Below are 237,499 nucleotides of genomic sequence, written 5' to 3' on the forward strand. Positions count from 1 at the left end.
GAGAGAGAAACATCGACATGAAAGGGACACATCGCGTGGCTGCCACCTGCACGACCCAACCAGGGCTGGGGACAAACTGCAACCAAGGTACATTCCCTTAGTGGGAACTGAACCTGGGTCTCTCTGGACCACAGGCCGACACTCTAACTGCTGAGCCAAACCGGCCAGGGCTCCATTAATTTTTAGATAGAGTAAAAGGAAGGGAAGGAGGGAGAGAGAGAGAAACATTGATGTGAAAGAAACACATCGATTGGTTGCCTGCCACACAAACCAGACCAGGGCGAGGATCGAACCTGCAACCCAGGTACGTGCCCTTGACTGGAATCAAACCCGAGACCCTTTGGTCCTCGGGCTGATGCTCTAACCCCTGAACCAAACCTGCCAGGGCCCATTCTTATTTTTAATTGATTTTTTTAGAATGACGGGGGCGGGGGACACAAATGAGAGAGAAATGTTGATCAGCTAACTCCAGCATGCACCCTGATAGGGGATCGAACTGCAACCTGCATATGTACCCTGACCCGAAATCAAACCAGCGACCTTTCTGTACATGGGACGATGCTCAACCAACTGAGCCACACTGGCCAGGGCCATGCTGTTTCTTACAAGGCCATAGGAATACAGAAAGCTTATCTTATCTACTTTCATCTACTTATATGAGATATACATACTTACTTCCTCTTCCTCCAAAATTCCATGATCTTAATTGCTTAATAACTTTCATAAGATCTTTGTGGAATACAAATAGTTCTTTTTTTTGTCTCAGTATTCCAGATGGAAAAAATGAGCTGGGCACCAAATGTTAGCTGCTCTGATACATAACTCTTCTACCACCATCACCCTAGCATGACTTGTATCTAAATTACAAAAATTCAGTTATGAGCCCTTGCCAGTTTTGCTCAGTGGTTAGAGCATTGGCCCATGGACCAGAGAATCCCGGATTTGGTTCCCGCTAAGGGCATGTACCTTGGTTGCAGTTTGTCCCCGGCCCTGGTTGGGGTCGTGTGGGTGGCAACCACTTGATGTGTCTCTCTCACATTGATGTTTCTCTCTCTCACTTCACCCCTCTCTCCCTCACGCTCTATTTGAAGATAAATGTAAAAATATCCTCAGGTGAGGATAAAAAAAAAAATCAGTTATGACAAAAATCCTTTTTCCCCCCATAATTTCTAGTATGGCACTTCTAAACTTCCTTGATTGCTTTGAACAAATCTAGTAAATATAAAAGCTAAAGGCATCTACTTAACATAAAAACAAAAGGCATCCACTTCACAACAGAACAAGCATCGTTGTTTTTTCTCTTTTATATTGGAAAAGGAAGGGAATTATAACTTTGGGAATTGTTTTAAGTCAGCCACATTCTTTCTCCTATGAAATGTACATCGGTACTAAAAGTTGACTATGCTACTTCAGATCCCTATCCCAGACAATCAGATGTCGAGTTACATACAAGCTTTTGTTGAAGCTTGGGGTGGATGTGGGAGGGACTTAATCACTCAAGTAGATATTATAGGTACTCTAAATGGATGCAGAAGGCCATCCCTATTTCAAATGAGCTCACAATCTAATAGAAGAAATAGCCTAATTTAAACTGTTCATAAATACAAGTAGAATGAAGCATATAACCAATCAAATAATACAGGAAAATATCACAAATTACATGAAAAATGTATTGAGGGCTTATTATAAGGTAGGTACTCTTAGGTATATTAATCTTTAAAACAATCCTGTGAGATAGGTACTGTTGTCCTTACACAGATAGGAAGATGTAACTGAAAGGTTAACATTATTATTACCACCCAGTTAGCAAGTAGCAGAGCTGGGCTCCAAGTCAAGATTTTTTCTGTGTTCAGCTCTCACTCTTTCCACTACCTCACAACTGCTTAGTGATTTGAAAGAGAATTAGCCAAAAAATAAGTGCAGACTGGTGGCCGGCCAGTGGCCAGATTTGGCTTAGATGCATTTCTGTTTGGCCAGCAACTTTTTTTTTTTAATGTGAACCTCTTTGAAAAATGGCTAGCACTTCACACTTTAAGATTGTACACCAGGCCCCCTTGACACAAATTACCTGCCTAGCTTTAAAAAGCATTTGCACTTTTATAGCAGGCAGTAACTGGGGACAGAAAGGAGCTATTCTCAAAAGTATCGTGAAGAAGTTATATCCAAGGGTAGAAGGAGGACTTTATGAACAAGAATTGCAGAGTATTTGAAGAAGAATGATTGGCAGTATTTATCATTATATAAAGGTGAGAGCAGTCAAATACAAAGCTAGAAGTTATGCCTTAGCATGGTAGTTTTCAAACTTTAGTAAACATCAGAATCAAATGTAAGGCTAAAACATTGCTGGGTTCCACCCCTGCATTTCTAGCAAGTTCTCTGGTACTGCTGGTGTTGGTCCAAGTATAACACTTTGAAAATCACTGTTTATCAGAGTGTAGGGCACTTTGGGGGAAGGTCTTAAGCCAAGGTTTTGCTTTTATGTTTCTGTTGTTTTAAGTACAAACGAAATTGCTTGATGTAGAATGTTTTAAAAAGAAGTAAAGACTAAAATTAGTCTGTTACCAATTAGAGGTTACGGTTTTTAACATTTTTGATGGATCTTTCTATTTTTTTTTTCCAAGGAAAAAAACCAAAGTTGTGTCGTCATCATCATAGCTATTAACACTTAATTGGGTATCTATGAATCGGGGTCTTTATAACATATATTTACTTAATCCTTGTGATAGTCTTTTGAGCCATGTACTGTTATCATCCTTATTTTACAGATGAGGAAACAGGCACACGGGTTAAGTAACTTGCTCAGTGTTTCACTGCTAGTAAGTGGCATAATTACTATTAAAATCCAGGCAATCTGTCTCCAGAGCGTGTATGCTTAACCATTATGCTGTACTAACTTATGCTATACTGACCGTCATGCGCTACTATAGTGAATATTGCTTTTAACCTGTGTGGTTTAATCACATCCTTGATAACATTAAATATTCTTGTCCAACATTTAAAATAAAAGCCTACATTTTTCTTTTCTTTACAGGCATTCCTCATTTTATTGCATTTTGCTTTATTGCGCTTCGCAGATACTGCATTTTTTACAAATTAGAGTGTTGTGGCAACCCTGCATTGAGCAAGTCTGACACCATTTTGTTTTTATTTTTTCTTTATTGATTTTTTTAGAGAGACAGGAAGGGAGAGGGAGATAAATAGAAACATCCATGAGAGAGAACATCGATTGGCCACCCTCTGCACAGCCCCCACTGGGGATTTGGCCCACAACCTGGCCTTGTGCCCTGACCAGGAATTGAACTGGTGACCTCTTGGTGCAGGTGCTCAACCACTGAGCCACACCAGCCAGGTGTACTGACACCATTTTCAAACAACGTTTGCTCACCTGGTATCTCTATATCTACTCCTGGTGAAGATGCTGTAAAATTGTTGAAATGACAACAAAGGATTTAGAATATTACATAAACTGTTGATGAAGCAGCAGAATTGTTTAGAGGATTGACTTCAAATGTGAAAGATGTTCATCTGTGGGTAAAATGCTGTCAAACAGCATCACATGCTACAGAGAAATCATCTGTGAAAGGAAGAGTCAATCAGTTCAGCAAATTTCATTGTTGTCTTATTTTAAGAAATTGCCACAGCCACCCCAACCTTCAACCACCACCCTGATCAGTCAGCAGCCATCAACATCAAGATAAGAGCCTCCACCAGCAAAAAGATTGTAACTCATTGAAGGCTCAGATGATGGTTAGCATTTTTGACCAAAAAGAATTTTTAAATTAAGGCATGTATTTTTTTTAGACCTAATACCATTGCATACTTAATAGACTACAGGATAGTATAAACATAACTTTTATATGCACTGGAAAACCAAACAACGTGTAACTTGCTTTATTGCGATATTTGCTTTATTGTGATGATTTGTAAACAAACCCGTAATATCCCTAAAGTATTCCTGTAATATATTTCAAACATTCAGAAGTGTACATAAGCCCAGCTGGTGTAGCATAGTGGTTGAGCATTGACCCATGCACCAAGAGGTCACCGGTTTGATTCACAGTCAGGGCACATGCCCAGGTTGTAGGCCCAATCCCCAGTCGGTGGCATGCAGGAAATGGCCAATTGGTGTTCTCTTTCATCAATGTTTTTATCTCTCCCTCTCCCTCTCCCTTCCCCTCTCTAAAATCAATAAAGAATAAAAAAAGTGTACTTAAAAATAATTAAAATATTCATGCACTCTACTTGGTTTAACAAATGTTAATATTTAGCTTATTTGCTTTAGAATCCCCCCTTCCAAAAATCAACCCCCCCAAAAAATAGATTTAGTAACACTATGGTTTTGAGGTTTAATTTTACAAAACAAAATTGTGCCTTATGAGTTATAAGGGAAATGACCATTTCCCTAAATAAAAATAGGATATCCATTAAACTTAATAATGGAGGAAGAATTTCTATGTAGTGAACAATTTAATAATTACTATGGTCATTATCATGCTATCCCAGTGACCATTCCTCCCTCTTCCACACCCATGGGCTTTATTATTTACTTGGTGATAAATGTAATAAACACAGATAAAGCTAGGTAATGTGATTTGTATAGCTTACTCAGTTTTCATGCTGCTTGGCCTACCTCCATGTGGTGAAGGTCAAATTCTACCAAGGTAACATCTCAGCATTTCCCAATAGAACTGTCTGCAGTAATGGAAGAATCCTATGCGTGTCCTGTCCAATATGGCAGCCACTAACCACATGTGGTATTAGGCACTTGAAATGTGGTTAGTGCAACTGAGAAACCAAACTGTTCATTTTATTTAAATTTAGCCACATGTGGCCAGTGGCTACCATATTGGACAGCACAGATCTAAGTCCTCAAAGTCCACGTTGAAATTAATGGGTCCCCGAATTCCAGTGAGTTCTGGCTTTGGTAGGGGGTAAAGGGATAGGGACTGACTACAAAAGGGAACTTTCTGAGATGATGGAAATTTTCTTTATCTTGATTATAATGATGGTGACGTGGATATATACATTTGCCAAAACTCATTCTGTGTTCTTAAAATGGGTGTGTTTGATGTATGTAAATTATATCTAAAGTTGATTTTATAAAGTAAAAGGAAAAAAAATAGTTGAGTTGTAGAGATAGTAGTTTTCACCTCATGTCTATCTAAAGCACACCTTCTACAATCCCATTTTTTCCCCCTTAAAACCACCAAAATCATGGCTATATTACTGACTCTATGTGACCTGGCCCCTGGCTACTTCTTTGACATTATTTCCTGGTTGTGCTTCAGCCACACTGGCTTCCTTGTTGGGCCTTTGAACTTGCTTTTCTCTTGCCTGGAAAACTCTTCCCCAAGTATTCATTTAGGTGTCTGCTGAAATGTTAGACATGATGCCATTTCTGCCAGCCTTTCTAAAACAGTACCTCTGTCCTTTCAACTGTCCATTCTCTAATCCTGCTCACTGTGCTCACAGCACTGAAATTATATAAGTATTTGTCTATTGTCCTCCTTCCCCCATTAGACTGTAAGTCTGTTCACAAGGGCAGGGAGTTTATTGATTGTTGGATTCCCTGGGCCAGGCACATAGTAGCCTCAATAAATATTGTTGAATGAATGAATGCTATCATCCATGGCAGTGTTTCTCAGCCTGAGATCCAAGCATATGTTTGTAGAAAATGCTCAAGTTCTCCGCAAGGTTAAAACATTATGTGTTGCTATTTTGATACTAATCTAAAACAGTTATATTTATGATTTTTCCAAATGAACACCTTAAAACATGAAGTTTTGAGTGCCTGAGTTCACATTGAGTTTAGGATTTTGTTTGTATCAAACAAATCTTGTAATAAAGATTTCACAGTAATTTTTTGTTGTTGTTAATCCTCACCCAAGGATATTTTTTTCTTTGATTTGAAAAGAGAGTGGAAGGAAGGGAGGGAGGGAAGGAGAGAGAGAGAGAGAAACAGCGATCTCACATCGATTGGTTGCCTCCCGCACATGCCCTGACCAAGGCTGAGATTGAACCTGCAACCCAGGTATGTACAGTAGTCCCTCGCCACTTCACACTTCGACTTCCATGGCTTTACTTTATTGCGGTTTTTTCAAATATATTCATTAAAAAGTTGATCACGCCCTGGCCAGTTTGGTTCAGTGGTTAGAGCGTCGGCCTGTGGTCCAGAGAGACCCAGGTTCAGTTCCCGCTAAGGGCGCGTGCCTCAGATGCAGTTTTTTCCTGGCCCTGGTTGGTCGTGCAGGTGGCAGCCACTCGATGTGTCCCTTTCACGTTGATGTTTCTCTCTCTCTCTCTCTTCCTCTCTATCCCTCCCACTTTATCTGAACAAAAAATGGAAAAAAAGTCCTTGGGTGAGGATTAAAAAAAAAAGTTGATCTAGCCCTGGCCGGTTTGGCTCAGCGGTTAGAGCGTTGGCCTGCAGTCTGGAGAGACCCAGGTTTGGTTCCTGCTAAGGGCACGTACCTCGGTTGCAGTTTGTCCCCAGCCCTGGTTGGGTCATGTGGGTGGCAACCACTCGATATGTCCCTTTCATGTCTATGTTTCTCTCTCTCTCTCTCTCCCACCCACTCTATTTGAACAAATTATCGAAAAATGTCCTTGGGTGAGGATAAAACACACACACACACACACACACAAAAGTTGATCGAGACAGTGAAAATGATACAGCATGCACTTGATTGTCTGAGTCAGTTACACACCCCTGTGTTACAATTAAAATTAAAATTACTGTACGTATAGACTGTATGGCTATGTGTTCGAGCACTCCAGCAATCCTTCAACACCGGGTGCAACCGCTAGCATCAGGAACAGATTAACCACAATAAATGAGGGACAACTGTACCCTTGACCAGAACTTGAACCCACAACCCTTCAGTGCTTGGGCCAACACTCTAACCACTGAGCAACACTTGCCAGGCCATTTTCTCAGTGATTTTGATGGAGAGTTCAGTTATCATATGTCACACAGTAGCCTAGACTGGCCAAACTCAAAGGAACCAGCACTTCAGCTGTCAGTTCCACATTCCAGTTAGGAACAGGAATTACACAGAACATACATACACGTTCATATGCTTATATTTACAACTTAGTAGTTGTAAGAGAACTAGTAAGTACATGGTGAGGAATTGTTTTTTGGTTCCCAGCAATAATTAGATTAGATACTATTTAATTCACATTTCAAATACTCAAAAATACTAACCTTGTCTTATAGTGAACAAGACTGCTTTACAGAGTTATCAAGAGATACTTAATTAAAATTGGCATTCCAGGATTTTGTAGCACCAGAATTTTTACTAAAATATAAGACCTAATTATCTAGAACTAGCAGCAAAAAAACCTGGAAGTAATACAATGTATTTGTACCAACAGGTATCATTTGCATGACACTATTAAAATAAACATACAGAGACACATGTACTATAGATCAGAAGTTGAATCATAATACTCATAAATCGTAACATTTTATAATTCAAACTAACATTTATTTTATTTTTTAATCCTCACCCAAGGATATTTTTCTATTTATCTTCAGATAGAATGGGAAGGAGGGAGGGAGGGAGAGAGAGAAACATCTATGTGAGAGGGACACATCAACAGGTTGCCTCCTGCATGACCTGACCAGGGCCAGGGACGAACCGCAACCAAGGTACATGCCCTTGGATGGAATCAAACCCGCAACTCATTGGTCCACAGACCAACGCTCTAACCGCTGAGCCAAACCAGCCAGGGCAAAACTAACATTAATTTTAAATGGTTAAACCAAATAACCACTGTCTATGGAGGAAGAGAATGCTTATTAATGCAATTATATTACCTTTGCCTCTTCTTTTTCTTTTCCCTTTATTTAGAATCCAAGGGTTACTTTGGAGTAAAATAAAATAAAGTTCAAGAATTTACTAAAAGTAACATCTGTTGTATCTATATTCCAGTAGTGATTTTGAGTTTCTGTAGAGAGGCCTGACCTCTTTTTCTGAACCTTCTAGCTCTATCCCAAATATAGTCTAATTCAGTTCCTTTCATGAGTATGGCATAAAAAGTTAGAACAGGTAGTACCTGACACATTTTCCATATGTATAGTTTCATAAGACATATTTTAATAGGTGAGAGAAGAGCATACTTTTAGCCCTGTGGATCATTTACATATGCCCTTTCATAGTATTCCAAGATATAAGTACATCATAATGATGATGTATAAGAATTTAAATCTGAGGCAATCTGCAAGCTGAAGTTTTTATTTAGGCAGGCAGCAATGTACTGTTGTAGGAGCCCTGGCCAGGTAGCTCAGTTGATTGGAGCGTCATCCCGTGCTCCAAGGGGTGGTGGGTTCAGTGCTCAGTCCCCAGTTGAGGTGCATGCAGGAGGCAACTGATGGGTATTTCTCTCTCTAAAAATCAATAAACATATCCTCCGGTGAGGATTGAAGAAAAAAGATATTTTTATGATATATACACTACTGTAGGCAGTGATGTACTGTGTTAAATTAAAGCACTGGCACTAGGTGTCAGCAGATCACAGCATCGGAAAGTGCCTCAAGTTGAGCATTGGTAAAATAGCATAAATGGACAGTATAGTATACCTTTCACAAGGACTCCTCTCAATCAGCATTTTTCTATTCAAATACTAATTTCATATACCCTGGCATTTGTGAAGGTGTACTCCATGAATTCTATGAACATTAATAGATAGCACGTTGAGGGAAGGGTCCTATAGTCACATCAGTTTAGGAAATGATGAGTACACTAAGTTTTCTTCTTTTTCTGTTGTAGGTCTTCTCAGAACCTTTCTATGCTGATGACATTGTGACTTTCCAGAGAGCAGCAGTGATGGCTCCAGAATGTCTAGGGAAAGGAAGGGCTTAGTGTCAAGAGTCTGCTTGCAGCATAAGATACTAGGATATGTCCTTCAGTTACATTTGTTTGTTTGCACACTGTTTTATTTAGAGTGTATTTTTGGGGGTGATCTGGAGAAGCTGACAAAGATAATGGGGGTGTTTAGTGCCCTAAGCCATCCCTTGGAACTATTATTGATGTGTAGCATTTCCACACTTTGGCTACATAAACATTTTGAATCTGTGTCAGAGGCACACATTTTAGGAAAAACTAACTCAGACAAAGAGTATCTTTCATTATGGTCTCTAGTTTTATCAGTGTGCTTGAAAAGGAATTCATGCTTGACCTTATTTTCTGGTGGTTTGTGGTTTTTTTCCATTTACTGTTTTAATCCAGCTGTTATATATTTTTGTATATGATATGAGGGAGAGATTCAACTTATTTACTTATTTTATATTGAAAAATAACAGTCGTCCCAAAATCTTGCTTTTAAATGTGGTTTTGATTTTGTCTCTGGGTTCAGAACCCTTCAGATCAACTTACCACTAAGTTCAATATGTAAAACAGATAAATGCAGTTGAAAAGGAGCAAGATAAGAGTTATTTCAACCTGCCAGCATCCCTTGCCCTCATTACTACCCTCCCCCAGGAGAAGCTCCAGGGGGTACTTTGGAAACCATTGAAAAATTTATCCCCTCATGAATAACTTGAAATGCCATGTCTAATATACTACATTAAAATTTTTACTTATTCTAATTATTTTTCTATTTTCTACCAATCTTATACTTTAATTTATGGAGCCTAAGAACTTTATAATATAACAAAAGAAGAAATTGAGACATCTAATGAACAAGTAAAATAACATGGGTCTTTTGGGGCCTGTAAAATTAGCATATTTCTTTAGACTAATACTCATTATTGGCGAGAGTTGACTAAATACCTTCAATATAGAGATTAACTTTGGTAAAACTATGTATTGGCTGATAATTTGATAATATGTATTACCAATTTACAATGTTGATATTCTTCAGTCCACCAAAGCATTCGGATTTAACCCTAAAGAAATAACCAGAAATGTATGGAAATATATTTTTTTATATTTATAATATTGAAAAGAACCAACTATTTAACAAAGTGGGACTGGTTAAATGAATCGTGGCACAGCCATAACACAGAATACTCTTCAGTCATTACAGTGATGTTGTAAAAAGAAAAAATATACTATACCAAGCACCTTAATTATATTGTCTTACTTTAAGCCTAACAATATCTGTAGATGATAGGTATTATTATTCCCATTTATAGATGAGAAAACATAGAAGTAAAGTTCAAACAGCTAGTAAAGTAATGTTGCTGGAATTCAACCCATTCTGTTCTTAATCCTTGTTCTTAATCACTGTCCTGATGGTATGGGAAGATATTTATTTTTTAACTAAGTTATTTTAATGCCATTTAACTGACATTAAATAAACAAACAAAACCCCTTTCTCTTATATGCAATCACTTCTTCCTGTCCAAAGTTACTAATGCTTGCAATTCCACTTCCTACCCCCAAATTGAATCTGCCTTTATACATTTTTTAAATTGATTTTGGGCCCTGGCCGGTTTGGCTCAGCCGTTAGAGCGTCAGCCTGTGGTCCAGAGAGGTCTGGGTTTGGTTCCTGCTAGGGAAACATATCTCGGTTGCAGTTTGTCCCTGGCCCTGGTTGGGTCATGCGGGTGGCGACCACTCGATGTGTCCCCTTCACGTCGATGTTTTTCTCTCTCTCTCTCCCTCCCACTCTATCTGAACAAAAAATAAAATAAATAAAATTGATTTTGGAAGTATAAAATGTATGCTCTAAGAATTCAAACAATGCAGAAGATTATAAAGTAGCTGTACCTTTCATCATAAAATATATATCTTTATATGATTGGAAATACTTGTGGGCTCTGTTTTATGTTCTATCAATTCTATCTCTTCTTACTATGTCAACTTTATAGGCCCTGGTTGGAGATGGGGACATTCCAGAAAGGCAAACTGAGTGGAGGGATGTAGGTCTGGATGGCTAACTTTCAACACAGAAGAGTCTATTCTGTAGGTGGTGTAGTACGGTGGTTAGAAGCACTGGTTCTGGAGCCCGACTGGCTAGATTAAGTACCACCTCTTGAACTTGAGTAACTTGTTTGTTTTCTTGGTGCCTCAGTGTCTCCATAAAATTAAGGTGGCCATTGCACCTACCTCATAAGATTGAGGAATAAATTAGTTAATGCATGTAGAGTGCTTAAAACTGTGCCTGGAACATAGTAAGTGCTCAACCATTATTAGCTATAGTTGTCAGGATGATGATGATAGTGATGATGCTCAGGTACAGAGATGGAGAAAGAGAAGAAAACTTATGAGTGCTTACTATGTGCCATATACTCACACGATCTCCCCATTTGATCTAGATATTCTCATTATTCCCCTTTTATGCAGATGAAGAATCTAAAATTCAGGGAGGTTACATATGGAAGCAGTTGAACGAATCATTAGACACATTTTAAGGACTAAGAACAAGATAAATACTGAAAGCCACCTGGCCAAGAGATAGCAAAATACTGAGGAATAAGATGAAGAACACACCTGCCAGAGTCGAACCACCCTTTAGGAACAAGGGGGCAGAGTTTTAACATTCAGCACTGGTGTGTGCCCATTCAGGTATCAGAAAATTGTGCTTTGGTAATGCAACTGTTTTTATGCTGGAGTATTTTCAGTAAACATTTCCTGTTTTGTTTTTCCTAGTCTGTACTAAAATTACTTCTGAATTATTGGTCTATTTGATTTGTGCTTTAAGAAAGGAAAAAGGAGTCCTGGTTGGGTGGCTCACTGGAGCATTGACCCATACACCAAAAAAGGTTGCAGGTTCTGTTCTGGGTCAGGGCACATACTTAGGTTGCAGGAGGCAGCCGATTGATGTTTCTCACATCAATGTTTCTCTCTCTCCTTCCTATTTCTTCCTCTCCTCTAAAATCAATAAGCATGTCCGCAGATGAGGGTAGAAATGTTTGAAAAAGGGAAAAGGAATCTTTGGCCATCATCTGCTGGAAGAACATGTCAGTTAAACACCAGGTGTGCTGGGCCTCAAATGCCAGAAGCCCAAGGGGGAGAAGAAACCCAGGGAAGAAAAGCCTCTTCCCCAGAGACTTTTGGAGTATTCTTTTCTCTAACCTCGAAGGGCTTTGAACAGTGTTTCCTAGAGGATGGCCTTTCACTTACTCGTCTGTCCAGCATGACTCATCCCCAAGAGTGTTGAGTAAGTGGAATGTCACGGTATTTATGTTTTTGTGACTTTTATAAACATGGTGATGTGGAAAGAGCATGAACTTTGGAATCAGACCTGAGGTAAATTCCTGGCTTTGTCACCTAGTAGTTGTATATTTTTGACCTAGTTAATAACTTCTCTGGGCCTCTTCATCTACAAAATAGGAATAATGAATTCTACTTCACAGAATTGGTATGAAATGAGATGAGGGAGCAAAAATGAAAGTGGACAGTGTAAACTCTGGCACACTTTCTCTGCCTTTCCTTTCTGTCAGACTGTGGGTTTGGATGAGCATTTAGTCATGTCTTTTATTGATTTTTATACTTCTCTACTGTATGAGTGCAGTGGTCTGTTTACAGTGAGCATGTTAGCGTGCATGCACAGAAACTGAATAATGGGTAAACAATTTTATGTGTTTTTTTATTACAAAAATTTTTTTTCAATTACAGTTGACATTCCATATTATATTGGTTTCAGATATACAGCACTGTGGTTAAAAATGTATGTAAATTACAAAGTGATCCACCTGATAAGTCTAGTACCCATCTGACACTATACTTAGTAATTAGAATATTGACTGATTAACCACAATAAACGAGGGCCAACTGTACTTTACATCCCTGTGACTACTTTGTAACTGCCAATTTGTACTTCTTTTTTGTTGTTGTTGTTGTTAATCCTCACCTGAGGATATTTTTTCATTGATTTTTAGACAGAGTGGAAGGGTGGGGTGGGGGAGAGAAACATTGATATGACAGAGAGACATTGACCAGTTGCCTCCCTCCCAACCCCAACAGGGTCCAATGATTGAACCTGCAACCCAGGTATGTGTCCTTGACCAGGAATTGAACCCGGGACCTTTGATCCAAGGGCCAATGTTCTAACCACTGAGAAAAACCGAGGCCCAATTTGTACTACTTTTTTTTTTTTTTACTAAATTCTTTTCTTCATTGTTTAGAGAGAGAGGAAGGGAGAGGGAGAGATGGAAACATCGATGAGAAGAAACATTGATTGACTGCCTCCTGCATGCCCCCATTGCGGATTTGGCCCACAACCTGGGCATGTGCCCTGACTGGAATCGAACTGGCAACCTCTTGGTGCATGGGTTGATGCTCAACTGCTGAGCCACACCAGCCGGGCTCAATTTGTACTTCTTAATCTTTTTTTTTTTTTACCCAGCTTCCCTCCCTTTTATATGTGTTTTAATGTTTATTAATCTATTTATCCTGTCACAGAAAAACTGCCAAATATAGATAAATAAGATGCAGTGTCAGGGCTGAGTAATTGGGCAGGTTGTTCCCTGCACCAGGCCACTGGCTGCTGGGGCAAGTGGGGACTGAGCCCTCAGTCCCTTATGCTTGCGGAGCACCTTCTTTTAGTTTACTCAAAAGCAGCCTTGTGTAGGTAAATGACATCTCTTCTGACATTACGGGTTCTTCTTATAAATGGTTTGTTGTGCCTGCTTAGCTGGTGTGGCTCAGTTGGTTGAGCATCGTCCCGTGCACTGAAGGGTATTGGGATCGATTCCAATCAGGCACATACCCAGGTTGCAGAATTGATCCCCAGTAGAGAAGCAAATGGGAGGCAACCAATTGATGTTTCTCTCTCACATCAATGTTTCTCTCTCTCTCTCTCTCTTTTCCCCTCCCCCAACCCCTCTCCCTTTTTCTCTCTCTAGAATCAATGATGAACATATCAGGTGAGGATTTTTTTTTTTATTGGTTTTTTAGAGAGAGAGGAAAGGAGAGGGAGAGAGAGAGAGAGAAACATCAATGAGAAAGAACATTAATTGACTGCCTCCTGCATGCCCCCCACTGGGGATTTTGCCCACAACCTGGGCATGTGCCCTGACCAGCAATTGAACTAGCAACCTCTTGATGCATGGGTCAACACTCAACCACTGACCCACACTGGCCGGACAGGTGAGGATTTTTTAAAACATGATCTGCTGAGCTTGATTTAAATATTTTCCTTTTATCTTTTACTTATGAAATACTTAAAATGTAAAGACAATGTGACACTCATTTACCCATAAATTGTCATAATTGCTATAACTTTTTAAAATTTGCACTTAGCCCTGGCCGGTTTGGCTCAGCCGTTGGAGCGTCGGCCTGTGGACCAGAGAGTCCTGGGTTCGGTTCTCACTAGGGGCACATACCAAAAAAAAAAAAATTTGCTCTTAATTTTAGACTTAGAAAATTTGAAAAAGTATTGCAAAGAATTCCAGTACACCCTTCACAATTTCCCAAGTGTCATATTTTACCACATGACGGCCCTGGCTGGGCCACTCAGTTGGTTAGAGCATTGTCCTGATACACCAAGATTGAGGGTGAATGCATAAATAAGTAGAACAACAAACAATGTTTCTCTCTCTCTCTCTCTCTCTTTCTCTCTCTCTCTCTCTCTCTCTCTCCCCCTTCCTCTCAAATCAATCAATAAATAAAAGATTTTTAACACATCTACTTATCCTTGGCTCTCTGTATTTCATATGCAGATTTTTTTTTCTGAACCATGTAAGAGAATTTATTTCTTTTCTTCCTTTCTCTCAAATAAAATATTTTAGGTAGAACTAAAACTTACTCCCGTCACCCATCTTCTCTCTCCCTCCCTGTCTCTCCTGGCCTTTGTTGAGGAACCCATTGTCTTACTTGTTTTTGTCCTCTTATTGCATATGATTATAGCTATTGAATTTTCATTATTTGTTGAGACTTGCTTTGTGATCTAGTACATGATCAATTTTACAAATAACCTGGGAAAGAATGTGTACTCAAATTCTTTAATAAGCAGCTATAACCCACTTAGAACAGTGCCAGGCACATCGTAAGCACCATATATAGTGTTAAATTTTAAAAATAATAATATGGTATACAGTTATATGTGAGCTCAAATTTGTTAACTATCTTGTTCAAATTTTGTATGTTTGCTCTATTTTTAGACAAGTGTGTTAAAAACTCCCTGTGAGCCCTGGCCGGTTTGGCTCAGCGGTTAGAGCGTTGGCCTGCGGTCTGGAGAGACCCGGGTTCGGTTCCCGCTAAGGGCACGTACTTCGGTTGCAGTTTGTCCCCGGCCCTGGTTGGCAGCCAGGGTGGCAGCCACTCGATGTCTCTTTCACGTCGATGTTTCTCTCTCTCTCTCTCTTCCTCTCTCTCCCTCCCACTCTATCTGTACAAAAAAAAAATTAAAAATAAATAAATAAATAAATAACTCCCTGTGATTGTGAATATACACATATTTGTATGTATTTTGCCAACTTTTGCTCCCTGGCATGGGAGTGAGAGGTTCCTGTCAGTCATCTGGATCCCATCCCCAGATCCCTTCCATTGGCAAGGGCTGTGCTTCATTGCACAGTAGAGGACCAGGACAGAAGTCAGGGCACTGACTGAGTAGAAAAGGCATCCTAGAGAAATGGATGTTCATGAATTCAAACACACCAAGAATCATAGTGGGCTGACATCTTTTTGTAAGGTTTTGCTCTGCAACCTAATCTTCACTTGCAACACTCTGATATTTCTCCTCTCAAATGCCCTCTACTCCCTCAACCCTAATTCCTCTGAAGTATAAGCCAACTTTTTGAATAATATTCACCAATTTACTTCTTTCCAGTATTTCAAAACTAAATTTTAATATTCATATGATACTTATGGCACTGGAAAGTTGGGAAGGAATACTTCTTAACTGATCCAATAAAAATAGAATATTTTGAATATTGGCTGTACAGTGGTAAACAAAATACACACAGAGAAGAGTGGGGAAAAATAGCCTTGAAACAAATAAACCCAAATAAATTTTGAAAATTGCTAAAATAGAGGACTATGTCTGAAAGGGAGAAAACAATGGATGGGGAAAGTATACTGTGAAGAAGTGATTGGGGAGGATGTTCCAAGAGGAGTGACCAGCTCAAGGAAGGTCATGGGCCAGGACAGACCTTGGCCACTGAGGGCTGAAAGAAGCCATTGAGCTCGGGCCATGTGGCTCAGTGAATTGAGCATCATCCCATGCACCAAGAGGTCGCAGGTTTCATTCCAGATCAGGGCATATGCCTAGATTGCAGGCTCGATCCCCAGTAGGGGGCGATATTTCTCTTGCTCTTTCCCTCTCCCTTACTCTCTAATAAAATCGATAAAAACATATATATATATATATATATATATATATATATATTTTTTTTTTTTATCCTCACCCGAGGACATTTTTCCATTTTTTGTTCAGGTAGAGTGGGAGGGAGAGAGAGGAAGAGAGAGAGAGAGAGAGAGAGAGAGAGAGAGAGAGAGAGAGAAACATTGATGTGAAAGGGACACTTGCATTACCACTTGCATGACCCAACCAGGGCCGGGGACAAACCGCAACCGAGGTACGCGCCCCTAGCGGGAACCGAACCCGGGTCTCTCTGGACCGCAGGCCAACACTCCAACCGCTGAGCCAAACCGGCCAGGGCTAAAAACATATTTTTTTAAAAAAAGAAGGTATCAAGTGGCCCAGGGGAGGTGGAAGAGACACAGGAGCTACCTCACATAGAGCTACGTGAGCCGTGTTAGAGCTTTTGATTTTATTCCAGAAATTGGACTCCACTGAAGGGTTTTAAGCGAAGAATGAGATGACTGGGATTATGGTTTGAAATATAACTCCAGCCAGTAGGTGGAGAGTGACTGGAGAAGATCCAGCATAGAAGAAGGGGTGCCATTCAGAGGATCTTAGGAGTATGTTTCCCTCTTGTCAAAGAGCTTATTAAAACCACAATGCAAATAAAACAGACTTAAGCTAACTTCATCTGTAAAAAATTATTTATACAGTTCTTGATAATCATAACCTACACCTCACAGGTCTAGAAGGTCTAGAGTAATAACCATAACCCTACTCCTAATTTAAATTTGTGGATATTTTTGTAAAAGAAAAAAAAAATTTAAACTTCCGTAAAAAGGGTATAGTAAATTCCCATCACTTTGGGAATTACTAATTTATTCAATGATTGTTAAGTTTGCTGACATTTACTTCATGTCACTTTTTTTCTTCCTTTGTTAAAATATTGAAAAGCAAATCCCAAATGTATAATTTTGTCCCTTCATATATTAAGGATCCATCTCTAAAATATGAGCCTTTTCTTACCACAAAACCATATTCACAAAAACTGACTATTGTTAACTTCTGATACCAATTCTATAACCAAATTTCCTTAATATCTCAAAAATGTCTTTACAGTTGGACTGTTCAAATCAGAATCTAAGCCCTGGCCGGTTAGAGCGTTGGCCCATGGACCAGAGAGTCCTGGGTTCAGTTCCTGCTAAGGGCACGTACCTCGGTTGCAGTTTGTCCCTAACCCAGTTGGGGTCGTGTGGGTGGCAACCAGTTGATGTGTCTCTCTCATGTCGATGTTTTTCTCTCTCTCTTTCCCCTTCTCTCCCTCTCACTCTGAAGATAAATGCAAAAATGTCCTCAGGTGAGGATAAAAAAAAAAATCAGAATCTAAGAGCTACACAATGCTTTTTGTTATTAGATCTTTTAAATCTCTTATAATGCAGGACACTGCTAACTTCTTTTTTCTCTTGTGTCATTGACTTGTAGATTCTTTTTCCTATAAAATGTCTAAATATTTTATAATAAAACTTTTTAAAAAATATTTAAAAGGACAAAATATGGAGTTTGACCTTTAAACTTGCAATAAGTCAGACCATCTCTCTGGAATGTTCTTTGAAGTGTCTGGCACACAACACAGTCCAATGAACCATAAACATTCACCACACTTGGCACATACAAGCAACCTGTTAAATAAGAGTGTGCTTAATGTTTTAATTTTATCATTCCGCCTTCTCAGGTTCCTGACCTGCTTACTCATTGTGAATTGTCTGCTATTATTAAATTAGCAGAATCTGAAAATAGCACAGTTTCTCAAATTTTTAAAAAAACTATTAAGATAATGTTTCAATTTGCCTTCTTCACCTCAGAAATTAGAAAATTAAAAGTACTTGAACAGGAGACAGCATCAGTAAAAGCCAAATTTGATTCTAACTTGAAGGATTCACAGAAGCAGTGACCTAACAATGCATGTTTTCACCTCAGTGTCTGTCTCTGAGAAAGAACAACTGCTTTCTTTGCTATCATTAGCCTCTGTTGCTGGTGGAGCAGAGAGTCTAGTCACCTGCAGTAACTAGAATGAGATAATTAGTTCTTTTTGCTTTGCTGTTTCAACAGATTATAGTGCATGACTATTGCCGATTTAAAGTAAAAGGAATTTAAAAAAACGTAAAAGAACTTTAAAATATCCATTTAATGTTAATCTTTGTAGGTTATTTATTAGTTTGAAGATTCAAATGCAGGGTATTTCCAAATCAAGCATAAACCATATTTACAAAAAAAAAAAAAATGGATATGTAATGTTGTATCACATCTATTAAAAAAAAAAAAAAAAAGGCAGTGTCTTCACTGAACCTGTACTCCCACATTCTGGACTTAGTCTTGACTTGACCACTTACGCTAGAGAAATCATGTAACTTTTCTGAGCCATAGTTTTCTCATGTAAAATGGACATACCCTACTTAATTTATAGGGACTTAGGGATAATAAAGTAGACTGATTTTAAAGTGTAGCTTGCGTAATTCTGGCTGTGTCTATTAGATTAGGCACTAAAGTAAGAGGCATTTGACAGATATATATTAGTTATTTTGAGATGAAAGTGACAGAGAGTTGGGAGCCAGGATCCTTGAACCCTCAAGCTTCTGTGGCTTCAGCTGCGCTCACTTGGTTCCTGTAACAGGTAAGTGTATAGCGAACCAGACGAAAGACACTAGTCATAGATAAAGGCTGGAGCCTCCAGGCAATGTCGGGGATGAATTGGCCTAAAATTGGAAGAGTCGGAAGAGATTTGAGGAGTTATCTAATCTCCCAGCCATTTGAGGGAATTCTGCTATGTACCCTAATTTATTTACCCATTTCCCTAGTGGTTGACACTTAGGTTGGACCCCAATTGTCCCCTTTACAAATTTTATGTGACTGTTTTTGTACATATATCTTTGGGCTCATTTAGGAATATTTCAGTGCTCTAGATTTTAAGAAGTGGAATTACGGGGTCAAAGGAAACACGTTTAAAATGTTAAGTCCTTCCAATTTGCCGTCTCCCTGTGTGCTTCCACCAGCAGTGTACGGATGCGCACTGACACGGGATGCTGTCAGTCTTCTACATTTTTGCTGTTCTGATAGGCAGGGGCTGTTCAGGTAAGGGCAGTGGAGCTGCCTGCCCATGGGAAGAATATTTTACCAGTGACATATTTGGGAATCGCTGGCACATAATGATACTTTTTTGTTTTTGTTTTTAATTCTCTAAAGACCATGCACCCCCTTTATTACCTGCTTTCCTTCCTGCTGACTACTAACATCACCCACCCCCTTGGTATATACCTCTGCTGATAGGTAAAGGAAACAATTTAGCTTTAATTTGCATTTCTCTGATTAATAATGAAGTTGAACATATGCGTATTTGTTTATTGGCAATTTTTATTTCATTATCACGAACTGCTTTTTCATATCCTTGACCTATTTTCCTTTTTTGGTGTTTTTTGTTTATTTGTTTGTTTTATGTTAAAGAACTCTTACTATATTAGGAATATAACCCTTTGTTGCCTGTGTTGCAAAGATTTTCTCTCTGTATCACTCGTCTTTTAACTCTATGGTCTCTTTTGCTATTGGGAAGTTATGTTGGTGTTTGGGGAAGGGTAAAAATTTGTTTTTATTTCATTTAAATTTATTTTAAAATAGTAATACTAGGAACTAGGAATACATTTCAACCCCCCCCCCCCCAAAAAAAAAACACCAAACCTAGCAAAATGCCAAGTGGGAAATCCATTGTGCCCATCTGAGCAGGGAACAGGGAGCAGGGAGCAGTCCCCAGGATCAAAGCAAAGCGTGGCCAAAGACTCCTGCTACTTGCCTCCTAACTCCTATCTCCCACTCTATGCTATTGCTCCCCTAGGATTCCTAGGGGAGAAGGACAAACAAAAGGAAAGGCAGGGCTCTGCACAAAAGTGTTTAACCTTTATGTAATCTAATCTAGGTTTTGTGTCAGGCTAAGGAAGTTTTTTCCTACTCAATTTGAAAGATAATTTTCTGTATTGTTTTACAAATAGTTTTATTGTTTTGGATTTTTTTAAACATTTAGATCTTTAAAGCACTTGCAATTTATGGGTAATTAGGCCAGTTATCCTTGTGCTGTTTATAATGAATAATCTAGTCTTTCCCACTGATTTGAAATGCCACCTTGAACATGTGTGAAATCCTATAAGGATGGACCTGGGTTATTTCTGGACTCTGTTTCACTCCATTGCTCCATTTGTCTTTTCCTGATCATAACTACCACACTGCCCTATTTACTACATTACTTTGTACCTTATAGTTCTGTTTCATGTCTCTTAGGCTATGTCTTACTTTGTTACAGTTGGTTTTCTTAAAAACTTTTTTGGCTATTTTCAAACATTTACTCTTAATTTAATTTACAGATCAGTATGAGGAGAATTGCCTTTAAAAAATATTGAGGCTTCTTATCCGGATATGACTCTTCATTTACAAAGATTTTTTATATGTCTTTCAGTAAAACATTATGGTTTGTTTTAATGGAGTTTGAACATTTCTTATTGACTTTATTTCTAGGTATTTTATAGGTGTGATTATTACGAATGGGTATTTCTCCATTATATTTTTTAACTGATTTTTGCTGATACAAAATAAAACTATGATTTATATATATTCCTTTTGCATTTAATGTCTTGTATTACTATACTTTGTTTAATCTGTCCCTCATTTCTGGGCATTAGGTTGTTCCCAAATTTTGAAGGTTATAATTAGCATTAGTGTAAACATATTTAATCGGGTAATATTTTTCCCTTTAAGTTTTTCCCCACAAATGGGAAAAGCAGATTAGTCTATATTGCTCTGAGAAATCTCCTAAAGTACTAGCCCCCTTTCCAACACTGCCTATAACAACATCAGCTCATCGGTAACAATGAGGAAAGTAATGACGAAGATGAGAACTTTTGCCGAGATAGGTATTGTGCTCTGAGAAAATGTTTTTTCTTATTTCATTCTCACATTGAGCATAGATGCTGTTACCGTTTTGTTTGTACAGATAAGGACACTGAGTGATATAAAGAGAGGATAGCATATCTGTACTCACAGCTGGTAAGAGGCCAAATCTGGTGTATCCATGGTCAACGCCTTTTTCCTATTTCTTCTCCAATACTCTTCTTATTTTTCTTTTTTTTTTTTGAAATTTTAAAAGGTATATGAAACCTGAAAGTTATTTTATTTTGTATTTCTTAACTAATAAGCAGGCTATTTGATAACATACTTGTTAAACTGCTTTTTCTTTTCCTTTCACTACTTATCCAATAGACTGGTGATGTTAATTATATATTTGTAACAACTTTTTATATAAGGATAGAAAGTTTTTAAAGATTATATTTTTCCCATATCTTGGATTTTCCAATTCTTGGATTTTTTTGCCTATTGAGTCTTACTTTTCTCTATTTATTCTAATTTATGTCTTCTATAAATTCTTCTTATCTGAAAATTTTTATACCAATATGTAGAATAGTATATTAAGTAGTCATGGTTACTTGGAACACACTTATCTCATTAACACAGTAGAAGGAGTGTTAAAAGTAATAATAGCCCTGGCCGGTTTTGCTCAGCAGTTAGAGCGTTGGCCCGCGGACCAGAGAGGCCTGAATTCGGATCCTACTAAGGGCACGTACCTCCGCTGCAGTTTGTTCCCAGCTTCAGTTGGGATCATGTGGGTGGCAACCACTCAATGTGTCTCTCTCTCTTCCTCCCTTTCTCCTTCCCGCTCTATTTCAAGATAAATGCAAAAAAAAAAAATGACCTCGGGTGAGGATAAAAAAAAAGTTGATAATAATAGCAGCATTCAAATACTGAGTACTTACCAAGTGCTAAAGACATTATATACATAATCTTATTTAATCCTCACTGTAATCCTATAAAATATTATTCTTGTTTTACAGATGCAGAAATCGGCTCAGACAGATTTATCAACTTGCCCAAGGACACACAGTTAACAAAAGGAAACCCTGTTATGTACTCCAAAGTCCATAACAACAGTCCTGTTCTGAACAACAGTCCTGTCCGGCCTTTTATTATGTATAACATTGATTTTTCTCTCAAAACACACACACACACACACAAAGCATACAACTATTTATTTTTTAGTTATTTAAAATGAATGGCTTTTTTAAAAGTGAGCTATAATTGACATATAACATTATATTTCAGGTGTATAACATAATGACTTGATACTTGTATATATTGTGACATGATCATCACAATAAGTGTGGTTAACATCTATCACCACACATAGTTACACATTTTTCATGCCATTTCTTAAAGGCTTTAAGTCAAAGAGAGGTTTAGTATTTATAAAGAACTTTGGTGTCTCCCTTGTCTAGCCTAGATTCTACCTCTTGGGAGGATGGGGGTTGTCCTTGGGTATTGCCACTATGACCTCCAGGGGGCACTGTTTCCCTCTTAATGTTGTGGAACAAGCATAACAGATAAGACCAATGAAAATATTTAAACAAAAGTTTACAAAGGGTGCCTGGCTGGTGTGGCTCAGTGGTTGAACACCAACCCATGCACCAAGAGGTTGCCGGTTTGATTCCTGGTCAGGGCACACTCCTGGGTTGCGGGCTTGATCTCCAGAGGTGTGTGTGTGGGGGGTGGGGGGGTGCAAGTAGCAGCCAATTGATGTTTCTGTCTCTTTCCCCTCCCTTCCCCATTTTCTAAAAATCAATAAAAATATCTTTTTAAAAAAGTTTACAGCCCTGGACGGTTTGGCTCAGCAGTTAGAGTGTCGGCCTGCAGTCCAGAGGGACGGGTTCGGTTCCACTAAGGGGATGTACTTCGGTTGTGGTTTGTCCCCAGCCCTGGTTGGGTTGTGCAGGTGGCAGCCACTCGATATGTCCCTTTCACATCGATGTTTTTTTTTTCTCTCTCTCTCTCCCTCCCACTCTATCTGAACAAAAAATGGAAAAATGTCTTCGGGTAAGGATTAAAATTAATAATAAAATTAAATTAAAAAGTTTACAAAGGGCTACAGATGAACAGAAGGCAAATGAATACAGGGAGTTATATACAACTATATAATATGGTTCACTAAATATGCAATGTAGGCATTTCAGCATTTGACACTATAAAAGGATTCCTCCCTACCTTGGTTCCCAAGCCTTTATTTTCCTACCTGCACTATGTCCTCAAGCAAACAAATTATTCAGAAACTAACCCTAAGTCCACTGGCTGGTGTAGCTCAGTGGTTGATGCACCAAGAGGTCATTGGTTCAATTCCTGGTCAGGGCACATGCCTGTGTTGCAGGCTAGATCCTCAGCAGGGGCTGTGCAGGAGGCAGACAATCTATGTTGATGTTTCTCTCTCATCAATGTTTCTATCTCTCTCCCTCTCCCTTCCTGTCTCTCTAAAAAACAAAAACAAAAAAACAAAAAACAAAATCTAACCCCAAGATGGGTAAGGCTAGTTCCAGAGATAAGGGTTTCCTCCCAAATTCTAGCTTCCAATCTCATTGTCTGCCTCTTTTCTATATACTAGACACTAAGCATGTCAGCCCTCTTCTTGGAAGATGGCATTGCCTACCCCTTTAAAGAGGTTGTAGTTTTACCTCATTGTTGGGAGATACTTATCTATGGGTCTCTCATGCCTTTGCATGTCATTCTCAGTATGCCAAGAATGCAAGGCCCTGACCATTTGTATTAATCTATTATTGCATAATAGATTATTCCAAATCAAAGGCTTAAAACAACAAACATTTATTTTCTGACAGTTACTGTTGATTAGGAATGTAGGCACAGCTTAGCTGGGTGTTCCTGGCTCAGGGTCTGTGACAAGGCTACCGTCAAGGTGTTGGCCAGGACTACAGTCATCTCCAAGTTTGAATGGGGGAGATTCTGCTTCCTAGCTCACTCACATGGCTGTTGGCAGGCCTCAGGTCCTTGCTGGCTGTTGACCAAAGACTTATTTTCCTTGTTAAGGAGGTCTCTCCATAAGGCAGCTCACCACATGACAGCTATCTGCCCTCAGAGTGAGCGAGGGAGAGGGTGCCCAGGACAGAACCCATAGTCTTTTTATAACCTCATCTTGGAAGCAAAATCCCATCACTATGCTTTACTCAATTAGCCATAGTCTTTTTAAGACTTCCATTATGGGCCTTATTAGAGGGTTTCTACCACACGACTCTACCTAAGCTATTGCTCAGGGTTGTGTTTGCAGCAAGGAATCTTGAGGGATGAAATAACATCTCCCTCTGGGAAAGAGCGGGCTTAGCCTGCCACCCGCTAGAAAAGCAGTGGGTTCCCCCAAGCTTATTGGTTTCCCACTGCATGTGTGGCATCTGCTTGGCCCCTTTGCATCACCCCCGTGGAACATGGGGGCAAGAGGGATTGATCCAGGCGTTCTGGTGTGCCTGCTTTTTGTATTGTGCTATGAGTAAAAAAGCTATTTTTCTCTGACTCAAATAGTTTCTTGTATTCTTCCAGCATCTGTTAAAAAGTAACAGGCTAACTTGTCGGCTTGTAAGTAGAAAAAAATCAATTGGTAGACCTGAATGTTTAACTCAGCAGAGACACTAATCAGAATTGTGTACAAGCCTGTGAGACCGGCATTCACATAAGAGATCCATGTGCACATTATTCATTTTATTTGACAAACACTCGTACCAGGTATTATTCTAAGAGTTTATGGATATAAACTCAGTTAATCCATGAAATAAACACTATTAAAAATCCTTATTTTACAGATGAGGAAGAAGAGACACAAAGATGTTAAATAACTTGCTTTAAGTCATGCAGTTCATAAGTGTCAGAGCCTCATACTCAGACAGAAACAAACGTAAACAAACTGATTACAGCATCCATTGATCCACTATATCATGCTGTGTTAAGGGTTGAGGAGAAGTGGGGCAGAAGGAAGATAGGGAGAAATGACAAAATAGAGAGCGAATTCCTCAAAACATTGGTTGAAATACTAATCTACTTTAGAGTCTTTTATTCCTAATATTGTAATGTTTTTAGTTTTGTTGTTTCATTACATAAACTACCAATCACATTGATAAATGCTTTGATTTGGATGCAATTTTTAAATTGTGCACTATAGCTCTGGCTCATGTGGTTCAGTGGTTAGAGTGCCGCCCCGAGCACTGAAGGGTCTTGGGTTTGATTCCCAGTCAAGGGCAAGTTGCAGGTTTGATCCCTGCACCAGTCAGGGGGCAATGCAGGAAGCAACCAGTTGATGTGAGATGGTTGTTTCTCTCTCTCTTACTCCCACCTCCCTGCCTCCCTTCCACTCTCTAAAAATCAATGGGAAAAAAATCCTCAGGTGAGGATTAACAACAACAAAAAAATGTGCTCTATATTCAGACTGTGAAGGTAAAAATTGCCTTCATAAAAACTCACACATGGAGTTTGTTTGTTTGTTCTTGTTGTTGTTGTTTTGTTTGTTAATCCTCATCCAAGGATATTTTTCCATTAATTTTTTTTAGATAGAGTGGAAGGGAGGGGGAGAGAGAGAAACATTGATGTGAAGGAGACACATCAATAGGTTGCCTCCTGTGAGACCTTGACCAGGGCCGGAGATTGAACCCACAATCTAGGTACATGCCCTTGACCAGAAGTCTAACCCGAGATTCTTCAGCCAGTCCATGGGCCTATGCTCTAACCACTGAGCAAAACTGGCTAGGGCCGCACAAGGCGTTTATAACAGCTTTATTCATAAGTGCCCAAACTTGGAAGCAACCAAGATGTCCTTCAGTAGGTGAATGGGTAAACTGAGATACACCCACACAGTGTAAGATTATTCAACATTGAAAAGAAATGAGCTATTAAACTGAACAGGTTGGGGATGGTCTTAAATGTATATTACTAATCTGAAATCAATCTGACTAGGTTATATATACTGTATGATTTCAATTATGTAACATTCTGGAAAAGGTAAAACTTTGGATACAGTAACAAGATCAGTGATTGCCAGGGATTAAAGGGAAGGGAAGGATGAATAGGCAGAGCACAGAGGATTTTTAGGGCAGTGAAACTATTCTGTATAATGCTACAATGGTGGATACATGTCATTATACATTTGTTTAAACCCATAGACTATACAGCGCTGAGAGTGAACCCTAATGTAGACTATGGTCTTTGGGTGATAATAATATATCAATGTAGATTCACTAATTGTAACAAATATACCACTGTGATGGGACATGTCAGTAGTGGGGGAAGTTGTGCATGTGTGGAACAGAGGTATATTGGAACTTTCTGCTCAATTGTTCTATGAACCTTAAATTGCTCTAAAGAATATAGTTTTTAAAAATGCTTTGAAAATTGCAATATACTTTAAAATGTAAAGTGTTATAATAGTGTATGTTGTTTTTGTTAACCTCACTTTATAACTGTTTAAGTCCCCCATGACCTTGACCTTGACTTTTTGCCTATCACCTCCTCCTTTCCTTATCAAGTGTAAATGTCACGGCCTTCACTCAGGCTCTCTTCCTCTGCTCCATTGTCATTCTCTTGAGCCTTCCTAACCACGTTTAGTTCAGCTGTCTGCCTCTTCCATGTCTGTACCAGGGCTGCAGGGCTCTGCTGGGGAGAAGTCACAGTCATGAAGATGATGTCTACTATATAACACAGTCTCCTTCATCAGCTCATCCTTCAATGTTTCCTGCAACTGTGTTCTCAGATCAGAGTTCTCTACTTCAAATACGTATCAGTAAGTTTTAACTGTAGTTTTCTGTTTTTGATATTGCACTGTTTTGAATAAATATGTCCAAAGTTTTATGTCATTTCTTCTTACCCTAAAGACAGTCATGTGCTGCTTAACACAAGGATACGTTCTGAGAAATGTGTTAGCCATTTCATTGTTGTATGAATGTCATAAAGCGCACTTACACAAACCTAGATGATATAGTCTACTACTGTAATTGTATGTGCTATACTTTTATATGACTGGCAGTGCAGTAGGTTTGTTTACAACAGCATCACCACAAACATGTGAGTAATGTTACAATGGCTACTATGTCTCTAGGTGACAACTATGGACACCAGCTCCATTATGATCTTATGGGATCATCATGGATGTGTGGTGTGGTCCATAGTTGACCAAAATGGTATTATTTGGCACATGACTGTAGTTAATTTAATATATATATATATATATATATATATATATATATATTTGGATTCACATTATTAATAAAGCTGTTGTCTATTAATATAATGAATATAATCTGGCTACTAATTATCACATATAGAAATATGGCATATAAGCATATCAATGAAATGCTTCTGCGTTAGCAAAGAGAAAAGGGAAAAATAACATGTGGGTTAATATGTTTAGAGTTGCTTTTTTAAAAAATCCTCACCTGAGGATATTTTTCCATTTTATCTTCAGATAGAGTGCGAGGGAGGGAGAGAGAGAGAGAAAGGAGGAGAGAAAGAGAGAGAAACATCAACATGAGAGGGACACATCAACTGGTTGCCTCCCACATGACCCTGACCAGGGCCGGGGATGAACCGCAACCGAGGTACATGCCCTTGACCGAAATCGGACCTGCAACTCTTTGGTCCACGGGCTGACGCTCTAACCCCTGACCCAAACCGGCCAGGAGTAGAGTTGCTTTAATTATTGGTTAGACAGGTCTCTTTAAGAAAATTCTGTGAAAAAGTTGAGTCATATTCCCAGCTCTGATGTGCTTTGATGCCCTAGAATAAGCTTCCCTTGTTCAAAATTAGGGCACCTCTTCACTCAAGGAGCTCAATCAAAATCCAGTCCAATCCACCCACCACTTCTCTTTTTGCAGGACTGTGGACCTCTCTCTGGATCAGTACTGATCCCTAGGGTCTCAAACTGGCAGCCCACGGGGCAGATTTATCTGATAGGTGTGGCTTATTTGGCCTGCACAGTGTTTTTATTCATCTATTAATATAGTGAATATAATCTGGCTACTAATTATCCCATATAGAAATATGGCATATAAGCATATCAATGAAATGCTTTTGTGTTAGCAAAGAGAAAAGGGAAAAATAACATGTGGGTTAATATGTTTTGTTTTTTAATATGTTTTTATTGATTTTTTTAGAGAGAGAGGAAGGGAGAGAGAGATAGAAACACTGATGTAAGAAAGAAACATTGCTTGTCTGCCTCCTGCACACTCCCTACTGGGGATTGAGCCTGAAACCTGGTCATATGCCCTGGCTGGGAATTGAACAGGGACCTCTCAGTCCATGGGATGAGTCTCAATCCACTGAACCACACTGGCCAGGCTGCACAGTGTTTTAAGAAAATCTGAATTTGTTCCTAGCATTTTGAAATTATGCCATTTCAGCCCTGGCTGGTGTGTTCAGTGGTTAGAGCATCTGCCCTCAGACCAGAGTGTCGGGTTCGAGTCCGGGCAAGGGCACTTGCCTCGGTTGCAGTTCAGTACCCGACTGTGGGAGGTAACCAGTCGATGTGTCTCTCTCACATGGATGTTTCTCTGTTTCTGTTTCTGTCTCTTTTTCCCCCTCCCTCCCACTCGAGCTGAAGATAAATGGAAAAATATTCTCAGGTGAGGATTTAAAAAAGAAAGAAAGAAATGCCATTTCACATTAAAATGTATATTGCTAGTTTGTATTGAAAAATTAATATATCTGGCAACATCTGGCCTATGATCTTACATAGCAACAGTCAGCTGATGGCAGCTGTCAGCTGCTCCCTTTATTTATTTATTTTTTTAACCTCACTCGAGGACATTTTTCCATTTTTTGTTCAGGTAGAGTGGGAGGGAGAGAGAGGAACAGAGAGAGAGAGAGAAACATCGATGTGAAAGGGACACATCGAATGGCTGCCACCCACACGACCAACCAGGGCCGGGGACAAACTGCAACCGAGGTACGTGCCCTTAGCGGGAACCGAACCCGGATCTCTCCAGACCGTAGGCCCATGCTTTAACCGCTGAGCCAAACCGGCCAGGGCAGCTGCTCCCTTTAAAGAGGGCCTGCACCTCCTGCTGCTCACAAAGACTGATTGTCAGTTGCCATTTATCATCTCACTTTCATCTCTTCTGACACTCAGCATCTATGGTGCCTCCCAGGTACTTTAGGCATTTGAGGTTGTAAACTCTTCTACATCTGGCTTGGATGCCTTCCACCCAGCACCACCCATCGACATTGGATGCTCTGTGGTGCTCTAGAAAGATCATAGGTTTCAAATCAAATGGACTCAGCGCTGTCACTTTCCTGCTGTGTGACCTGGGTAGGGTTATTTTATCTCTTTGAATTTCTGTTTCTTTGTCTGTAAAATGGGAATAATAATGGGGTGATTTTGAAAATTAAAGGCAATAATGTAAATAATATGCTTCTGCTAGAGCCGAAAAGAGGCAGGAAGCCTCCGTGAGTGTGGCTTGCCTTCACCGACAACCTTTGTCCTTACCTCCCAGGGAGATGATAAGGTCACTCCTGTTAGACTCAGGTGTTGTCAACTGATAACTTTGTATGATACTTTCAGGTGCCTAGACACAAATAAGAAAATCATAAGAAACTAAATACTTAAGTAAAATTTATTTCCTGTAATTGTCAGCTGCCATCATCAAGGAACCATATGGGTTAAGCTGTTAGCCAGTAGCACTTCTATTGCTTGGAGGATAATTTTATGGTATGGCAAGTCAAATTCTTGCAATTAGTAATGTAAAGAAAACAAAAATTAAAAAAGTTTGAGTTAGCGTGATTTCCAAAATGGGGGGGGAGGACAATTCTCCATATGCCCACATTTGCTCACACACTACAACCTTGGTAGGGCTACTGATATAGCTATATGTCTAATTTGTTTTCTATCTGCTACTATAACAAATTACCACAAATTTAGAGACTTAACACAACATATATGGATTATCTTATAGCTCCTAAAGTTAGAAGTATGACCTTGTGTCCCTGCACTAAAATCAATGTGTCAGCGGGCTGCATTCTTTTTTTTTTTTTGGTACGTGCCCCTAGCGAGAACTAAACCCAGGACTCTCCGGTCCGCAGGCCGATGCTCCAACCACTGAGCCAAACTGGCCAGGGCAGGGCTGCATTCTTTTTTTGAGGCTCTAGAGTGAATTCATTCCCTTGCCTTTTTCAGTTCCTAGAGGCTGGCCATATACCTTGGCTCATGGTCTCTTTCTTCAGAGTTAGATGTTGCATCTCTTTGACCATGCTTCCCTAACCACATCTTTCTCTGACTCTGTTCTGTTGCCTCCCTCTTCCACTTTTAATGACCCTTGTGATTACCTTGGGTTCACCCAGAAAATCCAGGATATTCTTCCTATCTTAAAGTCAGCTGATTAGCAACCTTAGTTCCATCTGCATCATTAATTCTAAAAAAATAATTAATTTTTTATTTTATTTTATTTATTTATTTTTTTAATAATTGATTTTTTAAAATTGAGGTATAGTTACATATAACATTATATTAGTTTCAGGTGTATAACATGATTCCATGTTTGTATGTGTTGTGAAATGATCACCACAATAAGTCAAGTTAACATCCATCACCAGACATAATTATAATTGTTTTTCCTGTGATGAGAAATTTTAAGATCTACTCTCTTAGCAAATTTCAAATATATAATACAGTATTATTAACTATAGTCATCATGCTGAACATTATATCCCATGACTTATTTATTTTGTAACTGGAAGTTTGTACTTTTTTACCCCCTTCACCCATTTCACACTCCCCCCCAATGCAATCACTAATCTGTACTCTGTATCTATGAGATCATTTTAGATTCCACATGTTCTCTGTCTTACATTTGACTTAAGTCAAGGTTCACACATGTCGTCCGTGCAACCCTAATTCTTTCCCATGTGCTGAAACATATTCACAGGTTCTGAGGACTAAGATGTAAACTTCTTTGGTGGACCACCATTCTGTCTATCATAATGAGTATGTATTTTATTTTTTTATTTTTTGGTATGTGACCCTATCGGGAACCGAACCCAGGACTCTCTGGTCCGCAGGCTGACACTCCAACCACTGAGCCAAACCGGCCAGGGCATGAGTATGTACTTTATATATGTAATTTATAGATATCACGTATATATAATTTACATTTTACCATGTATTATATTCTTACTGTGTGATTATCTCACTTAATACTCCCAACAGCCCTATGAAATAGGAACGACTTCTGTGAATGAGAAAACTGAGGCTGGAGAGTTAGGAAGTATGTCTGGGTCCAGAGCTGGTCAGCAACGGAGTAGGATTCAAACTCAGGGCTGTTTTCCTCCAAAGCCATGTTCTTAATTACTGAAATGTGTTCAAATTGTATTTTTCTTTTGATTTTCTAAGGAAATGATTATCATAGTAAAATTGGATTTTTCTGTGGGAGGGATAGTCCAAGAAGTATGTATGAGTTAAAATTCAAATGAAGATACTGGTTTCCTATTGCCTTAATGTGCTGCTTATGTTTTTCTAAGTTGAATTTTATATTATCACTGACTTTTGTAACTAATTTTGACTTCATACCATGCCCCAAATTTCTGAACTGTTAGTACTGCTTTTGAATGTCAAACAGATATAGGTTCCTCCAAAGGCTCTGAGCTTTAACTGCTTTTTTGTAGAGTTTAAAAGTAAACAAGACCCACCCTGGCTGGTTTGGCTCAGCAGTAAGAGCATTAGCTGGTGGTCCAGAAAGTCCTGGGTTCAGTTCCCGCTGAGGGCACGTAACTTGGTTATACTTTGTCCCCTGCCCGGCTGGGGTCGTGTGGTTGGCGGCCAGTCAATGGGTCTCTCTCACATTTATGTTTCTTTCTCTCTCTCCCCTCTCTTCCTCCCACTCTATCTGAAGATAAATGCAAAAGTGTCCTCAGGTAGGGATAAAAAAATAAATAAATAAAAATGTAAATGAGACCCCAGGATGTCATGTGGTGCAGTTTCTTGCCTTGAATAACTCAAATTGCCATGTTTTCTTGGTATTTAGGGTTCTTGGTATTTAGGAAATGGTATAGGATTCTATTTTAGGTATGCAGACAATTTTAATTTCTATGATCTTAGCTTCTAGCAGTACTTTCCTCTATGTTCTTCATATGATTGTTCTCCTGTGCAAATATGTAGCAATTAAAAATAATTTATCCAACTCATGGGTTAAAATGACAAGTAACGAGATGAAATTTGAAAGAAGTGGTTGAAGCCAAATAATATGCCTGTAAAACTTTCAAACAGTATGGTACTAAGCTTGAAGAAACACAATTCAAAACAAAGGGGTAAGATAGCTAAAAAGGCAATGTACTGAGGAATATATTCAATAGTGAAAGCAGTCCACATAGCATAAGGACAAAATTAGAGTGTTTTTCTCATTTCTCATTTTCTAGCATGGATATATAATCTCCTTGAAAGCACAGTACATCTTTGTACCTTGAACCTTCCCTCTGTCTTGACTCAGTGCTTTGCAGAGGAAATGTTTGTTGAGTCAGAAATATTTGTCCACATGATTGCATTAAAAGCACCTTGCAGATATTTAGAGGAGAAAATAAGTAATAAATGGTTTATTTACTACATGAAAACCAAGTGAGTATTCAAATGAAGAGTGTCTAATTCAAATCCCAATCCATAGCAGATCATTATCTGTGCATAGGCCTGGGAGTGCAGGTAGGGGGAAGGAGCCCAGAAGCAGGTGATTCTGTGGACTTTAGTTGTGGGAATAGTTTTTTATTTTATGTTTCATAAATTATTTAAACTACTGTTTATGGGTGGAGAGTATATTTTAAATTTCTATCTCTCTGAGCCTAGCCCAATATCTGGGACACAGTAGGTATTCAATAAATACTTAGTGAATGAAGTGGGAAGAGAACAAAAGGTATTAAATTCTTAGATGACACCAAACCAAGGCATAGAGATGGTAGAAGTTTACTAAATTCTTGCACTTTGAATATGCACCCCATCCTTTAAAATGTTTCAGTATGCACAATGTATAAATTATGTATTTGTGACAGCCGATACTAATATATGTATGAATTATAAACTAGAAACCCCTAATTAAAAATAAGAAATAACCAATATATTTGAAATAATTTAATGGTATTTTATGAATAGTATAAGAGACTCTTTGCTTTCACTTGATACTTTATTACCTGGTACTTTATTATTTTTTTAAAATTTTATTTTTTCCATCACCATTTATCCCCTCTATGCCTTCTTTCACCTCTACCTCTCCCCCCCCCTTCAAATCACCACACTATTAATTCTCTCTCTCTCTCCCCCCAACACCCCTACCCCATACCAGAGCTATCTGCCTGCTCTCCATATTACTATTTTTAAATCTTGGTTTAGCACAGTGATTCTAAGTTTAGTTTATTCTTATACTACATTTTAATAGCTGTCATTGTTGGAAAAGGTATTTCAAAAAGATACTTAGATTTAAATTGAAGAAATGCATTGTTGCCGGCTAAAGCTACTAAGGTATTCATTTTCTTTTTCAATCCCATCAACTAGTTCTGCAGAGGTTTTGTTGAAATTTGAGTAAATCTCCATTTTCTGTGCTATCACAAATTCTTGCAAATGAATTTAAAGGCATTGCATTTTCAACAGATTAGTTTAAGACACACTGAAAGTCATTATTTGGAGAATATTGAAACAAATAGAAAATTTGTTTCCAAATTTTTAAGTATGTATGCATTAGAGTTTTATTAGTGCGCGTGCGCGCGCACACACACACACACACACACACACACACACACACACCACAGTTTTTTGCAACAAAATTACAAACTGATGGAAATATTTTCAAACATCCTTTTCAAAACATTCTCTCCAAAAGCATTTCTTTCAAAACACATGTACACTTAAAAGGGAGGGAGGGTGAATGGAGTTGCTCTCTTACTCATTGTTAAAGCTTTACCTTCAAAGAAAAGTACTACTTGCCCTGGCTGGTTTGGCTCAGCAGTTAGAGCATCGCCCGCAGACCAGAGAGTCCCAGGTTCGGTTCCCGCTAAGGACACGTACCTTTGTTGCAGTTTGTCCCCGGCCCTCATGTGGGTGGCAACCACTCGATGTGTCTCTCTCACATCGATGTTTCTCTCTCTCTTCCCCCTTCTTCCTCCCTGATAAAATGTCCTCAGGTGAGGATTTAAAAAAAAAAAAAATTGCATCTCTCTGATGATTAGTGATGTTGAGCATTTCTTCATATGTCTCTTAGCCATTTGTATGTCCTGTTTGGAGAGCTGTCTATTTCATTCCTCTGCCCATTTTTTCATTGGGTTTTTTGTCTTCCTTTTGTTGAGTTGTATGAGCACTCTCTCTATATATATTGGAAATTAACCCCTTATCTGATGTATCACCTCACACCTGTCAGAATGGTCGTCATCAACAAATCATCAAACAACAAGTGTTGGTGAGGTTGTAGAGAAAAGGGGACTCTTGTACACTGCTGATGGGAATGCAGACTGGTGCAGCCACTATGGCAAACAATATGGTGTTACCTCAAAAAATTAAAAATTGAACTTCCATTTGACCCAGTGATCCCACTTCTAGGAATATACCCTAAGAAGCTTGAAACACCAATCAGAAAGAATATATGTACCCCCATGTTCGTAGCAGCACTATTTACAATAGCTAAGATCTGGAAACAGCCCAAATGTCCATCAGTAGACAAATGGATAAAAACGCAGTGGTACATATACACAATGGAGTACTATGCAGCTGTAAGAAAAAAAAAAGATCTCTTATCCTTTGAGACAACATGGAGGGACCTGGAGAGTATTATCCTATGTGAAACAAGCCAAGCAGAGAAAGACAAATATCACATGATCTCACTTATTTGTGGAATGGAATGAACATAACAGTCTGAGGAATGGGGTAGTCCCAGAGACGTGGAAGTGGGGTACAGACTGACAATCCCCAGAAGAGGGGTTGGGGGGAGAGATAAACCACAGAACTTATATGCATTTATGCATGAACAATGGACATGAACAACAAAGCTGGGGACATGGCAGGGAGGGAAGAGGAGAGGGGTATCAGTGGGGGGAAAGGAAGAAACATTTGTAACAAAAATTAATTAATTAAAAAGAAAAGTATTACTCATAGAAAAGGTAGGGAAGCCCAGCTGGTGTGGGTCAGTGGTTCAGCGTTGACCCATTCACTGAGAGATCGCCAGTTCCATCCCTGGTTGGGGCACATGCCCAGGTTGTGGGCCAAATCTCCGGTGGGGGGTATGCAGGAGGGGGCCAATCGATGTTCTGTCTCTCTCCCTCTCCCTTCCTCTCTCTCAAATCAATAAAGAAAAAAAAAAGAAAGAAAAAGTAGGGTAATTTGGATCTGTTTTATTTTTGTCAGAGGAAAATGGATTATTTAACTTGATATTTAAATATTCTTTTAGATAATAACATCTAATGCTTATTTTGGTGGTAATTTATACATATTAACTCACTTCACCCTCAGAACAACCCAGCGCAGTAGATACAGTTATGCTTTCCATTTCATGGATGAGGAAACTGAACCACAGAGATGTTAAATAACTTGCCCAAGGTTACATGGCTGGTGATGGCAAAACCAGGCAGTGTGTATCCAGGAGCAATGCTTTTAACCCTAAATATCTTGAATACTTTGATAGAAGGTAAAGAATTTCCATGATTTACTCCTCATTCATTTGTTTTTACAAAATTAACCACATCAGTGACCGCCTATACTGCATAAAACTGCAATACACTGATGCTGGATGAAGGAGAGCAAGTGGAAAGCCCAACCTTGTCAGGATAACTCACACAGCATGTGGATGACTGACTGTACGATGATAAAGGACTGTAGGGAGCATGCCAGTGTTAAATATGTTAAATAACAGAGCTTAATTTCTTTCTTTCTAGATAGAACAAAAAGACATTGGAAACTTTTCTTTCTGAACGGTAGTAGATTGTCTTGAGCACCACTAATATGTGCACACCTCCACTTTGGATGTTGCTTGTCTGAACAAATATAAAATTCAAAGTCCTCCAGGAAAATTCCAGTTTTTATAAAATAGGTGCAGAAGCAATAGGATAATCAAAGCAACCTCTTACAATTCAAGAAACATCAATAGGCTAAACAAGCATTTAGAGTTTACATTTTAAAATTGAATAATGAAAAATACAAGTTTATTTTTTTAACATTTTCCCAGAACAATTTTATTTATATACATCCCCATCATTCAATGTTAGACGAATTCTCCTAAGTTGCATTATAGGAGTTCGAATAGAAGAGCTGTGAGAGAATGCTCTCACTATACTAAAGATCTACCTGGCCCGGCAGGTGTGGCTCAGTGGACTGACCATCGTCCCATGGATGATGACCAGGTTGCAGGCTCGAGCCCCAGGAGGGGGCGTGCAGGAGGCAGTCGATTGATGTTTCTCTCTCACATTGATGTTTCTATCTCTCCCTTCCTCTCTCTAAAAACATGTTTTTAAAAAAAGACCACCTGATTCTTTATAGAGTTCCATGTTTCATTGTGGACATCTCATCTAAAGAAAAATGTGGAGAATTTGGAAGGAATTGTATGAAAGTTATAAAACATTAAAAAAGAAGTGTGAGAAAGATGTAAAGAACTGAGGTTGTTTATTGTAGAAAACCTGGGGAATGTAAGGGTCTTCCGGTATGTAAAGAGTTATAATCCCTTAAAGTCTATTTAAGTCTTTGACACATCTGGTTGAGCCAGACACGGATTCCTTAGAGATTTAGTTGAGGAAATAACAGCAGCAAACCTCTTTAAGCCAGAGCCTTTGCATTTGAAATGGGGTTAATCATTAATTGCATATAATTGACAGTAAATAAGTGAGTCATCAAATAACTAGTGTTTAAGAAAAGCTATTATTTCCTACTGATAAGCAACAAAAATAATTATTATCTTCAAAGTCTACCATGTAGGTTTGAGCTCAGAGGACTAATATGATTGAGGAACATAGTAACTGCTGACAAGACTTATGTAAATAAGTTATTGTCACCTATTAACAGACATAGTTTATGTATGCAATAGACTATCCAAACAAGAGGCAGAAAAAAAGGAAGAGGGATTTTTATTTTGTTCTCAGTACTCATAATAACTAGATTGGATTTCCTTAATAGGGAAAGATAATAGTTTTACTTCAGATAATTAATGGTCTTAGCAAGACTTAAAGTAATTTCGAGCAATTTTTATTTTATTTTTTCAAAAAGCTGATGCTAACAGTTTGAGGCTTCTGATCTAACACTTCCCCTTGGTTTTTCTCATGAGTCTAATATAGAAAGTCAGAAAGGCCTGTGATCTGAAAAGCCTTATATTTGACCCTAGTGCAGTCTTGCTTTAAAATAGAGTTTTCCCTTTATTACAAAACACACTTGAACTTCAGGCATTTCAGTTTTGAGTTTGAACATGACTGATTGTCCCAAGAAAGGTGTCCAAACACACAAAATGAGCACTCTCTGAACCATTTTCTAATTAAGGAAACAAGTAAATTCTGCTCTGCACAAAGGCAGTATAAATTGGTTTCAATTTCAGTTCTTGTGAATATCTGAGTTTTTCTAACTATACCTTAGGTTGCTTTGTATTTTATAAATTGTTTTTGTTCAGAAAATTCAATAAATTGGTTGCTTTAATTCTCCTATTCTTACCTATTTTTACCGCAGCTTCTTCTTGTTAATTATTTTCTGAGCCAATTCATGACTAGGACTGTGCTGTAAAAAACCTTCCCAATAAAAATGGTTTTCTTCTTTAAAAAAAAGAAAAAAAATTTATTGATTTTTAGAGAAAGGGAGAGGGGGAAAGTCAGAAACACTGATGTGAGAGTAAAGATCCATTGGCTGCCTCCTGCACACACCCCCACATACATTTTCATGGAAAATGTGCTCTGACTGGGAATCAAACTTGTGAACTTCTGGTACATGGGATGACACCCAAAAATTATTTTTTGAAGTTGTGAAGTTGTTATATCAACGGATAAACATAACTGGAAACTACAGCAACAATTCTTCATGTCTGACCCATTTAAGTAGATCAGTCTGTAGAAGAATGAAGGAAAAGCTGCTGTAAAAGCAGTGCAAATAATATGAATCAAAAAATCTTTACTTTTGTAATCATGTAGTTGGTAGCATTACTCTTACCTCTCTAGTCTTGGCAAGTTAGCTGCTATAAAACAAATATTTTAATGAATACCGGCCCTCACTTCCACCACTAGCTGTCTTATAAATAGATCATTCAGGTCCTGTGATTGTCGTTTTATCAATTTTTTCCCCTTAAGGAAGTGATATTTCATGTATTGTAATGCCCTTCAACTCTTCCAAAGGTATAATAAAGAACTACAAATAACAGAGGACTTTATTTTGATGTAAAAAGTCTTGATGGTTCCTACTGGGCACCATTTTAGAGAAAAGATTTTCCATTTTGAAAAGAGGATGAAAAAACCAAGCATTCATCTCATTGCAGCATATTCTCTTTAGAAAAAAATACTGTATTACCTGGTTAGTTAGAGGGTTTTTGACTGTTTGTTTGTTTTTAATGTTTGGGTAAACAGTTTACAGTATGCCAGTCCAAGTTTCTAATATTCTAAACATAACTGTATCATAGTATTTCTTTTATGACTTTGGTTACTTTTAGAACATCTACAGAAAAAAACAAAACTCTAAAATTTGACCATTCTTTATTATTATTATTATTATTATTATTATTATTTGTTGTTGTTGTTAATCCTCACCTGAGGTATTTTTTCCATTGATTTTTAGAGTGGAAGGGAGGGAGGGAGAGAGAAACGTCAATGTAAGAGAGACACATCCTTTGGTTGCCTCCTGCATGACCCCAACTGGGGTGGGGGATCAAACTTGCAACCCAGGTAAGTGCCCTTGACTGGGAATTGTACCTGAGACACTTTGGTTCATGGACAAATGCTCTACTGCTGAGCCAAACTGGCAAGGGCTGACCATTCTTTATATTAGTACAAGTGAAATATAAAATGTTGGCATTTGTATATCTGTGTTAGAGATAATGATGATGATGACAATTAGCAGTCAATTGATGTTATGTTTTATGTATTCTGCTAAGTTCATTTGATCCTCATAGCAATTTCATGAGACAAGGACTATTATTACCCCTGTTTTACTGAGGAGATAAAAGTGCTATTATCATCCTCTTATTACTGATAAAATGAATGCTCAGGGAGGTGACATAATCAGCCCAAAGAAGAAAGTGGTAGAGCCAGAACTTAAACCTGAGCCTATCCAATTCCAAAACTTGTGGTCATAATCTCTCTGTTATAGATAAAACAGATGAACAAAATGTTTGCCCCATCTGCATGAACAGAATCATATTTCCAAACCAAATATTGGATCCCATAGTCTAGCAAAAAACTTTATTTTAAAATTTTATTTACACAAAACCTTATTAAGGCATAAACATCAACTAGACATTTAGTTGAAAATTTAGCAACTTTTACAGTATAAACTTGAAACTGGAAACATAATGGAAAATATATCTATATTTATAGGTATGATTAATCAAAGTGATCAGTCTTAAAGTGTGCCCTTTAAATGAATTGTAAGTGAAAAATCCTTTTAAATAGGTTTACATCCTCTAGTGTTCTGAGAAATCAAGCTATTAAATTTCAGATCTCAGATTATAAAGGCAAAATATCCAACCTTGTGTCAGTTGAATGTGGTTCATCCACCTTTTGTCTTAAAATATTTGTGGGAGGTGGTGGCGGCAATGGTGTGTATGTGTATGTGTGTGTGCGCACGCGCGAGTGTGTGTGTGTGTGTGTGTGTTCTTCACAGTAGGAGGACAAATTTATCTTAGAAATGTAATGGTTCCCAGATGTTTGTTTCTCAAGAAGAAAGAAAAAATTTAAATGTGGTGATAACCAGGTATCTGTCTCTAAAACAAAAATGATGCCATTTCATTTGGAGCTTATTGACACAAAAACTTCCTTTTAGCTGAGAAATTTTTCAGCACTGTGAATATGTCTTTAATTAAGAGATACACTGATCATTTGATTTTGTTACAAGGAAGGAACTTCTCTAGCATCTCTGTGCACTGTGTGGATTGCTTTGTGTATGGCTCACAATGAAAATGTAGAAAGGACCAATGGCAATGGGTTGATTTGTATCTACTGTACTTTATATTCATTTCTGTATGCCACTGAACATCATTGTTTATCATTGTTTAGAAAGTTTTGTAGGCTTATGATATTTTAAAGTATAAAAGTATTAGATTCACTTCCTTTTTTTTTTTTTTAAAGAAGGCTATACAGTGGTAACTGACATTAAAAAATGAATATTCTAACCTTTACCTGTGGGGCAAAATTTTTATTTCTTTTTGCATTTATCTTCAAATAGAGCCAGGGAGGGAGAGAGGAAGGGAGAGAGAGAGAGAGACAGAGAGACAGAGAGAGAGAGATGGATCTCACATCCAGTGGTCGCCACCCACACGACCCCAACCTGGGCAGGGACAAACTGCAACTGAGGTACCCGCCTCTAACGGGAACGGAACCTGGGACTCTGGTCAAAGGACTGTCGCTCCAACCGCTGAACCAAACCGGCCAGGGCTATTTCTTATTTTTTAAGATCCTCACCTGAGGATATGTTTATCTATTTTAGAGAGAGAGGAATTGGGGGAGGGGGGGAGGAGAGAGAGAGAGAAACATGTTTGGTTGCCTCCCCCAGGATTGAACCTGCAACCTATTTTCCACAACCTTTGGTGCACGGGTCAGGACCACGCTCCAACTGAGCCACCTTGGCCAGGGCGGGGTTATATATCATTTTAAAATATAAGGAAGTGTACCCTGAATTTAGGAAAGCCATAATAAATTACAATTCCTCGAATTACCTTTGGAAATTTACTTGTTCAGAGATTTGTGGCAAATTCTCTAGAATTATATACTCTGAAGTACAGATTATGGCCTCAAAATCTTAAGCATGAAGGTAGTTGAGTCTACCTTCAAGTGATTTCTGATAAAACTTGAGTCCCCTCTACTTCACAATCCTAACCACTTTACTCCACATCCATTGAATCATGTTATTCTTAGTTCTTCATTTACCTTCTGTACCTCTCTTTATCATACCTGGAAAAAAGAAAAAACAGGAGACAAATAAGTGGGTCTAATATGCAACTTCTGTATTTATTTATTTATTTATTTATTTATTTATTTATTTATTATCCTCACCTAAGAACATTTTTCCACTTTTGTTCAGATAAAGGGGGAGAGAAACATGGACGTGAAAGGGACACATGGAGTGGTTGCCTCCCGCAGGACCCCAAGCAGCCCAGGGGCGAATAGCAACCGAGGCACCTGCCCTTGACTGGAACCGACCTGGGACTCATTGGTCCGGGGACCAGCGCTCTAAACGCTGAGCCACACCCACAGGCCAGGGGACAACTTCTGTATTTAAAGAGTTGAATAAATAGTTGTAATGTGTGCTTTCGCCTACTTGCATATTAATGGGAATGAAAAAAAAAAAGTACTGTTAGTAGATTTAAAAAAAAAAAGACGTGAGACGTGTATAAAGGAAATTTTTCTGTACAAAGGATCTGCCAATTTGTGACCACTCTGTATACACACGAAGGTCAAAACTGTGTTGATGATAAAATAGAAAACTTCAAATAATGTCAATGAAGCACAGTCGTTGCTACATTTGGATAGTTATTTAACTTCTCTGAGTTCCTAGTGTACACCAAGCCACAGGCCAGCAAGGCGTTCTTGGGGGGCCAGCGGTCCCGCTCCCCGCACACACCGGGGTCACCTTCCCTGGCCCGGCTGCCCACGCGGTTCTTGAGCCTTAGGACAGCGGTCACGATAGCTGGGCAGGGGGAACCACCTAAGAGTCAGAGCCCCTAGACGAGATCCACCAGTGTCCCCTGAACTGGACGCACACGTCGAGGCGGGGACCCCGGCTTTCGCGGGTGTCCTCGGGAAAGAGGAGCAGAGCTGGGCTCCGCGGAGGGGGCGCGGCGGGCCGGAGCAGGGGCCACCCACCCTGCGCTCCCGCCGGCGCCCTGGGCTCGGAGCGGGCGCCTTCCCGGCGCGCTGCCGGCCGCCCACTCGGCTCTCCCCAGCCGCCCCGCGCGCTCTGCGGGAGGAGCCGCGGCCGCCGTGACGCGTCAGGGAGGAAACGCGGCGCCCGGCGGCCCTGCCGGGAAGGAGGAAGCGCGAGTGCGCTTGGCTCCGCACCCGCCCCCCCGGGAGGCAGCACCGCGGTGCCGGGTAGGTGCGGGGCCGCCCGCCCGGACCCCAGGCAGGTAAGCCGGCAGCGGGGTCCTCGCGCGTCCGGCGCAGTCGGAGTCCCGGGGCGGGGCGAGGGGTGCCCAGGCCTCGACTGTTGCCTCTCCTCGGAGCAGACGTGCCTTTCCCGGGTCCCCTGGCAGCACCCCTCGCCCACCTTCTGCCCGGAATCCCCGGAGTTGGTGCGAAGCGAAAAGTGCTCCAGCCCAGGCCCCAACTCTGAGAGTTTGTGCGCTTTGTTTGCTCGAGGTGAATGAACTCAGATTGTGCTCTGTGATTCCTCCGCTCCCGGGGCTGTCGGTGGACGGATACTGGCAATTCACCCGGAGCAGCTTCGGGGCGCCGAGGGGCGGGCACCGGCGGAGGGGGAGACCCCACTTGACAAGAGGATGCGGGTCACCTGCGAGGACCGGAAGGAGGAGGCCTGGGGAGGGGAGGGCACGGGAATCTCTAACCTGTTGTCAGCGGACCTGTGGTTTGACACTTCAGGACCTGGCTGCCCTTCCACTTCTCTGATTTGAACCCTCTCCGTCTCTTTTCAAGTGAATTTGACTCTGTTGATTCCCACAGTCTTCGCATCGGTATGTACCATGTAGAAGTGCTTTGAATTTTTAGATTTGGTCACTTTTCGCCCTGGTTACTTGCAAAGAGAAAAGGGAAAGAATTCGTCTCAGACTGAATTAATATCTTTCACTACTGAATGTTGCACAGTGATTTCAAAACCAGGAGTAGAATTTCAGTCCCGCACAAGAGGCAGTATAGGTATACTTGAGGTGCAGGAAGGAGTACAGAGAAATACAGTTTCTGAATCTTTTTTTTTTTTAGTACGTGTCCCTAGCGGGAACCGAACCTGGGACCCTCTGGTCGATGCTCCAACCGCTGAACCAAACCGGCCAGGGCACAGTTTCTAAATCTTTATCAAAGTAAAAAATATATAAAACTGTTGTGTATTTTGATTTTCTGCTTTGCCACTAGGTTGAAGAGGCACCCAGCCAATCTGAAAAGTGCCTTATTTGTTTAACAAAACCTTTGATAGCTCTTACTATGTGCTGGGCTCTTTCTAAGTGTGTTATAAATATGAACTCAGATTGTTAATTCGAAATATTAAATTTAACGGTTCTATGGAGAGGCTGTGCGTGCTTCAGTTCCCCACAATGTCATTGCAAGAGGTAGAAACTTGAGAGGAAGTTTCAGGCCTTTTTTTTTTTAGGACTGCGTGTGCCTTCTGGACCCCTTGGCTACCGCTCCTGTAAGACAAACCACCACCCCTCCACTCCCTGGGGGAAGGGGGTCTGGAACTACCCATTCTCTGGACCTCTTACTTTTGGATCTCAGCCAGACAGACTCCTAGTATCTTCTACAGGACAGGCTTTCTTATCCTTCATGGTGCCGGTGTTAGCTAACTCTGGAGAGACCAGAACTTCCCCTTTCTTCAACTGCCACTACTTGGAGCCTAATTTTGTTTTAAAAGGAGCTTTTTTCCTAATCTGTTTGAGAATGGATATGATTTAAGGGTCAGATTGAACGTGAAATGCCCTATAAAATAGAACCTTGTAGATGTCCATTTTGTGATTTGCAGATATAGAGAGAGAAAATATTTTTCCAGAATAAAGTGCCCTCTTTAAAGGCATGCTTTGGCCTGATGGTCAGATTAGTGAATAAAATAGACATGGGTTCTTGTCATTATGGTGATTATGAGTCTAATGTTAAGATTTACATATCATAGTAGCTTTCTGTCTCTCTTTCATATATTTAAATTTATAGGGAGATAATTAAATGAGACTCTGAGGCTTATTTAATAGGATTATGAAGTGTCTCCTGGAAGCAAGAAGGCTCAGTTTCCTCTGATACAATTTATGGCACAACAGGCATTAGAGGATTTCATGAATTCACTTCAGCCAAATGACAACTAATACTTTCAGTGCTTCCAGACATACTTATTTGCTCTTCAGGGAGACCTTGTGAGGATGGCAGCCATTTTTTTAGTTCTGTTTTTATAGAGAGGAAACTGAGGCATAGCATTGTTAAAAAGCTTTAGGCTGGATTGCACAGCTGGTAAGAGGCAAAGCTTGAATAGAGAACAAGTATGTGGACAGTGCCTGGCACATATCAACCTGTAATAAACATTTATGGAATGAATGACTCCAAATGACTTCTTATTTCTTGCTCTTTCAAAACATGTGCCTCTCAAATAACATAATTGATTTGTGCCTAAAAGATTTCCAGGCCTAATCCAAAGTCTCTCTATTATTTCAAACAGTATCTATCTGATACATGTTTTCTCCAAAAGAGATGAGAATGCCCTTTGGACTCATTTCTAAGGATTTATCATCTCTGGTTTTTGAAAAAAATAAATAGGTTTACAAATGACAACTAATACTTTCAGTGCTTCCAGACATAGTTATTTGCTCTTCAAGGCGACCTTGTGAGGATGGTAGCCATTTTTTTTAGTTCTGTTTTTATAGAGAAACAGAATTTCTCTCTCTCTCAAACATTCTTTTACCCTCTGATTTGGAGAGAGTTTAGATTGCACATATGGTTTTAGTGTTTGTGTTGACATCTTTCTTGTCTGTCCGTGCTCAGTTAAGGTCATTTTTAAGGATAACAAATCACGATAGGTTTTCCATGTCAGTGAACTCAATTAAGCTACTTAGAATATGATCAAGTTCAAACACAATAATCCTAGGTACTGTAATTTTTTGAAGCATCTGACATTACTAATGTGTTTTTCAAAGTGTTGCAATTACTTTAGTATAGCTCTGTCTTAAAAAAAAAAAACACACACACACACACACACACACACACACACAAAACAACTCCTCAACTATTTATATCCTTTAAGCATAACTTTATGTATTCTAAAGTATGTGACCTCCAGATGGAAAACCTTCAATTAGAGAGTAAAATATGGCCATTACCTGGTGGGAGAAATTGAGAAGGGAAAAATGGGAGATGGGATGGCCTTTCCCATGAGGGGTTATTAGTTGGAAAGAAACCCTTAATGAAGCCACACTGAGTCATCTGCCTGTCATCATTCTTCTATGTGGGGGTGGAAGAAAATACTTTTGAAACCTGCCTTGTTTCAGAAACCACTTTACCTTTTCCAATCCTCATGTTTTCTCTTTTTTAAATTCATGTAAATTACTGACTAAACTGCTGATTCATGAAACTCAAATTATGTAACATGTTGTTCCTGATAGAAACAGCTCTCGAATTATTTTAAGGGACTGAATGTCTGTTTTCCTTTATTCCATTTCTTATTATGGTGACATCTTTGTTCTCATTTTACCTTTTCTTTTCTTCTTCTATTTCATGGAGAAAAGTGGTAAATCTAAGAGGTGCTGATTGTACATCTTGTTGTTCATGGGAAGTAATTTAAACTTAATACTAACTTTGAGTTAATTGTCATTGCGGAGGATGACAACATGGTCAGCTGTTGAAAGCCAATTCAGAACAGTAAAATTTTATTGCCTGTCTGAAGCTGAGCCAGGGAATTTTCAAAGGGAACAGTGTACCATCTCCTTTCCCCTGTCCAACTTCTCCCAGCCTTTCCTATTTCCCACAGGTCCTAAAAACCTGCCTTAGTTTACCTCCTTGTAGCCACTATTTCTTTTATTATTCAAAACCCAAATCTGTGTGCCTTGGGTGGGAGTGATAGGTGGGTGAAAGAAGGGTGATTATATTAGGGGAATTGTTGTAGGGTGAGAAATTGATTATGTAAGATGGAAGGGGAAGTAAAAGTTGTTAATGAGATCTCACAGTGGAGGGTTCATGCAGATTGCTGCTTTGTCTCTCATTACAGGATCAGAAATAGAGGGAAGACCTATATGGGGGTCAAAAAAAGTCTGGGAAGGATTAGAAACATCGATCAACATATGATATTGTCAGACAGAGTTCCTTTCTACCACCAAGTGCAGAAGTGTCATTATAAGTAGCTGTTTCTTCAGGCCACAAAATGTGTTTATTTGCAGATAATTAAAATGTAGGGAGTTGGTTTCCAGACTTTAAACTGAGAGATTTAACAGGCTTCTGGTTGAGTAAAAGGCCTGGATTTTGTATCTTTTTAAAGGCTTACTCTTTGTTGTTGTTGTTGTTGTTAAATCTCATCAGAGGATATATATTTTTTCCCATTGATTTTTTAATTTTTTTTTTTTTAGAGAGGAGGGAGGGATGGAGAGAGAAACATTGATATGAGAGAGTCACATTGATTGGTTGCCTCCCACACTCAGGAATTCAACCTGCAACCCAGGTACTTGTTCTTGACAGGGAATCAAACTGAAGACCCTTTGGAGCCAGGACCGACACTCTACCCACTGAACCAAACTGGCCAGGGCAGCCATACTCTCTTTGAGTCTGCCTGTAATGTTGAAATAATGTCATTCTTTTCACTGTTTGATGTGAAAGGGACACATCGAGTGGCTGCCACCCGCACGACCGACCAGGGCCGGGGACAAACTGCAACCGAGGTACGCGCCCTTAGCGGGAACCGAACCAGGGTCTCTCAGGACCGCAGGCTGACGCTCTAACCGCTGAGCCAAACCGGCCAGGGCTGTTTTGTGATTTTAAATAACCAACATTGTATTTACATAGCATGTAGTAATGAATATGTTGAGGTTAACTGCTGTCGCTCAGGTTCCTGATATATTTGCTATTCCAGTCAATACCAAACATTTTTTTCCCATAGGTAAAATGGACTTCGTGTATATATATATTCACACACAAAATTGTACTCACTGATGGACTAGCCAGTCTGTGGATGAACCATCCCCAACTACAGTGGGGCTTCACTAGGACTTGACTAATTGCTTGCTTGAGTTAGAAAATGAGAAGAAACTTTATTTCTCTAGTTATTTACCTCCCTGTTTTTAAAATAAAAATAGCTTAGCCCTGGCCGGTTTGGCTTAGAGGTTGGAGCGTCAGCCTGCGGACCAGAGAGTCCTGGGTTTGGTTCCCACTAGGAGCATATACAAAAAAAAAAAGCTTAAAGTTAACTTAAAATGATTTGATTTTAACTCAGCATCCACACATGCAGACAAACATATATAGATCTGTAGATGGATTGTATAACCTAATGTGTGTGTGTGTGTGTGTATATACACACACACACATATATATATATACTCAGTTTCCCACAAAAACACTGTATGTATGTCACCTTTTACCCCCATTGTTTTAGTTTTATTTCTTATATTTTCTAAACATTATTTTTAATTACAAATATATGTATGTTCTCAAATTCAAGCAGTTGGGAAGCATGGGAAGTGAAAAGGAAAACTAAGTCCTCTCCAATCCAGTCTTACCCATGAAAGATGACCACTGCTAAGTTTTTATATCCTTCTAGACGTTTCCCCATGCTTATATAAACCTGTGTATCTGTAAATATACACAGAGGGTTGTTTTTTTTTAATGAGAATTATTCTACACAATTTGTTCTTTTGTTTCTTATTTAACACTTTATCATGGACATCTATAAGTCTACACCATTAGTTTTGACAACTGTATAATATTCCTCTTTGTAGTTAATTATTCTTTTTCTATTTCTATTATTTATATGTACACTCTTGTATCTTTTAAAATATGTTTAAATCACCAAAGTAATACATTTTAAAGAAAAAGAGAAAATAAAAGTCACCAGTAAACTTACCAGTCAATAGTCACTATTAGCATTAAAATCTAAAGAGTATATCTTTCTAAACTCTTATGTGTGTGTGCGTATCCATATTTTCAGTGCCATTGTAAACAATTTCTTATGAAGGCTTGCTTTGTTGGTTGGAGAATCATGTTTATGTAGCCAGCAAACGTCACTGATTCCATGCACTTAAAACCAGTTATTTTGCTCTGTTTCCTGGCTACTTGCCATGCCCCAAGCCTGGATAACACTTGGAAATTTATACTATTGCTTAGAAAGGGGATGAGGTGAGGGTGTGTGGATGAACTGACAGATCCATCCAAATCAGCAGAAACCATATTTTCTAATGGAGGTAAATATTTGTATTTTAAGCACATCTAAGATATAAGATATTTAAAAGAAGAGAAATAACAGAATATTCCCACATAATTGATTGTGATCACTAAAGGAGAAGCAGAAATAAAAGACTTGATTCAAGGAAAAAGTGTTGAATTTAGTTAAAAATTAGAACAGCTGATCTTTGCATGTTTTGAAATAGTTTTCTAATTAGTATGTTTTTTGAAATAATTGATCTAACAAAGCTCCCATCAGTGGTAGAAATGATGACCTTGAAGTTTCTTGTGACTCTGTTATATTATAGGCTCTCAGTAACACTTGACTTCGTATAAGTTCATGTATACAACTCCCTAATTATAATACCACCAGTTTTTCCATACAGCATCTGTCTGGGTTAACATCTCCCCACCCCCTTTTTCTTCTCCCACTTCGAATGTGCACAAGCTGTTACCCATACTTCGCTCCTATATCCTTTTGCAGCCTTTTCCCACACCTTTCTAAGAGTTTAGTGCCCTTCTTTTTTTTTAATCCTCGCCCTAGGACATTTTTTCATTTTTTGTTCAGATAGAGTGGGAAGGAGAAAGAGAGAGAGAAACATTGACGTGAAAGGGACACATCGAGTGGCTGCCACCCACATGACCCAACCAGGGCCGGGACAAACTGCAACCGAGGTACGTGCCCTTAGTGGGAACCAAACCCCGGTCTCTCTGGACCGCAGGCTGATGCTCTAACCGCTGAGCCAAACGGGTCAGGGCTAGTGCCCTTTTTTAACCTTGTTCTTTTTTCCTCTTATTCTAGCATCTTTAGAGAGAGAAAGAGAGGAAGGGAGAGGGAGAGAGAGAAACATCAATGTCAGAGAGAAACATTGATTGGTTGCCTCCCATACAGGCCCCCACTGGAGATCAAACCCGAAACCTGGGTTTGTGCCCTGACTGGGAATCGAACGCATGACCCTTTAGTGCACAGGACAATGCTCCAACCAACTGAGTCACACTAGCCAGGGCCAGCTTTTGCTTTAAGAAAGTTTTCTGTCCTTTCTCTGTCCCACTCCTTTATTTTGATCTTGAGCAAAAAAAGATACTAATCATGGTGGTATAGTTAAGAACAAGCCTTTAATAAGGAGAAGGAAAGCTTTCAGTTTGGGAGGAAAGGTAGACATTATAAAGAACTGTGGTTTCAACCTTCAAAGCCCTTGAGAATACCCAGTAATTCCTTTCACAATTTCCAGAGAAGTCTCCACCCACCTCCTCTTCTCTAAATAAGCTTTTTTTTTTAAGTACTGGCATGTACAATAAAATTTAAAACTATTTATAATTTTTCTGTTTGTGTCATTGCAGTAACACTGTTTTGTGCTATGTTTTTTTCCCTTTTGAAGATTTAGCCATATTATGGATTAACTAGAGAGTGCTTTGGTCTTAAAGCTAACTCCTTAGTTAAGACCACTGTTCCCTTCAGAGAATACATCCAAAGTTCTAGACATTTGGTTTAAAAACAGCATCTTTGTTTTGAAGTAGAAGAAGAAGGCTATCTTAAACCAAGGATTAGCAGTCTTTGAGAAGTGGTGTGTCAGGATTCCAAACCCTTTGTTCCTAGATTTTCATCAGTAGAGAGATGCATTGGTGAAAAGCATAGATCAGCCATCCATTCTTGGGAGTTAACGAAGAAGCAACGTTTGCACGAATGTTCCATCGCCTTGTGGACTCTCATGAGAGGTGGAGGTGTGGGATCAGGCCCAGGTAGCCGACTTCTTTCAACTTCACCTCATCTGTAAACAGGCTTAGGCCAGATACGAGGAGCTCTGCGTCAAGACAGTAGCTATTTAAACTGCACTGAGACCAAAGGCCTGTTTTTTTTCATAAACATTAATGAAAAAGGTTTTGAAAAGACATTTTTACTCAGCCTCCAAACAACAGGGTGCTAAAGTTCATGATGGCTTAAATATGAAAGTCCTTATTATCTGCTTTTGAACTGGCCATTATGAATAAATATTTAGAAGTTAAGAACCATTTTAAAAAATGGTTCTTAGTTTTGTAGTTCTAAGTGTACATAGTTGTGCATAGTTCACATTTTTTAGTCCATTCCAACACAAGTACCTTTCTCTTTTTTCTAATTGTTCTCTTTTTTACCCTCACTCATTTTTCTCATAAATATTTGGTTTAATTTTTTTTGTCTGTAAGGGAATGATTTTTTTTTTATTAATGAAAGATAAGACACATCAATATTTTAGCAGAAAAGACTTTTTAAGAGATTTATAAGACTCCTCTTGAGTTTTGTGTCCCCTATAGATTTCCTTTATTTCTGATTTCAGTCACATCGTTTGTTTGTTTCTTTTAAAAAAATGTTTTTTCCTTTATTGATTTTGGAAAGCGAGGAATGGAGAGGGAGAGAAAGAAACATTGATGAGAGAGAGAACATCAATTGGCTGCCTCCTGCATGCCCCCCACTGGGGATTAGGCCCACAACCTGGGCATGTGCCCTGACTGGGAATCAAACTGGAGACCTCTTGGTGTGTGGGTTGATGCTCAACCACTGAGCCACACTGGCCAGACTATTTCTGTTTCTTTTAAAAATCTACTCAAGTGTGAACAAAAGTTCCAGTAGCACTGAATTTATTTGTTGCTTTCAGTGGACATTTTGGGATTAGAAATTTGCTTTGGAGATGTAGAATATGTATAAATTGCTACCTCTGTGTAGAAAAATGGGAAAAAATAAGAATATATTTTTGCTTTGTTTGTCTAAGCATAAAAAGATCTAGAAAGACATGTAAGAAATTAAGTGTTTATCTTTTGGGATTGGGTGGTGAGAACTGGGTGGTGAGAGACAGGGGTGGGAAGCAGACTTTTCACTGTATCTCTTTTAAAATTCTTGGTTTTTGAACCATGTGAATATGTAACCCATTGTAAAAGTAGTTTATTTTTTTTCCTTTATTGATTTTAGAGAGAGAGGAAGTGAGAGGGAGAGAGAGAGAGAAACATTGATGAGAGAGAACATCGATTGGCCACTTCCTGCATGCCCCCCCTAGGGATCAGGCCCACAATCTGGGCATGTGCCCTGACTGGGAATCGAACTGGTGACCTTGTGGTGCATGAGTCGATGCTCAACCACTGAGCCACACCAGCTGGACTAAAAATAGTTTTAAAAATTATGTCTGCAGGTCCCTTAATTAAAAAAATAGGTCTGTGTATTTCTGTTTTCCTTTTATGTCTTTAAAGTTGTTTCAAATCTTTTTTTGAAAGAATGCATGTGTGGGGGTGGTTGGTGGCCTAGGTGGAAAATGTTTCTCTCTCACACCGATGTTTCTATCTCTCTCTCCCTTCTCCTCTCTCTCTCTCAAAAAAAAAAAAAAAAAAAATCAATAAAAACGTATTTTAAAAAATAATAATAATGTAATAACTATGTATGGTGCCAGGAGGGTGCTGGAAATATTGGGGGAAACACATTGTAAAGTATATGGTTGTCTAACCACTATGCTGTACACCTGAAACTAATACAAAATAATACTGAATATAAACTGTAATTGAAAAATAAAATTTTTTAAAAGTATCTAAAAATATAAAAAGAATGCATGTATAGTCTTGTCTCAAAGGACTAGTAGTATTTTTCAGGCACCTTGCCCTGGCTCAAGTGTTGTGACTAATTCTGATACGGCAGATAAGGCCAAGCCTGACGTTATTCTTGGCTTATTTGAAGAACCATTTAACTGAAATTATGTGAAGTATTCTGCCAACTGGATACTCAGTTGTTTCCTAATAAAACTGTGAGACAATACTAACATAATCAGTGCAAAGTTAGTTGATTTTCCCCCATGTTATCTTGTATCTTTATCACCATTGTTATAATTTGCCTACTTAATATATTAGTTTGGTGCTTTTAGAAAATAAAGGTTGGTTTACTTTTAGTAGTTACATAATTCTTCTTTTTTGGTGTAGGCTAAGCCAAATGTCTCTTTCATCAGGACTTTTGTCACTTTTGACTTGTGTTTTACCCTGAGAAGGGCATTTATTGTCTTCTATAATTTCTTTCAACAAAGTTTTATAGTTTTCAATGTACAAGTCTTACACCTCTTTTGTTAAAATTTGTTCCTAAGATTTTATTCTTTTTGATGCTATTATAAATGTAATCGTTTTCTCAATTCATTTTGTTTGTTCATTTTTACTGTATAGAAATTCAGTTGCTTTTTATTATTTTTTTATTTTATTTTTTTTATAATTTTTTTTTTTTAATCCTCACCCGAGGATATTTTTCCATTTTTTGTACAGATAGAGTGGGAGGGAGAGAGAGAGAGAGAAACAACGACGTGAAGGGACACATCGAGTGGCTGCCACCCGCACGACCAACCAGGGCCGGGGACAAACTGCAACCGAAGTACGTGCCCTTAGTGGGAACCGAACCTGGGTCTCTCTGGACCACAGGCCGACGCTCTAACTGCTGAGCCAAACTGGCCAGGGCTCAGTTGCTTTTTAAAATTGAGGTATAATTGATGTAATATTATATTAGTACAGTTGATTTTTGAATATTGATCTGGTATTCTTTAATCTTGCTAAACTTATTTATTAGTTTGAATAGTTTTTTGGTGGCGACATTAGGATTTTTTATATACTGTACAAGGTTATGTTTCTGCATATAGAAATATTTTACCTTTTTTTTTTTTTATCAATCTGAATGCCTTTTGTAATTTTTTTCTTTTTTTTTTATCCTCACCCGAGGATATTTTTCCATTTTTTGTTCAGATAGAGTGGGAGGGAGAGAGAGGAAGGGAGAGAGAGAGAGAAACATCGACGTGAAGGGACACATCGAGTGGCTGCCACCCGCACGACCATCCAGGGCCGGGGACAAACTGCAACCGAAGTACGTGCCCTTAGCGGGAACCGAACCCGGGTCTCTCCAGACCGCAGGCTGACGCTCTAACTGCTGAGCAAAACTGGCCAGGGCTGTAATTTTTTTCTTGACTAATTGTTCTGGCTAGAACCTCTAGTATAATGTTGAATAGCAGTGAAAAGAGCTGATATCCTTGCTTTATTCCTGATCACAAGGGAAGAACATTCAGTCTTTCATCATTACATGCGGTGTTAGCTGTAGGTTTTTTGTAGATGCTCTCTATTAGCTTGAGAATATTCTCTTTTATTCCAGTTTGTTGTGTTTTTAATCCTTGAAGAGTATTAGATTTTGTCAAATCCTTTTCTGCACCTATTGAGATAATCACGTGGTTTTGTCCTTTATTCTAATTAATATAGTGTTGTATTACATTGATTGGTTTTCAGATGTTAAAACAACTTTGCATTCCTGGGATAAATCATAGCTAGTCATGGTACAGAATAATCCTTTTTATATGCTGTTGGATTTAGTTTGCTGATATTTTATTGAGGAATTTTTCACCTATATTGATCTATAATTATCTTCTTGTGATATCTTCATTTGGTTTTGGTATTGGAATAATACTGGCCTCATTGAATGAATTCGTTCTTCTCTCTTTTTTTTTTTACGGGGGGGGGGGAGATTTTGTGAAGGGCTGATATTAATTTTTCCTTAAACATTTGGTGGAATTCACCAGTAAAGCCATCTAGACCTGAGTTTTTCTTGGTGGGAAATAAGGTGTGTGTGTGTGTGTGTGTGTGTGTTTTACTAATTCAGTCTGTTTACTTATATATCTATTTGGATAGTTTCTGTTTCTTCTTGAAACTGTAACCATTTCATTTAGGTTATCTAATTTTTTTTTTTTTTTTTTACCATATAATTACTTTTAATATCCAGAGTTTATAATGTGAGGGCCAGAGCTTCCTCCCAGACTCAAGTTTACAAATTCTCAATTGGCTTGTGAGGCCAGTAGGGATACTTCTTCATGTCTAATTTGGTTTCTGGGAAGACTTCATTCAAATCCTCAATGGTCATCTGATCGAATGGAATTATGTTCCTCATCTTCTCCAGCTCTTTCTCGTATTGCTCAATCCTGGTCTTCGAGAGAGACAAAAACTCAGCACAACTTTTCACATCTTCTTTCTCTTCAGCATCCACCAGGGCACTGTATTTATCCTCTGGCACAGGAACCTTCAGGGCATTAAACTTCTTTTCAAAGTCATCTACCAAGCCGGCCTTCGCTACATTGGTCTTGTAGTAAGCCCAGTCAATAGCAGGTGGTTTCTCAGGTAGGGTAGCCAACCTGGAGGTGAGGGTCTCATTCCAGGATTTCAGGGTGTTAGCAATGTTTTTTTTTTTGATATACAAATTGTTCATTGTATTCTTTTAAAATTATTTTTACTAGATTGATGGTGATGTTCTCTCTTTCACTCTTTATTTTACTAATGGGTCTTCTTACCTTTCTTGATCAGCCTAGCTAAAAGTTTACCAATTTGTATTGTTTTTTAAAGAGCCAGTTTTTGGTTTCATTTTTATTTTTATTTATTTTATTTTTTATTTTTTTGTTAAGTCTCACCTGAGAATATTTTTTTATTGATTTTTCGAGTGGAAGGGATGGAGGGGAGAGAGAGAGAGGGAAACATCAATGTAAGAGAGACACATTGATTTGTTGTCTCCTGCCCGACCCTGACCAGGACTGGGGATCAAACCTACAACCCAAGTACGTGCCCTTTACTGTGAATCAAATCTGTGACCCTTCAGCGCTTGGGCTGATACTCTAACCACTGAGCCAAACTAGCCAGGGTGAGGATTATTTTATTTTTAAGAAATAAAAGACTCAGAAAGAAATTTTGCCGTTCCCCCTGAAACAGCCTGAAAGAATTTAGATAGGGGCCTGTTCCAGGAAATAGAGCTAGCACCTGAGATGTCTACAAAGAATATGGGCTAGGTAAGATGGGGAAACTGGTCAGGGTCTAGAGATCTCTGAGTCCCTTTGTCTCTGTATCACCCAGAAAACATGTTTACTACACATTTGCTTTTCCATCTCCATGTGAATTGTCTTCCTCCCTTTTGAAGTCCCAGACCACTACCCCCTTTTCCTTAGCTTAAGATATATACTATTATATTAGCATATAAGCCTCATCTGCCCACCTTGACCTTGGGCCCCCATATTCTTTGGACCCCTCCCCTATATGTACATACATAATTAAATTTGGCTATTTTTTTCCTGTTAATGTGTCTCAAATCAATTTAATTCTTAGATCAGCCATAAGAACACAGAAGGATAGAGAAAAATGTCTTCCTCCCCAACAGTATGAATACCAGTAGATTCTTTTTCTCAACTGAAAATACTTTGACAATTTAGCACCGTATGTTTATAAAGGCAATATAATTTGACTGTGCCTTGCAGCACATATAGAAACTCACTATTTTAAAAGCACATTTTTGTGCCCAGCCAGTGTGATTCAGTGGATTAAGCTCCATCTCGTGAACTGAGAGGTCCCAGTTTGATTCCTGATCAGAGCACATGCCTGGGTTGCGGGCTCAATCTCCAGTGGGGGAGGAGATTGATGCAGGAGGCAGCTGATTGATGTTTCTATCTCTCTTCCTTCCTCTCTCTAAAAAAATCAATAAAAACATATAAAAATTAAAGTAAATTATTGTTTTGAAATTTTATAAAAGCGAATACCCACATTTTAGTATTTTAAAAAACACACTGTATTTGTAGTTAAAGTTATCTCTCATTTAATGAATCCTATCAACTACCAGTGACCATTTTGAAAGGTGCTTTGGTCTGGGTACGTAAAGAATATAGGTCAAAATGTAAAGGAGAAATTCTACATCATTTCTAGATTATCTAGATTTCTAGATTATTGGAGGGGATGGCAGTTCAGAAGAAACCATAAATTGGAGAACAAAGAGGAGCTACAGAAAAATAAAAAAGAATGTGGTCACGGAAGAAAATATAGAAGTGGATGGTTTTTCCCATCTTGCAAGATGGCGGGGGAAAAACCTGAGAAGCCAGGTACTAAGGAGAAGAAACCTGATACTAAGGAGAAGAAACCTGGAGCTCAGAAGGCTGATGCTGGAGGCAAGGTTAAGAAGGGTAACCTCAAGGCCAAGACGCCTAGGAAGGGGAAGCCCCACTGCAGCCGAAACCCTGTCCTAGTCAGAGGAATTGGCAGGTATTCCCGGTCGGCTATGTATTCCCAAAAGGCCATGTACAAGAGGAAGTATTCCACAGCTAAATCCAGGATTGAAAAGAAAAAGAAGGAGAAGGTTCTTGCTACTGTCACAAAACCAGTTGGTGGCGACAAGAATGGTGGTACCCGAGTGGTTAAACTTTGCAAAATGCCTAGATGTGATCCTACTGAAGATGTGCCTGGGAAGCTACTGAGCCATGGCAAGAAACCCTTCAGTCAGCATGTGAGAAAATTGCGGACCAGCATCACCCCTGGGACCATTCTGATCGTCCTCACTGGGCGTCACAGAGGCAAGAGGGTGATTTTCCTGAAGCAGCTGAGCAGTGGCTTGCTACTTGTGACTGGACCTCTGTCCCTTAATCGAGTTCCTCTGCGTAGAACACATCAGAAGTTTGTCATTGCCACCTCCACCAAAATTGATATCAGTGGTGTGAAAATCCCCAAACATCTCACTGATGCTTACTTTAAGAAGAAGCTACGCAAGCCCAGGCACCAGGAGGGTGAGATCTTCGACACAGAGAAAGAGAAATACGAGATTACAGAGCAGCACAAGGTTGACCAGAAAGCCGTGGACTCGCAAATTCTGCCAAAAATCAAAGCTGTTTGTCAGCTGCAGGGCTACCTCTGCTCTGTGTTTGCTCTCACAAATGGGCTTTATCCTCACAAAATGGTGTTCTAAATTCCTTACAAAGAACCTAATTAAATAACTGATCTATTGTTAAAAAAAAAAAAAAAAAAAAAGAAAAGAAGTGGATGGAGGAGGAGGTAGTTGCAAAGTCTTTATAGGTCTTTGCAAAGAGGCCAGTATCCAGACGTGCATTGAGGTTGTCTAAATTTACCTCTGGGAGGGAAATTTCTGAGAGTAAGTGTGTTGTTGGAACACGTTCTCTTCAGTTAGTGCAATAACTGAATTACCTCTTTCCATTTGGATCATGTGGCAGTATTCTCTGTTGGCAACAGTGGATGTCCAGAGGAGTGAATGTGTTTGTTTTATTAAGTCTTAAAACCTTATGGGCTGACTTAGGGAAGAGATGATAGACATGAAAATGCTTGGCATAGGGAAAGATACAAAGTAGGCTCTTGATAAATTGCCTATTTAAAAATGGGCTGATATTAAGCTATTCATAATATTCTATAATATTTAATAGCCTTAACTAGGGAATTTAGAAGGCCTAGGTTATAGTGTTAGATCCGCCACTAACTTGTTGAGGGATCCTTAGCAAATGACTTAATTTTCTGACTATAAATTACTCAAAATTCCTTCTACCTTTAAAATGCAGTGTTTCTATTAAATTCATAAAGGAAAAAAAGAGCTTTAAATAAACATTATTCTTTCAACAGAGGTGGAAGCTTTTGTTTTTGTTCTCAACTTTTACAATTTTAACTAGGGTACACTAGATGAATAAGACTCTTTATTGCATTATCTAAAGCTAACCACTGATTTAGTTGAAAACAAAGAGTTTCTTTGCAGTGTCATTTAGCCTGGCATTATCATGAATCCAAGAATTATTCTGCACTAATCAGAGAACAGTAATGCAGTTGTACTTAAAATTTAGAGTTCCATACAGCATCCACCAGAGATGAATTGAGGTGAACAAGTACTTCCAATTTAATTTGCAAAAGTTCTAAAACGTACTGGTGGAATTTACTGCAGGCATCACAGTGAAAATCAGGCTGCAAGTGAGATCATGCAAAGCTGCCAGAGAAACTATCGCTGCTTTTTGTTGTGTTTGTTTTTCGGATCCATGTGATTTCTGGTAAAAATTTAGTGATACTGTACATTTTAGGAGCACTTCTACCATTTTGAAATGTTGATATATGGTGTGACTGTTAGAGAATGAATCAATATGGTTGGTCATCTTTGTTTTTAAAGGAAGTCAATGCCTGGCTTTAAATAATGCTCTATGAAATATTCATGTAGTTGTAAAGGGAGAAAATTCTCTTTTTTTGTCCTTTACACTACACGCAACACTCTGAACTTTTTTCTGTTCTCATGTCACCAAGTACCAGCTGGGTATTTTACAGTTTAACTTAGTTCTGACACTGTCTACCTGGAGATTCTACAGGTTAAGGATTCAGTTCTATATCACTGCCCCTCCCCCACCTTCAGCCACCAGTCAAAAGTCTAGGTTGTTACCTGTTCTGACCAACAGGCTGTAAGTCAGTTTCCCACCACTCTCTTCTCTTGTCCAGTTAATTTGCTAGAGTGGCTCACTGAACTTGGGAAAATAGTTTACTTGCCAGATAACTGGTTTATTATAAAAGGATATTACTCAGGAACAGCCACATCGAAGAGATGCATAGTGCAAAGTGTGTGGGAAGAGACAAGGGAGTTTTCATGCTCTCTATCAGAGTACCACTCTCCCCACACCTCCACATGCACCAACTCAGAAGCTCCCTGAACCCCATCCTTTTGAGACTTTATGGAGGCTTTGTTTTACAGGCATGGTTGATTAAATCATTGGCCATTGGTAATTGATTCAGCCTCCAGCCCCTCTCCTCTCCCTAGAGGAGAGAAAATTCCAGTTCTCTGAATCAGGTCAGCTTTCCTGGCAGCCAGTACCCATCCTTAAATTACCTAGGGGCTTTCCAAAAACTCATTAATATAAACTCAGTTGTGATTGAAAGATGCTTGTTAGATGAATAACAAAAGACACTTATTTCACTTTTATTGATCTTATCACTTAGAAAATTCAGAGGGATTTAGGAGCTCTGTGTCATAAATGGACAAAGATCGCCCTGGCCGGTTTGGCTCAGCGGTTAGAGTGTCAGCCTGCGGTCCAGAGAGAACCGGATTCAGTTCCCCCTAAGGGCATGTATCTCGGTTGCAGTTTGTCCCCGGCCTTGATTGGTCATGTGGGTGCAGCCACTCGATGTGTCCCTTTCACATCCATGTTTCTCTCTCTCTGTTCCTCTCTCTCCTTCCCACTCTATCTGAACAAAAAATGGAAATATGTCCTAGGGTGAGCATTAAATAAATAAATAAATAAATAATAAATGGACAATGACCCAAAAAAAAAAACATATATATATATCTTGATGTGTGTGTGTATATACATATATATATCTCATCTCACAATATCACAGTGGTCCACCTTGTTTAAGTAAAAGTTGCTGAAATTATGAGAACCAAAACCTCTATTAAAAGAATACACTTTAAATATCTGTTTGAGGTTTCATGGATAAAACAGGAGGCAAGCTACCCAAATGTACTGTGAGTTTTCCTTTTTTTAAATTTTACACTCTTACTATTAAAGTTCATTTATTACAATTCAGTGTATATTTCCTTAAGTTCAGTTTTAAAAGGAGGAAAAAGTGGAAAACAAGTTGTGAAATACTAACTTCGGATGGTGGTTATGAGTCATTATGGTTTATTGTGTAAGTATATACAGAAGTAGAAGGATTTCTCTTAAATGACAGATTTTCTATTTTACTTTTATTGATAGTAGAGAGAGGAAGAGAGATGGAGAGAGAGATAGAAACATGGATGAGAGAGAATACCGATTGGCTGCCTCCTGCATGCCCCCACTGGGGATTGGGCCCACAACCTGGGCATGTGCCCTGACTGGGAATTGAACTGGCAACCTCTTGGTGCATGGGTTGATGCTCAACCACAGAGCCACATTGGCCTGGCAATTTCCCATATCTTTAATGAAAAGGATGGTGTGTATGTTTAATGAGGTCTCTTCTTATGCAATTCCTAATTATTAAATCTTAAAGCTTGGGTCATGTGGATGTTTCTGGGTAAGTGATTGTGTTGAAGACTATATATTGGTTGGGTAATTCTATACTACCCTGGTCAGCATTTGCTCATACACATTTCTAGGACTCACCAGATCTAACCCTGTCCTACTGACTTTCAGACTTATTTTTACAGGTGAAAAAGAAAGGAGCAATTTCTCATGTCATCAGAGGTAGTTAGCTGGAGACTTAACATTTTGGGCTTAAAAAGCAATTTTGTTTTATTTTAATGTCATTCGAGTTTACCACTTAGGTTTCCATTTTTGTTGTTATTGTTAATCCTTATTGATTTCTTCTTTTCTTTTTTTTAGATAGAAGGGAAGGATGGAAGGGAGGGAGGGGGAGAGAGAGAGAAACATTGATGTGAGAGAGACACACCAACTGGTTGCCTCTCACACGACCCTTACCTGGACCAGGGATGAAACCTGCAACCCAGCCATGTGCCCTTGACCGGAAATCAAACCCAAGACCCTTCGGGCCAATGCTTCAACCACTGAGCCAAACCATTTGGGGCTTGGGTTTCAATTTTAATATTTCTTTCTTATAAGTAAAACAAAATGAGTCTCTGGACTATGGTATTTAGTAGAATCTTTATTCGTACTTTAGTATAATCATATGTAAAAACAAAATACTTCTTTAAAATTTGTTATAAAATGGTCACAAGTGGAATTAAAGTCATTAATAGGCATTGTTATATATAGAAAGAGCAGATTGCCTTTGTGATTCATTATCTATTTTTAGCTCCTTTGAGAGATTATGTTTACAGTGGTTAAGACTGGAGGTCTGGACTTCCCCAGACCATAGTTCAAATAGTAGTTTGTCCATCACTTAAAAGTTAGTTTTTGCACCTGTAGAATAGGCATAGTAATAGGATATAACTCATAGGGTTGTTATTAAGTTTAAAATAAATAATACTTGTAAAGCACTTAATATAGTGCTTGGGGTATAGTAGGTGCTCAATGAATGTCAGTAAACAATAGTATTCTTTTTTTTTTTATCCTCACTCGACATTTTTATATTTTTTGTTCAGATAGAGTGAGAGGGAGAGATAGAAAGAGAAAGAGAGAGAGAAAGATCTACGTGAAAGGGACACCTCGAGCGGTTGCCACCCGCACGCCCAACCAGGGCCAGGGACAAACTGCAACAGAGGCACATGCTTTTAGCGGGAACCGAACCCCGGTCTCTCTGGACCGCAGGCCGACGCTCTAACTGCTGAGCCAAACCGGCGAGGGCAACAATAGTATTCTTAATGGATAAAATTTTATCCTCAACTTTGTTTCTCGTTTGTTAGTTACTTCAAAGACATATACCACAAATTTTTATACATTAATTCCAAATTAAGGGAGGAGAGCTGGAGAATAGCAAAGATAGGATTGTTTGGAGATGATTCCTGACAAAATATTAAGATGATATACCCATTCTCCTAATACGTCCATTGGTGTCTGACTTCACCCCATTGCCTTTTTGGGGCTACACTAGCTCTCTGGATGACTAAAGTTACTTTTCCTGGTTTACATGTGTCTTGTACTGATGACTCAATCCATGGCTCCTCTTCTGACCTTTTATCCTTTGCCCTTCAGACAGATATGTCCAATTGCCTACTGCCAGATAACTAGCTTCCCATGGTGCTACCCTGCAGGTAGTTCTAAGTCAACCTGTATAAAACAAAATATATATCTTCTCTACCTTCTTCATGATACCTCGCCTCCGCTTTTCACCAATTTCATCTTTTTATTGTCATTATTCAATGTATGGTATTACCATCCACCCAGGAACTGGAAAACGTCTCGACTTCGTCTCTCTATCATTTACAAAGTCCTCCTGATTTTACCTCCTTAATATTTCTTAGGTCTGTCCCATCTGTTCTGTGTCTACTATAGCCTCTTGAGGCTCTCATAATCTTCGGCCTTTTTCAGTGGTGCCTCTTAAGAGAGTTTTCTACCCCCATCTTGATCTCTCCCTTTCTCCATTCATTCTCCATATTGCTTTCAAAGTGATCTAAAGCAAAGACCTGACCATTGTCATTCCTACATAGAAATACATTCTTCATTCTTATAATATCAGGCCCAAGGTCTTGGGCTCTTGTGACCCTCTGATCTCTATTTATCTACTATCATTTCTAGGCATAGAACATAGTAGAACCTCAACAAATGTTTGTTGAGTTAATGAATATTAAACTCCATCTATGCAAACTGAGCCTTTGTGGTTCATTGTTCATGTTAGTCTGGTCATTCACTCACACCTTAAAAAATGGGTGAAAGAAAATGGAGGCAAAAATTCCCCCATTTGAGCTGGAGCAGGGAGGAAGGGGTCAATGGGGGTAAAAAAGGAGGGACATCTGTAATACTTTTAACAATAAAGATAATTTTTTAAAAAATTGCCCATTCTATTCTGCATACCAGAAGAGACTAATCTTCTCAAAGCCCTATTTTAATTACATGCCTACCTTTCTTAACCTACCGTAGCTCTTTATTAGTTCAAGTCCAAACTCCTCACCCATCTCACATATTCAAACTAACAGAATATATTAAAAACCAAATAAAAGTTTTGTGTGTCTGGGTAACACTTGTTAAAGGTGAGCCAGCTTTTGTGATGGGGATCAACACAGATTTCATCTGTGAATGTCTCGACTGTTTTCTCTAGGATGATTCAGGTTTTCCAGATAGCAAGCCTTTCATCTCATCTCTTTCCTAGTGTGTCAAATCCTTTTCACCAAATCTGCAGCTTAGGTCAGCTCACTGCTGCCTGGTGTCCCCTCTGCAGGCCTTCAGGTTTCACCTTCTACTACTCTGCCCACTTACTGATCCTCCATAGGCTTTCTCTTTTCATATAGTACGGAGTTTGTGTTGTGTTTTTCCTATTGTTTTAAGATGACCTCTGAGAGAAAGGGGTGAAACATCTATGCCAACATTTTAAAATCCTTTCCTGAACTTTTCAATTCACAGGTTTCTCCATAAATAACATTAAAAATGGAGGGGCTATGCTAATGTTTCTCCTACACAAGGATGTTGAGACCTAATTAATCAATTTTGATGCATTTGTGAAGATGAAATCCTTGTGTATTAATTGCATGCTGTTTTTCAGAGAGCATAGAAAGAATGCTATATAGATTTGAAGTTACCTTTTATGATTTACCGTGAAAAAAAAACACACACTTTTTTCCCCTTGAAACTTTAGATTTTGATGAGCCAGTGTTTGTTGGTCTCTCATGGCCAGTTCAGATATCCAGAGTATGGCATCAGGAGACGATTCATAATGTGAAGCATGCTGAATGTGACTCTGTGCAAGGTGTTAGTTCTCATGATATTAAACTGTGAAGTTTACTTTTAAAATAGACTGTTCTATTCCGCCACCTCATTTGAATGTTTTTTTCTTTTGGGGCACATGACCATGGTTTTCCCATCTCAGTAACTTCAGTAAAATTTCTTACATTGTAATTGCTTATAAAAGACTATCTTCAAGTACTTTAAACAGCCATACAATTAAAAAAAAAATTAGTACAGCATGCCTGCTTTAGAAAGTCTAGGTCTAAGCTAGTAAGACAGCTGGATAAGACTGACGTCTGGTATGGTGCCATGTTATAGATTATGTGTCATTTTAAAATACTTTGACATATGTGCCATTTTAGTATAAAGCTAAAAGTGCTTTTATCTTTCAAACTTTTATCGACTTAGCAATTTACTTTTTAAAAACTCTTTAATTTGCTAAACCTTCATCAAAAATTAATGTAGTGTATTTAGCAGCATAGCATGGCACGTAGACACAAGCTTTATTGCTGGACAGGTCTAGGCTTGAATCCCAGAGCTGTGGATTGCTTTGTGAATGTGAACAAGTTACTTAATGTTCCATTTTCCACATCTGTAAAATGGAGTTAATAAGGATGCTTATAGGGAGTACATGAGAGAATGCATGTGAAGTCCTTAGCACAGGGCTTGGCTCCATAAATGTTAGCTGGTTCTGTTGAGGTATGTAAAGCATCTAGCACTGTGCCTTTTCCTCCTACTTTCCTCCTACATACTTAGGATGTTCTGCTGAGTCAAAACTACCAGTAGGAATTTATATAATACTGATCTTTTCTTCTAATACTTAGAAGATTAATTTGGAAATAGTTTTGGTAAATTCAAGAAAAATAATATTAAAGTAATATTGATGCTCAGAGCTTCCTAAAGAGTTGGTCCTGTCTTTGTTTAATTAGCACCCTATAAAAACAACAGTGAGTTGCTGGAAGGAATTCTGAATTTTTGAAATAATGTATTTGCCAAGCTACTGAGGCTTTGGTTATTACCTAGGAGAATTTATAAATTCGTCAAGCCTTGATAGATTCTTCCTTTTTATGTTAATGTACTGTATGTAAGTGTGCTGGGCTTGTCCTGCATGTGGGGTATGTTTTGTCTAGGCTGTTACTGTCATCACCAGTATTGGGATCCTCCAGGACCTGTCTTAATGCCCACTCACACTAGGGACCCATGAGACTAGTCCAGTCCTGCCTGACTTGCATTTGTCTCTAACACCACTGATTTTGAGATCAATAAACTCTCTACTCTGACAACCAGAAGGAGCAGACTCATCAATTTTAATTTTGAAAACTGCCTGTATACTTTTGTCATCAATTTGTCTGGGTTACTTTTAGGAAGATGGTAGACTCATCAATTTGAAACCTAACATGTCAGAGTTGGCCATTAGGGACTTCTGACTTTGCTATTAAATTATTTCCAGTGAGCCCTGATCAGTTTTGCTCAGTGGTTAGAGAGTCAGCCTGCAGACAAAGGGTCTTGGGTTGCGGGTTCAATTTCCAGTGAAGGACACATACCCGATCAGGTCACATGTGGGAGGCAACCAGTTAATGTCTCTCTCACATCGTTATTTCTCTCTCTCTCCCTCCCTCCCTCCCTTTCACTCTCTCTAAGAATCAATGGAAAAAATATCCTCAGGTGAGGATTAACCACAAAAAATTATTTTCAGTGAAATTTTGCTAGATATTCTAGTTGTATGAATGCTAATATGAGAGAATGGTGAAAAACATGTGGAGTAAGGGATGGATCCATATTTTATTCTTCATACACTTTCTGAATACCTTTGGTCAACATATAATGAAATTATTTATTACATCTGAGAAAAATTATTAATGGGCTGTTTTTTTGCATTTGGAAGACATTCTGAATTTGAAGGTAAATATTATGTAGACTATGAATACCTTTTTTATTCAATTAAAACTCTCCACTTAAACTTTTTATTTAAAATTAAAAGGTTTAACATTCTAGGGATATAGTGGACTTAGATTTGAATTGTTTAAAATATTTTTTCTAAACTATTCACTCTCTTTTAACATATTATTAAACACATACAAGATAATATAGCATATGCATAGTATAAAGAATAACAATAAATCAAATACCCATGTATTTACCACCCAGTTTAAGAAATAGAATATTGCTTGGCTGGTGTGGCTCAGTGGATTGAGCATCATCCCATGAACCGAGAGGACCCAGTTCCATTCCTAGTCAGGGCAAATGCCCGGGTTTTGGACTGGATCCCCAGTGGGGGGTGTGCAGGAGGCAGCCTATCGATGTTCTTCTTACATCAATGTTTCTCTCTCTCCCTAAAAAAAAAAAATCAATGAAAAAAAGAAATAGAATATTAGCAATATATTAAATTTCTCATGTGACCTTCCCCTCCCTCCACCAAGTAACAATCACAAAACTGTATTTATTATTCCCTTGTTTGTATCATTTTAATTGATCCCTAAACAATAAATTATTGATATTTTTTGGTTTCTGAAACTTATATAAATGGAATAATATCTTCTGCTACTTACTTTTAACATTGTGTTGCTGACGTTTGTCCATGTTGATATGTACAAATGTGGTTCATTCATTTTTACTTCTGTTTAACATTCCATATCCCACAATTATCTGTTCTCTTGATGGACATTTGGGTCATTGCTAGTTTTTGGCTAGTACAAACATTGACTTTTTATACAGGTCCTTTGTTGCCCTTGAACGAAAGTGGAATTGCTAGACCAATTACATAATTCCTGAATTTTATGAAAAATGCAGTTTGCTTTTTTTTTTTTTTAATTTAAGGTGGATTCTCTTTGAATTTAAGGTGGATTTGATATTCAGGTAATTTATTTTAAATCAGTGGTTTTATAATTGTGTATCAATTTTAGCAATTTTTTTAGAAAAAATAGTTTGCTTTTCAAATTACTCAGAAATAATGAATTTATTCAGAAAGGTCAGAAAGTGAGGAATTCCAGATTATTTAGATATGTTTATATAGAGATACAGATATATATATATATATATATATATATATGATAAAGATATAGATAGTCAATTTCAAGAATCAGAATATTATATTAAAAAGAATGGCCAGCCCTGGCTGGTTTGTTCAGTAGTTAGAGTGTCAGCCTGTGGACTGAAGGGTCTCAGGTTCGATTCTGGTCAAGGACACACACCTGGGTTACATGTCCCATCCCTGGCCCCAGTCAGGGTCATGTGGGAGGCAACCAATCGATGTGTCTCTCTCACATCGATGTTTCTCTCTCTTCCTCCTTCCCTTCCACTCTCTCTAAAAATCAATGGAAAAATATCCTCGGGTGAGGATTAACAAAAACAACAACAAAGAATGGCTTTTATAGAATATATACGAAACTGGATGACTGTCCTGGTATATACCAATTAAATAATTGAAAGCCACGGCCTGGAGGTAGTTTTTGGGGGGTGTGTGTGTGTAAATCTCTGACTATGGGAAGTAAAAAGATTGCCTTCAGATTTCTTGATTTTGGGACCAAAAAAAAGTAATTTTCTATTCATTTAGCCTGTTTTGATTTTCCTAGTGCACTTTCTGTTGTCTGGAAGTAAGGCGAATTGTAAGATGCTGAATTAATTTTTCACTTTGATGCTGGAAATTCTACAAATACAAGAAAAGATGAGTCAATGAAAAGACATAAGTGCATTTTTGGCTTGTAATAAAAATTTTTAAAAAATGAATCAACATGGCTATCATAATTGTCAACTTTACAATTAGTGTTTATTGCCAATACTTTCCTTTATGTATATCTGGAAATGTTTTATATATGAGATTCATGTGAATTTCTGATGTAATAATGCCCTCTCTTCTGAAACATCCTTGTTTTACAACTATCTCAAATTACCTCACTTTTTAGATTTTCTCTTTTCCTCCCTACTTCCTCTCTTAACACATTTATTTTTGCCCCTGCCTGAGCCAGGCACCTGTTTATCTAAGTGTTAGAGATGCAGCAAGAGACAAGGCCCAGCACTGCCCTCAGAGAACTTAGAGTGTATTGAGAGAGAGGGTATGTAAACAGGCAATTCCCAGGCATTTTTCTTTGATAAAGCTTGGTTCATGTTTAGTCTAAAGAGAAGGGGTAAGGGAAGGCCTCCACTCTTAGGATATATATCTTTTAAACTCTTCTTTGGTTAAAGTGAAATAATTGCCTTGGCCGGTGTGCTCAGTTGGTTGGGTGTCATCCATGCACCAAAAGGTTGCCAGTTTGATTCCTGGTCAGGGCACATGCTCAGGTTTTGGGCTCAATCCCTGGTAGGAGGTATATAGGAGGCAGCCAATCAATATTTCTTTCTCTCTCTCTACTGCTCCCTTCCCTCATAGATAAAAATATATATATATATATTAAAAAGAAATACTCAATAGGTTTAAATTCTTCTGTTGCTTCAGTTTTTTTTTTTAATTTCGTGAGTCATAACTTCTGGAAACTTCTTTTTTTTTTTCAATCCTCACCCGAGGACATTTTTCCATTTTTTGTTCAGGTAGAGTGGGAGGGAGAGAGAGGAACAGAGAGAGAGAAGAGAGAGAGAGAAACATCGATGTGAAAGGGACACATCGAGTGGCTGCCACCCGCACGACTGACCAGAGCCGGGGACAAACTGCAACCGAGGTACGTGCCCTTAGCGGGAACCGAACCCGGGTCTCTCAGGACTGCAGGCCGACGCTTTAACCGCTGAGCCAAACCGGCCAGGGCTGGAAACTTCTTATTCAGAAAACATTTAGCAATCATCGATCACATCTTGTGATTATTTTAATGAAATCATAAGTATGGCATGATATTTAGAACTATGTAAGCAACACGGGATAGTTCCTTGAATCCATGTATACTCAGACAATAAATGTGGATTATTTTTAATACTGGCTTGCTTCACTATAAGCAAAAAACAGTTATGCCACATGAATAATATCTAGTTATTAAATATCATTTATTGAGAGGTCAATCTAAGAGGAATGAAAAGTGTCCAGTCTATTTGGCCATGAGGAGGATGGTGTGCTATGTGCCAAAGCAGTTGGGAGGTGAGGGATGGAGTCCCAGGCAAACAAGAGCAGTTGGTGAATTTATGAGCTAGATTCTATGCTAGTTTCTGAGGTTGTAAAAAATAGACACGCAGGGAGAGAATTATTATATAATATGATAACTTAGGATATAAATGTAAGGTGCTGTGGGAACAAAAAAGGGGATACTCCCCAGTTCGCAGGAAATGGTCAGAAAGAAGTTGTGAAGGAGAAGGTGAAATGAATCCGGAGAAAGAGTAGGAGTTACCCCCAACAAAAACTAGGGGGACACAACATTTCAGGCAGAGAAGGCATGCAGCATTTGGTTTTTAGAGAAACACAAGTAGTTTTTTCCAGAAATAGAAGGGGAAGCTGCCAAAGGGCCTGGGGAAGGGAGCCCAGGTGCGTATCCTGCAGCAGTTTGGGGATATGGGGATGTTGAGGGAGATAACATCTGCTGGCCTGTCTGTTTTTAGTGAGACAGAAGAGTTGCCGAGGGAGAGAGAGAGGAGAAAGGGAGATGTGGAGTTTGAGGAGAATGGGGGAAATTGCGGGTTTCTGAGAGCGATCAAATGTGATCATATTAGATGGAAAAGCTTTGAGAATTACATAGCATTAAAAGAAATAGCTAACACTGAGTACTTCCTTTGTTATGGGCATTTAGTATGTTCTAAACACTATCATATTTAATTATCACAACAATTAGAAGACATAGATATGATTATTATCTCCATTTTACAGGTGAGGAAACTGAGGCACAAAGAAGTTAACGCTCACCCCAGGTTACACAATTACTAAGGAGGCATACATCGGGATTCTGTAGGTTCTATGGAGTCCTTCACTCTTTACCTCTACAGTTAATACATTTCCACATGTGACTTCACTTAACACTCACAACTACTACTTAAGGTATCATTATCCTCAGGTGAGGGGACAGGCACCAAGATAGAATCTTGTCTGAAGTCACATGGCTAGTCAAGGTATGTGTTCAGGCAATGTGCAGGGAAGGACAACTAAAGACACTGTAAATTGCTGAGACTTTTCTTTCCCCGTGTTATATACTTTTCCAACTTCAAAAGAAAAGAAATGGATCCCACCCTCTCCAGACCCCAGAAGTATTCTAGCCATTCATTTGTGTATTGTTGTTTTAATTCAAACTCCCCCTAGAAGTCATGGATATTACTTAACTCCTAACCAAGTTGCAAGATGATGATGATGATGATGATTATTATTTTTGTTCAGATAGAGTGGGAGGGAGAGAGAGAGAGAGAGAGAAACATCGACATGAAAGGGTTGCCACCTGCACGACCCAAGCAGGGCCGGGGACAAACTGAAACCGGGGTACGTGCCCTTAGTGGGAACCGAACGTAGGTCTTTCTGGACCTCAGGCCGACGCTCTAACCGCTGAGCCAAACCGGCCAGGGCTGCAAGATTATTAATAGTGGCCCTAGACTTCAAATGCCTATGACCTCTGAACTCCCACTGCCTTCTGAGCCCTGAATCTTTAGGAAGTGGTAGTGACTCTTTGAAGCTTTGTTTTGTCAGCAGTCTCCTATTGCAATTTGAAAGAAAACTTCAGAAGCCTGGAGGTGGGACTCTCAGAGCTACAGCAGAATTAGCTGTTAAAGGTTGGGGTTGATCCTTCCATAAAAGGCAGACAAGGCCCCCAGTAGCTTGGGGTACAGTTGGTTTGTATATTTGAGATATTCACAGATCAGGGCTTTGTTTAAATTGTGACCAGTTTGACTTTAGATAATTTCTGCATTTACCGATGAGAAATGAGAGATAATGGGAAGTTAAGGAACATTGTTTCATTTTATACTGCTAGTTAATGATTGAGCCAGGACGATCTCTACCTCATTAACCTAGTGCTGCAGTGGGATTAAGAGCTAGTGGGACTTTACCACCAAGGTTACTGATTTGCTGGTACCTCTCTTGAGGATGGAGCTTTCATCACTGGAACTCTGTAATGTTGTGACACCACAAAGCATCCCTCCCTCACTCACTGAGTGAGCCTAGTCTGGCAGGCATGAAACCACACAAAACCCTGTGGACCCAGTAGTGAACATGACAAGCACAGTCTCTGCCCTCATGATGCTTAGTGTTTGGTAGGAGAGACAGTCATAAAACAATTACACCGAGTAATTACATTTATGTGATAAATGCTATGTAGGATAACTATTGGATATTATGTGTATAACAAGGGCCCTAACCTAAGTCCAGGGTCAAGGAGAGCTTCCCTGTGAAGTACAATTCAGGCTGATTTCCAAAGGGTGGGTAGGAGTTAGCCAAGTGTTATGGACCGAATTGTATCCCCCTCCCTTTCTTCATATGTTGAAGTTCTAAACCGAGTATCTCAGAATGTGACTATATTTGAAGATGGGGTCTTTAAAGAAGTAATCGAGGTTAAATATGATCAGTAGGGTGGGTCCTAACCCAGGATGACTGGTGTCCTTATAAGAACAGGAAATTTGGACACAGACACATACAGAGGGAGGGCTGTGTGAAGACACAGGGGAAAGATGGCCATCTGCAAGCCTAGGAGAGAGGTCTTAGAAGAAACCAACGCTGCAGACACCTTGATCTCAGACTGTTAGCCTCTAGAGTTGTGAGAAAAGACGTTTTTGTCATCTAAGCCACCCAGTCTGTGGCACTTTAGTACGACAGCCCTAGTTGACTAATGCACCAAACAAAAAGTAGATGTGATTATTCCAGGTGGAGTGAATGTATCAACTCAGAGAGTGGCTGTGGTTGGCTCATTTAGTATTTAAAAGAACTTGCCCTGGCCGGTTTGGCTCAGCGGTTAGAGCGTTGGATTGCAGTCCAGAGAGATCCGGGTTTGGTTCCCCTTAAGGGCATGTACCTTGGTTGCAGTTTGTCCCCAGCCCTGGTTGGGATTTGGTAGGAGAGACAGTCACTCGATGTGTTCCTTTCACGTCGATGTTTCTCTCTCTTCCTCCCCGCCCCACTCTATCTGAACAAAAAATTGAAAAATGTCCTCGGGTGAGGATAAAATAAATAAATAAATAAAAGAACTCATTCCATCTACTTGGAGTACAAGGAATAAGGAGAAGAATAGCATGTTGCCCACATTTATAACACCAAAAATCTTTTCAAGTTATAGATTTCCAATGACTAATAAATTTACAAAATTAAGTCATGCATCTGTTGCTTTTAAAAGATAATAATATAGTTGTGTCAAATTATGTGTTTATGTATTTATTAATGGCCCAGTGCTCCCCAAAGTTATCATGCATAAACCTGCTTCTAAACTGCATTATATGCTCTTGGGGGTATTTTGTCTGGAAGGACCTTTCTCTGCCTTCCTGCCCCTGAAAATCTAATGCATAGTTTAAATAACTGAAATCTTATGTACATGATACCTTTTTTGTTGTTGTTAATCCTCACCTGAGGATTTTTTGTTGTTGTTGATTTTTAGAGTGAATGGAAGGAAAGGGGGGAGGGAGAGAAACATCAATCAGTTGCCTCTCACACATCCCCAACTGGGGCAGGGATTGAACCTGCAACCCAGGTATGTGCTCTTGCAGGAATCAAACCCACAACCTTTTTGTGTGTGGGCTGACACTCTAACCACTGAACAGCACTGGCCAGGGCCATGATACCTTTCTTATAAAGACACTTGTCTTTGGATTCAGGGCTCACCCAGATAATCCAAATGATCTCATCTCGTTGATCCTTTTGAGGGCCACCATTCAACTCACTACATTTTGAATGGATCTTTGATGCATGGATGGTTTTGTAAGTTTATGCATTAGTCATTTGGAAAATATTGCTTCACTGATTTATACAGATCTTCCAAATGCTGACACATTTCATTTAACAACATTTTTAAAAATCGCATTTGCTAATATCACCAGCTGAGTACATCAGAAAAATCTTTCAGTGGAGGGAAGCAGTCAAGCAGAAACAAATTTTCCAAAACTCTAATTTCACTCTCAAGCTTGTGTTTGCCAACAAATACATTGAGTTGTTTTCCTTGATGTGACAGGCCTACTTTGTTCATTTTCAAGAAAATGTCTGCCAAATGCCCAAGTTTGGCAAATATCATCGTTTGTCAGTCATCCTTTTGAGTAGAAATGGTGTTCCATGTAAAAGGAGCTGGTTCGGCTTTTAATTTGAACAGTCACACAGGAAGGGCTTTCCCTGTGGACAATTATGAGACTTTGGTTGGTATACAGTAGAAGTGCTTTATGCGTACTTCAATTTTGTCACACAGAATATTAAAGAGAAATGCACTCAAGGGTCAAGATATTTTTTAAATTAATAATTTTTGCTGATTTGTCGAGGGCATCCTTAGGTGAACTTGGCTTTTTTTCACTTTTTAGACTGCAAGTGAGTGATGGCAGAGAATACAATGACTACTAGTGTGTCAGTGTCATTGCCTTGGCTCTTGCAAGGGGACCAGTTGTTCTAGCCATTCCTGCTTGAGCACCATGAGTGCTAATGTGAACACAGTGAAAAAGGCAGACAACATCTTCACATTATTATGGAACAGTTTGACCTCACAGACCCCCTGAAAGAAAGGGTCTTAGGGCCTTCCAGGAGTCCATAGGCTATACTTTGAAAACTACTGGTTTAGAACTAAATCATTATAGACTGATTAAAATTTTAACATATGTATAGGTATGTTTGTTTGTTTCTTTTTTTTTTTTCAATCCTCACCCAAGGATTATTTTTCATTTATCTTCAGATTGAGTGGGAGGGAGGGAGGAAGGAGGGGAAAAGGGAGGGAGGAAGAGAGAGAGAGAGAGAGAGAGAGAGAGACATCTATGTGAGAGAGACACATCAACTGGTTGCCTCCCACCCGACCCTGACCAGGGTCAGGAAATGAACCCCAATTGAGGTATGTGCCCTTGACCAGAATCGAACCTTTGACCGAGCAAAACCGGCTAGGGCTATATAGTTTTTTTTTCTTCTTTATTTTTCTTTATTGATATTAGAGAGGGAGAGGGGAAGAGAGATAGAAGCATTGATGAGAGAGAACATTGACTAGCCACCTCCTGCATGACCCCACTGAGGATCAGGCCCACAACCCAGGTATGTGCCCTGACCGGGAATTGAACCAGCAACCTTTTGTTGCATGGGTCAGTGCTCAACCACTGAGCCACACCAGCTGGGCTGTATAGTTATTTTTTAATTAAAGCATACTTGACATGCAATATTATATTAGTTTCAGATGTACAACATGGTAATTCGACATTTATGTTCCTTATGAAGTGGTCACCATGGTAAGCCTAGTAACCATCTGTCACGACATAATGTTATAATGGTATTGTTAACTATATTCCCTATGCTGTACATTACATTTCTGTGCCTTACTTGTTTTAGTCACCTCTTAATCCCCTTCCCCTTTTTCACCCATCCTTTCACGACCATCAGTTTGTTTTCTGTGTCTGTGACATATGTGTATCTTTTTTATCTCATTAACAGGACTGTTTCCGTAGAAATGCAATATGTGAATGTAATGTAAACAAAACAGCACAGGAAGGATCTTTTTATTATAGAAAACTTCAAACATATAAAAAGTCTTACTAGTATAATTAGCCCCCATGAACATGTCCAGTTTCAAGGTGATGGTTGCAGTAGTTATCTCCTATTGCTATATCTTATTCAGCTAATCACCCCCTTCCCCACCCCCAATTTTATTTTTAATCCTCTCCTAAGGATATTTTTTCATTAATTTTTAGATCCAGTAGGAGGGATGGAGGGGGAGATGGGGAGAGAGAAAGAAAGAGAGGCAGAGGGAGAGGCAGAGGCAGAGGCAGAGGCTGAGGGAGAGGGAGAGGGAGAGGGAGAAAGATGTGAGAGAGACACATGGATTGGTCGCCTCCTGCATGACCCTGACTGGGACCGGGGATTGAACCTCACCCTATGTACGTGCCCTTGACCAGGATTCAAACCCTTGACCCTTTGGTCCGCAGATTGACTCTCTATTCTAACCTCTGAGCCAAACTGGCCAGGGCTGTTTTGTATTTTTTAGTATCTTTGTAAACTTTTGGATTTAGCATTCAATATGTTTCAGCTCACCATAGTAATTTTTTATTTATTATTATTATTTTTTTAATCCTCACACAAGGATATGTTTTTATTGATTTTTAGAGAGAGAGGAAGTATGTGTGGGAGAGAGAGAGGAGAAACAGATCGATTGCCTCTCAAATGTAGTACCACCAGGAAATCCACAGCCTGGGGTATGTGCCCTGACGGGAAACAGACCCCACAACTTTTCTGGTTTATGGGATGAGGCTCCAATTAACTGAGGCCCATGCCAGGGCCATAGTCATTTTTTTTGGTACGTGCCCCTAGCGGGAACCAAACCCGGGACTCTCTGGTCCACAGGCCAATGCTTCAGCAGCTGAGCCAAACTGGCCAGGGCTCTTTTTTTTTTTTATGCTTAATTTTCCCATCTTTTGTTAACTCTTTGAGATGGCCTCTGAAACCTTCGACATGACTCTAGTAGTCATCGATATTATACCAGAAAGTAAGGAAATTAGGACATTGCAGGCTTATTTTATGCATTTTCTGCCCCACATCTGCAATCAGCCAATTCTACAAATATGTCATTTTAGTAGGACATATTTAGAGACCACTGTCTAGGTGCTGGTGGTGCTCATATTCACTGGGATGGTCATTGCTTTCAGGTCTTTTCTGTGCCAAAGCTAGGTAATAAACACATACGTATACTTGAAAGGTAAAATAAAAGATATATTCATAATGTTACTTCCAACTGAAATTCAGTACTATAGGTGTGTTTTTTTTTTTTTTAACTTAATCTCATCTATATCTTTTTTCTCCCACATCAAAATGTTTGGTTCTTAAAGACACAAAGATAATTATTCATTTTCTTATCCCACAACACAAACAGGTCTCAGAATAATAATACTATTACCAACAATATGATCATTTGAATAGCATTTAAGATGTTTTTACAGTTCTTTTGTCCTTAAGATTTATCCCACAGGAATAGACTTTGTTTTGAAGTCACTTGAAATAATTCCTTTTATCAGTTTAATTGAAGTTTGAGGAACTATTTTTATCTTTTCTGATTTGAATTCCTATTATATTTTCTTCCATATCTCTACATAATAAACTTATAACTCTTATTTGTTGATTTTTGTCAACTTTGTACATTATCTTTGAACATACAATTAAAATACTTGAGCTCATGTACCTTGTTACCTGTGAGATGAGGAGACCTCGGTTTTTGTCTTTTTGAAGGGAAGATTTCAATCAAGAGACAACGTGTAGAAAAGCAAGCAAGAGTTTATTGACTGCAGCAAAAACACACTTTGGACAGTGAAACAGGGAATGGCATAGAAGAAGCAACAGGAGCATCTAGGCTGGGCTGCTATGGGTCACAGGAAGTCAGAGAAAAGGGGCCTTGGAGACAGGTTCAGGGGGTTAGCCTGGGACGAGCTGCTGCTGCCCACTGCTCCCCTGATGGCAAGTCTCATGGGCCCCTTGGAGTTTAGGAGATAGTGCCTGAGGGGGAAGGAGAGAGGGAAGGGAATGGCACGGTGTGCTCCCCAGAGGGAGATGGCTCTGGGACCTTCATTTTCAGGGGTTTTAAAAGCTGGGTGATCAGGGGAGGTCTTAGGGGAGAATCAATAGAATATTCATCAGCTTTACACTGATGTACCGAAATGATACCTATTCTCTTAATTTGTCTGGGTATGAGTGGCAAATGGCACCAATTAGATTTCTGTTATCTGTCTCCCTGAGTAGGGTGAGTTAAGCTATTTTCCCTCTGGTTTGGGAGAAGAAGTGCAAACCATTTACTCATAAGTGTCCTTGCTTTAGGGAAGATAGGATTTCCTAGGTGGCTGCAAACTGCTGTTTACCTATCTTAGTTTCTCTATCCGCTTATTTTGGGATTTTCCTAGCTTACTATTCTCTAACACCCTCACTGTAATAGGGTCACCATTTTACTCTGTTTGTTACTCTATAATTTCTATACTTAATAACCTTTATTTCTTGTTTTATCAACAATAGATTGTAGGATTAAACTATTTAAAAAATTTTTATACTGAAAAAAATAATGTATAGAGCCCAGTGGAGAGTAATGTACTTATTAAGTAATCAATATTTGCTGAATTAAATTAAGTTTTTATTATACTCTTTGCCAAATAAAAGGCAGTCTCTAATTAATGGTGACATTAGCTAAATCAACAATTAGTCATTTATAAATCAAGGATTTAGAATCAGGAGTAGTCATCTTTCTTTATAAATGACTTTGGATGCTGAATCATCATTTTATGTTTCTGTTATTCTATTATTAAGATATAAAAGTCATGATACAGATTTGGTATGAATAGAGAAAAATTACAAATGAAGAGAGCTCAGAATGTTTTAATTAGGTAAAAGGCAAGCCTACAATAAAATCTTAGAAAATAAATTTATATGAATGAAGCTTGTAGTGCTGAGCTCTGGGACCCAAACTGGAAAAGAACAACAACAAAAAACTTCACCTATTTATGACATAGTCTGTTGAATTATGAAAATACTGTAGAAAAGAATTTCCCTCCTTAGTATACAAAAAAAAAAAAATGCATAAAATATCCTTGTACTCTCTGTCTCCATTAATGGAATTGAATTAAGCAGCATTCTAAGAGAAATGTGGGTAATTAATCATGTATTAAAAGTTACTGACCATATCGTATAAATCATTTCAGACAAATTTAAACCCAAAGACCTATTCCAAATTCCAGTGTCAAATAAAAGTATTCAGCACATCGTTAATAAGATGATTTTCCACATACGATATTAATAGAAAAGACTGACTTTGAGAGTTGAGAAAAGAATTCAGTGGGATGTCCAAGTCAAAGGTTTTATTTCCTCTCTAAGATGAACAACCTCTAATTGTTGTTTATCAAATTTATTTTCTCTGGCCCACTGCTATGTAAGGCTTGAGTGTAATTATGTCATAGGTTACTGATTGTTACAGAGTTAGGTTCCTTCACTGTAACACTAGTATTTATGTAAACCAACATGCATTTAAGCAAAAGATATATAAATACTGCTTTATATAAGAATTATATTGGGCCCTAGCCAGTGTGGCTTGGTTGGTTTGAGCATTGTACTGTATACTGAAAGATTTCTGATTCAATTCCCCATGGGGGCACATATCTAGGTTTCGGATTCAATACCTATTTGGGGTGCTGGTGGGAGACAACTGATCAGTGCTCTCTCTTACATCGATGTTCCTCTCTCTCTCTCTCTAAAATCAATAAGCATATCCTCAGGTGAGGATTAAAAAAAAAAGGAATTATATTAGAATTTGAGATACAGAAAATCACATTAAAATTATATTTTCAGGTCTTTTAAAAATGTTTTTTATTGATTTTTAAAGAGAAAAGCATGGAGAGGGAGAGGGAGAGATAGATGGAAACATCAATGAGAGAGAAACATTGATTGGCTGCCTCCTGCACCATCTCCGCCACTGGGGATCTAGCCTGCAACCTGGCCATGTGCCCTGACTGGGACTCTAACCAGTGATCTCTCCTTGCATGAGTCGACATTCAACCACTGAGCCATACTGGCCAGGCCAGATATCTTTATGAAGTTTTCAGGCTCCTTTATATTTCAGTAAGTGTACAGTCACATTACTGTATTTAAATTTTTATTGTGTTTATTACAGTTACCTTGTTTTTTTATCTGACAGTTTATTAATTTATTTTAAAAATTTGATTTAGTTCTAGCCACTTGAAGCTACCTTGATTCCAATCCACATTCTATCATTTACGTTCACTGAATGCTTATTACACACTATATAATTTTTATTGAATTTATCGGGGTGACATTGGTTAATAAAATTATATAGGTTTCAGGTGTACAATTCTATAATACACCATCTGTATACTGTATTGTGTGTTTACTACCAAAAGTCAAGTCTCCCTTCGAGTTCCCTTATTATTATACTTTTGTGCATTATGTTGTATTCCTACTTCAACTTCATTACTTAATATCATTTCTTCAGTACAGTGAAATCAAGTTTATTTCTAAAAGTTATCAGCCATCTTAAAATTCCAGGCACAAAGTCTGAAAAAACAGTTGATGTTTCATATTAACCTGCTCAAAAATATTTAAAAATGTTGTCTTGGAAACTCATTGACCTTTCAAATCCACTTTGTTAGCAGAATTAAACTGTTTAGAGAGATTATGTAGTATAGTGGTAAGACAATGGACTCTAATCCCAAAGTTCCTAGGTTCTAATCTCAATTTAACCAGTTACTAACTCAGTGACATTGAGCAAATTTCTTCACCTGTAAAATGGGTTAATAATTGTATATAGGTTTTTTATTCGGTTTTTATTAATTTACTTTTGTTACAGATGTTTCTCCTTTTTCCCCCCCTAGACCCTCCCTCCCCAACCCCCCCTCACCCCCCTAACATTGTTGTCTGTGTCCATTGGTTATGTATACATGCATATAAATTCTTTGGTTCATCTCATCCATCCCCTCACCCCCACCCCCCTACTCTGAGGTCTGTAGTCTGAACCATACTCCATTCTATGTCTCTCGGTCTATTTTGTTGATTAGCCCACCTTGTTCATTATATTCCACAAATAAGTCAGATCATATGATGTTTGTCTTTCTCTGATTGGCTTATTTCACTTAGCATAATACTCTTGAGGTCCCTCCATGTTGTCTCAAAGGATAAGAGATCATTCTTTCTTAGAGCTGCATAGTGTTCCATTGTATATAGGTACCACAGCTTTTTTATCCACTCATCTATTGATGGACACTTGGGCTGTTTCCAGATCTTGGCGATTGTAAATAGTGCTGCTATGAACATAGGGATATATATATTCTTTCTGATTGGTGTTTCAGGCTTCTTAGGATAGATTCCTAGAAGTGGGATCACTGGGTCAAATGGCAGTTCCATTTTTAATTTTTTGAGGAAACACCATATTGTTTTCTGTAGTGGCTGCACCAGTCTGCATTCCCACCAGCAGTGTACTAGGGTCCCCTTGTCTCCACACTTTTGCCAGCACTTGTTGTTTGATGATTTGTTAATGGCAGCCATTCTGACAGGTGTGAAGTGATAATTCATAGTTGTTTTAGTTTGCACCTCTCTGATGATTAGTGATGTTGAGCATTTCTTCATATTATCTCTTGGCCATTTGCATGTCCTATTTGGAAAGGTGTCTATTTAGTTCCTCTGCCCATTTTTTAATTGGGTTCTTTGTCTTCCTTTTGTTGAATTGTATGAGCACTCTATATATTTTGGAAATCAACCCCTTATCTGATGTATCATTGGCAGTTATGCTCTCCCATACAGTGGGTTCCCTTTTCATTTTGATGATTGTATCCTTTGCTGTGCAAAAGCTTTTTAGTTTGATGTATTCCCACGTGTTCTTTTTCTCCTTTGTTTCTGTTGCCTTAGGTGATGTATCAGTGAAAATTCTGCTGCGTATGATGTCTGAGATTTTGTTGCCTACATTTTCCTCTAGAATTTTTATGAATTCACAAGTCACATTTAGGTCTTTTATCCATTTTGAGTTTATTCTTGTGTATGGTTTAAGTTGATGGTCTAGTTTCATTTTTTTTTTTTTTTTTTTTTTTGCACATAGCTGTCCAATTTTCCCAAAACCATTTATTAAAGAGGGTGTCTTTACTCCATTGTATGCTTTTGCCACCTTTGTTGAATATTAATTGAGCATAATGTTTGGGTCAATTTCTGGGTTCTCTGTTCTATTCCATTGATCTATCTGCCTGTTCTTGTGCCAGTACCAGGCTGTTTTGATTACAGTGGCTTTGTAGTATAACCTGATAGCCGGTATTCCACCTACTTTGTCCTTCTTTTTCAAGATTGCTGTGGCTATTCAGAGTCTTTTTTGGTTCCATATAAATTTTTGAAGTATTTGTTCTAGTTCTGTGAAATATATTGTTGGTATTTTGATAGGGATTGCATTGAATCTATAGATTGCTTTGGGTAATATGGACATTTTAATGATGTTAATTCTTACAATCCATGAACAAGGTATGTTCTTCCACTTTTTTTTTTTTTTAATCCTCACCCGAGGACATTTTTGCATTTTTATCTTGAGATAGAGTAGGAGGGAGAGAGGCAGGAAGAGAGAGAGAGAAACATCAACGTGAGAGAGACACATTGAGTGGTTGCCACCCATACGACCCTAAGGAAGGCTGGGGACAAACTGCAACCGAGGTACATGCTTTTAGCAGGAACTGAACCCGGGCCTCTCTGGTCTGTGGGCTGACACTCGAACCACTGAGCCAAACTGGCCAGGGCATGCTTCCACTTTTTTATATCTTCCTCTATTTCTTTTTTTAATGTCCTGTAGTTTGCTGCAAATAGGTCCTTTACTTTTTTGTTAAGTTTATTTCTAGGTATCTTAATTTTTTTGCCGCCATGGTAAATGGGATTGTTTTTTTTAGTTTCTCATTCTGTGAGTTCATCATTGGTGTATAAGATTGACATTGATTTCTTGACGTTAATTTTGTATCCTGCTACTTTGCCAAATTAATTTAGTAAGCCTAGTAGATTTTTGATGGAGTCTTTAGGGTTTTCTATGTATAATATCATGTCATCTGCAAATAATGACAGTTTCACTTTCTCCTTTTCAATTTGGATCCCTTTTATTTTTTCTTCATGTCTGATTGCTGTGGCTAAGACTTCCAGTAATATGTTAAATAAGAGTGGTGAAAGTGGGCATCCTTGTCTTGTCCCTGTTCTTAAGGGAAAGTTTTTGCCCATTGAGTATGATGTTGGCTGTAGGTCTTTCATATATGGCCTTTATTATGTCGAGATATGATCTATTCCCACATTGCTGAGAGTTTTTATCAGAAATGGGTGCTGGATGTTGTTGAATGCTTTTTCAGCATCTATTGATATGATCATATGGTATTTATTTTTCATTTTGTTTATGTGGTGTATCACATTTATTGATTTGTGAATATTGTGCCAGCTTTGCATTCCTGGGGTAAATCCCACTTGGTCATGGGGAATAATTTTTTTAATGTATTGCTGGATCCAATTTGCTAGTATTTTGTTCAGAATTTTAGCGTCCATGTTCATCAGAGATATTGGCCTGTAGTTTTCTTTCTTTGTAGTGTCTTTTTCTGGTTTTGGAATTAGAATTATGTTGGCCTCATAAAACAAGTTTGGAAGTCTCCCTTCTTCTTGAATTTTTTGGAATAGTTTGAGGAGAATGGGTGTTAGTTCTTCTTTGAATGTTCAGGGAAACTTCCCTATGAAGTTGTCTGGTCTTGGGCTTTTGTTTGTTGAGAGATTTTTTATTACATCTTTAATTTTCTTAGTTGCTATTGGTCTGTTCAAGTTTTCTATCTCTCCCAGGTTCAGTTTTGGGAGACTGTGTGCTTCTAGAAATTTGTCCATTTCACCTAGATTGTCCAATTTGTTGGCATATAGTTGTTCATAGTATTTGTTAACAATCCTTTGTTTTTCTGTAGTGTCAGTTGTTATTTCTCTTGTTTCATTTTTGATTTTGTGTATTTGGATTCTCTCTTTGTTTCTTGGTGAATCTAGCTAAGGGTCCATCAATCTTGTTTATCTTTTCGAAAAACCAGCTCTGTGTTTCATTGATTCTTTGAATTGTATTTTTTGGTCTCTATGTCATTTATTTTCACTCTGATCTTTACTATTTCCTTCCTTCTATTTGCTCTGGGGTTTTCTTTCTGTTTGCTTTCTAGTTCTTTAAGTTGTGAGGTTAGATAGTCAATTAGGAATTTTTCTTGTTTCTTGACGTAGGCCTGTAGTGCTATGAACTTCCCTCTAAGAACTGCTTTCACAGCATCCTATTGATTTTGTGTTGTTGTGTGTTCATTTTCATTGGTTTCCAGGACATTTTTAATTTCTTTCTTGATCTCGTTGGTAACCCTTCATTGTTTAATAACATGCTATTTAGCCTCCATGTGTTCGAATGTCTTTGCATGTTCTTGTTGCAATTAATTTCTAGTTTCATGGCATTGTGATCGGAGAATACGCTTGATATGATTACAGTCTTCTTGAACTTGTAGAGACTTAGTTTGTGCCTTAACATGTGATCTATCTTTGAGAATGTCCCATGTACGCTTGAGAAGAATGTGAGTTCTGCAGTTTTAGGGTGTAATTCTCTGTATATATTTATTAAATCCATTTGATCTAGTTCTCTGTTTCCTTGTTAATTGTTTGTCTAGATGATCTATGCAATGAAGTCAGTGGGTTTTTGAAATATCCTGCTATGATTGTATTGCTGTCGATTTTTCCTTTGAAGTCCTCCAGAAGTTTTTAATATATTTTAGTGTTCCTGTGTTGGGTGCATATGTTTACCAAGCTTATATCTTCCTGTTGGATAGATTCCTTCAATATTATGTAGTGGCCTTCTTTGTCTCTAGTTAAGGCCTTCATTTTGAAATCTATTTTATCAGATATGAGTATTGCTACCCCAGCTTTTTTTCTTTTCCATTTGTGTGGAAGATTTTTTTCCCATCCCTTTACTCTCAACCTTTGTGAGTCTTTTGTTGTCAGGTGGGTCTCTTGTAAACAACATATAGATGAGTCATGCTTTCTTATCCAATCAGTTACACTGTGTCTTTTTATTGGAGCATTCAATCCATTTACATTAAAGGTGATTATTGATATGTACTTATTTATTGCCATTTTTGTTTAGTGTGGTTATATTTTTCTTCCTATTCCTTCTACTAATTACAGCAGTCCTTTTAACATTTCTTACAGTGCTAGTTCGGTGCTAATATGTTCCCTTAGCCTTTTTTTGACAGTCTATTTTGAATGATAACCTTGCTGGATAGAGTAGTCTTGGATTCAGATCCTTGTTTTTCATGACCTTGTTTACTTCATGCCATTCCCTTCTGGCCTGTGGTGTTTCTGTTGAGAAATTAGATGATAACTTTATGAGGGTTCCTTTGTAGGTAACCTGTTGCTTATCTCTTGCTGCCTTTAGGATTCTCTCTTTGTCTTTAATTTTTGGCATTTTAATTACTACGTGGCTTGGTGTGGGCCTGTTCGGGTTCTTATTACTTGGGGCTTTCTGTGCTTCTTGAACTTGAATGCCTTCTTCCTTCACCAAGTTAGGGAAGTTTTCTGTCACTAATTCTTCAAATATATTCTCTAACCCTTGCTATTTTTTTCATCTTCAGAGACTCCTATGATGCAAATGTTCTTACATTCCAGTTGTCCCACAGTTCTCTTAAGCTGTCTTTCTTGTTTTTAATTGTTTTTTTCTTTTTGTTTTCTGATTGGTTGATTTTTTTCTCCCCTGTCTTCTAAATCACATATCCAGTCCTCAGCTTCGTCTGCTCTGCTGGTTATTCCTTTCAATGTGTTCTTTATTTCTGCAATGTCATTCTTCATTTCACTTAGTTGGTTTTCAATGTTTCTGTATCTTTTCTTATGGTGTTGAGGTCCTTACTGTACTCATGCTGTTGAGCTTCCTCAAGATCATGGTTCTGAACTCTACATCTGATAATTTTCTTAACTACATTTCATTGATCTCATCTTCAGTGGAGTTCTCTTGTTTTTTCATTTGGGATTTGTTTCTTTGTTTCACCATTTTGTTTATCTCAGTAGGTTTTGGAGCCTGCCAAATTTTCCCTGTGGATGTTGCTGTTCTGCTGTTTGTGGTTCCCTCTACTGTTTGGATGAGTGTGGGAGGACCCACGTTAAACACCACTGTCAAGTCTTACTTTCCTGGGTAGATTTGCAAGCCCAGGAAAGGATCAGTTATCCTCTAGCTTTTTGCCTGGAGGCTATTAGTCTCAGTTACTTGATGAGACTTGGGTTGTAGCCCTCAACTGAATGAAAAACTCCCACAGGTGTTCACTGTAAGAGGATTTCCAGAGGGTGGGGCAGATGCTGGTTGTTAATGAGCCTCAATTTGCATTTCTTTGACCCAGTTGGGTGGGGTTAAATCTCCAAGAGAGGGGCTGCTGCTTTTTTCCAGAGCTCTGTAAAGGAGCATGATGGCCACTGCCCTGTGTGGCCACAACTCAGCAAAAACTCTGAGTGCCCTCCAAATCCCAAGTGTCCCCCGACAGTTCCAGTCCAGTCCACCTTCCCTCTGCTGGAGCCCAAGGTGAGTGGCTATAGCTAATTTAGTGCTCTGTCCCAGCCCTCAGTGCTGTGGAGCTGGCTTAGGATTTTAACTTCAAGGGAGCTGCTGACAGCTAAAACCACTGCTGTCCATGGGCTTCCAGCCTGCCCTTTCCTGCCTCCACAGACCTACCAGGCTCGATTCAGTGTCCTTGGTCATATGGTCCACTCCAGCTGCTTTTCTATTGTTTTTCCCGGATGATTTATCTTTATTTCAGTTGTAATTCTAGTTTGGTCCTGGGAGAACGTCTGTGTAGCTTCCATTCACTCTGCCGCCATTTTCATCTCCTCGATAATTGTATATAGTTTATGAGCTTATTGTGAGGATCAGCATGTATATATAAAGTGCTTAAAGTGTTATGTAACTGTTAGCTATTAATACGATAACTCATACTGTTAAGAAATTAGCACTTGTTATTAAGGATAGAAATAGTTCTATCCTTATCCTTATACACTTATCATTTTATATTAGTGTTCAGAGTATTTTATAACTATTTCATCAGGAAATGATAGTGTTAACTACATGTGATTTTCAAAGGGTTTTTGACATGCTAGAATCAAATATATTCCCAGAAAAACACATCTCCAATTTTGTAATAAAGCCAAGAGGATTCATATGGAGAAATGCCTGTATGTGTGTGTGTGTGTGTGGGTGTATGTGGGTGTGCGTGCGCAGAGGCTCACAGTCTCTATTTCAAATAATTGTTAAAATGACATTAAGTTATTTCTCAAGACAAGAGCAAAAATCACCCCCAAGAAACTTAGGAACTATATACAGAACTTGACCAAACAGAGGATAGCACTTTAGCTGAAGTCCGACTGCTGACCAGAGAATGGAGTTCTGTGTGCACTCAGCCAAGAAAAGGAAATCAGGCAGGGAAGGGAAAGTGCCTATCTGAATCAGACTTAAGCTGCCATTGGGCAAGTCTTGTGATGGTTACAGATTGAAGTTCTGTTTTTGGAAGGTTCAAGTACAGCATATGTTCTTTGTGTCTATTTGGCTACACCCCTGGCTGAGGTGCCATTAGGTTAATGTCATTCAAATTCCTGGCCTGCCAAACCCCCACTGTGAAAAGTTCCACAATGAGGACCAAGTTCCTCTAGAAAGCATTCTTGTCGGAGGCACAGTAGTAGACACCCCATAATCTGCATTGTCTGGAATTTCAGGAGCTTTGTTTGACAAGCCACCAGCATTTACTCCGACCCTGCTGGAATCCATAGCAGCACCTTCACATTCCCCAGAAATGCATTTATTTTTAACCTTTTTCCTTCAAAAAATAGTTAGGAGTCTGATCTGTGTAAGGATTTTCTAAGGATCTTGGAAATAATAAGATGAATCACACATATGGATCTTGCTGACAATTACTGGCTAATAGAGGACATATAAATAAACAGCTCTGAGATAGAAAGTAAGAGGTTCAGATAAAATGTTCACAGGAGCATAGAGGAAAGAGAGTATTTCCTACAAAAAGAATGGGAAAAAATTCTTGAAGGAGCTTGTATTTTGAATAATGCCTTGAAAGACAAACAGGACTTACATATATAGAGAAAGGAGGCTCTGAGGTACATGAAGGTGAAGTAGGGTTATATGATGGTCAGAATTTGGAGGATCTAGGAAGCTAGGCTGATTAGATCTTATCAGTCATCAGTGGGATATTAAGGCTTTTAAAATAAATTAAAACCACAATGAGATATCACTTTATACCTGTCAGAATGGCTACCATGAATAAATCAAAAAACAAATGCAGGCAAAGATGTGGAGAAAAGGGAGTCCTTGTGCACTGTTGGTGGAAATGCAGACTGGTGCAGCCACTGAAAAATGAAACTGCCTTTTGACCCAGTGATCCCACTTCTGGGAATTTATCCTAAGAATCCCGAAACACCAATCAGAAAGAATATATGCACCCCTATGTTCATAGCAGCATTATTTTCAATATCCAAGAACTGGAAACAGCCCAAGTGCCCATCAGTAGATGAGTAGATAAAAAAACTTTGGTACTTTTACACAATGGAATACTATGCATCTGTAAAAAAGAAGGAACCCGCCCTCCTTTTTTTTCAAATCCATGCCTGAGGATGTTTTTCCATTGATTTTTTTTTTTTTTTTTAGATAGAGTAGGAGGGAGAGAGAAAGAAAAATATTGATGTGAGAGAGACACATAGATTGGTTGCCTCCTGCACGACCCTGACAGGGGCCAGGAATCAAACCTGCAACTGAGGTACATGCCCTTGACTGGGAATCGAACCTGAGACTCTTTGGTCTGAGGGTCAACACTTTTACTGTTGAGCCAAACCATCCAGGGCAAGAGGGAACTCTTACCTTTTGTGACAGCATGGATGGACCTGGAGATTATAATGCCAAGTGAAATAAGTAAGACAGAGAAAAACAAATACCATATGAGCTCACTAATGTGTGGAATCTAATGAACAAAATGACAAACAAAATAGAACCAGAGGTATGGATGGACACATGGAACAGACTGATAGAGGCCAGGCTGGGGTGGGGATGGGAGTGATGGGATGAAAGAAGTTGAAGAGATTAGCTAAAGAATGTATATGCACCCTGGCCAGTTTGGCTCAGCGGTAGAGCATCGGCCTGTGGACCAATGATTCACGGGTTTGATTCCAGCCAAGGGTGCGTAACTTGGTTGTGGTTTTTTCCCCTGGCCCTGGTCGGGGTTGTACAGGAGGCAACCAGTCAGTGTGTCCCTCTCATGTCAATATTTCTTTCTCTCCCACCCTTCTTCACTGTATCTGAAGATAAATAGAACTCTCAGGTGAGGATTAAAAAAAAAAAAAGAATATATATGCATAGCCCAAGAACACAGACAAGAGTGTGATGATGGCCAGAGGGAGGGGGGGGTCGGGTTGGGTGAAGGTGGATAAAGGTGGGGAGAAATGGGGGACATCTGTAATAGTGTCAACAATTTTAAAAAGGTGACATTTACGTAACAAAATTAACCAGTTTAAAGTGAATAATTCAAATGGCATTTAGTATATTTACAATGTTGTGCAACCATTGCTGTCTAATTTCAAAATTTTTCACCACCCCCCAGTTAAATCCCATATCCATTAAGAAGTTAATCCCCATTTCCTCATCTCCCCAGCCCCTGGCAACTACCAGTCTGTTTTCTGTTTTTATGGGTTTACCTATTTTGAATATTTCATATAAATGGATTCATTCAGGATGTGACCTCTCATGTCTGACTTCCTTCATTTAGCGTAATGTTTTTTTCTTTTTTTAAATTAGACAGAGTGGAAGGAAGCGAGGGAGAGGAAGGGGAGGAAGAGGAAGAGGGAGAAACATCGGTTGGCTGCCTCCTGCACGCCCTCCTACTGGGGATTGAGCCTGAAACCCAGGCATGTGCCCTGACCGAGAATCCAACTGGGACCACTCAGTCCATGGGAGCATGCTCAGTCCACTGAGCCACACTGGCTGTGCATATATTGATTAATTTTTTAATGTGTAAACCAACCTTGCGTTGGATAAACCACACTTGGTCATGATGTGGTATCCTTTTTATATATTTTTGGTTTCTTTTTTTTTTTCAAGTGAAAGGAAAGTTTTATTTGAAAGATAGACTCCCCGCAGAGGGAAGGGGACCCAAGTGGGTTGCCCTATATTTTTGATTTTGCTGGATGTAGAATTCCAGATTAAAAACTTGTTTGTTCTGTACTTCAAACATGTTGCTCCACTGTCTTTTTTTCTTGCATTATTTCTGACAAGAAATCTGCTGTCATCTTGCCTTTGTTCCTGTATACATAGCGTGTCATTTTTCCTCTGGCTGCTATTAAGATTTTTGCTTTATGACTGTTTTTTAGTAATTTCATTATGAAATGTGTTGGTGGAGTTTTCTTCTTGTTCCAGGTGGTTGGGTTCATTGAGCTTGTCAGATTTGTAGGTTTATAATATTCAAATTTTGGAAAAAGTCAGTCATATTTATAAGTGTCTTTTCCGATCTCATTTCCCAACCCTACCTTTACCCTCTCCTTTAGAGACTTCAATTACAAGTGTATTGAATTTGTCCCATAGCTCGTGATTCTCTTTAAAACTTTTTTTTCTCTATATAGTTCATTTTGAAGTTTCTATTGTGTGTACTGAAGTTCCCTGATTTTTTCTTCTACAATGTCTACTCTTATGTTAATTCCATCCAGTGTATTTTTCATCTTAGAGAATGTTGTTTTCATCTCTAGTAGTTGGGTTTAGAATATTCTTACACCTTCTTTGTCTCTGCTTAATTTTTTAGTATGTCACTGTTATAACTGTTTTAATGTCCTTGTTTTGTAATTCTAACATCTAGGTCAGTTGTGGGTTAGTTACAGTGATATTTTTTTTCCTCTTTAAGAGTTATATTTTTCTGCTTCTTTGCATGCCTATAATATTTTATTGAATGGCAGATACTGTGAATTTTCTCTTGTTCGGTGCTGAATATTTTTGTATTCCTATAAATATGCTGGAATTTTAATTTGAGATGCAGTTAAATTATTTTAAAATAGTTTGATCCTTTTGGAACTTTCTTGTATTTTTTTTTGGCAGCATCCAAGTAGACCTTGGGTAGTTTCCTCACATGCATACATTGACCAGTGCTGTTGAATCTCAAAGAGGACCCTCTGCAGATCTCTGGGATTTTCTGTATTGTTATGTTGTCTTCTGTTTTCTGTCTTGTTAACTCTAGCTGTCTTGCTGTCCTGGAATCGCAGTTCTGTCTCCTCAACTCAGGGAATCTGCTGGGCTCTCCTACGGGCTCTCCTACGGGCTCTCCTATGCCATGGCCTGTAAGTTCTCTGAAAGTAATAAGCCGAGGTACACCTGGTACATTTCCCATCTCTGAGGACTCAGTCTCCTTCACTACCTGATGCCTAGTATCTTGAAAACTGTTGTTTTATATATTTAGTCTGATTTTCTTTTGTCGTTGTCATTGGTTTAGATGGGAAGGTAAATATGGTCATTGTTACTCCATCTTGGATGGATTCAGAAGTTCCCCCAAGGCTTTACTCTTAATAGTCACCTCACATTTTGAGGAGAGGAGGAGAAAAGTTCCAAGAGTCTATAACCAAGAGCTTCTAGTACAACCACTCTGTAAAATGAAGTGTGACTTGTTTTTTTTTTTTTTTTCTTGTTTTTTTGTTCCACATCTTTATTGTTGGATGTAAAATTTATTACAGATGTTCCACATTTTTCCCCCATTGACCCCCTCCTCCCCACTCCTGCCCCCCCTCCCACCTTTTCCCACACTATTGTCCGTGTCCATTGGTTATGCATATAAGTTCTTTGGTTTATTTCTTCCCACCCCCTCAACCCCTTTCCCTTTGAGGTTTGTCAGTCTAGCAATGAATTTGTGCTTCTTAATCCCTTCACCTTTTTCATCCATTCCCCCAACCCCCTTCCCAACTGGCAACCAACAAAATGTTCTCTGTATCTATGAGAATGTTCCTGTTCTTCCTGTTCATTTTGTTTGTAGATTCCATTGTTGATAGATATGTATTCATTGCCATTTTGTTTGTTCATACATTTTATCTTTTTCTTTAAAAAGACCCTTCATCATTTCATATAATAACAGTTTGGTAGTGATGAACTCCTTTAACTTTTTCTTGTCTGGGAAAGTTTTTATATGTCCATCAATTCTAAATGACAGCTTTGCAGGATAGAGTAATTTTGGTTGTAGGTTCTTGGTTTTCATCACTCTGAATATTTCTTGCCACTCCCTTCTGGCCTGCAAAGTTTCTTTTGAGAAATCAGCTGATAGCCTAATGGGAACTCCCTTGTAGGTAACTAGCTGCCTTTCTCTTGCTGCTTTTAAGATTCTCTCTTTGTCTTGAACCTTTTGCATTTTGATGATAATGTGTCTTGATGTGGGCCTCTTGGGGTTCATCTTGTTTGGGACTCTCTGTGCTTCCTGGACTTGCATGTCTGTTTCCTTCACCAAGTTAGGAAAGTTTTCTGCCATTATTGTTTCAAACACGTTTTCGATTTCTTGTTCTCTCTCTTCTCCTTCCGGCACCCCCAAGATGCGAATGTTAGCATGCTTGAAGTTGTCCCAGAGGCTCCTTACACTATCCTCATTTTTTTGAATTCTTTTTTCTTTTTGCTGTTCTGATTGGGCGTTTTTTGCTTCCTTATATTCCAAATCGATGGTTTGCTGCTTGGATTTACGTACTCTATTATTGAAGCTATGTAAATTATTCTTTATTTCAGTTAAAGCCTCCTTCGTTTCTAACTGTGCAGCGATCATTTCTGACTGGTCCTTTTTTATGCTCTTGAGACCCTCACTGAGTTCATTGAGCATCCTTAAAAGCAGTATTTTGAACTCAGCATCTGTTAGGTTGCTTATCTCCATTTCGCTTAGTTCTTTTCTTGGGGTTTTGTTCTGTTCTTTCATTTGGGACCTGTTTCTTTGTATCCTCATTTTGGCTGCCTCCCTGTGTTTGTTTCAGTGTATTACTTAATGAGAGGTATGGGGCTCACTGAGACCAGATGCTGCTCGTTTGAAAGAATTTAGGAAAAACCTGAAGCAGGATCCAAGACAGGCCAATCCTATGGTTAAGCAACTGGCCACAGCTTGGGTGGGCTTGAAAGTTGTGTGGGGTGGGGCGGGGCCTCAGGGAGTCAGCAGGGCGGGGCTACCAGTGTGAGCCAGGTTGCTGGAGTCCCAGATATGGCTTCTGTCTGCCGCCCCCGGGAAGGGCTCACCAAAGGAACAAAGGCCTCTTAGGAAGCCCCCTCTCCAGCCCTCGCTCCAGTGCCAAACAGCTCAGTTCTTCCCTGTATGTCTCTGGCGCCCCTCGAGCTGCCTCCCCTCCGAGCTTAGAGGGAGAGAGTCCGATAAGTCCGTGCGCGGGCCCTTTAGGGAGCTGCCTGGGGCTTCAGCCGCCTCAGCCTCCCTGAGCCTCAGTTCCTACTGGTTTTTCCAGCCAGAAGTTATGGGGACTTCTCTTCCTGGCACTGGAACCCTGAGCGGGGCACCTGGTGTGGGACGGGGACCCCTCAGTCCTCAGGAAGGACCTTCCCAGCCACGGGAGCCTCCTGATTTTTATCCGCCACACTTGGGTGTGGGACCAGCCCGTTGCGCCACCACGCTGCCGCCGCCACCCCTCGCGCCGCCGCCCCTCCTACCAGTCTGGATATAGCTGCTTTTTTTTAAAATTCCGTAGTTGTAGGACTTCCATTCAGCTTGATTTCAGGCGGTTTTGGATGATGGTTGTTCTGTAGTTTTGTTGTAACTTGGATGTGGTTGTGGGAGAACGCGATACTGCGTTTCCCTACGCCGCCATGTTGACCGGAAGTTCTGAAGTGTGACTTGTTTAGTCTGCCTATTTAATACTTAAATCTCCAGAATATTATAAAGGTTTACTGTGAATAGTGATTTATAGACTTCAGAGCTCTAGGTTGGGTCTCCCTTAATCATGCCAGTGACATTTTCAAAACACAAGTGGCCATTGATAGATTGCAAATCAGTTTTCACTTTTCCTGGGTAGTTATTCTGCAAACTGGTTCTGCTTCTACTTGTGTCATCTGGGTAACTTTGCAGCTAAGGAGAATTTACTCTCTAAAGATTTTAATAGTATGTAGGACTCCCTAACATAGGCACTGTACTGTGGTTTGAGAGTTTATTTCTGGAACACTTAAAATCTTTTTTTAAAAAACATTTTTTTATGAATTTATTTGTACCAAACTAATGACAATTGCCAGGAAGCAAAATCTCAGCAGGTCGAGAAAGTGCTCCAAAGAATGGCAGTTTTGCACCTTGTTTTTTACATTATAATCAAAGGAGGAGGCGTAAGGGGGTTACGTGAAATCCATTTGTGATAGATTAGGGAGGCAGAAGAAAGCAAAGTGGGGAAACCTCTGAGATTAGATAAAAAGTGAAACAAATAGACACAAACTTCTTTTACATAGGTGGTATAGGATAGTTAATGGTTAACAGTTAACATGATTATAATAACAGTGAGGGGATTTGTGGTGTCTCCTCTAGTGCGGTGGTGGTACTTTGAGGGGTCTGGAAAAAAGGAAATTACTTTGATATTCCAAATGTATGTTATCCTAGATGCAAAAAAAGTCAACAGACAAGCTCAGTTAAAGATTGACGTTTGTTAGGGAAAAATACTGGCCTAGGACATGACTACCCGCCATGAACTGCTTTTCATTAGAAAGTTTTAATTTCAGACCATCCTTTGTGGTTATTTTATGTCTGAGTGTGTAAGGCAGCATGCAGGCCTCCCCTGAGCTTGTCAGGTTTTGTATATGGCCCCATTTTTGTCCCCACTTCCTCCTTTTGGTCATAAATCAATCCAAAGGATGCAGTGATGACCAACCTTTTGTTTGGATAATGTCATCCCACAGTGCTAGGAAGACTCATTCCTAGGATGTCTTAGTGTTAGCATTTGTTTTTCTGAACGAGGGGTCAGATGGATCTTTGGGTATGCGGCAAGAGACTCTAACCTTGGATGGAAGTCAGGGCCACATTTTTCTCAAAAGGGAAAAGCAGGTAAATGGGAGGCAGTCAGGTTGTATGGGCCTTCATTAAGAAATACACTCTGGATCATTTCTAACCTATAAACTGTCATGATTAAGGTTTGCTGTCTGTCTCATTCTCTGTACTTTGCATCTAGTATAGCATTTTCTTATACTACTTGAGGGCACACCATATATCTTTTCAGTTTTTATAATCTGACTATGAGATGAATTCCCACTTACTATGCTCATCTACTTCCCACTGGAAGCATGCAAGTGTCATTCATTATTAATCTGATTCCCACTAGTGCAATTGGAAGCTATAACTTTAAGGTTTATTTGGCTGTAAGAGCATAATGGTGAAAATTACAATGACCATATATAATGCCAAGAGGACAGTAAGAGTTTCATAAGTCAATTTCCTGTGCCTCAGCAGCAGTTATAGAGGGCCATATCTTTTTTTTTTTTTTCTTTTTTTTTATCATCCTCACCCAAGGACATTTTTCCATTTTTTGTTCAGGTAGAGTGTGGGAGGGAGAGAGAGGAACAGAGAGAGAGAGAAACATCGATATGAAAGGGACACATCGAGTGGTTGCCACCTGCACAACCAACCAGGGCCAGGGACAAACTGCAACCGAGGTACGTGCCCTTAGCGGGAACAGAACCCGGGTCTCTCCGGACCGCAGGCCGATGCTCTAACTGCTGAGCCAAACCGGCCAGGGCGAGGGCCATATCTTTTTTGTTGTTGTTATTGTTACAGATGTTTCTCCTTTTTTACCCCATTGACACCCTCCTCCCCATCCCCCCCACCCCGTCCCCAGCTTTGTTTTCCATGTCCATTGGTTATGGGTACATGCATATAAGTTCTGTGGTTTATCTCTTCCCTCCCCCTACCACCCCTTCTTCTGAGGGTTGTCAGTCTGTTCCCTACTTCCATGTTTCTGGGTCTACCCTATTCCTCAGACTGTTATGTTCATTATATTCCACAAATAAGTGAGATCATGTGGCATTTGTCTTTTTCTGCTTGGCTTGTTTCACTTAGGATAATACTTTCCAGGTCCCTCCATGTCGTCTCAAAGGATAAGAGATCTTTCTTTCTTACAGCTGCATAGTACTCCATTGTGTATATGTACCACTGCTTTTTCATCCATTCGTCTACTGATGGACATTTGGGCTGTTTCTAGATCTTAGCTATTGTAAATAGTGCTGCTGTGAACATGGGGGTACATATATTCTTTCTGATTGGTGTTTCAGGCTTCTTAGGGTATATTCCCAGAAGTGGGATCATTGGGTCAAATGGGACTTCAATTATTCATTTTTTGAGGTAACACCATATTGTTTTCCATAGTGGCTGCACCAGTCTGCATTCCCACCAGCAGTGTAGTAGAGTCCCCTTTTCTCCACACCCTCGCAAACACTTGTTTGATGGAGGGCCATATCTTTATAGCCCCTTCAGCTTCTATGTGAATTAATATAGTTAACAGTCCTCATTGGGTTAGGGGGTTAAGCAAATTCCCATAAGTAGGTTCTAGCATTTATACATAAAATTCCTTTCTCAATATTTCTTTTCCAGAAATTTCTACAACTTCCCTTGTTCTTAGTTTGTCTCTCTCTTTTTAAATATTAGTTAATTAATTTTTTATTGTTGAAAGTATTACAGATGTCCCCTCCTTTCCCCCTTTGACCCCTCCTCCCTGCTTTCACCCAGTTTGTCTTTATACTCATTCAGAAATAACCAACTTATTAGGATAAACTACTTCCTTTTAATTTTTCTTAAAAATATACATATCCTTTTCCTTCCTTTTGCAGTAGCATTTCTTCTAAATTTCAAAAGTAATACCATAAAATGAATATTATAATACACCTTCAGCAATTATTAATAGTTGGTCTATATACACAAGGTTTCAGAAAAACCCAAAGAAGTTAATAATAATAATTATTATTATTATTAATATTAGCAGACAGATAAAGACAATTAAACTAAGAAAGTTCAACATCCATTTGCAGGTATATGGGCCTTGTCAGTGTCTTGGAAAAGCTGTCCATCTCTGATGTCGGCAGCTTCTCATACTTAAGAAGTCTTGGATCTCTGCTGTAGGTGAAGGAAAGTATCAGACAGGGTGAATGTCTATTTGTGGTTAGGCACCTGATAATGTCCTTTCCAACAATGTTAGAGAGAGTATTTAATTAATGTGTTTTCCAGTGGACAAAAATCTGGTTGTAAGTCGTCTTTGAAGTCTTTGTTTCCCGGAGTGATAGTTGAGTTTAAATTGTACCGATTGTGTGTTCCACCAATCCAGAGGACTGGGGTGACACGCACAATGAAAATACTGTAGAATAGGTCAAATATTACAAATGAGTTGCATTATTTGCCCAACAAATGAGTCCCTTAGTCACTAACTCAGAGGGAATTCCCCAATTAGGAATTAGTTTTTCCAATAATAATTTATCTACCATTAAGGCTATTGTTCTCCTGCAAGGGAATACCTAACCAAGTGAGAAAACATATAAATAATAACACATATTTGTATTCTTGTGATGGTGGCATTTGGATAAGATCCAATTACTATACCTCAAATGGATCTAAAGGAAGTGGGAAATGTCCTTGGGACCTGTAGAATGATTTTACAGGGTTATATTTTGGACAGATAGAATATATCTGCTATAAACTTTATGAGCTACAGTAGCAGTAATATTGTTTTCTTCATGAAATCATCTTTTAAGGACCCCAATTTGTTAGCTCATGTGCATATTAAAGGTTAGATTGGTTTCTGATTGGGACCATATCTGTTTGGGACAAAGACTCCCTCTCTTTGTCGCCATATCCTCTGTTCTTCTGCAGCTGTCCATTAGAACTGTAAAAGAGAGTCTTTTATTGATTTAATAGGAAGCAAGGAGCATTCCTGGGACTGGATGATTTGGCTGTTTAATGTTGTCTGTCTGACTGCAGCATCAGCTAAATAATTTCCTTTTGCTTTTATGGTAGCAGCTTTAGAATATCCTGGAATTTTGATACTTGCCAAATGTTTCAATTTTTGTATGACATCTAATAATTCTGCAAGGTATTTTCCATTCTTTATGGGCTGTCCCAAGAAAAATAAGAAGCCTTACTGCTTCCACAACATTCTATAGTTGTGAACTACACCAAGGGTATAGCTACTATTAGTGTAACTATTGGCTACTTGGTCTTGGGCCACTTGACAAGCCTGAGTTAGAACAATTAATTCAGCTTGTTGGGCAGATCTTCAGGTAAATAGGAACCTTCAATTATGTCCTCCATGGAATATTGCATATCCAGCTCAGTAACATTCCTGTTTATCTTTCAAAGATCCATCTGTAACCAAATTAAGTCATCATTATCAATAGGAGTTTCCTGTAAACCTAGGAACAAGAAGGTGGTCAGTAAGCAAAATGCAATTGTGATTGTCTCTGTCCTGCAAAGAAAGTAGCAGAGTTGCTGGGTTAAGGCTTTTACGCTGAGTTCAAGTAACATTAGGTGAAGAAGGTAAGAGCCAGTCAACTGACAGAAGTATTGTGTGATGAGAATTCAGTGGAGATTCAACAGAATGAGGACTATAAACAAAGGTGAACCCATAACTATCTTTTGTGTTTGCTTACACAACATGTCTATAAAGTAACACCATTATCTACAAGGGTCTTAGTAATTTCGCCTTTTTATGGTAATTTTAATTTCTCCTAAACTATTAGTAAGGAAAAGGAGAAACACCCTCTCATAGTCCTCAGAGAAGCCCTATGCTTGCTTATGTTTCTTTTCTTTCTCTCTTCTTAAAAATATTTTTATTGATTTTTGAGAGAGAGAACGAGAGAAAGAGCGAGAGAGAAACATCAGTGTGAGAATGGAACATCAATCGGCTGCCTCCTGCATGCCCCCTACCAGGGATCAAGACTGAAACCTGGGCAGGAGCTCTGACTGGGAATGGAACTGGCAGCCCTTTGGTGCATGGGATGACGCCCAACCGAGTCACACTAGCCAGGCCTATTTTTTCTTTCTAAATCCCATTTCAGTTTCCTATAATCCTTCTTAAGGTGACCAGGCTTTCTACAATAAAAAGAAATTCCTCTATAAGACTTTCCAAGCAAACCCTATTTAGTAATTCTGTTGCTTTTGTCTCTAGAAACCATTAGGTATAGTACTTGGAATAGGTCATAGTAGCCAGGATCACATGTTCTAACAGTTAAATTCATTTGTGAACCCATCAGGGTCCCAAAGAAAATAGGGAAAATCTTTAGCTAGATCCCTTAATTCTATTCTAGTCCAAGGAATGTGTATAATTGCTTGTTCCCCTCTGCATGAGACTGGCCTTTCTCCAAAAGAAGCTGCCAGAATTTCTGGGGGTTTTTTTTTTTGTTTTTTTTCTTAGTCTATTCTGGTTTGGTTTTTCAGTGTCCCCTAGGTCAGCAGGGACCTGTGGTGGAAGAGGTGAGAAGAAGAAGAGGGAGAAGAAAGGAGAGTAAGTCTGGACATCGAAGTAAATGGTGCAGCAGGGCAGCTGGAGAAGAGGGAAAAGTGGGGTGTTGGCATCGTGCAGCTTCAGAAGCCTTCCTTAGTTTAGAGACAGGCTCAAAAGGTTCTTATTCTTTTAGAAAAGAGAATTTATCTGTGCTCCTCCTAGAAGCTTCTAATTTCCAATTAAGATAGGCTTCACATTCATTCAGTTTAATTTTAGAGCCAGCATTTTCTAATTTTGCCAAAAAATTAATTTAGGTGCAAAAACCCCCTCCATTTTGGCAATTTTAAGTTGATATCATTGCTAGTTAAGTCTTCCCATTTTTATAAGTACTTGCAAGTAAAGGCTTCCTGTTTATTGTGTATCTATCTGCAGGAGTAGTAATGGGGCTGGAGCTGGGAGTTTTTGGCTTTGGAGGCACAATTTTCCATGTTAATTTTAGTTTTCTTTGGATGTCGTCAGAGTCTGAACAAATTTCTAGGGATAGTGCGTGGTAGGTTGAAATGTGCTGCTTATGGATTGAGCTCCAAGGAGCTGTCACCTCCAAAGTCACATTCAAGCCTATTATTATTATTATTATTTAATTCTCACCTGAGGATATATTTCCAGATAGAGTAGAAAGGAAGGAGGGAGGGAGGGAGAGAGAGAGAGAGAGAGAGAGAAACATCAGTGCGAGAGAGACACATTGATTGGTTGCCTCCTATACCACCAGACCAGGACTGGGATTGAACCTGTGACCCAGGTACATGCCCTTGACCATGAATTGAACCCAAGATCCTTTGGTCTGAGGGCTGATGCTCTAACTACTGAGTCAAACCAGCCAGGGCACATTCAGCTCTCTTAATGTGTCTTGGTTGTGCATGCCTGGACAAGTCAATTAATTAATTTAAGTTGAGTTGGAATTCCCTATGGGGTTCCTGCATGTCATAGGGGATGCCCCCTGACACCTCTGCGAAATTTTTAATCACCTAAAAATATCTGATTCAGGCTGGAGGGAGGAAGTGCTCCTTAAATTTGGTGCTTAACAAGTTCAGGCTCACATTTATCCAGTGTAAGGTTTTTGTTCAGACTCAGAAAGCAATTCCAATTGAAAAGCCAAAGTTAAAAACCAGCCACACATTTTTTCCCTGTCCTTTCTTAGCCTGGTTCTCTCAACCCTTAATCTTTAGTTCCACCTCAAGGATTTTACAAAACAGATCAAATAAAATCAGGCCTCTTCCCTTAAAAGAGGGAGTCCAGAATTTCAACAGAAACTCACCCAAGTCCACCAGATGTAAAACAAGGAGTCAGTGGGGCACAATGGGTTCCTGCTGGTACTAAGCACGGTCCGGGTCTGCAAGGTGGTCCTGGGTGGGCTTCCTTGGAACCCTGCCACACTATTCCAAATAAATATCAACATAAGAAATGTCCAAACCTATAAGAATTTTTTATGAGTTTATTTGAGCCAAACTGATGACAGTTGCCAGGAATGAAAATCTCAACAGATTGAGAAAATGCTCCCACTAAAAAACTTTCTGTTCAGCTCTAAGAAGTCTTGTGTGATTCTTGTTAATTTTATTCTTGAGAATTTATTTGAAATTAGAAGGGAAACTTCTACAGTCTTATTTAAATGAAAAAGCAAGACCAGTATTTTAATTATAGCAAGGGAGAGAGAGAGTTTAAGAAAAGCTGAAAATAGCCCAGCTGGTGTGGCTCAGTGGATTGAGCGTAGTCCATGGACTAAGAGGTCCCGGTTCGATTCCTGGTCGGGGCATGTGCCCTGGTTGCAGGCTCGATCCCCAGTAGAGGGCATGTGGGAGGCAGCTGATTGATGTTTCTCTCTCAGTCTCTCTCTCCTTTTCTCTGTCTCTAAAAAAATCAATAAAAACATATTAAAAATAATTTTAAAAAAGAAAAGTTGAAAATAATCACTCAAGGAAAAAATGTATATATGTATACATATATATTAATCATCACCTGAGGATATGCCTATTGATTTTTTAGAGAGAGAGAAACTTTGATGGGAGAGAGAAACATCGATTGGCTACCTCCTGCATGCATACCAATCAGGGATCGAACCCGCAACCCAGGCATGTGCCCCAACTGCGAATTGAACCCCCAACCCTTTTGTGTATGGGACAATGTTCCAACCAGCTGAGCCACCCAGCCAGGGCTCAATATATTTTTAAGTACTTAATATGGGTTTATCACTTGTTTGGGCAATGGGTGATAGAGAATGAGTAGGTTACTTTTTATTTTTATGCATCTCCATGAATGTCAAAGATTTAGCCTTCCAAACAAGTCTTATTTCATCCTAATTTATTTTCCTCCTTTTTTATTTTTCAATATGTTTTTATTGATCTTTCTAGAGAAAGAGGAAGGGAGAGATAGAAACATTGATCTGCCTCCCACATGCCCTCTACTGGGGATTGAGCCTGCAACCAGGGCATGTGCCCCGACTAGGAATTGAACTGGGGACCTCTCAGTTAGTGGGACAACTCAGTCCACTGAGCCACACAGGCCTGGCTATTTTCCCCTTATTTGAATCAGTCACATATAGTTGTCCATCAAAGCTTTGGTTAGCATGAAGTAAGTGGTGTTACTTAGCGTCATATAATTTCAGACAAAAACAGAATCTTACTATTATAGGTAGCCTAACTGTAGATAAATATATAACTTCTTTTAGGCTTTTTGAGATTTTGAAAGTAGTTTTTCTTTACCATTTGACTGGGGCCCAGGACATCCAGTAAGTAGCTTATACTTTAGTTTTGGAAATAAGTATTATAAATAATGGAGAAGACAAAACAGGATCATCCTGTTAAGTAAGTGCTCAATTGAATGGTACAGATTCTAAATATTATAGCATTTTATTAGCATAGAGAGGTCCCTGAGCTGAGCTACTGTAGACTGGACAGGTAGCTAGGACTAAGAAGAAGAGTATTCTGAGCTGGGAAGCAGTGTGTGTAAATGTTCAGTGGTGGGGATGTTGGCTGTATGTTGTGGATACTGTACAGTGAGTCTCCTCTGTACAGTCTGTCCCACAGAGTGTACACAGAGAATAGTTGGAGATTAGGTGGAAAAAGTAGGTGAGGGTCAGATGCAAGATCCTGAGTTCTTTGAGTTTGTACTTTATACATAGATGGCAATGAAAATAAGAGTCATTGAAGAGCCTGTAATAGAGAAAGCCAAGTACCTGGTGAATAATGTGAGGATTGAGAGCGAAGGAGAGGCAAGGACAAGAGTGTTGAGCTAGGACAAAAGTGTTGTTGTTGTTATTAAAAATAGAAAAGTCAGAAAGGAGAGTTTGAATGAAGTGATGTCAAAGATCACTGATGCTTTTTCTAAAAATTTCCAGTTTCTTTGTGTGGCTCCTAACTGGACATTTCTTTCCCTATAGTCCTGTTGAGCCTGGCAGGATAAAATGGAGTGTGGAAGGGCATTTAGAGGTCATGAGGTCATCTGGCCCTATTTCTTCATTCTACAGATAAAGAAATTAAGGGCTTCAGATATTGTGTCTTCCCTTCGGGTCACACAGCTAGGCTGGCCCTCTTGGCAATATTTTCTGAAGTTCTTGTAGCAAAGGTTATTGTGTATTAATTTTGTTTGTTGGCAAAGTGGCCCTTTGTGTTTCCCCAACATAATTAAATTAGTATTGATTTGATTCCTCAAATTGTTTTTCACCTTCTAAAATCAAATACATTAATGGTTAAAATAATTCTTTCAGAGTGGTTTGATCCCTGCCCGTTATCCATACATGAAGTTGCAAAACTTTTAGTATACTATGGGCATCCATGCCAAACTTGACCTGGGCTGAAGGGGGCTCCTGCACTCCAGTGTGACTCCTACCCTGCCCCAGGAGGAATGAAGCTTGCCAGTGCCTTGAATAAAATGTCGCACCTAGTCCTTCACCTTAGCCGGAATCTGGGGAGAGTGCCTTCTTTTCCCTTCCCAAGCTTCTTTCCTCATCTCACCTCCGTTGGCTAGTGCACCTTGCCGGCAGCTCCTTTAGGGTTTACAGCCCGGTAGTGTGCCGGGGGCGGAGTTGAGTGAGTAAGTGCTCCGCCCCTAGTTTTGGGCGGGCCCCGGCGGGCAAAATTGTTCCATTGATTGGTGGGGTGGGGCCTGCATGGGGGTGGGGCCCAGGGTGGGGAGCAGTGCACTGGCCGGTCCTCAGGGGGCGGGAGGAGGGGCTGGGGCACGGTGCTGTGTGGCGCAGCCGTGGCGGCGCTTCCTGCTGGCCACGCGCCGGTGCGGTCCCAGAGGTAAGCGCGGGGACAGGTCCCGGTGGCTCCCGGGGCAGTTGGAGGGACTCTGCGGGTGCGCACGATGCAGGTGTGATTTGGCTGGACTACCCGGTGCCACTTCAGCGCTTAGGGGCGCGGGCAGGGGCGCGGGCGGCCCTGGCGTGAATCCTCGTGGGAGGGGTACACCCGTTGGGCTGTAGCTTCGCAGCTCTTTTCCACGGCATTAGCTCCGGGACACACAACATTTGCGTTGCCGCACACACCTTATCCCCAAACGTGAAGAAACCTCAGGGAATGTAGAGATTTTATATTCTTTAAAATGTACTTCTAGTTAGTAGTTCAAGACTGTAGGAGATACTGATAGTGAATTTGCTGTGCCGCTTTATTATGACTTAGTGTTCAGTTTGCTGGAAGAGGGAGGCTAGTAATGGGACTGTTATTTAAACGAGGACACCAGGGTTTACATAGGCAGTGTATCGCCGAGATTAAGCGCGCAGGCTTTGACGCTAGAGTGTCTGGGTGTGAATCTACTTAATTTTGAAAACTCGGGCAATTTGGTTAAATCCTCTATGCCCTTGTTTCCGCTTATGTGGAATGGGGATAATAATAGTTCCACCCGTATACGATTGTTATGAAGGTTAAATGAGTTAATATTTAGTGCTTACAATAGTCCACAATAACATTGGCCATTTTCTTTATTATGTATTTAGGTGGGCATTAATCTTCAAAATTGTCACCACCGTTTTTTTTGCAGAAGTGTTGCTATAAATGCTCCGGGATTCGTTTAGTGCAGTTTTCAAAGACTGAGCCCCACCAGAAAAGGTCTTATGACTTTTGTTTCACACTAAAGATGTGCTCATCCACCTTGTTCCAAATCAAATCCAGTGATAAAAAATATCTGAGTCTTGCAAGTTGTTCTAAGAGAGAATGAAAAAAAGGCAGCACTTTTAGAGTGGGTGTAGTCTCATTTTAAGCACCAAACTCTGGTAGGTTTGTTTAAAAGAAGTTCATATCACTATAGAGAACTTGTAAGTTGTGCTGTTTTGGGTAGGTGCTTATTTGTACCATTATTGTAAAATGAGGTAAGCCAGAGTAGCCAAATACATAAATAAACTAAACATTGTAGAAACCATAATTTGACACATAAGCTCAGGGATTCTGAAAAATCAGACCAGCTGCCTTTTATAGATAAGGATGAGGCCCAAAGACCCAGAACCAATAAATGACAAAAAAGCTAGACTAGAATTCAGCTCTGCTGAGCGACAAATTATAAAATCAAGGGATGATATTACTTCTGGTTTTGATGATAGTACTATTTTTATTTTTGACAGTTTGATGGTGCTGTGGATGTTTTTATTTTCTCTCTCAGCAACTCCTGCTTGGTAGTTTAATTGCATGATTCACAATTCTTCTTCAGCATCTTTGATTTAAATCACAAGTCTTAAAGTTGCTACATCAATGATTGCTTTGAGAACAAGATGATTGTCTTCTTAAGCTTTGTACAAACATGTTCTAATAGTGCTTTGGTTTTGTTGTTTTAAAATGCAGTCCTTTCTCTTATGTAGGGAATGTAAACAGCCAGTATAAACAAATTGACCTAGTAAGCAGTTTGTTATCACTGTGTTATTGATGAAGTCTTTTTGATTGGGTAGGATAGAACCAGGAAGTGGGACACTGAATGCTAGCCCAAAGAGATAGGACTGAGTCACCAAAGAGATGTATTGCAATTGCTGCCAACTTCAAAAGCATTATGGAATGAAATTACATGGATATATTGGTGTGTTAGTTGCTGACTCTTCCCCAGTTCACTCCCTCACCTCTAGGTGTTTTGTTCAGATACTGCTATCTCAATTAGACCCTATTTAAATTTGTGCAACCCCACTCTTACTGTAATATATATTTATCTATTGATTTACTTGTTTATTATCTGTTGTCTGTCACAAGAGGGTAAGTTCAATGAGGGCAGAGGTGCTTGCCAATTGTATTCACTACTGTATCCTAAGTGCCTAGAAACAGTACCTGCCTCCAGAAGGTACAAATGCTTGTATCTAATGCAGACATTCCAGCTAGGGCTAGTAATTAATTAAGCCAATTCACTGTCATTTTGCGCACCCCACCTCCCCCGTTATTTCTCCTGGTTACAAAGGAATAAAACCTGGAGGCAGTGTTAATCCCTCTTTCTACCTTGCCCTCCACATAAAATAGCTGCTGACTTATTTCTCCCTTCAGTGTTTTTTGCAAACCTGCTATTCCCATGGATGCCAAGCCTATTTCTTCAAGCCCTCCTCCATTTCTCCCATTCTCTACACCTACAGCTCCTTACCCCAAATTCCCTTTTTAAAAAATTTTTGTTAATCCTCACCAAGGATATTTTTCCACTGATTTTTAGATAGAGTGGAAGGGAGGAAAAGAGGGAGAGAGAGGGGAAAAAAATTTGTTGTTTGCCTCCTGCAGGACCCTGGTCAGGGCCAGGGATTAAACCTGCAACCCAGGTATGTGCCCTTGATTGGGAATCAAACCCATGACCCTTTGGCCACTAGCGGATGCTCTGACCAATGAGCAAACTGGCCAGGGCTGGAGTTCCCTTTTTAAATGTCTTCATATCCTCACCTGCAGAATTAAATCCAGAGTGAAAAGCCTAGCATTCAGAGTTCTCCACAACATGGTCTCAAATCCATTTTCTCTTTGTGTTTTTATTAATGAGCAGGTCTTTTCCCCAAGTGGGCAGGAATTCAGACAAACTGGACAAATGGCTATTCCCTGTTTGTACCAAGGACTGTGCTGTCCTTCCTGTTTTGTGTGCCCCACCTTCAAAACCTCCCTCACATGTCACCACCATTCCAAATACCTAGATAAGTTCAGTTGGAAATGGCTTTTTCATCCCCTAGATTCTAGTGACTTTTCATAGCTTTCTTAGATAATTTATCACAGTCTGTTTTGAAAGTGTAATTCTTTGAGCATTGTCTTTTATTTTTGCTACATATAAGCTCCTGGAGGACAAAAGTCATGGACTCACCAATTCCAGTTACTTTTTTAAGGAAAAATAAAACACATCCCCATCCCACTTAACTGATTTTTAAATACAAATGAATTTAAAGTTCTGTTTGATAGGCCTTTAAATCATTAAATATTGAGCATCTACAATCATTTCTACAAAACGGACAGTTAAGGAAGAAGGCAGGGAAATTAATACTAAATAAAAAGATACAAATAAAGATATTGAGATCTGGATTCACAAAAGGGAGTAGGTGTAGGAGAGCATTATTCCCAACACCCAGATAGATGGTCAGGCAGAAGTTTAAAAATATACACAATAAACTCACTCAGGAAACCATTAGGACAAGACAGACTTCATGGAGCAATGCTTGCAATTTTGAATTTTCTTAGGGTATTATTCCTAAACTTTATTTTGTTTTTGCATCTCAACATAAATAATCCTCTCTCCCTGCTTTGTTTTCTGAGTTGGACAGGACTGAATATTCTCTTCTTTCTGGGCAGTGGAAGTAGTTTACCTTCTTTCCCTTCATTATTTAAAATAATAAAATATTCGAAAGTCTTTCTTCATTTATTTTCCTGGATATATGGAGAAGACATATGCCAGAAGCTTTTAGTCCTTTAGAGAAAGGTGATAGACACAAAATACTGGAATTGAGCTATTGTTGAAACTTCCCGTTTTAAGTTTGATACCAACATTTGGTTTAATGTACTTTGTTTCATTTTTCATTACAAATATATCCTTGCACATATTCCAATTGAGTGAATGTTTATATTTTACTTGTGATTTTTTCCCTCTTTATAGATTAATACTTGTTTTTAGAACTTGCATAGACATTTCTGCAATTTAATTTTATCTTTTCTTTTTCCTGTGTTTCCTAAACCTCAGCTGGGGTTTTCCCATTTGACGACTCCTGTTAGTCTCACTTACTTTTCTTGTACTTGACTTTAAATACTTACAGGTATAATCTGTATTTATTTTACTATTCCTGGGATGAAGCATTAGTTTCTATTGATAGGAAAGTTGGTAGGAAAAAATATATAAAGGTTTTAATTTTCAAAATGTTAGAACTTTAAGGTAAAATTCTATTATAATTTAAATATGAAATTGGTTATAGTTTTTCTTCTTTGGGATATTTCTTCTAATGTGCTAACCAGGAAGATTTCATTATCAGAAGAATCTTGAAAGCAAATATTTGCTTTGGAGTAAAGTTTCCTTTATGACACTGTATAAGCATCTGTGTTTACCTTGAGTTTTCTTTGTTTTGAAAAAGCCTTCATCAAGGGTGTTATCAGAAGGATCATTCATACAAATAATAAAAGTTGAAGCACAAACTAATTACATGTCCCTAGCACATGGTAAGCATGCTGTAAGTATTTGTTAAGTAAATCTGTATAAAGATACTAGAGCATGTTAATATATATAATAATGGAATTGATCTAGTAAAGAGGGAGAAATTAATGATTCAGGAGATTGATGCAAGAATGATAACCCAGAGGTTACTTTGAAAATCTCAGTTGCATACTTTGGCAAATCGGAATTTCCAAGTGTCTCTTTCCACTTGTTTGTTGAATGAATAAACAAATGTGTTTCAGGGCCTACTAAGTACAGGACAATGAATAAGTCACGCTCTCTACACTCTAGTCAGGGAGGTTCTCAGTAAATGAGCAGTATGCAATCCTGTATGGTTATAAATGCTGAAATGGAAAAAACAAACAAACAGGATAATGACAAGATTAATTTGGAGAAGGAGCACTTTAGTTAGAGTGGTCATGAAGGCTTGTTAGTCGAAGTGACATTTGAGCAAAGGCCTCAGTGTGAAGAGCTGAAGGAAAAGCATTTGAGACAGAGGGGATACAGGTTCAAGAGACTGGAGGATGGGGCAGGGCTCAGTGTGTTTGAGAACTTGGAAGGGGCTGCTCTGACAAGGAGTTAATGACTCGAGGGACCAGAGGCCCTGGTGGAATGCAGCTGGAGAGGGAGGAAGGGGTTAAGTCATGTGGGCACTTGTAGTCTGTTAGCAACAATGCAGAGTTTGGATTTTATTCTAAGAACAGTGGGAAGCCATGGAAAGAGTGTAAACAAAGGAGTGAAATGATCAGATTTACAATGATTAAAAGGTCACTCTCTTCTTGGGAGGAATGGATTGGAAGAGGGTTAGAATGGAAGAAGAGATACCAAATTGGAGGTTCTCCCAAAAGACTATAATGTGATCGTGATTGTTGTCTGTGGTTTGATTTTGGGTTTTTTTGTTGTTGTTGTTTTTTGGTGTTTTTTTTTTTTGGTGTCTCCTTAATCTGAATTCCCCAGCCCTCTTGTTCAGAACCAGCTTTCCCTTAGGCTTCCTGGGGATCGTAGGATTTTACTTCTACTACTTCTGTGTGAATTCCCCCCTCATTTTCCTTTTGCCTCATATAATCACCCATCCACCTATTGTTCTGCCAGTGATCACAGTCCTCCAGGAGTCTTCCTTGAGAGTATTCTGTGTTCACATCTGCCTGGAAGATACGCTGGGAGTGTGAGTGCCAGTGAAAAGGCTTGGGAGGCTGGGAAGCTGGGAAGAGGGCAGGCATGTGGTGATCAGGAACCGAGGATGGTGACCTTGGGAGGTTGAGGACAAAGCAAAGCATTGTTGCTACATTTACCATCCCTACCCTGTCTGTTCTGGAACCAGCAGAGGGACATGTTGTCAGTGGAATAAAGTTAAACCCTTCCTAATGTTATCCTGTAAGTTTCTAGTATTGGAAAACAAAGGACTGTCAGTGTTTATTTCTACTTCCTCACTTGGTCCTTTCCTTAAATGTATGTAATAAAGTGGAGCCAGTTTCAGGTAACTAATAGATTTTTTTTTTTTGGTTCCTGGACATTCCTCTGAAATTGTGGGTGCATACTATTCATCTACATTGTATCCTAACATTGTACATTTTACACATATTTTATTTTATTTTTTTAATGTTTTTATTAATTTTTTAGAGAGAGAGACAGAAACATCGATGTGAGAGACAAACATCAATTGGCTGCCTCCTGCACTCCCCCAGCTGAGGATCAAGTCTGCAACCTGGGCAGGTGCCCTGACTGGGAATCAAACCTGGACCTCTCAGTCCATGGAATGACAATCCAGTGAGCCACACTGCCCAGGCCACATATTTTATTTTTAATTCTTATATCGCTTTTCCTTATCAAGAATCAGGATAAATAAAAGGTGTCTCAAATAAGAGGTGGATAATATGGGAAAAACTTGGACTGCTTTGTGATGACAGAATGAGGGAAAAATCCAACGGAGATGGGGTGGGAATTAGAGGAAGGATATATTAGTAAGGAAAACAGGAAAAGTTATAACTGATTCATCATGTGATGTGTGTTTGGGGAGAGAAGGTTACTATGTATCTTCCACTGGCAGATCCTGTTAGATTTTTAATCTGTTCTGCAATGAATTTAGTTCACAGATATGACAAAGATATGCTTTGTTTCTGTTGAAACTTTTTGGATGTTTGGAGCTAGTATTCTGAGAGGTGGAAATAAACAGATACAGATTATTTATTATTGCAGTAACCTTTTAATAAAACAACCAGTTAGTTTGGGATCAAAATCTCCTGGAAAGATCCTTTTAATGTAATTTACAATGAAACCCACTGATTTGGCTTGCTTTCTCTTCAGGAATAATTGTCTCATCCACCCCAGTTCCTTTTTTTTTTTTTTTCTTTATTGATTTTCAGAGAGAGATGAAAGGGAGAGAAAGAGATAGAAACATTGATGAAAGAGAACATTGATTGGCCATCTCCTGCATGCCCCCCACTGGGAATTGGGCCCATAACCTGGGCCTGTGCCCTGGCTGGGAATCAAACCAGTGAGTGACCCCTTGGTGCATGGGTCGACGCTCAACCACTACGCCACACCAGCCAGACTCCAATTCCTTTTTTTAATATTCTGGGTCAGTTCCCTGTTCCCTTGATATGACCAAGGTCTGTAATTGGGTTTTCTTTTGTCTTCCTTGACTGGCTCTGTCAGCTCTCTCCTTTGGAACTCTTGCACCCAAACACCCAGCACCCAATCCTGTTCCCCTGCAGAAGATAACTTGTAGCTCTTCCAAGCCTAATTTCTTCCTTTAGGAATAGGTTTATTCTTAATTTTCCTTTATGCTTTAGTGTGAATCATGGACCACCTCTCTGCCATATGAGCTCAGAGTACATACTGATACTTACGAATTTAACTGCTTTTTAATTTGGGTAGGGTCTATTCATCATTACCAGTCTTCATGAGTGGGGAAGGAAATGGAGTTCAGAACCTCTCTTCTTATATTCTAGAGGTAAAAGCAGGAAGAATCTTTTGATCTTCTTATAAGTTTTTGTTTTTGGTTTTCTGAAAGAAGGATGGGCAAGATCCAGGACAATAATTGCATACAATAGACAAAAGGATGGGCACGATAATGAAGACAAAGTGCTTTTTTAAAAAAAGCTTTAACTAATGTCCATCTATTTTAAATATTACTTATCAATAAAATTTTAATATAACATGAATTTGGAAATTTTTTCTCTCATGGAGCTTTACCCATATTTTTACTTTGTATAGTCCCCAAGTAAAAATGTTTAATCTACAAATTTTTTTATTATTAAATTTATTGGGGTGACACTGATTGATAAAATCATATAGGTTTCAAATGTACATTTCTGTGATACATGATTTCTGTGTATTGTATCGTGTGCCTACCCACCTGGGTTCAGATCCTGAGTCCACCACCTGAGGCAGGTAACTGCATCTTTTTATACTTTGTTTCTCTTTAGTTTCCTCTCAGTAGGTAGGGCTGTTGCAAGCAGCAACCAGATTAATGCACACGAAGCATGGTCTTGCTTGAAATAACTTAGCCAGTATTAAATATCATTAGGTTGCCAGTTTGATTTAGTTTGAAGGAAAGAGAACCTTACTTAAGGAGAGACACGTGGTATAGCAAACAAGTCTACATAGGTTTTGGAGTTAGACAGATTTTTATTTGAATCCTAGCTCTAAAACCTGTTAGCTGGATCCTAGCTTGGGCAAGTGATTTTATCTCAATATTTTTCTGGAGTGAGATGGGTGTTCGACTGGTGGACCATGTTTTGGATCTCCAGGGTTTATTAGCGTCAGTTCAGAGCTAGTGCCCAGTAACCCTTGGAAGGATTATGAATCCCCCATTCCCCAGTGGACACTCACCCTCGTGAATGGCTGCAGGTCCTTCTTGGCGAAGGTCTGGAGAAAGATTGATGGGGTGCATTGTGGCTGTGTATAGGTCGCAGTAATCTTATGTTAGTCTAACATTCTTGGATCTAACATCCTTTGAATGTACTTCTATATGTGCTCCTCAGACCCCGGCTGGTAAAAATTGTTGCGATTCTGCAAAATGTTTAGTATAAAGGCAGTCTGCTTCCAGAGTTGGCTCTGAACTTCTGAGTTCTTTTGGCATCTAACTACTGTTATGAGGCAGTGAGGGGTGATGGGAGTAGGTAGTGAGGAGAATTGGCATCCCCTTGTAAAACAACTTGAAAGGGGATACGGGGGCCAGGGTTTGGGAGGCTGAGATTTCTCAGAAGGGGTGTAGGTTGTTGCTTTCAACCGGGACATTCAGCTAAATATGGAGTTCAACATTCTTAGCCTCATTGTGTTTGCCCAAATGCCTGCATCTACGATTCAGGATTATTCTCCTCTCTAGCCAGTGCCCTTGTGTTAGCATGAGAGACTTTCCAGGGTTGCATGTTTAATTGGCTCTGCAACACTTACTGTCAAAGACTTTCAATTTGTCATTTTTGCGCATATTCTCAAAGACAACCAGAAGCAGCCCCAGCCCAGGTCCCAGACTTTGAAATCAGCATTTTCATCATCCCATGGCCTATACTCCGTCTTGTAACACTGTGGGAGGAAATTTGAGTGATCATGATATCTCTGTGTGTCTGGTGACCAGTTCCCCATCCCCTCTCTCCACAGGAAGATGATCAGGGCATTCATCAAACATGCATTCATTTTTGAGGGTTTGTTTCCTGGGGTCATTCTTGGTCCCAGTTGCTGCATCAGTCACATGACACTCAAAAGTAATCCAAGGGAATCCAAAAAAGGGACAATTTACTGAGCTATCATGGGCCGGGGTAAAAACCAGCAGGGCATGGGGAAGTACCCCTTCTGTACCAATGTTTGGAAGCCTGTTACTGCTCCTAGACCTTCCACTGTGGCTGTGGAGCTGTGGCCTTGGAGAAACCACTGCCTGTTAGAAAGGGAGCAGGGAGAATAAATAAATAAATACCTTAGTAGCTCACTCTTCCTGCCCTTCCATCTCCTGCTAGTGTCTTGCATTGGTTGCACTGAACTAAATGCCAGAGAACAAGGTGAGAGGCGGGCTGCCTGGGAGGGAGGTCCATTGGGGTCAGCTTCCTGGCATGTGGCAGGGTGGAGAAAGAGCAGTACTGGATCTGGAAGGGCAAATGGAAGGATGTCTAGCACAGTTTGCAAACAGAGGTCTCTGGTCCAGATATGTGGGCTGGATTTCTACACCTAACTGATTGTCTGCTGCTGCTGCTGTACATGCTTAGATGTCCCCTGGGCACCTTGGATGAAACACCTTAGGCTGCCCCCCACCCGCACCCCGCTCTTTTCTTCTCTGTTGCTGATGCCACTTAATGTCATATCTTCTTGTCCCTTCCAAAGGGGAGCCCTGACGTGTGATGTTCTTCTGTAGTTGTGTTCCCATGGGCCGTGCACATAAACAGACATTCAAACTCATACATAGTTCAGTACCAGCAGGACCTACCACTCTCTGGCTTCCACATTCTCAAGGAAGAGTTGAGCACCATAACCATCATCCTCTCACCTCTCGTCATTTCTGCTGCAGATGGAGAAGGAAGGGCTGATTGGGGTCCTGGGGCTCCGGGGACAAGACGAATATGCCTTAGAAGAGCTGTGGGTTTCACTTGCTCTAATTCTTCAGCAGTAGAGTGCTGTGACTGGTGATTAGGCCTCTGGTCAGGTGGCTGTCCTGGTCTAATGGAGGGGAGTCGAAGAAGCTGCTTTTTTTTTTTATCCTCACCCGAGGACATTTTTCCATTTTTTGTTCAGACAGTGGGATGGAGAGAGAGGAAGAGAGAGATAGAGAGAAACATCCACGTCAAAGGGACACATTGAGTGGCTGCCACCCACACGACCCAACCAGGGCTGGGGACAAACTGCAACCAAGGCACACACCCTTAGCGGGAACTGAATCTGGTCTCTCTGGACTGCAGGCCAACACTCTAACTGTTGAGCCAAACCGGCCAGGGCCAAAGAAACTGCTTTTATTAGGTTATAGAGTGCTCTAACTTAAGACAAATGCTGCACCCCAAGCTTAGGAGTGAGCCAGTTACGTTTCCATGTTTTCTAATAACTAACTCATTGACATATAAATCCTTCCTGACTGCATTTCCAGTAGCAAATCCAACAAAGTATGTTTTGATTATCTTAAAAGAAGAGCCCTTCTAATTAGTTAAAATTCATTATATCTGAATATTCAATGCTTACAGATAGATATTTGAAATTATTACTTGAATATAATTTATTTACAATGATCAGATCTGTCAGAGTGACTTTCTGAAATTAATCACAGAGACACTCTGGCAGACTAATCCTTTAAAAGGCATTTGGTGTCAGTGCAGAATATAGGCTGCTGTGTGTAGCAAAGGTGACATTAGTGTGACATCTTGAGCTCTTTGTCCATGGGTGGAATGATATTAATATAATTGTATTTTTGTCTGTATTAGATCTACTGTAACATCTCTGACCAGGGGTCCAGTGCATCAGAATGATCCACAGTTGTTAAAATGCAGCACAGTAGTTAAGAGTTGGGTCTCTGGAGACAGACAGCCGGGGTTCAAATCCTGGATGGGCAAGTTATTTAACCTCTCTGTGTCTCAGTTACCTCATTGGTAAAATGCGGGCAGTTACCTACTATATAGGATCCCAATCTGAAGCAAGCTCTACCTGTTCGTCCTGATGCAAAATGTCTGAAAACCGTACTTTGAAAAACCCTGCTCTGAACCCAACAAACTAGAGCCCTTTTAGTTGAGAGATAGTCCTTAGTCCACATGAACTGTAGTGTAGAAGCTGCTGGAGTTTCTTAGCAGTAAGGAAGCTGGATGGGGTGCAGATGTTTGATTGTGGTTTGGCTGTTGAAAGGGACATAGCAGAAACTAAATCTCTAACCTGGGCTTAGACTTATGATCAAAAGTAAATTCATGGTATTTAAAAATTGTTTTGCTAATCAGTGTTTTTTTTTCTTTCTGTTGGTTAAGGTTGCATGATGGAATTTGAACATTACCTCAAGAAGTTTTATGTTTTGGATTAGCTAATTGTGCTTGTCCTGCTGACCATTTCTTCGGACTCATTTTTGTGTGTCCTTTTGAGGCCATAAACCCAAAGGGATTATACCATGGACTACAAGGAAAGCTGCCCAAGTGTAAGCATTCCCAGCTCTGATGAACACAGAGAGAAAAAGAAGAGGTTTACTGTAAGTATGTAGCATAAAGCATATGGGAAAAAGTGGAATATAGAGAATATTTCCCTTTCTGCTTTTGTTCTTCCTTAACCTAGAACGTCCTCTCCCTCTCTTCACATATCCAGATATTACCTATCTTTCAAATGCTGTGTCCTCCATGGTCTTTTTTGTATGTAACGGAATACAGTTTCTTTCCCAGTACAGAGTTTTACCTGTTTACCTATCCCCTTGGAGAAGCTTACGATACTCTCTGAGACCCTCTCACCAGAAAATGTGTTTGGGTAGCGATCCACTGTGCAGGCACAGTCTGATGTGCGCTGTCGGGGGGTTAATGCTAAGAACCACTATCTTGGAATTTCCGTGGTATCTTTTTTAGGACATTTATTATTCCTACCTCAATTTAAAAAATATGCAATCCAATCTTTTTTCACCTTAAAGGCATAGCCCATTTCTAATTTTACTTTTACTGTTTTTTTTTTGACCCGAAGATATTTTTTTCCATTGATTTTTAGAGAGTTAAAGGGAGGGAGGGATGAGGGGGAGAGAGAAGGAAAGAGAGAAACATCAATGTGAGAGAGACACATCGATTGATTGCCTCCCACATGTGCCCCAACCAGGGCTGGGAATTAAACCTGCAACCCAGGTACGTGCCTGTTAACAGGAATCAAACCCACTACCCTTTGGGCTGAGGGCCGATGCTCTAACTGATTGTTGAGCCACACCTGCCAGGGCTATTTTTACTTTTTATCACCGTAAGATCTATGCTAGGGCTTTATGAAGAATAAACAACAAATATTTGCTGAACCAGTGTATTAGTGACTATTACTGGAGAATAGTCACTTTTCTAAACATATTATATTTAGTTTCGTTCGTTCTTTTAATATATATAGAGATCTCCTGCCTGCCTCCTTCTGAAAGAATGTCATTTATCTATAACTGGTCTGGTCTTCCTTGTAAACCCCTACCCACTGAGTGATCTACATGAATTCATTTAACCCAGTTCTATTTGAGCTAAAATTTTAGCAATTCTTTTAAGTAAAAATGCCCAGGCTGTCTCCATTCTGTCCAGCTGTCTCCAAAATGCCCAGGCTGTTTCTTTGTCTTACTGAACACACACTCCTCCACCTTGACTTCATGGTTGAAGGGAAGTGCGGTCCCCTTTCACAGTGTTTGTTGAATTGATGACTGACCTCATGGTGTCGGTAACCTGGTTAAGACCTTTGCATTCTTGTCGTCCCTCTAGATCTTTGCCATTCAGGTGTGGAGTGACTGGTTTGGCAAACAGCTGGCTATGCTTGACCTGACCAGCCCTGGGCATTTTGCTGGCATCTATTGCTGGCATCTGCAGTTGATAAACTGACTTGTTATCTATTCTTCATTTGGGTTGGTGGCAACTCACTGCCTCCCCTTGGCTCTCAAAGGCTACAGAGCCCACTGAGGTTCTGACACACCCTTTGCCTGCTCCTGAATCAAGTGATCTACCCAAGCCTCGGACCAAGGGTCACTTGGTCCTGCTAATGGAGCCCCATGAAAAGTGACTTTCAACTGAGAGTCCATTTCACATGGGATTTGTGGGAAGCTGAGGAGTTAAATTAAACTTTTTGTCTGACAACTCCACTCTGCCTTCTTAACTAATTGGAGCTGGGGTGCCCCAATGATGGTTTTTCCCTAAAGTTCCAGACAAGGAGCTGGAAACAGCCCCTCTATCCTCTGTGCTCCGTTTCTTAATACCTCCACACCCTGCACCAAAGCCCAGAGCAGAGGCATTATAATGTGTGTCTGACCATTTGCTCCCCACCAGTCTCTGTAGTAATATCTTAACAAGCACTGTGCATTTGTTCCACATTTGTATAAGCAGATTTTAGAAATACCACATTGATGGTAAACAATAGGTCAGAGTACCTTTGATAAAATAGTGAAATGTGTGCAAGTTTTTCTTTCTTCCCCATCCTTATTTTTTTAAATATGTTTTTATTGGTTTTTTACAGATAGAGGAAGGGAGAGAGAGATAGAAACATCGGTGTGAGAAACATTGGCTGCCTCCTGCACGCCCCCTGCTAGGGATTGAGCCTGCAACCTGGGCATGTGCCCTGACTGGGAATCCAACGAGGACCTCTCGGTCCATGGGACTCCGCTCAATCCATTGAGCCACACCGTCCAGGCACCAATTGATGATTTTTATTAGAACTTATTCAGTAAGCCCTTGTTAATAAATCCTACTGCTGCTGATGATTCACGGGGCTTTATCTTCGCTCCTGTAAACATATTTGCAGCAGAGCTGCTTCAGCCTTGAATCCAGGCTTGGGTACTAGTCTTGGCGATACTTGGGTAATGATGGGAAGCCGCCTTACCATACCAGGAATTAGCACAAATAATCCAAGAAGCTTGCTATCAGATAAACCTAAGTTTCGGATCCTTTTGTAGCAGTCCTGCTCTGGGCCTATTCGATCCTGAATGATGTGTGAGATAAATATGTAGTCCAGTCTCAGAAGCATGGCTCACCTTCGCTGGCACCTTGACCAGGTTCTTGACCCTCTACTTCTGCACGCTCTCCATGTGAGCAGTATCATCTGACAGACAATTCTGACATCTTACATCCAATCGCTTCCTCTAAGACAACATGATACCTCTTGGTTAGGACCAGAAGAGCCATATCACCACCCTATAGCTCATGTAGGGTGTTCTTTTCTGTCAGTCTAGGTGACTTATCACTTGCCCAGGTGTCTGATATTAGTGACTTTGCTTCATCTTCCAGGTGAATCCTTACCACCTCCCACTGTTGGCCTGTTAATGTGATTGTATCTTAAATGATACTACAGAATTTGTACAATATAATCACACACAGTATCAGGGAGGTCCTTTCCTCACAGTATTATCTAACTATGCACTTGTGAATATAGCTTACCAACCTTTCATGGGAAAAGATAGTTTATATATGTTTCTATGCCTATCTTCCAAAATTAACCTGGTTTACTTTAACTTGTCTAACAGATTATGGGCAATTGTAAATAAATAAATTCCAAAGCAGCTCGTATCTCTTTGCCCTAGTCTTATACTGTAAAATGAAGAGATTGATAACTTGAGCTGTATATCAGTGAGCCTTTTCTCATAAACCTGAATTCTTGTTATTTTTCTCCTTTGAAATGATAGATACAAGATTTTTTGTGTCCCAAACAGTTTTCTTTACGTTGGTATGTTAAATTATAATCTGAGAGTATCTATGGGATGAATTATGAGAGTTGATTCTGTGTTATAGCTGTTGATTATTTGATACTGCTTCTGGTGCATGGAGGGTTAAAAGATTTAGATCTGAGTCTCACAAATCTCTGTACCTGGGCAAGTTACTTAACTTTTTTGGGCCGTCATTTTACTCGTCAGAATGGGGGTGAGGGGAGGCAGTGTACTACTTGTTCTGCTTACTTCATAGGGTTGTTGACTGTGGTTATATGCAATTATGTGTATATGAAAATATGTAAGGTAGTAGTAGGAAATCTAAGGATAAATTCTTAGTTTGAAAAATACTGTGCAAAAGATGACCTGGAAGAAAGAGAATTAATAATTGAGTGTTTACTATGTGCCAGGCATCACTTTTGAAAATACATGATAGTTTCAGGGTAATGGTACTGCTGGGGAAGAATAGAGGAGAGTATCAGTTGAATCTATAATGTTTTATTCTTGGTGGAAAAAGAAACAAGAATGGCAAAATGTTAGAATTCATCTAAATAATGAGTACACAGGTGTTCACTGTGTTATTCTCTGAAAATTACAGAAATATTTCAGAACATTTTAAAAATAAAGTATCACCTTTCAACAAGATAAAAGAAATGTTGCAGTTGGTATACTTGTGTATCTTGAAGAACCATATATAAACATTCATGTTTAATATTAGTTTCATGAGTATAAAAACATTATTTACACACTTAAGTAGTTAAATTTTTTGCAGTAAAATTTTATTGTTCTATTTACTGGAAACAGCCCAAATGTCCATCAGTAGACGAATGGATAAAAAAGCTGTGGTACATATACACAATGGAGTACTATGCAGCTGTAAGAAAGAAAGATCTCTTATCCTTTGAGACCATATGGAGGGACCTGGAAAGTTTTATCTTAAGCGAAACAAGCCAAACAGAGAAAGACAAGTATCATATGATCTCACTTATTTGTGGAATATAATGAACATAACAGTCTGAGGAATGGGGTAGTCCCAGAGATGTGGAAGTGGGGTACAGACTGACAATACCCAGAAGAGGGGGTGGTGGGGGAGAGATAAACCACAGAACTTATATGCATGTACGCATGAACGATGGACATGGACAACAAAGCTGGGGACAGGGCGGGGAGGGAGGGGGAGGGGGGAAGCAGTGGGGGGGGGGAAGAAACAGCTGTAACAAAAATTAATCAAATAAAAATAAATAATTTTATTGTGCTATTTAAATTATTTTTTGTTTTCACAGGTTTATAAAGTTCTGGTCTCAGTGGGCAGGAGTGAGTGGTTTGTCTTCAGGAGATATGCAGAATTTGATAAGCTTTACAATACTGTAAGTAATGGTCAGTTTACAAGATTTTTATTTGAAACAATACACTTGAAGAAACTAAAAAATAAGAGAGCTTTTGAGCGATTAAATAATACTCAAATATACATCAGACAAGCAGAAAAGAGTAAGATTCTTCAAAAGCATTCTAACTTTGGAATTCTTACACAAAAGGGTGGAAAGGGGACCACTGAGAAGTTTCAAATAAAGTATTGAAGGTATGAAAACTAGATGCACAGCTTAAAATATATTTTAATATTATAGAATATTAGAGATAAATCCTTTATATCTACCTCTCTAATAATTGTTAATCATCTTGTTATTTCTGGTTAAATTGCCCAATTCTTAGCTTTATTGTGTATTCTTCTGTTGTTTAGTTTTTCTTTAATGCATATGAAAGTAAACTTGCTGTATATAGTTTTGTTATAAGATAGTAAGTAGCTAGGAAAATTCCAGGATTAGGGAAGCTGAGGTACATAGTTGAACAGCACTTTGCATCCACCTCGTAAATCCTGTCTTTCTGAAACCAAGGACATGTAAGAGTAAATGGTTTGCACTTCTCCTCCCCAGGAAGAGCGTAAATAGCTTAAATCACCCTACTCAAAAAAATAAATCATCTATTCAGGGAGTCAGATAACAGAAATCCAGTTGGTGCCATTGGCCAGCCACACCCAAGGACAGACAAATGAGAATAAATCTCAATTTGGCATATCAGCATAAAGCTGATGAATATTCTGTTGATCTTCCCCGTAGACCTCCCCTATTGCCCAGCCTTTAAACCCCCTGAAAACAAAGGTTCCAGCATGTTCTCCTTCCCAGGAGCACATCCTGTGCTTGCTTCCCCCCTCTTACTGTCTTCCCCCACAGGCAAGCATCTCCTAAACTCTAAGGGTCCCCAGGAGACTTGCAACCAAGGGAGTGATGGGCAGCAGCAGCTTGTCCCTAGCTAACCCCCTGAACTTGTCTCCAGGGCCCCCTTTTCTCTGACTTCCCAGTGAGCCAAAGCAGCCCAGTCTAGGTTGTAACATATTAAGACAGTCGTTTTTTACTGTAAGTGAAGTCACACTTTTGAAGTAGAGTAATAGCCAGTAAGAGTTTGTACATGAGAACATCTTCTGTAATTTTTTCAGTGATTTTTAAAAAATGGTTTATACTAGAGTTTGGGTGAGGGTTGAATTGCTCGCTGTATTTGAAATTCTTGGATACCATTATGTATATGATTGGTATTTTTTTGATGATTGTACAAATCTGAGTGTACCTATCAGGATACCTGGGTTATACTCAGGTAAAAATAACATGGTGGTTACATAACATGCGTACACACTCACATAGAGGGTTTATATGCACTTCTTTTTATTTTTAGTCCTCACCCGAGGATATTTTTCCATTTATTTTCAGATAGAGTGGGAGGGAGAGAAAGGGAGAGAGAGAAACATCAATGTGAGAGAGATACATTGACTGGTAGCCTCCTGCACAACCCCGACCAGGGCCGGGGACAAACCGCAACCGAGGTACATGCCCTTGGCTGAATCGAACCTGAGACTCATTGGTTTGCGGGCTGACGCACTACTGCTGAGCCAAACCTGCCAGGGCTATATGCACTTCTTATAGAAAGATGAGACCAGATTTTGTTCAATGAACTACTAAAAACTGAAAATTTGAGATTTCTTTATGTGTTTTACTTAAAAGAGCATTTAGGCCATATTTACCTTCTAAAAATGTCTCCTTTTATAGAACTGTTTACAGGAAGGAGGAGTGTAGGGGATGTCATCCAAAAACTGAGCAGTGCGGAAGTGTGCATGAGTGAAGAGCTTAGCATCCTTGGGACGGTTTCATTTTAAATAGCTGGTGATTAATTAGGTAGAGTGTTAATATTTGAGTATCTTTAAGTGTAAAGGTAAAGTAGGAAAGTTTGTTTTGGGAATTTCCCCCACCATGATCATGTTCATTCTCTCTTTCCATCAAATATCCCATTTAAAGTTTTTGCAGACAATTTTTTTAAAACCCAGTTGAGGTTTTATTATCCATCTTCCTCATTTTTCCCATATTTCTCCTTTTTTTGTTTGTTTGTTTTTTTCTCGTTTCCTCATTTTCTGTGTCTGCCTCTCTCTTATATAACCCCTTTCAGTTCTGCCTCCTGTGGTTAGGGGCAAAGAAAATAACGGGAATGGTATTGTGTTCTTTCAAAGTACAGAAGTGAGTTTAAACCTGGCCTGAATTTCCCTAAGCTTGAAAATACAAATTCATATGCTTCTTTTAGAATAAAAGACAAAAAGTGTAATTTCTAATCTGTAAGCATTTTAACTAACAGTTTAAATGTGTTTTTATGACTGTTGTTTACATTTTTAAACTTATTATTGTAGAAAGTTTTGAACACCTACAGAGGAAGAGAGACTAGTAGAAACACAGAAAACAATATAATGTATCATCCACTTTCAACAATTACATGGCCATTCTTGTTTCATCTCTGGCCCTAGCCAGCCCACTGTAATTTTGAAGCAAATTTTATTCATATATCATTGCATCTATAAATATTTTAGTATCATCTCTAAAAAAGATAAAAGTTCTTAAAAACACATACACATGATATTGTCACATCTGAAACTAAATTAATGATAATGTTTTAATATCAGATAGTATTTATGTGACTGGTTGATAGATCTATTAAGTGTCTTTTAATCTTCCACCTGTCTTATCTTTCCTTTACAGCTTTTTGTTGAAAAGGCAGTGTCATTTGTCTACAGACTTTTCAGTCTGGATTTTGCTGATAGCATGCCCATGGTGTAGAGTGATTAATGCATTCTTCTATTCTTTCTATTTCCTGTCAGTTAATAGTTAGATATACAGTTTCTCTGTGTGGGAGGGTTGGGGAGGGCTCTTACCTGAAGCTTATAATAATAATTATCATTAGCCCGTATTTACTACTTTACTGCTCCAAATTTAAGTTCGTCAAGACCAAGTTGTTCCTTCTCTGGGGATAAATAAATCTGATAAATGTATTAGAATAGCAGTAGGGGGAAGGCTGAAGTAGAGGACGTTGAAAGCAAAATTCATTAGCTTTCTTAGAAAACAATTGTCGATCTGTTTATATAGAGAGAACACAAAGATCACATCTTCCCATGAGGTAATAAATGGTGAGTAACATGCATTCATAACTTATATACCAGATTCTAGTCTAAGCACCTAACATAAATGATTTCCTTTGAGGTCACAAGTGTGTAAGGTAAGTGCTAAAATTATCCCTATTTTTCATGGAAGAAAACTGAGGCACAGAGATGTTATATAACTTATTCAAGGTCACAAAGCTGTTAAATGTTCTCTTGGCTCAAAATAGAATGAATAGACAGCCTGTGGTATTTTATTGGTATAATTTAATATCATTTGATCATGATATATTTAAAAGTATGTGTTACAGTAGATTTTCTTGCAAATCAGATTTTATTTTGGTGCATGCATAACTAGAAGATTTATGAAATTAAGTTCATATAATGTTATTTTTTAAAATTCTAGTTAAAGAAACAGTTTCCTGCTATGGCCCTGAAGATTCCTGCCAAGCGAATATTTGGTGATAATTTTGATCCCGGTAAGCAGTAACTTCATAGAGCAGCTATATGCGATGGTGGAAGTTTGAAGACGTAGTTAACACGTTCATTATACTGTATAGTAATATAAGAATTTACAAAGCTAATTGGTCTCATGCTCTGTGAAAATAATGCCTCAGTAAGGTGCTTACTGTGTACCAGGCATTGTTTTGAACACATTACATGTTGTAATTCATTCAGTCCTCACAACAACCCTTTGAGTTGGGTATTGTTATTATCATCACTATTTTTTAGGTAAGGAAACTGAGGCACAGTTAGGGTCACATACAGCTAATAAACAAATTTGGAAGTTAAATTTAAGCATTCTGGCTTCAGGTAAATTTATTGATCATTAAGGACTATTTGGGGTACTTGATTAACCACGAAGGGCATTCTTTGTTACTTTGAGAAACATTTATTAAAAGTATTCTCTGGCCCTGGCCAGGTTGGCTCAGCAGTTAGAGAGTTCTGGCCTGTGCACCAAAGAGTCCCGGGTTCGGTTCCCACTAAGGGCACGTACCTCGGTTGCAGTTTGTCCCCGGCCCTGATTGGGGTTGTGTGGGTGGCAACCACTTAATGTGTCTCTCTCACGTCGATGTTTCTCTCCTTCTGTCCCCTCCCCCCCCTCTCCTGCTCTATATGAAAATAAATGCAAAAAATGTCCTCGGGTAACGATAAAAAATAAAAAATATTAAAAGTATACTCTGGCCTGGCCAGTGTGGTTCAGTGAATTGAATGTCGTCCCATGGACTGAGAGGACCTGGTTTGATTCCCAGTCAGGGCACATGCCCGGGTTATGGGCTTGATCCCCAGTGGGGGTGTATGCAGAAGGCAGCTGATCAATATTTCTCTCTCACATCGATGTTTCTGTCTCTCTCTCTCTCTAAAAAATCAATAAAAAACATATTTTAAAAAAAGCATACTGTGTACATAGCACCCTGCAAGCCTCTGAATGGTATACCAAGAAAATGTCATGTTGGTCACCCTTGGGGAGCATAATGCCACAAAGGATCTCAGGAATCTGGAGCCTCAGGCCTGGGACTATCACTAGAATCCAGGTCACAAATGGCTACTTACAGAGAGAAAGAAGTCTCCTTATCTACCAGAAATCCTATCAGTCATCTCTTGGAGTAGCCAGTGGATTCTGACAAGCCAGAGTGCCGGCCCTCCATACCATCTCACTTCCTCAGTTAATTTGCTTATATCCCTGTAACCCATGACACCTGTGATTCCTTACCTGTCTAAGGAATACACCCATGATTTGTGGTCAGATCACTCTCCACCAAATACCTTTCAAGATGCTTATTTGGTCTGCCTCTTTCCCATTTCTTTCCCTCCCTAACCTTTTTATTGTGCTGTTTGGAATTCTGCCCACAAACAACAACCTTCTCTTTATCCTTCATCTTTTTCATATTTCTTTCACATTCCTGCTTTAGTTAAAACTTAGTTTTCCCCCTGAGGCTTCAGGATGATCCCTTGTAACCCTCTCAGCTGGAGACTCTTTATTTTACACTTTATGAACCTCAGGATTGGTGAGGATTCTCGCTTCCCCTAGTATTCGTAGAATTTTTATTTGCGTTTGTAACTAGTCATTCACGGGAAACTAGAGCATAGCAAAGCTAAGCCATTCTCCCAGGCCACACAGCTAACATTCGGGTTTGTTGTTTCTCTTATCCCCTATTCTACTGCCTGATTAGTGCATGGCGCCTTTGAAAACAAAACTCACAAACTTTTATGTGCATTTTATTTTAAAATTCCCTGTTTGGAACATTACGAAACTCTTACCCTGTTTTCTGATCTGAGAGGTGTGAGTTAAGGATAAAAGGTCTCTGTAGTCCCTGCAGGCTCTAAATATCCTTTGATTGTGAATATAATCAGGTCACTCTGGCCACCAGAAGAACTGAAATGACAAAGAAATCTTTATAGGTCAGTTTAATACTTATTCTGGAGACAAAAGCTTTCATTTTATTATCTAACCATTAATTTCTTTTGGATCTCTAATGGAAACCTCTTTTGTATAACAACAGATACATTCATATAAATAAATTCTTAATTGGAGAATTTTTAAAAATATATCTCCAACTATAATTATTTTTTTCTTATAATCCTCACCTGAGGATATGTTTTTATTGATTTTAGAGCAAGGAATGGTGGGGGCAGAGAGAGAGAAAGAGAGAAACATCGATGTGAGAGAGAAACATCAATTGGTTGTCTCCTGTATATGCCCTGACTGGGGCTCAAACCCAAAACCTAGGTATGTACCCTGACTGGGAATTGAACCCCCAACCTTTTGGTGCATGAGACGCTCCAAGCAACTGAGCCTCTTGGCCAGGGCTCCAACTATAATTCCTTTTTTTTTTTCCTAATCCTCACCCTAGGACATTTTTGCATTTATTTTCAGACAGAGCAGGAGAGAGAGAGGGAGGAAGAGAGAGAGAGAAAGAGAGAGAAACATTGACATGAGAGACACATCAACTGGTTGCCATGCACATGACCCCAACCTGGGCCGGAGACGAACTGCAACTGAGACATGTGCCCTTAGCAGGAACCAAACCCGGTATTCTCTGGTCTGCTGTTCGATGCTCTAACCCAGCGGCTTTCAACCTGTGGGTCACGACCCCTTTGGGGGTCGAACAACCCTTTCACAGGGGTCGCCTAAGACATAACAGTAGCAAAATTACAGTTATGAAGTAGTATTGAAAATAATTTTATGGTTGGGGGTCACCACAACGTGAGGAACTGTATTAAAGGGTTGCGGCATTAGGAAGGTTGAGAACCACTGGCTAACCACTGAGCCAAATTGGCCAGGGCTTTTTTTTAATCCTTATCCAAGGGTATTTTAACATTTATCTCCAGACAGAGTGGGAGGGAGAGAGAGAGAGAGAGAGACATCGATGTGAGAGAAACACATTGATTGGTTGCCACCCTCAGGACCCCAACCGGGGCCAGGGACGAACTGCAATTGAGGTACATGCCCTTGACTGGAATCGAACCCAGGACTCTTTGGTCCGCGGGCCGATGCTCTAACCACTGAGCAAAACCGGCCAGGACCCAACTTAATTCTTAAAGATAATATGTCAGCCTTAAATTCTTGGAATTTATCCTATAATGGGGCTGATATGCATTTTAGTCTTACCTGGAATTTTTTCAGGAATTTGCATGCTTAATGTTGCTCTGAAAACTAAACTTGGAATTGCTCCTAAATTCTGACTTCTACTGGTCTTCTTTTTTCTTTACTGACTTCTTTTCTTTATCTTCTTTAAGGATTTCCAAACTGTTTTAAGTCTATAATGAAGTGGAGAGTCTAGTAATACTTAGTGCAGCATGGGCTGTAGCTCCCTGAAGAAAACAAATCACTTCCTTTTATCACAACTCCTCTCCCAATGTCAAAAGTACTATCAGTAACTATCCACAGAACAATTTAAAGCTGATTCCAAATAATCATTGGATTTTCTTTAAATACCTCAAATATAGTCATTCATTTTAGTTCTCCCTCCTTTGTTACTAAGTCCAGTTCCTGAAAACAGACTGTCTTTCGAGTGTAGTTTTTAATGTAAACCTCAAATATGCTTTACTGTCTGGTGACATAAAGAATGCCCTTGGAAGAGTTTTCAAGATACCTTCCTGAAATTCTTCAAAAAATTCATAGTTGAACAAGAAAAAGGTACCAAGTATATCTGGATCTAAGAGACCAGATCTAATTTATATTTCTTCTGTTATATTCATAACTTACATTTAAGGAATAGAAATAAACTTATGTGACTGAAAACAGCCCATAATTTGGGTGATAAACACTATACAGTAAAACTTTTGTTGAGTAGAAATTATTTTACTAAACCAAAATTTACTGTTAAGTTGAATGTTGTTTATAGGTTTTTATGGAGACATTCACCATTTTGAGATACTCTCTCAAGTCTCTTGTTTCTTCAATTTTTAGAGTACACAGGTGCTTCTTGACTTATGTTACATCCCAATAAACCCATTGTAAGTTGAAAATGCTATAAGTTAAAAATGCATTGAATACACCTAATCTACCGAACATCATAGCTTAGCCTAGCCTAGACCTTAAAGGTGCTCAGAACATTTACATTAGCCTTCAGTTGCACAAATCATCTTACTGCCCTGGGAAATATTGCACTGTATGTTGCTAGCATCGGGAAAGATAAAAATTCAAAGCGTAGTTTCTACTGATTTCTTAGTGCTTTCACATTATTGTAAAGTTGAAAAATTGTTAAGTCGAACCATTGTATAAGTCAGGAACCCTCTGTGTTTCTTAAGAATTTGGGTTTAAGATGAATTCTTTTTGACACAGCAACAACAAAAATAGTAATAGCTAAAGAGTGTTCTCTTTCTACCAGGCATTCTACTATAAACTTACATGCAGTCACATTGAACCCTGTAACAACATTATGAGTTATAATGTTATTATTCCCACTTTACAAGTAAGGGTTTAAGTCTTAGAAAGCTTCATGGTCAGTTAGCTAATGAGTAGCAGAGACAAGATACTCTAGTTAAGTTTTCTAATTCCAAGAAACCATTGTGCCTCTTATTACTAAACTGCTGTTGCATGAATGTCAATTATCAACAGTCAAAACACTTTGAAGATGCTGGACAATTATTTGTTAGGAAAGTGCTCCACTGTATTTTTTAAGGGTTTTTGTTTGGTTGGTTGGTTTTTTGCAGCAGGAGTTTTTTTAGCATCAGAGTTTTTGTGAAACTCAAGTAACCAATTAATTATTCCCTAGTTGCAAAGGTTTCCAGTACTTTTTAAAAATTATCATAATTTTTTTCATCACCAGTGTCATAGTGTTAATTTTTATTCCTTACTTGATAGTATAGGAGGAGTTGGACAAAGCAGATACCTTGGGGGTTTTTTGTTTTTTAAATTTTTTTGTTCATTGATTTTAGAGAGAGAGGAAGGGAGAGGGAGAGAGATAGAAACATCAATGAGAAAGAACATCCACTGGGGATTTGGCCCACAACGTGGGTATATGCCCTGAGAGGGAATCGAACCAGCGACCTCTTGATGCATGGTTTGATCATCAACCACTGAGCCACACCAGCCGGGCAAGATACCTCCAGTTTTTGTAGTGACTTTGTGTGTGTGTGTGTGTGTATGTATTTTTTTTTTTTTTTTGGAGAATTTTCTTTTGGGAGATTATGTTATCTGCTTTATTTTAGTTTAATCATTGTATTTATGGATTTTTAAGTATATCTCTCCAAGTATTTGCTTTTTATTATATATCAAGAAACATAAGAAATAGCTTCTTAAGAATTCACTCTTATCTATTCTTATATAACTGTATTGATAATTATGTAGTCTGACATAAATAATCCTAATAGCTATGTCTCTCTTAACAGATTTTATCAAACAGAGAAGAGCAGGACTCAATGAATTCATTCAGAACTTAGTTAGGCATCCAGAGCTCTATAACCAGTAAGTAATTTCCACTGTGTTCTGAAGAGGCACTGAAACTAAACCTAAGACTATTGAATAAGTTACTGATACAGATTTTAGATGTTCTGTGGACTGTTATTGTGCTATATATAATGTGAGTGTGTGTGTGTGTGTGTGTGTGTGTGTGTAAGTAAAACCTTCCTCAGACATTTCCCCCTGGTGTTTTTAACTCATTTTTTGACCATCAACTCAAGGTCCTAGTTATTTTCTTTCTTACTTTTATGCTTGTAATGGTTTTGCAGATTAAACTTGAAAGGATTTTGCATGGTACACAGTTAAAATACTTTGCTAATTGTCCGATGTTGTATTTATTCATGCATTCAAACAGCATTTGTAAGTACTTTCTATGTGCATTGGGAACATAAAGAGTGATAAGTGTTATTCTTGTGTTCCAGAGGCATAGGCTTCAGTCTACAGTCGGCCCTCGTTTATCGTGGTTAATCAGTTCCAGACTCTACCATGATAAATTAATTTCCGTGAAGTAGGATTCTTTATTTATAAATCAAATGTTTTCACAGTTAGAACATAGAAAACCTGTTTACGACCTTCTAAATATGTTTGTTAACATTATTAGAGCCCTCTAGACATGAAATGACACCCTTTAGTCACCATTACACTCGTATTACCCAATATATTAGACAAAATAAGACATTAGACTTATAAATATCATATTATTATTATTATTGTACCTTTAATCACACACACACAGTTCTTACACACAACCACTAACCTATGAAAATAGTGCAACTTGTTCAATGATGAAGCGATAAATATGAAGAGATGTACGCACAGCAAAGAAGAGCAAGGTTACTGCTCCTCTGAAGGCACAATCTCAGTAGAAGGGTCTTCAGGTGGTGCAGTATCTTCAGCAGGAGTGTCGTCATCGTCTTCTGCTGGAGGAGTACTAGGAGTAGGCAGTGAGTGTCTGGGTCCTTGGCTGAAGAACACTGTGATAGGCAGTTGCTGGTGCTGTCTTTTCATATGCGTGAGGAGGCTTTTGTAGGGTTCTATTGCTCCATCAAGTGCATTCTGGAACTGCAATGCACACATCATTTGTGGGTCCCATTCGCCAGTCATGTCCTGTACTACCTTAATAGTTCTCACAAGTTGTGAGAGATGCTCAAGTGTAAGGCCAACTTCCTCCTCCTGACCCATAAGAACCTCTGGCTGCTCTTCCTCCTCCTCATTCTCAGACTTAGCCATCTCCACCAGATTCTCGTCAGTTAAGGGATCCAAATGTGTCTCCAGCAGCTCATCCACGTCATCGTGGGTCATATCCACGCAACCTCCTCCCAGCATCCAGGCCAGCCTAACTGCCTTATCCACTGCCGAGTTGCTTATATCCTCTGGGGTGAATCCTCTGTAGTTGTGGACAATTTCAGGCCATGACATCTTCCAGCTGGTCTTCATAGTCTCCGTCTTTAAGTCCTTCAACGCGGCCTGGTTGTTCTTTGGCAGGTCACGATGGTATACTGCTGCCAGTACTCCTTCAGCAAGAAGTTCTTCTCAAGGTCCATGCCTTTGACGAGGTGCTGCAGGGTGTTTCACGTATAGAGGGCCTTGAACGCGCGAATAATGCCTTGATCCATGGGCTGGATCAGCCAAGTGGTGTTGGGAGGAAGGAACTCGATCTGCACACCGTCATAGGATAGGTCTTGCGCATGACCTCCAGCATTGTCCATGAGGAGAAGGACATTAAACTCGATTCCCTTCTCTGAGAGATACAGCTTGACTTGGGGGATGAAGCACTTGTGGAACCAGTCCGATGGCAGCTCCTTCGTGATCCAGCCCTTGTCGTTGTGCATTCAATGCACTGGCAGCAGGTTCTTGTTTTTATTCTTCAGGGCCCTAGGTTCTTGGCCTTGTAGATAAGGGCAGGCTTGAGCAAAAATCCCTCAGCATTTCCACACATAATGATAGTCATGCGATCTTTATACGCCTTGAAGCCACGGACCTTGGCATCGTCCTTGAAAATGAATGTCTGAGAAAGCGTTCTTTTCCAGAACAGTCTTGTTTCATCCATATTGAACACTTGTTCTGGATGATACTCGCCTTCCTCAAGGATCTTCTGGAACGTGTTGTTCACATAGTCCTCTGCTGCAGGCTGGTCAGCAGAGGCAGCTTTTCCGTGGAGAACAACACTCTTCAGATGATACCTCTTCTGGAACTTCTCAAACCAATTCTTACTCGCTGTGAAATTCATGAACGTTGCAGAAGAGGGTCCTGGTTGAGGTTTGTCCACCGTAAAGGGTTGATAGAGCTGCCTCGCCATCTCCCAGATGACCAGTGAATCCAACAGAATGTTTTTCTTACAGCTGTTGCTGATCCAGACGGCTAGGGAAGACTTCATTTTCACTGGGAACTTATTACGACTTGTCACAATGCGCTTTGCTTCCTTGTTGAAAGAGACAGTAGCTGTTGCACGGATGTTCTTTTCATCTTTACAGATGGAGCGAGAACGGTAGACTCATTCAAGTGGTAATAGCAGGCAACCTCCATGATTTTCTTGCCATCTTTGATCATATCCAAGATTTTCACCTTCCTCTGGATGGTAAGCATCTTCCTCCGGTGCTTAGTTTCATCGTCAGAAGGCTTAAAAGAAGCAGCATGTTTAGGTGCCATCATGGGGCTTAGATAAAAGTTCTCAGAAATCCCAAACACAAGAGCTAAGATGCTTTCGATGCGTAGCAATGTGGAAGCATGTATGAGAGAAACGACCTTGCATGAGGCTGAGCCAATCAGTGGCCAGGATAGGAAGAGGATAGGATAGCCAATCAGTGAACAGCACACTCTGATTGGCTTGGTTTCACCACACTTGATTTTTTGGAAAAAAGTTATTGCCCACACACAAGGAGTGGTCTAGTCGTTGCACCTGGCGTTGAAGGATTGGTGGGGTGCTCGAATACATAGGCCTACAGTCCATATGTACAGTAATTTTAATTTTAATTTTGTGTATGATTGACTCAGACAAGCAAGTGCGCTGTATCATTTACACTGTCTTAATCAACTTTTTAATAAATATATTTGAAAAAACCTTGATAGAGTGAAGCCGTGAAAGTCGAAGTGCGAAGTGGTGAGGGACGACTGTAGTGGGAGAAACGGATATATCAACAAGCAATTAAAGCTAGGAACGTTTTATGACATAGGTGCTAGAAGATAACAGAAAAATATGGCCAGCTCTTTGGGATGTCAAAGAAGGGTTCCTGGGACTTAAAGGAAGTACAGTCATTCAAGAAAAAGACACAGGGAGAGCATTCCAGGCAAAGGGAGCAGTACCTGGAAGAGTCTCCAAAAAGCCTGAAATGTTCAGGACACTTAAGTATGGCTGGAACACAGAATAGAACACTCAAGTATCTTCAGAAAGCAGATAAGGCCTTTGAAGGAGTTGGCAAGGGTCAGGCCCACTTGCCACCACTCTTGTTTTCTTCCAAGAGAGGCCTCCAGTCCTTCTCCGCACAGCACTCCAGGCAGCCTCTTATGGAAGGTGCTTCCGCAGCCAGTGTGTGTCTTGTGCTAATGAATTTAAACTCCTTCAATAGAATAGCAGCTGCTGATGAAGGAAGAAAAGGTGTGGCCTGTCTGAAATACCCGGGTTCAAGATACATTTTCTTTTGTTTTTCCTCACCTGAGGACATTTTTTGCATTTATCTTCAGATAGAGCAGGAGGGAGAAAGGAAGGAAGAAAGAGAGAGAAACATCGACGTGAGAGAGACACATCGAGTGGTTGCCACCCACACAACCCTAACCAAGGCCAGGGACAAATTGCAACCGAGGTACATGCCCTTAGCGGGAACCGAACCCAGGACTATCTGGTCCGCAGGCTGACGCTCTAACCGCTGAGCCAAACCGGCCAGGGCTTTTTTTTCTTTATTGATTTTAGAGAGAGAGGAAGGGAGAGGGAGAAAGAGATGGAAACATCGATGAGAGAGAACATCGATTGGCTGCCTCCTGCATGCCCCTCACTGGGGATTTGGCCCACAACCTGAGCATGTGCCCTGTTCAGGAATCGAACCAGCGACCTCTTGGTGCATGGGTTGACATTCAACCACTGAGCCATACTGGCTGAGCTCTTTTTATTTGTTTTGTTAATCCTTACCTGAGGATATATTTTTTTCTGTTGATTTTTAAAGAGGGTGAAAGGGAGGGGTACGGAGAGAGAGGAACATTGATGTGAGAGAGACACATCAATTGGTTGCCTCCTGCATATTCCCTAACCAGGGCCAAGGACTGAACCTGCAACCCAAGTATGTGCCCTTGACGGGGAATCAAACCCAGGTCTCTTTGGTGTATGGGCCAGCGCTGTAACCACTGAGCTACACTGGCCAGGGCAAGATACACTTTCATTTTGGAGTCTGGAAATTGCTCGTGGGTATTCATTATGTTTATTATGATTTTTAATTTACATTTGTTACTTATATTGTTTTGTATGTGTAAAGTATTATATTCTAAGAAATAAAGTAAAATATCTGGGGAGCTTTTTTATAGCTCACCTCTCTGTGTAGGTATTAGTAAGGGTTGCATTATGGACAGTGATGCAGACGTGACACTAACAGTCTTCAGATCACAGCACTGAAGTACTATATTTTTAGCAATTGTTCTAAGAACAATGCTTTTTACTATAGTTCCTTACATTACCATTTATATAGTTCTTTACCATTTACAGTAGGCTCCTACCATTCTGAGCAGGTCCTCTGATTTATTTTTAGTTAGAGTGGAAGTGAGGGAGGGAGAGAAAAAGAGAGAGAGAAACATCGATGTGAGAGAGACACATCAGTTGGTTGCCTCCCATATGACCCAGACCAGGGACGATCCGCAACCAAGGTATGTGCCCTTGGCTGGAATTGAACCCGCAACTGTTGGTCATAGACTGATGCTCTAACCGCTGTGCCAAACCAGCCAGGGCTGTATAATTATTTTTTAAAACATTGTGCCCTTTTCCTAGGACAAATTCTATTATGTTCAGCTTAGATCTAACCTTTAATTTTTGCTGTATGCACTTGAGATTACTTTGAATTGGCAGATTGTTGGCTTGTTTGAAATGTATTTCATACATTGAGATCTTGAATTTGCTCCCTCTTTTGACAGAGATCCTAATGTGGACTAAGTGTGGAATAAATGGTGGTGGTGGTGATTATTTCTTCTAATATTGTGAACACTGTTACTCGGAACCTCTAACACTAGATATTAAATTCTATATATTCCATCTGGATCTAGAAGAGTAGTATTATAAAGATGTTGTATTTGGGCCCAGCCAGTATGGCTCAGTGGTTGAGCATTGACCCATGCACCAAGAGGTTGCTGGTTTCATTCCTGGTCAGGGCACAGCCCAGGTTGTGGGCCCGATCCCCATTGGGAGACATGCAGGAGGCGGCCAGTTGATGTTCTCTCTCATCGATGTTTCTCTCTCTCTCTCTCTCTCTCTCTCTCTCTCTCTCTCTCTCTCTCCCTTCCTTTCTCTCTAAAATCAATAAAGAAAAAAAATTTTTTTAAGGTGTTATATTTGGTATTAAAATTCAACTAAAAGCAATTTGATTGTTTTCATTTTAACATTATTTTATACAATACACAGTTCTTAAGTATACAACCCAATGGATTTTTACATACATGTGCACCCTGTAACTACCATCATTCCATTTAGGGTATAGGACCTTTCCAGCACCCCAAAAATAAATAGTTGCAAGTCTTTTTTAACTTAGTTTTAACTGACATTTTCTTTTTAATAAAGAGCAACAATTTGTGTTTTCTGGATCTTATCTATTAATGGAACTTTTTTAATTTTCACATTCTTAATTTGAGCATCAAACTATCTATAAAATAGTACAGATTTAAGAGAGCAAACAGAAGGCACTCAGCAAGGCCATCTTGAACACCTACTATGAGGCTATTACTACTCTGTTAGGGAAATGAACTTTAGAAACTGCTTTACTTCATTTTTTTTTTCTTTATTGATTTTAGAGAGAGAGGAAGGGAGAGGGAGAGAGAGAGAAACATTGATCGACCCCCACCACTGGGGATTTGGCCCACAACCTGGGCATGTGCCCTGACTAGGAATCAAGCCAGCGACCTCTTAGTGCATGGGTCGACGCTCAACCACTGAGTCACATCGGCCGGCCCTTTACTTCAATTTTTAAAACAACTTTATTAAAAAACTGGAATAAGATGTTAGTATTTCTCTGATCTCTGAGTTAAAAAAAGGGTTTTCTGAGCATATAGGCAGAGCTTGATGTGTTACAAAGTAAAAATGACAAATTTGACTAATAAAAACAGTTGAACCCCCCCCCAAATCACAAGTAAAATTAAAAACCAAAAATATAGAAAAAGTTTCCCATGATAAAGGACAATAGATAAATATACTTAATATGGAAAGAGCTCATGCAAATAATTAATGTTTAAGACACCAAAAGGAAAATGGACAAAGCCCATTAATTTACATAAGAGGAGCTACAAATGGCTGATTAATTACCCTCAAATAACTGAACATTTCCTTTCCTATTTAAGAAATGCAATGGAAGCAAAAATTATTTTAGATTTATTGTAGTATAGTATCTGCAGAAACGAGCACAAATCATGATTATACAACTTAATAAATTATGTGAAAGTCAAGACATCTGAGTTGCCACCTCCCAGGCCAAGCAATAGAATGTTACCAGAACCCCTGCAGCCCCTCACATATCTCCTCTCCATCTCTGTTCTTTCCTTCATCCCGAAGGTGATTATACCCCTGATTTGTTTTTAGCGGCATAGATTAATGTGCCCTGTTTTCGAACTTTGTACAAATGGAATCATACAGTACATATTCTTTATCTGGCTTATTTTCAATAATATGAGAATCGCTATGTTGTCACATATGGCTGTAGTTTGTTTATTTCCATAGCTGTATATATCCCATTGTGTGAATAGGCCACAATTTATCCATTCTACTGCTGATGGACATGTGAGTTGTTTCTGTTTTCTGGCTTTAATGAATAATGTTGTCATTAACATATCCTTGGGTGCACACGTGCAAGCCTTTCTTATGTATCTTGGGGTAGAAATTCTGGGTTGTAGGGTATGGACAGGGTGGAGCAAAAGTAGCTTTACAGCTGTTCATATAGAAAACAATAAAATAAATAACAGTACAAGAATAAACTATATGTTTTGCCCACTCACAACTATAAACCTACTTTTGCCTTACTCTGTTTTAAACTTTCTAAGAGTAGATCTTAAAGGTTCTCATCACAAGAAAAAAAGTGTAACTGTGCATGGTGATGGATATTAACTAGACTTATTGTGACCATTTCACAATACATAAAAGTATCAATTAAATCTCAAGAAGAAAAAAAGAACAATGTGGTAGGAGGTACCTTGGATAAAGAGATTTAATCATTGCTCAGGGCTGTCATTAGTCCACACAAGGCCCCTCTTTTATTTTAGTCCATTTTTTTCTCTTATCTTTGATCTTCAGTCCCAATTCTTTATTCCCATTATTGACAACCATTTTAATCTGTTTGTCATATGTCTTTGGATATCCATGTATTGACTGTTGCTTTGTGTCCGTGAATATTTGATATATACACATAGATGGTACTGTGCTATATAGTTCCTTGCTTCTGCCTGCTGTAGTCAGTTACCATGCTTGCTTATTCATTTCTCTAGTGGTAGATGGCTGTTTTGCGTTGGATTCAGCACTGTAAGGAATGTTGCAATAAGTATCCTAGTTACATGCCTTTCACTGAACGTGTGCATGATTTATTCCTAGAACTGGAATTTCTGGGTCAGGGAAATGCATATATAGTTTCACTAAGTACTGCCAGATTGCTTTTCAGAAAAGTTGTTTCATTTTTCATTCTTACCAGTAGTATATGAGGGTGTCTCTTTCCCTATAAGCCTACCAACTTTTGAAAGTATCTATCTTTCTAATTTTTGCCATTTAATGGACATAAAGTGATATTTCATTATTTAATTTGTATTTCTTGGATTATTTGTTAAATTAGGCATCTTGATAAATTTTCTTATCATTGGGGTTTTCCCTTCTATGAACTGCCTGTTTATGCCTTTGCCCATGTTGGAGTCTCTAATTAAAAAAAATTAATTTGCTTATACCTTTTATAATAATGAATATTGATGGATTTTTGTTTGGCTTTCTTACTGTAAATGCTATTATAATTATTTTTATTTTCATTTTAAAAGGGAGAAAAGCTGTAGAAATATTTTCAAAGTCCTAATAAAGCTAATTTTTGTTTTTAGTCCAGATGTCAGAGCATTCCTTCAAATGGACAGTCCAAAACATCAGTCAGATCCATCTGAAGATGAGGATGAAAGAAGTACTGAGAAGGTAGTAAGAGGGATTGTATTTTTTAACAGAAAAAATACTATTCCTCAAAGATGAAATTATTGGCAACTTTAGGACATTTAGTTAAAATTAAGTATTTTTATCCATTGTAAATTTTCTATTCTGTAGAATACATAAAAACAAATGTGTATACCTCTTACCGATCACTGTTATAAAATTTGTAAATGAGTACTTTTTACACTAAAAAGAAATACATGCTAATTAAACAAAGTTTTGAAAATAATAAGAAGGAAAAGTATTACCCATATTATTACCAACCAGAGTAATCACTAGTGATTTTTAAAATTTTAGTGATTTTCTTTCTAATCTTAACATATAGGAATTTTTTATTGATTTTAAAATATATTTTTATTGATTTTTAAAAAGAGAGGAAGGGAGAGAGAGAGAGAGAAACATTGATGAAAGAGAAACAGTAATTTAATGCAAAGGATTATTAGGTAGCAATTCAAATTATAATTATAAATGTTATAAATGTAATACCTTTATAATTCAAATTTGATCATTAAATATTTGTTAAATATATACCTGAAAATCAGAGGCGTTGGGTTGAAGGGCATTTTTGTTTTCATAATGTCTTTAAATTATGTCATGGTTCTGTTTTTGTTTTTTTTTTATCCTCACCCGAGGATATTTTTTCCATTTTTTGTACAGATAGAGTGGGAGGGAGAGAGAGAAAGGGAGAGAGAAAGAGAAACATCGACGTGAAGGGACACATCGAGTGGCTGCCACCCGCACGACCAACCAGGGCCGGGGACAAACTGCAACCGAAGTACGTGCCCCTAGCGGGAACCGAACCCGGGTCTCTCCGGACCGCAAGCCGACGCTCTAACCGCTGAGCCAAACTGGCCAGGGCTGTTTTTTTATTTTAAAATATAATATTATGAGTTGGAACATTACTGTCTCACAGCTAAAATCTTTGTTTGATAATAGATGTATTTCTTTTTGGGGACTGCTGGAAAGAAGTAATGTTTCTCTGATGCCCAAAGGGGATTCTCAGTTAAGAAAACAGGTTTACTTTTTCATCTGTGACATGGTTGTTCCTAGGATAATGTAAAAGAATTTTTATTTTATACTTATAGTTAATCAAAAGAAAAACTGGAAAACATTTGTAACAACTAAGGTATAAGAAGGAATAGCATCTATATAAAAAGCTCATACAAATGGATATTTTAAAAGAATGATATTTAAGACCCGAGTAGATAAAAGAAAAAGGGACATGAAGAAGTACTTTTTGTAAATAAGTGTATGGGAAAATGTTCAACCTTGATACCAATAGTAAAGGAAATTTTTAAATGAGAGATTTTTTTCCTCTACTAAGTTAACAAAAATATAAATTAAATAAAATACTGCAGGACTAAGAAGGTAAGGTACAGTGGGCACCCTTGGGCATTAGTAGTGTCATTATAATTTTATGCAACTCTTTTGAAAAGTAATTAGACAATGCGTATCAGACATGAAAATATTCATATCACTTGGGAGTTGAGGCAAATGAAATAATTATATGGAAAAAAAGATGTTCATTTTAGTATCCTTTATAATGAAAAATTAGAATCATGTTAAACATTCATCTATAGATAGCATGCCTGAACACAGTGTACATTTAAAAATATTTTTGAAGATGATATATTTTAAGTTTTGACATACTGATAAATGAAATCAGGGTATAACATTTTATATGCATATTCACACAGTGTGATTACAGCCAGTTTTTAAAAGTTATGCAAAGACTACAGTAGATGAAATTACTAATAAATACTTGCAAAATTATCTGTTGGAAGAGTTATGGATTTAAAAAAATAGTCTTCTTCCTAGTGCTTTCCATATTTTCCAACTATGAGTGTATATTTTTGATTGAAAAGATGAAACTGTTCAAAAATACTTTAAAGGACAAAAATCTATGTAATCATGGATTTCCTTGCTAATCATGTTGAGAGTATATATGTAGGTTGAGGTCGTTTAGAGAATGTCTTACCTTGCTGTAAGAGACTGCTGGTCTTGAAAGAACCAAAGTGAGCCCTGGATGGTGTGGCTCAGTTGGTTAGGCATTGTCCTGTGCACCAAAAGTTTGCTGGTTTGATTCCTGGTCAGGGCACATGCACACGGTTGGTAGGGGGTGTGCAGGAGGCAGATGATCAGTGTTTAGCTCTCACATTTATGTTTCTCTCTCCCTCTCCTTTCCTCTCTCTCTCTTTTTTTGTTTATCCTCACCCAAGGACATTTTTTGATATTTTGTTCAGATAGAGTGGGAGAGAGAGAAAGAGAAACATCGATGTGAAAGGGACACATTGAGTGGTTGCCACCCACACAACCCAACCAGGGCCGGGTACAAACTGCAACCGAGGTACATGCCCTTAGCGGGAACCGAACCTGGGTCTCTCCAGACCGCAGGCCAACGCTCTAACCGCTGAGCCAAACCGACCAGGGCTCCTCTCTCTCTTCAAAAACAAAAACAAGAACAAAACAAAGAACCAGACTGAAAGAGATTCCTGGTTCCTGTTCTGTCACTATTGGCTTTAGATAAGAATTTTGTTCCTTTTTTTTTCCCATCCATAAAATCTGAAATGCAATCTATGATATCTTATGGTTTTAAAATACTGATAGAAAGAATTTCTTCAAAAAAAGGGGAAAGAACTATACTTTGTCTTATATTTGTAACTATTTATTAAGGACTTTTAAGTCAATAACTAAATGAAGTTAACAGCCAGATAATATCTTAGAAGGCATATGGATCTACCCCTTGTTTATAGAGAGAAAAATAGACGTCAAAAGAAGTCAAAAAACTTATGTTCTTTTTTTTTTGTTCAGATAGCGTGGAAGGGAAAGAGAGGAAGAGAGAGACAAACATCGATGTGAAAGGGACACATCGAGTGGCTGCCACCCACACGACCCAACCAGGGCTGGGGATAAACTGCAACGGAGTTACATTCCCTTAGCGGGAACTAAACCCGGGTCTCCCTGGACCGAAGGCCAACCCTCTAACCGCTGAGCCAAACCGACCAGGGCGAAACTTATGTTCTTGATTAGTGTTCACTCTTTTAATAAATTATATCTCACTCTCAGTTTAGTGATTAGAATTAATCTTTAAAAATATTAAGTAGTTCTCAGCCAGCGTGGCTCAGTGGATTGAGCATCGTCCATGTTCAATTCCTGGTCAGGACACATGCCTGGGTTTTGGGCTCGATCCCCAGTAGGGGGCGTGGAAAAGGCAGCTGATCGATGATTTTTTTCTCACATTGATGTTTCTGTCTCTCTCCAAAATGAAGAAAATTAAAAAAAAAAAAAAGTAAATAGCTTTGTGGGTTGCTGGGGGCATGGAGGGATTGAGAAAAACAAACAACATAAAACAAAGATCTCACTGAAATGGATAACAGTGTGGTGATTGCAGAAGGGAGGGGGAGTGGGTGGAGGTGGAGGAGGGTATGGGGGAGATAAATGGTGATGGGGCAAAAAATTAAGAAAATAAATAAGCAAATAAAAGTAGTAGGTAGAGTCCAGCCAGTATGGCTCAGTGGATTGAGCATCGTCCAATGGACTGAGAGGTCCTGGTTCGACAGAGATCCTGGTTCAATTCCTGATCAGGGCACATGCCTGGGTTGCAGGCTCAATCCCCAGTAAGGGGCTTGCAGGAGGCAGAGATGTGGGAGAGATACATTGATTGACTGCCTCCTGCACGTTCCTGCTAGGGATTGAGCCTGCAACCTGGGCATGTGCCCTGACTGGGAATTCAACCAGGACTTCTCAGTCCGTGGGCCGATGCTCAATCCACTGAGCCACACCAGCTGGGCTGTTTGTGTTATTTTTTAATCCATGCTTATTGAATTTGCTTCCCTCATCTATATAAGGAAAATCTGTTGAATGGAAACATGATCCAGTTCTCTGCACATTCATTAAAAGAATAAGTGTATTGAAATTACAATTTAGTTTGGATTATGTTATCATATTCTATGGAACACTTTAACATTTAAACATAATCACAATATATTAAGTCAAATTATTATGATATACACCTTGAACTAAATGTATACAGTGCTGTTTGTCAACTATATCTCAATAAAACTACGGGGAAAAGATTATATTACAATTATGCCACAATAGGGCAATTCTCACTTAATGAACCATTTTTTTTGGCTTGTGCTAGATTGTTATGGTCTTTACATTTCTGTGTTCTAGGATTAAAAATGTATTACAGAAAGATTTTTTTATGTAAAGGTATTGTTAGAAAATTAATTTGATTTGTATCTAAAAACTGGTGCCAGGCCCTGGCCGGTTTGGCTCAGTGGTTAGAGCGTCAGCCTGCGGTCCAGAGAGACCCGGGTTCGGTTCCCACTAAGGGCACGTACCTCAGTTACAGTTTGTCCCCGGCCCTGGTTGGTCGTGCGGGTGGCAGCCACTTGATGTGTCCCTTTCACATCGATGTTTCTCTCTCTCTCTCTTCCTCTCTCTCCTTCCCACTCTATCTGAACAAAAAATGGAAAATAAATGTCTTTGGGTGAGGATAAAAAAAAACAACTGGTGCCAGTGTTGTTGTTTAATAAGAAACGTATTATTATACATCAGAATTTTTGTCCTTTATTTTTAAAAATAGCTTGTATTCTGAATATTGTAAGTTGATATATGATATTTGTCTCTAACATGAAATTACTTAACTTAAAGAGGTTTTTAAAAGCTTATTTTATATTTATAGCTTATATGAAGAACAATTATATAAGGCTCTAGTAATAGCATCCATCTTTATTGGAAAATTTGAAAAACAAAAGCCATTTTAACTGTTTTTGTTTTTTATCCTCTCCCAAGGACATTTTTGCATTTACCTTCAGATAGAGCAGGAGGGAGAGGGGGAGGAAAAGAGAGAGAGAAACATCAATGTGAGAGAGACACATTGACTGGCTGCCACCCACACGACCCCATCCGGGTCTGAGGACACGCTGCAACCAAGGTATGTGCCCTTAGTGGGAACCAAACCCGGGTCTCTCTAGACCGCGGGCCGATTCTCCAACCACTGAGCAAAACTGGCCAGGGCTTTACCAGGTTTTTAAATGTAAAAATTATCCCTCTTAAATTGTGGCTTCAGTGCCCACTTCTTCCAGGGAGCTTTCCCCAGGTTACTTCATTAAGTTGCTACTTTGAGCTTGATTTCTGCCTTATCCTTTTCCTTACAGTTGCTCTTGAAATTTATCATAAAAATGATTATGAATGTTTCCAAATAAGTCTGTACGTTTATTAAGAATTAGGACTTTGCCCTGGCCGGTTTGGCTCAGCGGTTAGAGCGTCGGCCTGCGGTCCAGAGAGACCTGGGTTCGGTTCCCGCTAAGGGCACGTACCTCGGTTGCAGTTTGTCCCCGGCCCTGGTTGGTCGTGCGGGTGGCAGCCACTCGATGTGTCCCTTTCACGTCCATGTTTCTCTCTTTCTCTCTCTTCCTCTCTCTCCCTCCCACTCTATCTGAACAAAAATGTCCTCGGGTGAGGATAAAAAAAAAAAAAGAATTAATTAGGACTTTGGGTTTCTTTAACGTGGCACTACATCAAAGATCTGGTGCAGCTATGTATATTTTATTTGAAAAACATTTATTGAAGCTCCAAAATGGACACTCATGTTTTTTCCCCCCTTCAACAGCTACACTCTACCTCACAGAACATCAACCTGGGACCTTCTGGAAATCCTCAGTAGGTTTGATTTGTTTCAAACAATTCTTTACATTTTAGGAGGATCTTTTTTTGTTTTTTTTTAATTTGTGAATGTGCAGATGATAATTTTACTAGTTTAACTGGCGGCCTATGAGACATAACCATAGTTACAGGGAATGTAATACTGTCCTATGCTTGCCTAACGGACTGCTCTAGCTTTGCACTGCTTTGTGGAGCTCAGGCCTTTCTAATCCACATGTCGCTGATCAGGTTCTGCTGTTTTACTTTTGTCACTTCTCTCTCTCTCTCTCTCTCTCTCTCTCTCTCTCTCTCTCTCTGTGTGTGTGTGTGTGTGTGTGTGTAACCAGTAGACTATCCCACGGGCCCGCAAGTCCTGGGAGGCACTTGGGACGTGGTCTGACAGAAGCTTCTGTGCAGGCCTAATTGATCTTCTCCTGGTGCTCATTGTCATTGTGCAGCCCTGGTGGTTAGCCAGCTTTTCCCAGGGTACTCACAATGTGCATTAGCTCATTAAAGAAAGGCTGCTAAACTTTTTTTTATGCCGTTTCTCCCATAGTCCCATATTTAATTGACCCTTGGGGGAACATTTTGAGGAACACCAGGAGTGGTCAGTATAGACTTTATCATGAGTATCATCCCTAGGAATTTATTGGAAGAGAATGCCTGGAACACTGAATGCAAAGGTTTCTTGGCTCAGTTTGAGAAGTACCCTGACCAGATGAGTAATATCTGCCTGGGTTAGAGAAGGAGTGTTGCTATCCTTACTTATAATTATTTTTTACAGCCGTATTGGACTAATTCTAAAGTATTCTATCTTTTATCCCAGGATACTACGCTTCCCTCACCCTTTTGGTCCACTTAAACAGTGAGTATAGACAGATAAGAGACACAGCCCAAGGATTGGGTCAGAGGACACTTCAGCATTATAGTAAGGTCGGAGAGGAACCAGTAAAGGACCCTAAAGAACTGGTCGATAGTAAGATAGGAGGAAAACAAGGAATGTAGTGTCTCACAATCAAGTGAAGAAAGTTCTCAAGGAAGGAGTAATGAACACTGTTAATATTGCCAATAGGGCAGGTAAGGTAGAGATTGAGATTCGACCACTGGCTTTGATAAGTCACTGATGACCATTACAGGCAGTTCCAATGGTGTGGTGGGTACAAAGACCCTGATAGGAAAGGGTTCAAGACAGAACTAGAAGACAGAACAACAGTTTAGACCACGAGTTTAGACCGCTTACTTCAGTTTTGCTGCAAAGGAAAGCACAGAAATTGGATGGTAACTGGACGAGGAAGTTTGGTTTTGAGCATTTTTTTTCTGTCATCATAGCATGGAGTTGGTCAGGCAGCACAAACACAGAAATTTGCTTTCCGTTAGAGTTTATCACCAGCAGTTAACAGTGGGGCCTCAGTGTGTTACCATGAGGGATTAGCATTTTTTTTTTTCACTATTATATTTGTTTAAAAAATTACTTCAGTATCTCAGCATATCATTAGAGAACAAAATAACTAGTCCAAAGAGCACATTCTTGAAGAAGGAAAACATCTAACCTTAGTTAAGTATTTATCTCCCTAACCTTCACCTGTTATTATTTAATCTAGACTTAAGGAAATTTAGAATCTAAGTGGAGTCATTCCTTCTTCTTAGTGCAAGTTGGGGATTCAGACTGTGTTGAATGAAACAGCTCTTCTGGCTGCTTACTCTCAACTTTCTGCCTCCCTGTGCTTTTGCCTACATACAGCCAATGCTGTTTCCACCTGACAGGATAATAGGAAGAAAAGGATAATCTTAGTATTCCCTCTGGCTTCTCGACTCTTGGCTTTCCTACATTACCATCTTTGAGAATAAGCAGAGAGAGCTTTATCTGTAATGTATAATAAATGATATATATGCAAAACACTGTGATAGCTTTTTTTCCTCCATCAGAAATTTTTCTTAGTGACTGTACTAGGTGTTTCAGCTATTAACTTTCTTTTCAGGAGAATTACCAAACAAGAGAATCCTTGGAATGCATTACTAATTTATATAGTTACTCAGTTTCTTCATTAGCATGGTGAGGTTTATAGTTAATACAAATTGGTATAGATAGAAGCTACACTGAGTTCAAAACTATATATATCATTTTCTTCTGAGGCTATTATTAAAGTTTCTTTTAAGCAGAACTTAGGCTTAAAGTTGCAAAAGATCTAATCAGAAAGTAGATATTATTGTTTATTATTACCTTTTTTATATTAATAGTGTGAAAGTTGAAGTGTTTTGTACCCAGCACTAACTTATTAAAGAGTGTACTGAGAAATGTTTAAAAGTTAACTTTGCCCATTTTCTAGGAGGCTAATTCTTGTTCATTTATTTCAGTGCTAAACCAATAGACTTTGATTTCTTAAAAGTTATCGGAAAAGGCAGCTTTGGCAAGGTAAGTGTTTTTATTTTCTCACTCAGTAAATAAGTACTTACGAAATGCATACTTTATACATGCCAGGCCACAAAGCTTGTTGGTATGCAGGATATGGAGTTAAGATCCTTTTGCTACCTTCAAAGTACTGACAGAATAATTACAGAGATAAGGCATCTACCTAAATTCTAACATAAAATTCATTTGTGGGGCACCTACTACGTGCCAAGCACCGTTCTGGGCCCCGTTTAGATAATACTGAACAAAACTGACATGGTTACTGCCTTTGTGATACTTACAGCCTGGTGAGGAAATAGTCAATTAAAAATATGCAGTCAGATAAATAATTGTAAGTAGAAATGGGGCTATGAAGAAATGGGGGAATAAGGTGAAGTGACAGAAAACTGTGGGCAGTCAGGGGGAAATCCCTTAGACGAATGGGTCAGTGCTTGCTACTTTGAAGAAGCGCTGTTTAAGCTGAGGAGAAAGACAACAATGAGTATCTGTGTAAATAACAGTTGGGGGAAGAAGGGGCTCTGCAAAGACCCTGCTTGTCCTCAGAAGTGAGTGTCAGCTGAGTCACTTAACTTGACAGTGTGGCCATACCAGGGAGGGAGAATCATGTAAGGCCAGATGTGTCATAGATGGTGTTATCAGAATCATCAAATATATTTAAGTGCTTTTTTGCATTCTATTTCATTCTATAGTAAAAAAAAAAAAAAAAAAAAAAAGGAATGAAAGAAAGCAAAGTATGTATTTAATTATAGTTTGATATATCCATAGCTTTCTGTATCTCCGGATTATTTTCTGAGTTCCCTAGATACCAGAAACTGACCATGCAGTTGAACCCATGTGTGTTTATTAATTCAGCAAATATATATTGGCCACCTGCTACATGCTGGGCAATAGAAAGATGAAATAGATCTGTTTTCAAAATGCTCACAGCCCCTTGAGATGTTAGAGATATAATCTGTCATTAATAACAAAAAGCATTATCTTTTGGAAACTTCATGTTTAGATTGAGTCTACCAGGATTTGATTCTTGCATACAGTATGAGGTGTAGGGCCACAGTTGATTTTGTTCCCTGTGGATAGCCAACTGATCCCACATAATGTATTGCAAAGACTGTTCTTTCCCCACTGATCTGCAGGGTTAACCTTCATCATATAGCCAGTACCCATACATGCATGGATCTACTTCTAAATTTAATACTGTGTTTCAGTAGTCTGTTAGTCTGTCCTTATACCAATACTACATTGTCTTAATAAATATAGTCTGATATCCAACAGAATGAGTCCTCCTTGTTTTTCTTCATGAGGCTATTCTAAGCCCCTTGCATATCTATATAAATGTTAGAATTAGCATATCAATTTCCACAAGATTCTGTTGGATTTTGATTGGGATTGCTTTGAATCTGTGGATCAATATTGGGAGAATTGTCATCTTTATATTATTGAGTCTTCCAATCCATGACCATGGTATATCCCTTTTTTAATTTAGTTCCTCTTTAGTTTTTCTCAGTAGTTTTATAGTTTTGTAATGGGCTGGGTTGAATGCTCTTTTAAAAACCGAATTACACACCTTTAGATTTATTCCTATGTGTTGGTGTTTTATGCATGTTGAAACTATTATTTATTGAAGTTGAACCTAAGACACCTTGGTTCTCTTCCTCACTATATATCCAGCAGAAATGCATGCATGTGTGTAGTAGAAAAGACATATGCCAAAATATTCATAGCATCGCTATTCATGAACAATATAAATGATTACATTGTGTATGGCAGCAGTCTACACAGCAATAAAAATGCAAAAACTATACAACATGCCACAATTTGAGTGCATATAAGATAATTTAGAGTGAAAGAAATTAGGCAGAGACCACTTTACATGATTCTAATTAAATAACATTTTTAAATGACAAAAATTACCTGTGTTATTACAAGTTGAGATAATGGTTACCTTTGAGGAAGACAAGGAGGAATAGTTTCTACTATGAGGCAAAAGAGGGGCTTCAGGCTACCCAAAATGTTTTATCTTTTGACCTAGGTAGTGGTTACATAATATGGTCATTTTGTAGTAATTTACTGAACTGTAATGATTTGTGAGTTATTTTACTTATATGTTCCGTTTAATAGAAATTTAAAATCTTACAAAATCATTAGAAACCAACAAAGTACAGTGAAACAAAGAAAAGCAGAATACACAAAAAGAAGGAAAAGCAGACAAATGCAAATTCAGAAGGTGTTTGAAGAATAGAAAAGTATATATGATAAACTTAAATAATGGCAATCTAATATTTATTCTTGTTTTTTCTCTAGTGACTGGTCTTGGTTTTACTTTCCATTTGCACATTTGTTTCTCAGCTATCTGTTCTCCAAATCTGTCAATCTAATAGGGGGGAAAATGCCTCCTTGAAGGAAATAAGTACCTCCTAATTGCCACATTTGAATTATTATCTCAGAATGTACTTGAAGACGAACCATTGAAAATAGAGAAGGAAAAGTCAGGCAGGTGTGCGGTATTGAGAAAAGGAAAAGCGTGAGAAAGATAAAATGTTCACCGGAGTCAAATACAGCAGAGAACAAAAGAATAGGGCATGAGAAATAACCCCAGTTGAACACAGGACATTTTCACTCTGAATATGTTTTGACTCCATCTTTTTGAATAACAAACATTTTTTTCCAAATTAATAGACTATATTTTTTTAGAACGGTTTTAAATTTACAGAAAAATTAAGAGAAAATATAGAAAGTTTTAGAGACTTCTTGACCCATCCCCCAGGCCACACACACAGTTTGCCCTTTTATTAACATCTTATTCCAATTGATAAGCTGATATTGATGCATTATTATTAACTGAAGTTCATCATTTTTTTTTTTTTAATCCTCATCCGAGGATATTTTTCCATTTTTTGTACAGATAGAGTGGGAGGGAGAGAGAGAAAGGGAGAGAGAGAGAGAAACATCGACGTGAAGAGACACATGGAGTGGCTGCCACCCGCACGACCAACCAGGGCCGGGGACAAACTTGCAACCGAAGTACGCGCCCTTAGCGGGAACCGAACCCGGGTCTCTCCGGACCGCAGGCCGACGCTCTAACCGCTGAGCCAAACTGGCCAGGGCTGAAGTTCATTGTTTATTTAGATTTCCTTAGTTTTCTCCTAATGTCCTTTTTCTATTCCAGGATCTCACCTACCACACCACATTACATTTAGTTGTGTGTCTCCTTAAGCTCCTCTTAGTGTGACAGTTTCTCAGACTTTCCTTGCTTTTGAGGACCTTGACGGTTTTGAGAAGTACTGGTTAGGTGTATTGTTAGAGGTTCCTCAGTTGGAAAATGTCTGATATTTTTCTCATGCTTAGACTGGGGTTATAGGTTTTGATGAGAAAGACCACAGGTGCTCTAGAAGGTAAGGCCAGCAACGCCACCAGATGTTGTGTCAGGTCATCTCCCAAATCTTTGAAATGTATCGTTTAATAGTTATACAACTTGTGGGGCATCTTAAATCCCTTACAGTTACTTGCAAAACATTGAGGATATGTCTGCGTTTGTTCTGAGGCAGAATCCTCTTAACTTTCTTCAGCTCTTTGAAAGTGCATGCAGCCCAGCCCATGATAGAAACTCAGCCGTCCACAGTGTGTTTCCCTCTGAACTCTTCTGAATTTGAAACCTCTAAGAGAAACCTGAAGCCTAAAACAAAAATTCATTTTGATCACCTAGAAAACATTTGTTCTTCTCTTTTAGTGTAGCCTTGAAGTTTATAGCCTCCATATTTTCAAAGGACACTCTTCAGGACCCGTGGCTGGTACACACACACACGGGCACAAAGCACAAAGATCTCCAGCAGTATAGATTTTGGTACTTAAATTTAGTAAAAATCTCAAGCATCAACACATGAAGAAATGGTGCCTGCCTATTCAAATGATCAACATCCTTTTCTGTTTTATTAAAATCTTAAGGAAAAATGTACTTAGAGAAATAAATTTAGTAGTTTTCAATTTTCAAAACAAAAATGTATCATCAGGGTCTTTCATGGACTTTGTTTTTATAAAATTTAAGTATTGACTTTATTGACAAGCGAATTATTCCTATTACAATATTGAAATTTCTAATAGTATGCACAATCTTGAATCACAACAGGTTCTTCTTGCAAAGCGGAAACTGGATGGAAAATTTTATGCTGTCAAAGTGTTACAGAAAAAAATCGTTCTCAACAGAAGAGAGGTGAAATAAAAGAGCTTTGTTTCTCCTAAGCCCCTTTACTCAATTAACAGAACTGTTTTGTTTTGGTTGTTTAATACAAGTTGATCCTTTACCTTTTTTTTTTTTTTTTAACAGCAAAAACATATTATGGCTGAACGTAATGTGCTCTTGAAAAATGTGAAACATCCATTTTTGGTTGGATTGCATTATTCTTTCCAAACAACTGAAAAGCTTTATTTTGTTCTGGATTTTGTCAATGGAGGGGAGGTGAGTTTTATAACTAGTTTTCTAATATTGATACTATTTAGAAAAAAATAGAATAAAGTCAAAGTTTTTCTTTCCTTACATGTTTTTGGAAGGGTAATCCAGCATCAACAGCTGTTTTTTGAGTAGCTGGCTGATAAGCACAATGCAAGATATGGAGAAGTGTATGTCATAAAGCTCTTCTTAAATCAGTGTATGGTATAGGTGAGAAGGTTCATTAAAAGAACCTTAGTATGAAGCTACAGACTTCATGGATAGTTTTTTTTTGTTTTTTTTGTTTGTTTGTTTTTTTATCCTCACCCGAGGATATTTTTCCATTTTTTGTACAGATAGAGTGGGAGGGAGAGAGAGGAAGGGAGAGAGAGAGAGAGAAACATCGACGTGAAGGGACACATCGAGTGGCTGCCACCCGCACGACCAACCAGGGCCGGGGACAAACTGCAACCGAAGTACGTGCCCTTAGCGGGAACCGAACCCGGGTCTCTCCGGACCGCAGGCCGACACTTTAACCGCTGAGCCAAACTGGCCAGGGCCATGGATAGTTTTTTTTTTTTGTTCAGGTAGAGTGGGAGGGAGAGAGAGGAACAGAGAGAGAGAGAAACATCGACGTGAAGGGACACATCGAATGGTTGCCACCCGCACAACCGACCAGGGCCGGGGACAAACTGCAATCGAGGTACATGCCCTTAGCGGGAACCGAACCCGGGTCTCTCAGGACCGCAGGCCGACACTCTAACCGCTGAGCCAAACCGGCCAGGGCCCATGGATAGTTTTGACATTGTGTTATATAGCAAGAATAATTTACTGAAACACTAGAATAAAACATGATTTGTAATGCAGATAATTATTGTTTTAACACTTGTATGTAAATATTACTCTAGCCAGTCATTTCATTTATTTTAATTGAATTTATTGGGTGACATTGGTTTACAAAATCATGCAGGTTTCAGGTGTACAACTCAACAAAACATCATCTGCACACTGCATTGTGTGCCCATCTCCCAAAGCAAAGTCTCTTTCTGTCCCCATTTATGCCCCCTTTGCCGACCTTCACCTACCCCCGCCCTCGTCTCTGGCTATCACCACACTGTTGTCTCTGAGTGTTATATTTATATGGTTTGGTTTGTTTTGCTTAATCCCTTCACCTTCTTTCATCCAGCCCGCCCCCCATCATTCTCCCCTCTGACAGCTGTCAGTCTGTTCCATGTAACCATGCCTCTGTTTCTATTTTCATCAATTTATTTTGTTTATCGAATTCCACATATAAGTGAGATCATATTAGCTTATCATTTTCTAAAATGTGGAAACTATTAATCAGATGAAATGATCCTCTAATAAAGAGTTCTGTAGTGAAGTCAATTTCATGTTATATCCCAATGATGATTATCAGTATGTTTCTTGGTGATTCATAGTATGTTTCAGCATATTAAAGACTCAGCACTTTGGCCTTGAACAAAGCCAGGATTTCTTTTTTTTTTTTTTAATCCTCACCTGAGGATATTTTTACATTTATCTTCAGATAGAGCAGGAGGGAGAGAGGAAGAAAGAGAGAAAGAGAAACATCAATGTGAGACAGACACATCGACTGGTTGCCACCCACACAACTCCAACCGGGGCTGGGGACATACTGCAAGCAAGATTTGTGCCCTTAGTGGGAACTGAACCCAGGACTCTCTGGTCCTTGGGCTTATGCTCTAACTGTTGAGCCATACCAGCCAGGGCAAAGCCAGGATTTCTTAAAAAAATTTTTTTTTTTTTGCTATATAGTCCCCTTTGTTTGAACCAAATCTGTTGATAATATTCCCCAAAACTCTGGATCAAAGGGATATTAAAATAAATTTTGGGAAATGCTGCTATTATGATAATAGCAGCTGACATGTATCAAGCATACATATAGGCCCAACACCCTGGCTCTTTGTATGTATTATCTTCACAACAATTTTATTACATAAAAGAAACTGAGCACAAGAGCACAAGAAACTAACCATATGCTCATGTCATATGATTAGTAAGTGTCGGAGCCAGGAATTAACTCAGGCAGTCTGAATCCCAAGATCTAAGCAGCTGACTACCCCGTTTCTTGGCTTCTCAATTCTCTTACTATTCTGATTTGTTTGATCTCTGACCTGTGAATGTCTCTAAAAGTTATTTTAACTGACAGGTATTTTTATATCTTCACAAAGGGAACTTCCATTCCCCTAGTCTCAGAGCAGAGAGAGAGGAAAAGAATATTTCAGCCTTACTGTAGTACACTTAACTGTAGAAAAATGAACTAGAAAGAAGATCAATTTCTATTCTGCAAATCTTAGGGGTAAGATCATAAAAATTATTATTTGACCCCCTACGTCCATGACAGAAATGTCTTATAACTCCTCAGTGTAGAAGCAAGATTATGAATCGCCCAGGCACCCTGATTCAGAGATATAGAGGACCCACATTGTTCCCACCTAGAAAGTTGCCTTTTTATTTTGTGTGTGTGTGTGTGAGTGCCAACAGATAATGGGAATTTATTGAGGGCCTGGTACTTTGTAATTATTTTACATGCATTATTTCAATCACCACAATTCTTTTTTTTTTTACATTTATTATTTATTGAGAGAACGAGCATGCGAGACATCAGAATTTGAGTTGTTGTTCCACTTATTGATGCATTCATTGGTTGATTCTTGTATGTGCCCTGAACAGAGATTGATCCTGCAACCTTGGTGTATGGGGACAACACTCAAACCAACTGAGATACCTGCCAGGACTCATCATAACTCTTTGAGATAAAACCTCTTTATACCTGTATTACAGATAAAGAAATTAAGACTCAGAGAGGCTAAGTAACTTATTCAGTGTCACAATGTTCTAGTAAATGGTAGGCCCCGGATTTAACCTAGATATAGACCACTGTGTCTTTGAAATGTCATGTAAGGCAGATGAGAATCTACTGCAGGTTTCCTGCTTTGTCTGTGGTTTCTTTTTTTTTTTTTTTATCCTCACCCGAGGACATTTTTCCATTTTTTGTTCAGATAGAGTGGGGAGAAGAGAGAGAGAGAGAGAAACATCGATGTGAAAGGGACACATCAAGTGGTTGCCACCCGCATGACCAACCAGGGCCGGGGACAAACTGCAACCGAGGTACGTGCCCTTAGCAGGAACCAAACCCGGGTCTCTCTAGACCGCAGGCCGACGCTCTACCGCTGAGCCAAACTGGCCAGGGCTGTCTGTAGTTTCTTTATGCTGCTTTAGGACTTTGCTTCTGAGTCGTTTTTACACAGTGAACGCTCATAAACTGAGGGGCAAAGGAGGAAAGAAATGGGCTTGTCTTCTAAAAGATACGTTTGGCTGAGATAAGTGGGAGGGGAAGGGAATGAAATAGAATGTTGGGGTGGATGGAGGAGGAGTTGAATGGGGCAATAGGTAGAAGAGGAATAAAGACAAGATTAGTTTTTGAGCCTGACAGAGTATAAACACATAGTTTTATGACACTGGGCTTATAAATAAGCCTTTCTGGGCCTCAGCTTGCTCATTAATTTCCTACCTCAAAATAGTTGGGTAGATTAAATAATACATGCATACAAAATTCTTAGCATGGTGTCTTTTATTTAGTAGGTGGTCAGTGTTAGCTATTAGTGAATGGTTAGATTTTCATTTGGGGTAGTTTTCATTAGTATTACGTTGGACAGATGTGATCAGGAGATATTAGTATAATGTTAAATATAATATTACAGTGGTGTATGCTATAGCTAATAAAAACAGCGGTAGGGATAAAAAGGAGGAAGTATTTCAGAAATAATTAAAAGACAAAAAGAAAATTTATTCCTGGGTTGGATTCAGGGGCTAACGGTAATGGAGCAGTACAGGCAAATCTCAGGTCAACCCCCATGTATCTACTCTGTCAGGGTCTGGTAATGACCTGCATCCTCACTTTTAAGAAGAGTTTAAGAAAAAAAGTGTGGATAGTCTTCAAAAGTCAGAGAACTGCCCTTGCTGGTTTTCTCAGTGGTTAGAGCGCCAGACTGCGGTCCAGAGAAACCCGGGTTCGGTTCCCGCTAAGGGCACGTACCTCAGTTGCAGTTTGTTCCGGCCCTGGTTGGTCGTGTGGGTGGCAGCCACTCCATGTGTCCCTTTCACGTTGATGTTTCTCTCTCTTCCTCTCTCTCCCTCCCGCTCTATCTGAACAAAAAATGGAAAAGTGTCCTCAGGTGAGGATAAAAAAATTTTTTTTAAAAGTCAGAGAAGCTAAATGGATTGTACACAAGAAGGGAAGAACCCGAATCTGAACCCAAATCTGATCAGCTATGAAACCTAACTCTTTCCCCTGTATCTTGTTGCCTCCCATGGCTTAGAGGGCAGGGTAGAAAGTGATATTATTAAGGGAGAGATCCAGCAGGAGCAGTAAGTCTATAAAAGAAGGCAAGTTGAATTTATTGGCTTATGAAATATTCAAAAAAGAACAGCAGGTCTTTGCAGTAGAAGCTCCAAGTAGAGGTCTGGTCCAGAGAGGTCCACATGAAACATCCACAAAGAGGTGGTGGTTAAAGTCATTGTAATGGATTAAGTTACCTGGACAGGGTATGCATTGAAAGAATAACTGTGGAGAAACCCAGGACAGAAACGGTTGTTAATCCCTGTAGTGTAAGGAGCCAGAAAGGAGAGGACGTGGAACTCTCTGAGGTAGAAAGGAGATCTAGAGGGAGATCGTTGTCTTAGAAGCCAAGGAACTTTGAGTAGGTCCTGCAAACTTCACCCAGGCAGATAACCTAGTGAGTAAAGGACAGACAAGTTGTAAAAAATAAATTCAGAATTAGGAAGTATTAGAAATGAACTGGAGCCCTGGCCACTTTGGTTCAGCGGTTAGAGCGTCGGCCTGCGGTCCTGAGAGACCCGGGTTCGGTTCCCGCTAAGGGCACGTACTTCGGTTGCAGTTTGTCCCCTGGCCCTGGTTGGTCATGCGGGTGGCAGCCACTCGATGTGTTCCTTTCACATCGATGTTTCTCTCTCTCTCTTCCTCTCTCTCCCTCCTGCTCTATCTGTACAAAAAAAAAAAAAAAAGGAAAAATATCCTCGGGTGAGGATATTAAAAAAAAAAAAAATAGAAATGAACTGGAGAGTCCAACTGCCACTTAGCTCTAGCCATTTGCTCCCACATTGGAATTTAGGCTCTATGGTGCAAAGCTCCCCATTTGTTTGTTCCAGAAGAAGCCAAAACCATGAATTCCTATCAGAAACTTTATCTAGTTTTTATGTTACCAATTAATTTAGATTTTTCCAAAAAACAGCGTTTGGCTCAAACAAATTATATCTGTCAGTTATATTTGGTCTGCCGGCCACTGGTTTCCAATCTCTGAATAATGTTTGATATTTTTCCAAAGGAAAGAACAGTCAAAATAAGTCCAGTGAGATACTGTAATAACATGGCAATGTCAAGATCATTGGTCTGCACTGGTGATCTTTTCCAGAGTGATTGCCTGGAGTGATGAGGACACTGCCACACTGAGGAGTGAGGGGTGAATGGGAGATGAGTAAGTTAGCAAGGGTAGAGAGAGATGGGTGGTCGCCTGACCGGTTGGCTCAGTGGTTGAGCATTCACCCATGCACCTAGAGGTCGCTGGTTTGATTCCCAGTCAGGGCACATGCCTGGGTTGTGGGCCCAATCTCCAGTGGGGGGCATGCAGGAGGCGGTCAGTGGATGTTCTCTCTCATCAAAGTTCCTACCTATCTCTTCCGCTCCCTTCCTCTCTCTCTCAAATCAAAAAAGGAAAAAAAACAAAAAGAAAGCTGTATGGTGGAAGACAGACAATGATTGCTAGGTTGGGGTCACAGACAAGACAGTTTTGTGCTTTGATGTGAAGTAACACTAACACAAAAAAAAAAAACCTGTTTTCCTATTTATGGAATTATTTGTTTCTATGTGTGAATTATCTTAATATTCATTTCTTCCCATTTTACAGTTGTTTTTTCACTTACAAAGAGAACGATCCTTTCCTGAATACAGAGCACGGTTTTATGCTGCTGAAATCGCCAGCGCATTGGGTTACTTGCACTCCATCAAAATAGTGTACAGGTATGTTTTTAAAATATTACTTGTAAAATTGTCTTTTTATTGTTTTCTTTTAGCTAATATTCAGGTTTGCTTTTCTTTCCTTTTAATCTGATAGAGACTTGAAACCAGAAAATATTCTTTTGGATTCAGTAGTAAGTATTGTCTTTTAAAAATCTACTAGTTCTCAATTTTTGTTGTTAACGCTTAGTGGAAAAAAGCCAGCCTCAAAGGTTCCACATTGCATGATTCCTTTTTTTTTCCTGGTTAATCCTCACCCAAGGATATTTTGTCCATTGATTTTTAGAGAAAGTAGAAGGGTAGGAGAGAGAGAGATAAAGAGAGGGAGAAGAGGTAGAGGGAGAAACATTGATATGAGAGAGAGACATTGATTGGTTGCCTCCCACATAACCCAAGTGGGCCAGGGATTGAACCTGTAACCCCCTACATGCCCTTGACTGGTAATTGAAACTGCAGCCCTTCAGTCCAAGGGCCAATGCTCTAACTGCTGAGCCAGACTGGCCAGGTATACATGATTCTGTTTTATATAACATTTTAAAATGACAAAACTGAGTGCTGGAGATCAGATTAGTAGTTGCAAACCCCGGGGGGGAATAGGAGAGTGCAAACATAAAGGAGTAGCATCAGGAGTTCCTTTGCTCCTTTGGGATGATGGACAGTCCTCTGTCTTGATTGTGGTGGTAGGTACACAAATCTGTACACCTCTATTGCATATAACTACACATACTTATACACACACACACACAAATGCATGCATATACAAAATAGTGAAAACGGAATAAGGTTGGCAGTCTGGTTAATGATATCGTAGCAACGTCAGTTTCCCAATTTTGATATTGTACTACAGTTATATAAGGTGTCAGCATTGGGGGAAACTGGGTGAGGGGCACATGGAATTCAGTGTACTACTTTTGCAGTTTGCCTTTGTGTCTATAATTATTTCAAAATAAAATACTTTTTAAAATTGTCAGTTTAGACCCAGCCAGAGTGGCTCAGTAGGTTGAACATTGTCTGGTGCACTGAAAGGTTGCTGGTTCAATTCCCAGTCAGGGCACATACCTGGGTTTTGTGTTTCATCCCTGGTTGGGACACATACATAAGGCAGCCTATTAATGTTTCTCACATTGATGTTTCTTTCTTTTTCTCTGTTCCTTCCTCTCTCTAAGCATGTCCTTGAGTGAGGATTAATAAATAAATAAACTAATAAATAAATGAAATTGTCAGTTTATGCTCATGCATTGTTCTATCTTACTGCCCCTGTATTTCTCAGGGACATGTTGTCTTAACAGATTTTGGGCTTTGTAAAGAAGGAATTGCTATTTCCGACACCACCACAACATTTTGTGGGACACCAGAGGTAAGAAGTATGTCTCATTTGTCATTCACATAATCATGTATAAAATGCAGAAATGAATCACAAATTGCATATACAAAATTTTAAATCAGAAAAGTAGAATAAAAACTATCAGCTTCTGCCAGTTGGAAATATTTGATAATCATCCCTTCCAAACATTTAAAGTTTACTGATAGTTGGCATTTTTAACTGTGATTGTGAGATACTGCCAGATATCCCAACAAAGATATAAATTATGCTTGTTTTTAATGTTAAAAGTTGACCGTAGCATTTGATTTTATTTCTAATGCTTAAAAATAAAATACAAATCAGTGATGAAAATGTCCTAAAATTGTGATAATGTTTGCACAACTCTAAAAATATTAAAAGCCATTGACTTGTACACTTTAAATGGTTGAATTGCATGGTTTATATCTTTTTTTTTTTTTTTTTTTGATCCTCACCCGAGGACATTTTTGCATTTATCATCAGATAGAGTGGGAAGGAAAGAAGGGGGAAGAGAAAGAAAGAGAAACATAGAGTGGTTGCCACCCACATGACCCTAACTGGGGCCGGGGACAAACTGCAACCGAAGTACGTGCCCCGTGCCCTTAGTGGGAACCAAACCTGGGACTCCCTGATCTGCAGGTTGACGCTCTAACTGCTGAGCCAAACTGGCCAGGGTGGTTTGTGAATATCTTAATAAGCTCTTTTTTTCCCCCTCACCTGAGGACATTTTTTCCATTTTTTGTTCAGATAGAGTGGGAGGGAGAGCGAGGAAGAGAGAGAGAGAAACATCGATGCGAAAGGGACACATCGAGTAGTTGCCACCCACATGACCCAACCAGGGCCGGGGACAAACTTCAGCCAAGGCACGTGCCCTTAGCGGGAACCGAACCCGGTTCTCTCTGGACCACGGGACAACGCTCTAACCGCTGAGCCAAACTGGCCAGGGCAATAAAGCTCTTTTTAAAAAATAAGCTAAAGCAAATATGGCAAAAGATTGTCATTGCCTATATTTAGGTGGCAGCTTTATTGGTTTCTATTATATCTTAATATTTTTCTGTATGGTTAAAATGTTTTTATAATAAAATTAAGTGTTTATATAACAGAAGAAAATACAAGACAGTGGATGTGGGGGGATATTCACAAATCAGAATTTATTAACCCAAACATCCCATTCTCTAATCATGTTAGCTAGCGGAAATGTGTCTTTCTATTGGAGACAATAGTAATAATCCTTCCAATTTATGTTAAAGCCTTCTTATTCTCAATCTTTCTCTTTTTCACACAAACACACTTAGTTTATTTAAACTTCCAATAATAATAATAATAATTAAACTGTCCTAATTTTAATGTAGTTATAGTGATCTTAGGTGACAGGTAAGTATTTCATCATTATTGTAGAATAATGGCAAATATTGTTGAGAGAATGTGTGATAAAATGGCTCACATGACACTTGTAATCAAGATCGGAAACTTAATTAAAAGTACCTATAAGTAACCATGTTTACTTTAAAGTATATTTTTTCTTTCTTTCTCTAATATAATTCTAGTTCTTGTGTATATTTGTAACCATTCTATTTTTGGTTTATGTCTGAAGAAAGTTTTTCGTGAATGTATATTGATTTCATAGTTAACCAGATCTTTAAGTCCTGTAGGTTTTAGAAAGGAAACACGAGTATTTTTGTCATCTAAGTCTAAATGTGACCAGAAATCATAAAACTCTTTTAATTTATTTTGCCTTTTTTTTTTTAATCCTCACCCGAGGACATTTTTGCACTTTTTGTTCAGATAGAGTGGGAGGGAAAGAGAGGAAGAGACAGAGAGAGAGAAACATCGATGTGAAAGGGACACATCAAGTGGCTGCCTCCCGCACGACCCAGCCAGGGCCAGGGACACACCTCAACCAAGGCACGTGCCCCTAGCGGGAACTGAACCCTGGTCTCTCTGGACCACAGGCCGATCGATGCTCTAACCGCTGAGCCAAACCAGCTAGGGCTATTTTGCTTTTTTTTGAGTACATAAAACTTAAAAAGAAATATTATTAAATATTATTTTCTTATTTCATATGGGAAGAGAAAATATACTTTATGGAATCTGAAGTTCAAATTAGCCATCTTACATGTGTGAAATGGTGATGAGTTTAAGTATTTTACAGTATAAAATGTAAATGGTTATGTAATAACTTAAACAACCTTTCTAAATTATATGTTGAAGAATTACAGTTGTAATTTACTAAGATAAATGCAATTTATTTATTTTTCTTTCATTGAAAAGAAAAAATGAATTATAATTGCCACATTAGGAATTCTTTCTTCAGGAGAAAAGATTATGAGTAATGACCAGAGGGATTTCTAAAATTAATCTCGTAAAAGATTTCCGTCTCCTCCAACCCGCCCCCCCCCCCACACACACAAAATACCTACTTGACCTACTTCATATTACAGAGTTTACATTCACTGCCTTATTCTGTTTGTTTTTTGTCTTACTTGCATCACAGTTTCTGGGGGAAATGTTTGAATAGGTGTATTTTGAAAAATGTCCCAATGGATTTTGAAGAACCACTGGTATAAAATGAAAATAACCAACTGAAAATCTAGATGTTTTTAGTGTGATAGTAACACCTAAAATTTGTTAAATTTCTCAGTAATTCCTAAATGTTGTCTTATTTATTGAGTTTCTCAAATATATTTAATCTTTTCTGTAGTACCTTGCACCTGAAGTCATCAGAAAACAGCCCTATGACAATACTGTAGATTGGTGGTGTCTTGGTGCTGTTCTATATGAAATGCTGTATGGATTGGTATGTATTTCTACTCTTTCATTTTCCAATATATTATAGTTAATTTGCATTTTGTCTTTTCTCTTTCTTTCATTAATCTTGTGGACACTTAGATAACACTAACAGAGCAGTAGTAACCTGGTAAAAAGGAATCTAAAACCATGTATGCACAAAAAGAAAAACTTTTCATTTTGTTACTAGTTTTTTAATATAACTTTTCTCTGTCGTACTAATTACTACTTCAGGTATTCTCCTCCCTCTCCCAGTTAAAAAAAAATAGACATAGTTGTAACATTAAAATTATCCACTTTCATTCAGTTTACCCTAGTCATCAATCTGTATAATTTCAAAAAGATTTATATATTTATTAGAAAATAATGCCTTTTGGGTTTTTCCTTGTATTTTGTATTTGTAGGATTTAATTAATACACTGGTGCTCCACTTTTTCCATCACTGGGAACCCTCTCTTCCATTCACCATATATACCATGTTTTAAGATTTCATTTAAAACAGTGCTGGTTGCCCTGGCTGGTTTGGCTCAGTGGTTAGAACTTCAGCCCGTGGTCCAGAGAGACTGGGGTTCAGTTCCCCCTAAGGGTACGTACCTTGGTTGCAGTTTGTCCCTGACCGGTGGCAACCAGTCAATGTGTCTCTCTCGCATCGATGTTTCTCTTCCTCCCTTTCTCCTCCCACTCTAAGGATAAATGCAAAAAAAATGCCCATGGGTGAGGATTAAAGAATAAAAATAAAATAAAATAATTAAAAAGTGCTGTTTACTATGTGATGTTTCCCCAGTTGTTATTATTAATGACATATTAGGCCAGGCAGAGCTTCTGATTAACATGAGTACATTTGTTTTCCTACATTTAGTTAATACTTCAACAAAAAGCTAACAATTTAGGCATTTTAGTACTTTACATATCCTTATAAGAATAATATATGTTTTTATTTAGCCTTTTGGAAATAATCGGAATCTTTTCTAGGCTCCCTTTGTGGTCCCTTGAGTGTCCAGCAGCCTCAGGCTGGTAAACATCCACTCATCCCCCCTGGTGATGCTCCCACTAAGCTAAATACCACCATCAGCCAAGACCTGAGCTGGGCTTGTTATTTTGTTCTGCTTTTTGTTTTGTCCCCCTCCCCGTCTGGAAAACTGGGAAGCTCTCAATAGTTTAGGAGCATTTGTCACATGGTTAACTTTGAATGACAAATTCTCATGACCTCCAACACTGTCTCTTCTTTGCCCTTGACTGAGATCCACTTGTTAAAAGATCTAGTTTTCTGATTATTCCGGTGACTTAGAACACCTAATAACCACTTTATACCTTTCTTAAAGAGTTGGATATTTGCCATTTGGGTATTTCTGAATCCTTTTAATTTCTTTAGATAACTTTGAAAGTATAAAATATTATTATTGTATATAAAATGCAGTTGATTCAAAAAGGAACATTTGAAACATATACTTCATCGATTATATTAACTATATTAAAATCAAGCAAGATTTTTAAAAGTAAAAATTAAGTTTTTCTTCCTACAGATTATACCCATAATACTGTCACTGCCACAGTACTTAGAAAGGAGCATGATCTTCAGGTCTCCATCTTTATAGGAAATCTCTGTTTTAATTAGTTTATTCCCAAATCTCAAGAAATTATTTAATGTTTGAACTCTGTTTCCAGTAATTCTTTCATTGTGCCTGTGGTAAGGCTGCTGGTGGTTTTCTTTAAAACAGATACTGTTGCAATTTTTATACAGTTGACATCTGCCCACAAGGTGTTATTGAACAGACTGGCTCTAATTCGTTCAGTGAACATGCATTAAGCTCTACAATGTGCTGGGTTTTAGAATCCTTTGACAACAGGAGGCTACATTGCACCCAAAGAGACCTGTGCATTACTGCAAATGTCCATATCCAGTCTGCTCCCTGTAGATCAAGGCCAGATCCAGCTATTTTAACCCAAACATTTTGGCATAGTTCAGTTAACACTAGCTTTATTTTCCTTTTTTTTTTTTTTTTAGCCTCCCTTTTATTGCCGAGATGTTGCTGAAATGTATGACAATATTCTTCACAAGCCCCTAAATCTGAGGCCAGGAGTGAGCCTCACAGCCTGGTCCATTCTGGAAGAACTCCTAGAAAAAGACAGGCAAAATCGACTTGGTGCCAAAGAGGATTTTGTATGTATATCTCTCCCACTTTATTTATGCTTATTTATAATTTGAAGATAAAGCCTTATTTTATGTGGTATTTAATGGGATGAATACAGCTCTTGAAGAAGAGCACCGTGAAAACGTATAACTTGTCTTTAACAATTTTCATCAGTGTTTACATAGAGAGAACTGGACGGTTTCAGCATGCGTGTGCATCCTTTCATTGGATCCTCTCCTCTTCACCCCTCACAACCAGCTTTCACACTTTATATTTATTTGATTTTTATTTATTAGAATTTTTTCTCCTCTCCATTCTTATAAAAAATTGTGGCATAATTTTTGATTATATGAACTTTTAGATCATTTTGTTTAACAGAAACTTAAGTGTTTCCTAATTACATGAGGCAATGCATTTTGCCTTGAACTAAATTAAATCACTTTTTTTTTTTTCTCTGAGAATTTGGTGGTGATACCTCCTTGAGATAATTATGGAATTTGTGGGTTTGGTTTTTCTTCTAAAAGCAGGGTAATACATTGCTAGTTAGTGTGTCAGTCTTCATGAACTATTGAGGAACATGCACAGATAACTGCTCGCTTTTGTTCTAGTTCCTTCCAATCAATAATTAAACATAATCAAGTCTCCTCTTTTTAAACCAAAACCCTCCACTCAGGAGAGCCGATACTGCAGGATAGTACTGTTTTTTTTTCTTCACAGCCAAATTCGTTGCAAGTTTCTGTATGCATTCTCCCTTTCCCAATCTCATCTTATTTCTCATTTTACCACAAAATAGCTACTAGAATTACTGAACACTTCTGTTCCTCAGCTTGCATTCTCAGCAGCATTTAAACTCCCAACACGCTTTCTTTTGTTCCCTAGGCTTCTGCAAGAGCACACACTCGTCTTGTGCTTTCCTTCCTATATTTCTGGGCCTTCCATCATCTTCGGTGTGCGCTCCTCCTCTTCAACTTGACTATTGAGTGTTGCAGTTCCCGTGGTTGTCCTAAAACCCTCTTTCTTCTACTGTGCTGTCTTCCTGGACAATCTCAGTATTCCCTTTGTCTCACACATTTTTATCTTCAGTCTGGACCTCTCTTCTGAACTCTGGATTCATATCATATCTGCCTGTTCAACACCACCCCTTGGATTTCTTGAGAATACCTCAAAACAGCATGTTCAGAGTTGAACTCCTGCTATCTTCCTTCCATGATCCTCAGGTCAGAACTCTGGGAGTCATTCTTTTGTTTGTTTGTTTTTTACATTTATGTATTTATTGTGTGTGTGTTTGTTCTTTCAGAAAATACATGTAAAAAAATTCAAATACTTTTCCAGGGTACACAATGAAAAATGTAACCTCCCACCCCAGATCCTTTTCTTATTTTATAGAAGTCATCACTATCAGTATTTTTTTCTTTTTTTTATCCTCTCAGCAAACTACTTGATAATACCAATCTCCTCCACACCAATTTTTTTTTACACAAATGATGGTACAATATACTCTGTTCTATACCCACTTTTATTATTTATCCTGAAGATCTGTCTTTCTGTATCAGTAGTCTCTTATATGACTGTAAATTTAATATATTAAATAATTTTTTTCTAACCCTACTTTCAAATACTTTTTATTAAATTTATTGGGGTGACATCAGTTAATTAGATTATATAAGTTTCGAGTGTTGTACATTATCTGTTGTGTGCCCACCATCCAAAGTTTAGTCTCCTTCTGTCACCATATAATTGACTCCCTCTACCCTCTTTAACCTCCTCCCACCCACCTTGCCTTCTGGTAACCATACTGTTATCTGTGTCTCTGAGGTTTCTGTTTGCTTTTTTGTTTATTTGTTGCTTTTTTTTTTATATCTCACATATGAGTAAAATCATAGGTTCCTGTCCTTTTCATCTGACTTATTTCGATTACCATGATAGAGTCATTCTTGACTCTTCTCTCTTCCTTACTTCCACATTCAACAGTCAGCCAGATCCAGATGTATTTGCCTCCCTAAATCTTTCTCATATCCAGACACTTCTCTCTATGCCCTTTGCTACTCCTCTTTTCCTGGCAATTCCATCTTTTGTTTGGCCACAACAGTAGCTATTTATTTTAATCTTGTTATGAATCTCCAGTTCATTCCTCCTTTACAGTCAGAGTAGTCTTAAAAAACAAACCAAAAAACGCTTACATTTGTGACATCCCCCCGCCTAAAACTCCTTATAGCTTCCTGTATCACTAGAATAAAATGTAAAATTTCCTACTGTAGGCCCATATGATATGGCTCACTTACCTCTTGAGTTTCACCTTATGTGACCATCCCCACTTTCCCTGTACTGCAACCACACTGGATTCTCATTTCCTTGACCGAGCTAAGCTCTTTGCCACCTCAGGGCCTTCATATTCTGCCTGGAATGTTCTCTCCTCATTCTTTTTTTTTTTTTTAATTTATTGGGGTGACATTGGCTAATAAGATTATATAAGTTTCAGGTGTACAGTTCTGTAGTATATCATTTGTATATTGCGTTGTGTGCTTACCACCCAAAGTCCAGTCTCCCTCTATCTTTGACCCTTTTGTCTCTTCATCCTCCTCCTATCCTCTTCCCCCTAGTAACCACCCATCTGTTGTCTGTCTAAGAGTTTATTCATTTGTTGCTTTTTTGTTTTGTATCCCACATACCTCATTGTTTAGCTAATTCTCTTTTTTTTGGAGTGAGGGGGAGCATCACAAGGGAGCAAATGCCCCCGATCTCTGGATGCAGCCCAATCAATCAATCAATCAGTCTACTTATTTATTTATTTATTTTACAAATGTTTCTCCTTTTTCCCCTGCAGACACCCTTCTCCCTGTCCCGCCCCCCCCCCACTCCCCCATACCCAACCATTGTTGTCTATGTCTGTTGGTTATGCTTACATGCATATAAGTTCTTTGGTTTATCTCATCCCTCCCCAATCCCAACCCCCTCCTCTGAGGTTTGTCAGTCTGAATCATATTCTGGGTCTGGTTTGTTCATCAGCTTTTTTTGTTCATTATATCCCACAAACAAATGAGATCATGTGGTATTTGTCTTTTTCTTCTTGGCTTATTTCTCTTAGCATAATACCCTCTTGGTTCCTCCATGTCATCTCAAAGGATACTAGATCTTTCTTTCTTACAGCTACATAATGTTCCATTGTGTATATGTACCGCAGCTTTTTCATCCACTCATCTACTGATGGACACTTGGGCTGTTTCCAGATCTTAGCAATTGTAAATAGTGCTGCTATGAACATAGGGGTACATATATTCTTTCTGATTGGTGTTTCAGGCTTCTTAGGATATATTTGTAGAAGTGGGATCACTGGGTGAAATGGCAGTTCAATTTTTAATGTTTTGAGGAAACACCATATTGTTTTCCACAGTGGCTTCACCCTTCTGCATTCCCATCAGCTTGTCTAGCTAATTCTTACTCATCTTTCAGGACTCTGGTCAGACATCATTTTCTCTAAGAAGTCTTTTTAAACCACCGAACTAGGTTGGGTCCTACTTTATACACTTGTGTGGCACCTGCAGGAAAAAAAAAGCTGGAATCCGTTCTATGCCAACTTTTGATAGTAGCAACCCAGAGTGGAATACTTTTGCTAGTAGAGCTCATTATCTGCCTCACTGTTTAAAGTCTCTTGTCTAACTTCTTCATCTCCCCCATTCAGATAATAATAATAATTTTTGTACCTATGTAGTACTTTTTTTTACCACTCTTATTTTTATATTTTCTTTTTTTTAATTAATTAATTTTTTATTAATTAATTTTTGTTACAGATGTTTCTCCTTTTTCCCCTACTGATTCCCCCCTCCCCCCACTGCCCTGTCCCCAGTTTGTTTGTTGTCCATGTCCACTGTTCATGCATACATGCATATAAGTTCTGTGGTTTATCTCTCCCCCACCACCCCCTCCTCTGGGGATTGTCAGTATGTACCCCACTTCCACGTCTCTGGGACTACCCCATTCCTCAGACGGTTATGTTCATTATATTCCACAAATAAGTGAGATCATATGATACTTGTCTTTCTCTGTTTGCCCTGTTTCGCTTAGGATGATGCTTTCCAGGTCCCTCCATGTAGTCTCAAAGGATAAGAGATCTTTCTTTGTTACAGCTGCGTAGTACTCCATTGTGTATATGGACCACAGCTTTTTTATCCATTCGTCTACTGATGGACACTTGGGCTGTTTCCAGATCTTAGCTATTGTAAATAGTGCTGCTACAAACATGGGGGTACATATATTCTTTCTGATTGGTGTTTCAGGCTTCTCAGGGTATATTCCTAGAAGTGGGATCACTGGTTCAAATGGAAGTTCAATTTTTAATTTTTTGAGGTAACACCATATTGTTTTCCATAGTGGCTGCACCAGTCTGCATTCCCACCAGCAGTGTACTAGAGTCCCCTTTTCTCCACACCCTCGCCAACACTTGTGGTTTGATGATTTGTTGATGGCGGTCATTCTGACAGGTGTGAGGTGATACCTCATTGTTGTTTTAATTTGCATCTCTCTGATGATTAGTGATGATGAGCATTTCTTCATATGTCTCTTAGCCATTTGTGTGTCCTGTTTGGAGAGGTGTCTATGTAGTTCCTCTGCCCATTTTTTAATTGGGTTCTTTGTCTTCCTTTTGTGGAGTTGTATGAGCACTCTATATATTATTTTTATATTTTCCATTTATCCTAAACCCTTTAAGTATCTAGGGAAAAAATGTTAACTTCATTTTACCTTTGAAGAAACTATGGTAGTGAAGAGGATAAAGTCTGTCATGTCTGCTCAGGTAGTCTTTCTGCTGTACCATTTTGCCACGTGAATAACATAAACATGTATCTAAAAAGAATTATTGAGGGACAAAGTAGTAATCATTTGGCTTCATAATATTTTTCAGTAAATACTTAAAATGTATTCTTCAGCATTAGTTAAATTTTTTTTTTCTTTAATATTCTAGCTTGAAATTCAGAATCATCCCTTTTTTGAATCACTCAATTGGAATGACCTTGTACAAAAGAAGATTCCACCACCGTTTAATCCTAATGTGGTAAGTATATATCCAAGTCCTTTCTTCTAAAATAATGAAATGTAGAACCATAGCTCAAAATAATTGTTTTTATTTTAAACATGTTTTTTTTTCATTGATTTTTTTAAAAAAAATATTTGACAGAGTGGAAGGAAGGGAGGGAGGGGGGGAGTGGGGGAAACAAGCATCGACGTTGAGTGAGACACATCGATTGTTTGCATCCCACACAGCCCTAGTCAGGGCAGGAGAAACCTGTAATCCAGGCACATGCCCTTGATTGGAATTGAACCCTTGACCCTTCAGTCTGAGGGCCAGTGCTCAAACTGCTGAGCCAAATCAACCAGGCACTCATCATAATTTTAGCCAAAATTTCAAAATCCAACCTGAATGAAATTGAATCATTATGTAAATATTTGCTAATATGTCACTCAGGGTTGTCTAGTATAACTGATAACTTCGAGATGACCAGTAAGATTATAGTTATATTAGACTGATAAAAATATCTTCCAGTACAATAATTGTGAAGTATTTCTTTGAGCAGGAATAAGAGATGAGCTAAATAGGTTTTAAAAAATAATGCAAATTGAAGTAACCATGAGGTATAATTTTCATACCTATAAATCAGACTAAATAAGAATTATTCTGCTCAGATTTTGTTAAAGGTCAGCTTGAGTGCATAGCGCATAGTTGGTATCAATAGGTGTGATATTGTACAAAAACATAACAGTTTTTGTAGATTGACTTTCATCCAGGAGTGACTGTTTCAGACATGAATCCAGTAGGGACAATTTCTGTCCCTAATTTCTAGTGTTTGCAATAAGAACCTTGGATCTTTAGCCCTGGCCAGTTTGGCTCAGCAGTTAGAACCTCAGCCCACAGACCACAGAGTCGTGGGTTCTATTATCAGTCAAGGGCACGTTACCTCGGTTTTGGGTTTGATCCCCAGTCCCAGTCAGGGTTGTATGAGAGGCATCCAAATTGATGTGTCTCTGTCACATCTATGTTTCTCTCTCTCTCGCTCACTCTCTTTCTTTCGCACGCGTGCCTTCCTTCCCACTATATCTAAAAATAATCCATGGAAAAGTATCCTCGGGTGAGGATTTTAAAATAATTTAATTTTTCTCCTTATATTGAGAGCCTACTGAGTTAAGTTATTTGCAAATAGATGGGTCATCAGGCAGGCACATTAAAAAGTTAGGGACTCCTCCTGAGCTACACTGGAAATGGAAACTGTTGACTTCAGAGTCAGATACCTGCAGGTTTGGATCCCTGCTCTTCTATGATTAATTAATTGAACTTTTTAAAGCAAGACCCACAGCACAGAAGCCATAAGAGGGAAATAAATGGTAAATTTGACCACATAAAATTTAGAAATGTCTGCATGAAAAAAAACTGCAAATAAGAAACTGGGGAAAATTTCCTTAGTAAATAAAGTATTTTTATAAGTCAAGGAGAAAAAAAAGACCAACAACCACTAGAAACGTGGACACAGGACACAGATATGCAATTACAGAAAAGTAAAGGTGGTTTTTAAATATATGTAAAGGTGTTCAGACTCACTGACAGTTGAAGAAATGCAAAATAAAACCCTAACAGTTTATTGTTTTTCACCTTACAGATTAACAGAAATAAAAAAGTTAGCTATAGCCCTGGCTGGTTTTGCTCGGTGGTTAGAGCGTTGGCCCACGGACCAGAGAGTCCCGGGTTCAGTTACTGCTGAGGGCCCGTACCTCGGTTGCAGTTTGTCCCCGGCCCCCGTTGGGGTCGTGTGGGTGGCAGCCACTCGATGTGTCTCTCACGTCGATGTTTCTCTCTCTTCCTCCCTCTCTCCCTCCCGCTCTATCTAAAGATAAATGCAAAAAATGTCCTTAGGTGAGGATAAAAAAAAAAAAGTTAGCTATAGAGGATAAGGTTATCGATATTCTCATTCACTGTTCTCAATAGTTGTATCCTTTTCCTTCACCCTGACAACAGTCCTATTAAATAGTACTGTTATTTTACACGTAATACTGATGAGTGAACTCAGGCACAGAACATATTAAGTAACTGTCCCACAGTTTAGATAAAGTTCAGAACTAGAGTTTGAGAATTTTGAAGATAGAGACCTCCCTCACTCTTAACAAAAGAAATAAAGTATTATCCCTATCAGTTCTAGCCATAAGGGCATTCTCAAAATATTCATAAAGTCAGATAAAAGAACATTTGTCTTTTTTTTTTTTTTGTCCTCACCCGAGGACCTTTTTTGCATTTATCTTCAGATAGAGCGAGAGGGAGAGAGAGACACATTGAATGGCTGCTACCCACATGCCCCCAACCGGGGCCAGGGACAAACTGCAACCAAGGTACATGCCCTTAGTGGAAACTGAACCCGGGACTCTCCGGTCCTCTGGTCGATGCTCTAATTGCTGAGCCAAACTGGCCAGGGCATATTTGTCATTCTTTATTGAGTATCTTCTACATGTCAGATTCTGGGAATTTTAAGTATTAATGCATCAAATCCTCACAACAACTTTTAACAGGTGGGTGGCAGTATTCTTATTTCACACAAGAGACAAGCTCACAGAGCTAGTAGTTTATATAAAGAATACAGCTAGCAAAATTCACAGCCAGAACTGAAATCTTAGTCTTATTCCAGAGCTTTCTATAGTTGTATGTAAGAATTTGATGACATCACACACACACACACACACACCTTTTTTTTCCTAGTATTTATTTTCCTCTGTGGGTGTATTTCTCATGTAGAAGGATAAACATTCTGGGTTTCCCCTGGTCTTTGCTGTTTGTAGACCTACCAGGCTAACTGTATTCTCAGCTTATAATATCTGCTTTGAATCCCTATCTGTTCACCTTGATTAGACTTGGTGACCTGAACGTTTTAAGGCTTCCCTTTCTCTTAGAGCAGTGCTAACTAGAACTTCAGGGATGGGCTTTAACAGTGAATTTGTAGCCCAGTTTTTATCTGTAAATACATTGGAAAGGGATAGGCCATTCACTTGTATCAAATTTATAAAAGAAGACTAATGTCCTGGCTGGTTTTGCTCAGTGGTTAGAGCATCAGCCTGCGGTCCAGAGAGACCTAGGTTCGGTTCCCTCTAAGGGCCCGTACCTCAGTTGCAGTTTGTCCCTGGCCCTGGTTGGGTCGTGTGGGAGGCAGCCACTCAATGTGTCCCTTTCACGTTGTTGTTTCTCTCTCTCTCTCTCTCTCTCTCTCTCTCTCTCTCTTCCTCTCTATCCCTCCCACTCTATCTGAACAAAAAATGGAAAAATGTCCTCAGGTGAAGATAAAAAAAAAAGACTAAGAACAACTGCCTTTGAGCCTAAGCAGATACACTGCTTTATTCCCAGTTTCCTGGTCCTCTCAGGCCATTAGAGATAAGGGTGTCATAGCTGAATGCTTAATGACCTCTGTGGCACAAGAGTGACCTTTCACAGTTTTACTTTCAACCCCTTCATTCCTTCATTAAAATACTTCACCTACCCAGAATTGAGAAACTGGATGAACAGACATTTAATGGAAGCTGAAATTCAGAGTGCTGTCCTGAAAACCTACCTGAACCCTTTTTCTAAACGTAGAGGTGATGGGTAGAGAGAAAGGGTGTCAGTTACAAGGACTGAGATTCATATTAACATAGGTAAGGACTCTTAATTCCTCACCATTATCCGTCTTCCCTCCACCCAATAGTAAGAACATTACCTGTTAGATGGACCTCACCTAAGTAATAAAAGCAGAAAATGTTTCAAAGCGATGATGACATAAGACGACATCTGAACTTGCCAAGAATAAATGTACAAATTCAAAAAGGGTTTTTAATGAAGAACTAAATTAATGGAAAAAGCTAAGGTGAATAACAGTATTCCTTTGACGTTTTAGGCAGGACCAGATGATATTAGGAACTTTGATGCTGCATTTACGGAAGAAACAGTTCCATATTCTGTGTGTGTGTCTACTGATTATTCTATAGTGAACGCCAGCGTACTGGAGGCTGATGATGCATTCGTTGGTTTCTCTTATGCACCTCCTTCAGAAGACTTATTTTTGTGAACATTTTGCCATCCGGAAACCATTGAGCAAATATAGGTCTACGTACAGATGATACTGAAATTCCTGTTTGTGTGAATACATTCAAATACGTTTAACTAGTGCCTCATTTTTACATGTAATGTTAACAACTATGAAAAATGTATTTTCTGCTGTATGCAAGAAAATAGGGCATTTCAAAGAGCTAAGTTTTGAATTAAAATTTGTAGTCTTGTTTATTAAGCTTATTTTTAAACAGAAATTTTAAAAGCTATTGTTCTTGATATTAACCTATTTTTAAAGAAAACTTTTGCTGATGACTGTTTTCCCCCTCTAAGTTTACACTAATATCTGCTGAAGATAGACTGTTTTTCAACAGTCTGTTTCAGTTCAGTTAACATACATTAATGCCTTTATAACTCTCTACTTTGACCTTTGTCCTCAGATCAGAGCTATGCAATTGGTATGTGGTTGTTTAAGAAGAAACCATATCTGTCCATAATAAATTACTGCTTGCCATACTTAGTCTTGGTAGGATTAAAATGTAAAAGCATAGTTAATACATTGGCTGCTAATTAACACTTTCAAAACTGTTCATTCTGCAGATCAAATTAAGAAGTAACAAAAAAAGGCCCTGGCTAGGTATCTCAGTTGGGTAGAGCACTGTCCCAACTGACCAAGGTTGTGGGTTCGATCCCTGGATAGGACACAAAGGAGAATCAACCAGTGAATGCATAAATAAGTGGAACAACAAATGGATGTCTCTTCTTTCTCTCTCTTTTTCTAAAATCAATAAAAAGAAAAAAGTGACAAAAGGAAATCTTTTGCTTTTGAAATACCAATTTAAATTTGTAAATTATTTTTCCTCTGGAGTAAAAGTAAACGTTTAATAGTTGGCATTTTAAACATTCCCAAAGATTTGAAGTAATGAAGTACTGCTGGATTTTTTTTTAAGGTGGTTCCAAAATGAATGTCGCTCTGTCATGTATTTATATTACAAATACATCCTATTTATGTTCTTTTTGGTCTTTTGGATGTGTAATATACTGTAAAGTAGGTCTAAATCTTGGTACTTAGTTTTGCAAATAGCTTTTCAAAACTGTCTCCTGCCCTGGCCATTTTGGCTCAGCAGTTAGAGTGTCGGCCTGCAGTCCAGAGAGGCCTGGGTTCAGTTCCCGCTAAGGGCATGTACCTCGGTTGCGATTTGTCCCCGGCCCTGGTTGGGCCGTGTGGGTGGCAGCCACTCAATGTGTCCCATTCACATCGATGTTTCTCCTTCTCTCACTTCCTCTCTCTCCCTCCTGTTCTATCTGAATAAAAAATGGAAAAATGTCCTTGGGTGAGGGAAAAAAACAACAACTGTCTCCCCAATTAGTTGACAAATGAAAAATACTGAGCTTTCTAGAGTATTTACCTAATCGGGAATTAAAAAGTAGAATAGCAAATTCTGGATCAGTATAAATGTATACAGTTTCACTATAGTGTAAAAGAAGTTAAAAATCAGATGCCTAGCCAATATCTTATGTATCAGAAAATGTACAGGAAATTGACCTTAAAGTCATAACTAAAAACCAACTAACATGTGTACTTGTAATTGTGTAAAAGAATATAGCTACAGAAAAACTAAAAAAAGAATGCTGGTCTTGGAATTCTGACTTTTAGTTTAGAGATGTTTCAAGTCATGTAGGAAACCTGGTGAAAGAGTTTAGTGACCCAGTTTAGATGCTTCAAGAACAAGCATTCTTTCCATGTATTTTCTCTTGAGAAAGAAATCACAGAAGTGTTTCACACCAATACTCTTTGGCTTTAAAATGTTCAGCAGCGCCCTGGCCGTTTTGGCTTAGCGGTTACAGCATTGACCCGCGGCCAAAGAGAGACCCGGGTTCATTTCCTGCTAAGAGCATATACCTTGGTTGCAGTTCATCCCCAGCCCCAGTTGGGGTTGTGTGGGTGGCAGCCAGTCGATGTGTCTCTCTCACATTGATGTTTCTCTCTCTCTCTCTCTTCCTCCCTCTCACCCTCCTACTGTATCTGAAGATAAATGCAAAAATGTCCTTGGGTGAGGATAATAATAATAAAAAAAATGTTCAACAGAATGCAGGGTGGGGAGTATGCTTTTCTTTGATTAATATTTGTATTCAATACACTGAATCTTCCTTTACAGGTAAGACATTAATAGCAACACTGTAAATATTTTGTTTATTTGGCACTACTGTAAGTTTTGCTTTTACACAAAGCTCTTTGCTTATTGTAAAGCAAAATAAAAACTAGTTTCTTGTATGATTTTTTTATACTCAGTCACTCCTTAATTAAACTTCCAAAAATTAAAGTGCAATATTGTATATTTTTAAGAACAAATTTAAAATGGAATATTGATATTTTTCGGATCTCAAAAAATATAAATCTTACATACTATAATAAAACTAGCAAACAAAGCCCAGCCAGTGTGGCTCAGTGATTGGGCATCAACCCATGCATCATGAGGTCGACAGTTTGATTCCCAGTCAGGGCACGTGCTCAGGTTGTGGCCCTGATCCCCAGTAGGGGGCATGCTGGAGGTGGCCAATTGATGTTCTCTCATTGATATTTCGATCTCTCTCTCCCTCTCCCTTCCTCTCTCTGCAAAATCAATAAAGGAAAAAGAAAAAAATATATATTTTAGAAAAAAAATTAAACTAGCAAAAAGAGTAATGATCATCTAATACCTGTCATTACTTTAAATTAAAATTGATGATGGTTACAGTAGTCATTACAAAATGAATTACATATATATGTGTGAAGAAGGCAAGTAAAATTTTAACTAAACATTTGGACATGTATAAATTACTAGATTATTCTATATCCCAAGGTGATTGTTCCTTTATTTGAAACCCTAAAATGTACATTGGTGTGTTTCAGGTGGCTTGAGTACCTTGAAGTGATGATATTCCAAGTTTTGAGCAACTGAACAAAGCTATGTGAATCAAAAGGATTCACTGCTATAAAAAGATAGGCTTTCTTCACTGCCACTTTGTTCTTTACTCGCCTAATACTAAGATAAATTACTCTCTAACTCCCCTGAATGCATTTCAGTTAAAGATTTATATAATTCATTAAATATTTTTGTGTCTTACCAATATTGTATAATCAATCATTTTTAACCCTTTAAACATACTCAATAGTTGAAAGGTTTCCTACACGAAAATATTTCTCATTTATTGTTTCCTTAAGTTATACCCATTTTTACAGAGATAATTAAATAAAAAATATAGCTGTCTCAAAATGTAACTTTTTAGTTCTTCAAAGTCAGGATAGTGGAGAATAATTTAAAACAATGTTACACAAAGAAAAAAAGCCAATAGAGAAGTATAAAGTAAGCGTGATACAGCAATCAAGTAGCCAACCAAAGGGTCCTATACTAAAAAGTTGTTTTTACATAATGTTCTGAAAATGATGGATCATCATATGAATCTTGAGGGAATTGTGTAAAACAAAGAATAACATCACTCTATGTAACCCCACTTAACTGGAAGAACCAGATATGGTGATTTTAGAAACTTTGCATGCAGACATGGGAGGTATTACTGTAAATTCTCTCCAGTTATATATATTATAGATTCATCATTTTTTTCTAAAACATTTTCACTTTATTAAGGAACAGAGATTTCCACTTCAATATTAGTTCAGTCTTTGTGAGAAAATCTACAATGAGTTGTCAGTAGTTAAGTGTTTTATGTTTAGCTCATGGAATCCAGAGGCTCATGTACAGGAAAACACCCACACTCATGGTCAAATTCAATCTCCTGTTGGGTATTTTCAGTTCTTTCCAGATAGTAGTTGGTTGACATACCCTTGCAGTGCTGAATTTTTCTCTTATGATGGTCATAATGTGACAATAACAGTTTACTTTCTTAGTAATACATTAATGTTGAACACCAACACTTAATTTACTCTAGTAAAATATCCCCTAGCAGTATGCTTCAATTAGATATCAAAAATTAGACCTCAAAAGCAAATAAACTGTTCTTGTTTGCAGATTACATGAATATCTTTGTAGAAAATCCAATAGAACTTTGCAAAGTTCTGGAACCTAATGATTATAGCAAGACTGCATGATTACAAGGTTAAAATACAAAAATCATTTTCTTATATATCAGCAATAAAAAGTTTGAAATTAAAAACACTATTTACATGGTAGTGAAAAAAATTAAAAACAAGCAAGAAAACACCACCATTTAGCACCCCCTCCCCCAAATAAATGGGTAGTAATACTAAAAATACGTGTAAGATCTATATGAGGAAGGGTGTCGATGGGGGGGAGGGGAAGAGAAACATCTATAACAAAAATAAATTTTAAAAAAAAAGATCTATATGAGGAAGACTACCTTCTCTGTACAGATTTGCCTGTTTTCTACATTTCATATAAACAGAATTACAATATTTGGTCTTTTCACTTTGCAGTGTTCTCAAGCCTCATCAATATTGTAGCATGTATAAGAACCTCAGTCCTTTTTATGGCCAAATAACTCCGTTGTATGGATATACCACACTTTATCCACTTTTGGGCTACTAATAATACAATGAACATTTATGTATAAATTTTTATGTGAACATGTGTTTCAAATTCATATCTGTATAATGTATATAACATGTGGCTTGGAATTTTGGGTCATACAGTAAGTAATTAAATGTTTAATCTTTTAAGGTAGTCCCGGAATGTTTTACCAAGTGCACCATTTTGCATCCCACCAGTAAATTTTACCTTTTTTAACAGACGTAGACGCTGTCGTTGGCCTGCGATAACAGTAACAATCAAGAGTTTTTATCTTTTTCTCTCTGCTTTGCACGGAGGGAGCGGGAGTGATTGAAGGGGTGGAGCGCCCGTGGGCCTAGTTGCCCTGGTGACTGGGAGGCGCGGTCCCGGCAGCCCCCGCGCTGCCGCCAACGGCCAAAAGGTGCGCGCATGCGTGTTAGGGCCTCCTTGGGTCTCACCCTCGGGGTGACGCGCGGCTGGCGGAGGTCGGTGGGTGCGAGAGTGGGTGTAACGCACTGCTGGGCAGAGGTCCGCAGTCCCGGAGGTCGGTGCTGTGGATGGGAGGGGTCCTGCTCCCCAGGGTGTGAGGCCGGATTCGCTTTCGGCCGCTTTAGTTGTGAGGAGTTTTCCTGCTGACGCGAAAGGGAGCGAGGACACGACCCGCTCGTGTTCCAGGTGAACCAGCACTTGGGCTCTTTGGACTGAGAAGGCTGCTAGAATTTGATCCACGTTCGCTGAACGCTCCCCACCGGCGTCCAGGTCCTGTCCTCCGCTTCCCCCGGCCACGCCAGGACCTCCGCTTTACCAGGTGATGCCCAGAGCTGCGCCCAGCTGTTTTTAAGCTACTGAATCAGTTCGCGAGATCCTGGTGCTTCTCTGGGTGTCTGCCCCCGGAGCCCGTCAGAGACAGACTCCCTCCAGTGAACTTTAACCTTAGCATGTTCCCGCCCTCCCCCGGGGTTCAGCGTTCCCATTAGGGCAGCAGCACCCACCCGCACCCGTGTTGAAAATTCACTTGCCGGCTCAGTTCTAACGCCCTCCATGGGCCCCTCCATCCCTTAGGACTTTGTCAATAGCTAGAAATGGATGGTCGACTCTTCCTCTATCCAGCGCATTTCCCATGCTGACGGCAGGCACTGATTTCCAAAATAAAAATCTGACCATAGTACTTGTTAAAAACGTTGATGGCTTCTCTTTGTCTATATGATGATCATGGACTTCAAAAGCTTTCATAATTTGATTAAGCCTCACCCAATCATTTCTTTAGCCTCCATTCAGCCCCAGAAATATGTCCTAATGAAGCACAGATGTCATGTCCTGAACACAGCATCCACTTTAAGATTATCTTCCGAATTTACGGCCACACAGAAATGAAACCTTAAGTGTCTTCCCTATATAATAGTGAAAAGGACACAGTCTCAATTACTTTTCTTTGATAAGTGCCCTAAACTCCAAGTAGTAGGGATTTGGATTCAACAGTGTAGGTTTGCAAACGGGAAAGGGGAGGTTACCCCTATCTTTGGAAAACTCTCCTCTCTCCACCTTTCCTCCACTTAGTGAAATCTGACTCATCTACCAAATGTCACCTTTAAAGTAGAATGCATTGCTTCTTCCCTATGAACTCAACATGTTAAATCAAAATGTCCTGAGACAGTAGAAAACATGACCCCAACACAAGGATCACCCCAAATTTTGTGAACTATTTAATACATGTATGTTGTTCCTACATATCTGTCATCCTTCACTACACTCTTTCTGAACAATAGGGGCCATATTTTACTCATTTGTACCTCCAGTTCCTAGGAGAATCTGGTATCCAATAAATAGTAAATGCCCAATAAATATTTAATTATGAATAAATGTGATGGTCATTATTTCTGACTTCTCTAAATTGACAACTCCCTGAAAGCAGGATCCAATTGTAATCATTTTACCCCTAGCACTTACAAATTATTGGCAGATACTGTTTCCAGTTATGTTTGCTGTTAAGTATAAATTGTACATATTCCACTCTTGTTGCTATGGTTTATTTTTTTTATGTTGGTCACTGATAGAACATTTAAAGCCAGAAGAGGTTTTATCATCTAATACAACTCTTTCATTTTGATTTCTTATAGCAGCTAGGAAATGCTGAGTCTAGAACCAAGTTCTCAGATTTCTTAGGTTAACTACACTTTGTTGCTTAGATTGAATTTATAAAATAACTTTTGCCACTTTTATATTTTAAACAACACCTGCTTGTGGACCTCATCATCCAATATTTATTTCAGCCAGCATTTCTTTTTTAATACCTACTCTAAAGAGACATTTGAGTTTGCAATCTTGCAACCTAGTTTTGATAAACATGTTATTTGGCAAAAAGAAAACAAAGTTTTGTTTCCCTTTGGATAGGAATTTCTTAAAGGTGGAAATTTTATTTTGTTTTACTTCACTGTCAATTTTAAGTTGCATAGCTTGTAAAGTATTATCAAAGATCTTAAGTGTACATTTTAATTACTTTTTTTTCCTAGGTGTTCTCATCTGTAGTCTTTACCAGTCAGTGGTTTAATCAATTAGTAACAGAGAAGAATCATTAACTAGGAGAAAATGTCAGATCTAAAAATGAAAGAGGCAGCCCTTATCTATCTTGACAGAAGTGGAGGGCTCCAAAAGTTTATAGATCATTGCAAGTACTACAATGGTATGTTCAGCAAAGGTGACTTTATTTCAGAAACTCTAAAATAAATACCTGCATATAACTATCTTCATTTTTATATTTGTGTATTTTTACAGATTCAAAGCAAAGTTATGCTGTCTATCGATTCAATATTTTAATAAACCCCTCTGATGTTGTTGAATTAGATGCTGAACTTGGAAATCACATTTTACATCATCCTTTAAAAGCTGCTCAAGTTTTTCAGTCAGTAAGTTAAAGAAAGAAATAATTTAAAGCCACATGAAATTTTTGGTAACTTTTTTGTTTGTTTGAAATCACAGGTCTGTTTTATTGCTGTTAAGACTCTCTCATTAATTGGACAATTACAGACTGAAACTCAAGTAAGTGTTAATTAAATTTAACAAAGAAAACTAAGGTACAATAATTTTCTTTTATTGATTTTTAGAGAGAGGGGAAGGAAGAGGGAGAGAGAGATAGAAACAGCGATGAGAAAGAACATTGATTGGCCACCTCCTGCATGCCCCTCACTGGGGTTTTGGCCCACAACCTGGGCTTGTACCTTGACTGGGAATCAACCGGTGACCTCCTGGTGCATGGGTCGATGCTCAACCACTGAGTCACACTGGCCAGGCTAAGGTACAATGTTTTTAAGATGACTTGTAAATAAATATTTTTATATTCTTTTTTGTTTATTAAAGAAGTAGATTTTTTTCCCTGGCCAGTTTGGCTCAGCGGTTAGAGTGTCGGCCTGCGGTCCGGAGAGACCCGGGTTCGGTTCCCGCTAGGGGCACATACCTCAGTTGCAGTTTGTTCCCGGCCCTGATTGGGTCATACGGGAGGCAGCCACTCGATGTGTCCCTTTCACGTCAATGTTTTCTCTCTCTCTCCCTCGCTCTTCCTCTCTCTCCCTCCCACTCTATCTGAACAAAAAATGAGAAAATGTCCTTGGGTGAGGATAAAAAAAATTTTTTTTTAAGTAAATTTTTCAAAGTTGAATGGAATATCTTACATACACTTATTTGCTTTTTATATTATCACTTATAACATTAAACATTTTGATAATAAAATATTTCAAGCATGCTCCAAAATAAAGAGAATAATGACAAACCTCCATATATCTATCACTCAGATTTAATAGTTTACAATATTTTGCCATACCTGCATTATCAATACCTTTTCTGAAATATTTTAAAATAAATCCTAGATATTCTATTATTTCACCCTTACATAGTTTAGTATCAACTTCTAAAAATTGTGGACATTTTTCTTTCTTTCTTTTTTAAAAAATTAATTTATTTTTGTTATAGATGTTTCTCCTTTTTTCCTCATTGACACCCTCCTCCTTGCTCCCGCACCCCCCTCACAGTATTGTTGTCTATGTCCATTGATTATGCATGTATGCATATAAGTTCTTTGGTTTATCTCTTGATATTTTTCTTATATAACCACAATGCCATTATTGCTCCTTACAAAAATAACAATAATTCCTTGGTATCATTATAATATCCAGTCCATATTTATTAATCCTCACCTGAGAATATTTTTCCCCATTGATTTTTAGAGAATGGAAGGAAGAGAAGAAGGGGGTAGAGAGAGAGAAACATCAATGTAAGAGAAACACATTGATTGGTTGCCTTCCGCACATGCTCTGACTGGGTGGGAATGAACCTGCCCTTGACTGGGAATCAAACCTGCAACCCCTCAGTATATGGGCTGACACTCTAACCACTGAGCAATGCCAGTCAGGGCTATCCAGTCTGTATTTAAATTTACGAAGTTGGGGCCTCAAGAATGTCTCAAGGTTGATTTGTTCAAGTCAGCATCAAAACAAGGTCTATACATTTTAATTGGTTCTTATATCTCACTAAGTTTCTCTTAAACTAGAACCATTTTTCTCCCCCTCTCTTTTTATAGCATTGAATTTTTGAAAAAACTAGTGAATTGTCCCGTAAAATGTCTCGTAATCTGAATTTGTCTGATTATGCTCTTGTTGTATTTAACTTATTCCCCTGTTCCCCATATTTTTGGAAAATAGAAGTTGGCTCAAAAGACTTGCTTAGATTTAGATTCAACTCATTTTGACAACAATACATCAGAGTCAGTTTCATGTATTTCATTTTACACTATATTAGGAGAACTATACTACCTGTTGTCCCAATTTTAGCAATGCCATAATTGAACAGTAGGTTCAGGTGATGTCAGCCAGATCCCTCCAATATATCGTCTCCTATCAACTTTCACCTAATGGTTTTTGTAGCCATTGATGATCATTGCCTGAATCTATTATTTCACTAGGAGTTGCAAAATTGTGATTTTTCTAACTTTAGCATCCTTTCAGAATTTATTAGCTGAAATTATTCTATAAGAGAAGTTTTATTGCCCAGCCAGTGTGGCTCAGCGGATTGAACATTGTCTCATGGACTGAGAGGGCCTGGTTCCATTCCCTATCAGGGCACATGCCCAGGTTGCCAGCTGGATCCCCAGTAGGGGGTGTGCAGGAGGGAACTGATCAATGTTCCTCTCTCACATTGATGTTTCTACCTCTCCCTTTCTCTCTAAAAATTGATAAAAACATTTAAAAAAAAAAAACAACAACACAAAAAGTCTTGCTTTAAAAAAAAAGTTTTATTTCACCAACTATTTGGTTACCTTGAAGTACAATTTGTACAAGAAAGAATAAAAGTTTGATTATTTCCATTTATAAATTTTGAGAGGAATGAGTTGAAATCTAGCTTCTAATGATGACCAATAATTATTATTTTGTTTTTTAAAAAAATTATGAGGGACTCCTAATTTTAAATGAACTTTTAAATATATCTGATATGTTTCAATTAATCTTTGTCATTCTTTTTAATGCTTTTATTAGTCTACCTTTGGTCATTGAGAGTTCTTTAAAGTTTGCTCCTGTCTCCTTTGGACCCGTCCCATTAGTTTTGGTTTGTTTGTTTGTCTTAGAGAAAGAGGAGATGGGGAGAGTTAGAGAGGAGGAGAGAGAGAGAGAGAGAGCATCAATTTGTTGTTCTACTTACACAATCACTGGTTGATTCTTTTTTTTTTTTTAATCCTCACTGGAGGATATTTTTCCATTTTTCTTCAGATAAAGTGGGAGGGAAGGGGGGAGAGAGAGAGAGAGGGAGGGAGAGAGAAAGAAACATCGATGTGAGAGAGACACATCAAATGGCTATCTCCCGCATGACCCTGACCAGGGCCAGGGACAAACTGCAACCTAGAATCGAACCTGCAACTCATTGGTCTGCGGGCTGACACTCTAACTGCTGACCAGGGCCAAACTGGCCTGGGCCATTGGTATGTGCCCTAACCATGGATCGAGTTCGCAACCTTGGCATATTGGGATGATGCTCTCACCAACTGAGCTACCCAGCCAGGGCTATTTTGTTAGTTTTTTTTATAGCTCCTTTGGTTTCTGGCACAAGGAGATGTACCAGGTCCATCAGGTATATTTTCTGCCCTAGACCTGGAATCAGCCATTTCCCCTGAGGATCCCTGGTTCTTTTTAGATGTAAGAGAGACACATTGACAGATTGCCTCCTGCACAAACCCTCTGGTTGGGGATCGAACTTGCAACCCAGGTACATGCCCTTGACCAGGAATCAAACTGGCAACCCTTTGGTCTGAGGGCCAACACTCTAACTGCTGAGCCAAACTGGCCAGGGCCATAATGATATTTTAAATTAAAATGTAGATTATACGGGTTTTGCATCTTTAATTGTATATTTAAATCTCTTTTATGCTTAACATTTCAGTTTCTAATAACACTAACAAATCATTTACTTGCTTTACCCTACAAATACACATATATTATAATGCAAGTCAATTTGGATCTGTAGTTTTTATTAATACCATTTTTATCTTTTTATTAGATTAATATAGTGCTGAAGTTAACACATTTACCTCCTTTGCCAAGTTATAGTCTTAATTTTTGTGAGTTTCCGCTTGATTATACATCTCAAAGATTTTACATGATTCAAGGAATTGTGATTGCAATGACAACTGTAACCAAGTATACACAAGGAGCAAGATTTCTTTGTTCGGATGAAGCATGCCCTCTTTCAAAAGGTAAATATTAAAATGTAAAATCAAAACATTAAGCAATTTATTGTTTAATCCTAAATCATGTTTACAGTTAGTACTAACATATTCACAGTGTAGAAAGAATGTTAGGAAATTTGGTGTCTCCAGTGTTTATACGTTGAAATGCATTCTTTTTTTCCCTCCTCTCACACCCACTTAACAGGGTGCTCTTGTATTGCTGAAGTACTTGTTCTACTCACATTGTTTCATGAGTGTTTGTTCATGCCATTCCCACTCCATGTAATATCTTCTTTCAACTTTTGGCTTAACTTCATTTTACTCCTTCTCCAGGACATCTTTCCCGTTCATCCCCACCTCTCATTGGGTTGGATGCCTCTCCTCTCTTCTCTATGAACACTCTGTAAATGAATGCTGCATACTGAAATTGTGTTTCCTATTGCTGCCTATTGAAATTGTGTGTTTATCCATACACCAGTGCCTTAGCACAGTGTTGGGCAAGAAATAGCCATGCAATAAATGTTAATTGAACTGCTCTGAACCCACATGCAAAATTGAATTAATTATACTTTGAATTAATTTTTAAAGGATTGAAAGTGCATAGCTAAATTCAAAAGCAAATTTCGCTTGCTTCTGTTTTCTATTTTTCAGGATTTCAGTATATAAGAGTACATGTGCCTGGTGCTACAGAATCTGCAACAATAAGAAATGACTTTGTGTGTAATCTATGTTCATCTTCACTTCAAGAAGACAGAAAATTTAGAGTACTTGGTGGTAAAAATGCATTTATCTTTATAATATCAATTTTATTTTTTTTATTTTGTTTTTTTAGAATTTTATTTTTCTTTTCTTTTAAAATATTTTCTTTAAATTTTTATTGTTGAATGTATTACAGATGTTCCTCATTTTTCCCCCATTGACCCCCTCCTCCTTACTCCCGCCCCCTCCCGCCTTTTCCCACACTATTGTCTGTGTCCATTGGTTATGCATATAAGTTCTTTGGTTTATTTCATCCCACCCCCAACCCCTTTCCCTTTGAGGTTTGTCAGTCTAGCAATGAATTTGTACTTCTTAATCCCTTCACCTTTTTCACCCATTCCTCCAACACCCCTCCCAACTGGCAACCAACAAAATGTTCTCTGTATCTATGAGAATGTTTCTGTTCTACCTATTCATTTTGTTTGTAGATTCCATTGTCGATAGATACATATTCATTGCCATTTTGTTTGTTCATATATTTTATCTTTTTCTTCAAAAAGACCCTTCATCATTTCATATAATAACGGTTTGGTGGTGATGAACTCCTTTAACTTTTTCTTGTCTGGGAAACTCTTTATATGGCCATCGATTGTAAATGACAGCTTTGCAGGATAGAGTAATCTTGGTTGTAGGTTCTGGGTTTTCATCACTTTGAATATTTCTTGCCACTCCCTTCTGGCCTGCAAAGTTTCTTTTGAGAAATCAGCTGACAGCCTAATGGGAACTCCCTTGTAGGTAACTAGCTGCCTTTCTCTTGCTGCTTTTAAGATTCTCTCTTTGTCTTGAACCTTTTGCATTTTGATGATGATGTGTCTTGGTGTGGGCCTCTTGGGGTTCATCTTGTTTGGGACTCTCTGTGCTTCCTGGACTTGTATGTCTGTTTCCTTCACCAAGTTAGGAAAGTTTTCTGCCATTATTGTTTCAAATAGGTTTTCGATTTCTTATTCTCTCTCTTGTCTTTCTGCAAATGTTGCAAATGTTGCAAGATGCAAATGTTGGCACGCTTGAAGTTGTCCCAGAGGCTCCTTACACTATCCTCATTTTTTTGGATTCTTTTTTCTTTTTGCTGTTCTGATTGGGGGTTTTTTGCTTCCTTATATTCCAAATCAATGCATTTACGTACTCTACTATTGAATCTGTGTAAATTATTCTATATTTCAGTCAACGCCTCCTTCATTTCTGTCTGGTCCTTTTTTATGCTCTTGAGGCCCTCACTAAGTTTGCTGAGGTTCTAAGTTCGCTGAGGTTCTCACTAAGTTCATTGAGCATCCTTACAAGCAGTATTTTAAACTCAGCATCTGTTAGGTTGCTTATCTCCATTTCGCTTAGTTCTTTTCTTGGGGTTTTGTTCTGGTCTTTCATTTGGGACCTGTTTCTTTGTCTCCTCATTTTGGCTGCCTCCCTGTGTTTGTTTCTGTGTATTACTTAACACGAGGTATGGGGCTATCTGAGACCCAATGCTGCTTGTTTGAAAGAATTTAGGAAAAACCTGAAGCAGGATCCAAGACAGGCCAATCCTATGGTTAAGCAACTGGCAACAGCTTGGGTGGGCCTGAAAGTTGGGTGGGCCTGAAAGTTGGGTGGGGTGGGGTGGGGTGGAGCCTCAGGGAATCACCAGGGCGGGGCTACCAGTGTGAGCCAGGTTGCTGGAGTCCCAGATATGGCGGCTGTCTGCCGCCCCAGGGAAGGGCTCACCAAAGGAACAAAGGCCTCTGACAGCATGTTTGTGCAGGAGAATGCCCCCTCTCCAGCCCTCGCTCCAGTGCCAAACAGCTCAGTTCTTCCCTGTATGTCTCTGGTGCCCCTCAAGCTGCCTCCCCTCCAAGCTTAGAGGGAGAGAGTCTGATAAGTCTGTGCGCAGGCCCTTTAAGGAGCTGCCTGGTGCTCCAGCGGCGTCACCTTCCCTGAGCCTCAGTTCCTGCTGGTTTTTCCAGCCAGAAGTTATGGGGACTTCTCTTCCTGGCACTGGAACCCTGAGCGGGGCGTCTGGTGTGGGACAGGAACCCCTCAGTCCTCAGGGAGGACCTTCCTCGCTGAGGTGTCCTCCTGATTTTTATCCGCCACACGTGAGTGTGGGACCAGCCCGTCGTGCCTCTGCCCCTCTTACCAGTCTCGATGTGGCTGCTGCTTTAATTTCGTAGTTATAGGACTTCCATTCAGCTTGATGTCAGGTGGTTCTGAATGATGGTTGTTCTGTAGTTTAGTTGTAACTTTGATGTGGTTGTGGGAGGACGCAATACCTCATTTACCTACGCCGCCATCTTGACCGGAAGTCCTTTGTAATATCAATTTTAAAAGCAGTGTCTGGCCATGGCCCATTTTGCTCAACGGTTAGAACGTCAGCCTGTGGACCAGAGAAACCCGGGTTTTGTTTCTGCTAAGGGCACGTACCTCGGTTGCAGTTTGTCCCTGGCCCCAGATGGGTCGTGTGGGTGGCAGCCACTTGATGTGGCTCTCTCTCACATCAATGTTTCTCTCTCTCTCTTCCTCCCTCTCTCCCTCCTGCTCTATCTGAAGATAAATGAAAAAAAAATGTCCTCGGGTGAGGATAAAAAAATAAAATAAAAGTAGCATCTGATATTTTAATGTGGAAATTAAACTGAATATATTCTAAAAACATTCCTTTTTGCTCTTTGCCTTAAGATAAACAGATAGTTGAAATAATTACTGCAAAGGCGCTTCATGCTTTTCAAGGATATTCTAACAACCAGCCATTTAGGTTTCAGTCTCTTACAATTTTTCTAAGAGGTAAGTTCTGTTTGAACTAAAAGTAAATTGCTATAAAATATATGAAATATGTAATTTACTTACTTATGTTTTTATATTATAAATGGTACTTCTATACAGTTGTCCCCCTTTATTCATGGTTTCTCCTTGTAAACTTTTCTCTTTTTTTGTTAATCCTTACTCGAGGATATTTTTTCATTAATTTTTTTTTCTTTTTGGATAGAGTAGAAAGAGAGAGAGAGCATTGATGTGAGAGAGACACATTGATTGATTTCCTTCCAAATGGCCTTGGCGGGTCAGACGCTTGACCAGGACTCGAACCCATGGGCCGACACTCTAACCTCTGAGCCAAACCGGCCAGGGTGAAAACCTTTCTTTTTATTTAAATCCTTACCTGAGGATATTTTCTATTTATCTCCAGATAGAGGGGAGGGAGAGAGAGAGACAGAGAGAGAAATATCAATGTGAGAGAGACACAATGACTGGTCACCTCCCACAGGGACTGAACCGCAACTGAGGTACACACCTTTGACCAGAATCGAACCCACAACTCTTTGGTCCCTGGGCCAACACTAACTGCTGAGCCAAACTGGCCAGGGTGCAAAAACCTTTCTTTCATAGTTTTACAACTACCCAACTTTTCTAACTGTGTAATGGAGGATCAAAATTTTTGTTGTATATTTTTTTTAATAAAAATTGAATTTGTACAAAAGCTTTGCCCAGCATGTAAGTGTAAGAGAGGAATTTAGTATAATGCAAGAGGGTAGTCTTTGGAGATAGATAAACCTAGATGTGAATTTCAATTTTGGTACTTACTATATTTAGCCTTGTGCAAGACACTTAACCTCTCAATTTTTTCATATATAAAATGAGGATAACAATATCTTATCTTCATTTTACAGTTGGGTAATGTATATAAAAGTACCTTGCCTATATTATACACAGTAATAATGCCTTTTAAAATTATTTTCTTGCCCTGGCCAGTTTGGCTCAGTGGTTGAGTATTGGCCTGCGGACCAGAGTTCTGGGTTCGGTTTCCGCTAGGGGCATGTACCACCAAAAAAAAAAAAAAAGCTAAAATTATTTTCTTGCCCTAGCCCATTTGACTCAGCGGTAGAGTGTTGGCCCACGGACCAATGAGTCGTGGATTCGATTCTGGCTAAGGGCATGTACTTCATTAGTGGTTTGTCCCAGGCCCTGGTCGAGGTCGTGCGGGAGGCAACCAGTCGATGTGTCCCTCTCATATCAATGTTTCTTTCTCTCTCCCTTTCTCTCCCTCTCTCTCCTTCCCACTCTATCTGAAGATGAAAAGAGAAATATCCTTGGGTGAGGATTAAAAAAAATTTTTTTAAATAAAATAATTTTCTTCCCAAATAAAAGTATTACTCATAAGGTCATTTTTAATAACATTTCTTGTCATTTAATGCAAAAATATTTCATTCTAAATAGAATTATCTTGTTTTTCCTTTTGACTATATTATAGGAGACTACCTAGGTGCTATATCACATGCTTCTTGAAGTTAATTTAATTCATCATTGTCTTTTAGTATCAAAATTTATCAGCAATAAAATTGCCTCAATTTACCTTGTTAATACCACTCAAAATGGATATTATACTAAACAAAAGAATATACAACTAACTCAGCTACTGAATTATTACTAGTTCTAGATCTTTGAACCATATGATTATGTACAAGTTTCATTTAGTGAACACATGTTTTTGTTTGTGTTTAATAATTTTAGATGAGTTAGTAAATAAAATGAATATAGGAGATGAGTATAAAATTATTGGAATTCCAACCTGTGTAAAAACTTTACAAACTTCGGTCTGTATAGAGGCAAATAGCATCACGTTCTGCAATCCAAAAGGTAAGGAAATTGTTAGTATCATATATTAACAAATATTTAGATTTAAATCTATTTGTTTAGGAAATAAGTAATGACTGCTCATGTCCTGGGCACTTTTCTAAAAACTAAGGATACAGCTGTGATCAGAACAGTTAAGTTTCCTAACTCTGAAATCAGATGGTAGTCAGTAAATCTGTAAACTAATCAATAAGACAATTTCAGATAATAAATGCTGTGAAGGAAATAAAATGGGATAATGTAGAACCTTGCCCACAGGAAGTCTTTTTTTGGCTAAACCTTATTTTGTTTTTTTGTTCATAAATAGCAATGAGAAAAATGTTTGACGGTACCAAGAGATAGAGATTAGTCAAAAGGTTTTTCTACCCTAACCTTTATTTTCTAGCCCTAGCTAGATCTTAGTTTGTCATCTGAGAAAGAGAGCCCAATAAAAGCATCCTTTTCCTCATCTGTGTTCTGAACCAATTAAAATATAAGACAAAAGATAAAGGCAGATGGGGGCCAAAATATCACCTTTATTACTGACAAAAAAGTAGAAAGCAGACCTACTCTTTTAACTTGGCACACAAATATCTAAATGTAGGAAAGGCTAGTTAAATATTGAATGGAGTTAGATTTTTTTTTTAAGAATCCCTACATAACCATCTGCAGTAATAGAGGCCTAAGTTGACTTTAAATGCAAGTTGATTCTAGATAACTCTGCTTATCTTAAAGAGAAAGTTTCTTAACAAAGTAAAAATGTTGAAGCAAAATAAAAATATGGCAAGAGCTACACTAAGATAGGCCTTCCTTGGTCCATAAGCATGGATGAGTAGAAGAAATCATTGCTCTATGATGGTAGCCCAAAAGGAAGGAGAAAGTGTCTGGGTTATACATGCACAGATATTCCTTCAAAACTGACCAATTCAATTAAATCATTCATCCCTTTCAGGAGTTGGACAGAGTGAGGAAGTGGCGGTCTAGAATGTTCATGAATAGTACAGTACAATGCTTTCAAAGTAGTAGAGTATAAATCTTCTCTCTTAACAGCAACAGTCAAATATTTCCTGTTCTGCTTTTTAGCCCTCACTAGAAGAAATATTATTCAAACATAGAAATACAGCAGCAAACACCATAATACAGGAGCCCTATGATCTGGCTTTGCTCACATAGGTCTTAAAAGGAAAAGAATAAAGAATTTGCTTGCTACCCACAGCCAATCTATGTGGACACTCAGGGTGACTGCTTCTTTTTATTGCATTTCCTGGAATAGAAATGATAGACTAGAGTCACCTCCAATCATAATTTAGTATTAGTATGAGAATTTGAATATGGCATCATTAAAATAACTGTATTCTGATAATATTTTAGATAAATAGAAGTAGACATCTATAATGTCATTTTCTTGTTTTAAAACCCCTTTTAACATATGTGTTATTATTTACTTGCAGTTCCTTCAGGGATTAGCGACAATTTCAGGTGTCTCCTCTCTTTGACTTCCAGCTCATGCTGGAAGTTTACAGCAATACTTGCCAATATCTTTGCATCACACATTATTCCTCCTGGGACTTACAATTTTCTCAAGCTCTGTTTGCTGATGAGCCTAGTACAAACAAGAGACTGTAACAAAGAACTGGAGGATTGCCTGGATATTTTAATTATAACAAGTGATACTCTACTTGTAGACAGGTAAAATATGTGACATGAATTTTTTCCCATAATAAATTGGTCACAGATTTGCATAAATCTTTTCCATGAGCATTATTCCAAGAAAAATATTTAGGATTTAACTGGACAAAATATTATTTAAATAAACTTTTATCAATGAAGTGTGAAACTTTTAAAACATGAATAGAGAAATAGGATGTTGGCTTTCAATATTTTGAGAATCTAACCATTTAAAATGTCAACCTATTTCCCCACTCAGATCTTTACAAATCCTACCTTAGTGTTCTGCTTTTGTACTTTATTTTCATTAAAAAAAAAAAAAAAATTTCCCTGTAAGAGCCAACAAGCCATTTTCTTATTTTTCTTTAAGATTCCATTCAATAATATTGACTCACTGTACCCAAATAAGGCTGTCAAAAGTGCCCAAATTACTATTTTGGGAGCATCACTTTAACATTGGAGTAAGTCTTTACTCAGCATTTCAGGATTCCTCACTAGCAAGGACCCCTTTTTTTATCCTTACCCAAGGATATTTTTCCATTTTTTGTTCAGATAGAGTGGGAGGGAGAGTGAGGAAGAGAGAGAGAGAGAGAGACATTGACGTGAAAGGGACACATCGAGTGGTTGCCACCCACATAACCCAACGAGGGCCGGGGACAAACTGCAACTGAGGTACATGCCCCTAGTGGGAACCAAACCAGGTTCTCTCTGGACCACAGGCCAACGCTCTAACTGCTGAGCAAAACCAGCCAGGGCTTCTTTTTTTTTTCTTTTTTTTTTTTTTGGTATGTGCCCCTAGCAGGAACCGAACCCGGGACTCTCTGGTCCGCAGGCCAATGCTCCAACCACTGAGCCAAACCGGCCAGGGTGCAAGTACCCCCTTTTAAAAAGTTACTTAAATGTTCAAAAAGCTAGGAATATGCTTCTTATATTAATGTCTTCTATGCAACTGTAAAGGAAAAAAAACAAATATATAGAATGAATTTAAAATTAAAAGACAATTCAAATTAAAACTTCAAATGATATTACTGAAATTCAATTGCAATGTAAATATGATGCTAACTTCTATAGATTGCACAAACTTAATCTTCCCATGTGAACATGAGAGTGTTTCCTTATAACCTCACTAACACTGGGTATTATTAAATTTAAAAAATTTTACATCTGATTGGTAGAAATTGTATTTTATTATTTTTCTTTAATCTTCACCTGAGGATATTTTTCCATTGATTTTTAGAGAGTAGAATGGAGGGAGGGGGAGAGAGAGAGAGAAACACTGAAGTGAGAGAAACACAATTGGCTGCCTCCTTCATGACCCCAACTGAGGGCTGGGGATTGAACCTGCAACTCAGGTTTGTGCCTTGACCGGGGTATTGAGCCTGTGACCCTTTGGTTCGCAGGCTGACGCTCTAACTGCTGAGCCAAACTGGCCAGGGCTGGAAACTGTATTTTACTTTGCATTTGTTTAATTGGAAATAAATTTAGGTATTATTTACAGCTTGTTAAACACTTCTGTTATTTTTCTATGAAACTCCTTGACCATTTTTCACATTTCTATTAAGTTATTTCTTATTGATTTGTGATACCTCTTATAAATGAAGGTCTCTCTTCCGGTTTGTCATTTACCTTTGAATTTTCCTACAGTATTTGAGGCTGTGTGAGAAATTTGTTTTTGTTTTGTCTTTAGGTAAAATGTATATATAGTGAAATAATCTTAAGTATACAATTTGATGAATTTTGACAAATGCATACACTCCTATAGCCATCACCACAATTAGATATAGAATATTTCCATCACCTCAGAAAGTTGTTTAATTCCCTCTTCTCAACATTTCCTATCGCCACAGGTAATTTCTGTCACCATAGATTAATTTCCTGTTCTTTAATGTCATATAAGTAGAATCATACAGTGCATACTCTTGGGTCTATTCTCTTTTGCTCACCATGTTTTTGAGATTGATCCAGTTGTGTATATCAGTAGTTTATTGTTTTTATTGATTAGTAGTATTCCATTATATGAATATACCAGAATTTGTTTATCCATTCTTCTAATGATGATGATTTAAGTTTTTTATGTTTTAATTATTATAAATACAGCTGCTGTAAACATTCTTGCACAAGTCTTTCCATGGACATGTGTTTTCATTATCTTGGATAAATACTAAAGAGTGGAAATGCTGTGTCATAAGGTAGAAGTATATTTAACTTTACAAGAAACTGCCATTTTTCTAAAGTGGTTGTACCATTTTATATTCCTACCAACAATGTAAGTTTCCAGTTGTTTGTATCCTCACCAGCATTTGGTGTTGTCAATCTGTCTCAATTTAGCCATTCTAGTATGTATGAAATACTATCTCATTATGCTTTTAATTTGCATTTCCCTGATGACTACTGATCTGAGCTCTTTTTCCTGTGCTTATTGGCTACTAATATATATTTTTCAATGAAGTGTCTGTTCAAGTCCTTTGCTCACTTTTAAACAGGGTTGTTCTGGATGTGCGTCCTTTGTCATATATGTGTATCATGAAATTTTTCTCCCAATCTAAAACTTAAATATCTTTGATGAGCAAAATTTTTAGTTTTTATGAAATCCAATTTATTATATTCTTATGTGTTTAGTGTTTTACGGGTTCTGTTTAAGAAGTCTTTGCCAACTCCAACATTATAAATTATTTTATGTTTTCTTCTAGAAGCATTATAGTTTTCACTTTTAAAAATATATTTTTCTATTGATTTTTTAGAGAGAGAGGAAGGGAGAGGGAGAGAGAAAGATAGATGTGAAAGCGGAACATTGATTGGCTGCCTCCTGCACACCCCCTACTAGGGATCAAGCCTGCAACCTGGGCATGTGCCCTGACTGGGAATTGAACCAGCAACCTTTTGGTGCATGGGATGACACCCAACCAACTGAGTCATACTGGCCAGGGCTAGTTTTCACTTTACATTAGGTCTGTTATATATCACAAGTTAATTATTGTGTATCATTTGAAGTAGGAGTCAAGGTTAATGTTTTTGCTATGCATTTCTCTGATTTTTGTATACCATTCTTTGAAAAGTCTGTCCTTTCCCCATTGAATTGCTTTGTATACCATTCTTGAAAAGCAATTGAACTGGATATAAACTAGTTATAATAGTGAACTGGGTATAAATCATTTTGTTACCCAATGGGAACTGGCCAGAGCAGGTCTGCCTCAGGCCAGCCTGTTGTATGTGTGTTCTTGATTTCATGTAGGAAAGATTCTACAATATGAGTCCAGGTGATTTTGAGAGTACATTTATGAAAGCTGGGAACAGTGAAGCAAAGGAAGAACTTAGGATAAAAGAAGCAATAGGAGAGAGCCTAGGCAGTGCTCTGCTTTGGCTCCCTAGAAACATTTTAGGAAAGAAATGAGCCAAGGCAGGGCTGTTGTTAGGTCATTTGGAAGTAAAGGTCACAGTGACAGAAGTGAGCCAAAGAGAGGTGGCGTTTAGCTCCACTGGAAAGTCAGAGAAAAAAAGGGCCTTGGAGACAGGATCCAGCCCAGGATGAGCTGCTCCTGCCCATTATTTCCCTGGTTGCAAGTCTTGTGAGGACCCTTAGAGTTTAGGAGGAAGTCAAAAGTTCATGCCTGTGAAGGGGCATGGGTGTGCTCTAGAGGGTCTTTGTCTTAAGGGTTTTTATCTTTTCTTCTGTGGTGGAGAATCTTAGGGGAGGGTTTTGGCTTTCCAGGTTTGTTTGAAACTATTTTGACCTTGTATTGTAACCTTATATCAGTGTTTTTAAGATTCCTTAGCTGATTTTATTTTATTTTTTTAAATACGTTTCATTGATTTTTTTTAGAGAGAGAGGAAGGGAGAGCGCGGTAGAAACATCTATGTGAGAGAGATACCTTGATCAGCTGCCTCCTGCATGCCCCCTACTGGGGATCAAGCCCACAACCCAGGCATATGCCCTGACCAGGAATCAAACCGGGACCTCTTAGTCCTTGGGACGATGCTCAACCACTGAGACACACCAGCCAGGCACACCTGCCCCTCCACTCCCCCCCATTTTATATAACTTAAAATATCCAAAGTCCTTTAAGTGGCACATACAGTAGTCATTTTATAGCATCTGCTTATCCACATTTAAGGGATGCTGCTTATTCCATTTTTGTACTGCATGTCTATGTGTACTCATCTTAGTTGATTGCACCAGCAAGCTATGATTGCTGTGGCAAGGATTTGAAAATTAAGCTAAGATAATCATATTCCTTTCTTCGAATTTGAGAAATGAAGAGGCTAAGGCAATTGGCAAAGAGATTAGAAAGCAAAAGAATGTATCAATAGTTACCATGATCCCTGGCTGGTTTGGCTCAGAGGTTAGAGCATCGGCCCGCAGACCAATGAGTCTTGGGTTCAATTCCGGTCAAGGGCACATACATCGGTTGCACTTTGTCCCTGGCCCTGGTTGGGGTTGTGCGAGAGGCAACCACTTGATGTGTCTCTCTCACGTTGATGTTTCTCTCTCTCCCTTCCTCCATTAAAAAAAAAAAAAAAGTTACCATGATACATAGCATAGGCAGCAGGAATAGCCATGATGGGCTACTGGCAAGCCTAAATGCAAAAATTCTGAATAAACAAAAGCAAACAATCCATAAAAAGAGAAAGGCCCAATTCAAATGTCATCTCTCTGTAGCTTTTTCTGACTTACTTCCAGGAAAAATTATACTCTAATGGATGTTCTCACAACATTATTTCAGTATTTATCACATTATATTTTATTTTTATGTCTCTCTTTCTTGGCTGTGGGCTTTCAAGTTAAGGATTAAGTCTTATATATGTTTTTATCCCTAGTTCAGTAAACATTGAATCAAATTAAATTGGTTGTGTAGCTGTTATACATTATGATTTCTGAAAAACAAATGTTAACATAATAGTAATGAAAAATTTATTTTTCCCTAGGCTTTTGAATTATAGTGTAAACCTTGTGCCCCGTGGTATACGCCATCCAGTCTCTACTGAAATTTTTCCTACTCTATCCAGGAATAATTATGGAACTGGAGCAGTTAGCATTCAAGCTGGCAGTGCTCTGCTAGCTAAAGGTGGTATCTGCTTTATAGGAGACTTGGCTTCATACAAAAAAGATAAACTTGAACAGCTTCAATCAGGTAAACAATATTTTTTTCAAATTAATTTTCACCTGTTTTAACTTATAGTCTCATCATTGTCAAGGATTTACTTAATAGTTAGATTGTATTGTACTTATTTTAGAAATTGAGAAATTATACTAAATGACATTTCTCATTTTATCTTTATAAATAAAAACAGGATTTTAAGTGCAAATGTACTGTTTTAGCCTTTACTCTCAGCTGTGCTAACACACAACTTTGTATTGGGCCAGATTTATTTCCTTTTCTTGTCTGATTGCACTAGCTAGGACTTCCAATAGATATTGAAAAGCAGTACTGAGAAGGGATATCCTTGTTTTGTTCTTCATCTTAGCAGGAAAGCTTTGCATTTCTCATTAAAGTATGATGGGAAACTTAAGTATCATGCCAGCTATAGGGTTTTGTTTATTTTTAAATCCTCACCCAAAGATGCTTTTCCATTTACCTTCAGATAGAGTGGGAGGGAGAGACAGAGACAGAGAGAGAGAGACAGAGAGAGAAACATCAATGTGAGAGAGACATATTGATCAGTTGCCTCCTGCACAACCCCAACCAGGGCCGGGGACCAAACTGCAACTGAAATACATGCCCTTGACTGAAATTGAACCCACGACTCTTTGGTCTGCAGGCCAGTGCTCTAACCACTGAGCAAACCTGGCCAGGGCCACCTATAGGTTTTTTGTAGGTGTTCTCTTTCAAATTGGAGTTTCCTCTATTCCTAATCTGCTGAGAATTTTTTTTAATAAATGGGTGTTGGATTTTATCACATTCTTTTTCTGCATCTATTGATGTAATAATTTGATTTTTCTTCTATAGCCCATCGATATTATGGATTACATTAGTTGATTTTCAAATGTTGAACCAGCTTTGCATACCTAGAATAAAGCCCACCTGGCTATGGTGTATAATTCTTTTTATACACTTTTGGACATGATTTGCTAATATTTTGTTGAGAATTATTACATCTATTTTCACAAGAGATATTGGTCTATAGTTTTCTTTTTTTGTCATGTCTTTGTCTGGCTTTAGTACTAGGGTATTTCTGGTTGGAGCAGGTTTATAACTAACAAGGGATGTGGACAGATATGGACTGGGCAAAGAGCAGTCAAGGCCTTGCATTCTTCAAATAACAGCAAGAATGTACAGCAATGCTCAGGGCACATAGCATATTGCCTCTTCCTACAAGAGAATACAGAAATAGACCCATAGTAATATGGTGAATTGATTTATTACCATGACACTAAAGCAAGTAAATGGGGAAAGGAAAGTTTTTTTTCAACCAATGGTGGTGAACCATCTGGCTATGTATATATGGAAAAAAATTAGTATTGGCTCACCTCAACTATAAACAATAATTTACTAAAGATGGAACATAAACCTAAAACTCTAGAAGAAAGAAAACATAGGAGAATATCTTCATAATCTTAAGGTAGTCAAAGATTTCTTAGAACCCAGAAAGCAATAAACTAGATAAATTCAAATTTGAATTTATTAGATAAATTAGAGTTCAGAGAACTAAAAAGTTATACACATCACTCAGCCCCATTTAAAAAGTGACTAGGCAAGCAGATAAAAAGAAAATAATGTCCTGGCCAGTTCGGCTCAGCAGTTAGAGCCTCAGCATGAGGACCAAAGAGTCTCAAGTTCAATTCCCAAGGTAAAGGGCACATACCTCGGTTGCAGGTTTGATCCCCACCTTGTCCGGGTTGTGCAGGAGGCAACCAATCGATGTGTCTCTCTCACATTGATGTTTCTCTTTCTCTCTCTCTCACTCCCTTCCACTCTATCTAAAAATCAATGACAAAATATCCTCCAGTGAGGATTAAGAAAAAAGAAAAAGAAAAGAATTGCAATATATATATATCTGACATAGGATATATACCTAGAACATAGAAACAATTCCTACAAGTCAGTAATTTAAAAAACAAGGAACCCAGCATAAAATGGACAAAAGACTTGAATAATGACTTCACAAAGAAAGATATACAAAATGACTAATACGCACATGAAAGACTATTCAGTATCATTAGTTGGATATTGGAGATACCAACACTCACATAGTAGAAGGGCCTGCTTCATGGACATGAAACAAGTATAGTTGCACAAAGGCCCTCCTCCTCCTAGAAGAGGCTGACACTTGGTTAACACTCTACTATCACCATCTTCAATTTAAAAAGTTTTTTTATTGATATTTAGAGAGAGGAAGGGAGATAGAGAAAAAAAATGTGGAAGAGAAACATTGATTCAGTTGCCTCCCACACACACACGCACCCAGTTGAGGATTGAACCCACAACCTGGGTATGCGCACAGACCAGGAATTGAACCAGCCAACTTTGGGTTATGGGACAATGCTCCAACCAACTGAGCCACACCAGCCAGGATACCATCTTCAATTTTTAAAAAAATATTTGTTGTTGAGAGAGATTCCAAAATGGTGGCTGAGTGAATGGCAGCTACACAGACCATCTCTCAGGACCAAACTGGAATTACAACTAAAATAAAGACAAATCATCAGGAAAAAAGCAACATAAAAGTAGCTGGAAAGGATCTGCATAACCAGGGACCGAAAAAGGACACTAGGTCGAGCCTGCTAAGGAACTGCAGCAGCATGAGAGGGTGGGCTGGGAGCCCACAGACAGCAGTTGTTTTAGCTGCAAGCAGCTCCCTCGCGGTTAACATCCCAAGCTGGCTCCACAGCACAGAGGGCCAGAACAAAGCACTAAATTAGCTATAGTCACTCACCTTGGGCTCCAGCAAAGGGAAGGCAGACTGGACTGGAACTGTGTGGACTCAGGAGCTGGGAGAGCTGGGAGGGCACTGGGAATTTTTTGCTGAATCACTCCCTCACAGGACAGTAATCATCTTATTCAAAGAGCCCCTTCCCAGAATCCCAGGTAGAAGCAACAGCTCCTCCATTGAGAATTTAACACCACCCAGCCAGGCCAGAAAAATGCAAATTCAGGTTCATTAACAGCCAGCAAATATCTGCCCCACCCTATAGAAATCCTCTTACCCTGAACACCTGAGGGAGTTTTTCATTCAGTTGAGGGCTACAACCCAAGGCTCACCAAGTAACTGAGAATAATAGCCTCTAGGCAAAAAGCTAGAGGATAACTGATCCTTTCCTGGGCTTGCAAATCTACCCAGGAAAGTAAGACTTGACAGTGGTGTTTAACATGGGTCCTCCCACACTCATCCAAACCCAGTAGAGGTAGCCATAATCAGCGGAACACAAATACCCACAGGGAAAATTTGGCAGGCTCCAAAACCCAATGAAACAGCCAAAATGGTGAAACAAAGAAACAAATACCAAATGAAAAAACAAGAGAAATCTACTGAAGAGGTCAATGAAATGCAGTTAAGCAAGTTATCAGAGGTAGAGTTCAAAGTGATGATAATGAGGAAGCTCAACAAACAGCATGAGTAAAGTCATAGAAACATTGAAACCCAACCAACTGGAAATGAAGAATTCCATAGCAGAAATAAAGAACACATTGGAAAGAATAACCAGCAGAGTAGAGGAAGCTGAGGATTGGATCAGTAAATTAGAAGACAGGGTAGAAAAAATCACCCAATCAGAAAACCAAAAGGAAAAAACAATAAAAAAACAGGAAGACAGCTTAAGAGAACTGTGAAACAATATGAAACATAACAACATCCACATCATAGGAGTTCCAGAAGAAGAAGAAAATGAGCAAGGGTTAGAGAATATATTTGAAGAAATAGTGACAGAAAACTTCTCTAACTTGGTGAAGAAAAAGGCATCCAAGTTCAAGAAGCACAGAGATCCCCAAGTAAGAAGAACCCAAACAGGCCCACACCAAGACACATAATAATTAAAATGCCTAAAATTAAAAACAGAGAGAATACGAAAGGTAGCAAGAGATAAGCAACAGGTTACCTACAAAGGAACCCCCATAAGGCTATCAGCTAACTTCTCAACTACAGGCCAGAAGGGAATGACATGAAGTAATCAAGGTCATGAAAAACAAGGATCTGAATCCAAGACTACTCTACCCAGCAAGGCTATCATTCAAAAAAGAACGTCAAGTAAAAAGCTTCCCAGACAAAAAAAGGCTAAAGGAATATATTAGCACCAAACCAGCACTGCAAGAAATGTTAAAAAGACTGCTGTAGACTTCCGGTCAAGATGGCGGCGTAGGTAAACGTGGTATTGTGTCCTCCCACAACCACATCAAAGTTACAACTACAGAACAACCATCATTCAAAACCGCCTGAAATCAAGCTGAATGGAAGTCCTACAACTACGGAATTTAAAAAAAGCAGCTACATCCAGACTGGTAGGAGGGGCGGCGGTGCAAGGGGCGGCGGCGGCGAGACGGGCTGGTCCCACACCCACGTGTGGCGGATAAAAATCAGGAGGCTCCCGCGGCTGGGAAGGTTCTTCCTGAGGACTTAGGGGTCCCCGTCCCACACCAGGTGCCCCGCTCAGGGTTCCAGTGCCAGGAAGAGAAGTCCCCATAACTTCTGTCTGGAAAAACCAGTGGGAACTGAGGCTCAGGGAAGCTGAGGCGGCTGGAGCCCCAGGCAGCTCCCTAAAGGGCCCGCGCACGGACTTATCGGACTCTCTCCCTCTAAGCCTGGAGGGAAGGCAGCTCAAGGGGCAACAGAGACATACAGGGAAGAACTGAGCTGTTTGGCACTGAAGCGAGGGCTGGAGAGGGGGCTTCCTCGGGGACAAACGTGCTGTAAGAAGCCTTTGTTCCTTTGGTGAACCCTTCCCGGGGGCTGCAGAAAGAAGCCATATCTGGGACTCCAGCAACCTGGCTCACACTGGTAGCCCCGCCCTGCTGACTCCCTGAGGCCCAGCCCCGCCCCACACAACTTTCAAGCCCACCCAAGCTGTTGCCACTTGCTTAACCATAGGATTGGCCGGTCCTGGATCCTACTTCAGGTTTTTCCTAAATTCTTTCAAACAAGCAGCATCGGGTCTCAGATAGCCCCATACCTCGTGTTAAGTAATACACAGAAACAAACACAGGGAGGCAGCCAAAATGAGGAGACAAAGAAACAGGTCCCAAATGAAAGACCAGAACAAAACCCCAATAAAAGAACTAAGCAAAAGGGAGATAAACAACCTAACAGATACTGAGTTCAAAATACTGCTTATAAGGATGCTCAATGAACTTAGTGAGAACCTCAGTGAACTTAGGGAGGGCCTCAAGAGCATAAAAAAGGACCAGTTAGAAATCATGGATACACAGTTAGAATTGAAGGAGGCATTAACTGAAATAAAGAATAATTTACACAGCTTCAATAATAGAGTATGTAAATCCAAGGAGCAAGCCATCGATTTGGAATATAAGGAAGCAAAAAATCCCCAATCAGAACAGCAAAAAGAAAAAAGAATCCAAAAAAATGAGGATAGTGTAAGGAGCCTCTGGGACAACTTCAAGCGTGCCAACATTCGCATCTTGGGGGTGCCGGAAGGAGAAGAGAGAGAACAAGAAATCGAAAACCTGTTTGAAACAATAATGGCAGAAAACTTTCCTAACTTGGTGAAGGAAACAGACATACAAGTCCAGGAAGCACAGAGAGTCCCAAACAAGATGAACCCCAAGAGGCCCACACCAAGACACATCATCATCAAAATGCAAAAGGTTCAAGACAAAGAGAGACTCTTAAAAGCAGCAAGGGAAAGGCAGCCAGTTATTTACAAGGGAGTTCCCATTAGGCTGTCAGCTGATTTCTCAAAAGAAACTTTGCAGGCCAGAAGGGAGTGGCAAGAAATATTCAGAGTGATGAAAACCAAGAACCTACAACCAAAATTACTCTATCCTGGAAAGCTGTCATTTAGAATCGATGAACATATAAAAACTTTCCCAGACAAGAAAAAGTTAAAGGAGTTCATCACCACCAAACCGTTATTATATGAAATGATGAAGGGTCTTTTTGAAAAAAAAGATAAAATGTATGAACAGACAAAATGGCAATGAATACATATCTATCAACAATGGAATCTACAAACAAAATGAACAGGAAGAACAGAAACATTCTCATAGATACAGAGAACATTTTGTTGGTTGCCAGTTGGGAGGGGTGTTGGGGGAATGGGTGAAAAAGGTGAAGGGATTAAGAAGCACAAATTCATTGCTAGACTGACAAACCTCAAAGGGAAAGGGGTTGGGGGGGTGGGAAGAAATAAACCAAAGAACTTATATGCATAACCAATGGACACAGACAATAGTGTGGGAAAAGGTGGGAGGGGGGCGGGAGTGGGGAGGAGGGGGTCAATGGGGGAAAAATGTGGAACATCTGTAATACGTTTTACATCCAACAATAAAGATTTGAAAAAAGAAAAAGAAATTGAAATACAACTAACATAAAAACTTTACCATTTTAAATTACAAAAAAAAAAAAAGACTGCCGTAATTAGTAGAAAAAATAGGAAGAAAAATATAACCACAATAAACATAAATGGCAATAAATAAGTACATATCAATAATAACCTTAAATGTAAATGGACTAAACACTGATCAAAAGACACTGAGTAGCTGAATGGATAAGAAAGCATGACTTACATATATGTTGTTTATAAGAGACCCACCTCACAACAAAAGACTCACATACATTGAAAGTGAAGGGATGGGAAAAAAATCTTCCAAGCAAATGAAAAGGGGAAAAAAAGCTGGGGTAGTAGCAATACTCATATCCTATAAAATAGACTTCAAAATGAAGGCCATAGCTAGAGACAAAAAAAGGGCACTACATAATAACGAAAGGATCTGTCCAACAGGAAGATATAACCTTGGTAAGCATATATGCATCCAATATAGGAGCACCAATATATATTTAAAAATTTCTGGAGGAGGGGATTTCAACAGCCCACTGACATCACTGGATAGATCCTCTAAACAAAAAATTAACCAGGAAACAGACTCTAAATGATGCACTAGATCAAATGGATTTCATAAATATCTACAGAGAATTACACTCCAAAACAGCAGAATTCACATTCTTCTCAAGAGCACATGGGACATTCTCAAAGATAGACCACATGTTAGGACACAAACTAAGTCTCTACAAGTTCAAGAAGATTGAAATCATATCAAGCATCTTCTCAGATCACAATGGCATGAAACTAGAAATCAATTACAACAAAAAACAAGCAAAGACATTTAAACATATGGAGGCTAGCCAAGCCGGTGTGCAGTGGTTGAGCGTCAGCCCATACAGCAAGAGATCACCAGTTTGATTCCCAGTCAGAGCACATGCCCTGATTGTGGGCCAAATCCCCATTGGGGGCATGCAGGAGGTGGCAAATCTATGTTCTCTCTTACTGATGTTTCTCTCTCTCTTCCTCTCCCTTCCTTCCTCTCTCTAACATCAAAAATAATAGTAATAATAATAATGTGGTCTTTTGTGATTGGCTTCTTTCACTTAGCATAATGTGTTTTTTTTTATACTCACCTGAGGACATTTTTCAATATTTTGTTCAGATAGAGTGGGAGGGAAAAAGAGAGAGAGAAACATCAATGTGAAAGGGACACATCGAGTGGTTGCCACCCACACAACCCAACCAGGGCTGGGGACAAACTGCAACCAAGATACATGCCCTTAGTGGGAACTGAATCCGGGTCTCTCTGGACTGCAGGCCAACACTCTAACCGCTGAGCCAAACTGGCTAAGGCAAGCATAATGTTTTTGAGGTTTATCCATGTTGTAGCATGTGTCAGTACTTCATTTCTTTATTTTTTTACTTATTTATTTTTTATCCTCACCTGAGGACATTTTTCCATTTTTTTGTTCAGATAGAGTGGGAAGGAGAGAGAGGAAGGGAGAGAGAGAGAAACATCGATGTGAAGGGACACATCGAGTGGCTGCCACCCGCACCACCAACCAGGGCCGGGGACAAACTGCAACCGAGGTATATGCCCTTAGCGGGAACCGAACCTGGGTCTCTCGGGACCGCAGTTCATCGCTCTAACCACTGAGCCAATCATTTCTTTATTTTAAAAATTCTGATAAAATACATATAGCATAAGATTTACCATTTTAACCATTTTTAAGTATACAATTCATTGGCATTAAGTACATTCATAATATTGTGTAACCATCACCATTATCCATTTCCAGAACTTCTGTACCAATTAAACAATAACTTCCTACCTGCTACCTCCAGCCCCTGGTAACCTCTATTCTGTTTTCTCTATATATGGATTTGCCTATTAATACAATCTCACTCCCTTTTATGGATGAACACTATTACATTAGTATACCACTTTTTAAAAATTTATCTTTTTTTAATTTATCCTCACCAGAGGATATTTTTGCATTTATCTTCAGACAGAGTGGTAGGGAGAGAGGGAGGAAGAGAGAGAGAAATATCGATGTGAAAGAGACACATCGAATTGTTGCCACCCATACGAACCCAACCAGGGCCAGGGACAAACTGCAACCGAGGTATGTGCCCTTAGCAGAAATAGAACCCAGGTCTCTCTGGTCTGCGGGCTGACGCTCTAACGCTGAGCCAAACCAGCCAGGGCAAAAAATTTATTTATCTTTTGATAGACACCTGGGCTGTTTCTGCCCTTTGGCTACTGTGAATAATGCAGCTTTGGACATTGTTATGCAAGTATCTACTTGAGTCCCTGTTTTTACTCTTCAGGGTATTTACCTAGAAGTGGAATTGCTGGATCATAGGATAATTCTGTGTTTTAACTTTATGAGGAACCACCAAACTTTCCCACAGTGGTTGTACCCTTTTATATTCCCAACAATATGTATGAGTGTTCTAATTTCTCCATATCACCCCTATTACATTTTATAAGTAATAACATATTTTTTAAGGAAAAAAGTTTTATATATTAGTATTCTTATCAGCTTTACCCTCATTTTTTTAGTAAGAGGCCCAGATTTTCATTTTACCTAAGCCCTACAAATTATGTAACTGGTGCTGGCTACTAGAAGGACAAAAATTAAGAAAATTGACAACAACCAGTGATGCCAAGGATGTGGAGAAACTAGAATTCTCATATATTGTTGATGAGAACATAAAATAGTCTACTATTTTACAAACTGCTCTGGCATTTTCTATAGAATTAAATATGTTTTACCTTATGACCTAAGAGAAAGAAAAACATGTATAAAAAGACTATTATCATGGATGGAGAGAAGACTAATTTAAGAAATGTTTGGGAAATAGAATACTAGGAGTAGGATTCAGTTCACAGACTCAGTGGTTATAAGAGGCAAAGGAAGGATAGAAAGGAGAATAGGATGTTTTCACATTATTTTGGTTTAGATTTTAAGTGGATGGATAGTGATACCCTAATCATGAGTAATACACACAGAGCCATTTAAGGAGAAGAAGTGAGTAATTTAGTTTTGAACATACTGAATCTGAGATATATTTACCCCTAGTCATTGTAGTTTATATTCTCTCTCAATCTTTTCCTCTTTCACTTGCACAAAAATAGCCTGCTTTCTATCAGGTTTTTCCACATAGAAGAACATGGCTTTATTTCAGCCTTCCTTGTAAACCTGCACTGAATGACCAGTCTCCTAACCCTCTGCCTATTCCATGCATACACTGACCACAATTTCAGCTACATGCTTTGGACTGCTGGTTTTCATCAAATCATGGGACACATAAACATTCAATGTTTTTCTTGCCTTGTTCTTTTTATGACATATTTTCTAATGTAGCCATCTATATCTTACAAAACAATAAACTTTACTTGTGTCTTTACTATCTAAAGTTTAGATAATAAGATTCTATATAATAATATTTATTATTGATTTGTAGATATATAGACCAAAATGAACTTAAATAACAAATGGGTAATGTCTTTTAACTTAGTTATGGAAAGCAGAAGCATTACAGTATACATCCCGGGAAAGAAGTTTGGGGATGATGTTGATCAACAAACGACTTTTCCCATTCAGTGCAGTTTTTGGTCTTTTGTTGATATGGATTCATCTTCAAGGAAAAATATACAGAAAACCAACACTCTAATTGGTCAGATGGTAAGATATGTATATTTTATTGTTAGAATGTTGTTCAGGGTATTTAGCCATAGATTTTAATCTTAATGTTTTTGTTGTTTTTAATGTTTTGTTATTACCCCATTTCTATACTTAATTGGGTACTGGAACTAAATAATGACACAGTTTGAAATATTTTATGCTTTTTAGTCATGCCAAGCAGATATCTGCTCACTAGAAATTGTTATTTGTTGTTTTTTTATTTTATTTTCCCCCTTTATTGATTTTAGAGAGAGAGGGAGAGAGAGAGAGAGAGAGAGAGAGAAACATCAATAAGAGAGAATATCGATTGGCTGCCTCCTGCATACTTCCCCTGGGGATCTGGGCTACATCCCGGGCATGTGTCCTGCATGGGTTGACGCTCATCCACTGAGCCATACCAGCCAGACTAGAAATTGTTATTTGAATTTAGGGGAGGCTTTCATGAATAATGTATAAGAAAATATTTAATAAAGAACTTTTAAAAAAATGTTTTTATTGATTTTTTAGAGAGAGAGGAAGGGAGAGAGAGAGAGAAACAACGATGTGAGAAAGAAACATTGATCAGCTGCCTCTTGCACAACACCACTGGAGATCAAGCCAGCAACCCAGGCATGTGCCCTGACCGGGAATCGAAAAGGGACCTCTCAGTCCATGGGACAATGGTTAATCCACTGAGCCACAATAACGAGGCAATAAAGAACATTTTAAAAAATTAGTCACGCCCTGGCCGGTTTGGCTCAGCGGTTAGAGCGTTGGCCTGCGGTCTGGAGAGACCCGGGTTCGGTTCCTGCTAAGGGCACGTACTTCGGTTGCAGTTTGTCCCCGGCCCTGGTCGGTCGTGTGGGTGGCAGCCACTCGATGTGTCCCTTTCACGTCGATGTTTCTCTCTCTCTCTCTCCCTCCCACTCTATCTGTACAAAAATTGCAAAAATGTCCTCGGGTGAGGATAAAAAAAAAAAAAAAATTATAGAAAAATTAGTCACCATAAAGTTCCCATGCTTTTCAGGAGTCACTTTAATAATTAGTAATAACAAATCATAATTATTATAATAATCGGTATATAACTTAATATAAACAAATAGTGTAATATAAATATATGAATAATTTAAATTATAATTATTTCCAAAGTCTTTGTGAAAATGCCTGAATTTAATATTTGCCTTTTACATTTTTGTTTTGATGTAGGATTGCAGCTTGATTCCAGCTAATCTTGTAGAGGCATTTGGATTATTGATTAACTGTAATGAATCATCTCCTTGCCACTCATTTCTTCCTACTGTGCAACATACTTTAAAGAAAGCCATTGATCCTGAAGGACTGCTTTATTTAGCTTCTAAACAGTTCACAACGGAAGATTTTGAAAAGGTAAAGATAGAAAAAATGATTACCAAGAATATTTGTGCTAATGTTTCTCTATTTAAATATTCTCTCTTTGAGCATTCAGTTTCCTATAGTATTTAGGATTCATTTATTCCAACTTGTTTCTAGCTTTTAAACATTTTAATAATATTGCATAGAAAATATTTAGGATTGCCCAGCTGGTGTGGCTCAGAGGTCGATAGTTTAATTCCCAGTCAGGGCACTTGTCCAGGTTGTGGACTTGGTCCCCACTGGGGGCGTGCAGGAGGCGGCCGATCAATGTTGATGTTTCTTTTGCTGATATTTCTAGCTCTTTCTTCCCCTTCCTTTCTCTCTCTCTAAAATCAATTAAAAAACGTATTTAAAAATATTTGGGATTATAATTAAATAAAAAAGTATATAAGGACATAGAAATTAAAATGTTGAGTTTATTCTTTGCACCACTTCCCAAATCACAATGGCTTAAAGAATCTCAGTGAAGAAGATCTAAATAGAATATTTTTATGGAAAATTATGATGAGAGGCTGCATAGATATACAATTATTTACAATTTACAGACTATTCAAAGGGCTTTTCTTTATGGCTGCCTTCAGCATTCTGATTTTAGGGAATATCTATCATGACTCACTAACTCATTTTAATGTTCTGAAAGAAAAACATGTGTTGCATATTCAGAGAACCTGAGAGTAGATGATATAAATTTAGTAATGATTTTCATTTTATTAAAGGTACTAAAATATTTACAAGTGAAAGCCTTTTAATGTTAACTATTAAGAAATCTGTCCACAGTAGAGTTAAAGCATCTGAGTAGAGTAGATAAAAGGCAAAGAATATTGAGAAGTGGGAATCCATGGGTCATTAAATTTTGTTTTCATACCTACCTTTCTTATAGGCATATTATGTGGGTAAATGGTTACAGGTGAGGAGGACTTAAAAATGAATTATGAGTTCTGGCCAGTTTGGCTCAGCAGTATAGTGTCGGCCCATGGACCAATGAGTCTCGGGTTCGATTCCAGCCAAGGGCACATACCTTGGTTGCGGTTAGTCCCCAGCCCTGGTTGGGGTCATGCGAGAGGCAACCAGTCGATGTGTCCCTCTCATATTGATGTTTTTCTCTCTCTCTCTTTCCCTCTCTCTCTCTATCTGAAAATAAATAGAAAAATATCCTCGGTGAAGATTAAAAAAAAAAACTAAGAGCATTGTTTATTCACATAGATTAAAACAGAAAAAGAACAATATTGATGATACAATAAAGGTCTTTTTGTTTGTTTTAGTATATAAGAAAAAAGTAGTTTGTCTTTAGGAATTAATATACTAAATATGTAGACACACTAATGACCTGGAGAAATTTTTACCCAGTTTTTCCATGAAACACAAAAACAAAAACAAAAATCTATGGGTTTATTAATTAGTCAGGTACTTAATGGATACTTTATATATGTGAGCCTATTTCTGTTCTTTTATATTTTCATGGAAATATAAATTTTCTTTTTTAAATGGTTTATCATTTAGTTGAGGTAAAAATAAGATACATGAAACAATATTAAGGGATAATTTAAGGGCTAAACTGGGTGGCGCTGACTATAAGTATTTTAGGATTTCAGAAAGAAAAATAGCAAGTAGAATGCAAGAGTTGGGAAAATCTGCCCTGGCCAGGTAGCTCAATTGGTTAGAGCATCATCCCCATAGGCCAAGGTTTCAGGTTCAATCCCCAGTTAGGGCACATACAAGAAGCAACCAATAAATGCATAAATAAATGAAACAACAGATAGATCTCCCCCACCCCCCACTTTCTCCCTTCCTCTTTCTTCTCTCTCTAAAATCAATCAATAAATCAATAAAAAATTTAGAAAAAAAAGAAAAAGGAGTTGGGATGATTTCATACAGGAGGTGAGACTTTAGTTGGGCCTTAAGGAAAGGTAAGATTTAGATGACATGAAGGATAGGCATGCTAAACAGAAATAAGAATAGGAGCAAACACCTAAAAGTAGAAATGAGAATACATGGAAAACTATGAGAATACTTGCCTGACTGTAGCAAAAATTGCATTATGGAGTCATTGGGATTGAGATTTGGCAAATTTACAATAAATCTTGAAAAGTGCAGGCAAAGGAATTTATAGTTGATTTGTCAGACTGGAGAGAACAATTATAGACTTTACTAGGCTAGGGAAATAGTGAAAATGATTTCCCAAAAGATAAATCTATCATACAAAACAGATGGAATGGAATATGTTGCAGCGTGGGCTCTCCAGGAAGTGGACTGAGATGGAGTTTAGTGTGCCATTGTTTAGCAGGGAGTGCTCTTCTATCAATACCTGTAAAAGGAAGAAGGCAGTAGGATTGGACAAAAAGAGAGTCCAACTATGATGTAGGCCCAAAGCTAGTCTTTGCTGGCCCCACAGTGAGCTCTGGAGCTAAAGAGACCCATCAGAGTTGTCCTGCTTGATATAATTAGAGGGGTTTATAACACCCTCTCCACTTCCACCTTAATCGGTTATTTGATGTGGGCTGTCCTGAGGCAATCCCTGAAGAGTTGACAGCTAGAGGTCAAATACTAACAGCACTCCCAGAAGCTGGGACAACAATCCTTTTCTGAAGGGAGAATACAAGTGGTGGTACATCACTGGGCCTCCATAGGATGAAACCTAGATAGGGCTACTGGTATAATTAATAATATTATTATCCAGTTCCGAAGGCCTGGAGGGAACTGGAGTATACGGAAAATAGAGAAGACAGGATATATTTAACCCAAAACATATCCAGATCCTTTAAAAGAAATTATTTTAAAAATATAAATATTATAATTAATAGCAACGTTTTTATGGTTAATTTTTCCACGAGTTTTAAAAGCAGAAAACAACTAGGATTGTTGGAAAGTCTGGAAATTATGTCATTGAATAAGGACTTAAGAAACTGGGAATCTCTCAGAAAGAAAAACACAAAACTCAGAGAAAATATTGATAATCATGTTCAAAACATATTCTCTACTTAAAATCTTACTGAATCTCCAAGGCTCACATTCATAGTCTTTAATGCCTCCCACATTACTGGTGTTCAGTTGTGTTCTTTAAAAGAAAGAAAAGGAAAAATGGAGGGCAAGTTCTAGGGCCAATGAGGGCAAGTTACAAGGAAATAAACTTAACTCAAAGAATTAAAGCTATTCAAAGGGAAATAAGCTTCTGAGGGAAGCCTCTCTTCCAATGAAAGGCTCTGAGTGAGCCTTGATTCCACTAGAAACAAAGACTTGAAAGTCATTCCAGTACATAGCACAGAACATTTCTGCAGGAAGAGGTTATTTGCGGTAAGCTTTAATAGTCTTACAAGTATAAGACTATGATTTAAAATGATCAATGAGTTTGGGATGGCTCTAGATATTTAATCAATTTCAATGTAAATAAAATATGTAAACTTAAAAAAAATAAAATGACAATATATTTTGCATTTTTGTTTTATAGATTCTATAATAAAGTCTGAGTCTCTTAAATTTTTCACACTCTTAATTTAGCTGCTGGCTTTTGCAAAGAATTTGAATGTAGAATTCAGCTTGGAGGCAGAAAGAATGATTCATGGCTATTATCTTGCAAGTCGCAGAATCAGAACAGATTCTATATGTGGATCAAAACTGTCAGCATCTGCACTAAAATATTTGTAGGTATTCAAAACCCGTAAAAATGTAAAACCTGTATTGACTTTTAAGTGATGTGTTTAACTTATTTATATGTTTCATTTGCTTCTTTGTTCAATTGCTGGTTGGTTGGTTTCTAATTTACCTTGTTCCAAGAGAATTTAAGGTGACTTAACAATTTCTTTCGTTATATTGTTACATCATTAGAACCCCCAATGATTTGTTTTCACGAAATTAATTTAAAAAAATTTTTTTCCTTTATTGATTTGAGAGAGAAAGGGAGAGAGAAAGAAACATCAATGAGAGAACATCGAGTGGTCGCCTCCTGCATTACCCCCATTGGGGATTTGGCCCACAACCTGGGCATGCACCCTGATTGGGGAATCAAACCAGCAACCTCTTGGAGCATGGGTCAATGCTCAACCATTGAGCCACACTGGCCGGGGCTCACTAAATGAATTTTTATTTAACCCCCTGTATAAGATGTGTCAGAGAAAAGTATATTGATTTCAAAGGCAAATGATTGTTTTTTTAAATGTGGCAGTTTACATTTGTTCGGAGGAAGAACTTTTCCTTTACTCTTAGTTTTTCTGGCTGGTCTAATAATTAAATTGACATAAAACGGATAAACAAGAGAAAATAACCAAATTTAATTACATAATATATATGGGAACCACACATACATGAGAGGTTCAGGGATGGAAAGTTAAAATGAGTATATATGGCATTCTAAGCAAAGGATGAGGTAAAGTGTCTTGGAGCTGCAGAGTGGAGGGTCATTTGTAGGACTAGAAGAAGAGCAAATGTTCAGCAATTAGATATTTGCCCTGTCCTAAAGATAGGTTGTAAAAATTTATCTCTGGTAATAACTCTTATCATGTGCAAGGCCCCAAATGTAAATTATTTAATCACTGTTAACAGTTTTTCTGTATCCTTCCAGAAATTATCCATTCAAATACTAGCATATACAAATACATAATTTAAATATATGATGTATAGTAATACATATTTATTTCAATATGTTACGTATTTTAGATGAATGTTATTAGACATTCATATACATATATAATACAATATATAAATATGTATTCATATGGTATTCTCTTTTTGCCCAAATGGAATCATGCATGGTATATATATATTGTACTATCACACTATCAGCACATAAAGATTTACCTCATTCTGTTTTTTAATATTTTTTCTTTATTGGTTTTGGAGAGAGAGAGAGAGAGTTAGAAACATCAATGAGAGAGAACATCGATTGGCTGCCTCCCGCATGCCCCCCACTGGGGATTTGGCCCACAACCTGGGCATGTGCCCTGACCAGGAATTGAATTGGCGACCTCTTGGTGCATGGGTCGATGCTCAACCAGTGAGACACACCGGCCAGGCACCACATTCTGTTTTAATAGCTGCATTACAATTTTACTGTGTTGTGATGCAACTGTACCATAATTTAAACAGTCCACTATTGAGAGCCCATTACTTCATTTGATATAGGTTAGTATATAATCTCAAATAAATTATAAAATAGAACCAGGAGTAAACTAATCCATTAAATAAATAAATACCTTTTTATAACTGCAATATAAAATAAGACAAATGAGGGACCAGCAGGAAATGTCAAATACGGGTCTATAAGAGATAAATATGTTTAATTTCTCCCAACAGTATATTTATCTTCATAGAGCTGAAAAAATGCTAAAGATAAGACAAGGTAGAAATCAACTGTGATGTTGTGAAACAGTAAACAGAACTATATAATGCTTTCCTTTTTCTGAAGTAATGTTTAAAATACTTAAATCAATACTCAATATTCAAAGCTTAAAAGCTTTGAAAGTTCTATTTTCTCATAATATTTTTTTCTCTATAGTACAAAGGATATTTTTTATTTAAACTCAGCCTCAGTTTACATTTGACTATATTGAACCAAAAATAAAGCAGAATTAATTTTAATATGATAACTCTATTTTTTTTCCCATTGTAGAATTAAATCCCAGAGGTGGAGATGGGGGTTATGAAGGAGCAAAGTAAATGAACCAGTAGTCAGAAGAATCATAAACCTTGAATTTTTTTCCTACTTAGATAGACAGGTACCTAATAGACAGGCTCAATACCCAGTAGGGTGAGGCAGCTAGCTGGTCTGTTTCTCTCTCTTCCCCCACATCCCCCTCCACCCAGGCTTTTCCTCTCCATTCCTCTCTCTCTCTCTCTAAAAATCAATTAAAAAATAATGTGATTTGGGTTGCATTAATAGAATATAGTATCATAAGAAAATGTTAGTTCTGCCTCTCTTCTACTCTGCTGGTCAAATCACACCTGTAACAATATACTGACAGGGAAGATTAACCAAATCTGCTCACTAGCCAGAGGGGCCTGAACATTATGTCTTATGACATCTTAAAGGAACTAGGAATATCTATCTTGAGAAAACATGTGGCAACTAGAAAAGTAGTGTTTGAATATTTGAAGAGCTGTCACATTTACGAAGTATTAGGCTTATTCTGTAATCCCAGAAGACAGAACCAGGGACCAGTGAGTGGAAATTGCAATGAAATCAATTTCAGCTCACATTTATGTAATCTTTTTGGGTGAGTCCCAAGATTTTCAATCACCTCATTTGAAATCAAAACCCCTATTATTATCCCTATTTTATAGCTAAACATCAAAATAATCTCAGAAATTAAATAATTTGTACAATATCACACAGCTAGTAATTCTAGAGACTTAGCACAGTTTTTCTAATTCCCAAGTCCAGCAATCATTCAAGTACATTACATGTGCCTAATGAGGGCTTAAGGGAGATTTTTTCAGATAATCAAAGGTAGTTTTAAAAAAAAGGAAGGGATTGCTTCGTGAGTCCTAGTGAATCCTAGGAAAAGTTTAAAAGAGACCAGACAAGAATTAGCCTGGGATGTTGTAGAGAAAATTCAACTATCTGATGGGAGTTTGAACTTTAATCTCAAAGATCTCTTCCAACTCTGAAATTTAAAGATTCTGTGAGGACTTCAAATAGATGAAGAACTGGAAGAAAATACCACGGATGTGTCTATAAGAGATATTTAGTGAGGTTAATTTTCCCAACTGTGTGTTTATCTGAACAGAAATTTGGGGAGAGGGGATATAGAATAATAAAGCTAAGCCAGAATGGAAACCAACTCTTTCATAATAAGTCAGGATACTTGCTTGTTATGGAATAATCTGTTCAACTTGGTAGGAAAATATTCTTTGAAAAGAAACAGTTTATTTCCTTCATTGATTTTATTTTTTATTAAAAATATTTTTTTTTCTTTATTGATTTTAAAGAGAGAGGAAGGGAGAAGGAGAGATAGAAACATCGATGAGAGAGAACATCGGTCGGCTGCCTCCTGCATGCCCCTCACTGGGAATTGGGCCCACAACCTGGGCATGTGCCCAGACCAGGAATCAAACTGGCAACCTCTTGGTACATGGGTCGATGCTCAACCACTGAGCCACATTGGCTGGGCTAAACTAAATTTTTTTTTTAAAGAAAGAATATGCTGATCTTTAATGTGTGGCTTATGGGCGCATATGTCTTGGTTTGTTTGTGCCAAAATATATATTACCTTTATACTATCAACATATTTTGATTGGCATCAATTTTGTTTTTTAGAGTTTCTCTATCTGAAGCCCATGCTCGACTGAACTTAAGGACTAAAGTGCTTAAAGAAGATGTAGTAATTGCAGCCTTATTATTTGAAACATCTCTCACATTGAAATATGGTAATTTTAAAAATTATTAATGATGAGTACAAGTAATTATATTTAAACTTTATTTAAAAATGTTATATATATTAATTTTTTTTTCTTTATTGATGTTAGAGAGAGAGAGAGGAAGGGAGAGGGAGAGATAGAAACATCAATGAGAGAGAACATCTATTGGCTGCCTCCTGCATGACCCCCACTGGGGATCGGGCCCACAACCTGGGCATGTGCCCTGACCAGGAATTGAACCAGCGACCTCTTGGTGCATGGGTCGATGCTCAACCACTGAACCACACCAGCTGGGCGCAAAAATGTTATATATATTTTTAATATTCTTTTAAAAAATAATAAATTTCTATCAGGTAAGGCCTGTTTTAATTTGAATATTTACTAACTGCTTATAGGTAGTATCATTATCTGATATTAAGTTGCTTATTATGCATGATTGTTTCTATACTTGAACTTTTGCATTGTTTAAATAACCTTAGAAAAAATGTACTTAATACAACACATGAAGTGATTTTAAATTTATCTTTTTAATATAACATGTAACATTTAAGAGTCATGCAGTCCCCCACAGTGGAGTTAGGCACATAGCTAAAGAAAATGTGATTGTCGCCCTGGCCAGTTTGGCTCAGCGGTTAGAGCGTCAGCCTGCAGTCCCAAGAGACCCGGGTTCGGTTCCCGCTGGGGGCGTGTGCCTTGGTTGCAGTTTGTCCCCGGCCCTGGTTGGTTGTGCGGGTGGCAGCCACTCGATGTGTCCCTTTCACATCGATGTTTCTCTCTCTCTCTCTCTCTTCCTCTCTCTCCCTCCCACTCTACCTGAACAAAAAATGTCCTCGGGTGAGGATAAAAAAAAAAGAAAATGTGATTGTCTTGTATTACCACCTTCTCTGAATTGCTAGTTAGAATACTATGACTATGGCATTTAATTATTTGAAATGAATGAAGGTTATTACGGTTTTGCTAATAAAAGCCTAAAAGGACTCAATGTAAGAATAAAAGTTATTCTCACAAAATTCTTTGTTGAATTAATGAGGCATTATTTTGATGAGATAAAACATGCTTTAAATCAAACTTTAATTCCAATTCTAGGACTTAACAAGACATTTTAACACTGACTTTTTTGTGCGTGTACTTTTAGTGATTAAACTTGATTTACATTCAATTTATATGGTAATAACATTTTGCAAAGATCCACTAAAACATTAGAACTTTATTCCTGTAATTATTTAAATTGAGCATTCCTAACCTAGGACCCATTATTTAGAGAGTCTAAAGGGCTTTGAATTCCTAAATTATATGTAAATTTGTATATGTATATGCTTTAAACCTTTTTGCTTAGGGAAATAAACCCCTAGAAAAGGTAAATTATCATCCTGAATTAGTTTTATTTACCAAAAGAGAAAAACCTGGTTCCCAGCCAATACTAGATAAGAGAAAGGATATATAAATATTTTTATTTTTAATTCGCTTCATCTTAACATTCTTTTCTTAAAATGTATTTAAAACATAATTATTAAAATCCAAGACACATTGTTTATGTACCATAAAGAAAAAATGCTGCCGATTTTGCTGCAACAATCCATCAAAGACATCTAACACACTACTAGATTTCAGTAAGAAGACAAAAACGTGTATCTTTGAATTTAAAATCTATAGTATTATATTAAATGCTCCTATAGAGAATATGGTTATTTTCACTTGGTAACTATTTCATCAAGAATTTTTAAAGCATTTTAAGAAAACATTTGTTTTTTGTTGTTGTTTTAATCTTCACCTGAGGATACTTTTCTATTTATCATCAGATAGAGTGGGAGAGAGTGGGGGAGAAAAAGAGAGGGAGAGAAAGAAACATTGACATGAGATAGACACATCAACTGGTTGCCTCTCACAAGACCCAACCAGGGCCAGGGATAAACCGAAACCGAGGTATGTGCCCTTGACCAGAATCGAACCTGTGACTCGTTGGTCTACAAGCCAGTGCTCTAACCACTGAGCAAACTGGCCAGGGCAAGAAAACATTTGTTGAGGGAAATAAAACTTTGTGAAGATTTTGTTCCCCTTTAATTGCTTTTTGTTTTCAAAATAAATTTCAGTTAGGTATATTGATTTTTAAGCCTTAAGCAAAAACAATATTAAGAGCTCCTTAAATGTTACTTGAAACATAGCAGGAAAATAATCCACACTCGGGGATAATTTTCTTGGATGCAAAATCCAACAGGCTGTGCTCATAAACTAGATTTAGGAGTTGGGGCAGGGGGGAGAGGTAGGAATTAAGGAAAACTCCCAGGTTACTGCTTTGAGAAACTGAGTGAATCACGATGCCATTTACCAAGACTGGGAAGAAAAAGATTTGGGAGAAAAATCAAATTATAAGTTTGAGACATTGTACAGAGATATTAGTAGACAGATATAAGAATATGGAATTTAAAAGAGAGTTCTAACCTAGAAATATAATTTAGCTATTGTCAACAGAGGCATGGTACTTAAAGCCATGGAATGGATGAAATCATCTAGAGAAACCACAGAGAACTTCATTATTGCCCTTAAAGATTCCAATATTTAGATGTGGGATTGAGGAGATGGAACTAACAAAGGAGACTGAGAAGCAGCAGCTAGAATGTTGAAAGAAAATCAAGTGTGGTATTACAGAAGCCAAGGAAGGAAAGTGTTTCAAGAAGGGAGCAGGGTAGTCAGCTGGATCACATGCTGAGAGTCTAAATATGATTAGATTTGGCAGTCTGGAGTTTGTAGGTGGCCATGATCAGAGCTAATTCAATGGAGTGGGTTTTTGGGAGAGGTAGGAAGTGAAGATATGAAGATAGACATAGACAACTTTGAGATGTTTGACTATGAAGATGAGGAAAGAAATAGGGTATTTGCTGGAGAAGGATGTCTGGTCAAGGATGGGATTTTTTTTTTTTTTTTTTTTTAAAGATAAGATAAAAGATCTTATGATTTCCAATAGAGAGTAAACTAATGATATACAGAAAGAAGGGAAGATCAAAGGAGTGAAGTCCTTAAAAAGGTGAGGAGATGCAGAGCACATGTGAAGGTACTTGTCTGTGATAGAAGTCACTTCATTTTATAGGAGGGAAAACAATGGATACAGAATTAGGTAGGTTTGTAGATTTTGTGATATACTCTACACAAGGTCATCAGCTAAAAACAAAAGGGTTGAGGACAGAAAATGGAATATAGTCATTGCGGGGGATAGAAGAGCAAATGTGCTAGAGAAACTGAGCAGGGTTGTCAGGTAGTACAAGTAACCATTTGAGGTTTCTGTGATTGTTTAAAGTAAAACCCAAAAATGCCAATTGCATATGTGATTTTTCTGCCTAGCAACCCAAGTGCAGGCACAAAGTAAATGGTTGGGTTCAGATAGAATTGAGGTTTTGATGGGTGAGTGTGGCAGAATGTCGTCAGAGGTGCAAGAGAGTGGGGGCACTGGCAAGAGAGGATTCAAATAGTTTGAAAGAGGGAAGTGAATTGAAGGAAGCGGATTGGAGATCTCTGAGATAGAAGCATAGAGGTAGTGTAGGGGATGAGGACACTGGAACTCATGGCTTTAAATAAGTTTCTGGTAATATCAGTTTCCTGTGACCTTGAGAATGTGTGGTGGAGGTGTAGAGGAAGAGATTAGGACACAGGGAAGTCAAGAGCTAAACAAGTTACTCACATGGAAATCCCTGAATGGCAGGTTCTGGGGAAGAGATGAAGACTGTGAGCAAGGGCTGAGAGCTGATTGCTAACTTGACTGTGGAAGGGAAAGGGCTGACAAAGCCCAGGTGGAATTGGGAAGAAAAAATTGTATCAAGAGGAAAACAGGTGCAAGAATGGTCTAGAAGCAGGGAAGACCCAGAACCTTAGGTACTGACTCTAATGATACTAAGGTATGTGGGGTGTTTGAGAAAAAGCAGCTTCACTTCAGAGAGCCACAAAGAAAGCAGTGTTCTTGGTGACAGCATGTTTCAGGTAAGGTAAAGCAGTAAAGGGTAAAGGTAAGATAAAGCAGTCCCTGAAGTCTGAAGCTATAAGTGTACTGATGACAGACAGCTCTAGGAAGGTAGCCACTGTCAGCTTGGCTAGCTAGCAATTGTACTCCTGGTTAGGCACATTTAGGCACTCATTCAATGAATTAATCAATGAAACCATTTAAGAGCTTAACTCATACAGTAATAGTCAAAAGTTTTTTTGTTTTTGTTTTTAAATCATGATGATCCCTGGCCGGTTTGCTCAGCAGTTAGAGCGTCAGCCTGTGGACCAAAGAGCCCTGGGTTCGATTCCAGCCAAGGGCCCATACCTTGATTTCGGTTTGTCCCCAGCCCCCGTTGGGATCATGAGGGTGGCAACCAGTCGATGTATCTTTCTCACATCGATGTTTCTCTCTCCCTCCCACTCTCTCTGAAGATAATTGTAAAAATATCCTCAGGTGAGGATTGAAAATAAATAAATAAATAAATCATGATGAAATATACATTTTTAAATGTACAGTTCAGTAGTAAATTCACATTGTTGCCACCATCCATCTCCATAACTTTTTAATTTTCTCAAACTGAAATTTTGTACCCAGTAAACAGTAACTCCCCATTCTCCCCTTCCCCTATTTCTATGAATTTGACTTCTCTAGGTATCTCATTAAATGAAATCATATAGTTGTCCTATTTTGTTTGGCTTATTTCACTTAGTATACAGTCATCCCTCGCCACTTCATGCTTTGACTTTTGCGGCTTCACTCTATCAAGGTTTTTTCAAATATATTCATTAAAAAGTTGATCGAGACAGTGAAAATGATACAGCACGCGCTCAATTGTCTGAGTCAATTATACACCCCGTATTATAATTAAAATTTTAATTACTATACGTATGGACTGTAGGCCTATGTATTCGAGCACCCCCGTAAATTCTTCAACGCCAGTTGCAACCGCTAGACTACTCCTTGTGTGTGAGCAATAACTTTTTTCAAAAAGTCGAGTGTGGTGAAACCAAGCCAATCAGAGCATGCTGTTCACTGATTAGCTATCCTATCCTTTTCCTATCCTGGCCACTGATTGGCTCAGCCTCGTTCAAGTTCGTTTCTCTCATACACACTTCTACATCAAATGCATCAGAAGCATCTTTGCTCTTGTAAGTGTTTGCGATTTCTGAGAACTTTTATCTAAGCCCCACGATGGCTCCTAAACATGCTGCTTCTTCTAAGCCTTCTGACAATGAAACTAAGCACTGGAGTAAGATGCTTACCATCCAGGAGAAGGTGAAAATCTTGGATATGATCAAAGATGACAAGAAAATCATGGAGGTTGCCCGCTATTACCACTTGAATGAGTCTACTGTTCGCTCCATCTGTAAAGATGAAAAGAACATCCGTGCAACAACTACTGTCTCTTTGAACAAGGAAGCAAAGCGTGTCATGACAAGTTGTAATAAGTTCATAGTGAAAACAGAGTCTGCCCTAGCTATTTGGATCAGCAACAGCCACAAGAAAAACATTCCGTTGGATCCGCTGGTCATCCGGGAGATGGCGAGGCAGCTCTATCAGCACTTTACAGCAGATGAACCTCAACCAGGACCCTCTTCTGCAACCTTCATGGATTTCACAGCGAGCAAGAGTTGGTTTGAGAAGTTCTAGAAGAGGTATCTGCCATTCTCCATGGAGAGGCTGCCTTTGCTGACCAGCCTGCAGCAGAGGACTATGTGAACATGTTCCAGAAGATCCTTGAGGAGGGCAAGTATCATCCAGAACAGGTGTTCAATAACGACGAAACAAGACTGTTTTGGAAAAGAACGCCTTCCCAGACATTCATTTTCAAGGATGATGCCAAGGTCCGTGGCTTCAAGGTGTATAAGGATCGCATGACTATCATTATGTGTGGAAATGCTGAGGGATTTTTGCTCAAGCCTGCCCTTATCTACAAGGCCAAGAACCTAGGGCCCTGAAGAATAAAAACAAGAACCTGCTGCCAGTGCACTGGATGCACAACAAGGGCTGGATCACAAAGCAGCTGCCATCGGACTGGTTCCACGAGTGCTTCATCCCCCAAATCAAGCTGTATCTTGCGGAGAAGAGCCTCGAATTCAATGTCCTTCTCCTCATGGACAATGCTGGAGGCCATGTGCAAGACCTATCCTACAATGGTGTGCAGATCGAATTCCTTTCTCCCAACACCACTTGGCCGATCCAGCCCGTGGATCAAGACATTATTCACGTGTTCAAGGCCCTCTATATATGAAGCACTTCATCGAAGGCATGAACCTTGAGGAGAACATCTTGCTGAAGGAGTACTGGCGGCAGTGTACCATTGCAACCTACCTGAAGAACATCCAGGCCGCATTGAAGGACATAAAGACAGAGACTATGAAGACCAGCTGGAAGATATTGTGGTCTAAAATTGTCCACAACTACAGAGGATTCATCCCAGAGGATATAAGCAACTCGGCAGTAGATAAGGCAGTTAGGCTGGCCCGGATGCTGGGAGGTTTCATGGATATGACCCACAATGACATGAATGAGCTGCTGGAGACACATTCAGATCCCTTAACTGACGAGGATCTGTGGAGATGGCTAAGTCTGAGAGTGAGGAGGAGGAAGAGAAGCCAGAGAGGTTCCTGGGAGTCAGGAGGAGGAAGTTGGACTTACACTTGAGCATCTCTCACAACTCGTGAGAACTATTAAGGTAGTACTGGACATGACTGGCAAATGGGACCCACAAATGATGCGCACATTGTGATTCTGGAATGCACTTGATGGAGCGATAGAACCCTACAAAAGCCTCCTCACACATATGAAAAGATAGCGCCAGCAACTGCCTATCATGATGTTCTTAAGCCGTGCACCCAGACACCCACTGCCTACTCCTGGTACTCCTTCAGCAGAAGACAACAATGACGCACCTGCTGAAGACACTGCACCACCTGAAGATTCTCCTACTGAGGTTGTGCCTTCAGAGGAGCTGTAACCTTGCTCTTCTTTGCTGTGCAGTACATCTCTTCATCTTCATCACTTCATCATTGAACAAGTTGCACTAATTTCATAGGTTAGTGGTTGTGTGTAAGAATGTATGTGTGTAATTAAATGTACAATATATGTAACATCTAATATGTCTTTTCTCTTATTTTGTCTAATATATTGGGTAATACAAGTGAAATGGTGACTAAAGGGTGTTATTTCATGTCTGGAGGGCTCTGATAATGTGAAAAAACATTTGGAAGATTGTAAACAGATTTTCCATGCTCTAACTGCAAAAATATTTGGTTTATAAAGAATCCTACTTCACGGAAATTCATCCATCATGGTAGTCTGGAACTGATGAACTGCAATAAACGAGGGCCAACTTTAATGTCTTCAAGGTCCATGTTGTAGCATATATTACAATTGTCTTTCTGTTTAAGACTGAATAATATATATATGTATATGTATATGTATACACACACACACACACACATACATACATATCACACACCACATTTTATCTATTCATCCATCAGTGGACATTTAGGTTGCTTTCCACCTTTGGCTATTGTGAATACTGCTATGAACATCAAATATTTTTGAGACCTTTCTTTCCATTCTTTTGGGTATAAACCCAGAAGGAAATTGCTGGATTATATGGTAATTATTCATTTTTCTTTATGAACCTCCATACTGTTTTCCATTAAGGGTTACACCATTTTACATTCCCATTAGCAGTGCACAAGTCCCAATTTCGTTTTTTGAAAATTAGTAGCTATCCTTATGGATGTGAGATAGTATCTCATTGTGGCTTGATTTACATTTTTCTAATGACTAGTGACATTGAGCATCTTTTCACGTGCTTATTGACCATTCATATATCTTTGGAGAAATGTCTACTTAAGTGAAAAGGGTTGCCTTTTCTCTATTGATTGTATCTTTTGATGCACAAATTTTTTATTTTGATGTGGTGTAATTTATCTATTTTCTTTTGTTACCTGTGCTTTTGGTGTTAATGTCCTAGAAATCATTGCTGAATCAAATATCATGAAGCATTTCTCCCAGTGTTTTCTAAGGGTTTTAGTTCTAGTTCTTACATTTAGGTCTTGGATCTGAATTGATTTTGTATACGATGTAAGGGAAGGGACCAACCTCATTCTTTTGCATGTGGATTATCATTTTCCTAGCACTATTTGTTGGAATCATTTAACCATATATATGAGGGGTTATTTCCAGGCTATTTAATTGCATAGGTCTGTATGCTAATGGTTTTAATAAATGAGAAATGTACAATATCTTTTATTATGCTCGATCAACTTAACCTGTCAAATAAATATTAGTGTATCCCTAATTTACAATACCCCACCTATTTTTTCCATCTCCTTACATCACTGTCAGCTTCAAAACTGGAATTTCAATGAGGTAAGTTTCTAGTTTCCAAACTTTAAAATATAAACATGTCTTCCCTTGGCCCTGGAACCATTGTATACATTTACTGTAACTTACTTGTTCTCAAAAGTCAGATTTAAATGATTATTGAAACACTCTATTAAGTAGGTCAGAACTTAATTTTAAACCTTTCACTAGAGTATTTTGTTGAAAATGAGACTTCATATTTAGCATCTCATTGACACTTTTTTCTTCTTCACTTAGGTACCACTGTATTTTGTGTTGCTCCAAATGCAGTATTTCCATTTGAACTATATAATGAAGAATATTTAGAACAAAGGGATATCTATCTGACTCACTGCCAACAACAGCTCCTACAGTTTATTGCTACATACGGACCTGGGACAGCTATTTTTACTAATGATGAATAGGCAGTCTTAAGGAAATTTTCTTCATTACTACTTCAGCAATGGAAAAAGTGTTGAGTGATATTGAATATTTCAGGTAATACTGTGAATGCCACCTTAAAAAAACATAAAACATGCTCTCTTCAGATTAACTGCTAATAGAATAAACACTAATTCAAATCTCAAAGCCAACAGCAGAAATTGAAAATTTAGAATACTTAAAAAAAAAAAAAACAACCCTCTGGCTAGCCCTGTATACCACTGGGCAACAGATAAAAATGTTTCAAGTCAAGCCATGTTAAAAAAAGGTAATTTTGCCCTGGCCGGTTTGGCTCAGCGGTAGAGCGTTGGCCTGTGGTCTAGAGAGACTGGAGTTCGGTTCCCGCTAAGGGAACGTACCTCGGTTGCAGTTTGTCCTCGGCCCTGGTTGGGTCATGCGGGTGACAGTCACTCGATGCGTCCCTTTCACATCGATGTTTCTCTCTCTCTCTCCCTCCCACTCCTTCTATCTGAACAAAAAAATGGAAAAATGTCCTTGGGTGAGGATAAAAAAAAAAGTAAATTTTCTGTAGTTGCCTCAATTTGGCACAAGATGGCAACAGCAGTTCAAATTAAAGTTTTCTCTTGCACTTTTGAACTGACAAATGAGTAAATTTAACAATTTATATAACCAGAAGCCTCATATTTAAGGACTTTTTATGCTTTACTAGATATTGACCATTACATAAATAGTTTCAAAGCCCTAATTATGAGTCAAGAAAAGCCTCGAAAAACGTTTCCATTTGTATAAACCAGGTTAAACAAACAAAAACATAATTTAAGCCTGGCTGGTGGTTCAGTGGATTGAGCATCATCCCATGGACTGAGTGAGAGATCCTGGTTTGATTCCCAGTCAGGGCGCATGCCTGGGTTGCAGGCTTGATTCCCAGTCAGGGGCATGCAGGAGACAGTGGATGGATATTTCTCTCACAAGGATTCTCTTTCCCTTACCCTCTCTCTAAAAAAAAAAACAAAACAAAAAAAACCCACAGCAATTTAAGTCAAATCAAGCAATAATTGACTCTTTAAACTTAACTGGTTACAAAGAATGCCAAAAGACAAACCAATTTGCAGACCCATTCTTCATTTTTTGGGGGAAGATACCTGCTCTGAAAAGGTAGGGACACCGTGATAAAATGTACTTGTAAAATCCCCCAATCCTTTTCATTTTTCAGAACTTTTTACTCACTAAAAGGAAGTCACCACAAAATTGCCACCTTATTAAGCAAGATACTACCATGCATTGATATTTTAGAAATTGGTACAAGGAGCTTAACTCTCTCTACAGGATTTGGACATCATTCACCATCTCCTACTCATTCCACATTATTTAACATCCACTGGTGCCAGTTTTCAGAAAGCAGTTTTAAAAAGTATGTATTACTTGGCCAGTGACTCAGTGGTTGAGTGTCGACCCATGCACCAAGAGGTTGGTGGCCCAATCCCCAGTGGGGGACATGGAGGAGGCGGCCAATTGATGCTCTCTCATCAATGTTTCTATCTTTCCCTCTCCCTTTAAAATCAATAAAGAAAAATCTTAAGTACATATTACAATCTTATACTGTGTTAAGACCTTATTTAGTGGCTTATGTTACTGTATTTAAGACCCATAAAATACCCTCTATTTTACAATTGTAAAGTGTTAAGTTTCTGTTGAAACAAGAGGACTAATAACTAACTATAGTTGTCCCCCTTATCCATGGAGTATGTTCCAAGACCCCCAAGTGGATACCTGAAAATATGAATAGCAGCAAACTTTTCCCCTATATATACCTACGATAAAGCTTAATTTATCAATTTGGCACAGCAATGGATTTAATAAAATTATACTGTAATAAAAGTTCTAAAGAGTTACATAATTAGCACTGATACCATGAAACAGCTACTAAGTAACTTAACTGGCAGGTAATGGCTGGACAAAAGAATGATTCAAAACTCAGAACCTGTGCAACATAGAACTTAAGAATTACTTCTGGATTTATCCATTTAATATTTTTGGACTGTAGGTAACTGAAACCATGGATAAGGGCCCATATATCTATCTAGTATGCAGTGATTAGGACCTCTCTAGAAACCCCCTAAGGAAAGAAAAAATACAAGAACCAGAGCTCCTAAAAATATCTTTCCAGCTGCCTACCACCTCAAGTAGAATACTATCCACAAATAAGATAGTTAACGTACTGTCCCCTAAAGTATGTTAAAAACAAGTCTGACTAGTGACTGAGAACAGAGCCGTTTAAAGACGATGTTTTAAAGAAAACAGATTTTATTGCCCAGCAATTAAAAATATCCAAATATGTATTTTCCCCATAATTTTATTGAGTTGATCAATGTTAAATAAAATATTACTTTTCATCATTTGCTTCAATTCATGTCTTCTTGACCAATTCTTTGTTTTTCCTTCCAAAATGTCACATGCCACAGCTGGTGGGGGGGAAATCAGAAACCAATAGTGAAAATCATTCTGTACTCAAACACAAAGGAAATCATACCCCTAACAAAGGCAAGTAACAGGAACTGGCCCCAGCCCTTTTGAATGATCAGTAGATGCATGATAAATCATAATTACTTACCTGAGGCAACAAAGAATTCTTAAACACCACAGCTAAGAACTTGAGTGTTCATTCATCTGCAGCTACCTATATGCCAAAAGAACATTTCACAGATTTTAGTTAAAAAAAAAAATTGCATTATAGTTGTATTCACATAATCTCAATATAGACTACTGGCATCTCAGTCTTAAATTATTTCTTCAAAGACACTCTCAGCTGGGTAAACGGCAAAAAGTAATTTAAGTCATCATTGTGCCAGTTAAATAAAATTTTCACTTTTGGTAGTGTTCAAGAATACCAAATACATTTTTTTTAAAAAGCACACAATTTAACGTTAACTTTTGGTACCTTGTTGTAACATCCAGTTGTGTTCCTAGGGGATTGGTCATCCTCAACCTTCATTCATCTTCAACTCTCAGGTTCTGTTGCACCTGGAAATTAGTATTTCATTGTAATTTTTATTTGTACTTGCACCTGTTTGGCACCTTATATATTCAGGAATGGTCCCATTCCAGTTAAGTTTTTTCCTTATCAGGAACCCTATAAACACACCATACTTGCAAGCTTCCTGAATGACCAATTTTTAAAAACTACTAACATTGAGACCATGTAATATATTAATTTTCTATTTGCTGTTTAACACAAGAATGTACTTGCTGCCTAATTCTACTTTTGGTAGTCAAAAGTGATAAACCTAAAATTTAATTTCTACAATGATTTGAGAATGTGTTAGTCCTTTTGACTGATTAGGCCCTAATAATCCCATAAATGATCTTTCCAAGCTAGAAATGGATTCATTAGCATTTGCAGGAAAAAATAGTGGATATATCTACTGTGGAAGTATTGATTTTAAGACATGATTGTCCTAATGAGTACTCAGCCATTGCTTTTCTGTCTCAGTTTGACAAGGATGAGATATGAGTCAGGTTAAAGGTCAAATATATAAAATCAAGTGTGCAGACCTCCAACTGAAAGCATTACAACGGCAAATATAATATAGTTTGAGAGCAGAGATTAAGTCCCAAGTTGCCTGAAAATACACCTAGGTACTGCAAAGGGCATGGCCAGGGCCACAGATCTTGTCCTAAAGGAGCATAAATCATTGAATCAGAGAGCTATTTGAAATGATTTATGAAAGCATATCAAATGTTGTACCCTGCAAAACAATTGATCATTTTCAAGTATTGAAATACTGAATATTTCACATAATATTAGGAACAAAATATTGGTTATGAATAATTGCAATTTGGAAAGTTCCAGTTTAATGTGATGCATAGGGCTACTGACAACTACAGTGTGCACAGTACCATTTGTTTAAAGCCTAAAACAAGAAAAATGTTTAGTAATGCATATGTATAAAACTGCTACCCATCCTACTCCCTTCAAAACACCAAATGACTAGACAAAATCCAGATGATGGGCACCGAAGGATGAAAGACAAGAGTAAAAGGATAGGAAAACGCATGGATATAGCACGCTGCGGGATTTAAGTGCATCCTCATTATATTTGTAAAATCTAAAATTTCAACACTTAATTAAAACAGGATTCAAGCTCCGCCAGTGTGGCTCAGTGGACTGAGAGGTCCCAATTCGATTCTCTGTTAAGGTACATGCCCAGGTTGGGGGCTAGATACCCAGTGGGAGGTAGCTCCACTGTGTCAAGTCAATGTGCTCTTGACAATTAAATTATCAATCACAAAGTACAGTTAAGTAAAGGTTTTAATATTTAAGAAAGAATCCCCTGCCCCTTTAAAAAATGACCCCTTATTAAGGCTGTACTGCCCATTTAAGGGACACTGCCACCTTCTAGGCCGCACACGAAGTCAGGGAAAATGGGTCCCCGCGAAGGCCCGAGCGGAGCACGAAGCCACCGGCCGTACCTTCCCGCCGCCTCGTATCCAACTGAACCATAGGCCCTTAGTTGCTGAGCTGAGAACAGTCGAAACCAACGTAGATTAAGGGCCGGTTAAGACTCCCAGGTGGTTGGTTCTTCACAAAATGCCAATGAACAGACGAGGCAAGTCGTGGCCGCGTCAATTTGGGGTGAAGGCAGAGGCTACACCCGGGCAAGGGACGGAGACTACCGGAACGGAGGCACCGGCGCGGGCCCTATAAGCGGAGGGCCCCGAGGTGGGCATGGGCTCCTGCACGGGGTGGGGTTCCCAGCAGAAAGAGAGAAGGGGCTGAGATCAAGGAGACTCCCACCTCGAAATGACTGGCAACCGGCCCGAGGGCACCGTCGCCCGGCCCGCCTGACCCGCATAGCCGGAAGTATCAAGCGACTTCTCCGACGCCCGCCGAAAGGAAAAGAAAGACTACTGCCGCGGCAGGCTCTTATGCACTGCGGTGGCCCCGCCCCTTCCGGGCCTGGCCCCGCCCCTGCCAGTGTAGCGCGCGGCGGAGTAGGGGGCGCGGCCTCGACCATCGCCTTCTTCCCCCACTTCTGGACTTCCGGTGGCGTGCAGCACACCCCTCAAGGTTCTGTTGAGGCGTCTGTGGTACTCCCGTGGGGGCTTTCAAGGCTCATGAGGACTGCACCTCGAGCCACTTCACTGAGTATGTACATGATTAACTTGCCTGTTACGTGTCGGAGCCAGCATTAACGGTGCTCTAAAACGGGACTCCCATTCCTAGTACTTTGCTTGGCCTTTTCCCTCACATCGTCCAAACAACTGCTGGTATTGGACATCCCAATTTAGATGAAGGGTATCGATCCCTTCACACAGAAGAACTAGTTATCAGGAAAAAGGAGCAATGGTATTTCCCTGATATAGCAATAGCCACTGTTACTGTTTCTACTGATAATAATAGTAGAAGGTTAAAAAAGGTATTCATAAAGCAGTCGACTGCCTTGTTTATGAACATGCAATTTACTATTGATTTTTCTGCTTTGTGTTTTATAGGCATACAGCTTTATCGTAGGCCACAGACGTTGCATTTTCTACAAATTGAAGCAGAACCCTCCACCAGCAAAAGTAGATTACAACTGGTTTTATTGCCAGTAGTTGTCTCTAACCCAAACCGCAATATCTCCAAGGTACACCTGTATTACTCTTGTTTCTCTCAATTATTGTATAGAGCCCTGGCTGCAACACACCAGGCTTAGCCTGGAGAAGACAGGCTGATGATTTTGTTGCCAGAAAGAACACACATGAAAGCATATAATTAAATAGTTGCATCAGTAAAAGACACATTATCAGTTCTTTAAAAATTGGACACCTAAGAAATTAATAGAAATTCTAGCATAAATTACATTTGCCTCCAAGAAACATGGTATGAAAATCTAAACCCAGCAATACAATTTGTGATTATATTCACTTTACTAAAGGATTCTTCTCTATATAAGTTTTTGCTGAATGCTTTACAGGAGCTTAAAATTGTTCGGGGTCCCAAGTGGGTTCTGTTTCTTCTGTCAAGTCATGGATTGGGCTTCAGCCTGCCATCACAGACAGACTCCTGGGTGAATATTAGGAATACAACCTAATTTTGCAACTTGGGCAGCCACCTCCACCAAACCTTTGCCTACAACTGGGTGGGCAGCTGTAAGAGCCACCATTACTGAACAGTGTAGAGGAGGGTCTGAAAATGAATTCTAACTTGTTTAAATAGAATTATACAGTATGTACTCCTTTTTGTCTGGCTTCTTTCACTCAGCATAATTATTTTGAGATCCATGCTGTTGTGTGTAACAGCAATTAATTCCTTTTTACTGCTGAGTAGTGTTTCCATATATGGATATACTACAATTTGTGTATCCATTGCCCCACTGATGGATGTTTGGATTGTTTCCAGTGTTTGGCTGTTATAAATAAAGCTGCTATGACTATTCATAAATAAAGTGTTTGTATGAATATGTGCTTTTAATTCTCTTGGTAAATACCCAGGAATGGAATGGCATGGTAGGTATATGTTTAACTTTGTAAGAAACTGCCAAACTGTTTTCCGAAGTGGTTATAACATTTTACATTCCCATCAGCAGTGCTTGAGTGTACCAATCGTTTCATTTTTTTTTTTTTTTTAAAGAATAGCTTATTGCCCTGGCCGGTTTGGCTCAGCGGTTAGAGCGTCGGCCTGCGGTCCAGAGAGACCCGGTTTCGGTTCCCGCTAAGGGCATGTACCTCGGTTGCAGTTTGTCCCCGGCCCTGGTTGGTCGTGCGGGTGGCAGCCACTCGATGTGTCCCATTCACGTCCATGTTTCTCTCTCTCTCTCTCTCTCTCTCCCTCCCACTCTGTCTGATCAAAAAATGGAAAAATGTCCTCCGGTGAGGATAAAAAAAAAAAAAAAAAAAAAAAAAAGAATAGCTTATTGATTTTTAGAGAGAGAGAGGAAGGGAGAAGAGAGAAACATCAATTGACTGCCTTCTGCATGCCCCCTACTGGGAATCAAGCCCAAAACCTGGTTTGGGAATCGTCTCTTCTAATAAACGTCTTTAAAAGTCTTTTTTAATAGCCCTGGCCGGTTTGGCTCAGCGGTTAGAGCGTCGGCCTGCGGTCCGGAGAGACCCGGGTTCGGTTCCCGCTAAGGGCGCGTACTTCGGTTGCAGTTTGTCCCCGGCCCTGGTTGGTCGTGCGGGTGGCAGCCACTCAATGTGTCCCTTCATGTCGATGTTTCTCTCGCTCTCTCCCTCCCACTCTATCTGTACAAAAAAAAAAAAAAAAAAAAAAGGAAAAATATCCTCGGGTGAGGATAAAAATAATAATAATAAATAAATAAAAGTCTCTTTTAATAAATTGCCCTGACTGGGGAATCGAACCTGTATCCTTTTGGTGCATGAGACGATGCCCAACCAACTGAGCCACACAGCAACCATGGCTCGTTTTACATTCTTGTCAACACTTGGTAAGCCAGTCTTTTTTTTATTTTCTATTTTTTATCCTCACCCGAGGACATTTTTCGATATTTTGTTCAGACAGAATGGGAGGGAGGGAGAGATAGGGAGAAACATCGCCGTGAAAGGGACACATCCAGTGGTTGCCACCCACATGACCCAACCAGGGCCGGGGACAAACTGCAACCGAGGTACGTGCTATGGAACGGAACCCGGGTCTCTCCAGACCTGTAGGCCAACGCTCTAACCGCTGAGCCAAACCAGCCAGGGCGGTAAGCCAGTCTTTTTATTTTATACATTCAAATAGGTGTGTGGTGGTATTTCATTGTGTTTTTAATTTGCTGTTCTCTAAAGAATAATGAGTATCTTTTTACATGCTTATTTGTTATCTGAATATCTTCTTTGATAAAATATCTATTCAAATATTTTGCCCACTTAAAAAATTGAGTTGTTTATTTTCTTATTATTGAGTTTTGAGGGTTCTTTATGTATTTGGGATACAGGATCTTTATCAGATAGCATGTGCAAATATTTTATTCCAGACTATATCTTGTCTTCATTCTCTGAACAGTAACGTTCAAAGAAACAGATTCTTCATTTTAATAAAATCCAATTTGTCTGTTTTTTTCTTTTTATGGATTTGACTTCAGGTATTATTTCTAAGATAATTTACTTACTCAAACTTATGGAAAATCATTTTTCCCCCAACCATAGAACTACTCAATTATCCCTCAGGAGAATAAATATGTTCTTTTCAGGACCATAGATCACTCAACTAGGCTCATAAAATAAGCGTTTCTATCCAGCATTCACTTTGAATCCCTCACTAGCTATGCTTAGGTGGATTATGTCATGAATTTTGCCCAAATCCAGTACAACATCAAAAGACTCATCCTAAACCAGACCTTCAAAAACCTCATAAATATCCCGCCTTTGCCCTCCCTGGTTCTAAGATGCTATTAAGACTCTGTCAAGCCCTGGCCGGTTTGGCTCAGCGGTTAGAGCATCCACCTGCGGTCCGGAGAGACCCGGGTTCGGTTCCCGCTAAGGGCATGTACCTCGGTTGCAGTTTGTCCCCGGCCCTGGTTGGTCGTGCGGGTGGCAGCCACTCGATGTGTCCCTTTCACGTCGATGTTTCCTCTCTCTCTCTCTTCCTCGCTCTCTCCCTCCCACTCTATCTGTGCAAAAAATGGAAAAATGTCCTCGGGTGAGGATTAAAAAAAAAAAAGACTCTGTCAAGGCAGTGGTCTCCCTTCTATTATTCCTCCCTCCATTACAAGCTTTTTGTATTTTTTACTCCTCACTTGAGGATATGTTTTTATTGATTTGAGAGAGAGAAAGAGAAATATCTATTGGTTTCCCCCTGTACGCACTCTGACCACTGATTGAACCCACAAGTTGGGCATGTGCTCTGACTGGGAATTGAACCCTTGACCTTTTGGTGTATGGGATGACACTCCAACCAACTGAGCCACGTCGGCCAGGGCTGTTACAAGTTTTTGTGATAAGCAATAAACTTGGCTTTGCTTTATCAATAGATTATCTTGTTGGTCTTTTCAAGGAGTCAGCAACCACAATAGTAAAAAAGAAAGAAAAGATAAATGTCTCCAAAAGCATAAGAAATAGGTAGATGACAAGAGTGTACATCCACTGTGCGTGTTAATTTTATATAACCTAAATGTCCAAGATTGGTAAAGTTAATTATAATACCTCCATACAATGAAATGAAAATCCTACTCTTGCCTGGTAAGTATATTTACCCCCTCTTCCAGGCTATTTCAGCCCATCTCTCTCTCCTCAAATCTCCTCTTTCCCTTCCCCCTCATTCTTAGCTGATAACTTATTATTTTAGTCAGGATTCCTTAAGGGAGAGAAACCACACAGTAATTTAAACAGGAAAACGTTAATATAAAGAATTATTAACTATAACAAGGGATTATCTATTAAGAGAAACAGAAAATTCTAAAGACTATAATATAAAAGTAGCAGATATAAGGAGCTGCCACTCCTAAGGCAGAGCTAGCACGGAAGAGATTTGGTTGCGGCCCCTCCAGATTTTGTGACTCACTGAATGGTAGAGAAGCAAGTTGCCCCCTGTGTTGCTATGTGCAGCTAGCTGGCCACAGTGAACTGCTAGAGCCTGGTGAGAGGAGAAAACCCCAACCAGAAGGAGAAGCTCCTTCCTCCTGCAATCTCCCTTCAGCACCCTGTACCGACAAACCTTAACATTATGCTCTTGGCAAAGGAGAAATGTTTATATGCTGTAGCTCCATTATCATAGAGCAGGTAATGAGGGGTAGATCTGGAGATGAAAGACAGTAAATTGATAACTGGCACATTCTGTCCTCTTGATTGAGAAAATAGCATCCACTAAATAGGAACTCACCATCAAACCTGCACCCCTCTGGGCATTAGCAGCCACTTTCTCCTTCTGTCCTATTGTGCCAGAGTATCCCTCCTCCTATCCAAGACTCTTGGTCCTGACCTTCTCTCCTCAAAGAATGGTTCTTTCAGCTACCCTCTCTCTTCTGGCTCATCAATCTCTCTTACCAATTCCACTAGCATAGAAACAGTTTCCAGTTTCTGTGTTAATTTTGGACTGTCCAGTATCCACTCTCACTTCTTTTGATGAAAGCATATATTAATGTTACCCAAACTTACATCTCACCTCTGAACTCCACACTCATAGTTTCTTATTTCACCATCTTCAATGCTGAAGGTGGAGGCAGGTAATGAACATAGCCTAATTTTGAGCTTTTATTTTCTTTTTTCTTTCTTTTTCTGTTGAAGCCTTTGTATTTCTTCTTCCTCTCTAATGGGAACTTCTTTTAAGTCATTTCTTGAGATAACTATTCCTATACAAAACTTAATGTTTACTGCTTTAAGCTCAGCTCTTCTTAGTAAAGGGATTTTTTTGGGAATTTAGAATTCCCTTTCCCTTCAAACTTAACACCTTTAAAGGGACTTAATAAAGTCAATATAGAAACTCAGGGTTGACATAACCTTTATGTCAGTAATTTCCCATTATACTTAAAAAATATTCACTTGCATATATGGTTAATTGGTTTTTGACAAAAGGAGTCAGGATCATTCAATGGGGAAAAGACAATCTTTTCAACAAATAGTGCTGGGAAAACTGTATATCCACACACAAAAGAATAAAGTTGGTCTTTTACCTTTTACTATATACAAAAATTAACTCAAAACAAATCAAAGACCTAAAACTATAAAACTGTTATAAAACATAGGGGAATATCTTTATCACATTGGAGTTGCCACCAAGAGCAAATGCAATAAAAGAAAATAAATAAATAAATTGAAATTCACCAAAATTAAAATTTGCATACATCCAAAGATACTAGTAAATACATAATCCATGAAATGGGAGAAAATATGTGCAAAGCATGTATCTGATAAGGGATTAATATCCAGAATGTGTGAAGAGCTCTTACAACTCGACAATAGACAATCCAGTTCAAAACTGGACAAACGACACAAACAGATATTTCTCCAAAGAGGATCTACAAATGACCAATAAGTGCTCAATTTAACTAGCCATTAGGGAAGTGTAAATCAAAACTATAATGAAAGATACCACTTCACACCCATCAGGGTGCCTACTATAAAAAAGTCAACAGCAAAATAACAGGTGTTGACAAGGATGTGGAGAAATTCGAACCCTTATACTGTTGCTGCTAAAAATGTAAAATGGTGCAGCCACCATAGAAAACAGTACGGCAATTTCTCAAAAATTTAAACACAGAACTACCCTACGATCCATCGATTCCATTTCAGGTTATATACCCCAAAGAATTGAAAGCAGAGACTCAAACAAACATTTGCATGCTAGTGTTCACAGCAGCAATATTCATGATGGTAAAAAGGTAGAAACAAGTCAAATGTCCATCAATGGATGAATTGATCAACAAAATGTGATATATATATGTGTACACACACACACACACACACACACACACACACTATGGACTATTATTCAGCCTTAAAAAGGAAAGAAATTTTGGTATATGCTGCATTGTAGATGAGCCTTGAAGACATTATAGTAAGTGAAATAAGCCAGACAAAAAGGACAAATTCTATAATTATACTTAGAGGAGGCAAATTCCACTTGGAGGAGGCAAATTCATAGAGGTATAAAGTAGAAGAGTGATTACCAGAGGCTGGGTGGAATGGATGGGAAATGATTGTTTTATGAGTACAGAGTCTCTGGGATGATGAAAAAGTTCTGGAAATGGATAGTGGTGATTATTTGTGAATGGACTGTGAATGTAATTTTTTTTTAATCCTCACCTGAGGACATTTTTGCATTTATCTTCAGATAGAGAGGGAGGAAGGGAGAGAGAGAAACATTGACATGAGAGAGACACACTGACTGGTTGCCACCCACACAACCCCAACCAGGGCCCAGGACAAACCGCAACTGAGGTACGTGCCCTTAGCAGGAACCGAACCCAGGACTGTCTGGTCCATGGGCTGATGCTCTAACTGCCAAACCAGCCAGGGCATGGATTGTGAATGTACTTAATACCACTGAATTGCACACTTAAGATGATAAATTTTATATATACTTTGCCACAATAAAAATAAAATAAGCCCTGGCCGGTTTGACTCAGCAGTTAGAGTGATGGCCCACAGACCAAAGAGTTACAGGTTCAATTCTGGTCTAGTGCAAGTACCTTGGTTGCAGTTCTATCCCCAGCCTTGGTTGAGGTCGTGTGGGAGGCAACCAACTGATGTATCTTACACCAGTGTTTCTCTCTCTCTCTCCCCCTCCCATTCTATCTGAAAATCAATGGAAAAATATCCTCGGGTAAAGATTAAAAAATAATTAATAATAAATAAAAAAATAACTAAATAAAATAAAATTTTTAAAAGATAAGATCCACACCTTCACATGGCTTATCTCATCTCTTGCTTACCCTCTTTGACTACTCAGCAGTCATGTTGGCCTACTCTTAGTTTTTATTTTATTTTTATTGATTGATTTTAGAGAGAGGGAAAAGAAGAGAGAGAGAAACACTGATTTGTTGTTTCTTTTTAAAATATTGATTTGTTGATTCTTTTTAAAAAATATTTTTATTGATTTTTAGAGAGAGAGGAAGGGAGAGGGAGAAAGAGAAAAATATTGATGTGAGAGGGAAACATCAATCAGCTGCCTTCTGCATGCCCCTACCAGGGATCAAGCCCACAACCCTGACTGACAATGGAACCAACAACTTTTTGGTGCATGGGACAATGCCCAACCAACTGAGCCACACTGGCAGGACCATTGGTTGATTCTTCTATGTTCCCTGACCGGGGATCGAACCTACAACCTTGGTGTATCAGGACAATGCTCTAACCAACTGAGTTACCCAATCAGGGGCTACTCTTACTTTTTAGAATATACCAAGTAATTTACATATCTCAAGACCTTTGTTTTTGCCTGTAATAAATACTCTTGTCCCAGATTTTTGAATGGCTGGCATCTTTCCTTTTTTTTTTTTTTTTTGATTTTTTAAAATGTTTTTATTGATTTTTAGAGAGAGAGAGAAGTACTGATGAGAGAGAAACATCCACTGGTTGCCTTCTACACGCCCCTTACTGGGGATGGAGGAGGCAACCCAGGCATGTGCCCTGACGGGAAATCAACTGGTGACCTCCCAGTGACCTCCTGTTCATGGTATGATGCTCAATCCACTGACTTAGCTGGGGCCATAGCTGACTTTTAAAGGAAGGAAGTAAAGATCTGTTCTTTCAGAGAAGGAGGAGGAGGGAGAGGAGGAAGAGGAGGAGGGAAAAAAAGAATATGAGGGAGGGGGCTATGGGCTTGTGAGGGAGACAGAATGCATTTTTTTTTTTTTTTTTACCACCTGAGTTTTTAGAAATATTTATATGTTTTGGGGCTTTTCTTAACAGTTGCAGATTTTTCATAGATACAATGTAGATTGTAAGAGAGGGAGACAGGGAAGACATAAAGAGGCAGAGGAATAGTATTATAGTAGCAGAGAAAGTATAGACAGGGACAAAATGTAAATGAGACAGTGCAGAAAGGCAGAGAAAGATGGACAAGGACAGGGAGCAAAGGGATGTCAGCCATTGCTCCCCAAACCATACAGAACTTTCTACTATTTAAAAGGTTGAGATCTAGACCCTAGAAGGTCCTGGAATGCCCCACTCTGGGTCCCAGCCCTCCTGTTCCCAATTATCAATCTCAATTCTGAATTTATGATGTCACCTCTTGTGATAGGGTACTTCCCTGCCTCACCCTTGCTGGGCCAATCCCTGCATCTTGGAGTGAAAACATGTCCTTTTTGCTAAGTCTTGCCTGCTGTCAGTGACTGTCCCTACATATCTTCCCCAGTTGGAGTGACCCCCCGCCCTTCCGTTTCCTGTTGAAGAGTCTTGGGCCCACTATTAATTTAATCACTCATTCATCAAACATTTATAAACAGTTCCCATGTGCAAGTCCCCTGTTCAACAATGCTGGGGACCCAGCGAGACCCGACTTAGGCCCTGCATGATCCTTCACCCCCAGCAGCCATCAGTCCGGGGAGGTTGGGGTATGAAAGGGCCATGTAAGCAGTGATAACACAGCCTGATCAGAGTTTTAATAGGGGAACATAAGGCAGTGTGAGCCTCAGAGAAGATACTTAACCAGGCCAAACTAGACTAGGGCAGACCAGCCAGAGTCCTCTGTGTGGCTTCCGCCTCCAACAGCCCCGCCCCCAACACAGAGCCTGTCTCTAAGAAGATGCTCTCCATCACCTCTCCTTCAGCTATAGAGATTTCTGGTAACGCCCCTTCTCAGATCCACCCCGTTAGCCTCTCCCCTATCTGGCCCCGCCTGTCGCTGTCTAGGCCCCACCCCTTTAGCCCCGCCCCTACGTCTTTCAACGTAGGTTTCAAGCCCCACCACAGGGAGGTTAACCTCACAATAAATCCCATTGGCCACAGAGTGTTACTTCACTGCCCTCCTTTCGTTGTCAATCTTCTTTATAGAGTCCCAACAGTTGCCATGGCTTGGTTTGAGGGGCAGACGACAATGTACATCTCAGGGAGCCTCGTTATTGGGCAGAAAGCCCCTTTTTTTGATCTCAGCTTTTATGCCAAGTTTTTAGTGTGGCCACACTTGCCTCACTTGTCTAAAGGTGGCCCACTACTAATCATTTCTGTTTTTGTTTCCTTCATAATCTGTAATTATCTTTTTTTTTTTTTCAATATTTTTTCTGTATTGATTTTAGAAAGAGAGGAAGGGAGAGGGAGAGAGAGAGAGAAATATCAGTGCGAACATTGACTGGCTGCCTCCTCCATGCCCCCCACAGGGGATTGGGCCCACAACTTGGGCATGTGTCCTGACCAGGAATCAAACTAGCGACTTCTTGGTGCATGGGTCGACGCTCAGCCACTGAGCCACACCAGCTGGGCTATCTTGTTTGTTTTTCAACTTATATACTTTTGCTGCCCTCACTGGACTATCTATTGAATCAATGAATTATAAATCTGTATGTGCTGATTTGGAATACTTTTCAAGATCTATTAAAATTTAAAAGCTAGTAGAGAAGGTATTTAGTTAAATTTAATTTTTGGTTAAAGAAAAAGAGCATGTGTTTATATGACTGCTTATGCATAGAATATATTTGAGAGCTTACAAAAATAACTATTTACAATGCATGCATGCCTCCAGGGAGTGAAATATAGGGTTTCTGGGGAAAGTGATATTTTTAATTTTTATTGTATACCATTCTCTACTGTTTGGAGTTCTACTATGTGTATGTAATTTTATAATTAAATTAAATTTTAAAAGGAATTATTAAAGTAGCACATTTTCTCTTACGACTGCAAAAAAAGACCACTTGTAAGTTTTTCCCCTTCAGCTCTGATTGGCATTATGAAAAGTGTTTGGTATTCTCCAGTAGTGAGCACATTCGTACAGGTCACTAATCTCCAGGTTGCTAGCTAAGTTAATACTGTCAATTGTAAATGCAGCTGAAATCATGTCAAGGGAAAAGTTTCATGATTTAAGTCTGATAAAGCAGTTTATCAAAAATAAATTTACATGGATTTATTTTTTTTAAATATGTTTTTATTGATTTGAGAGAGAGAGAGAGAGAGAAAAAAAAAAAACATCAACGAGAGAACCACCCATGGACTGCCTCTTGCACGCCCCCTGCTGGGCATAAATCCTGAAACCTGGGCATAGCATATGCCCTGACAGGGAATCGAACAGGTGACCTTTTCGTGCACAGAAAGATGCTCAACCAACTATGCCACACAAGCCAGGGCAAAATAACTTTAAAAAATAGCCATTCTTTCATAGTATAACCAGGATTACCTTAGAAAATTTACTTGAAAAAAAAAATCCTCACTCGAGGATATGTTTTTACTGATTTTTAGAGAGAAAGGAAGGGGAAGACAGAAAGAATCAATGTGAGACAGAAACATCAATTGCCCATATGGGCCCCGACCAGGGATTGAACCCTAAACCCAGGTATGTACTTTGACCAGAATTGAACACAAAACGTTTTGGTGTGCAGGACAACACTCCAACTGAGCCAGGGCTAGAAACTTTACTTATTATAGGTAGACATACATCTGGATTCAGGGTATATAGGACATTTTTTCTTATAAGCTGTCAGAATCTATACTTTGTACTTACACATGTAAATCTCATTAGTAAATTAATACATTTGGCCCTCAGTCCTTTTTCATATTTAGTGAATGACTTGGAGGACCTCCTAGTTCCCCTAGGTGTTTGCAGCAGAAAATGAGGTTGGAATTGGAAGGAAGTTGGCTATAATAACCGTATGTTTGCGTTTACCCGTGCTCAAGAGTAAGCATGTCAAAATAGAGTTAATGCAAGAGAAATGTAAATGACCCTAGTCATAAACGCATGGCTTTTATATATAAGATCCTTTTACCTCAGGCAAGATTATTTTTAAACATAATATTGACATTAAGATAATCATAGCATTTATACCTCTCGTCAAGGTTAAAGTTCCAAATCTGTGAAAATACATTAAATTGTCAGAAAATAGGGCACTGATCTGAATGAAAGTTGATTCTTAAACACTTAAAGTACATGAACTTTACTGAGATAATTTTGGTGAAAATTATCTAAATTACTTATGATTTTTGCCCGGATCTAAAATAATGAGTGGCTTTGTCAATGTGAGACACTAGGGTTTTTCTTTTTTTGTTTAAAAATTTAACTTGTATGTTAAGAGTAAGCCTTGAAAACAACTACTTAAATCCTATGACAAAATTTGAATGTAATGGAATGTTATTAAAATTATTCAAGCTGACCAATGGGACCTGAGGGGAAATCTATGAGGAGACTTTAGGGCAAGTTTTCTTCTTTGATGAAAATACACATATGGGAAGAAACAGCTATTTTTTCCTGGGTATTACCATCTGGCATCACTGAAGCCATCTTGTTAAATGAGGGGAGCTTGCCAGAGACGACAAAGTAGAAAGGAGAATAAACCAAGCAACTTAAAGACATTGAATGGTCAACAAATTAACCAGCCAGGGAGTCACTCCAGCTTAGGCTTCTTGTTATGTGAAATAATACACTTTCTTACTGTTTAAAAAAAATATTTTAAAATAATTACATAGAGAGTTAAGAATGTGGAAATAATTGAAAAATTCAAACTAAAGTTAAATTATGATGTTATTTATACCTTGGTGATGATCTAATAAAAATCATAACCTGGCGCTGGCCAGTTTGGCTCAGCAGTTGGAGTGTTGGCCCATGGACCGAAGAGTCTCGGGTTAGATTCTGGTCAAGGGCACGTACTTCAGTTGTGGTTCAGTCTCGGCCCTGATCAGGGTCATGCGGGAGACAGCAAATCAATGTGTCTCTCTCACGTTGATGTTTCTCTCTCTCTCTCTCTCCCTCCCTCCCTTCCACTCAATCTGAAGATAAATGGAAAAAATATCCTTGGGTGAGGATTTAAAATAAAAATCATGTCCTGAAATTAACACCCTAATAAACTTCAACACAGTGTAGATTCTGAATGTTTCTTCTACAATACCTTTCTGTACCTATGCATGAGAGTTTCTCTATGTCCCTGTGGTATTCTGGTAAATGGGATCTAAAAAAACAACAAAAAACCAAAAACCCAAACCTGGATTTGTGGTATTTGCAGATTTCTATGGTGTAAATACTCCCATCATGGCTAATTTCAAGCTACTATTTAATACTGGCTCACAAAATACCTAAATACTTGAATAATTAATAATTGGTTCTCATAACACACCATTGTCCCTAGAAGGTGAATTGAAGGATAAAGCATCTTCATACTTAATATAGGCAAACTGCACCCTGGTCGGTTTGGCTCAGCGTTTAGAGCATTGGCCTGCGGTCCAGAGAGACCCGGATTCGGTT

The 237,499-nt window shown here is 38.8% G+C and overlaps 4 protein-coding genes, 1 long non-coding RNA gene, 1 other non-coding gene and 1 pseudogene across 17 annotated transcripts; 3 read left to right on the forward strand and 4 right to left on the reverse strand.

Annotated features, from left to right (window-relative positions):
* Positions 1-42,279: 42,279 nt before the first annotated feature.
* LOC118631372 (serine/threonine-protein kinase Sgk3) lies at positions 42,280-170,070 on the forward strand. 6 transcript variants are annotated; one of them, XM_036263666.1, is made up of 18 exons: positions 42,316-42,365; positions 42,838-42,929; positions 112,929-113,143; positions 117,586-117,669; positions 121,174-121,246; positions 126,606-126,681; positions 134,929-135,016; positions 140,649-140,698; positions 143,036-143,093; positions 147,214-147,297; positions 147,412-147,543; positions 153,480-153,592; positions 153,687-153,723; positions 154,860-154,946; positions 157,633-157,728; positions 159,724-159,879; positions 164,808-164,897; positions 168,748-169,133. In XM_036263666.1, exons 3-18 carry the CDS (start codon positions 113,066-113,068, stop codon positions 168,916-168,918), a joined length of 1,473 nt encoding a protein of 490 aa, XP_036119559.1. In that variant the 5' UTR covers positions 42,316-42,365; positions 42,838-42,929; positions 112,929-113,065; the 3' UTR covers positions 168,919-169,133. The 6 variants fall into 6 exon arrangements, with proteins under 6 accessions (XP_036119558.1, XP_036119559.1, XP_036119560.1 ...); XM_036263665.1 differs by lacking the exon at positions 42,838-42,929 and having other exon boundaries at positions 42,280-42,365; XM_036263667.1 differs by lacking the exons at positions 42,316-42,365; positions 42,838-42,929 and adding an exon at positions 101,646-101,666.
* LOC118631376 (ATP synthase subunit d, mitochondrial-like) lies at positions 54,042-54,517 on the reverse strand (the record flags this gene model as incomplete). Its single annotated transcript, XM_036263672.1, has 1 exon — positions 54,042-54,517. A coding segment is annotated over one exon (411 nt), but the record flags the coding sequence as incomplete, so codon positions are not given.
* LOC118631373 (60S ribosomal protein L6-like) lies at positions 55,939-57,056 on the forward strand. Its single transcript, XM_036263671.1, has one exon. It carries the CDS (start codon positions 56,165-56,167, stop codon positions 57,047-57,049), a length of 885 nt encoding a protein of 294 aa, XP_036119564.1. The 5' UTR covers positions 55,939-56,164; the 3' UTR covers positions 57,050-57,056.
* On the reverse strand, positions 85,506-85,723 carry LOC118631375 (annotated as a pseudogene).
* A 5,853-nt stretch (positions 170,071-175,923) lies between the features above and the next one.
* MCMDC2 (minichromosome maintenance domain containing 2) lies at positions 175,924-237,178 on the forward strand. 7 transcript variants are annotated; one of them, XM_036264261.1, is made up of 15 exons: positions 175,924-176,087; positions 176,180-176,310; positions 176,384-176,443; positions 179,945-180,140; positions 180,765-180,887; positions 183,516-183,620; positions 185,343-185,468; positions 186,896-187,133; positions 192,036-192,241; positions 202,066-202,232; positions 203,418-203,597; positions 207,099-207,241; positions 210,853-210,962; positions 219,550-219,789; positions 237,168-237,178. In XM_036264261.1, the coding sequence occupies exons 1-14, from the start codon at positions 175,994-175,996 to the stop codon at positions 219,714-219,716; spliced, it is 2,046 nt and encodes a 681-aa protein (XP_036120154.1). In that variant the 5' UTR covers positions 175,924-175,993; the 3' UTR covers positions 219,717-219,789; positions 237,168-237,178. The 7 variants fall into 7 exon arrangements, with proteins under 7 accessions (XP_036120154.1, XP_036120155.1, XP_036120156.1 ...); XM_036264262.1 differs by lacking the exon at positions 237,168-237,178 and adding an exon at positions 220,907-221,099; XM_036264263.1 differs by lacking the exon at positions 185,343-185,468.
* Positions 221,982-224,593, reverse strand: LOC118631722. Its single transcript, XR_004959891.1, has 4 exons — positions 224,489-224,593; positions 222,632-222,714; positions 222,305-222,370; positions 221,982-222,155 (listed from the first exon to the last, which is right to left on the reverse strand). It is a non-coding gene; the product is annotated as an uncharacterized LOC118631722 (long non-coding RNA).
* On the reverse strand, positions 222,456-222,543 carry LOC118631919. The gene has a single exon (XR_004959918.1). It is a non-coding gene; the product is annotated as a small nucleolar RNA SNORD87 (small nucleolar RNA).
* Positions 237,179-237,499: the final 321 nt, after the last annotated feature.

The sequence above is a fragment of the Molossus molossus genome, unplaced genomic scaffold, assembly GCF_014108415.1.
Source record: "Molossus molossus isolate mMolMol1 unplaced genomic scaffold, mMolMol1.p scaffold_m16_p_16, whole genome shotgun sequence".
In the NCBI taxonomy this organism is placed as follows: Eukaryota; Metazoa; Chordata; class Mammalia; order Chiroptera; family Molossidae; genus Molossus; species Molossus molossus.

Excerpts from the sequence above, each read along its gene's own strand:
- LOC118631372 (XM_036263665.1), top strand. The coding sequence starts at position 113,066 with ATGGACTACAAGGAAAGCTGCCCAAGTGTAAGCATTCCCAGCTCTGAT. Across the intron at positions 113,144-117,585 it reads AGAAAAAGAAGAGGTTTACT|GTTTATAAAGTTCTGGTCTC; the intron begins GTAAGTATGTAG and ends TTGTTTTCACAG. Across the intron at positions 153,593-153,686 it reads TCCATCAAAATAGTGTACAG|AGACTTGAAACCAGAAAATA; the intron begins GTATGTTTTTAA and ends TTAATCTGATAG.
- LOC118631373 (XM_036263671.1), top strand. The coding sequence starts at position 56,165 with ATGGCGGGGGAAAAACCTGAGAAGCCAGGTACTAAGGAGAAGAAACCT.
- MCMDC2 (XM_036264261.1), top strand. The coding sequence starts at position 175,994 with ATGTCAGATCTAAAAATGAAAGAGGCAGCCCTTATCTATCTTGACAGA. Across the intron at positions 187,134-192,035 it reads GATACTCTACTTGTAGACAG|GCTTTTGAATTATAGTGTAA; the intron begins GTAAAATATGTG and ends ATTTTTCCCTAG. Across the intron at positions 203,598-207,098 it reads CAACGGAAGATTTTGAAAAG|CTGCTGGCTTTTGCAAAGAA; the intron begins GTAAAGATAGAA and ends CTCTTAATTTAG.